We start from the raw sequence: 267,316 nt of genomic DNA on the forward strand, positions 1-267,316 counted from the left end.
ATGAATATAGATATATACTCGGAGTTTTAAGATGATGTACATATACACGAATAAGAGAATCGGCGAGTGGGTGTAGGCGGCGGGCAGGATCGTGTATTAGAGGACACGCAAGTTGCCCTGGGCATTTGAACGTACGTGTACTATATATATACATATATATATATATATATATATATATATATATATATATATATAGGGGAGCCTGGGGCACGAAGGCCCCCTTAAGCCGGTTTTTTCTTTTTGTGGCTTTTAACCATAAAATTCATTTATTTTCCGTCGATATCGAAAGAATAAGTAGAAATTTTGCAAAAAATCGAAAAAAAAATTTGTTTTTTTTCTGGGGCACGAAGGCCTCCTCTCCAAAAAATTATCAACAAAAATTTTTTTTTTATTTCCCGTTAAGTTATGACCTTTATAATGTTTTTATGACGTTTTAGGCCAGTATGTGATGTATGAGGTAAAATGGACCATTAAAAAAAAAAAATTGTCACAAAAAAATTAACTTGACGGAAAATAAAAAAAAAATAATTTTTTCTTTATAATTTTTTTTTCGAGTTGTCCGTTTTGCCCCTCATATCACGTATTGACTTAAAATATACTAAAAACATTATGAAGGTCATACTTTGACGGAAAATAAAAAAAAAAAATTTTACCTAATTTTTGAAGAGGGCCTTTATGCCCCAGGGGGGCCTTCGTGCCCCAGGCTCCCCTATATATATATATATATATATATATATATATATATATATATATATATATATATATGTGTACCTTAACATGAGTTTGGTGCCCGCCTTGTGCGCAATATTAAAAAGCTCCATTGAGTGTGATCGCAGTGAAAGATATATAAGAGTGCCCGCCCGTCTATATACATCTACTCGCACCAGAGAATCCACTTGAAATACTATATATACATATATATGCATGCATATAAAAATAAGTAAGAGAGCAAGAGCACGCGAGTGAGTAAAAAAAAGACGGAATGAGAGACTGAACGTGCCGGGGTCAATCGCTAGCCGGAAGATATTATTGAAAATTTATCCTGTAGTCAGACTCAACACCTTCATTACATCTTATTTTTTCATTTATATTATTATTCATTCATTCATTTTATCACGCAATATTATTTTTATTTTCTTAAAAATACATACGTGTATATATTATTATTAATTTATAAAAATAACTGAAAATAAATTACCTTGATAAGTTTTTCTCGTATTTGATAAGTCATAATCGTCGGGTCCAGTCGCCTGATTTCTTCAATTCTGGCTTCAACTTCTGGAGTAGCGACTCGCGGTTTACTGCCGCCAATTACTCCAGGTCTAATGGATCCCGTTTCCTGGTACCTGTTGAGTATCTTGGATACACAACCATGGGATACGCGAAGTTGCCGGGAAATTACACAAGGCCTCACACCAGCTGCTGCCATTTCGACAATTTGTCGGCGTATGTGATTTGGTAGCGGCCTACCATTGATAAATACTCCACCCAATTGATTCATTCTTCCTTGTCCTAAATTTAATATTAAATAAGTAAATTAATCCTCGATATCAATAAGTATAAATCTATAAATATTTATTAACACCGTATTATATAAATTAATTTTAAAAAAATAAAAAATTTAAAAAACACACAGCGTAAAATTAGAGAAATTATGCTTATGAATGGGCGTGTTAAGTAATTTCCAGGGTTAACGAGTATAAAGTCTGATGGTTAGTTGAATTAGCTACCCTTTCTACGTGACACTGCCACCGGTATCATCATGTAATACATACATAGATAAATATATGTGTATGAACATAAATATCCTTCCGTACACGTTGTACTGGAGTGCGGTCAAACATAATTACTATGATTACGTTTTATACCAGAAAATAATGAGACCTCCAACCGTCATCGTGTCCAGCACATCATGAAATTTTATCTATACGCCCGTACCGGGTACACCCAGATGTAAAATTGCAAGTGCATTTATATATTTGCATCCTAAAGTGTTTATTTAATTACTGTAATCGATATTTTTAAGGAAAATAACCCAGTAGGTCCTCAATATACATATAAACATGAGGATGAATTCTAACTGACCGATACTTGATGATATATCTTCCTCTAATATTCATCACGTTCAGCTCCCGGGCGTGAATTTAATACTTTATCACAGTCAATTCAATTGACACGGATATTTAGTAATGATTTTATGCCTTATACTGTCAAATTATATTTTTCATGCTCTCGCTATAATTTTGAATATCATTTATTATTTATATTTTAATTATTTTATTATATACCTTGAAATGGATACCCTCCGAACAGTGGTTTCATACCGCCAGTAATATCCATCATTTAGCTCGCTGCTGTATTCTTTCGAGTTTGTTAACTATCAATAATCACTCTTATATATTTTTATTATTTATAAATATTTGCACTAACGTCTATCACAATCACTTTTAAACAATTTCACACTTATTTAAATTCCCGCGTTTTTTAATTTAAATTATTCATTGAAAATAAATACATTTATGTTTCTGCTCCTTTTTTTTGGAGTAAAAAATTTTAAAGTGACTAAAAAATGGTATTTTTACAGATAAATAAATAAATAAATTCGCTAAGTTATATTTATATATGAGAAAAAAAAATAGATAGTTAATTTATAAGGGTACCGAGGCAATAACGAGTCTGTTGAAGTAAAAATTTTATGAAATTGCGATTCCACTACTCTTTGAATTGTCGTAAAAATTATCCGGGGGTAGTTTGGAATCTGATTTTTGTCGGTAACACAGAAAAATATAAGTATTTGGTGGTGTGTAGGCGCGAACGTCTTGGTCTTGTGTGCCCTAACACCGGAATACTTAGACAGGAGACCAAGCTCGTGCACGGACACAGAGAGAGCTGTTGCTCGAGGGGGGTTTCTCGTGATTCTCAACACTCTAGAGGGGAACTGCTGATATTGTGTTATGTTTGAATGCGGTCCCTGTTTCTCTGGTGCTGTTGCTGCTGAGTAAAGTCTTTCTTCTTCCACGCGATTACTAGTTCACTGTTGTATAGTTTACTGTGGTATAGCTACGCCCTAACCACGTGGTTGGTAAGTAAGAACCCCACAATGGGCGTTCTTTACACATGGATACGCCTTCAACGTGTGCTTTTATGCTCTTTACTACTCTACTAGTACTTTTATACAATAGTATTACTGTCGTACAGTAATGCCATTTTTAACTATTGCATACATACCGAAAATAGTCACGCGATTTACAGAAATTCATGTGGGATTCATGTAAAAATTTTATGCAAATTTACTTTGTACTTTTTCATTATTTTATTCATAATTTTTTTTAGTGATTATGGAATTTATTATGGATGGAAAAATTAAAAAATTTTAGTAAGAAAAGCCGGACCAGAATGGCCACCTGACGGAAATTGAAGTAAGCAGAAAAATTACTATGACCATAGTAAAATTTACAGTGGTTACAATAACTTGTGACATAATCGTTTGAAATTTTACTGTGGGCATTGTAATTGCACACCTCGAACACGAAGCGGAAAGGTAGTGCTCTACTGTCACAAAATTTTTTTGAATGCATTTAATCCAATTTCCACTAGGTGACCATCATGGACCAGCTTTACTATGACACCATAGATTTTCAAACGAAAATTTCTCCATATATCCCGGGCTGTAAAATTTGATCTGATTCTAGTTTAACTTGACTGTACTTGAACGAGTTGATCTGTCTTTAAATTTATAATCTGTTTTTTATCTAAAGATAATCAAAAACAGGCTAAAAAAATAGACAAAGTTATTTTGGTCTGAATAAAAACTAAAGAAGACAAAATTTTGAGAAAATAGTCTAGATAAGGAATAGTACATGGAAATCTCAATTAAATTTCACATGGTAATTAAATACAAAAAAAAAGTAAAATTGAATAGAAGTAACTTGAATTTCTATTTGATTCAAAACAGATCAAAGTTTTCTACCCGGGAAATTTACAAGATTTTATTCTGTATGACCAAATATTTCGAGGTCTGTGTAGACTAAAATAGAAAACGTTGTCAGTAACAGATTTTCACTCGTCAACCTCGAAAATTTACGACTGACCATCGGCAGGAAATAAAATCATAATGAACTTATGATGGGTTTGTTGTAAATTTTTATGACTCATAAAGACTATGAGTGTTTACATTTTATATCAATGCACATTTTTAGTATAAATTTTTTTAATGCATCGAATAGTCAAGATCTTTAGAATAAATGAAACAAAGGCTTTGGGTTCTTGAGTTGAAAATAGGTTGTTTGAATTCATAAACTAAAATTGCTGGAAATGTATCCTTTGTTCTGAATATGACAACAAAATTGACAAGTTATAAAGAAAATGTTGATGAATTGTCACGGATATTTAAAATATATATATACAAGTATATATAGTTTGTTAATCCTTTCCACTGAATGGCCTTCAGAGAAACCAGGAAGTGAACTAAACCCAACGTTGACCTTGCCCTTACGCAATAACAACATTTCGTTAAACTGTCTCAAAGTCTCAACGGTCTTACTAATGGCTTTGGACAAGAATAAGAAGAAAAAGATAAAGAAAAATAATAATAATAAAATGTGAAAAAAGGTCTAGTTCACAGTCTCTAGTCTCCAGTTCTAGTTGACTCAAGTCCCTAATATAATTTTAGTAGACACTGTTAACAAGAGTCATATTTTCTATTGATGCAATATTAGTTTTCTCGAAAAAAATTTAAAAGAAATAAATACCACTGCATGGTATATTAGTAGATGCTTTCGAAGATTTTAGAATATTTACAACCTTCTCAGTTGTGTCAAGTAAAATAATGATGTATGTATGATAGGTCGTAATAAATTTTATGACAGGGTCTAATATGAAGTTAAAGCAGAGTGTTGGTGCCATCATCAGCATCCAGGATGCTGTTGTAAATCTTTGGCGAACGTTAACAGTAGCAGGTTACAATCCCGATCCCGAACCTAAACCGACTCCACAGCTAAGGCATGGACACACACTTTAACGTTTAGTGTATAGTACAGTTCAGAACATCATGATCAATGTAAAAAGTAGACAGTACGAAGAAAAAACTCACACACACTCAGACTTATGGAGGTCTTGCAAGAAGTAGAAGGTAAAATTTTTTGGCATGCACTGACTGCGGGAGGTCTACTGCTTCTGCTTGGTGCAGATGAAAATCAACAGGATGTGCGCGACAAAAAGAGAGATGAGATACACAAACTTGTTGCTCTAACCAAGACTGTGGCCCTACGGGAGCCTTATTGGGGTGGAAAAGGACAAGTATCCTTAGAATCCAGTGGAGAACATCTCAGGGGGACAATGTCAAGCGACGGGGCGCGCCTGCAAATATTGTACTGCTTCAGATGAGGTGAGGACACTGCAACAAGATTTAAAGCCGTAAAGATTACATTTTTTTTGTTCGAGGAATAAGTTATATTGTATTAGTGCAGGCCATTTTGCGTATGCAACCAGACAATCATTCAATTTGCGGGGGATGAGTCGAGGTTGTGATGGATTTTCAAAGCAGCTATATGGCCACTTTGTGGCGCTACTGAATTTTTTCTATTCAATTATAGAGCTTTTAGTTTAATCGTTTTTTTTTTTCGTGGATCTTGGGCTCGGAAAAATTTATCAAGCAACGAAGAGTAGGAACGAGTTTTATTTTTTTTTGACATCTAACACCTGATACCATAAAAATTTTTTGACAACCGGTTGAATGTTATTCGTACGAAAAAGTGTTGCAAGAAATTAGTTACGTAGGCAAATTCTTTAAGAATTTTTCATCCATTGTCTAGAACGTGGTAATTGTGCGTGACTGACTTGGCTGTTATTGTTTACCTAGGTGTATATATATATATATATATTTATTATGTATATACTCTGGACAGTGCGCAGACTGTAGTCTAGTCTGGGTCTGTAGAAAAGTATTTCGTTGGCGACTACCGAAAAAATGATGATTGATCTTACGAGAGTGAAAGTCAGAAGCTGGTTGCGTTTTTACTAGACAATATATATGTATATATGTATTCATACTTCTATATCTACTTCTACTGTACTTGGGCTAGACTGAAATACCAGAGGACTAGTGTAGGGTACCAGGTAGTACGGTATAATGTGGAAGAAATTGATTAGAGAATTTTCGAGGTACTATGGACACTTAGCTGTGACTCTGTTCTACCCGTGACTTTTAAAATTACATAGGTTTTAACAATACTCCAAACTTATTGTATTTTTTATTTTTTTTTTTTTTCTAAAAATTTTAGAATTTTTGTTGTGGTATTGTTTGGATCTTGAATTATTTTTTTATTAAATTAGATAATAATGTGTTGTGAATTATTTCCGGAGAAACAAGTTATAATAGTGGGTGAATGTAAATAAAAAAAAAAAAATAAAACAAAATAAAAGAGAAAAAGGTATAGACTAATGATTTATATCTGGGGACGACTGGTGGCAGGAGTTGGGTTCGACGCTAAAGTCACAGATGATTTGTACTCTCGTTTGGTTAATCAACCCGCCGGCGGTGCTATTGTACTCGTAATCATCGTTGACAATTATTATTATTAGTAGTCACACTGTCGAGCTGAGCTATACGTGATTCGTTGCAGTAGGTCGACGTCGACGTCGACGTATAAATGCATGCAGAGGTATAGGATATTGTCGCAAACATAAACGTTGATTATTTCACTTGAATTTAATGTACGAATCAGTAACACGAGATTTAATTTCAATCAATGCCGCCTGCAACACTGTAATATGCAAATACTAACAAAACAATACCGGCGGTTTAATTTTAGTATACTGCTACTAGTTACCTTATATTTCAGATGGAAATTTTACAGGAGCCGCTGAAAACCACTCGAATTATTAAATTTTAATATAAAAGTAATTTTTTTGTCTGTTGTTTATTTGTACCGTTAAAATATGATATATATATACAGCAACCATATTTACGTCAAATTGAAAACTTCGACAAGTATCAGACGAGACTGTAATTTAAACCTACACAGAAAAAATGAATTTCTTGGCGCGAGAAAAATTTTGCATTACGAAATGGGAACAAAAATTTTCTTAGGACCAAAAAAAATTTTTTTGGACAAGTGAAAGTTTTTTAAATTTTCATTGTATATAAGATATACAAAAAACAATATCTTTAACGCGGTCATACATTAAAAATATATTTAATCACAAAAAAAAAAAAAAAAAAAAAAAAAAAAAAAAAAAAAATCAATTAACCCATATGAAAATTCTATGGAATTTTAGTATAAAAAAAAAAAACGTAATTATAATGTGTTTGTCTCAATATCTGAATGCCTCATTTTGTCCACTGCAAGAAAAAAATTTTTTTTTTCAATGATTGATAATAAATAACTTTGAAAAATTATTATAATTAATTCTTTTAGATTTTTCGAAATACATATTTAAATTCTTAAGTATAACATTTAAAAAATTATGTAAAAATGTTTTGAGTATCTATCCAGATTGAAGGGACGCGGTCGTTAAATAATAAAGAGGGTGTAAAAAAAGGTATGGAGAACAAGGGTGAAAATTAAAAAAGATGACGAGCTTAGAATGAGGAGTTTTAAAACTAGTGGTGTGTTAGTTGTGTCGTTGTCTCTCTTTATTATTTCTTAGCTCTTCTTCGTCCTCTAAATAGCCGGCATTAAAAATTCTAATGAGCTTGTATACCACCCTGGTTCTCACCTAGTTTAACATAACAACGACACATCGGCCATTACTCAAAACACGGAGGCTCTGTCTCTTGAAATCCCGGACTAGGTCGCGGGGAAAAAATAATATATTTAAAATAAAAAGTTAAATGAAATAAAATGAAAAAACACTAATATAGCATATATATATATACATACATATAGTGTGATTTGTGTTAAAAAAAGCCAGTGTGAGGTCTACAAGTGGTTTTCTCTCTATATACTTATATTATAATAAAACTTAACACATATCACACTACTAGAGTTCCCTTTAGGCGACTTTGACAACGACTGATGCTTGGATATCCTTCATCAAGATTTATTAGGACTTAGACTAATTGCCGCTTTTAATAGAATTTTTTGGTGGGAGTTTAAAAGAACAGAATATCAACTAAAGACTTAAACAGCCTCTACCGTTCTCCTAGAACGTTGAAAAAATTTTTTTTCTCACAATAGACTACGCGTTTAGACAATCATTTCTTTCCTTTTTTTTATTTCAACGTTTCTTTTTTTTGTTAATATATATATGTTATATCAGAAAAAATATATTGCGCGTGTTTTCTATTCATGGGTATAATAACTGTTTAAATATTCACTGATTGAAAAACTACGAAAATTTGTCGAATAAACAAAATATTTTAAAGATGTTTCTCAGAAAATATCACGGGGAACTTTTTTCGCTGTTGTTCTTCCTTTTTTCCTTGAGAGAATAAGTATATATATAGATATATATAAAAGAAAAGTATAAAAAGCAAAATATGGAGAATCCCCATGATGCTCAAGTGAAAAAGTACAAAAGAAAATATATTTACAAGGACCTTATTAGACTTACAAATATTTAAAATATATGTTTAACTGATTGTCTCAAACAAACAAAGTGAGGTAATATATTTTATGAGTAAATAACAATAATAACGATAATATATTCTGCAGAATTAAAATAAAAACTGGGGCATCTTGGTTTTTTAAATATTCGTGGCACCCTCTTGAAGGCCGTTAAAAATGATACCCACTAAATATAAGTGAGCATGCACGAATGTCCTGGCTAGTAGACAATAAGAGACCAGTGTGGTTAATATGCGGTTAGACCACCAGGAAATTATCCTCAAATTTTTTCTTTGCTTTTTATTTAGTTGTGGTTAACGCCTCAATTCATATATATATATATATACATATATACATTATGTTATGCCTAAACTAGTCGAACATTAGGCAACTTTAACGCCCACTTTACTGAGCCACCTGTACATTTGAGTGTCTATAATAAGGACTCTCAACTTTAAAGGCTTAAACTTGACATAAAAACAATAAAATAAAATAAAATAGCTGTTTAAAATAAATCCACTCTTCTAAATTAAAAAGTTCAGATTGTTATGTTTTTTACATTCATAGATTCTCTCAATGGGATACTATTTCTAAAATTTATTTCACAAATTAAGCATGTTCAGAATTTCGCGCGAGCACAACTTTCGTAAATAACATCCAAGATGTCTCATAATTTAGGTAAATTTTTTAGCGCGGGGTTTTTTAAATACGTGCCTTATAATACAGGGGAGTATAGAATCTGGACACATCTCGAGATGGCATACAGGTCCGAGTGAGCGCGGCGTCTTTGAAGGAATTAGTATTATTGGGCACAAAATTGGAACAGGAGCCCTCCTGACCCCGCATACGTCGAGTTGGGTCCACTGTGTTATATATATAAAGATCTGAGATGCCTGCATCAAAAAGTAGACTCTCGAGACGGCCGGGCGTCGTCTTTACCTCCTATCCTGTCCGCTCAGCATTCACTAAACTACTCTCTTCTATGGTTAGTGTAGTATATGTATATATACTACTATGCATCCACATTCATATACACATGAGAGTTAGAAGACCATAACGAGCTGAATTATGCTCATGGGATAGTCACATTCAGACTTCTCATAGTTTGCCAGCCCACGTTTGATCACCCACGTTGTTTATTAACAATTGTAATATTTTATTTTTTTCACTATGAATTTTATTTAACTTTAAATATTCTTTGCAAAAATATCCAATTGTTAAATGTTAAGGGAAGGATTTAGTATTAAAATTTGTATGTATTCGAGTGTAGAATAAATTTTTAAATACAAAACTATAATAATAATACACATGTCAGTAACACAGTAGATAAAAGAAAACCACTCAAACTCGTGTCGATTCGTAATACACCTTATGGGCATTATTTTAGTTTCGTACGTAACTTACTCAATGAGATATGCTGTGACCCTTTGAACTCTCTTATTCATTTTACTTCACTTACTTATATTACTTAGTTATAATACCTATACTGATACTTAAATTATTTTTCGCTACTATTTTCCCAGAATAATATCCTTTAGCCCCTGTGTTATTAATCATGGGGTATTCCATATATACATTCTACTGTATGTTACTGCAGATATATATTTATGCTCTTGTGAAAATAAATATTACTTTTAGTTTCCTCAGTATCCTCAATAGAGTTCTGGAATTACCATCATCCTTGCAGTCTAATAAATTCTTCAAGTCTCAAACCAATTTAACTTTTGCCGAGAATATTATTATAAGCAGACGTAAATATACTTTTTTTTTTTTTTTTTTTTTTTTTTACACTGGACAAACGTCATGCTCACAGTGGGTAAATGTCTTTGAATAATTTTAGTGAAGTTTAATAAAAAAAAAAAATAAAAAATCTTGAAATAAAAAAGTATGTATGTATATATATATATATATATATGTATGTATATAAATACTGAGTAATGTGAATCGGTATATCCACGTGGCTATAAAGGTACTTGGTTAATGGGCTTTAGCTTGGAACCGACAAAGGGTTTTATTTAAATAACTCGGAGGCAGAGAGTGAGCGCTCCAAAATCCGTCTACGTGCGGGTAATGTGTGCCTGTTTATGTATTTATTTTTTATTATTTTTATCGTCGACCTTTGGATATTAATATTGAATATATACTTTTAATTAAGTGTTGCATTAATCAATAAGATTATTAAATAATTAATAATGAGAAAACTTTGTGATGTAGAGTTTATGTAGGGGTTCATACGATTTGAATGTTATTACATATATTACATATAACATAAAATAATTAATGGATGTTGAGATAAAACGCGCGAGTTAATTCATTGACAAAAATATTTTATTGAGTGCGAGTAGATAGATATGTATATATATGTATATGTTGTTGTGGTGTATGAGAGAAGAGAAGAGGAAGAAACGAATGAGAGTCTAATGAAAGGCACGCGCAGTTTCTGACGGCTCGGCGTGAGAATAAAATAATTAACTGAGGCCGGGTCCCGGGCTCTTGTGAGAAGAAAATAATAAAATTTTAAAAAATAAAAGTGCAGATGAGTAGGTGGGTTTGGCGGATGTATGACAAAGATAGGGAGATGTGTGCGTGTTGGTATGAAAGAAAATATTGTAGGTGAGCGACAGAGAGTTGAGTAGCCAAGTCCGCGAGCCGTTCATCGGGGATTTTAGTGAGTTTCAGCTCTGGGATATACTGGGGACCTGGGGAGCCTTGGAATCGTCTGCAGCTTCACTTCGCTGAACGATGGTAAATAAAAGGTAAAAAACATATTAACGCGAGAAAGAATTGAGAGAGGTGTCGAAGAGTTAAGCGATCTGAAAGAATAACAGAGAAGGATAAACTCTCGACCAGGTGCATCGTAAAGCCTTAGAATGATGCTCTAATAAATTCAACTGAAAAATTGCAAGGCCTCGGGGTTACTGAGCAGAGAGACTGCATCACTCTCTCGGCATTTCTCTTTCATTCTTTCCTTACTTGAGTTTTATTTCTTTCTTTGTCTTTCTCATACATGCCAGCACGCACGTCGACCGCTCGACCAGTCGTTTAGGTCAAGCTTGTCCAAGAGATGACTTGACTGAGTATCCTCCCTAATATTTAACTGTATGATCACGAGTCTTGACTTTAATGTTTCTACTAAGAAGTCTGTTGAATGTAAAATCAATTTAACTAAACTGTATGAATTATTAATTTTGAGAACAAAATGCTATTAGCTCTGAACTGGATTTTAGAAATATCATTTCTTTTAACCCTTCAGCCATCTCTAAATTTCGGCTACAAAAGGTCACCTGTGTAGTATGCACCCCACAATAAAAACTCTATTATTGTTTGTACAATTCAATTTTAATCATATTTATAGCTTCTAATTATTCTTTGGTAATTTTATTACTTGAATTACAAATTGCACATTCACTTGCTTTCGTCTTGATAGACTTTTTTTGACTCAGCTTATTGTATTTTACTTTTTCTTTTTTTTTTAAGACTTCCTTGTGTATATGAGCGAATTTTCCAACTTTCTATAATTATTTTTATCAAAAAGATTTAATATTTCTGATTGTTAGAGAAAAAACGTTTCCGTTTCCAGGCAATGACAATTTCTATTTAAAAATAATTTTAAATTCTATAGACTGATTTATTGTTTTTTTATCTGAATATAAAACTTACTTTATAACAAAAAATGACATAAGCAAATCAAAACAGGAATATTAAATAAGTGATATATATATAAATATCAACAATGTTATTGTAATTCAAGCAATTGATCTCCGTCATCAGTAAAACAATCAGTGTCGTTAATAATTTTTCTACATACGATAGCAATTTGTAATAAAAATATATATGTGATATATGTACACCATGAATAGCGAATAAGAACAAAGGTAGCCGCTCATGTACACTATAAAGTCATGAAGTTAAGATTCAAAGCTCAGCTCAAAGCTATCCGGCGCTATATATAACCACTAGCAAACCCGTCTTTCTACATAACAAACATAAAACGCGTCAAAAACCCATAATATGTTTAGTTGGTAAATTCATACGCTGATATGAGTAAGTAGCCAGCTCATGTAATCCACTCTCTCTACTTTATACTCAATGCACACGACAATGCGGGCTACTACAGCTCGCGCTCATGAAATCAGAAATCAGATGAAATAAAAAAAAAAAAATACCGACTGAAGGAAAATATTAATTTAATTTTCATTTAACAAAAAACTTTTGTCAACTGCAAAAAACCTTACGACCATTTTTTTTTTAACTTTTTCTATTGAATACAATCTAGTATATTTTTATTTTTACGGATTTTCTCTTTAACTGTCAAAGACACCGAAAAAATATATAAAAAAAAAAAAAAAAAAAATCTGATCCTTTATGTCCACGAGCCAAAGCATTAATTCGGTTGCCCTAGACTGCGTGTAGTTCGAGTAGTGTAGATCGTCGGACGTATTTCGTCACAGTTGGACTGCTGTGTTAACGCAGATTGGTCGCGGCCCGGTGTCATACGCTCGCGACTCTGTCCTATTTATTGATTATTAGCCGTGTCCTCCCTTTAGGAATTTGGGTGGCAAAGTGACAGGAAAAAGAGAAACCCATATACACCTATAATATATATAATATAATAAAATATTAAATAAAGAATAGCTTAGACAGCATGTTAGGCTTGAGAGTATGCCACCGCTAGGAACCTCAGCTTACATTTCTTGCTTTTATATTACACAGCATCAACTTATTTTATTCAGTAGTTTTAGTATTTTTGTCAGCCAGCTGAATCTACCGTTGCGAATCAATAGTGACTAAGATGCATAGTACCAACCAAAGATAAAGAGCTATAGTAAAAGAAATCCTCCATGTACGGGTGCACGCTGGTATATGCTACTCGACTATAAACTCCAGTGGGAGATTTTAACGCCTCAGATTTTACTTTATGCTTTCACATAATAAATATATACGAAACGACTTCCTATGGGAGTTTTGCATATTCCCGATGGACTGACGTGATCGAATGCTATCAAGAGATTTAAGTTAACATTGCAATTCAACAATGACGACATCTACGAGTGTCCTTTCAAGATTTCTCGAGTATTTTTCACGGGAGTTTATTAAAATAGTGATATTTATATATTTATATATAAAGTCCTAAAATAATATTTGCTGTATGTCGAAAAATATATAATTATTATTGTTATTGTTATGTTACATTATGGGGGTGAAAAAGATCCTGTAGCCTAAGATAACATCAAGACAGGCGAGAGGTTTCTGTTTAAGCTTCAGGCAAATATTTTGCCGAGGATCTTAGGGATTGTTGCGTTTCAAAAGAAAAAGAGTTGACTTAGTCTCAGTAAACTGTTCTGTAGGTATATAAGATGGTGGTCAGACACAAGTGCACGTCTCTATACAGTGTAGTGTCTAGCAGTTATATATATATATATATGTATATGTATATTGTAAAGGATATTTTTACTGGCTGATGAGATTAACCACAAAGCAAAACCGCGAGAAGATAATCGTGACGAGTAACGACCCCCTGGTAAGATAATGCCCTGCTACCCTAGTGCCACTATTTTTTTTACACAAAAAATTTTCTTTATTATAAATATATAATACTATAACTTTTGGGTCTGCGCTTTGCTATAAGATACACACGACACGGAAAAATTTTCTTAAGTTTGGGATAAGCCGTGAATTGAATGACACTAACTCCTAAAAACCTAACGAACTCATAAGTTTCATTGTGACTTTTTAAATTGTTGTTTATTTACCAGCAGTGTGTGCGGCCACGATAAAATTTCATTTTTTAACATTAATCCTTTCTCCAAATTCTTAACTCGAAAATATTTAGAATATTTTGGATGATACTGAAATAAGTTGACAACTAATATTTTTTGAATTTTTCTAAAAACGTTAAATTTAAAAAAAAAAAAATATTTTAGAAAATTGCACCTGCAGCTTTTTTCATTTTCTACATGTGCATATTTTAAGTTTTTTTTTTTTAATTGAATTGTTAAAAAATTAGAAAGTTATAAGTTGTTTGCTAACTTAAGGATCACTATTTACAAATTTTCTTAAATAATATTCGATTGAAATTTTTTTTTCAATCATGCAGTTGATTAAAAATAAATAAATACAAATGTAAATAATACATATATTTTAATTCGCATAGCCAAAACTAACAAGGAATATCGAATTCCCGTGTCTAAGGCAATATCATCGGTCTAACAAATCGAAACTAATCCATGATTCGACGGCGTATCAACTACATAATATAACAAACAATAAAATACCGTGTCAGAGACCGTTAAAAACGCGTTCACACACTACTAAATACCTATATTTTTCTATCCCTCGTATCATTTTTTTTCCTGTTTAGTTGTATATACAATTCACTTCATCTCTCATCTCCTTTATTTTTTTTTTCTTCCTATTCTCTCTGTATACCAAATAAATCCCAGTAGTGCAGCATCGTAACCAGGTCCCTTACCAAGCATTTGTAAACTTTTCTCAGTTTATAGGCTTTGATTATTGTTGCACGTAGGCCACATCCAGGGTGGTCGCTACTTCAGATGGGGTTCGTTAGTTTGAAAAACACTTTTCGTGTAGCGTAGATTCGGTGAAATAAAAACTCAAGACTCCTCCCCATTTGTAGGAAATACGCCACGAAGATGTGAAGTATGGAGGATGGAGGGCACAGATTTAAGATGTGCTGGAGCTTTAAGTTCTCGACTGCGTTGCTCTCCGGAGCAGATCTCATCTTTTACCTTTACACATATACACGAGATTCTCATCGTCCTCGTCCAGGTTTACATCTTCGCGCCACGGTTACTGCACGCTTTGATTACATTACTTACGCCTCGATTCTTAGGTTTAGTTAAGGTTATATTCTTTAGCTAAAGAATATAACGCTCTGACTTCGACCCCTAATGGTGTGTTGTCGGGCTGTCGAGCAAGACGTTCAGAATCTGATCGATAGCACTCATTTTATTTTCAAACATTTTTTTTTTAATTTTTCCACGAACGGTTTTTTTACAACGACCAAGTTAAGAATTTTAAGATGTATGGGGATAAAACTCTGTAATGCAGAGTAATATATTTAGTAAAAAAAAATAATATTTATAAATGTGACGATAAATATTATATTTTATTACTTCGAAGAAAGGTTTCATATTAAAAATTATATTTCTTGTTAAAAAAGTTCTCCCTGAGGACCGGAAAAAAATCTTAAATAATGAAAGCAAGGAAAATATATCTTGGAAAAGAAAAAAAAACCTTTCGACTAATCCAAAAATCTGACAAACTTTAAAATACTATGAAGACCTCCCACTTGGTGTTTTCACATTCGCGTCTTACGGCTTGTGGATGAGATCTTTAAACTTAAAGCTTTTTACCACAAAAACTCTTGGTGGTCGAGTTACATTATATATATATGCTCGTGGCAAATATATAATCCACGGGTATACCAGTGTCTCTTATTATTATTTCACACTTACTGTCAACGGATTTAACACGTCAGTAAGTTTCTCACCAAAGAAAAATTTTCTCTGACACGAATCTTGTGGATTTTAAACATTTCTATTGTCATACATTTAAAGCTCGACGAAAATTTTTATTGTCTCTTGCATCCATAAAATCTCAACGGGTATTTTGTTGTTTATTTTAACAAGATTAGATGATGACAATGACTGAATGAGTTAGGTCAGTATTATTATTTTTATGAAAAAAATAAACGAGATGCTTAAATATGACTTTTCAATTGAGTCTAATGTATAATTTTCTTCAAATCCTTTGCTTCGTTTCGGTTCTTGAAAAATTTTTTACGTTTGAAAATAAATAGAAAATATTTATTTCAAGTAGCGGATAATTTTTATTTAACAATCAATGGGACGACGATCTAGTTAAGGGATGACTTATTGATTAGCGATGCAATTTGAAAAGTGAAAAAATATATCTATATATATATCGATAGATGGGTAAATAGATAATAAAAGCAGAACGACGCGGAAAAAGCCGTGGAATAGTGAACGTGATGAGACCTCACACAGAATTATTATAAGGGGATTGTTCGAGTCTTTTCATCATCAGCAGAACTAAGTTCGTATAACGCGTGATGACATGGCTGCTTATACCTTATACCGATCCGCCGGTTTACTATGCGGCGTCATACCAACTTAAACGCTTTTGCTGTGGTGTATATGCTTTTTCAACTAGTCTCTATCTTGCTGCTGTATAAATACATATATATATATATTATTCCAACTCACAACCGGTGGAGAATTTGATTAGGCCAATTATGCGGTTCCACTTGTAAATATTCTTAACGTGAAATTTTGATTTGCTACGATGCCTTCTGACACCAGTTTCGACGATTCTCTCTCGTACATTACATATCACAGAAAAATTATTTAAATTTTTTAAGTAAACATTTATTTACATATTATCATTGTCCGTAATATATATATATTTTATCTTACTTTACATCTTTATTTAAATGACAAATTTTTTTGTACGAAAAAAAAATTTATTTAAATTCAGATCTCAGCTAAACAGGCCCGTTATTAATTTATCACTTTTTGCGTATAAATTATAATAAAAATTAGTGGGTCATAAAAATTAATTTACCGGCTATATTATTAGTATTAAAAAAAATATAGGCCAGCTCTTGTTACAAAGTAAATTTTTAGAGGTTTTTATTTTTTCCAAGGCATTTTTTCGGTGGCAGATTGCCCGTGTAATGAAGCCAAATGTTTAAAAATCTGTTATAGTAAGTTAAGTAGAGGGTGAATTACAGTTAGTAGTTAATATATATGAAGTATGAGATATAAGTAGGGGATAGAAAAAAAATTTTTTTGTGTAAAAAAAGTTGGTTGAGTAACTGAGCATGATGAATGGAAATATTCGGTTGATGGCTGATGGTCTATGGTTTACTACATGGGATGGTCGGTATGAATGTGTAAGTAAAGACCAGAAACAGAAAATATAAAATGCATTGCCGCCAACGCTGTCGCGGCGACCCGGTTGCCGTTTTGTTGGATGTCGGCGGCGGCAGCTGGTCTCGCCGCGCTGATTGGTCGCGCATCATGCCGCGTTTGTTGATCTTTTGCGAGGCGATACGCGTATAGATCGAGAGGGGAGGCTTGGGCCCCGACCGGTAACCCCGAGCAAGGCACCCGGTGTCCTCAACTATTATATATTTCAGTGATGAACGATGTATTAGTGTTGTATCTATCTATGTATGCATACTCTGTGCATGTATACTCGTGACATACATCAGTATTATACTTTCATGTTGCAGCAATAGGTCTACGGGACATAACTTTTGCTCTCTTTCTCTTCATCCCTTTTTATGTTCTTTATTCCAACCCCCTAATACTGACTAAGTGACAATGACGACCATTTTGTTCCCAGGTTTATCATGTCCACATTTTATATATTTTTTTTTATTTCTCATCAATTTAGATGTTGTAAAAAATTTTTTGCAATGTGCAATGAGTGAAAAATTTTTTTTGAATTGAATGAAGCGAAAAAAAATTTTTATGTCGTTTAGCTTTAAATTCAAAACGTATGAAGTTTTTTTTTTTTTAAATAATTTTATAAAGTTTATGAAGAATAAAAAATAAAATAAATAAGATGTAAATAATTGAGATAAATTATTTAGATGATTTTTTAAAAATTAAAATGAAAAAATAACTAGTCATATAGGGTGAAAAATTTTTTCCGTCACTTAGGATCGATCATTAAATTCGCAACACCAAAGACAGAAAAGGTATAGTATATATATTTTTTGGTCATCATACAAGTAGCTGTAGGACCTCGTTGGTGGCAGAGTAGAAAGGAAATGAATAGAGAAGCCAACTCAACAGCAGTATCATCATCATCAGGAGAATTAGCGTGGGCAAAAAGACAAAGATAAAATATAGAAAACTATGAGAATAAATACTACAATGTATACCCAGTGAACGGTTTTACGTACCCCCCTAGGGTTGGATTTGCACGGTTTTCATTGGCTCAGTTAAGTTTGATTAATCTGTTCGGTTGTTCCATTGTTCGTAGACACAACCAACTTTCTTTGTCTCTTTTTCTTTTGGTTCTGTTCTTTTTTCCTATTGGCCGTGATACCAACCCATTCGACATTCGACGAACGATGATGCATTTAACCAGGGTTACAAGTACACAGGGTCCATAATATAAAAGCTATATAACCGTTCACCCTTCTTTCATTCATTTATTTTTTATAAGACCTGATTCATTTCTCCCAAATTTGATTGATTATATAATTTTTCATTATTTTATTTTGAATAAATTATTTTTTGTCCAAAAAATATATATAATAATTTGACTTTTTTATTTACGAAATCGTTTCTTATGACCACAAAATAATAAATAAAGATCCTTGGGCAAATAGATTTTGGGATTAAGCATTAAGGTTACATCCGGAATGATTCATAGATAGGACAATGAATGTTGGGTAAAGAGTAAACATCATAACAAAAAAAGAGAGGAAGTAAATTCATGACGGCACAAGAGGAGGTAATGCTATTCTTAATCTGAGCTCGATGTATTAGTGTTAAAAAAATCTCAACGCGGGGATAGATTGTAAATAATGGTTCATATATATACGTAAAACATACAAGCTTGTGCCTATATGGGGACATATATGTGGATGTATGTATAATAATATGAGAAGGATCGAGGATCTAAACGCCGCCCCTAGATTTTTTTTCTCTATATAACATATATACACGGGGTGCGGCTTTTTGATGCCGGGAGACCGTCACGCCTATCAGCTTTGTCATTGCCGATACATCTGTCGAGTTCACATCGCTAATTTTGAATCCGAACTTTATATATATATACGTTCTATACTTTAGATCGTTGCTTACACATAACACTAGAGCTTCTCTTCTCTGGGCGTCTGTATATATATATATACATATTAGATTGCTCTTTTTAGTGATAAATAAAAATAAAAAATACCAGAGCCGACCGAGGCTGCGAGTTAGACCCAGAACTTGTGTCACTGGTATTTGATTTGAAATGACAGCGAGTTAGAATTTGTGCATAAAATTTCATTATGTTTTTTATAAATGCAGCAGATAAATAAAAAGTCAAGTGTCACGAGTTTGAAATGAAATGACAACCGCCATTGCATCGCTTTGACAAAAATCGACGGCGGACTTGAATTTTGAGGGTTTTGACACGAAATGTCAAAAAATGACATATTTGACAAGTGACTAAAAATAAAAAATTCAAAAATAAAATTCTATTTTCTGGTTTTAAAAAATTGTAGAAAAAATAGTAGTGAATTAAATATATAGAGAAAGAGTTGACTTTGTCAACTAAGGGTGATATGTCACAGTAATTTTTTTTACACTAAAAAATTTTAAGTTAAAAAGGTGAGTCAACTTCTGATAAAATAAAAGAAACTTTGAAATTTAAATCAGAAATACTCGAAAAAATTTTGAATATCGAAACGGGCATTTTATAATAAAGTTACAAAAGAAATCACAGAAACGATCGATGGGCGCGTGACTCTTGACTATGAAAGAAGACCCCACATATCGCGTTTTCCTTTTTCATGATTCGCCATTCATTCGTCTCCGCCCAATTCTCTTGATATATGTTATAATACCAGAGTGCAGTAGTCATCTAGTCTACTATATATTTTTCCCTATGGTTTTTCCCAAGCGGCTTTCCTTTGTAATGTACGCTCGAGATCCTCACCCCCTATATTCAAGTCAATTGCGGCCTACTTCTTCAACTCCACTCAATCTGTTATGTTTTCTTTATCCTATTCCACTTGTAAACTCAGCTCTCATGAATCATCAGTCTTATTTTATATATTTTTTCACTCCAATAAACTTGTTTTTTATTTTTTTTCCTTCACGGTAGGTCAAGGTCTTAGTAGTTTAATTAAATATGAATAAAAAAATAAATTGGTCTATTTAAACTATAAATAGAACCATTATCATTAATAAATAATTTTTTGCTGAAATAATTTATTTATTTTTTTCTTTGAAAAAATAAAAATCTTTCATCTACCGCCGCATCTTTGTTTCTATAAAAATAATATAAATCCATAAGATGTGAAATCAGTGCATCGGTAGTTGTTTTCTGGTTAACGGTAGTCATTTAAAGAAAAAACATAAAAGACAAAAAACGTGACTTGCCGACTTTGTGACTTTAGTATAATATTATTGAGAAGAAATAAGACGAAGAAGAATAATAAGAAGGAGCCGAAACGTGTAATATTATAGAGAACAGAGAAGAGACTCGTCGTCATCTACTTTACTTCTATATATTTTTTTACTCTCTTTTTTTTAGACCCCGTAAAAGTCAAAAAGTCCTAGAAAAGGATAGAAGGTTCTAAAGAAGGATAAACTTAAACACGACGGAGCGATAGAAAGAAAATAGGAGAGAAATAAAAAATAAAAGAATGGAAGCCGCACGACCACCTACTTCGGCTACACAATAGAGCACAAATGCGTGGCGACAGCATCACCAGATATACGGCAGGATGATTGCTCGTTGTGCCAACTAAACTAAACTTTTAACTTGCTACCCATCTCATCTCATATCAGATCATTTTTTAAATTATTTACTATAATTTTTTTTTTTTTCTACAAGATAAATAATAAAGTAAGACGGATAATTTATATTATTGTTTATTTTTATTATCAGTACAAACTTCAAACACTCGTTAAATATATTTATTTATTTACTTAAGAATAAAAATATAATAAAATAGATAGACATATTTACAAAACATAAACTGGCCAATTAAATAAACAGATAATAAATCACATTGATCAATAATTAATAATGTCGCCAATTTAAAATTATAAATCAATTTATTTACATTTTCTTTTTAATTATTAATTACTTTTTTTTTATTTACATTAAAATTTCTTCTAATAAATTTTCAACAGAAGTACTACGTGATAATTAACAATTTAATTGCATTAATTATATATCGTTGCATTGATAAATTTGTTATAATTATTATTAAAAGATAATATCAAGGCACTCGTGGTAAATTTTCTATGTCTAATCAATCAGTTAATATAATTATTAAATTCATAAATAAGTCACTGGTATCTCAACAATTGTTAAGTTATTAGATATATAAAAAATTAAATCTAGTTAGTCTGTTAATTATTAATTTATTACTTATTGATATTTTATTTTGTTACACTGTAAAAATCGGGAGTGACTTCAGAGTGATTACGGATTTTATTTAAATCCGAATTGACTCCGTCACTTGGAGTTTTAAAAAAAATCACTCCGCATATGGAGTAAACCGGAAGTTTATTTTTACTGCGGAACTGGATTTTATTTAAATCCTCACTCACTCCGATACGGAGTTTTAGTATTAAAATAAACTTCCGAAGTAAATTTTAAATAAATACGCAGTCATCCAGTCCGCGATTACTCCGCAAATTTACAGTGTAATTTGTTATTCAGTTAATTAATTAAAGTTCAGTGTACTCGGCCGCAAACTTGTGAATCAATAGCACCAAGGTATGGATAACCGCTTTTGGCTTCACTCGGGCTGTGAGGTGTCACGTGATGATGATGGTGGCCCATTCCGTTTGATACAGTAGTTGTTGTCCCTTGGACCATACAAGCACTCATATTAGAACCTGTCGGACTGACGTTGCCGCCCAGGCCTCCGAGATTTAGATTGCTCGGTGATAAATTTGATGTCAGGTTTGTACTTCCATAATGCGAGCTATTAAAAAGTCTATAACATAGGAATTAACGGTAATAATAACCATAAAAAAAAAGAAAAAAACTAAATACGATATGTACACTGAGAAAAAAAATTAACTTTTGTAAAAACAATATTTTTTCAAATAGTAAATCAATAAAAATTATTTTATTATTAATTCTCCATTTAAATTAAAGGATAATTTTCTTGATAGAAGAAAGTCGGAATTTATTTAAGGTACAGACCTAGTACTCGATCAGAGAACTAGTATCTGATTACTCCATATATTTATATATCTATAGCTTGTAAATATACAGCACATATATACATGTATATATACAGCACATACAGTAAATGTACAGTAAATATATATGAACTTTAATTTCTTCGATTAAGAAAATGATTTTTAATGGAATCTTAAAATTTTATTTAAAATTTTCAATAGTATAATTTCTTATAAGAAGAATACGCAATATTTCTAAAAGTTATTTTTTTTCTCAGTGTAATAAGTAGTAAGTAATAATAATAATTTAGGTGTTTGTGTAGAAGAGTTAAAGATTTATATGTAATTAATCAATGTGTATGTATATTGATTACAGTCGTGAAAGTAAAAGGAGAAGGTAACGCATTCGGTTAATTTAAACACCGCAATAAAGGGACCAGAGTATTTTGTTTATGAAACATGATACTTTATATTGCAGGACCGATAGTCGGACTTATTAAAAATCGGTTAGTATATATATATACTAACTGAATGGCAGCATATGACAGGTTGCCCTTATATGCGCGAAATTCTCCAGCCACCCTCTCCCTATTTTACTTTCCTCGCACTGTAAGCGCCGCATTATTATTATTGTGTGCGCGGTATTTGTACTTTGATTATTTTTTACAACCTTTTAAATCGTAACAAACATATTTTTACTTTCTTTTAAATATGTCATAATATATTATTATTATTATTATCGATATAAATATTTAAGTTTCACACAACACGCAAATTAAATGAGGAATAATTAATTTTTTTTAATAGATATATTTATAAATATAATTACCTTATTACTTGTTAGTTAAAAAAAAAAAAACAGGTTTAGTGTGATTCAAAAAATGTTGAGTAATTTATGTAACAATAAACTTGTACGAAAAATAAATTAATTTAATGATATAAATAAATTGATAATTGACAGCCCGGGTGTAATAAATTAAAAAAGTGTATGTGTATAGACGTATATATAATAAAGATGGATTGAATAGTATAGGTGGATACCAAAAGTTTGAGGATGAGAGCGGAGTGAGTTGATTATGAGCCAGTAGCGTTTCATTATGGGCCTAGTAAGATAATTGCGGACCACACCGACGTCCAAGAGCGAGAGATGAAGAAGAATTTCTCGACCGCCGAGTAGACTAACTCTACAGAGCCATAATACAAGTAACCGTACTGATCAAAGCCTAGTATTTATACCAGTTTATCTAAATTGTCGCAATTGTGTTCTTGTGTACGTCATGTCTACGTACATTTTTTAAATTGTGTTGCGATGCTCAGAATAGTACAGGGTAGAGGTACCGTTTTTTATCATGGGCCAGTTTCGGACACTCGACAAATTAATTTAAAATGATTTCAAAGATACTTTTACCCCACTACACTGTAAAAAATTTGCGGAGTGATCGCGGGTTAAATCCAAAGTGAATTTGGAGCAGATGACTGTTTATTTATTCAATTCGCTCGGAGTGAAATCTACTCCGGGGAGTTTATTTTAATATTAAAACCCCAAATTGAAGTCAATGCGGATTTAAATAAAATCTGTAATCACTCCGAATTAACTCCCAATTTTTTACAGTGTACAAAGATGGAAATTTTATTGTATACTTTTTGATTAATTAAAAAAAAAGCTCTCCAGCTTTACCCGGAATGGAAACTTCGATTTCTTATGTAAATACAACAATTTCTAAAACTTGATAAGAAAATGAATTACAGTAGTGTAATGATTGTGTTGAATACTTGTTTTGAAAGCTACATTATATAAATTTCAAGAAATTAAGACCACAAATGGTACGTCTTGTCTGTGTAGTGGTAAAATTTGTTTTTTAAAGTTTGTGTGACGAAAAGTAGCAGAGGAGTGGATAAAAAATGATTTTTGATATGCTTTAAAAGAATATAAACTTACCCATAGTTTTCTGGTGTCGCTCGAGGCCACTGTTGCTGCGCAGCACTGTAGTAGTTTTCGCCGTAATTGTAGTGTTGAGGATACCCCGCTGTGGTTGCTGCAGCCGCAGCTACTGAGGCCTGACCGTAGCTTTGGTAGCTGTCGGCACCACTTGGATATCCGTGCTGAGTTTGGAAGGATTGAAGACTCATCGTATTAAACGCATTCAACTGCTGGCTGTTGAGTTGTTTACGTAAACGCGCACGTCGATTGCTAAACCATACTTGCACTCGTGCTTCTGTCAATTTCGTTCTGTAAAATAAAAAATAGCCACAATCGAATTATTATTATTATCATCATCATCATCATTAAATTGAATTCTTGAATGATTTCATAATTTTTGAGTCATGAAATAAACAAATGTCTGATTCATAAATTAAAATTTGTTTGATTGATATACTTAGGAATTAAAAAATTAAGTGGAATGTAATGATGCGTACTTTTGAGCCAGTTCTTCTCTAGTATAAACGTCGGGATATTGGGTTCTGTGGAAGGCGGCTTCAAGCTGTTCCAACTGTTCTCCAGTAAATGTTGTTCTGCTGCGTCTTTGCTTCCTCTTGAGTGTAATTCCCGGCTCGCTCTCGGTGTCGGAGTCATCGCCGCTGCTACCACCTGCTGCAAAAATGCGGAAGGAATTCGTCAATCATATGAAGAATATAAAAAATTTTCAAACAAAAAAAACTCAACACAGCAGATATAATTTTTTTTTTTTAATAGAAAAGAGAAATGAGATAAAAATAGGATAAAATAAAAAATTAATATAATATAAATTGTATAAAAACGATTCAACATCAAGCATCTGTCGCTTTAAGTGTATAAAAAATAAATCGTTAAATTTATCTAATTCTACGGTTCGTTAAAGTTGTTGAGGGCGCTGGAAAATAGTGGCTAATGACACACAATATAAGAAAAGTATGCTCATATACTATATAAATGTATAGAATAAAGAAAATTCTTTGCTCACGCAATCAACTGATGTAAGTAATGGTATATATATATATGTACACATATAAATATAAAACTCCAGAGAGTGTGGAATTTAAGTTCCAGCACGTGCTAGACGTCAGATACCGAAGATAGGAAGCGAATTGTTACCGCCCACAGTTCACACGCCCGAGACTGCAACCCACCATTAAATCCTTCGTGATTACAGCCGTTCGCTGGCTAACCTATACTAAACTAAAACACCGAAGAAATTAGGGTCCGTACGCCAACAGGAATTAAGTTCTTTGACATGTTGGATACGTTCCTATAAGGCGAAGGCCTCTCACGTACACTGTGGACTTTAGTCAACCTAAAGTACCGATCAACAATCAACTTGCTAATATATCTCGTTTTTACAAATCGTAAAAATATATACATATATATTATCAGACAATTTTATTCTAATACAACTGCCCTATATAAATTACATTTTACATAAAAAACTAAAATATTTTATACTCTATAGTTATTTTAATGCTCTTAAACTTTTTATCAATATATATATATATATGTAAAAAGTGGTTCCGATTTACATATTATAGAGTTTAAATAATAATAATAGTAGGAAGATGGCGATAAATCTTGAGATAAAGTCATTGATTAGTATAAATGGCTAATGAAGCGATCAGCAAAGACAGAAAGGCAGGAACATGTCTGAATCAATAGGCTGGAGCATCAGCATCAGCGGGTTTATACATATTTTATATGAGCGGCATAGCCGTCAGGGTGCGAAGAATAGTTAACTCGGAGCTATATCAAGATAAAAGTAAGCTAGAGGAGAACATTTGCGCTCGCGAGCGGTAAGCAAGATTAAAGGCCATAGCGGTAGTCGTAAATCCTCGGCAACGCTTCGAGGGCATACACTACCATGCTATGCTGCACTCTGCCCAGCCGATATATTCTTTTATATTTATATATATATTTTCTCTAGTGCCTCCGATGATGCTGGCTCGAATGGCCTGACGATTTCCGCGACCCATCCATGCTATTAAATATCGTCTTATTTCTTTTTCCTCTTCACTATACGGCTCTAATAGTCTACGGCATTTACGCTTTTAATATTTTACAGCTTTACACTAATAAACAATTTTTAGATTTAAATCTTTTCATTAGAAAGAGCCAGAGCTTAATAAATAAAATAAGAAGCATTTAAAAAGTGTTGGATTTACGAGCTAACGGGGCTAGTTTGCTAGGAGGAATAGAATAATTTAATGAAATGGTAAGGTGTCTAAATCAATAGCAGATTTATTTAGTTACAAGTATTGCTGATGATGTATTATTATTCTTGTAGATTTATTGAAAAATCAAAATAACGTTTCATGTTAAAGTTACTTTTAGTAAAATTAACTCGCGAGTTATCATTGAAAGATCATGATACAGATAGATGCACATCAATTTACAGAGTTGTCGGTCGACTACTCTCGTGTCTGTTGGTTCGTTTTAATTTATTTTTTTTAGTGGTATGTACTTACAGTAAACCGTAGTATGTACTCAGTGTACCTACCACAATCTCTTTACTCCTTTCTTCGGCGGCACTCCTCGAGATTAGAGGAGGCACAATCCCGCAGGAGGAGCTGCAGCCACTTCGAATGTAAGAGACCACACGCCGCGACTCAAATACTCTTGCGAGTACCGACTTTATGCTCTCATCTGCACCTCCGAGATTTTTTTTAGCAAAAAATACTATATTTTTTTAGCCTTTGCTTTACTTGATAATTTTAAAATAAGCTTAAGGAAATAATACGATATAATTTTATAATTTAAAGTGTCCTGTAGGGATTAAGTTATTATTTAGTTGTTTTATGCTTGAGAATATGGAGTTTTTAATCTGTGAGGGAGGGAGGGAGTCAGAGACTTCTAATCAAATGTGAAACTTTCAGGCGAGAAGATAATAAACTCAAGACATTCGCGCTCACCACGGGACGTCTAATATATTTCTTCGTAAAAAAAGAGAAAGATACTTATACATATACATATATATATATATATATGTATATATATATATATATATATATATATATAGCTATGGTCTATGTGTGTATATGGCTGCTGATGTTTCACCAGCGTCCTAATAAATATAACGCGGAATTCTCTTTATAAATGCCGACATGATTTTCTGCTAAAGCTAAAGCCTTATATGTATTTTATCCTAAAAATTATATTATAAGTATATATTATTGAAGAATAAGTTTTCATATAAATATTCTTCTTTAATTATTTAAAATAAAATTTATTTTGTTCTAGATTATGAAATACTTCGAAATACTTCCGGGATAATTGAAGAAGTAATTGAAGAATCACTTCTTTTTGTATATAAATTAAATGATTATGAAAGTATACCAAAATAAAAAAAAAGAATAGTAATAATAATAATAATAATAATAATAATAATAATAATAATAAACGTACCGAGAATTCCATCAATAGAATGATTACGTCTTGGGTCATCACCGAGACGTGTTTGATTTGTTGGTCCACGTAATAGACGAGATATACTTGATACCGATGGTGCCGATGTTTTATCGCAGACTCCATCCTGCTAACAAAACCGCATTGGACTAGTTAGTATTATTTTAACATATTAAATTAATTATTTGTTTTATTAAAAATTATTGATACTGAATTTAGCCGACGTCTACTTTTGGATTTTTCTAAAAACGATAGATAGTAAAAATAAAATATTTGAATTAATTGCACATATAGTTGTTTCATTTTTCTACATGTGCATATTTTTAGTTTTTTTTTTTTGTAATTAATTAGTAGAAAAAAAAAATTCAAAAATTGTTAATTGTCCGCTAATTTCAGGATCACAAATTATTGACGGCTTTTTCAATAATTTAATAAAAATTTATGGCTAAAGTAACAAGTTGTTTTATCAGCAGACCTTTATTAATTGATCGCGAATTTCCCATGAAAAAATTCCAGGCTTCTGACGTTTGAGATCTTCAATTCTGGCTTCAACTTCTGGAGTAGCGACGCGCGGTTTACTGCCACCAATTACTCCAGGTTTAACGGATCCTGTTTCCTGGTACCTGTTGAGTATCTTGGATACACAGCCATGGGATACGCGAAGTTGCCGGGAAATTACACAAGGTCTCACACCAGCTGCAGCCATCTGAACGATCTTGATACGAATGTGATGCGGCAGTGGTCGACCGTTGATGAATACGCCGCCCAATTGATTGACTCGTCCTTGCCCTGGAAGAAAATATGGATTTTAAGGTTTAAAAATATAAAATAATTGCAACCATCAAGGAATCAGGTTCTCTGAATTTTGAAATAAAAAATAATAACTACCCGCGCTAATTTATATAAATACTGGTAATGACTCTTCATTAGTTTTATAATGCAATTACTGAGTAAAACAGTATAAACAAAATATTATACGGCTGGCTGAAGTATTTAAAAGCGGGAAAGAAAGTGAATGAGATGGGGACTGCGGGAGAGGATCGCGTGCAAAGGATACTTGCAAAAGACAAGTCCAGTTGCACATCACGAGTCAAAGAAAATCTTTTTGCCCATCCATCCGCCAAGTTACGGTTGTGGTTTTGCTGTTTTAATACGTACGAGTAGTAAATTTACTTTAACTCTTTTATTTATTTATCTTATACTTGCATTTAATTTTCTTTTTTATGGATTAACTTGTTCAAGGACTCTAACTCTTTACATATAAATATCTATGTATATATATTATTTTTACATGTTTATAATTATATATTTAAATTAGCAAACAACAAAAAGTTATGTTAAATAAAACAAGTATTTTTTAGTATTAAATAATTGCTAATGAAAATATTTCTATAATTAACGTTAATTTAAAGTGGCATTTATTATTTTTTTTATCAGTTGATAAATAACTAAATCAACAAAAACATAAATTATAATGTGTATATATAAATTTAAAATACAGCAGCTATATATATTGTGAGACACATATACATAAATGTAGATTTAGCTGTTTCAATACTAGACAGACTTATCACTAGCAAATACTTTACGAGGCTACAAATAATTGAATACGATAAAGAGCTATGGTTTATCAGCATTCATTTTATTTTATGTTTCTACTTATTCATAATCCATGAGCACGAAAAACACCGTATTAACTTAATACTAAAATTAAATTTATAACGTTACATCATTTGTGATATTATTGGTATAAATTTATTTATTTAAAATTTTTCATTTAAGTAAACGCGTTCACGGAAAAAAATGAATCTAAAAATTCAATTATAATTATAATTAAAACTGGCATACGTGAAAAATTACTATTCCATAAGTAAAAGATACAAACACAGTAATTTTTAATTTATGATAGCATATTTTACTTAAGAGAATATAATATTTATCTCTTTCTCACACACATGTGGAAATACGAAGCGATCCTTGTTGCACTTGCATGAGCAAATGGAAATTTCAAATGAGCTTTAGATATAAACTGAAATTTCCGAATAAAAAGCATTTTATTTGATAAATAGTAACTTTACGCATCGAATTAAATATTTTATTTAATGATTTGGGTATTTATCTATGAAAGCAGTTCATATGAAAATCATACATTTTACTCTCTTCAGGAATAAGGTAAGAGACCCAGTACTCGATCAGAGATCTTAGTACCCAATCAGGGAACTAGTACTGGATCACTCATGTATTTGTATATCTATATATATGAAATTTGACTAAATATAGATATACATCAAGTGATCGAGTACTAGTTTTCTGATCAGATACTAGATTTTTTACTGTAGTAATTTTTTACTTCCGTCAAAAGTAAAAGCTATCGGATCCTATTAGTGGTTTCGGGTGACTTTCCACATAGTAATTTTTGTCCATTTTTTTCCGTGTATCTATAATCGAGTTTGAAAAGTTATTTGTAATTTTCCTACTACTTAAAAGTATTGCACAGTGCACATCATGAAATTTATCATCATCAACATCTACTCGAGCAACATAAACATCATCTACTAGCGTAAGCTTACTATACATTACACATAATATATATTAGTAAAAGCAAAGCCAGGACGTGAACGTGAACGCTAAATGCAGAATTGAACAGGCTGGACACCTCTCAGATGACGTCAGTGAGGCCGCGGGGCCCGCCGGGATTACAGGCGAGATCAAAAGGCACCGCCCGACCGACGCGTTGGGTAGGTGCGCAAACGCGGACGACCGCGCGATCTACTCTGGGCCCCAAAGCGTGTTCAGACCTTAAGCAGAGAAACCTACCAGTATACCAGACCTTTAGCGAAGCCGGTTACATCCATCCATCCATACATACATACATATATATGTATTTATATATAAGGAGCCTAGGTAAAGATATAGTAAAAAAAAAAAATGATGATGACAACAATGAGAGATCTAATTTAAGACAACGCCCAACTCATTCCGATCTACAGATCTATACTTTTTATTTTAATACTATTACGAATGTATATAATTTATATAATCATCTTGCCCACTTGTTCCTATTCCAATTTATAAAATTATTATTTACTGTATAAGTGTATGAGGTAAAATAGTAAAATAAAACAGTTGCAAAAGACAAATGATCATGCTAACCAATAATTTACGTATTTTTATTACTATTTTTTATCCAAAGGCATTCATCAAACTTTAATTGCCGTCATTCATATATATGTACATTAAGGACTCGTAATACATTAAATACATTTACACTGTGCATTTTAAAACGTCATCGGTTCAATAATAATTATGAATCCAGCAGTGTTAAAAGAACAGATGAGTAATTTACTTATTTATGAATGCACGTATATATATATATATATATATATATATATATATATATATATATATATATATATATGAAGATATTTACTTATTTTATTTTATTTTGTTATTTTAGTTAATTTTAGTTTAGTTGGCAGTCTGGTTCATATATAACGCGCGTACTACGCGCTAAATAATTATGGGTTGTTTTTGACAAAATTACATGCCTTGAGAATTTACAAGCGTTCGATGATGATGCGGTGTCTTCGCAAAGTCGCTTATCCTTTGCTTCCTTCCGCAATTAGGTTAAACTTTTAACTCTCTTTCTCTCTCCCTTTCTTTCCCATTCATTTTGGGCAGGCTCTTTTGGGCCTTGTATTATTTATAAAGAGGTAAACAAGAAAGAAAGAGAGAGAGTAAGAGCAGACCACCCTGGTAAATGCAATTCAACCTGCGTTATTTTTAAAATAAAAGTACCACGACGCGATAAAATAATTTAGAATATGAATTATTGATAACCAGCAATTGATTTCCAGCTATCATGTTAATGCTCATGATGAGCGTGAATAAAAAAACTCGAGGCTTGACGATAAAACCCAAAGGGGTTCAAAAATTAAATTTCGCGCCTTAAGTGTCTGCGGTTTTTTATTAGCGAGTTATTTTTTTACAGCAGCTCGAACTTTTTTTTTTATCTATTATTTAATATTGTGGGGAAAATGATGTTGGAGTTCATCGATAGAGTTCGACTACTCATGACGCAGGACTCAGATACTCCGACTTAGTTAATGTATATAAGAAAAAGAATTGAGTACGTGCGGGACGCATGTACTTAGAGATATACGTTGTTCCAAGTTACCTGGGCTTCAATCAACGTGCCGTCGCCTCAGGGCAATCCGATATCAGACATTAGATACCCACGTTCGAACATGCTGTTCCACCGCCCACCGCGTGTAGTAACACGACTTCATATATGTTGTAAACGCACTCTTATTTTTACCCTTAAACGTTTCATTTATATATTTTTTCTAAAATAAATTACACAACTACACTTTGTAACAAAAGTATTACTTTTAAAATATAAATTTAATATTGAAATAATAAAATCCCGATTGAAATATTCAAAAGAACCTTACTGATTATAGAGAGTAATTCAATTTAAAATTATGATTTTTAAATAATTTTGAACCCGAGGTCAGTCTTTATAGACTGTCATTATAAGTTTTATGGTGATGATAATAAAATTAAATAAATATAAATATTATAAGTGAGTAGTGATGTAAGAAAATTGTCTACCGTCGGCTAACTCCATTTTATTTAACTCTATTAATGTCCTTTAAATAATTATTTTAATTTATTTTCATGATTGCATCAACTTATGTATTTTTATTTTTAAATTTAAATAAAAATTATTTTCTATTGAATTTAATAATATGAGGTAATTATCTGCAATGGTATTTATAAATAAATTGTTTGTATTTAAAAAAAAAAAGTAAGTACCTTGGAAAGGATATCCAGTGAAGTATGGTGCCATATTAAGAGTACTGACAGCCATTTAGTTTTTACAATTTAAATTTAAAAATCACTACACCAAACAATTGTCTCTTAGGTGTCTATAGAATAATTTAAATCACTATTCAAGTGTTCACGAACTAAAGCGACTGATTCACAAGGACGAAACTCGATCAAGAGATTTAAACAATGGTAATAAAAAATGATTGTTTATTATTAATGATGATAATTGTTGTTGTTGTTGTTGTTTTTGTTTAATGAAATGATGAGAAGTGTGTCGATGTTTCCTTGGAATGACAAGTTAACCAGACCTGCTAAGCTCGGGGTCTCAGCTCCAACTGGATTCAGAAGTGGGATCTCAGCCAGTGATTTCTCTTGGCTGTATCGTGACCAAAGAGCGACCACCCGGGAAAAAGGTAGGCCGTTGAGGCTGTCGTAAAAGGAGAGACTCCGCCTCTTCTTTGGGTTTCAGAGCGTGGAATTGTTAAGAATAAGACGGCGACGACGAGGAAGACGGGGATGGAAAATTAAAAAGAACGAGAATGAGAAGCTGTGGTGATGGTAAACCGCGAAAGAAATCTACAGACCACGCGCCTACGACTGACGCATTTGCGTTGCCGAACATTGGTTTATACTACTGTTCATTTTTTTTTTATTTTCATTTTTTTATTTGATTTTTTTTTTTTATTATGATACCTAAGAGGTGGTCTCAGGTTTTGCTCCGCCCGAACGTCTTCACCTACTCCCACGCAAATATTATTTATTTTTTTACGATTGCACATTCAGATATTTATCATATTTATGTAAACTAAAGTTTAATGTTTGTTATTATTCACAATAACTTTAAAACATATCATAGAAATTTTTTTTTTGCAGCAAAATATTTTCTTATGGAAAAAAAATTTTTTTGCGGCATATGATTTTTTAAAAATAATTTTATAAAACAATAATTTTATTTTTTGTAAAATTAAAAATAAGTAAATGTACAAAAGTGCAGTACTCGGAGGATGAATGGATAAAAACGGTATAGAGACACGTGCCGTGATTGTAGTTTATGAGGAGCTGATTGCAGAAGCGTGGGACGGGTGCAGACGTGAGTTGGTATGGGTATCACGTGATTCTATTTCCTTTTTTGCATACATTGCAGATCTGTATACTTGTATGTATGTACAGGATATGCATTAAATAAATGTTAAAAGTTGAGTTTCAAAAATGAAGAGCAAGAGAGATAAGAAAATTAAGGTTGCAGTTTGTCGGCGTGTCTCAGTGTTTCATAATCATTAAGATATGCATTATGGAATAATGACGAGAGAAGTGCGACATGGAGAGTTGGTTGTGCACCGTATCTGATTAGGAACTTGGCGTTGGTTGAGTACATATATGTTCTTTTATTAGGCGCTGAAAGATGACTGGGCATATACATATATGATAAATTAAATGATAAAATCCAGGTTTACTCTCACCGATGACAGTATTTAATATATTTATGTACTTATAATGCGAGCACTACTCAAATGACTTTCTTTTTTGATTTATCGCGCTCTAATTTTATTTTATTTGTCACTGACATATTAATCCAAATTAATTAACTGTCAGACTTGTAAACGTATTTTTTAGTGTAAATATTTTTATGAGTTTTAATTTTTTATTATTGATGACAGATAATTATTCAAAATTTATTTCATTGAGTATGTGATATTAATAAGTTAATTCATAAATAGAAAAAAAGGTTTTCTTGACGCAAAAAATTATTACTCGGCCCAAGAAAATTTTTTTCATTATAAATTGAACATGAAAATTTTTTCTACGGACAAAAATTGTAGTTGCTACAGCAGTAGCTGTAGTTGAGGTTACTATGAGTTTTGGAATAATCTGAACCACATGTGTAGTAATGTCAGTACTATTTATGTAGTATCCTTTAATACATATCGGAGTACTCGCTACTACAATGTTTTACTACAATATTATGATTAGAAGAACCACAAATTTTTTTCCATGTAGTCCTAAGAAAATTTTTGTCTTCGTACATTGAAGAAAAATAGTATTTATAAATTTCCCTAGAGCAAATTCCATCATGTGTGTATTATTTAAAATCTAAATGTCTTGGTTTATTTTCGTCTCCAAAGAGTAACCAAACTTGAGTTAACGTCTCAATCATAACGATTGTTAAAAAACTCCCAGGAGTAATATTTTTTTTTTTCATTGAATAGCTGGGTTGAATATGTCTGAGGTTAAAGCAAAATATACGAAACTGAACGTAACATATAAATTTTAAGATAGCAACGTTTGTTACCCCTGCTGGCTTGCATATGATGGATCACATTAAGTTTTGTCCTCTCGAATATAGACTTAAAAGGTGGGCATGGACATGTACACGTACACTTTACTCTTTATAGTATTTCGAGACAAAAAATATATAATAGATCAGTAGGTAAATCGTCATAAATAAAAATGGATAAAAATTTATCACCGAAATTGTAAGATTGTAAGAAAGAATGACTGTTTACGGAAAAGGTGTCTTTGGAGTGTTTTCCCTATGGGTTTTAAAACTGGCTAATTGTTTCCATTGACTTTTCGTCTACAAGAATGAAAATATATTATGAGGATAAAGAATGAAATTTTTAAGAATGAATATTTATTGTATGGTATGAACTTATGTACTCGTTCACTGCAGTGTGCCTCGTGACAACTATTACTCATGCATTGACGTATTTTGACAAGTCAGTTTAAGAAATAATACAGAAACACAGTGCAACGATAGTTAGAATAACCATCTGTGAGTATTAGAATCCTCATATACGCTCTGGTCAGCTACAACTACACACTACTACTGAATACTCTACTACCTACAAGAAAATGCTGTATATGAAAGATACTCCCAACGGACTATCCAACAATTTGTATGACAAACAGTGGGCGTTATTTCTTGTAACAATTAATTTTACTTGATATATGCTTACAATAAGTTAGAAGTGAATTCTTTTGACAGGTACTTCCTAAATACATCCTTATAACAAATTTAATAATTAAATTAACAGAAAAACATGAGTAACAAATGGTGATGGCTATAAGTGATTTGTAAAAGGAAAAAAAATAAACTTGATTTAAATTCTTCAACATTTTTCAATATTTTGTAAACTTGTACGGAGAAAAATGTTAGCTCGAAACCTATCATTTTTAATTATGCTATCGACCAAACTTGAAACAGGATGATGGCTACCTGACGGAAGTTGAAATAAACATATGCAAGAATTACTATGACCATAGTAATTTTTCCATGTGTTTATTTAAATTTCTGCAGGTGACCGACCCTATCCAAAAGTTTCCTTCTTAGTGGATTCTATGAGAAATTTTGGATGGAGAACATGGTCCGGCTTTACTATGACACCATATCATTTCAAAGGAGAATAATTTCTCGGTGTACGATAATGATAACGACAACGTCGACAACGAAGACGAGTGGGGTTAAAACATTTACACCTGAGTCTCTGAAAGTAGTATTATACATGAGAATAATCTCTTTCTCTGAGGCGTGCGCGAGCCTCAAGCCGCCGAAGGCCGTGTAGCACTACTTATATATATAGATATTGCTCTCGGGGTCCCTTGAGTTAGCCCGCGGTTAATTGCCGGCATTTAATGAGCACTCTTTGACGCGCCGCAAACCGCCAGGGTAAAAGCCGTAGTTGCTCGTAGTCGTAATGGCCAAATGCTTGAGAGAGAACTTTGTCCCTCGTACACCTCGAAACCCCTTATCAAAGAAAAGTATTTAAACATTCCCGGTATTACTTCATATTTATGTTATTATTATATTATACTTATCGTTTATGTAATAACCCTGTCCGGAAGAATTACTTTTTTCTTTTTTTTAAATTTACTGAACCTGAGTTTGAGAGTAACTAAATGTACTTCGTCCTCTTTTAAAGCCCAATATGTTTGTATATGTACTAAATCCGTGAGATTTATGTTAATTAGTTGTAATTAAATATAATAAAGAGTAAACTATAATACTATGCCTCACGACCTGTTGGTAGCAATTAAAGACGTACAACTGTAATCCGTGCAATCGTTAAATATTTAATCAGTTATATATACATATTTTATTTTATTTTAAATTTATTTATTGTAAATTATACCGAGTAAATTTGCGTGGTATCTGTCAAATCCGGCTTATAATTATCTTGAAGAAAAAAAATTTAAGGATATTATTGACTTCATTTCAAATTTATCAGGGAGTAAAAATATTAATAAACAAATGCTAATCTTTGTGTCGAATACAATCAATTTAAAAAATTAAAGATTCAAGTGAATTTGAAAATTTGAGTACACAAAGAAATTATTCTTGTTTTTAATCGCACGGTGCCATATTAAAGCTGGGCCATGTTAGCCACTCAAAGGAAATTGAAATAAACACATGTGAAAATTACTGTGGCCACAGTAAAATTGACAAGGATTATATCACAAATTACTGTAACCATAGTCAATTTTACTATGGCCATAGTAATTTTAGCATGTGTTTATTTCAATTTTTGTCAGGTGGCCAAGACACAGAAAAAAATAATTTCTCAGCGCAAGAAATATTTCGCATTATGGAATGAAGACAAAAATATTTTAAAAACTAGAAAAAATTTATCGGTGCAAGAAATCCTTTTTTTCTGTGCATAGTCCGGCTTTGTCATGACGTCATAGCATTTCAAACAAGAATAATTTCTCCGTGTACTTATGTAATTACAAGTGAATAAAATATAGTTGCAACTTTTGGTACCGGACGTTTATATACACAATTATATAGCGTTAAAAAAATTTGTTCGACCTGGTTACTATTTCGGCCGCCCACGATCCCTCAAACTACCCCTCGATCAATTTTCATTCACAACTTTCCCGTGATCAACAATGCCATGTCACGGATCATGGTCATGGTTGCCTGCCACGAAACTTGTGTTGGAGAATACATACACAGACCACACGCAGGTATATAAAAATTTTAGAGTACAGAAGCTCTAAACAGAGCAGAGTTTGGTAGGTGTTCTAATATATTTTAGCTTAAGGATTATCAATGGGTGATGGTTTATATATATAGCGCATATTTGTATGCACATGGGAGTTAAGAAATAGAGATCCATATTAGGCAGGTATTGGTAGATGTTTGCCTCTTTGATAACAATCGAGCTATTGACAATTGTGGTCAGTAAATCAAGATGACGGTACTTTTGTCGGCCAGGATCAAAATGGCGGCATCACGGTACCAGTCTTTGAAGAACCCGTGTGCCGACGGGTATTATTGTCATATAAACGATTCAAGTGCCTTAGAACACGATGTACACAATGCAATACAAACAACGAGAAAAAGGACAAATACACTATTTTCAATACGCATTGTAACATGTTTTAATTTTTTTTTTCTAATTAAATAAGAGTTCGAAAGAAATAAATAAATTAAACACAATTGTAAGAAAATTATCCTTAAAATTTTTGGGCTCACATAAATTATTGTAAAAATTATATTATTTTTTTTAGGTGTTGAATTTTAAAGAAAATAAGAATAATTCAATAAATTCAATTTTAATTTTGAAAGAAAATTAATTTTCGATAAATAAAAAAAATGATTGACTATAATATTGACTTTAGAATGCATTGTAGTCGTCAGAAATTTTTAAACCAGTAAGAATTGATATAAATTCTTGGGAAATTATTTAAATACCGTAAAAAAGTAATTTGTATTTATTTATGAGTGTGAATGTCGCAGACGTAAGACAAATTTCAAATTACAAATAAACGACTTAAACAATTAAAAATATAAGAAATAAAAAAATGCGCATTCTCATTTTCAAATACTATAAATGCGTATTTTTTAAATTTTATTCTATTTTTATTTAATTCACTTACTTCAAAATTTTTTTAATTAAAAATTGTCATCAACGATAAATAAAAAAAAATATTTGGAACATTTCCATCTAAAGTTTTTTGAATTTTCTAAATGTACATATTCTTAGTTTTTTATTTGTAACTGATTTATTAACAAAAAAAATCTGAAAATTGGTGATTGTCTGTCAATTTCAGGATCACTTTTTTTTTACACATGAGTGTATACTCAAAATTGTTATGTTTATCAAAATAACCAAATTACTTATGTCATTATGAGCGCAATTAAATGCGGATCAAGATTCTATGAGCTAGTCTCAGAAAATATTAATTAAAAAATAAAATTAATGTCATTTACTTACCCAACGTTATTTTATTTTTTCTGATTCGAAGACTTGGTCATTTTTTTTATTCACTGTCTGGAATCTTCTATTTACTGACTGGAACTCACGTAGCATTTTCATGAACCATCTCTGCGTTTTTTTTTATTTTTTTTTCAAACTAATTGTCATCACTGTATATTTTTAATCACTTAATATTTAATATTTTATTGATCACTATTTCAAAAAATTATTTTAATTTAAAAATATTATCTAATTATTTTTTTAACCTCAATTAATTTGAATTAAAATCTACAACAATCACTTAGATTCAAATATAAAAAATAACCTGATACTTTTTACTGAATTTTTTAAATGATTTAATACAGAAAATTTCAAATATTTAAATGAACACAACATTCCCGAGATTATTAACGATAAATTTGATGAGTAATTTGTTTGAAAGGGTCAAATATGTATTGTTAGCACAAGTGTTATTTAGCTGCAAGCTTCACTACAGTCTATTGTCTTCTCCTTCTTGTTATCCCCTCCAATTTTAATTCGACTGAGCGGTGATTGGGTCGTCATCCCCACTCCCAGCTAAATTTAAACTAAAATTCAAATTTTTGAAATCTAGCTCTGTGATTGATCGAGATCAAGTCGATAGATGTGCGAATCGATAATCGCCAACTCAGAGCTTCTAGAATTATCTCAATTGTTCTCCAGCTACTTGATGCCATTCTATCGAAAAAAGTTGCCGGGTTTACTTCGCGGACGCGTATTTAAATTACTTTTTTATAATATCCGTGATTATTATATTAAAATTTATCGCTTATTCATTTTGTCACATCGTCGTGATTAAATAAAACATATTTAACTATAAAATTATCTCGTCACGATTAATAATTCAATTAAAAATAAATTTTGTGACTAAAAAAATTTTCTCGTCGAAAATTAATCGTTCGGTTTAGAGTCGCGATTTTAAATTCAGTTTCTGAGTTGTTTATTTTTTTTAATTTTTATTATTAAATTAATAAATTTCTAGTTAATATGAGTGGTATATTTTTTTTTGTCAGTATATTTATTAAAAATTTTAATATTTACGGGAATATTAAAGTTCGTGAAAAGTGTTTTTTTTTTTTTTTGTGCAGTGATTGTGAGTGAGTGAAATTAGTGTTTATGATAAGTTATAATATATAAGACGATCAATAGTTTTTTTGAAATTCATCGTCATGATCAAGCAGAAAAGAAAGCGGCTGCCATCTTGTTTCCTGCCAATGGTAGGCGTCTTCCTGCTTTCCTGCTGCTAATTTTTCAAGACAGCGGTCGGTAAGTCTGCTTTCTTTTATTGCTACTGTATATAAGTGTTCACTTGTTTATATACATATACATATATGTATAATACATTTTATTTTGGTTATGTTTTAATTATTGTTTTATCACTTCGTCTCTTATCTTTCAATAATTAAAAAATTATCTAATTATTGTCTGTCGTAAATGTTTGAGTTGTAATTACTCAGAAAATATTTAATTTCACTGTTTAAATTTGTAATCACGCAATACTGACATATTTTTGTGTGTAATTACACACGGTTGTTTACAATTTTGGCGTATCGGCGATATCTGTCAATTTTCAAAAATAAATATCAAAATATTCATTTTATAAGGATGGGGAAAAAAATATAAAATTTTTATATATTAATTATTAATTATTGAATTAATTAAGTAAGTATTTACAAAATTAGACATAATGAAACTAGACGCAAGTAAATTTTTATTTTTTTCATAAAGACGCGGGATATTAAATAAAATTATTTTAAAATTTGCAAATCAAAATTTTTAAAAGTTATTGGTATACATTTTTTAAAATGTTTTTATATTAATACTTAATCCGCTGCTTTAATTATGAAAATATTTTACAAGATTTAAAATAATATTTTTTTTTTGCAGTATCAAATAAATAATTATTTCAACTGCAATCAGGGATCGAGTCTTCTATTTATTTAAAAACTAGTATCGAAGTCTAATTTTTATTATTTTAAATTTCTCATCAAATTAAATGATCGTTTTAATAAAAAGTAATCAGGGAAAATTATGACGGTAATAATTTAGTGGAAAGAATTATATGATCAGTAATTTTTATTTATTATAAATCTCCATCTTTATAGAATATTTAGAATAATTTGATTTTTATTATTTTTAAATTTAATTTGCTTGTAATTTGTAATAGAGGCACAATTACTTTGGCATTAATCTCAAAATGTTGAATTGTTACAACGGAATTCGATTTCGTAAATACGAAAGAATTTCTTCGGTTCCTTTGACTAATGTATCGTGACGTGGTTGTTTAAAACAATTTCCCGACAGTAGTAGAGTCCTAAATAATTGAAATTATTATTAATAATTACTTAACAAAAAAAAAGAAAAATACAATAACGTGATTTGTAGTATATTGTGTGACAAAGGATGAGACAAAACGATGTTTGAAATCATGTTTCGTCCTGAGTTACACACTAGATTATTCATAATTACCTGCATTGAAACTCAAAGTTTCAGTGTCAGCAGTCAGTCATTAACAATTTAATTTAAGACCAATGGTGTGGTCAACTATCAGTGTAAGCGTAAATTGTCATTTGCAATTTATAATGAAGCTACTCATTAACAAATGACAAGCATTTCTTCCTAAGGGACGGAACAAGTTTTTTGATGTCTGCCAATTGAAGGCATTCACAATTGCCGCGGAATCGGACTGAAATTATCTTGTTTTGACTGGCTGTAGAGACACTGAAACTTTGTTTCGATGCTAGTATCATGAAAAATAAAATAAATATGCAAAGCAATGGTTTGATAGCAGTAATGAAACAATAAAACACTTTTTACCACACTTGATAAGATGACAATCGTGGCGGTGACTTTGCACTGAACGTAACAATGCGTAACATGCAATGAGATGCAATGCTCAAGGGTCCAACATCATAATATGTATTTATATATTACTGATGGTTTACAATATCTTAACTATTCAGGAAAATGAACAAATAATCAACTAAAAATGCACGGGTAAAAAAAATATTTATAAAACATTTAATAGCTAGCGTATCTTGAATAATTCAAATATTTTAAATTCACTTGACTAAACATTTTTTTTCACTATGATCATGCATGACAAATAGGACATTGATACTTTTATTTTTTTATTTATTTATCTACCTGATATTTGTTTGGTTTCCCAACTCGGGAGGCACATTCCCAATATCGTTATTTGACAAATCTAATTTAGCTAGTCGTTTTAATTTAGCTAATGATGGTGCGTCTATTTCTTTCACGCGATTGTCATGGACAATCAGTATTTCCAAGTGACTTATATTATAAATACATTCAGGTACCAGCGTAAATCTATAAAATACAAGAAATCAACAATTATTTCTAAGTACGATAATGTTCTTTGAATTAAATGATTGACTGATAATTATTTTGAATCTTAGAGCCAGTTTATCAAATCGGGTTTTGAAAACTGGCCCTTACAGTAAAAAAATAAAATAATTTTTTAATTTTATTAGCACTGAAGTGAATTGAATTATTTGAGTAGTTTTATAAAATTTTGAACTTACTTATTATGGGAAATATTAATTTCACGTAGAAGTTCTAGCATTCCAATGCTATCTGGTAGATTCGTCAATTGGTTTTTACTCAGATCCAAGTATCTTAGATGACGGCAAAGCTCGCCGATCCACTCGGGCAATGACACTAGTTGATTACAAAATAATTTCAAATCTTCAACAGATTTTACCAAATTTAATTTATCCGGCAATTGCGTGAGTCGATTGCGACTTAAATCAACACATGTAACTTTAGCTTCACTTGCATCTTCTAAAACATTGTCAGGTATTTGCTCAAGATTCTGAGCCGCTAAGCTCAGTAGTTTTGTATGTTTCATCATGTATCTGAAAATATTACAGAATTAAAATGAGCCCCGATCCACACTAAGAATATTTCTATTTTTGCTTACTTGTCAGGACCAGGAATCATAGTAGGACATGGTGAGGATGATCGACTCAAATCTATAGAGTCAGCATCTAAACCTTGTCTCAAGTGTCTTAAAATTCTTGGCGTTCCGCATTGAATAATATCTCTTCTTATATTTTTAATTTTATTTCCATCAATAATTAGATGTTTTAAATTTGGCATAATGGATATTGCGTTTGATACACTAATAAAAAATAAATTATCTAAGCAATAAATAATAAAAGATCTAAATAATTAAATAATTAAATAAACATACAAAGTTAGTTTGTTTGAGGATAAATCAAGACGTTCTAAATTGAGTAATGTAATGATGTCATCAGGGATTGTTTCGATTTTATTATTAGCCATCACGAGGGATTTTAATTGTCCAATACCTTCTAAGCATTCCATTTCGAATTCCTAAATAAATTAGTTACATGCAAGAGTATTTAAAATTAGTACTTATCATTTTTATTTATTTTCAATGATAAACATGCATTGTACGTACAGTTATTTGATTGTTAGAAAGATATATTTCACGTAAAGCAGTACAACCAATTACATCAGGAAATACAGATAAATGATTATCCTGAAGATTAAGAATCTCTAGTTTTCTCATTTCACCCAGAGGAGGAGTTACTTCCAAATTATTAGAACTTGCATCAAGTTTTTTTAAAACTATTAAATAAATAATTATTTTATTTTATTATTCAGAGAAAAAAAATTTACCTGACGATCGGAACGTTTTTCGCGCAACGAAAATGAAAAAATTTATGTAATTCGACTGCTTAAGGCTGACTTAAGGAATAGTTCCGAAAGTTAGGTCAACCGAAAATTTTCGGCTGACATACCAGCACCTTTATGTGAAACATTTTAGAAGTCTAGCTGTCCAGTAGATTTTTTTACTCTTCAATTTTTTTTTTTATTATCGTGCGAAAAAGATTCTGATCTTCAGAAACATGAAAATAAAATTTTATTAGGACTAAGAAAAATTTCCTGGCACAATAAATTTTTTTTAGTCTTAAGAAAATTTTTATTTTCAATTTATAGTTCAAAAAATTAGCGGAACTAAAATACAAAGACAAAATTAAAAGTAAAAAATCTACTGGATCTAGTTTTCTAAAATGTTTCGCATAGGTGCTATGTCAGCCGAAAATTGCAGGCCACCACCAACTATCTTGAGCAGTCAAATTACATAAATTTTTTAAAATTTCGTTGCGCGAAAAACGTTGCAATCTTCAGGTAAATAAGAAATCATTTTTTTCGGTATGTAGATTGTAATATTTTGTAAATATATAGCTAACAAAGTATTAGTATTTAAACTATCGATTATAAAGAAAACACACCTCTCATGCTCATAATATCCGGTGGTAATTCTATCAACAGATTGTGGTTTAAATCAAGATTGCATAATCGCACTAGATATCCCAATCCAATAGGCAATTTCGTAATATTATTATACGACAAGTTCTAATTAAAGTAATTATTAAATCATAATTATTTTCAAAAGTAAATTTGAATATTAATTATTTTAATACTCACTAATGACTCGAGCATAACGAGGTCACCAATTGATGGATCTAACTCTTTAATATTATTGTGGGATAAATTTAGCTGCCGTAAATTTTCCAATGTAAATAAATTAGTATTTATTTTATTCAGGTTATTGTGAGATAAATTTAGTTTTCTGAGTTTTAGTAGCATTCGAACTTGATCCGGTAATTCTTCAATTAAATTATCATGAAGCTGCAAATAAAAATTATTTACTTTTTAAAGTTACTGCTAAATTTTATAAGTATTAATACACTTAGAAGCCTTGAAGTTGTTAAATTAGCGTCTGACTTTCAAGGACTGTATCTACTGACGTGGAAATACAACGTGCATGAAAAGTTTTCAAATAAGTTAATTAGACTTTTAAATATTTATAATATTGATTAAATATTCACTAACATCAAAGTCAATCAGATCAGATAAATTTTGAACTTCCGGATCGATGGATGTCAAACTATTTGAGGAGAGATTCAGTGTTTTTAATGATTCTTGTTCCCACCAACGGTCTCGATCTTCATCAAAATCTAAATTCACATGCAGCTCTTCGATCTCTTCCTTTGTTAATTCATTTATTGTCCATACTCTCCGCGGAACTGGTGTACAAAATAGTTTTATTTAGTATTATACTCACTCTATTATATATAAATTAATGAAAATATTTGTAAAATAATATATACCCGTAGATAATCCTTTTGAAGACAAATTGAGCTCACCAGTTTTACGAGCAGTGATGATAATTCGCTCAGACAATTCATTATTATCATCTTTCTTTGTTCTCTGTTTGAACACTGACAGATGATTAACATACTTTTTACGTTTGTCAAAAGTCATTTTACGTTTTTCAACGCTCATTTTTATATTTAGTGCACTTTTCACGTCAACTTACCCGCACAACTAATAGTACTAACTCGGAAATCACTTTAATACGCAATGAACTGTGTGAACTAGTGTCCATGGCAATTGTTGATAGCTTAAGAAACTTCCGCCGTCCATGAACTTGAATCGTTAATAAATAATACTAATGTAAGGTGCGGGAAGACATGTTAGACTGAGTGACGACGTACTTAAATCAATATGCGTTTCATAATATGTTACGTTACTCTCGGTACAACGTATACATTTATTTTAGTTACTACTGTACATACTGGTTGTCGGCATATTCTCTTATAAAATATATACTTACATTTAAGTATCTTAATGCATTAATTTTTTTTTTTAATTAATCACTTTACCTGTGCTAGAATTATTGATTACGTTTGTAGTAAAAATTCATTGCGTATATTTAATTCAAAAAGAATTTGAGAATATTTGCAGTCTTAACTGTCGGCAAAAGCGGTTTCATCTTAAATTTATTGAAGAGTAACTTATGTAGGACAAGTAGATGAATGAATTAACAATTATTGGATAAAACAATAGTTAGTTTGTCAACTTGTAATAAGAAAATTTTCAATTAGTTTATTTAAATACAGTGCAAATTTTTTGTCTGATTAATTCGATTTGAAAAAATCATTTTTTAAAAAAATTCAATGACCTTAGCAATAATTGTCCATTAAAGTGATTGTATGCATATTATCTTATTTTGAAAATTAAAAAAAATTGAAATTTTGATAAAAGTTGCAGTAATTGTTAAAAGTAGTTGCCTTTTTTTCTCTGACACCCAAGAAGATGAACGATACTGTCCTTGTTGAACTTGGACAGTAAAGGAAACTTTGCTCACGTTTTCCTCTTGAACAAGTAAACATTTTTAAAAAATAAAAACATAGGTTGCTAGATTATAGAGTATGCATCGAGCCGTATTCTTAATTTTGCGTTTAGTGTTTTTGTTTGAGAAAAAAACTTGAAGAAGAATAACTACCGAGCCTCCTTAAATTGATTATTTTGGACGCAAATTTTGTCTGACCATTATCAGAAATAAATTTTTGGAGTAAAAATAGATAAAATAACGACTTAACATATTTAACAACAATAATAATTGGCAAAAGTTAAGTGCAAAGGTATGATGACGAAGAAACAGAAGGAAAAGTGACTTTGCGTGATAGCTCATGCTACTTTCGCGTGTCGAATTCTGATTTGCTTTGTTGAATCAAGTATATACCGTAGCCCTATCGCGTTTAAAAGCAAATGGGTGGTTGCATTTTTGTATTTTCTTATATATCTATCCATAAATCTACTTCCTCAAACTCTATTCTTTCATTATGAACCCCAACGATAAAATTGCTGATGCAATTTGAATCCACTATATAATATTATTAACCACCACCGCACGACTTCATCTATTAATTGACTTTTTAACACGATAAAACGATTGATGGAAGCAATGATGATGTTGCTTCTTTCGTTAAAAACTCAAATATCTGTTTCTTTTGTTATAACTTGTAACATTTAGGGACCGTAATTTATGACATCAGTATACCGTCATAGCGCTTTTGACCGATCCTTATTTTTTTGACCTTCTTGGCTCGTTTCTTGAAATATTCAACAGCTATAACATAACGACTTAATGACTATACCAATTTAGATATTGAAATATATATGAGTTGTAGGTAATTTATCAAGCCGTTTAATATGTCAAAACAGGAACTACTGAGACATTGGCAAATTGAACACCTTGCGCCCACAAAAGACATTTGTAGTAGATTTAAATTGCGATAGTAGTTAAATTAGTTTCATCAACTTTTTCTTCACTGAGTAGATATAAAATCGCGTGGTCGTGATTTAGACTCATTCAAAATTACTTGGCTTTATGTATATATTTATGTGTAAGTGTGTCTATATATACACATATTTAGTCATGTGTATAAATATATAGGTACATATATATCTATATATATAAATAGAAAATACCAAGAGGGAATTTTTCGTAGAACGTGACTCTAATGGTTGCTTTCGTGCATTTGGGCAACCCTTATTTTCTTTATCCACGAAGACGTACAAAAGCAGAATGAGAATTGACGCGGTGCTTCATTCTCGTTGGGCCGATGAACTGACGCCTGCGTTTCCCACAAGACTCTGTATATGTAAACGCAAATCAGTTCTCTCCAATTTATATCTTTATTCTATTTTATATGTAGAGTAATTTACTTTTTTAGTTTATATTTGTCCTCATTTTTTTTTTTTTCATTTTTCTTCGACGAAATTTATATGGCTGCCCTAGTTTTGAATATTGGAATTTGAATACTTCCTTAGGGACACTGAGACGACCGCCGTGTGCTTTGCTCTGATTCCTTACGTTTTCATTTCTTTACGGCGGTTAGAAACGATATATTTTAAAAATTTTAAAAATTATTATTTGTTGAACTATAAATGTCATGAGATTCTTATGAATATAAACAAGTTTCGGAAATTTTATTTTTTGGTTAGATATATTTTTATCAAACTACAGTAAATATTCAATATTTATAGATCATATATATATATATATATTCTCGATTAAAAATTTCGATGGGAAAATATAATTTACGTCATTTTATTTAAGTCAAATGTATTTTTGAATTTTAAATTTTTAAATAGTTTATATATTTAATATTCTTCATCAGACAATTATATTAGCCCATTAAGAACTAAAAATGGATTCTTTCTAATTACAATTGATCGGAAAGGCGATATGTAGGTTTGAGTAAGTTTATTAAATTACGATCATTTTCCGTAACAGAAGGAATGTCAGAAATAATACTATTACAGAATTATCGGTTGATAATTAATTAAGAGATAATTGCATAAAGTTTCTTATTACTTACAGGTAAAATGAGAATTACGATATCTATTATTTATTATTCGATTGTACAATTAGCCTCGTTTTGCTTAATTTATTTTAAAAATAATTTTACTTGTTTAAAAATTGGATATTTATCTTTGGACAAAAAATAATTCTCTATTAATTATTCTTATGCAATTTAAAGTTACTTGATGAGACACATTTTAAAAATCCCACTCGACTCATCGTTTCACTTATTATGCAAACACGTGACGCGATGTGCATACGCGTGGGTAACTGTGACCCAAGTATTACGTAGAGGATTTAACAGACGTTATTTTTCGTGTTCAATGACGTAAAGCTCGGGCTTACAGATTTAGAAAGAAATAATTTTCAATAGAGCAAAGGATGCATCGTAGCATGAGAGTTATAATCACGCCTACGTGTCAATTTTTACACACGCTGCAACTGCACCAGTACAGGCACGTGCTATTCTCATTCTTACGTAGGCATTCGATACCATGTGACGCATTTCCTTTCGTTTCACTTGCCCATTTAATTGTCTACGTTTATGTTTTGTCGTCATTTTCTTTGTAAAGCTATTAAAAAATGTCATATTTTTAAAATGATCTCTACTCAATGGCTATTTGTGCAATGCCCGTTTTTACAATAGCTACATCCGATTTATCGAGACTCAGAAAAAGTTATAAAAATTGTTAAGACATTATCGATTAGTTATTGATGGAACAAAAATTAGATTCAAGTCTTTGAATGTGCCAGTAGTATTGCAGTATTAGCAACAGTAGCAGCTTGTTCAATTTTTTTAGACTATTTTTCATTATACGCTACTCTATCCAAGATTATATTCAAACTGATTCAGTGAGTGGTGTACACTGTGAACCCGTGGGATATCGAAATAAACCAGTTTTAGATATTCCAATAGATTCGGTGAGTGACGTATACACCCACAGGTGAATACTCTCTGTGTGACAAGAAGAGAAGATTGGATATGGCAATACAAATCGAACAGTTGAAAGAGTATATATATATATATATATATATATATATATATATATATATATATATTTATTTGTATTTGAATGTTCATATCTGTAGAGTATGTACATACACATAACCCACACACAGCAAACTTTCGGGTTCAATTTTTCGTTTGAGGATTTTACCATCAGCTTGATATATTTATGGTTAAAGGAGAGAATTTTGTTTATTCCAACATGTTATTACGGTTTAATATAAATAATAAAAATATCAAATGAAATTGAATTATATATTTGCTTGGTGTAAACAAACATTATTTGAAAACAGCATTTTGGTTTAAATTATGCAAATGATAAAAATTAATCATTTGAATTTTTTTTTGTTTATTATTTGCATCTGATTTTTTTTTCCTTTCAGGGAAATTATAAATTTTATTTTATAGCGACGTAAAATACGATACACATATATATGCTTCTTTTTACTTTTAATTCTTTTTCGGTCTCAGTGACATTTTGCCGGAGGGTTGAAATGCGACATTTACACACGGTCGTTTTTATTTTTTTTTCATCTTCATGAATGTACTTTTCCGCTAGAATGGCGTACGCAGGATGTTTGTGGGTTAAAATGTACGTTTTTTTTTTAGTTTGCTTGTTGTTCTTTATTTTATTTCATAATTTTTTTTAATGTTACTTCAGTTCATTAGTATTTATAGTAATAAATAAATTTAAAGTATATCTTTACAATTATATGCATCGAATTCGTAAATCTTATTTGACAATAATCATAAACTAAAATTAATATGATAATGATACAAACTTTTCATTGAAAAATTGAAATCAAATATATTTTCAAAGTTAATCTATATTACAAAATGTCTGAAAAAGTTTTCTCAATTCAAACTATCGAATTTTTACACATTAAATTAATTATTTTCCAACTGAAATAAATAGTCGATCATAAATAAATATTTTCGGGTGAAAAAAATATTTCTCCCATAAAAGTATTTTTTTTCTCAGCAGTACTATAATGAATAAATATGCAAGTTTGTATATATGTACACACGCGTTTGTATGTATGTGTAAATATATATGCATATATATTCATAAATATATAAATTTCACGAGTCAGGGTTTATTTCTGTTTGGACGGTCACGTAAGCATTTCGTAAGCTAAAGCGCTAAAGTGGTAAAACTTAGTTTGCTTCTCAAGATTGGCAAGTTTCATGTTTTCTCGTTCAGTTGCTCAACTTAACTTCCGCTACTACGGTATGGTAATAAATCAACGGTATTTCCATGGTGGAAATGCTATTCCCCGTTGGCGTTGTACGGCCTTAGGGCCAGTTGACGTGTTGGTAACATTTGCGCACAATAATAATGAACAATGGACTTTGGTAAATGAAAATGCAAATCGAGCGGTGGTAGTGGGCTTATGACTTAGAACTGCTACCGTATATATACTGCTACCATATATATATATATATATATATATAAATATATACATATATTTAAACACATATACATGTAGATAAATACTTAGTTGGCAGTTGGTTGTTATGTGCTCTGGGCGTACTATTGTCACCTGGTGATTCGTGACTTGCAAGACACTGAGTGACACTACGTGTGTTACTATGTATGTATATATGTGCAGCAGGTATTAATAGGCACTTTGAGAGATATGTGTTATTGTGGATTATGTCTTTCGTCTTGGATATTATACTCCAACATATTGAGGTTGCAGTGACAGTAATCTCAGAAGATAATAAAATAATTTAAAATTAAAAATGATCGTAGGTCATAATGTCAATACTGATAGCCTCATTAGTGGCATCTTGTAATAAAGATTCAGTTCGCTGAGAAATTGAACGGTCATATTGTATAGTATTGTGAGAAAAGTAGTTTTTTAAGTAAAAAGTATAATTGAATGTTGATTATTTGAAATAGTTGCAAGTTTAATTTAATCTAAATGCTTCTCGGTTTTAACTTTCGGGTCTTGTGACATAAACTTTCGTCTTAGTCATGCCTTTGAAATGGTATAACATTTAATCACTCCAGTGAACACGGCACTGTGTCTCTCTTTAGATCTCTTCAGTGACTCAGTACTTCCAGTGGTTTAATCAATATCAAACTGGACGTATCTTGTAATTTATTTTATCTATTTGCAATTCATTACTATTCGTCAATAGTAATCACGGTAAGTATTTTCATCATCATTTTGAAATGAACTTACACCGTTTGATTCTTGTTTTCACTTCGATGTCAAGTAAGTCAAGATAATTTCATTAAATTATTATGTAACAAAAATCATATAAATATATTGTAATTAGTTAGTTAGAGTAGTTTGTTATCAAGTTATCATTTATATATTAACGCTATTTATTCTCATGACTTTTTCAGTTATTTTTGCATCATTAAAAATGGCACGGTGTAATTTGTGTGATTGCAATCATTGTGATGATGGTAGTAAAGTAATCAGTATTCGGGAAAATAAGTTAAGTGATGATGATGATGACGATAAAGAAAATGAGAAGATTGGTAATGACGATGACAATGAAACCTCGTTAGAGTATCAATTGGTATTAAAAGAAGATTTGGATGGTGATGGAATTTTCACGATTTGTGCACGAGATCGTGACCATGAGGATCGATCTTTTCCAAGTATTTGTCACATGTTGTGTCACAATTCTTGTACTGAATTTAACGCCAAAGAAAATAAAGAAAGTAATGGAACGTACGACGTGATGGCGTACAGAACGAGTAAGCAATGAGGATCATTTATCAGTTTCTATTTTCACGTCGGGCTTATAACACTTTCATAAATATCACTCTTTTTATATTCATCTATACATATATTTTATTTGTTATTTATTGTTTTTTTTTCTGCTTTTTCATTTATTTATTTATTTATTTCTTATAGATTATTATAAACTCCACGATGGTCCTTGTCGGAGACATTATACGTAATCAACAGTGCGTGTAATTAAAAACAAAAATAATACAATCAATTTTACTAGGGAATATTTTTGTTAATAAGTTATAAAACTAAGTACTCTTAAATGTAATAATTTATTTGAACAAAAAATATTTTTATATCTAAGTTTCACAAATAGTAGAGTCCACTAATTAATTTAAATAGATAAATCAAGTTTTATTTATAAAATATTTAAAAATGTGTTTGATAAAATTATTTTTTCAAATATACAAAATTATATTCCATAATATATTCATAAATGTAAATGAATTTTATCTTAATTTTATAAATTAATAATTTTAATTGACTTCAAAATCGATAAATTGAATATTGAAGTCATTTGGAAAATATGAAGAGACAGTAAAATTTGAATATGCTATCATTCAATAAATATCATGCTGTCATAAATTAAAAAAAAATCATCAAATATTTATAATTTTTTATGACATGAGCTTAAAAATACGAAAATGTCAGAGATCAGTACTTGGTTGAAATCTTTATCAATGTAAAATGAATTATTAAAATATTATTTGAAATATTATTCAGGTTATAATGATTTTTTAATGATTCGCGTATAATTTGAACTAAATATTGATTATAAAATTAAATTATTCAGATTTGCCTCAATTGAAAAAAATAATAGTTAAAATTAGTTAAGTTTATAACATTAATTTTCGTTACATTGAAAATGAAATTACACCGGTGTAACCTGTGTAAAAGCGGAGTAGAATCGGTGTAAAAGCAGGGTAAGCGGTGTAAAAGCGGGGTAAATTGCGTCCGCTTGAAGAATGAACTTTAAAGATTATAAAACACAAAAAATGTCAGTTCTTTATGAAAATTAATAAAAAATATCATTTATTAAAAAGTATAGTGATCGAGTAAGTAAAAATATTCACAAAATAAAATATTTTAACACCAGTAAAGAATATCTACACCGGTGGCGTCGTTATTTTTACACCGCTTTCGGTGTTGAAATTTAATATCGCTGATTTTAACACCTACACCGCTTGAACTTACCCCGGTGATTTTTTATAGTATTGTATCGAGAATTCCAAAATTTGATTTTTTACGGTGGAAATATTATTTTTTTTTAACTTACACTCAAAAAACTTTTACATTTTATTTTTTGATACCATGAATATTCATTAAATGTAATTTATAAATTATTTTGAGACTTTTAAGAGTGATAATAATTAATATTTAGCATTTAACTATTTTTTGATAGTAAACAATATTTTTACTAGATTTTTAGATGTTTAAATTTTTACTAGAGTTATGATGAATAATGAATGGATTGCTTTCAAAATTTCTTTTCAATAAACTGGTGTCAAGTTAAAATTATTTGACATAGAGGCGGTCGATTTATTTAATACTCTGTACATAAATGACAGTTGTACTTAAATTCTTATGAATAATTTAAATATCCTTGAGTATGATTCTAAGTGATCATGATTTATTAATTATTTTCGTTCATTTTGGTCTTACTGATTAATTATTTATCTGAGTTTGGTATTTTTGTCAAAATTGAAGAGAACATGAATTAATAGATACATAAAATGATGTATTTATTATATTCCAATAATAAAAGAGCAGAAGAGGATATTAGTTTTGAAGCTTTATAATAATAAAATAAAAGTCAATATTAATATTTAATAAGTTCAAAGTTGTTTAGTGTGGAGATCAGGATAAAGTTTTCTTCGCATTAACTTCATACTAACTCACTTAAAACCGCGTGTCGTACATAGTTTTATCTATAAATTAAATACACGTCGCTCATTAGAGTTCGATCACATTGATTGTATAAATTCGTGAGTGTAGACTGATATAAGTTGAACTGATGGTTCCAATCACAATTCTCATTTATACCGCACATCTTATACAGTCGATTTCATGGGTGGAAAATGGATGAGAAAATCGTTTGAAGTAAATGAAGTTGAATCTCATCAGCTGATAATTATGTCTCAATTTCTAATTAGGTGACATAAAAAAATACGTGAGAATTGGTCGTTGTGTTCGTCGTCGTCTGGGTCATACTATTTTTTTTTATCAAGACAAAAGTCTACTATATACACATATATCGGTCTATGTGTGTGTGTAAATTTGAGAGTAGTACAGTGGACTTCTTGTGGTACTGAGCAAAAAAGAAAATAAAATATTGGAAAAAAAAAAAAAAAAAAAAAAAAATTAAAGTATGAAGAGGACAGAGCAGAAGAGAGGAGTAAGAGTGAGAGTGATAAGAAGAAGGTGAAAAAAAATTAACCAGATACTGAGTCTTCGCAAATTGAGTTGTACTATGGTAGAATTTAAATATTCAAATTAACCCATTTAGCAAGTCAAAGTGTCTAATGTGGCAGTACCGTTACCTCATGTTAAATTTAAGTAATATTCAATCGATATTATATATATTATACAGTTCTCATTGCATTTTTATAAAAAGTAATTTTAAAATATTTTTTTATATGTAAGAATTGATTTTTTCCATGATTCCGTTTTAGCATTTTTAAATATTTTATATTTTGTGTCTACTGACATATCTTTAATAATTAATAAATAAATTTTATTATGATCTGGCTAATGGAATTCATAATTTTCATTACAGCTTCAAATTAGATTAAAGATTAAATTTTTTTTTAATATTCAAGTGCTAAGATAATTAAATATGCTTCTGTCGTCTGCATTAAAAATAGTAAGACGTCGCGATGTCAAAAATAGAGTTTTGTATATCTATCTATATAACTATTATCGATGATAACAAATTAGTGAACTCAATCAAATCATCATTGTATTTTAATAATACTAAAAGCAAACTTCATAATATTTTATCTTACAAAATTTTCACCTTTATTAAATGATTACATTAGTAATCTAAATTAAATTTTTTCTTAAAAGTAATTTAAAGAAATAGTGAATTAATGTTATTTGAACTTTAAACATATATAAAAAAATATCAATCGACTTTCTTTAATTGCCGTCAGTATTTGGAAAAGATTTGAGGTTACACGATCGACACTCGTACTTAACTGGCTTCGTTTATTCTTGTTTTACACGACTCATGTGTCGTATTTCCCTGTCTCTATGCTAAGACAGCTGCCATTTGTTTGGCTTGGTAAGTAACTAATTACAAGACTCGAAAACCGCAACAGATCACGAAATACTATTATATTTTAACATCCAATACTTATGTTTCCTTTTCATAAATTTTTTCCCCAAAAATTTTTCTTTACCACTAACTCTTAAGGTCATTCTCGGACAGTGTCCCCCCCCCCTTTTGTTTTTTTTTTATTTTCCATGACTCAACTGACATGAGTGTATCAAAATTTCATCAATTGATTAGAAAAAAAAATTGAAGCATTAATTGAAAAGAGGAAGACGTAGTAGCAATTTCGCCGATATAGATTTAAAAAAAAAGTTATTTACAATTGATACCAATTGGGAGTTAAGCGAAATTTGGAAAATAAATTTTAGTAAAATCTTCATGTCAATTTTATAATTCAGTAGACTAAAATTTATTCAAAAAATTTTGTTTAACCCCTAATTGATAACAGCTGTATGTAATTTTTTAAAATTCTATATCTTGGCGAAATTACTACTACGTTGTTTTTTTTTCAATTAATGCTTTAATTTTTTTTTTTAATTAATTAATAAAATTTGAATACGGTTATGACAGTTTAAAATTATTGGACATTTTAAAAAAGTGAGGGGCACTATTAGAGAATACCTTTAAACACTAATTATCCAGTCAATTACATTACCATAATTGTTCTAAATGGCCATTAACCTATCTCAGTAATTTGACATCATATCACGGTACCGATTACTAAATTAACACCCAATTTGAAATTCATAAAAATTTTTTTATGAATTTATCTAAACTGTTAAAAAATAATCATCAAAGTGAATGAATATCTAAAGTAAAAAACTGTGTATATCTATGACGAATGTCAAAGTAACACATGTAAAAATTATAAATGTTGAAGCAAAAAATAACTATCAATCTACTTTATTTTTATTCTTTTCTCTCATTTATTTTCTTGCTCGATTATACCGTGATAATGTCATTTATGGCGAGGTCATTGGGCGTGAATACGCCTTCGCACGACACGTGCGATAAATCTTTCCCACTCGATCCTCTCTGTGACGACTTGAGACGATACCGATGAGAAGCCTCGTCGTCGTTTACAGAAAAGTGTCATGAAGAAGCTGTCTACTTGACACCCAACTTATACATACTTATAACCTCTTGTGTGTATAAGGGATGCGGGTCGTGTTCAGTCAGCCGCGGACTTGGCAATTCACTGGGCGGAAGAAAAAAGAAAGTACAGAACCGAACAGAGTAGCGCTTATGCTGCCGCTCTGCTTACTTATAGGCTTTTTCTACTTAATCAAAGCGTGTGTGACCGCCGATCGTAATTACTTTATCTACTAGTGCAGATGAAATACAGGTTTACTTGAGAGTTAGATATCGCATTTTTACTATTTACCCTCTGTGACGTATTGTAGTCTTGTCTAGTTGGACTTTATAAGTCCTATATATAAATATATGTGTTAGTATATGTAAAATACCGGGAAAACAAATGCACGGGGGATGAATAGCACGATGTAGAATAGAAGTGGGGGATGAATGGCGCGCGCTGTCTAACCGAGAAACCCTTGCCGCGTGCCCCACTAAGTGGGGAGCGTTGTCGAGAGGTTGAGTTTAATATAACGTTGGATTCCAGCAAGTTAGAAGTTCAGTCGTGACGCGGACGACACGCGCGATAGTCAACAAACGGGATAGGGGTGTCAATAATTGCTGTGTGATTTGATCGTTAGTTTCGTAATAGTTGCTTTTGCTATTGCTGTTGTTGCAGTTATTGTTGTTGTTGTTGTTGTTGCTGTTGTTATTGGTTTTGCTGTTATTAGTTAGTTTTGGTTTAGTTGATTGCTCACGAATTGGTGGAAGAAGAACAATATAAATGGGCCATGAGCTACGTGATGACAATGTTATCGAGAGGTGTCTCTAGATCGTGCCATCGGCTTGTAATAGGCGTCGTGCTTACTACCTTCATCGTCAGCTCGAGTTCTCAGATAGTCGGTGAGTTTTTAATTTATTATTTTTTATTCCTACTTTTTACAAGTTAAGTTCCCAATTAAAAAAGTTCCCTCGACGACTTGCTGATTAATTTAGTTTAATATAGATGTGTTTGGAAGTACTTAACTTTCTCTCTTTTTTTTTTCTTATTCTTTGCTGCTTGAGTGAAAAAAATACTCGAGTGAATGTGGGTTTTACGTTAATTGCATTCACAGACGCTTGTTGCTGTAGTCTGTGAATAAATTCAATTGGTTATCGAGTAGCTTATTTTATTTTTTCTATGATGGAGTAAACTTTCTTGCCAACTTTAGTTTATATTTTTAGTTATACAAGTATAATGATTAAAAAAAAAAAAATCTTATCTAGAGGGCAAAAGATTTTTTTACTTAACAGAATCCTGGATTGGACTTTGGAGTACGTGGTATCATCTCACGCGGATTAAATAAATCATTTTTGCTCTAAAGAGTTAAAGTTAAAGTTTGTGTCAATTTCATATTGTGTCGCACCTTCTCTGAACTTAGATAGAAGGGAAAGAGAATAATCCGTTGTGTATAATTGGATTCAAGAAACTTTCTCGGTTCCCACTTGTTTCGATAAAGTATCGACTAACTCTCGTGTTTGATACGTGGGGCATACTTAAACTTCGTTAATGAACGATGACGTAACGACGGCGCTGAGTTTACCAATCAGTGTATGTTTATTTTGGACGTGAGTGGATGTGTGTGTGAGTAATTAATTCATACGAAATATTATCATGGCCCGCATGTTTTCGATGTCATTAATCATTTTTTATGTAAACGATAAAATATTTCTGGGCTATACTACTAATTTTTTAATGGCTTAATAGTATATTAAATTTTTAATTTATTTAAGATTTAATTATTTTATTTTGCTTTTGATAATCGGGTTAGATATCACAAATAAAAACTTTCATCAATAATATCGAGTAATCCGCGAAATCCAATTAAAATAAAATCCTTTAATAAAATCCAATTTTTTTTAGCGAAAAAAATTTTTTCATTATTTCAAGAAATTTAAATTTATTTGTTATCTGTTTAGATAAGAAAAAAAAAAAAAAAAAAAAAAAAAAAGAAAAATTATCAATTTAACTACATAAAAATTCAATCCCAAAACTTTCATTTTCACTTACCGACATCACGTAAAACACGTGTGATGAAAAAAATAAAAAAAATTAGAGCAGAATGTCTCAATGGTTCTGCCGAGATCGCTCTACTGTACTAGTCTCGCGCGCGCGTTAGCGGCAAAGTTTCAGTAAGTGGCAATTCCCAACACGACGATTATTTGCTCAACCAGTCCAACACGATCGAACTTGGAAAAGAAGCTCAAGATAAAAAATAAAAACATAAATAAATAAAAACTGAAACTAAAGCGAAAAGAATAAAAAGAAAAAAAAAAAGGTAGAAAACGGATTCGCGAGTAGTAGCAACAGTGAGTAGTATATAGAGCTATCAAGCAGATGGTCCACGCGAGGAGCCGATGTCTCCGAGTTTTTCAAATGTTTACAATCGATTTGACGTCGTTCACCATCGCGGTGGTAAATGTAATGCTCGTCAAGCATGCTCTTTATATAAATATATATATACATACTACCCGACGTTTGCGAATAGTAAACGATGAAAACATTCTCCAATGTGCCTAGCAGTAATTGCATTCGTATTTGAAATAGCTGTAAGTGGCTTTCCGCTGAAATCCTCAACTCGATGTACTTATATAGATTTGTATATACAAGAGACTACTGGTTACTTTTGTATTTCAAATATTAAATACATAAACTTTTTTATAGATGAATTTATCAATATATCTATGAGAATTCCCTCGATACAAGTATCTATACTTAATCCAGTTGGATCATTGTCAAATGAACGTTTCTGTTTGTCAAATATAATAGAGTAAAGTGAACGGAAAATCGAGAGACAGATGGGATATAGAGGGGTAATATCTTTGAAATAGTTGCCAATAATTTTTCAGTCACCCTTGGGGCAATATGTGCTCAGGTGATGTTCGTATAGTAGTAGTAGTAGTAGCAGTAGTAGTAGAAGTTGTAGGAGGAGGAGGAGAAGGAATAGGAAGAGTAGGAGAAGGTTTAGAAGTAAGCTACTCTAGCGAGTCTATTTAGCTTAGCTGATGTGATGATGGTCTCGGTATTGGTTTTTCTTAGCATTTCCATCTCGTGAAAATATCCACGTGTGTGTGTGTGGATGTAGGTGACAAGGAGAAGAACTGTTTGACAGCAGGTCGTATACGGTGTTACCTGGTGGTGCTTCATTTCGATCGCGTGCCAACATTTTTGCTTCCCCCTGCTTGTCCTCCTCTCTTTACTTACACAGTAACGATATACCGCTGCGAGGAATCGATATCACTGCTGGTTACCGTCGACACAAGGATATTCAAATCTTCCGGGACGAAGCGGCGGTGGTGGCATTTAACCGTTTTCGAGGTTGAGTTGTTCTCAAGCAGTAACTTACAGCAACAGAGTTACAGAGCTCACTGCTAGCAGACCAGCGGTGTTGAATCGAATGCCGCAACGCGGGAGAAATTGATGTGTAACACGTGTGTGGAGACGCGAACGAGTTAATATGGTAATACGGACGCTACATGTTATTTAATCGACCGTGCAACTGTTACTTATTTTTTTTTTTTTTGTTTCATTTCATTTTATTTACTTTTTTTGTAATGAACGATTAAGAGTGACCGATCAAGCGAACTATTGGAAGACTCAGGTTTCACTTGGTACGGGTACCAGCTGACGAATTTTTTTTTTTTTTTTTTTTTTATCAAGTTACTTTTCCATGCTACCAAGTCCATTTATTTTTTGTCTCGACATTTTAATTCTGGACAAATATTTCGTTTTATTTAAAGTACAAATATTGAAAATAAAGTAAAAATAAAATAATTACCAACTTTTATTAATACGCTAGAGTTGGTTGAATAAAAATATTTAATAAATAAAATAAAAAATAAATATATACAGCGTAACTTCTTTTAAAATTTTTTTTTGTTCAATTTTATTTATCATTTCATTTTATTTTAACTACCTTGTACTGAGTCGAGTATTTTCTATAAAAATATTGCAATTGACTTGTTCAATATTGCGTATATATATATATATATATATATACATAAAAACGTTCATGAAACCAGAGAGAAGGAACGGCAAAATTTCATTCAGTCGGTCGAAATATGCTGTGGAAAAAAAATTAAAAAAAAAAAAATATGTATAACGAAGTTTTTATGATGGTGTTGCTGACAGCGTACCGATGTATTGGTGGTGGTACCAAAGAGAGGACGAAAGAGAACTTGCTTGAGCAATGCAAATGACGAGACGAGGTTATAGGTACAAACTATTGACCATAAAAATTCCTTGCTGTTAATAATTCTGTTAATTGCACTATGAACTGGTTGTTGAATTGCTATGTCTCTGTAAGTGTGTATGTCAGTGGTGTTGTGATGGTGCGATGCCCTTTACCCTCTTGTCCTTGCCATTTTGCACGTTAATCAATACTACTTGCATTAGCATTGTGTCTCGGTTGTGGTTGCACTAATAATACCCATCAGAATAATAATTTTCTCTCATCCGTTACGTGATTAGTTGTAATTGATCTAGTTTGCATTGTCTAGTTGGGTATATAGAATACTATTTTACAAATATTCAATTGTCGAGATAAATTATCTAGTTTATTTCAAATAACTTGTGGTACATGCTGTTTTATTTCTATATATATCTACATGAAAAATGTATATCTGTAGTTCTTTTGTACTTTTTCGTAGTACATAAAATAGTTAGTATACAGATTCGCTCTTCTTACTCATCTCTTTCTACTTCTCTCATTTAATCGTTTTCCATTTGTTCTGAATAGAAATTGCAATTTTCGTTCATTGTCTTCGTGTTACAATGCAATTTCTCCCTATCGAGTTGTTATCTATTTAAGCTATTTTTCCATTTTTAAAATGAAGATGAGGCTTAAAAAGCTATACAAAACACAAATAATAATAATAATAATAATAATAATAATAATAAATGGGTACTTGATGAACAAAATACAAAAAGATATTTATGAATTAAATGCTTGAGTAACTTCATGCCAATCTTTCTGTTCTCTTTTCTAATTATCCATTTCAATCTGTCCAATTTATATTCGTATATTATAAATACTTTTGGTAATTTTTGAATAATAGATATCGGATAAAATTTAATATTTAAATTTACTATGATCATGCGTACGAACAAATTATTTTTTTTTTATATTCATTAATAAATAAAATTACGAATAATAAATTCAGAGGGAAAAAAAATTCATTTGTTACATTGTCAATAAAATTTACATTCGGGTAATTACAATAGTCGATCAGATTTTGTTTCAAAGTGTATTTCAATAACAAGAAATTTCAATATTTATACATGATATGAAAAATATAATAATTAATTCAAATAAAATTCTCGTGTTGAATAATATGTATTTTACTTATTAAATGATATGTACGCTTATCAAAATGTAATATCATAATAAATATTCTCCCTCATTACTTTTATTATTATTAAGTTTTCATTGAAATTATTTTCTCTTGAAAATATATTTCATGTGAACAATACTCTCTATGAGTATTGTTTTCTTGTTTTAAGTAATCATTTTTCAGGTCGTATTAATGTCTCTGACATCACGTTTTTTAAAATAACTTCTATTCAGAACATTAATTAATTTACTTTTCAATTTAATTCTGTATGTAATTCTAACCGTATTTTTTTCTATTTTAATAGAGAAATGTGATTACTGTTGACAATTTTTTCGGAAAAAAAAATTTAACAATATATATTCAAAAAAAAAAAAAAAAAATAGTAATATTACATCATCAATAACAATTTTTATTTTTCTTCTTTACGAGTTTAGGCTTCAAATTATTAATTAAATAATCTATATCAATTTTAGATAGTAGTTTATACTTAATCCGGAGTGTGAGTAAATTCAAAATTATGATGTACAATCAACCGATGCTCCGAAACCTAATTTAGGCAAAGCTGTCAAAACGACACTGACGTATAATGTCACGGAACAAATATAGTTCTTTTCAACAAAAAAAATAATTATACTAAGAAAATTTAATTATTTTGGAAAATTTTAAGTGAGGAAATAAAAATTTGAAAAATTGATTGCGAATTGCCAATAGAATAAAATAAAATAAATAATTTAAGTTGAGCAAAATAATAAAAAACTGTGTGCAACATCGGTGCAATTTCAATTCCGCATTGACACTTAAAGTTTAGTTATCTTGAACAGGATTTGGAGAAAAATTTCTTTGGTCACCTGTAGACGTAAATCGTGTGGTCCTCGGAAACGTCCCATCGCGGATGGCTGACCATGATTGGATCAATTTTATGAGCTCCTCTGGGACAAACCGAACATCGATTCCAATACCTTTTCTTTTTTCTTTATTTTTTTTTTCTCATATTCTCTTGTACCTATTCTCGTAACATTTGATACTACTCAGATAGTTATTGCACGATGTATATATATCCCTCTCGCGTGGCATTCTTTTACGTATTCGTCTGGTCGTCTCCTTCCATTTGGTCAGGATGTGTAATAGCGAGGCCATTTTCAGCCCCGGCCGTTCGTTTCAAATTCAAAATAACGTGTTACGTCCATCTGCTTTGTTTTTTTTATTTATTTTTATTTTTATTATTTCTTTTATTTTGTTTCATGTTTTTTTTTCTTTATTTTTTTGACCTTTTATGTTTTTTATTTTCTTTTTCTGAGAGTCAGTCAGTCCGTGCGAACGTATATTTGATGTGATTTCCCGAGAGTACGTTTTTAGTTTACCCTTTGATTACTTCAAAGTAATCAATGAAGTGATGAAATTCTTTATTTATGTATACACGCTTTTTTTATTATATAAAAAATTAATAAATAAAAAACATTATTGACAATAAATGTTAAAAAAAAAAAATCAAAGTTAATTTCCATTTCCATATAATAAAATTTTCAATTAACTGATTTATTGTATATTTTATTTATGCTACCAAAGCAAAGTTATTAAATTAAAAAAAAATATATACAACAGTATTGCCATTAGTTACAATACAAGTGAGTTAATAAAATTTAAAAACCAATTAAAAAATTTAATTTTTTAATTTAAACAATTTTGATAAGTATAAAATAGTAAAAACGAATATGAGAAGTTAATTATTTATGTCATGTCATTATGTTATAAATATCAAATTTTAGTAAGCATTATATACTTGAGTGATTTTCGACAACTAAATGAATTTGAATTAGTGTTGAATGAAAATAATTTTGTCGATCATTAATTAGTTCCGCGTGTCAAATATCGTGTTGTACAACGCACGTCCCCATTACAAATTTATGGCTAATAAACTTTCCGCAAGTATTTCATCCACAGTTTATGACTTTCATTTCGCAATCGATACATTCGTATGCTGGATGATGTATTTTTATCGGTTATCTGCTTGTGTAATATGCAACTGCATGTCAAATTTATAATACTTTGAACACGACTACTCAGACGTCAAATCATCCAGGGTTAGTGTTTCCCAAGTTTAAACTTTTTGAAAAATAGTCTATTGCTTTATACACACTATGAATCTTGAATTTAATCCGCCAACTTTCTTAGGTTATTGCTGGATTTGGATAAAACAAACTTTTTTTTGCTATCCAAAAATATTATTCAAACATTTTTACGTTCGTTTGAATTTATAATAGATTATTTCTATAATTTATGATTGCGAGTTTCTCTTTTAATATACGTTTGGGAAGAGAATATTGGATATTATTTTACGGTACACGTTGATCGTTATAAATTACGTTTTCCTTATTGATAGAATTTTAAATATTTAGATCTTTTTATAGCTAAAATAAATAAAACATCCATAAAATTCTATTAACTATTTTTCATAACGAAAATCAATTATGTAAAATTAAAATTTAAGAAAGTTTAACTTTTTTTTTCATATTAACGTTCGGTTTCGTATACTAAAATTGAAACTATTTTAAACACTTGCCAAGGAGTACGGCCTGTCAATCTTCAGCAGGACAAAAAAACTTCAACCTTTTTGCCCCGGTTGTGATGTATTTCAATAATTAGTTGACACTCACGCAGCAAGAATTTCCAATATTACATGGAAAAAAATAATTGGTATCAGCGACCGATTAACGCTCGGTAGCTTCTACCGATTATTTCGGTAGCGGCTACCAAAAAGTACTCAGTAGCTGCTACCGAATATTTTTTTCCGCGTATTGGTTTTATTTCAAACTCATTCGATTTTTATTTTTATCTTGACATGGCTTTCATTAAACTCACGTCGATTTTAAATTCAATATAAAGTATCACATTTAGCAAAACAAATTTTTTCATTTCACTGACAAAATAAAATTTTAAAATTAATTTAATTCATAAACATACAAAAAAGTATCACCGATTTATATTATTTAGTGAGACAAGTGTCACGAAAAAATGACATTAAAATATTTATTCGCTTTTGTTTTATTTTTAAAAAATTTCCAATATCACATCAATCGCTCAAACATGGAATTATATATAAATAGAATTTTGTAATTTAGCTGTGTATAGGGTAGATGGCAAATCGAATAAATATGAAAGTGATGATAGACGAAATAATAAGGTGCAATATAGATGAGAGAAGTTTGTGTAGGGAAATAAATTCCGCAAAGCGTACGTGTACTATTCGCAGTATTCCTGTTCGTCGGTCTGACTGACATAATTCCACTTGTATTGCATGCGGGCGCGAATATAGCTGATGCGCGAATAAATTTGTATAGGTGTGAATGAGGTTGAACGTGTACAAATCTCGTTTATTTCCTGGAATAATGTGAATGCGGAGCATCGAAAATTTACACTCAATATTTATACTCTCTGTAAACTAGACTACTTGTCGTTGAATAAAATTTTCGGGTGCTACAATACGAAACTCAACACCAAAAGAAAAAAAATAAATATTTCAATTATGATATTTTTAGATTTATCAAACAATTTTAGCTGATGGTACGATTTTAAATGAGCGAAATTTTTTACATGGAATCGATTAAATTACAGTGCAATGTTTTTCATTTAATTTATCATAATTTAAGCTAATGAATGTAGTATTTTTTTAAAAATAATTTTATATGTACATAGTGGCTGTCGAAGGTACCCGAAAATTTTATGGCTTATAAATATTTGTTTCATAAAAAACGGAGTACCGCGAACTAATAAATATTTAAATTTTATATTTATTCATTTCCAATAGCCGGGGATATACATCTCATGTACGACACTGCTACTAGTACATTCAAGTACCGATTACAGGACCGTTTAACAATCATGCGTCAATTACTCGAGGGTACTTTATAGAGGATCCGTAGTAAAAGAGTAATAAATATATTGTGTATGCATCCCAAATTACACTATTCTGTTTATTTATTTATATATTTATATATTTATAAATATATATTTTAAAATTTTATTTAACATTCGGTTTAAATAAAAAAAAATGTATATGAATATAAAAAAATTTGGTATGCATACGCGATATCCCGAACACAATTTGCTTTTATACACGAGTTTTTATACACACAGTTGGTGAAATCATTGGGAAATAAAAAAAACCTGGAATATTGTGATATTGTAACCAGACCATATTGTTCTCAATATAAAACCTATTTCATATATATTGTGGAAATAAAAACCAAAAACCTGGACCTTAATAAAATTTATTATATTTTTTTAATAAAATTAGTTTTTTTGTTATCGACACTTTGGGTTGGATATTTTTTTTTCTTTTTGGTTTAAAAAAAAAAAAAAAAAAAAAAAAAATTAAATTAGAGTTGAATAGATGCCGGTGAGTTTGCTGGAATATATTTGAGTTTTGACCTGGAGAAAATTTTCCATTCGTTGGAATGCAATTTGTTGAATGTCAATGCCGAGTGTTTTGCTGGATATTCACGTTTAGTTTACACAGGACCAGAGAAGTAGAAACGTCTACATAACTTTAGACACGTTGACACTTCATATGGTGTCGCGTATACTCGAATATATATAGATATATACATGTATATATTTTAACTAACTTTCTTTTCGGTCCTTTGTCGGCACCACCTCTACTGTTGGTTTCATCGTCACCCGGTAAATTCTTCCGCCATATAACTTTTACCCATGATGCTTGTTTGTTCATTATTATTCATATATAAACCGACGGAAAATGTAGTAATTTAAACTTGAATATTAACAATAACATGTAACATATAAAACTTTTTTTAAAATATTTCTTCATTAATTTATAAAATATTTTTTAATATACTTTTAATTTTGAATTTAATAATCGGAGAACATGAAACTGTTGTGAGTTTTAAAACTGTGGTTTATTCATTGAATCGTAAAATTTCTGAAAATCCAGGAGGGTTCAGTCGCTGTTTGGAAATAGTATTTATAACCATGATAATACCAATTGTAGAATTTTCTATTGTTTACATTCATCGCTTTGTACCCTGCGGTTATGATAGTAGATGTAAAAAAACCAAGAAACCGTTCATGATTACGAAAAAGATTTTTATTTAAATATCTAAAAATTATATTTTTCATTAAAATAAATATACTTTTAAGCACTGCTTATATAATTATATTATTTTACATGAGTTTATTAAAGCCATCTTTAGTTTTTGATGACACTTGTAGTATTTAGGAAAAACATTCACGAGCTTTTAATCATTCAATTAAATTATAGACATCAACTGTAATTACATCAATCTGCTTCTCATTGTTAGATTTTCTGTTAATTATTTAGTAAGTAATTGACCCATCAATGGTTTAATTAACGGCATAATTGATTTAATCTCGATATTTTTAAACGAAGTCAATTAATTTATAGCATTGATTAATTTTTTACATAATAGTTTGTTAAAGAAATAAATGAATATAGCTATTTATACTGAAAAAAAAGATTTTTTGGTGCAAGAAAAATTTTGCATTATAAAATGAAAAAATTTCTTTTAGGGCTTGAAAAAAATATTTTCGGCCTCAAGAAAATTTTCGTCTTCAATTAATAATGTAAAAATTTTCTAAATACAAGTGAAAACTTTTAGCTGAAGGAAATTCTTTATTTCTGTGTAAGTGTCAATAATTTTTAGTTTCTATTTCGGAGCCATTATCTATTAATAACAGTAACGGCACAAAATTAATATTCAAAACTTTTCCTTTTGTTTATTCCGTAGTAATTCAATTCATTTCATACCAGAGTCCAAAAATGACAATAATTACAAATGCGCTGACAAAAAATACCTCATATGTATTTATATATAAAAAGCACTGTAGAAATAAACTATAATTAAAAATCAGAACCATTACAATTATTGGAACATTTATAATTTATATTAACAACTGTATATTCATATCAATGTCAACTGAATTAGTAATTAAATATCTTAATTACATAAAGTATTCGTGTTGTAAAATTATATAAATTTTTCAGTAGCAATCACTAAAAATTTGAATAATATCAAATGAACTATAAAATTTTATTAATGAGTTGTATTGATATCAAATAAAAAAATTTCAACTTAAAATTATTTATTGCGACTTAAAAGTTAAAAATATAAATTATAATTTTCTTAACCTAAAAAATTTATAAATAACATTGCTAATTCAGTAATGTAGCAATTATATTTCCACAATAATTTGAATAATTAAATTTCAAAAGAAAATATCTTATAAAATTTCATAAATGATAAAGAATTCATAATAAAAAAGTATTTTAACAATTTAACAATGTGTCTTGTGAGGAATTAATTAAAATTATAAGAATACTAACTAGTGCGCTGGGTATGCTGGTTGATGAGCAGCGGAATTATTTTTCAGGTTAATTGCTCGACTGCCAACTCGCTATTCTTTACAATGGAATTCTTTCGAGAAAAAGAATTGCTTTTCTAGCTGCTTATTTTATATACATATATATATGTACATACATACATATATGTATACATGCATAAATATGCCTGTGTATACACAAACTCGCTCAAAGAACAAATAATCCTTAGTACTAATGCTCAAAACTCTAAAGTATGACATTTAATGCTAAGTATTGTCTTTAGTGAAGATCAAAGTTGAAAAAAAAATTAATGACTCAAATAAATAAACATTTAATAGAATTTTATGGTACATTAAAAAAGATATAAGTGTTTATATTTATTTGCGGATGTTGGGATGGCAGAAATCTGTATTTGATTTAAAGCCATTTTACTGTCGAATCGTCACCACATTGTTATCATGACACTTTTCGTCTCTTCCTTGTTCTTTATATCAAGCTTTTTATACTTTTTCTAGTGTAAACTCTCAGTTATTCCTCTTTCCTCATTTTCCTGCTATACTCGTCGTTTCGTAAACACTGAAACTTGCAATTTACATAAATTTGTAAACGTCGTTTGGACGAGCGCAAGAAAAAAAGATCGAGAGCGTAAGAGAGATAGAGTTTCCAGCAAAAGGAAGTCCAGGGGTGCTCGGGTGCAAATCTCGTTTTACGAAGGATCTGCCTGCGGGCTAAAGACAGACTATTCATGCCAGCGGAGACAGTAGACTCGTTGCCGGAAGTTCTTCAGGACTTGTGTTTCCTCTATCTATTCATTTCACTTCAATACGCAATTCACTGAAATCTTTTTTTTATTTTAATTTTGTTCTGTACAGTTGTTTTTATCACCATTCAGTCATACACTTTTTTTTAGTTAATGGCTAAAGAGATTATTTAGCAGTAATTGTAAACTGAAATACTCTCATTCTCTAGGAAAAAGCAAATTTTTTTTTGTCGCTTCCGAGATATTCTAGCATAACTTATTTATTTATTTTGTTGTTTCTTTTCGTTCAAATATATAGCAAGAGTGAGGGTAACGACATTGGTTAATTGCAAAAATATATACCGAAGAATATTCTCAAGTTTGAAAAGTTGGTTTGCCAGCGGCTGATCGTACAAGAGATTCTACGCGTAACGATGTTCATATTTGCAAAGGTGGCTTGTTCCAGATACTTAAGCGTCACGGTAGTTTGATAATTTGTGGTGGGTAGATAACCCTCTCTCCCCAAAGAGAGATTTCCAAAACTTTTGGAATCTCGGAATCCTGGCACTGCAAATTCTCTCTGTTTCTCGCTAGTAATGCAATGTAAAATCTACCGAAAAAGAAATTAAATAAATTAAAAAGAAATTTAATTTCTGTGAAAAGTTAGAAATTTAGTGGCAAGAAAAAAAAATAAACTAGAAATAGAAAACGGTTCGGATATTTGAATGACGAAATAAAACGACTAGCTGTTTCCCAGTTATACATTCTAGAAAACCCATTATATTATATCCCCCGTCTTCTCGACATCTTTTCTTATATAATACACCACTAAAATGAATTTCCGGACGTTTGGACCAGCGGACAGTTGAATATTCTCGTGCGCACATTGCAAACTAGTCGTTTTCAAAGGATGACTGTGTCACACAGACGGCGCGGCTGGTTGACTCCCGTCTAGTCGACCAACAAGAGTTCGGGTACTGCCGATTTAAAACTAAAGAGTTTGAATAAAGTGAAACGAGTATAACTCGAATTTCGGTATTGTCAGTCACGATGTACTTTTGCACACCTGTCGTCACATATTTTCCTAACAGCAGCAGTAACATACATGCTTTTCTTTCAATTTCATATATCCCCACAAAAAGCTCATTTGTTATGACAGGATGATCACTGGCCAACGGGAAAAATAATTATTTTTTACCTAAAATGTACTTTTTACGTTTGTATATCAAGAATAAGTATTCAAGAGAACATTAATGTCTTAACTCTTTTAACGTAATACAAGATATATCACCATCAAAAAAGACTGTTGTACTCTATTGATGTTAGCCAGCAGCAGCGGGAGTAGTTCGGTGCTCGCCACAAGACCCTCACGAGTTATTAATTGTTGCCGAAATTTTTTTAATTGAGTGAGCCAATCGTCCTTCTTCCCTTTTATTCTTCTTTTACGCTTTGACATTTTCTGTTGTTTTTTAAAACACAAAAAAGAGTCTGTCATTATACAGAAGAAAAGGTTTTAGCACGAAAAATTTTGACTCGCCCAAAAAAAAAATTTTACTTGCACTAAAAAATTTTTTTCTGTTATATTTAAAGTTGATATATAAATATTTATAATTTTTAATGGCAAAATGGGGTAACCCTCAAAAAAGGTAAAAAAAAAAAAAAATGACAATGGAGCTAGACATTTAGTCGCGACCTTTTGCCTAAAGTCAAGTATGTGCCTCTTTTACATCAAACACACACGTGATGTCAGCTCACAATCGATCGACATTACATGGAATTTCGTTCGATACACTTGCGAAAATATATTTATATATTACCGAGAACGATTCATGAATTCGCGGAATTTTCACCACTCGGTTTATCAATCGATGCTGATGTTTCAACTAAAACTTTTCAAACATTTGCATGTCTAGCTAATGAAATATTTTTTAACTGCTTCATTAATTACACGTCGGATTTATTATTAAAAAACACTTGAATATTAATAGCTATATGTCGCATTAATAAAACATGAGTCCATTTTTTTTTATGCCGAGTTAAGGTTATGATTATAAAAATAAAAAATGCTAATATTTAACGATACACAATTGCAAATTATTCTTACGCTTACTTGTTCATTATTTTTATGCATCGTAACATTACATATGATATGCATATAAGATTTATCAACAAATATTACGTAATCCTTTGGCGCGTGCAGTTCGGAATAATTTACTGAGCAACTGTTATTACTACTGGGTACTGCTGATCTAGCAATAGTAGTCGAATATAATTATCTCTCTTTGAATTTACGAGGTACTTATGCGATCACTAATTTCGTGTAGGCTGTTGACGGAAGAGATATCTACTCCCGCCACTATTTCCATTATCGTCATCATCATTATCACCGTACGTACATCCATATATGTTCGTACAAAGAGAATACAAATTTATAGCCAGCTGAAAAATAAACGGGCAAGCAGTGCAAACATATATGGGCAACTGGAACAACTCGTAAAAATAACGATCGCTTCCGAGTTACTGCTGGGTCATTAAAGGCTCGAAAGAGCTGTATAACGATAGTGGTTCACAAGACTCCTGGACGCGTCCAGCATTAACGGGGTCGACGAGCTCTCTCTGTTTCAAGTGCAGAGAAGACAAGTTTTGTCGAGTAGATGTTCAAGAATATTATATCTATATATAAATAAACTAATAGACAGGATGAGGGCCAACTGGACGATTGCCCATTGAACAAAACCTAGCTCTACTTCTTACCTCTCTTACTCTTGAACACACTGAATTTAAAAAATACTCCCTAACAAAACATGTCTTTTATTTAGATTTTTTGTTCATTTCGCTCATGTACTCATGATAAGACAACTTTATGAAAGTTAGCAGTGCTTTTTTAGCTTCCTCGTTTTCTCTATGTCGGAATCAGAATGGCAAGGTTAGTTGTATATAGACAACTGTGTAGTGTAGGGTGCAAGTAGTAGAGGTGAAGGTAGAAAATAACGAAAAGCTGTATACCGTTGTACATATATAGCGAATGGATTGTACATAAGCAAAAGAATCCTCACTTGCATTTGGTGTTTGAAAAGCCAACTACAGCTGCGTCCAACAGGCCTTCTTTTTCCCTGGGTTTGAATCCGACAATCTCTTTTTTTCTCTTTCCTATCCCTCTTTCACTCTCTTTTTATCCTGTCTCTCACCACTATCGTTTTCTCAATTCCACGTTTCTAGGTTTTGGTAAAAAGCTTTTCGAATTTGTATCTCACGCGTCCGTGCCCAAACGAGAGAAATAACCCCGCATATACTCTGATAAGCTTCTCTAACAGCCGTTAAGCAGTATCAGTACCACCACTGGTACCAGCCGTACTGGAATCTCAACAAGATTTTATTTTTTCGTATATTTTCTGAAAAAAAAAAAAAAAAAAAAAAAAACAAATGATAGGATAACTCCGTGATCTACTTTTTTTCACAAAATTTAAAATTACTTGAGGCATCAAAGCGTAAAAATGTTTTATAAGTATTGCATGACGCCGATGCAGTGTATATTAGTATGTTTTTAAATGAATTACTCAAATTCATTCCTTTGGTATTACCTCGGGTCGCTTTTAGTCCTTTACTGTTTGTCCTCTACTACAATGATGATAACAATAATAATAATAATAATAATAGGAATAATAACAATAGCAAATAGCATTCTCGAATGCATAATAATTCAAGCAAGTCTAAAAAGCGATATCGCACCTACCGGTTCTAGAATTAAATTAAGTGACACGGTCTTTGTTGTGTTACAAGCAATGGATAAATCCAAAGGGTCAAAAGTCATACACACAACTGCACTGGGTACCGTTTGAAAAGCTTTTATTACTAAAGATAGTAGAGTTATTCGTTGTAATGGATTCTACAGTGGCTTGTAGTGTCATGCTAGTCTCCAGAAACCTAGGTGTAAGCGTGTTTGTAAGAATAAGAGCTGGTACGAAGCTAGTTTTGTTCCTATAAACAAGCCCACAGCAAATCTAAGACCGTCTTGTTATAATAGATTACATTTAGCGTCTCGCTCGTTTGCTTTGGTTAGCAAAGGTGCCGACAGCGCTTTAAATGAAAGACGGAAGATCTGCGTTGTGTTGGTGTAAACATATTCGTGTTGTTATGTGTAAGAAGCTTTCGGTGGTGGTATCGTTTGGACGTTGGGTGTTGACGTCACTGAGTACCAAGAACAAGTAGTATACTACATAAGTGCACGTATAATGTAGAGGTATAAGAGTGCCAGAGAGGGAATTTGCTAGTAGTGTTTGTGGTGTGCCACGCGGACTATACTCGTTCCAGATAACATCTCATTGTCACAGGTAGGTGAATAAATCAACCGGTCAGCCACTTTAGCTTGTCGTGCTTTTGCTGCTGTTACTACTATTACAACCACTATGGACTAATACTATTGGGTGCAAAATAGTATTGTGTTATCAACAAGAGGAAGGGGATAAAGGCCACTGACTGGTTCGTTGATTTGTACAATCGTGTATGTTGTCACACCCCTTTCAGCACAAACCCTCATTAACAGAGCATCTCAATGAGAGATTAAGTTTCTCTTGTGTTAATCATTGGACTAACAATTCATTCATACTTTTAGTGGGACCTTTTCACTAACTAGGGTTCGCGTGTTATTTTTTCTTTATTTTTTTATTTTAAAATTGCTGACAATAAATTTTATGTATGAATTTTCCCCGTCAGAAATTTATTCAAATATTTTTGTTCACATTCTATTGTTTTTTAAAGAGAGAAAATATTTTTTAAAATCAAGTTTGATGGGTATTATTTTTGTATAGAGTGCTTGTAGTGTGTATTTGTTGATATAAATATTGAGTTAGATTAAAGTTTGACGTTGTTGAAATACTTGGATTGAGAGTGATTGATGAAAACGAGGTTACACATTGAGGAAAAATATCGATGCGATGGAATTTTATTTTTTGATTTTTTATAATAGTTTTTTTTCTTCTTGCCCTTTTTATTTCTTATTTTAGAGACAAGTTTGTCATTGATTGGACGTCTTCAAGTGCAAGAAATGTAATTACACAACAAGATATGAAGTGAGAGAATCGGAGTCTGGTGAGATGTGAAGGAAAGTTTGTAAAAGTGCCATCAGCCTGAAGCGATGTCTCTTCTTACTTTCTTCATGCTCTTTAGCCCCTTACCACTGTAGTACCACTGTGTTACCGTGTAGTATACTTACAATCTATATAAGTCTATGTATACTGTCTGTTATATCACAGTAAACGAGCGAAGAACGGATATTACGAGGCACAAGGCTCGGTGTATCTTTACGAGTCACAGGAGTACACTGTTTCCACTTGCCATTCGTCATAGGGATGAGAGATGAGTACGTGAATCTCTTCTTCTCCTTTCCCCTGTCCCATTCTCTTTCTTCTTCCTCTTCTTATTCATCTTCTCTGATATCTGCTATCGCGGTAGAAATTTCAGTCAACCAAAAGTATCGAAGACGACGTTACTTCAACCATCGTGTATTCGTGCGTCATTGCCAAAGTTCGCCTATTCTTATTCTACTTGATCGCATAATATGTGCTCAAAAATCCACCAAGGGTGAATACCACACGGTTTAAATTATCTCACCATCACTCACTACTATTATATCCACACCGAGCGGTATACTATACTATCTATATAAATTTGTATATATAATGGTTTTGTCACTGCCAGTTGCTGACATTTGCATTCATCCACCCTTATTTTATTTTATTTTTTTATCATTTAGAAAAAAAAAAATGTTTCTTCGCTTTTTTGTTGTAATTTGTAAAATAAAATAGAAAATAGTTTTATCAATTTTTTTTTAACTTCTCGCTATGGAAATTTAAAATATTTTTTTGAGGTCCTAGAAATCTATTCTGACGATTTTTAAATAGACATTCGCTCTTTGAGCTCAAAATTTACAAGCAATAATATCGTCGAGTTCCCTGAGCTCGAACACAGCCGAAGTTTTTGGGTCAAACATTTTTCAAAATTTTTTTTTGAAATGTATTAAAGTAACTAGAGTGAAGTAATTGACAAAAAATATAAATAAATTGAGAACGACTGGGATGAATTTTTAAAAAGTTATCTGTGTCATGTTTGCTAAGTGAAGTGATAGCGGTGGCTTAGGACTGCAAGAGACTGGTGGCGTAGTGTCGCGCTCTAGTCCACGCGTTCAAAGCCGCGTCCCTTAATTATTCAATTAAATAAAGGAGCCCGAGACTGACTGCGGCAAGCCTAGCGGCTACGTAGTCTGCCACGTTAATCACCAGTCGCTTCAACTCGAGCTTTGTGCAATTTCGTGACGCGTACCTCGCGTGGTAGATATTTCGTTTCGACTTACTCGCCGCCCATCCAGCCCCTCAGTTCCTCAGAGCCTCTTCCAAATGCCCGACATATTCACAACGACGACTACGACTACGACTATGACGGTGAGAGATCGCACAGTGTTTTGGTAGTACTGTACAGTATTCTTGAATTCCCGTTACAAGCTCTAAAGTCTGTCAAGCTCCAATCTCCTTTGATTTATGTAATGCCGAAATGTCGCTCGAGCTAAAATTTAAATACCTAATATAAGTCTCAGACACTGTTTTAACTATTATTTGAGTATCATACAGTAGCTACAAGACAAACGATTAATATTTAATACGTTTTCGTCTAATGATCTTTAAATATATACTTTATTCATGCATTAAAAGATCCATCTTGAGTCACAAATGTTGAAAAACCATTCAACCAAAACACGCTGTACGAAATAAAGCTGAATGTGTATTTTTATTTTAAATTAGTGAAAAAGTAATTAAAATTGAAATACTTTTATTTAATTTTTCTATAGAAGCTATTTTTTTACCATGAAAAGTATTCATTAATTAATTTAAATGAAAGCATTTCATTAACACAAACTTCATTGTTCAATATTAAAGGAATTATATTAATAATAAAAGAAAAAGTTTCTCATAAAATTAATAATACATGAATATATATCAAGTGTTGGAATCAAGTCAATTAATTTGACGTTAGTTAAATTATTAAACTAAAAGTGACTACCTAAAACAGTGATTTATGATAAATTTATCATAACTTGAGATGTACATACTATATATTGGATTAATCAATCATAATTCATGATTGATTAATAATGTTCAATCAAGGTGTCTAAGGAATATACACGCGAAATATCTGACATAGTGATTGGAACATATGTTCAGGAAGTAATGAGCAAAGTAAACATATTTTCCATTTCATGCATAGCAAGCTTGATACAGATTTTACTATGATAAACTGCTTTAATTTTCATAAATGCCAACAGGAAGCTGCCAGTAAATATTGATTGCAGTGCAATTGATTTATCATCATACGATACATATTATATATATATACTTTCGCAATTTCTGGTTATACTATCGTACATATGTATAGGGAAAGAGGCAAAATAGGGTACCTCCAGAATTTTATAAAAAAATCTTTTCTTAAAATTTTTTTTAAAAAATTCCAAAACCACTTTTGTAAATGTAATTAAGCCTTGTTTTGAATTTTTTAGTTAAACTTTTTTAAAAATCAGTTAATGACTTGTTTTATGATAAAAACAATTAAAATTTTTTTTTATTCCTTTGTATCCAATAATTATGTGAAATGTCATTTTTCTTTATGTAAATTTATGACAAAAAAATTTAATTCAATCAAATTTATTTAATATCCAGAACTTTTTTTTTATTCACCTCATTTAGGGGTACAATCGACCCTCTCTATGTAGCCACTCTGAAAATGTCCGTTCCCCTCATTTTAAAGTTTACTCGTTCCCCCATTAATAGACAGTCATTAATTTTTTCAAACCCTCTGTACATGTTCGCAACAATCTTACTTGTAATAGTTTCTCACAGCGGCCAGATTCAAGGCAGACAGAGAGAGTCGAATCTGCAAATAAAATCTACGACCAAATCGAGTATAACGGTATAATAGGGGACTGTATTTCTCGGAAATATATTCACCTAGCGGCCCCAAAAACGGATACTTTCAGAGAGTCGACTGTACCCCATTTTACCCGAAAATAATGAAAATTTTTGTTTTCTACGGCAACTAAAAATTTTTTCTATTTACTGTGAAAATCATTAAAAAAAAAAATATTTAGCGTATTTGATTTCTCGAAAACTTCGTATTTTCTGAAGTACCCTGTATGCCCCCCTCTTCTCTCCATATATATATATATATATATATATATATATATATATATATATATATATATATATAATGAAGAATGGTACATATAGATAATGATAAACTGATCCCTTAGTATCCCACCCCCGGCTAACTGACGTCGGAGTCTCCGGGATCGAATTACTCGGTGACGTAAAAGTAGTATTAATACAGCGTGTATAACAATGGGTTGAAGGAAATCCTCATAACTCGCGTGCCCATGACTTCATTTCCACCCGCCACGGTTGAGATGAACTTTCAACGTCAGCTTGCACACTTTGCAGAAACTATACGATGTAACATATGCACTTCCCGTTTATATTCTCTAACTATACGCGTGGACGAGCTGACATTGTCAATTTAACATTTATCAACATGACAACATTTTTCACATTGACGTTGGATATATTTAATTTAAAAGTATAAAAATAATAGTAACAGTAATAATCATCATTATATTAATAAATTTTAATAAGAATTAATTTAAAAAGTTTTCTGACTTTTTAATTTATTCATCGCGTCCTCCGACAAATGAAATTAATAATTTAATTTTTTTTTTTATTATATCTTACTTTATAAATTAATACTCTGAGCTTACTAAAGTTTTTAAGTTTTCTGACTGAAGCGATGTTTAGATTTATTAATTAAACGCCGACTTGTGTTCAGTCAAGTACCGAGTAATTTTACTTGTTGAAGCCTTGTAAAATATTTTCTTCGATTTATACATAATAAGATAATATAGTAAACTTTTTCTTGTCTATATTAAGCGTTAAATAAATAAGATAAAATACATTACCCGTTAATAATCTTTCGTTAAAAAATTACTACAAGTTTAAATTTACAAGAATGAAATTATTTTCTGTTTAATTTCATATCTATCACATTTTTTTGTTTTTTATAAATCAAAAATTACGGGTAGGTATTGAGTATAAAAAGCAGAGCAAGATTTGTGCAGATAAAAAAAAATCTTAATCCACCGATTGAATAAAAATCTCGTCAATTTAACCCGACTCGCAACAATGAAGATTGTGTGAGTTTTTTTTTTCTTTTTTATATTTTTCCGTATTTTTTTATCAGCTATTTTCCGTTCCATTTTGATTCTCAGTAGAGCTTTAGCTGCAATTGCCCAAACAATTGGTTGTTCAGGACAACGGGCCGTCGGAAACGACGAGGATTCAATCACAGATTGGCCCGTTAGTCTACTGGATAAAAGTTATCTACTAAACCCCGGTAGTTTAAAGGGTGTGCTGGTGTATAAGCGTGCGAACGACAGGGTTGCACGAGCGCGCACGCAATCGCGACCTCGCACCTCATGGTACAAATGACTCTTTCCTCTATATCCTATATATATCTCAATTCTCTTCTCTTTGATCTCATTTTTACCGCCTTTCTCCCTTACTCACACACCCAAGCCGGCACTCTTCTTTACTCATTTTCTATATGCTCTAGCAATTTCCCTACAGTCGATCGCAATTCGATATCATCCAATCTCGATTGATTTGCCGTATATTTTCTACAGTACTTGTCGCAAAAAATAAAAAAAAAATTTTTTGCTCGTTCGTCAAACGACTTTTTCTACTCATATATTTTTTATGTACTTTTGTACATACACTCACGTATAGTTACTTTCAAAATTAACAAATTAGTTATCAGTATCATTCGCGAGTTAATTACTAATTGCAAGTACGCTTGAAAGTTTAAAAAGTTTAAAGCATAAAATTATATAAATAAACTAGCGCGTGAAGAGTAAAAATTTTATATATTTAATTAGGTAACATGAGTGTCGTTTGGTAAATGCACCAAAATTTGTTTCGGAAGTTGCGGACGCTCGTGTACACTACTCTATATACTGAAAGCTTCATTACACGTAGTTATACAAAGCAAGAGGAGCTAGTGAAACACAGAGCAAGAGAGAGAAATTGCATAGAGCGAGTATGAGTAAGTATATATACTCACTCGGTGATTTTGCTCGTCAGATACGCCAGGTTTACTAACTCCGGATACAGGGGTTAATTTCGAAACTCATGCTCCTACTTCCTTTCATGTATATAAGGTTCCATCGATTATTCACAGGTTTAAATTGAGGTGCTGCTAATCATCGAGCCACTTTTCGATTCATCACAAATAATCTCATTTCTATAAAGAATTCAAAAAAAAATTAAAATTTTGAACATCCAAAAGTGCACTGTAAAAAATTTTGGTGTAAAAATGGACCCGGAGAATTTCACACAGCCATGTCGTGTGAAATAACGGTGTAAATTTGCCATCCGTGTAATTTTAACACGGTGTAATTTACTTTTTTTACACCATTCCGTGTTACTCATTTTAATTTTGAATAATGAGCAACAAACGATCATTGAATTTTATTTAAATATTAAATAGTATTTTGAGCATTTAAATATTTTTATGATTAATTTTTTTATCGCAAAATTATCATATAATATATTTACACGTTTGACGGTGTAGAAATTTTAAATTCACCCCACCTAAATTTAACACCAAATTCGGTGTAATTTTCACACCAAGACGTTTACCTTCCACCAGATCACAAAAATTTTTTACAGTGTGCAGACCTCAAACTCTCATTAAAAATTTAAAATAAGCTAAAGTTATTATTAAATTATTATTAGTTGTGACCGTGAGTTTGATGGGTGTAAATAACAAACTATGATGGTAATGAAATGAAAATATAACAAAAAGTATTATTGCAGCATGAGTTAAATGAACGTAACCGGGATTACGGATCGAAAAGTTTGTGTATACGCCATCGGCGATCGTACATTGGACTAAACTCTTTAGTCGTACTGTATATGATGTTGCTCTGGTGGAATATATATATATGATGATGACGGAACGGACAGGAAAGCTGATTAGTTTACAAATACTAACAACTTTTGCGACGCTAGCTTCGAGGATCCGAGGCGACGGAATATCGCGAGTTTGTGCCCTGGGCAAATAACAACCACAGCTATAATTTTGTTGTAGTCTATTCTGCTTGTGAAGTCGTATAGCAGTAGGTTATTCAATAGGCTTTGCATACTGTGAGCGAGAGGGCGAAAGAGAAACAGAATCCAACGGTTGGACTACATTCGAAATATACATATACCTGAACGATGAATATAAATTTATAAATGTGTATGTCTTCTGGTGCTTCTTGTATATACAAACATTCAACAATCCTGAGGGACTTTCCATTTAAATTTCTGTACATTAATTGATTTTACAATCGCTTTGAGATATTTGTACATCTTGACTAATATTACTTTGCATATTTACTAGTTCTCCAGGTTAATCATCTCTTATATTAACAACGTGTCGATTTAATTATTTAAGCTGCGGATACTGCGCTGAATAAAATAATTTTATCATTTATTCATTTGTGAAAATGATATTTATCTTCTTATAGATTGAAGAGAAATTTTTTTTATGTTTACTGTTAAGAATTCATGTGATTCGTAAATAGACATTGATTAGAAATTTAAAAATATGAATGTAAAAGCAAAAGGATTTTAATATTAATGCATAAAGATTAAAATTACAAATTTGAATCTTTAAAAACAAAACTTTTTGACACAATCACAGGAATTCTTAATCACTTATCTAGCTTCTTTTATAAGACTGAATTTCTCAGTGAAATCATTTATTCTTAAATTTTTTTATTTTCGTACAAACGGAAGTTGAATTTACGGTTCTTAAAAAATAAAGAAATGCTCACAATAATTTATAATTCAGTAGCTATAAGAATTGTTGACTTAAACTACTTTTCTTAAACTTTAAAAAATAAATTTTTTAGTTAAAAAAGTAATTAGTTTTTTCAGTTGCGCGTATAAAGTAGATTTTTATTTGAATATTCATAATAATTATATGACAGACTGTTCCACTTTGAAAAAAATTTCTACGAATTTGATTATTAGCATGCCTGGAAATAGTTTTCCGATGAAATTTATCGTTTCGAATGTGATATGACATTTTCAGTTCAGAATTAATAATCAGTTTAGTAGCATTTGTATGTTATGTTAGTTTAACCGTATAGATATCGTTACTTTAATACTTCACTTTGACATACTGACTTAACTTATATACGTACCTTACACAATTCCGAGAAATTTATTGAGTACGTTCAGGTATAACGATTGATACTTATTTACGTTATGTAGAAATTTATCGTCATACTTTATACATTTGTTACGTAAACACTACAATTAATGACTTAAACCAATTAATAAAGTAAAATAATCCATACACTCATTTCTTATCCAATTTACAACAAAGACAAACAATCAAACGACTAAATTTATTTGTCAAAAACTATAAATATTTAATTGGTGTAATATTAATATTGTCCATATTACACCATTTATGAGATTGCTCGGATTTCCGTCTCTCATTACCAATAAATATAAATATTTGATTGATTATTAGCAAATTTGATATGAAAATCAAATTAATTTTTTCAAAGCCCAATAGAATCAAAATTTATATAAATAATTATATTAAATAAAAAAACTTTTTTTTTTTTACTACACTGTGAAAAATTCCCAACAAATTTTACTATGGGTGCATTGTAACACCGGACCATAAGAAAACTGACACAAAATTTACAAGTGTCCCATAGTAAACGGTATGCGCAGTCGACACAATTGGGACCTATGCGCATACGTTCACTATGGGACACTTGTAAATTTTGTACCAGTTTTCTTATGGTCCGTAGTTACAATGCACTCATAGTAAAATTTAATGGGAATTTTTCACAGTGTAAAGTTGGACGTCGGGTATTAAATAAAAGCCGATGATTGGTGAATTTCTTTAATATTTTTCTTAATGAATTTTTGATAAATTTAATGGTTCAAAAACTCGACGAAAAGTTCAGATTCAAAACTTATAAAATGTCAGAATGACGTGCGATAATAAAAAAAATTGTTGAATTCCGTTAATTACGGAATTGAATTATTAAATAAAGCAAAAAATTAAATACGAATAAATTAAAAAATTAGTACCAACTTATTTGGTTCAAAATGTAAAATTCGTTATACAGATTTTGATTTTATTTTCCAAAACTAAAAAATATGATAGTAGTTAGCTTCTTGATTAAGTATAAATGTGAATTGTGCCTCTTAATCCGCGAATTTGACTTAACATGCATATTCTTTGATGTTCATGGATACATGCGCACATGAATACATACATATATAATCCCAATAGGTATTCGTCTATTTTAACTGAAATTAAATTAAGTTTCTGTACATCTTAGAGGAAGTGATTCACTGAAACGGTGGAAATATAGTAACAAAGAGACTACATCATTTCGTTAGTTACGAGTGTGCAAAGCTTGAGTTTGAAATTATACCGTCACACTTGAGAAATTTTAAGTAACACTTTCGTTAAATTTCTCGCGATGAAACTTTTGAAAGTCAATAAGCTCGTTTTAAATTCAATTACAGTATTTAATTTGTAGCGATATTTAATATTCATTTTTACAAATTTATTATTATAACTTTGTCACTTTAATTTTCGGTTTCAAAGTAAATATGAAAAAAAAAAAAAAAAAATTATGACAATTTTAGTTAATAAATCAAATTAAACTAATTGGAATTGTATAATAGTATTTATTAATACATATGAATACTGAAAAGGGACGATTGTTACAGTGATCAAAAAAGGATTATGTTATTAAAGCGTCAGTGATTAAATGGTCACGCGAACACGAGTTGATATTGGTGTGGTTAACTCGGCAATTTCGCCATTTCCAATATCTGTTGTCTCATATTGCCACCGATTCGACGTCAGTTGATGAATTTACGATTCAATTAATCCTCATTATTTTCGTTTAAATTGCTTACCGATCAAAAATTTATTTTATAATTATTTAATTGCTTAATCAGCGCAGTTTATTGTCCAAATAAATCAAAAGTTAAATCAGCAGAAAAAAAATATAAATTTTAGTTGAATAACTTCGTATCAATAGTCGTGTAAATTGCATTGAAAATAATTTTATAGCTGCGTAGAGTTAATTGTATTCAATCAATCTCTTTAATAATTTCATATATGTATTTGTGTATGCGTGTATTATATACAATTCGAAAATACGTATTCTATGTGGTTTCTACTGTCGATTTACTTGATAGCATAGTACTCGTTGTATTCTATTAAATTTGTTTATCTAACTGTGGTCAGTTGTTCGATTAAAATTATTTTATTTTTTCACGTAATAATAACGCATTAACCGCAAAATTGATGAATAACCGAGCTACAACTAAATACATACATATAAATGTATAAAATGTACACATATGGAAACGTAATTGATGAAAATTTTAACGCATGTTAATATTTTATGGATATTAATTGAAAAATTGTAAAGAAGATAAATAACCGATTCATGGTGGTTTTTTTTTATCGAAATGTTTCATGGAAATTTTTTAAATTCCAAAAGTAGGTCACTTAAAAAATATCTATATAATATTTTTATATATTGTTGTTGGTTATAAGTAAATATTGAATGGAAGAAAAAAAATTTAATGGTGTTTTGTATGTTTACAATGTCTCATAACCAATTGTACTTTGAAAGCGAACTATAAAACTTATATTGTTGGATAATATTATTATATATGTATATAATCGTCATTTCATAAAGTAATTGTGATATTATTATTTAAACTATCTCGACTTTATCTTCTTTTAGAATACATAAATAACTATCTATTTAGGAATACATCGTCGATGAATCTTATTTTCTCATTGAATTGAAAACAATTATTCTCAATAATTTATTGGAAATTAAATCAATGTTCTATTATTCTCTTGTTCGGTTTCAAGAGATAAAGTCCCCAACTGTTTTTTTCTCGATCTAATTTACTCCCGGTAAACTCTCTTGAGATTTTTATTCATTGTATAAATGGATATTTTATTGATTTTAAATAAATGATAATTATTTTGTTATTATTATTGGAGAAGGGCCGGATAAAATTAAGACGTTAAGAAAAAATCCGCTTTTTTAATCCTGAACACGATAATTCTTTAATTTTCAATTATCTTTAAAATTGTAACTTTGATTTATTTTTAATTAAAAAGATATTCTTTGACTTTTTACGCACAATTGAGTACTCGAAGGAAAAAAGTAAAAAATTATTTTTTTTTTCACCAAATATATAATCTGCTCTTCAAATTAAGAGAATAAATGACGAATTTATCAGAATCGGACATTCAATTTTTCACACATTGTCCCATTTTGCCCAATCCTACTCTATATGCTAAAAAGACATGTATGAGCTACTCACAAAAAAAAAAAATTTTCTACTTTCAGCTTACAAAATTATGACAAATGATTTTCAAAAAATTATTTGGTCTATAATACTAACGCAAAAAAGTTTCAATTTTTTTCTGAAAAATTGAATAGACAGCAGTGTATATAAATATTCTTACATTAATTGATAAATCATAAAGTGCTTCAGGTGAACCTCAAGTTTTTTGAGCTTTTAAAAGTTTATATAAACTTTTCGAATCTTCCACAACAATCTTGTTGCTTATCTTTTAGAGTAACTCTCGAATTGCAATTCATGAATAAGATTATGACCATTTCTAAAATAGTTGGCTTTTATTGCATGTAATACATCAAATATTTCAAATATTTCGCTAAATTATTCAAAAATTAAATATTTGATTCACATGATGTTTGCTTCATTAAAATTTAACATTCAATGCAACTAAGTGAGCACATCCTCCTATACAAGTTAAGATGTTATATGTGGCAGGGCAGTAATATGATTAAACATTTATAATTATGTATCCGTCGAGATAGTAGACAATTAAATAATATATATATATACACATCCCGAAGTCTATATAGATATAGGATATATATAAAACATCAATGTGGTAGTCTAGTCTGTTTGAATAACTATACAATATCGTCATACATTGTTAATGCAATTGTGTTGTGTACAATGACATCGTCACTTGCACGCTGATTAAAACCAGCGTCAGCTCATGTGAGACTAGTTCTGCATTTTCTGACGACCGGCAATTTTTAATATTCTTCTCCGTCGAATACAGTTACGCAAGTGGATTTTTAATTCGGTAAATGGATTATCATTTGTACCGTAAATTTTTTTTAAGACAATGCGCCGTTCGGTTTTTATGCAGTTTTTTTTTTTTTTACTACATATATAGACTGCTATTGCAGAATTATTCATTTTGCAATTCATTTATGCAGAAAATGGAATTGTACTTCTCATTTCAGTTTCATTTTTAATTAGCTTTTTTTCAATAATTAAACAAGTTTATTATTTTTTTTTTTTTTATGAAAAAAAACTATCTGTAGTGATAAAAAAGTAAAATTCGTTTTACAACAGTGATAATAACAATGATAATCTATTGTTTATTATTGAATAATAATTTTAAATTTATGAAATTTTAAACTTTTTTTTAAATTATTTCCGACAGGATTTTCGATAATAATTTTTTATTTATTTTCATGATTAACAATTTATTATGACTCGATTCTTAAGTGATTTCATGCATCAAATTTTTTTATTTGATTATTATAATATTTAAAAAAATGTGATAAATATAGATGATAAATCGAAAAATGTATGTCTGTTTAATTTATTAGCTGAGTTCTCGTAGACCGTAATGCATATTCGAACATCAGTTTATTTTAAGATTAAAAAATGGGTTTCTATTTTAGAGTAGACATTTAAATTTTTTCGTATAATCTAAACTTGTGTAGAGATAAAAAACTAAAAATAATTTTTTTTTTTTTAAACATTTTTTTATTGAATAAATAATAAATAATTTTATTATAAAAGTTGAATTGCATATTAAGAATAACAAATAGCAATTTATGCTGAAAGATTAAAAATACAAGAAATAAATAAATCTTTGGAGAAAAAAAAATAATGAAAAGCAGCTGTATTGCGGCGCTTCTAAAATCTGTTTTACATTAAATTTAAAATTCTTCCATTTATATTTTAACATAGTGTATAATGTTTCTGTCAATAGAAATATCGTTAAAGTTTTTACTTAACAATTTTATCCGACTTATAGAAATGCTGTTTTTGTCCAAACTGCTCACAAAAAAATTTGAATAAATAAAACAAATTTATAAGAAACTACAAGATCTCAAAAAAATTAAATGTAAAAAATGGTGACTGAGTTCCAGATATAATATAACTGATGGAAAAATAAAAATAATATAAAGGCAGGGTAAAATTTCTGTACTAACGACCCAGATTATAAAGTCGATAGTCATATGATAGTGTGATAAAATGTCGGACAAGACGCAGTAAATCTACACTGTAAAATTAATTAAATTTAACGGATAGTAAGTGGGAATTGATAACGTGGAGGCATGGGAATGGATTGCAACCCGTATCATGTCAATCAGTTTTGCTCGTTCATTCTTTCTCTTCTCTACTCCTATTCTTTCTCTCTCACTTGTATCTTTCGTACATATATATTTAATATACCCATACACTCGTATATATCTACACGGACAAAACCCTTTAGGTTCACTCGAGAGGTTTAACTTGCCCTCCTACCGAGCATGCGAATATAGTCAGACCTTAGTCGGCGGCGAGCTCGTGAAAATTACGAGCCGCTTTCGTTTGTTTATTCGCTGAATAATTCCAAATTAAAACGATATAGTGAGAGAAAACGGAAATTATTTCAATGGTGAAAAGTCGTAAATTAAACTTAGGTCAAAATGTTTCATTTTATTTACTTTCATTGTAAAAAAATCAGCGGAGTAAATCCGGAGTGAATGCAGAGCGAATTACTGTGGGTTTATTTAACCCCCTCGGAGTGAAATTCACTCCGAAAAATAATTTATTTAAATATTGAAATTCCGCACCAGAGTTAATGCGGATTGAAATAAAATCCGTACTCACTTTACAGTGTATCCAATTATTATAATACTCAGTACAGAACTAGCTTGTAAATGTTTTTATATTTGTTGGATATTTTTAGTTCCAACAATGAAAGGAAAATAAAATTTAGATAGAGAAGTATCTCTTGAGTAAGCGATGGTAAAAAATAAGAAAATAAATTGAAATAAAGACATATAAATTAGAGTGTATATATGAGATTTATTCACCGACTATGTATGTGACACATTACAGTTTATCTTCCTTTAAAATGATAGAGGAGCGAACAGTCGATTAGTGGGCTCGATTTTGCGGTTAGGGCGTCGGGGATAAGGCTATACATATATTCAATTTCCGGGTACACGATCATTTTCTCTCCTTCGATATCGATTGTATGTCGTACACTGGAAAAGATGATAAAGCGCCAACAAAGTCGTGACCGCCTCCAGCTCAAATTTTATACCAAATAAATCGACAGTGTTTTTTCATTTTTATTTTTTATTTTCCTTTTTACATTTTTTTATTATCCTAAATATATTATTTGCTATCCTTATCAGTTATCAATCATCAGTCATCAGTTTATTTTTAAAGGCACTATCACATGCATTATCATTATCGAGAATTTTCGTTCAAAGGACACTATATTTTACAAACTCTAAATAGTTTTAAAAAAAGGATAATATTTTTAAAGTTTAGATCTAATAAAATAATATATTCTTAAAGATATTGAATATCGATTGAACAAAATTTGAATATTAGTAGGTAACCGTTAATGAACTTTCGAATTCCGTGCGAGGTTTAACAGATGAGACAGTTGCTCATTGATTCAATTGTTTGTGGAGGTCGTGATCCCGGTGGAACGGGATAATTATTGCCTGTTAGTCTCCTATGGTATCTGCATGTGTAATCAATATCGATAAAGGTCCATACACATTGCAGTGTGTGAGAGAGAGCCATCAGCAATAGTGAGTGGGATCAATAGGTGTAGTTGGTGTATGGTTAACCATCTTCTCACAATTAAGTAAATCCTAATTGATACACCTATTATAATTGCTAATACAGAGATCCCAATTTTACTTTTATTAAACGAGCTAATCACCAATTAATTATACACTTTTATATTCTGGTTGATTGTGCATTGTTATTAATGCCATTAATTATAATAATAATAATAACAATAACAATAGAGAAGTGTACTTTGTCTGATGATAACGATAAAAAATATGTAAAAAAGGCTCTTTCGTAAAATTATTGCGATTACACCAGATGGAGTTTTATATCTGGATATTATAGATGGTAGAGAGATTCTTTCAAGAAGAAGATGAAGAAGCAGTAGTAGAAGAAGAAGAAGAACGAAGACTAGGAAGAGGGGGAGGAGGCTTGAGGGACGACGATGGAATATGACAGGCTGGAGATGCAGTAGGTGGTATGAAAAATGGGTTGGTTGTACGTGAAGCCGAGACCATGTTTCACTTGGCTCGCTTGTAATTTCTCGAAAACTCAAAAGTTTAACGTTAAGTGAAAAGAAAGAGAATATTGCTCGTCCCTCAAGAACTTGATGGTAAAGAGGAGTGCTTGTAAACTGTTTTGTTAAGTCAAATAGTACATCACTCTGAAGGTTTTTGAAATTTTTCATTCTATCGATCGAAATTGATTTTTATAACACTTGTTTATTTAATTTTTTTTTTTTCATCAAGTTGAGTAATTGAATTTTAGTATAGTATTCATTCGATTTCAAATTTCTGGGTGGAATGGATTGAAAATTTAATTTTTCATATCATTAATAATTTTCTAACAACGTAATTGTTGTGTATGAGGGTGAAAATGTTGATGTAAAGCTGTATTAATAATTTATGTAATTATTGAAAAGCTAATAAAACACATTGTTTTTCAATCTCGATGATAAAATATATATTACTAGGGCCAGCTGTTAAAAACGATTGGTTTGCATGGTTGTAAGCCCCCAAAGTCGGAAGCTCGTTATGTGCAGCACGCAAACACATGACTTGAAATTATCTTCGTAATTAACTGCGCTTCTTAACATAACGCATGGCGTGCCAACTGGTTAGACATAGTCGATATATATATATATATACACATACAATAGTCTAAGTATTTGTACAGTGAACCTAAATGTGTGTAGTCATGTGTTCTTATGAGACACAAATGTGTATTAGTGTTCATGTACGTGAGTTGGCAAGAGAAACGATACGTAATCCGAAACTGGCACCACCTGCCAACTGTTAGTGGTTTCGAGAAAATATATTTATTTCTCTACGTCACATTTCGATTTTACCTGACTTCTAATTGTTTTTACGACTTATATACACAAATTACAATCGGTCGCTTTGTATGTTGTTTTTTTTTTCTTTTTTTTTTTAAATAGGGCAATAGAAAAACAAAGAATACGGTTTGCTATATAAAGAATATAAAAATTACTTCATTATGCAAAATTTAATTAAATATTAATTTATCAAAGAATTGATTCAATTTATTAATTCATTTGTACACATTTTTAATTAAATTCCATTTAATATGATTTCATACCATTATATATTTATTAAAAATTAAAATTTCTTCTTCTTGAAATAACGTGAATTATAAATTTACTGTGAAATCTTTCGAAAAATTTAATTACCGAAATAAAATTCGGTTAAAATTTAAATTTTTATATCTTTAGATTTTGAATTATATCGTGAGCGCTTGTGATAATTTAATTGCTTCAATAATGAATATTTAAATATACGTTTATCTTCAGTACTAAGTGTTAATATAAAATTAACAATAAAATATGCAATTATCACTTTTTAATTTTTTATCTCTTATTAAATTTCGACAAATATAAAAAAGTATAAACGAATTTAGCGAATATTTAATTAATAATATTCTTAGTTATATCAGGAGCTGAGACATTTAGATCTTGTCATGATTATTTATTTATAAATTTTATCGCATAAATGTAATATTAAACTGATGAATATTCTATCTTGAATTAAATCCAAATCCGTTAAACTAATTATGCGAGTTGATAAAATACCGCAATTTTCGAAAGTTACATCTCTTATATTTATTTAACCTAAAAGGGTTAAAAGTTTTGAACAAAAATATAGCCATGAGCTTTGCAAAGAATTTCGTAGAAGACACTTGCTAAAGACAGGTGAATATATATTAATGTACAGTATATAATATATATATACTCGTGTGATATGTTCGAATAGTTCGTAGGGTTAATAATTTATCATCGTCGGCCGCCGAGCAGTCTGCCGCCTAGTGCAATCGCTGTTATTGGTATAGTTTGCTTTCTTGTATAAGCCGCAATTACAATCGTGCTTTGTACATCCAAAACTGATACACTATTTAGTAATTGTTGGACAGAATTTAATATATTATTATTATTATTATTATTATTATTATTATTATTATTATCAGTAGTATGATGGCTATTTTACTAAATATTTAATGAAGCTGCTGAATTAGTTATTCAATCGTTATTCTAATAATGGAATTTTAATATTCTTTTTCGGTTCCATCAATCAAATTCTATTTTATTTAAATAATAAATCATGTATTATAAATGAATTATTCCTTTGTGAAAATGTTTTGTCAGTTAAATTATTATCAAAATTTTGTTTATTCATTATTATTTTTTTTTATTTTTCAGGTGAGTTTCCTGAATACAGTCAATGGTTCGATGATCATGCGAGTAAGTTTTGTTTATTGTTTTTGTTGTCATTTTTTTTAATTTGAAGGACTAGAAGCTCAGCAATAGCACAGTCTATGGCAATATAGTAAAGACTTTTGAAAATTGGAGAGTTTAAAAAATTATCAAAATTTTAACATACATCATCTACGTTTCTATTAGAAACAAATTAATTTTGTTAAAATACTAATTTATATTGCACATTTAGTGTCGCGTATGATATAATTTTATATCACTTTCTAGACTTAAAACTGGACAAAACTCATTGGGTTAAAATATAAAAAAAAATTATTGTTGATTAAAAAATAATTAAAATTTTCATTTTTTAAAATTTTCCGATCTTCTTGTATTAAAGTTTCCTTAAATGTATTTATAAACATAAATATTGAATTATGAGGACATTCACTTAATGCTTTTGTAAAGTTTTTTAATTACTTTATTTTATTTGCTTAATTACTTTTTGATTACGTTTACAAAACTTATTCGTATGATAAAAACAAATATTTGTTTTCAATGCTACGATAATTGAAATGTATATTTTATTTATTAATTAAAAAATTATTTTTCCTACTTGAATTGAAATTTGTTAAAAAGTTGTTGAAAATCACGTTATACAAAGAGAAGATTGATATGAAAACTTTAACTTTTTTTTTAACAATTGAAAACAATTTTAAAACTATTAATTAAAAATTTAAACGATGTAGCAATATAGTCATAAGCCTCCGGTCCCGCCTTTAAACCATTCTCCTCGCGATAACCATCTGTTTCATCAATTAAATTTCGCTGTACTGGACCGTTGTTTTCGTGCAACCGTGAAATTCACGAGCTTGGCAAATTTAAATTCTATTTTCCTCCCAACGAAACAACAAATAAAAAAAAATAATACACCCTTTGTTTTATTTAATTTTTTTTAATTTTAAATATTATTATTATTATTATCATTTAAAATTTATTATATTTTTTCTTCATTTTTCTTTGTGGAAACTCGTTAACACGCTCGTCGAATTCTCCATCAGCATCATCCAAGTCTCTGTGGTTTATGGAATTTTAAAGTTCGAGTATCCCTTTTTATCGGAGCTCGATATCTCACCCTCGCTGGGTCTTAAATTTTTTTTTTCCCTCCTTTTGCTTCTACCAAGTGAATAAAACCGTGAAGTTGGCAAAGTATAAATGAGGGTGCCTGACAAGAGTATAAGGCAAAAAAAGGTACAAGTAGTAAAAATAAAATAATAGTAAGAAAGAGTTTGAAGATTTAAACACGCGCCAATATTCAATTCCTAGATTTTTCACTAATAACCCAAGTTTTTAATTTCCATACAATCTATGTTTCTATATATATATAGCTAGCTATATAGTTAGTTGAATTAGACACATAGATGCCGGTGGAACTTGTGCGACACTCGGTGTACAACATCGGGCATGCGACACTGATGTTAACTACGTCGTGGCAGCGTCGGCGCGAATACTGTGTCTATTCGTGCGGATAAGTGGCCGAGATAGACGCGCTTGTGTTGCCATAGCCACCCAATTCCGTCTTTCCCTTTCCAATTCCCTCTTGTTTTCTCTATTCCGTACAAACACAATTCTCTCTTTCTCTTTCGCTCACTAATTAGTGACTCATTTAACCGCACACTCCACTATGTACAAAGCATTACCTATACACATACTGTGTTAATGTATCTCAAACTAACACCTCCTAAACTCAAAGTACTCTAATAAAAGTGCAGTTTAATTTCATACACTATCAAAAGTCGAAAGTGGATAAGGATTGTATTTCAATTCAAATTCACTCCGTCACTCGGATTTCCGGAGTTTAAAAAAAAATCATCCCCCATGGGGGGGTGAATAGAGATTTTTTCATAGGCGGAGTGATTTCGGAGTCACGCGGATTTTATTTCCATTCCCAATTTTATATTGTTTCGGACATAAATATATAATCTTCTATAACCAAAACGTTAAAACAAAATTTTTTTTTGTTATTTTTTTAACAATTATTTGTGTCACTCCTTATCTTGAAAATAAATTCTAATATTACTAACAATCTAAATTACTACAATTTATTTTTTTTCTTGTGAAGTAGACCCTCGGGTAACGTTTATCTTCTGAGTGGGAAATTTTAGTCAAGTCAGCAGGTTATTACAATTGTATGAAGATGTTTACGATGAAAAATACACTCAATTGAAATGTTTCGTGTCTAGGGTAATATTAAATAAAAACTTTACGATCTATATGCAAATATTTTAATAAAAAAAAAAAAAAAAGGAAAATAAATTTTTCGTTTATTGCACTGTTTGTTCTTTGACATGTTTTTTTTTTTGACTCGTACGGGCTCTTTGTCATCATCTCCATCTATATACTATAGAAAACGCGAGGAAGGAACAGTAGAAAAAGATAGTTAGCATTTACGAGATACCCGTGAATTAATTGGTCTCCCAGGACCGTCAAAGCGTGCAGCTACGGAAGCGCCTCTCTTTCGGTTTCTATTCTTCTTATACGTATATTCCTATCCGTGGTTCCTTCTCGTTTTTGGCCGCCTACACCAGTAGAAATTTATCCGTGCGAGTATCATGGACCCCACTGGTCTTACCATCTCTACTCGTGCATTAGCCCACCATCGGCACCTATATAAGTAGTATTAGTGTTTGTAGTATAAAAGTAAGTAGTCGTAGTAGCTGTAGTATACGAATGGGTGTGACAATTGCCGGAGGATAAATGTGTCACGTAGATGGGTGAAGTGCCAGATTGGTCAGCGATTTTTTTTTTAAGAATCGTATCCACCGGCGACGGACTCACGACTAGACGTCCTTAAACTAAAACCTTTAAGGGATATCTTCGTGAGCCTTCAGTGCACTTTTATTCGTCAAGAGACACTAGTCATTCTACTTTTCCTTTTATACGAGTTCAGAGTATCCATTTATGTGGATTATTACACCAGAACTAATGTGTACTATATTATAGAACTGACTAGAGTTAAATAACCGTATAAAAAATTACTCATATATTTTTATTTTTCAATTATCATTATTATTTTTTGTAGGCTTAATATTTATATATGTATGTATATATATACATATAAGCTAACAGCTTTAGAGTATAATTAATTATAGCCTAGCCATTGTGAGACAGATTTGGCAAAAAAAAGAAAAAAAAAACATTCACTGTTTCTACTCTTTATTATTATCGGCATTAATTTGGATTATTCAGAACAAATCTCTGTTTAATCTTCCTCGGAGTTGGACAAGCTCATTTAAGTTAATTTAGGGGAATTGTAATATTTATTTTATCTTTTAAACTTCAAAATTAATGAATAATATAATATACCCAAGTTTTAATGAAGTGTAATTTTATTTTACAAAAATTTTATTGTTTTTAATGGTATAAATATTGATTTTACGTGAAAAGTTATTTTAAAAATGACTAATGAGAATAATAGACTTAACGAAGATTATAAATGCTCAATACTATCTGTATAAAATACAAGCAAATGAGGAGAGTTAGGAGTTACCCTTGTTATGTTCTCTGTTAAAGTCGGTTCAGCAACGGTCTTCTATGAGTGAATCCCTCAAATGGGGAAATTGATGAAGGGGATATGCTAAAGCTAAATAGGCGCATAACGAGAAGGTTAGCATTATGTAAATCAGCCGCTCGGATCCCAGCCCCAAAATCCGGACTTTGTTTCTTATCATAGCGCCCGTTTCTCGGGTTATTCATTACGTTTTTTATTATTTTATTTTAGTTATTTTTTTCTGTCGGCTTTATTTTTTCCTTTGCCACTGAAAATCACACCCCAGAGACTTTTTTTCAACCGTAATATCGGGCATATTTTCCTATTGAAAAACATCCTGCGATGCTTATCAAACGTTACAGTGGTGAAAATATTTTAATATACTCGTGTGCATGAGGGGTTAAATTTATTCGCTCAGTTTTTCTATATTCTAAAAACCGTTGGGTCACATGAATGTTTCAGCTTGTTTGTAAAATTTAAATCATTTTTATATGCATACCCACTATGCTCTTTCTATTTGAAAAGGGGGATTAAAAAAGATTTTTTTTTATATCTACACGGAGAGAAAATTATGGTAACTGTTCCTAGTACGTTTATGAAATATCATCCCATACCGTTATGGTAATGATTACTTGGGATTATGGGATATAGACCCATACTTTCTGGGAAAAGTTTCCATAAGTATGGGAACAATTCCTATCATTATAGTAACAGTTTCCATATCGCATGTGAAAGAATCATAGTAATGATTACCATACTCATAGGAATTATTCCCACAAGCAAATAGTAACCGATCCTATAACCACATTGTAATGGTTCCTAAGAGTATATGGGAAAAAGCCCTATATATTATGGTAACTATTCCTATAATATTATTGTAAACATAACCATCATATTATGGTAATGGTTACCATAATATTATGGTAATCATTCCCATAATGTATGAAATTATTACCATGATATTATGGTAACGATTACCATAATATTATGGGAATGGTTACCATAATATCATGGTGATAATTTCCATAATATTTAGAAATCATAATAATTTTTTTTTTTTTTGTAAGAAGCGTTTTTTTTGTATATGACAAAATTTTAAGTATACAAAAAAAAACGCTTATTACAAAAAAAAAAATTTATTATAATTTCTAAATATTATGGTAACCATTATTATAGTTACATGGTAACGATTACCATGATTTCATAGGAACTATTCCGATACCACATGGGAATTATACCCATAACTATAGGAATGATTACCATAAATATATGGTCAACATTTGAAAAAAACCGGTTACCATGCAGTATGGGAACCATTCCCATAATATATTGTAACTGTTACCATAATTTTCTCTCCGTGTAGTTTATAAAATTTCTATCAATCAAAATATCACGTGTTTTACTTTAGATTTAGAGAATTGATGCTCATTATTTTTGACTTGGAAATATTTTTTATCAAAACTGATAAAAATTTATAAAATTACAATCATAGTCATATTTTTTTACTGCCGATAATTACTCTGTCAATACCAGAGTTAAATCATAAAAAAAAATTGTTTCCAAGCAACGAGAAAATTCGCAAGTAGTAAAAAAAAATTATTTTAAAAAACAGCAGAAATGTATTTACCCATATATTGTATTTATATAATTGTATAAACAACTTTTATATACCAACCAACAAATGACTTTTTACGTAATAAAAGCCAAGTTCTCACAATTGCCAACTAAAAATATAAAATGGCTGTCGACAGTAAACGCAATTCTCAGAACAAATACACAGCAAAGGCATTTGGAATTCACACGTTTAATCATCAACAAGATCTTTTATTTTTTATTTTCCTACACCCCTAGCATGTCAGATATCCATCAGCATCGGCTCTTATCGTCAACTGAATTTCTCGGCATTCACAAGAATTATCCTTTCTCAAATACTAATATTAACTCTCATAAAATCGTAACATATATCCCTCCACAAATCCATATTTAATACCCTCTATACAACTTTAACGACATTAGCTGTTTCGTAGTATGTGTAGCGTACCCGTGGCTAGTCATACCCGGTGATATTGTTATTTTTTTGCGGTCCTTTTCTTTCCTTATCCTCATCATCCCCATTCTCGTCCTAGTCCTCGTTCTCATTCTCGTCCTTTACCTTTCTTTCATATCACTGTTGGTGCGGACGACCAGCATACCTATTTTTATTTCTTCTTACGTGAGCTTGACGGTTACAGTTAAATCTCGTAAAAAAGGTGCCCTACGAAGGCTTTGTCAGTATATTTTTCTAGGAAATGTAATTTTTTCATGTTCATGTTGCCGTTCATAAAACATTGCCCGGGTTCAAGACGGACCTAAAACTACTTCTCCTAAGGATCAAATGTATATATGTACATATATAACCACATATTTCGAATGTCTTTATACATAAACGTATATATAAATAAAAATATATACGAATGTATGACATGTGTGTGTGTGGCTACGGATAAAATTCTTGACGTAAACTTTTCAATACCGTCTTGACATCTATGAAGGTTTTAGTTCATACCAGAACTTTACTGTTACTACAACGTTATAGTTCAACATATGAAATAAATAGTTTTACTAAATGATAGAATAATAATAGACAAAACAACAGCAATAGTAATAATAATAACAATGAAATTGAGATATAAGAATTGAAATCTCCAAGTGCATGGCTAAGACGTTTAATCATGAAATTCATAATTACGCGGTCGATTCGACGTAATATTACGTTACCCGCAATATGGAAATGTTGTTAGACTGCGTGGGGATAATACCCTGTCATAGTACTACGAGTGGTGCATAATATCATATTGCAATACATTGAGATCATAGAGGTGCTACCGTCGTGTGTCAGGCCATTCAACTCTAAGCTACACATTATTGTTCTTGTTGCTTTTTTTTTTTTTTTTTTTTTTTTTTTTTTATTTATATTTTACATTTTTTTTAGTAATGATATTCTTAACTGTAACGGAACTTTCTAATTGTTATTTTTCTGTGATGGTTATCTTTTTAGTTGGATTACGGTATTAAAAAAACAGAAAGAAAGAATGAGAGAGAGAGAGAAAAGGCAGAAAAAATGATACTTGGCTTAACGTGAGGAAGATAAAAAGATCAGTACATGAAATATATAACAGTGTTGAAAGAGCTTCAATGTTAAATTAACATCACGTGAATGCGATACATGCAAATCATAAAATAATAATAATAATAATAATAATAATAATAATACACGCGTTACTAGTGAAGCTTTTAATTTTCACGAATTCATCCAGAAATTCGTTTTCAAATGTCATTTATACTCATGTATATATTTATTCATTATATTCATTACATTTAATGTTTTATTTTTTTTTTCTCCATAAAATTTGTACAGCAAATTAATCACGTTTGTGCTCCTCAATTTTATTTTTGTATTAATTTTGTTCTTTTCATTGAATTATTTCTCATGTAAACATCGGAAATACTCATTTTTTTTTTATTGATTTAAAACGTTATTAAATTTTTTTTTTAGTTTTTTCAATATAAAGTTTATGCTGAGTAATTATTATAAACTTTAAAAAATTTTAACAGAAAATAAAATCATATTCTTTAATATACAACTCGACCAGTCTGCTTTTACTTTAGTTGCACAATTTATAAGATACTTATCTCAAACTTTAATTTTATATAAAGTTGAATTTCCTGAGAGATTGGAAATATATTACGTATACAATACATATTATTATTATTATCATTATTATTATTGTAAGAATGTTATTTTTAGTTCTGATTACAGAATATTCCACTCAAATACGGAAACGAATATATGTTGACCGTATAGTGCGTTAAAAAGTTTTCATTCCCAGTTGGTTTTAATTTTTTTTTTTCTGTTTGTAATTACGGAACAATTTTATGTTGACAAACAAAACAATGCATCCCATAAACCGGTGCTACACTGTAAAAAATCACCGGGGTAAGTCCAAGCGGTGTAGGTGTTAAAATCGGCGGTGTTAAATTTCAACACCGAAAGTGGTGTAAAAATAACGCCGCTGGTGTAAATATTTTGTACCGGTGTTAAAAAAAATTTTCCGGTGTTACAATAACACCACTGCTAGTGTAAATATTCTAGACCGGTGTTAAAATATTTTATTTTGTGAATATTTTTACTTACTCGATCACTATACTTGTTAATAAATGATATTTTTAATTCATTTTCATAAAGAACGGACTTTTTTTTGTGTTTTATAATCTTTAAAGTTCATTCTCCAAGCGGACCAGTTTACCCTGCTTTTACACCGGTTACCCCGTTTTAACACCGGTAAATTATTCCTCCTACACCGGTGTGATTTCATTTTTACACCGGTCGGAGTTAAAATGAGTCCATTTTTAACACCGCTCTTTTTACAGTGTAGTCATCTCTAATAATAATATAAAATATAAATAACAAATATAATAATAATAATAATAATAATAATAATAATAATAATAATAATAATAATAATAATAATAATAATAATAATGAATAAAGCAATAATAATTTAATAACAATTAACATCAAAAAATGACGTCTATATTTTATCGTAACATAAATAAAATGAAATATAAAATTCAATATTTGTTTAAATTTTGCACGCCATAAATCAATTTCATCAGAATTATTAAATATTAAAATACACAGTTACGAAATGGGTGGATTTATAAATTGTTAAGTGACGTTAAAACATTAATATCCAAGAACAATAACAACAATAACATTAAAAATAAAAACAAAAAATAGCTAGGAAATGTAATATCAACCACTCGGATCATTTAAAATATTTTTTCATTAGCTTATCACTTTACTTTTGCAAACTTTGTATGCTAAAAATATTATACTTTTTCTTTAACAAAAATACTAATTACATTTTCGATGTTTTTCATTTTATTTTTCACAACTTACAAGCTTTGTTAATTAGAATATGACATTATTTCGTTGTTATACTTAATAACGTTATAATATAAATGAAAGAATATATAGAGTAGAAAAGAGACAAGTCATAGTATACATACGTAATATATATATGGCAAGAGACATGAGGGAACATTTCATATACGTATTCCCCGACGTTCATATTCATATTCCAGTACAGGCTACTTTCGAAAATGTGCGCCGGTACTATTCATAGTATACCTGTGTAGTGTACTCGCTAGTATAGCGACAGCGGCATGGGGACGACTGTAAATTCTATTATTCTTATTCAAAAAGGACTCTCTTTGTGCTATTCCCCATTGTTCCATGAAGAGGCAGCTGAGATAGCTTTAAGAGTCTCTTTTACGTGGATACAAATTCTTGTAATTCTACATCAATTGTTACATATTAAACTACTCATAACCATCTTACACACTTATTACATACCTACACGGAAATAAATTTGTAGTAACCGTTCCTAGTACGTTTATAAAATATCATCTGAAACAATTATGGTAATAATTGCTTGGAATTATGGAATATAGGCCCATACTTTCTGGGAAAAGTTTCCATACACGTTGAAAAAAAATGCTAACTATTACCATCTTGCAATAGGGAATAATTACCATCTGTATGTGGTAATCATTATCATGCTTTTATGTTAACTATTTGTTTTTCGTACATCAATAATTATTATTGCCGATAGTAATAGTTACCATCTAGATAGTAATATTTCTTATGTCTGAAAAATTTTTAATTTTGCCCTCTAAGATAGTAATGATTATCATCACGGATAAGAATGGTTACTATCTAGATACGAATGCTTACCATGCTCGAAAGGAAAAGTTAATATAAGCGAATGAGAATCATTAAAATGGAAGGATAGGAATAGTTACTTTGTTAAGATGGTAAGTATTACCACTTTTTTTTCAGCGTGTACTATGGGAACAATTTTTGTTATTGTGGTAACAGTTCTTATATTGTAATGATTACTATACCATAGGAATAGTTCCAATAAGTAAATAAGAGTTTATCCTATAAAGACATTGTAACATTTCTTCAGTACACGTGGAAATAAATCCTATACTACATGGAAAAAAATTGTCCAGTAAATATTCCTATGCAGCATAGAAATGGTTACATTACTCTATAGTTTGTGTCACGACGCTCTTATGTGACTGCGTATACAAACTATAGAGTACTGTAACTATTATTATGCTGCATAGGAATATTTACTTGACATTTCTCTTCGTGTATGGTAATCGTTCCGATGATAATATGATAAACGTTCCATACATTATGGTAATATTTACCATACTATTACAGAAAAAATTACCATAGTGGCATAGTAACGATGACAATAATTCCATAGGAATTATTTTGATATATAGGAATAAAAGCTATATTTATAGCAATGGTTACCACAATATCTATGGTTGCCGTTCCTACAACCGATATTTAAAGAAAATGGTTACCATGCATTATGGGAACCATTCCCATAATATTTTGTAATTATTACCATAAATTTCTTTTCGTGTACATATATATGTACATAATATTTCATTTTTATCAGTACAACAATATCAAAAATTTTTAGTTTAATTTATTTTATTGAATTTTTATTTTGACAGCCAACCGGACATGACTTTTTCATATTTCATTATTTTTATTTATATATATTTTCATTGTGATTTTTCTGCTGGTTAAATTTTTTTTTTTTTTCATCAATAACCTCACAATCAGTGTCAATCAATAAAAATAATGAAGACGCAGGTCATTTAGGAAATTATTATTATTTTTACTGTAGTATATGAGCAAGTGAACGATAGACAAGTTCATTAGCGGACCAGTGATTTCATGTTGCCAAAGAAACGGAAATGTCACTGCATGAAGAAGGGCTTTAGTTGCATACAAGATAAATTATTTGACAAGTAATAGAATTTAATGACCATAAACTTTATATAACAAAATAATTATTAGTAATAATAACAGAAAATAAGTTAAATCCACAATTACAATAAAATTATTTTATTGTAAAGAAAGTATAGAAGTAAAATTTTTATTTTCTGATAATATCAACTTCGTCAGACATCCATTGGATTTTTATGTCTTTTACTTATCAGATAATTTTCCCAAAGCCTTCGAGGAGCTGTAAACTCAAAATAATACTGTACGTAATAATAACTTTATAATACCACTACAAATGCATTCTATTTCTACAGTACTCGTTTTCTCGGTATAGAAAAAAAATAGTAATAAAAATAAGCGAACATTGGACAGTATATTGTCTTCTACTTTCTCGTTCAGCCGAATCAAGTGCGATAAGAAATGTTCATTTCAACCATCTAATAAAGATTGACGATGTTGCTGTTATTATCATTATGATTACTTTCTTGTTGATGTATTTTGCAACTATTCCAAGTATAATAGAAACACAATAGATGTAAATACGGGCAGAGTAAAGTTGATAATCATCACAGCCTTAAGGGTTGTACACTGACTCTCCAGGCTTTTAGCCTTTTTGAGTTAATCGACACTAGTGTGGCTACTGTATACTCAAGTTATACTACTCACTTGTAAAGTAGTTTGTAGACGACGGTAATATCACGTATAGTTGGAAGCAAATTGTATGACCGTGCCCACCCTTTTCATATATACTCATTTTCTCTCATTTCTCGTCTCGTTTTATTCGTTCTGTGAATATTAATGGTACACTATTCTCTATACATGCTCTGTACTGTACTGTACTACGGCTGTTACTGCTGGCTGCGTATGCCTGCGATGGTTGTTAAGTTTAATTGTGACGTGTGCTACTCGAATCGACTGTAATCGGGACGAGGGGATCATTAAAGTTATTAAAGTCGAAAGCTCGCAATTTACACGCGATAGCTGGCTCGACAAAAAATACCAGAGTATTCGCTGACAAAACATTATTTTTTTAATTTTATTTTTATAATCAAAATTTATTTTTATTTTATATTATTGTTGGTTATTTTTTTATTTTTATTTAAATTAATACATTTATTTTTACTAAATTGATGAGCCCGCGAATAGCTTTTTGTGGGATTAATATTTTTTTTTTTTTAGGTATTATTATTAAAAATGAGTTTTGAGTAAAAAGGATTTAAAAGAGATTTATGGGTATTTCATTTTTGTTCGCTATATATATTTTTTTTTTTAATGCATATTTGTCGAGAGATCGTAATGAATCGTACATTCAAAAGAGTGGAAGCCATCATTGACTTTTGTGTGTTTGGTGGTGACCACTGACACGCGTTAACGCGACCGCTTGCCCCGAATACACCATGATAAATATATACCTTTGATATCTATGTATATACATTAGTAGGTACAGCAGTTGGTAAACGTATATATGTATGAATGTATATGCTCTCTACTGAGTACGTTGGGTTCTCGAGTGGTGGTTGAAAGCGTACACGGGAATTTCTCGGTACTTCTATTACATACTATGTTCATGTGGTCAGAACGACGCCGCACGGACATAAAAGCACATGCTCTAAATGCAGATGAACTACGAGACCAGTTTTCGTGGATAATCCCGAATGTAAAAACCACTAAAGTCAGGATTCTAGATTTTTTAATTGCTTAAAATAAAAATGAATAGCAATTTTTTTACGGCAAATAATAAATGAATTTTTAACGACACAAAATATATAATTTTCAATTTTTTTTATACTTATATTTGTTTAGTTAAGCTTTAGATATTCATATGAAACCCAAATTTTATTTATTAACGTAATAATGAATTGTGTGGATGAGCCGGTTTTTTTTTTCAATTGTATCATTACGAAATAGTCATATGTAGAAAATAATATATTTGTGAATCTCGATGCGTTCGTAAAACTGAACAATGAGGGACAAATGAATTCGAAAAGCGAATTGGCAGATCATCAACAATGTGATTTGTCAGGCAAAATGTACGATTGTGTGATTTTTAACGAATATTGATTGGATTACCAATTTGACTGTTGTATTTTCACAGTGTCGTGGCATACTTTGCTACACGCGATATGGAATTAAAATTACCATTAGTACAATATACATTTCTTTGTCTTCTTTCGTTATACCATTGCCTGAATTATTATTTCTGTTATTTTTTTCTAAGTATTATAGGTAGAAAAAGAAATAATAATATAATAAATTGCTGATCGATACTCTGTTTTCTTATATTTTACGACATTTATTTCTATTTATATAGATTTAGTGTGTCCCCAAAAGTGCTATAAGTATTCTTATGTGTAACCACATTTCATGACAATTCGCAGTTTCCTCAATAAACTATTTTAGTAAAATAAATATACTTCTAAACATTCCTCCAGGGCAGTTAAATAATACAAATCTATTATTGACCTCTGTAATTTCATTGTTTACAAAAATAATCAATTGTTTATAAAAGTATTAGATTTCTTCATATTTTTATTATTTAACGGCGATTGATTCTCATAGATAATAGGGGAAGGGGGGGGGGGGGATCAAAGCGGGGTATTTAAAAAATACTATGGTTCCAAGGACTCAAATACGCTAAATCTTTTTGTTTTTAATGATATGCCAAGTAAATAAACAAAAATTACAGTTGCCGTTAAAACAAAAAAATTTTGACTTTAGCGGGTAAAATGGGGTATTCCCTAAAAAAGGCGAAAACAAAAAAATTCTGCATATTAAATAAAATTGATAAAATTAAATATTTTTGTGAGCAATTTATGTAAAGAAACATTACATTTTACACAATTGTTGCCTGCAAAAGAAGAAAAAATTTTTTTACTGGTTTTTATCACAAATCAAAAGCCATCAATATTTTTTGACTGAAACTCGGATTTTAAAAAAGTTTAAAAAAATATATTCAAAATCATACTCAATTACATTTACAAAAGTGATTTTGGAATGCTTAAAAAACATTTAAAGAATAATTTTTTTTTTTTATAAAATTTTGGGAGTACCCCGTTTTACCTACCCCCTCCCCCCTACTCCTATATATTCAATTTAAAAATAAATTTTGATCAAAATATTTTACTAGCAGACATACAATCCCCTCGTTCTTTAATTTCAGTGACTTGTGTGTACGTCAATCAAAGTGACACCAATTTAGTTTTTCTTTTCTTTCTTTTGCTACCTGTATATACACGGTACACACACACACGTAAATTAAACTCGTGTAATTTCAATCCCCAGCAAATCGCAAAAGTGAAAATCAATACAATTTAAACTTTTTTTTTCTCCGATTTAAATGCAGTTATTATTGTATATAAAGAGAATTAATAAGTATCTTATAAACAGAATAATAAATGACCTGTGGATGAAACGGATAAAATGGAGTAGCAAAAATTTTTTTTTTTTTAAAAACGTCTTGAATTTGACTTTATTACTTTTACATTTATTTTTAAAGAATTTTAAATATCCCGACGAATTTTTTCAAAATCATTTTAAGAATTTTTTTTTTTTTTTTTTTTTTTTTTTTTTTTTTTTTTTTAATTGTTTTCGTTTTGAAATCGCAGTATAGATTTTTTTAGCTTTATCTTACTCTTAGATTATCATACCTCGAATTTTATTAAAAATATTTTTTCGATGTTTGTAAGGCTCTCCCACTTTTTACAGAAAATAAAAAAAAAAAATTGCACCCCTATTTTATTCACTTGCATTACTTGTACAATTAGTTGATGAAATTTTCTGTCAGAAGCTAAATATAATAATACTAAATACACTGACAGTTTGTATAGGTATATTTAATAATCAGTATCTCTTTGATTGTTAATTAATCAGAGAGAGCTATTACCAATATTAATAAATAATAATCAATGCGTGGTATTTACGTATCGCCACAAAACCTAAATGAAAATTCTTTAGTGTCAAATCATCAAAGCCCGATATTCATGATTAAAATCAAAAAGTTCATCTATTGATAATTTTATCAATATAATATATATAAAGTCCGTACTCATTTATTAATATTATCATTTTGTTTATAAAATATAAACGTCAAAATGCTCTTGATAATAATAAATGAATATTAAATCATAAATTTAAAAATTATTTAATAGAAAGCATATTTTACTCCTAATACTTTTCATTATCGGATAAATTCATAATTAAATATATATATTTATTTATGTATCTAATAATTTAAAGAATAAATTTTTTCGTTGCAATGTATGCTATCTAGTATCCAGTTTCATTTGACGATGCTGTATTTTTTCAAGAAAATAGCCACTGTTGTAAGAAAGAAGAGGATACGTACCGGACACTAACTATCCAATTAAGGGGCGTTCTAAGTTATTAGATTTTGTACAGACGACGCGTTGTGCTCTCTTATACCTCGCTCGGAGCTTCTCCATTTTAACAAGGAAACCTGGTCTACAGAGAAAGAGAAAATGAAAATAGTAGTAGTGGTTCTTGCAGTATAGTTGGAGTCGTAGTTGTATATTGTAGAAGTAGTAGTAAAAAAAAGTGCAAGCAGAAGTAGAGGAGGGAAAATTAGCGTTTCACAAAGCAGCTCACAGCTGGTAGACTAAAAGACAGCTTTTGGTAATTTGAGGATAATATTTCCTTATGAGAAATATATGCATATATTTATATGTCTAGCAGTAAAGGTAAAACGTTGAATTTTATAGCAACTATCTTCCTGAACTTGATAACCCGGACTACTGCCTTACTCACAGAAGTCAGTTAGGATAATTACCGTCAATTATTTTAAGTTCGAAAACTTATTTTAAATTAGAGGAAATTCTAATATAAAATTAAATGAAATTAATTTTTCTTTTACTGCGCGCACGAATATTGAATACATTTAACTTGTAACTAAAAGTATAATTAATAAACTTTTAAGTATAAAATTTATAAAGTCGACGCCCGTTATAAGCAACTTTTTCTATTGTGCTATTTGTTACGATATTGAAGCTTCTCCACACGGAAAAAACAATATAGTAGTGGCAACTCTTTAGGATCCTACTGAGTACTTTCTGCAAAAAATAATTTCAGAAAATGCTGTATGCTGTCTAGACTCAATACTATCTCAGAAAGTTGCTACTATTATATTGTCTTTTTCATGCACTCTTTCGGATTGTCAAATTTCATCTCTTCAAGCACATGTGTTGAACGTTTTTGATAGAAGTATTTATTTGATATAAATAAATGCATTTATTTGAAACAGTTTTTCAGCCTTATTTGGCTGAAGTAAGCATTTATTTGCCTCAAATAAAGATTTATTAATAGTTAATAAATCTCATATTTGAGTGAACATCACTGTGATTTTTGACTACAGCGCCACTTTCTGTTTACAATACCTTTCAGTATACTGTCTAGTGTAACGAATTCAAAATATAATCAACTAAATATTGTTTTATAAATTAAGAAAATGCTGAATATTTTTTAAATTAATTACTGTGCGTATTATTTTTTTTAAAAAAATAAACTTAAATGGGACTATAAATTATTTGTCATAACCCTACTTAATTAGCTTCATGTGTCATTTCCTATTAAAATAAGCCATTTATTAACGATTAAGAAATATTTATTGGGTTAAACTTTAAAATGAATCATTTGTTAACTATTAATAAATTTTATTTGATTCAAATAAATTCTTCTATCAGTGTACGCTGATAAGTAGGATGAAATAAGAGCATAAATCTTTGATTTTTCCAAAACTTTTTCCCTACAACCCTGAAGGTTGCTTATTACGAGCTTCGACTGTACTTTTAATGGAACGTTAGCTAAAAGAAGTAAATGGAAGTATCGAATTACTTCATTAAATTATAATATATGTCTAGACAGTTTATTTTTCATTTTGTTCATAATTTAAGAATTCTATCGAAATTTTACTGAAACAGACTAGTAAGACGGAAAATCGAAATTTTTAATTTCATCTGGATTTGCATATGACCAGACTTCAAGCTGTTGTTAATATTAAATAGGTATGCTCAAATATCTTTCGATAAAACTAAAGATAAAGATAAATGAACTTTTTTATAAATAAGAATTCATGAAATTTAAAAAATTGTTTTTTGCATGCTTAATTTATTCATGATTATGGGAGAAAAATTTATGGAATGTAAAAATCGTTATATAATATTCCAGGCGCTTCAGATTATTTTATTAATTATTGTAAAATAACGTTGGAAATAAAATTATGTTAATATTTATAATTGCAATAAAATATTTCAAATAGTTCATAATATATGACTTCAAGTACTAGAATTTATAAATAACAGAATATCCGTCTCGACGAATTTGTAATTAACTGATGAGTTTTATCGAAACTTCTTGAATTAAAACTATTTATACTTCAATCCCATCGCGATAATTTTTAACAATTATTTCATACTGTATACAGTAGTGTTTATGAAATATCATCCCATACCATTATGGTAATGATTACTTGGGATTATGGGATATAGACTCATACTTTCTGGGAAAGCTTCCATAAGTATGGGAACAATTCCTATCATTATGGTAACAGTTCCCATGTCGCATGTGAAAGAATCATGGTAATGATTACCATACTCATAGGAATAGTTCCCATAAACAAATAGGAACCATTCCCATAACCACATTGTCACGGTCCCTGAGTGTATATAGTAGTAAACCCTATATATTATCGTAACCATTATCATAGTTACGTGGTGACGATAACCATAATTCCATAGGAACTATTCCGATACCATATAGGAATTACACCCTTAATTATAGGAATGTTTACCATAATATATATGAGTGTCAATCCTATAATCAACATTTCAAAAAACCAGTTACCATGCATTATGGGTACCATTCTCACAATATATTGTAACTGTTATCGTAATTTTCTGTCCGTGTAGAAACAATATTTTATTTAATTTCTCCATGCCTGGGTACAAAAGTACTTAAAAATTTTCATACTCATTCTTGATAAATTATTTTTTCTTTACTGTTTTTTCGAGGTTACCTCATTTGGTTAGAAAATTTAAAAAAAATTATCAACGATGATTCTTATTCTTATGACTAAAAAAAAAAAGGAGAGTCAGCGTATTCAAGAACAGAAAAGTAAATTTTTTTTTTTAGAGTCCCTTTTTAACTCGGCTCTACCCTATATTACTTTCTACTAGGTAAATGTCATATAAAGTTATAGTAAAAAAGTATATACATTGTAGTGGTTGTTGAGTTATTATAAATTCGAGTGCACTATGAAAACCAGATGCGTAATTATTGTATCAAAAAGTTCAAGTATTGAAGCTACTTTGGTTATTATGTGTATATATATTACTGGTGGCGGACGAGGTTGATTATTACTTTAGAGTGCGGTATGTACTCAGTTCTATGGAGAGTCCTCACTTATCGTAGAACCGTGATAACATATACAATATGCTGCTTTGCTTTTTCTCGTTCACTTCTGTGTGCAAAAACATACTTATGCAGTGATGTGTTTTTTTCTTTTCTTTTTTTTTTAAATATATACTCGTCTTTATTTATTTACTTTTCATAAGATTGTGATATTAGTAGACTACACAGTAGATGAACTCATTTTCTTTATCTCCTAATTTGTTTTTTATTTTTTGAACTTATTACAATAGAAGAAATTATCCAGTCAGCAGAATACACAGTGATGAAAATTGCGGGTGTTAATTATGTAGAAAATGGAAATAAAATTTATAAAAACTGTGGACTTAAGAAAGATAATAAATTGTCGAGTTTTAATTTTATTAAATGCCGAGATGTGGAAGAGGAATGTTAATTTTATAATTTATTAGGTCTTAATTATACGCTTCTGACTTTTATTGGCATCTCATCTGTGTGATGGAATGTTAATAGCGTATGAAAAAAAAATAATTATTCAAAAGTACGTTTCTTTTTTTTACGACTTAAGTCGTTAAAAATTTCACGTTTTACTAATTTTTTAAAATTAACTTTTTTTTCATTAATACAATTCATAGCTGTCAGAATATATTTTTATTAATTCTACTCTCTTATTTTTTTTTATACTCTTGCGAATAATCATAATAGAAAAGTTTAATTTTTTATCACTAATTAGTCGCTCTAATTAATTGTTTAATTTTTTGATGCTAATTATTAACATAAGAAAAAAATTCTTATCAAAAAAATATATAACTTTTCAAATTTAATTTTATCATATATTTTATTGATCAATTTAAATATACATACATATACATTTTAAGAATAGTGATATATCGTGACGATATATTATTCGACTTATATATTTAAATAATTCGTGTTACTCGGGAATTACTTTTCGTTATGACATTTTTACTTTTAAATTTGGCGGCAAATAAAATTTCGTTATAAATATAAAAAAAAAATGATTTTTGGACAAGTTTGAATCTTATCCGATAAAGAACAAAAACTTTCTCAATGATAATTTACAATTTCCCTCGTTAAATCTAAAAATTCATGTGAATTTCTTCAGTTTCTGTATTCTGTCCGGTTCAGCCCTAAATTGATTCCGAGTTTCAATTAAATATAATTCTAGTAATTACAATCACATAATTAGAAACAGTGCGAAGTAAAAAAATGTACAATAATCAAAATTTACCTTTGACGTGCTTTTAAACTAGCCGACATTTTCTTGATCACACTTTTCAATTTACGAAGCCAATTGTCCTGCTGCGATTGTTCGGTGCCCAGTAGTTTGCAGTAGCTCGCAAACGGTTATCACAAACTAGGTCAAACTGATTACTCACCTGTTTCTTCAACGAATAGACAAATCAATAAAAATATAAATAAAAAATAATTTATCAAAAAAGTTCTATTGCTCCATCACAAATATTGCATTTTCATTCTTTAATTCAATTTTTTTTTCCTGATTTTTTTTTTATTAACTATTGTAAATTAAATCACAATAATAAGATTGTGTTACTCAGATTTCAATAGCAATCATTATTTTTATATTTCAATTATTATTGTAATGCTTCTGTATATATTTACAAAAAAAAAAAAAAAAAAAAAATAGTCATCACATAAGGTCGAAAATCGATTTTAGTTAAAGTGATATACGATAGAGAAGCCATAAAAATATTTCACCGCAAGACTATTTTTTCTATTTCGCGGCTTCGCGGTTTCCTCACCATACACGATATATTTATTTGAGACTTAGTACGAAGTGAGTCGTCTATCCGATGAACATCAACTGCCAGTTGATTTATCAATAAACTATATTTCGGATATAATATGAGTCAACCACCAGTTTTACTTCGTAATTAAGTTTCTGTACTGTGTCATTTAAATTTCACTGTTCATAGTCAATTAAGGCATTTAAATAGCTTGCATTGGTCACATTTAAGATATTTCATCATGTCTGTGACATTAAAAAACGATATTTTATCAAAGATCTTATAAAATGATATTCTCAATTAAATTCTATTTAAATATAAAGAATAGAGGGTTTTAAATTGAGAAAGTATTTCCGTCGGGATAAATTAATTTTGCAGTTACGTGCAGATGTCAAATATCTTCTCGATATATAGAATATATAAAATTTAATAATCTAACATGAAAATAGCAATGAGCGACGAAATTATTTTTTTTTTAATAAAGTTTTTCTATATTATTATTGAATTTCAATACTTGACCAACAGGAATAAGCAAACAAAAATGTGTAAATAAATATTTAGGTGAATAATAATGGGATCTATTTGCTTTATGTTCTATTTATATCGTGTTCCATATAAAATATTAAGTACACATCCGTTTTCTTCAACCTCTTCTTACTTTTTTATTAAAATCATATTTTTACTTCATCTCGACTAATATATATATATGCTAGACTAGGGTAACATGAGCAGCTCAAAAATAATATCAAACCGCTAAAAAATGGAAGATTGTATTGGCGTTTTCATATATGAAATATGAAACAATTCATTGGACTTTGATTTTTATTTTTTATTAGTTCATATTTATAAAAATCTTCATTTTCCATTTCAGTGGCCCCTCTGATAATTTTTAAACTTTTTTTAAAAAATCCAACCATGATTTGTGCATTTTAAAAGAAACTCGTCTTGCTCCGACTATCCCATACAAGCTGTCATATATATTATGTTCGTTTTATTATTAAATGTTTATCCATCTCGATAAGCACGATATTATTTAACGCTGACCAACATTACAGTATCGTATCTATAATAATAAAAGTAGTAATGATAATAACAATAATAATGGTTGACGAGTGGCGCCGCTGAAAAGTCTGCATGTTTTATTACTTTACGTGCTTGAATCACTATACTATACTATACTATACTTCTCGGTAATGCTATCAAAATTTTTATTACTTTTTTTTAGTGCCTCTCAGAACACGTGTTTTAAACCTCTATTACTGTATGCTTATACGAGACACAAAATTTTTTATAATTTTATTGAAACATATGATAGAAAGAAACAATAAAATAAAGGATTTATCATGAATGAGTTATTTGTATATGTACACTCAAAATTATTTATTAGTTCTTTTCTCCGGGGTTTTTAACTTCCCGCTATGAAAATTTATAATTTTCAAAAAAATAAAAAGCTATTGGTTTCGGTACGATTTTCGAAAATCGAGTTTTCATCAGATCTCGACGTTTTGAATTCTCAGGATGTTTTTTTGTCTAACGGTATCTTTGAAATGAACTAACCAATTTGAACATACTTGGCGCCAAATAAAAGGGTTAACCAATACTCAGAACTGATCAGATTTTGTAATCGTTCGACAAAGCAGTTTTCAAGTTATGCTCAAAATAGATATTAACAATTTTTTTTTGTGGTTTTTGTTGCACAACTCAAAATGCGCGCGACCAATTTGTTTCAAAATTTAATCAAACCTAAGTTTCAATAACACTTTTCGATTGCTACAATGAACTTGTGGATCGGTTAATTCATTTGGAAAATATCGTCGGACAAAAATTATCTCTTTTCAGAGAGAACCGTTTTTAAGATTTTTTTTATTTTTGTCAAATTTTTTAACAATTTTTGTTCTTAACTCTAATGCCTGTAAACTTTTACCCCACAATATATAAGCAGGTTATCTTTCGTTCACATTAACTGAATAATTGAACGTAAACTTTAGAAAAAATGAAACTTGAACGGCTGAAATTTTGAACTAATTAAAAGCTTCTTTAGGTAAGCTGGCTTACCAAGCTTAAATTTGAAAAGCGCCATAACCTTAATTTCCAGTAGTTTATTAGATTAAGTATTTTTTTTTTAATTATTAATTTAAAAATGTATCTTGCATTACTCATTTAAACTGTCTGCGAACTATTACTAAACACAGATGGAAATAATATAGTGAATATAAATATATGTATATACGGCAGTCACTCAATTTACTTAACTTATTTGCTTCATAAACAATAATTACTGCATGCAATTAAAATGAGCAGTATCTCACTTTATATTCTGATTTTGCATTACTCCATCAACTTGTCGACAAATACTAAAGACTTATCGTGTATAATATATGTATATAATAGATAATATATATGCAAACTGCTGTTCTCATTTTGAACTAGTTACAAGATGTATTCAAAGTTTGTCTTCCTACACATCAACGCGAACTTGGATGGTTATTCATTTTTTATCTTTAAACGCAAATGTTTTCAACTGAAATACTTTTAAAAACATAAGTTGATAGCCTTTCTATACTGTTTATTAACAGTAGGAGAAGATAGGTACAGGGAAAACAGATACGTCAAAAGTATGGACAAAATAAAATAGTGCCATTAAAATTGAAAATTGAAGAATAAAAAAATTTCAATTTAAAAATATTTTCTTGCAAGCTTCTCATCATTTCTTATTTCTTACTTTTAACTTTAATTGTGTTATAACAAATAACAAGCGTTTATTAATACTTATTCCTTAATTTATACAAAAGCTGAAGATTCAAATTTAACTTTAAAATAAATGCATTGCAATGAAAACAGAAACATTGGATATATTATACTTTTTTTTTATATAATTAACAGAGGACTTGATATTTTTATTAAATAAAAAATAAAATAAGATGTCAGTAAATATAAAAAAATTTAAAATGTTTATACCTTTCAATACAATATTTTCTATAAGAAAATTGGTAACAGTCTGAGAAATTGACAGCGCTGTTAAATTTCACTCAGCGCTTACATGATAAGTGCATTTCCGTTGACTGACGTAAATGAATCATTCAATTTAGAGTTTAGAATAATAAAGATATACTGAAGTATATATTTAAATTTTATAACAGAAATATTTACTATTGGATCGTAGTATTATTCGAGTATCATTCTCTGTTTGTAAAGCCTTTCAACGATCACAAAAAAAAATATTATTTTATTTCCATCCCCTTCAACGCGCTTTAAATTCACCCGACCCTAATTTTTATTTTTAACTATTGAGTGACGATACTGAAAATGTACTTGAAATAAGTCAGTATGAATATATTGTCCCATTTTCCTACTTTGAAAAAATAAATGAACGGATTATAATAATAGTTATTGTTACATCTAAATAAATATATGTTTTCCAACGAGTATCTATAATCTATAACAGCTAAAAAATTTTATAAAATTTTTATTTAGCGTTACTTAAATTCTTATTTCTCTCAGCTACTCTCCATTCAGGTACACAACAATCAATTTGCTTATAAATTCGTCAGAATAACGCATATTTTCATACAAAATAAATAATGTATCCAGGACGGATACGTTATACCAGTCAAACGGGAAAAAGCTGCGTTACGGTTACGCATATACACGCGAAACAAAATAAAACTATAAAGTCAAATCATAAAAATGGATCACAAATTCAAACGTTATAGAATTTTATTTTATTTATTTCTCTATTTTATTTTTTATGCTTTTACTTTTTAATATTTTTTATTTCGCTGTTCCATATTTTAATGGATTCATTTTTTTTGCTTCACTTTTGATGAAGGAAATATTATAAAAATTTATCGACAAAAAATGTTTCATATCATATTCCAAGTATGTATGAATATCAGTTGTTAAAATTTTTTTTAAATGGATTTTTAAAAATAAATATTATGTATGGAATGTTAGTTAACGATAAGAGTAAAAAAAATCGAAACCCGATAAATTATAATCCTCTGTACATTCTATAGTGTCAACAGTCGAGGCGTTTATTTTACTTGCAATTAATTTTTTAAAATATAGTAATTCGTACAATTGGTCCCTGATTAAATATAACAGAAATTAAAATATAATGAATGAAATTCAATGCGAAGAGAAAAGTTTGTTTAATCAGATCAGCTAGAATGAATTATTGTTTCAATCAGCTGACTCTTCTTTTCAAAATTTTAATTACTTTATTTTATTTATAAAGAGACAGTTCAGTTTACTTTTTCAACGGATCTCAATTTCATAAAAAAAAAAAAATAAACAAAACTTATTACAATTTTAAATTATCAAAACAAATTCCAAGTATATATTTAATGTCAGCGCTGAGGCAGGGGTCTAGTATAAAAAAAAAAAAAATTGAAATTAATAGCATTAGTAATAAGAAAAAAAGAAAAATTAAAGATAACAATAAAGATTTATAAATTACTTTGAAATTTAATATGAGCTCATCGATTTAATAACATTTACTTTCGTGTCTTTTATCCCTTCGGTGTCGTTTACAACTCCGCCGAAATTTATACTACGATAATGGTATATGTTTATCTGTGTATCTACAATCAATGTCACATTCACGTCCATACTCATGTATATCGATTTTCGGAGGCATATTTGATATTACGCACGAATGTAGATTTATTTATAGCACAAAAAAAAATAAAAATTAAAGAAGGGTATATTTATAAGATCTACCATAGAATAATTAATAACATGAGCATTGAATTTTTTTTTCTAACATATTATTCAAGATTTTTTTTGTACACGGAGGAAAATAGGCTTAAGAAGTCTACGATTTTTTATTAAGCTGTAGTCCGAACTTGAAACAGGAAGTTGAATCATCAAAAAAATATTATGCTGCACTATAATTGTGAGCCTCTAAAAATTTTTTATTTTTTACTCTAATTCCTAATTAAGATAAATAATATTCCTTACAATTTATCAATAAATTCTGGCAACTCAACTTCATGTTTCAAAGTTGGAAGACAGCATAATAAAAATTTGTAAATTTCTTAATCCCATTTTTTCCCATGTAAAAAATTATTTAACTCAATATGATTTACTGCTCAATGGAATACAGCTTAAAATTTTTTATTGTTATTAATTTCTATTCCTCCCGACTGTTGTTGTCAACAATTTCCGGATTAAATATGAGCTGACGTTTAAATCAATTGTAAATATAAGGTACAGCAGATAAAATGGAGATAACGTAAAAGCTAAAACGAAATGCCGAGTTTTCCGTGGATTATTGTGCTATCTTTTAATGAAAAGTCGACTGAAATGATAAATTATTTCTTATTTCATACTCATCATCTTTTCGTACCTTACTTTTTTACCTTACCTTATTATTATATTATTTTCTCTTTCTTAATTCTATTTTTATTATCGCAATCATCATCTTTTTCCCCTTATTTTTTTATCTGTTAATTTTAAACGCATGCATTGAGATAAAACCCTGGTATTATAGGCAAACGAAAAAATTAAAAAAAGTTTCTGCGAAATAATTATCTGTAATATTAAAGTTTCAATGTTGAAATGTGTTTTTTTTTAGCTTGTCATTATTTCGCGAATTAGGTAAAAGACATCGCGCCGACGCGGTGGTGACTTTGCACCCCTAGCCAGCGTCACTATAATCTATCCCATACACGCGATCTCTTTTATGCTAGCACACAAATCCACACACCCATACGTACATATACAAATATTCATAGAAGTAAGACCGAGGAAAAGCTATATAAACGCTTCACCGAGTTGCACGAGAGTCATTTGTGCATAGAGGGTTAGAAATTAGTGGAGGGTAACCAGGAGATTCCAAGAATCATTCTTTTTTGTTTTAAATTGAAAAGACAGTTTATTCTGTTCTCTTGTTTTTAATAAATAAATGTTATTTTTATTTTTGCTACGAAAGAAAATACGATTATTGTTAGCTTTTGAAATCATGGCCGAAGTAAAAATAAATTCTGTGCGATTCTGTTTTTTTTTTTTTTTTTTCAATATACTTTGTCAATACTTAAGCTACAATTGATAAATTTTTTATATAAAAAAAAAAAATAGATGGTACTGAGTTCAAACGATTGAAAGAGTTAACATAACACTATTACTGTGTTATAATTAAAAAATTTTTAATCTTTTAAAACTATACTTACGTTAATTTGAAGCGTCACTCACGAGTCGTGAAAAAGTAACACAGGGTGTGTGAAGTCGATTAATTTTAATTTTGTAGCGGTTTTGAAACCCTTATTTTATAATTTCGAGACCGAATTGTGGAAAATTATCATATAAACTGTAGTTGTACAATATTCAAAGAATTTAATCAATTTGATGCTCAATTACTCAGTATACTAAATAATATAATACAGGTTACATCGATGAAAGCGCTATTTAAAGGCATTTAACGTTTACTTTCAGTTAATCAGCTGATCACTATCGGTAATAATTGAATGCGTAAATTTACCAGTAAATTATTTGATAATTATCAACGTTATTGTTTATCCACTTAAGTTATTATATAATGTAATGATTAATGATATATTATTTGTTGATTAATAAAATGAGAGATAAAAGGATACAAAATCGTAATTAAGAAAAATGATGTGTAATTTAACTGGATTAACTCTGACTAGTGCAGAGATTGGTCATTAAAAACTGATATGTCAAAGTTATTTGATATTTTGACAGTATTTTATCGAGGGCAAGCGATTAAACAGGACTGATTCATCAACTGCCCGCGTACAATCATTCGACCGCGACTTGATACGATGGGATTTCCCGTGGGATTTTCGAACGTACCACTGGATAGATATTACGATGGAATTATAGTTCCCCTATGTCTCTATTACGAAACCAACTCTCAAAATTTTTTCTGGTTAACCATTTTTTCACCTCTTTTTCACCCTTCTTTCCAAGCCGGATACTCGCGTACTTTTCTTAATCTTTTTTTTTCTTCCCCACATAATCACGCCGATTCAACTCACATCCTGCAATATATATATTGCTATCGAGTTGAGCTTATTAACACGATAAATATCCTTTTGACACCGCTAGATTTCTTTAATTTCATTTTATCCGTATATATATCTAAATCTTACAAAGATTTCATATTAATCGTGAAATGCTAATAAAAATGACAAGTTGGATAAATGATTACTTAACTCTGAAACAATTTATGATAGAATATATTTTCTAATTGTATGAAATTTATTATTTTATTGAAAAAGTAAATATTTTTTCTTTACAGATCCAGATTTCAAAGAAGCTATTGTAAATGTTACAGCCTCTGTAGGAAGAGAAGCTATATTAGCATGCGTGGTGCAAAATCTTGGTGGTTATAAGGTCAGTTAGTTAAACTTTCATTAACTTTTTTAAAATTAATCATAGACATATTTTTCGTTCTCTGTTATTCGTAACATCCAATAATACAACTTACAGGAAAATGAAATAAAAAAAGTTATTCCAAATAGAATTGTTTCCCAACAATGTGATTCATGTAAACCAAATCGTTTAATGATAAACAAAATTTACAGTACAAATATACAGAGAGAAGAAAAAAAAGTAAATCGAATAATTCTCATACCGTAGGGCACACTTTTTTTGTGTGGCTAGCTTTTGAGCCACTGTATATTTATCGTTCACACACTCCGTGAATTTCCAGCTCGGCGATCCGATCAAGCATATGTGTATCATTCACACATATGCACACATCAAAATGTATATGCAGGCGGTAACAGTGATTTTAAATTTATTCAACTCTAAATAAATTCTCTTTTATAAATTTTATTTAAGCCATTTCATGCTATCAATTAATATCAACATGAATAACTTATAAATCTTTTTTGAATTTCACAATCAAAATCAAAAAAAATTCATCAACTATAAATTTTTTTTTTTTTATTACCTCTAAGAATTTTTTTTTAGTCTTTCGGCGATTGACGTCATCATATTCATAAATTCTACACCCCAATGTCTATGTTTAAATTAATTAATTAATTATTTTTAACTCATAAAATTTTCAAATTCGAATATAAAATTTATTCGTAATATCTATTAACAGCTACAAAAAATTAATAAGTAATTAATCTATAAAGGCGTAATTAAATAATTATAATTCATTTTCTGCACTCTAATTATAACCATATTTCGATGATGAGTGTAAATATAGCAGACGTCCAAAAAATTTTAAATTATTAATAAACAGAGTAAATATTTGACAAAATAAAATTTTTGAAAAATGGGCATTTAAAAAATTTAAAAATTAATACGTGTGATTTTATAAATATTATTTTTCAAAGTATTTACTCCATTTATTTATAATTTTAAATATGTCTGAGGTCTACAACATCCACACTTATATTTCCATATTGAGTATTATTTATTGCAACACTTTTAAAATTTTTTTTTCTCCGAATACTTAAGTGCATTGTAAAGAAATAGACCAACGGCAAATTAAAGCTTCTTAAAATTAATCATCAACAAAAGATACATTAAAAAAAAAAGTATCTTTTAATCCGATGTTATAATTTCCATTTTTTCATATATCAACGTAGACTTGATTCACTAAATTATTGAACGCGAATATTGATAATTCATTTTGAGTCGACTTATTTACAGCATCTATATATAGGCACTCAAAGCAAGTTTACTTTTGGCAAAAAATCTCTTTAAATAACCGACTCAATAAAAAACAGACAAAATAAAAAAATAGTATTTGAAGAAGGTTTCGAGTGGGGTATATTTTCACGCAAATTGCTCAATTTCATTCAATTGTTATATCGAGCGGCATTGTTTCTCTACACAGTAACCTCCCTTTCCCACTACACTTCAAAGCCAATTTTTCTCAAGTTAAGAGCGTAAAGTAGCATTTCAGTAATTTATTTCAAATGTTTTTTTTTTTTTTATTTTTAAAAACATCTTCAGATAAATTTAAACCAATTTTTTTACTGGTATAGAATAAAATTCGTAGCTCTATTGCGATAGTACATGATGAATAACCACTTGTCGTAGAATACAGTTAAATTGACAAGAGTCGACATATAAATGTACTGGATAAGTGACTGGTCAGGTTACCTAGTCTTTTTCACCTTTGCTAAAGTAATACATCAACTTTATTAGAAAAAATGTGCAAGCAATAACTCTCTCTCTCTCTCTCTCTCTCTCTCTCTCTCTCTCTCTCTCTCTATATATATATATATATATATATATATATATATATATATATATATATATATATATATGTATATATATACATTACGGAAACCTCCTTTTCATATTGGTTTGATAGAAAACCTTTGACATTTAGCTATTCGAAAGGTTCGCTACACTTCATTCTATTCATTGGGTTCAGTTCACCAGAATTCACAGCCCCACTACACACTTACCCTTAAATTCCCAATTGCTCAATCGAGACGTGGTTCCCTTAAGCTCTTAATGCTACCGCCGAACTCAAACCCTCTTGTGTTAAACAGTTGTGATTGATATACCATTGAATGAGTTTCTTTACTAAGTCTGTCGTAAATACTAATAATAATAATAATATTTAATGAACTATGAATATATACATGTATATATATGTAAAAAGTTCTAGGGACTGTACTTTGAGTAGGGCAATAAAATATAAATATACTCAGGTAATTATTTATTAAATAATCTTTTTTTTTTTTTTGTTACAACCAGTATTTTTAATTTAACCATTTAAGTTGTCAGATTATCTTGTTCGTTTGATACTCTACACTGAAGATTTAATATACTAATGAATTTAAATTCAAGATGAGTTCAAATGAGAGATCGAGGACATATTTTTTTTTTATTATTATATTTCTTTTTTTTTTCTATACTTGAAAGCCTTTGAGTATTTCTGTTAGTAGGTCAAAACACTCGTCGTATCTGAATTTCAGATTGAATCTCAAAACTATAGTATATGAAAAAAAAAAAAAAAAAAAAAAGGAAAAAAAACTCGTTGAATAATTTCCCGTCTGTTTGTTTTGAAGCTTCTCGAATTAAAATGCAAAAAAAATCTGTTATTTTATCGATTATCGTTATCAAAAGAAAAAGTAAAAAGAAACTTTTTTATTTTAAAATACGAATAAGTAACATCATCGAAGTCAAGATTTCATTCTAAAATTGAATCATTAATCACTTAACGGTTGATTACATAATTCACAATCAAATCATGTTATAGTAATTTTATCTCGAAGAATTTTAATTATGAATATTTAAATTAAAACGAATGAAATTTATCAAGTTACCACAATTGTACACTTATAAATATACATAGTTTCCATTTTTCAGTGGCTATATTAACAGTTGAATTTAATTAACCGCTAACTGCAATTTAGTAGCCAACACGAGCTACTGATCTTAGGATTAATTGTGTATTCAAATTTATACATACATACGAGTCACATCGTATCTGTTTATTGTGTTCAAATATAGTCCTAGAAAAATGTTTTTCACTAAATGTTGTGTATAAAAATTAGGAAAAAATAATCAGCAAAAACAAAAAGAAAAAAAATTTCTCTTACTGCTCAGGCGTGTCGCGAGTGTATATTATATTTGTCGAGCCGGTGCAATGGTATGCGGTTAGAGGTTCGTTGCACGCTTGCCGCAGTTTAAATTCCCACTCAGTATTACGTGAAACATGCGAGAATACTCTAACAACGCCCCGCGAAATTCAAGTGGACCTAGCGCGTTCTATTTTTCCCATGCATTTTTCAAATAAAATAAAATGTAAACAAATTTGAGAAGTATAATAATAGAAAGAGTTTTTTGGCAGATGAAAATCGAAAGAATCCAATGTATTTTCCACACACGAAAATATATATACATTTTTACCTATATTTATATATATATATTCACATGACAACTGACTGGCATTTTTCAGAGTCACTTCAAAGAAAATGCTTGAATCGCGGCAAAAGAATATATTGCATTGACAAAGTAGAGCACAAAATGGTATTGAGATCCTTGCATACATGCAACTATACGGTGTACCGTAAAGCGTTAGCAATATTACTTTTTTCTTATGTGTACATCATACATATTTCAAACGATAAAGAGAAAGCAATACAATCTCTTTCTCTTTTTCCCATAATACAGAGAAATAATAACAATAACAATAACAATAATAACAATAATAATAATAATAATAATAATAATAATAATCATAATAATTTAATTAAAAACATATGTGATCCATATCAAGTGAAAAATAATTTATTGGTAATATTTCGCTGGTTCCATCTACCAGCATTTTTAGATCGGATTTTACACTGTAAAAAAAATGGTGTTAAAAATGGATTCATTTTAAATCCGCCCGTTGCTGAAATGAAACTACACTGGTGTAGGAGGCATAATTCGGTGGTGTTAAACCAGTGTAAAAGCGGAGTAAAATCGGGGTAAACTGCGTCCGTTTGGAGTATTAACTTTAATAGTGATCGAGTAAGTAAAAATATTCATAAAGTAAAATATTTTAACACCGGTAAAAAATATCTACACCGCAGCGGTGTTATTTTAACACCGGTCTAGAATATTTACACCGGCAGCGTCGTTATTTTCACACCGTTTTTGGTGTTGAAATTTAACACCGCCGATTTTAACACCTACACCGCTTGGACTTACCCCGGTGATTTTTTACAGGATACCATTTATAATGTAATTTTTAAGAATTAATGATAATTTTTTACATAATTACTTTTTTAACAATTACATTAAAGTAATTAGTTTTAATAAGCTGACGGTTATAAATATTCTATCATAATTTTTTTTTTATAATAAACATCCCTTAAATGGAATCAGCGCAATATAAATTTATTTTCACTCAACATGGATTGGATATATCTTTAATTAAACAAAAATCAAAAGTACTGATCAAAACATATATATATATATATATATATATATATATATATATATATATTGAAATAACAAACAATAAAAAAAATAATAATAATAATTGTTATTAGTATTATTGGAAAAAAAAATCTAAAAATATAAGCTCGTACATTTTATGCAATCTTTTATTTTATCGCTATAGTTAAAGATTTCTCATATAGAACAAATCGTTTCTTTGTAACTTCATATCGACAAAATAAGAAAAATATCGGATATTATTTATCTAACATCAAAGGGTACTCAAAGTAGACTGTAGTATATATTAATATTTATTTTATATTCTGTATATAAATTTGTTTATAAAATAACCAAAGGAAAATTAAACACTATGAAGAGATAACGTGCAGTGTACGTAGACAAAGGGCTATTAAAAATAATGATATTTACAAACTAACAAAACTGCAGTTACCGTTTTTGACCATGAAGCCCTTTACAATCAACGAATCTAAATGCTGTATACATAAACGAATGAGTTTCAGTGTATGTGCACAAAATAACATTAAGTTGCATTGCTTCTTGTATTTCGTTCGTAGTCTCATTGATGATTCGGATATGTCTGAAAAAGTTTTCCATACTTATACTCTAATATATAATATTGAGACTTTGATAGCACCAGAACGAGTTTGTTAGCGTTCTAGTAATATAATAGTTGAACAGTAGTTACAGTAGTGATAGTGCTACTACGGCTTTTCTCTCTAATTTACGTATAGAGTATACAGTTTTACTATTAGCCTGGTATCTTCTCCCTTAAGTTGCTTTTGTGTAGACAAATATAAACTCCCAGTTTATAGGTTATGGTAAATTTTGCCGGAAAATTTTATTGGCTTTGTCAAGATAACTCGATCTCGATAATTATCTAATGATGTTATTATTATCCAACTTGAGGTTTCGCTGTTACAATTATAAAATAATAGTGCATTATAAAATTTTCTTTATAATACAATAGACTTCAATATTATTATTAAAAAATTCATATTCTCTTGTTTGGATAACAAAAAGCATTATAATATTTTTTGTGACAGATACTTGAAATGTACGACATTTAGCGCCTATAACTGGTAGCTAAAATTATTAGATAAGATACAGCTGGTAAAAAAGATACCTAATCAATCTAATAGTGACGTCATCAATGGATCAAAAAATATTTTTTGGTTACATGTGTGATAGCAAACGACCAAAAAATATCGACGTAGCTCAACAAGCCATTTTGTGACAAAATTTATTATCATTTTAATTCGTACACTTACCGATCTCTCTCATTTTCAACAAATACTCAAAACAATCCTACCAAATAAATAGACGCGGATTTATAACCTGCCATTTATACATTGTGAAAAATTTCCAACAAATTTTACTATGGGTGCATTGTAACCCCGGACCATAAGAAAACTGGTACAAAATTTACAAGTGTACTATAGTAAACGTATGCGCATAGGTCCCAATCATGTCGTCTGCGCATACCGTTTACTATGGGACACTTGTAAATTTTGTACCAGTTTTCTTATGCTCCGAGGTTACAATGCACCCATAGTAAAATTTAATGGGAATTTTTCACAGTGTAGGCACTAAATGTAGTACATTTCAAATATCTGTCACAAAAACTAATGTATTTATTTAGTACAATCAAGTAAGACGCTTGTATGTTAGCACTAACCTTCACACCTCGTGTCTTAAACACGACCGCACTCAATAGATAAATTACTATTTTATGCTTGTTCAATCAAAATATTTATATAGCTTCAAAAATACGCATTCAAAATTATCATCATTATTATTATTATTAATATTTTTAATAATTAATTTTTTTCGGACAGTAGAATTAATGAGTTTTTAAATTTAGTGATATTATTTTCCAATTTATAATGTCAATGGGTACATTTTGTTGATAGAGTATACAGAGGATTATTAAAGTTCAAAGGGATTAACGGATGGCAGATACGCAATTTCGCAGTATAGTCACTCGCGTTGATTACATATTTGGGTTATACTCACTCTATAAATTTAGAATACACATCTATGATATATATCATGAATATTGTTCATCACATAAAATTTTTTACTGATATTATGTACGTTCTATTTTTTAATTTTATGGAATTTATTGTTTTTCAATGCATTGAATCTCACAAATATTTTTATTTTTGTTTTAATAAGTAGAAAAAAGTGATTACAATAAGAGTATAGTTTCTTAAATAGCTCTTAATTAACGAAGTCAAAAGTTATGTTTATCGTTTCTTTAAAGTGTCTTAAATTATAATTTTTAAAAAATAGTAGCAGGGGGTAAAGGTTAAGAGACATCTTCATTATTAATTTAGCTATTAAAATTTCACTGTTTAATTAAAATGACGATTGTTATTAATATATAGAAGAATAATAACTAACGTGGGAGTTTTTTGAAATCTTTTGAATAATTTATGATTAATGAAAAATAATTCAGTTATCAATGAACAGCATTGATCTTATTATTTTCCACAGAAATATTAAATGTGATAGATTCATTTAAAAAAAAAGTAGAGCTCAAACGAATTCGCGCTTAAAGTGTGAAATAATAACGACTAAAAAGCAAAGGTATTAAATGTAACTAAAAATGAATGAGAGAAATATGTAATATTAAATAAAATTTTTAATGTTTTAGCTTTAAATTTATATATATTTATTTGACTTTCGATAATATTTCAAAGAAAATGATACAGATGCTAGTTCGTTTAGACAAAGTGTAAATTATTCTGATGGCCATTGGAGAGCCAAGTATTTTACGTCTGTTGAAATGCGAAACATCGAACAATTGTTTAGCTTTCCTCTGTTTACTAACTTTTGTTTAAATTCTGTTAACCGCAAACCAGCTTGTGCGCTCAACTCTCATTCACTATAACTCTCTTTTCTTCTCCATCAACAACTAACTCGGTAATTTGAACTCTTCTTCTCTATATATAAATTTAATCCTTTGTAACTGCCACATACACATGATGTGCACACGTGCGTTTTAACAAAATATATAATATCATGTTCATAAAGTACATTTCTCAAGTTTAATTTATATATCATTTCGATGAACCATCGTAATATTATTTACAGTCCAGTACTTTCTCAATTACTTCTTATTTAGATAAATGTATTTTATGTTTCTCACAATATCTTTTATAAAATACGAAATAATTCGGATAGTATTCAATGAGAGACTAAATTATTATTTAATTTCACAAGCTGATATATTTTTCAATCAATTTTTTGTTCAATGATATTTAAAAAAAAAAACAATTGCACAAATAAAAAAAAACTGTAACAAGTTTTCATTAAAATTACAAAAGTTTGTTTTATTTGAAATTTTAAACAAATATTTCCATTAATTAGCGAGCTTGGGATGAAAATTCATGCATTGTAAAGTTTAATTTTTTGCTTCAATAATTACTTTATAATTAATAGCTTGGTTTTTTGTTATTATTATGAAAAATGAAAAAATATATTTTGTTACTGACCACTTTTTTAAAAATCTATTTTTGAATCTTGTAATCTGATGAAAAAAAAATTTGCCGTATAAAAAAATCTATAAAAGTAATATTTATAGAATTGAATAGATATTTTATTGATAACGACCTACAGCTACCACTAACTATTGAAAATAAATACAAACAGTTATACATATGTATATACATATATTTTTTTTTTCTATTTCAATCTGCTGCAAGCAATTATTTGGCTTTTGTAAAATATCGAAATTTCTCATTCAGATTTTCTCTTTAAAAATTTTTTATCTTTTAAAAAAAAAATATATATATATATATATATATATATATATATATATATTTTTTTTTTTTTTAAAAAGTATCCACTCATCAAGGATTATTACTTGACGGTTATCAGTTTTCACGGGATTCAAATTTAAAACAACTAAAAAAAAAAATACTGACAGTAGAACGGAAATGAATTTATCGTTCTACTGACACTTGCATTCGATAAAAATCAATTACTTATTTTATTATTTGTAATTCATTTAAATCAGATCTCAATTAATTTTTTGTTATGCGGCCGGATATATATTTTTATATCTAGCACACTCAGAATAATAAAAAACTTTAAAATATTATTTCAGTCATTCTCTCTCTGGAGTGTTACATAAAATAATAACGCCACTCAATATTCTATACAATGTTGATAACAAAAACTGGTGTTCGATATAATAAAATTTCTTATAAAACTCAAAGTTATTACTAAAAACTTATTTTCGGAAATTAACAATCGACTTATTCAGTATTAGGTGCTTTTGTGGCTTTCATTTTTTCTCAGCGATCTTTTTTTTTTTTAAAAGAGAAAGTCTATTTTTACCACGTCCATTCTCTTTTACTGATTAAAATTAAAAAATCAAGGTTTATAAAATTAATTATAACGTCAAATTTGAAATATCCATATTTTCGAATTTAAATGAAATTCCATGAATCACGTTGACTTTTATCAAGGTAGTTGGCTGTATTATTTACAACATAGATCTATAATAACTACCAAAGGACGTATTATTTGATGGTCTATTCTATTCCAGCAGAATTGTCGGCAACTTTGTACATATTATCGTCAACTTTTTGCTGTTCACAGCCAAACAATAACCGGGGGCTTTGTTTACTGTTATTTTGTGGATTTTACGACAGCTTTGTAAAAGTTTAAAAAGAATAACTGAGCGCAACATAAAACAAAAATAAAACAAAATTAACAATAAAATATTATTTCAGGTTGCATGGCTCCGAGTCGACACTCAGACGATTCTCACAATCGCGAATCATGTGATCACGAAAAACCACAGGATTGGGGTTACCCACAGTGACCATCGAACTTGGTTCTTACACATTCGTGAGGTACGCGAAACTGATCGAGGTTGGTACATGTGCCAAATAAATACAGATCCTATGAAAAGTCAGACCGGTTTCCTTGATGTTGTTGGTAAGTTGTATTTAGCTTTTCTATCACCATTTTTATTATTAAAACCAAAAATAGTAGATATGAAACAATGGCGATAAATCATGAAAAAAAAAAAAAAATTGACAATTTCCGTTATAAATGAATTATAAAAAATTTTCCTCTAACACTTTTTTTTCGCACGTATTAATTGGAAAAAAGTACTAAAAAATTATTTTAACCTATTTTTCTTTGCACGTACTGATTGGAATTAAAAGAGTAAAAAAAGTCTAACATTATTAGCCATAAATGTACGAAAAAAAAAAAGACCCAGTTTCAATCCCATTAAATTCATTTTACGATCAAAGCACGCTCTCAAGCGTAGTCAAACTCTTTTTTATTTTACGTCTCCTGGCTATACATTTTTTCGTACAGTGAATCAACGTACAGGAAAAACTCTAGGGCTGATTTCACGTGGGAGGAGACCTCCAAATACCGACTATCTTAAGTGGTCTAGCTCTCTTACTGGTTTCTATACACATAACAGGCCACTGAAATAGTATACATATATATATATATATATATATATATATATATATATATGTATAACGAAAAGATAAAAAATACGAAAAGCAAAAAAGAAAAATAAAGAAAGAAATATCCTTTATACATAACTACTACAGTTGAACCAAGTCGGCGTATACAAGTACCGGTTGAGAATTCACGAGATTAAATTGCCACGAATGGAATACAGGCAGTTTCAACGTCTCTGGAATACCGATCTTATTTCACTTAAGATTTTTCCAACACACATTTTAGATGTACACTCATAAAAAATACATTTAAAAAAAAAAACATCTATATATACGTGGAAATACAAAATTCTACAATACAAATCAATCTTTTTTACTTTACTTGTTGATAATATGCTTTCAATAGTTATTATTAGAGGAGACCGGGGCAAGATGGTCCCCCTGGGGCAAAAAGACCCACCTCAAAAATTAACCAAAATTTTTTTTTTCTTGTTTTCTTTTGATTATCACAAATTCAGATTATTTACTCATTTTTAACCCTATACGTGAAACTGGGGGCAAAATGAACCACTCAAAAATTCTAAAGAAAAATGTATGACATATTATTATAACCTAGTCATGATTAATTTAATATAAATATCATTTTTTGGTTAATTTTATGGATTTGGAGTAAAATAGAGCATTTGAAAGTTAAAAATACCAACACTCAATTTTTTTCTACAGAAGTGAACAAATTACTCGTATTATATCAAAAAAGGTTATTTCGAGTAATATAAAAGTGAATACAGTCGATAAAGAGAAAAATATAAACCTTTATAATGTGGGAAATTTTTTTACAATTAAAAAGAAAAAATTTTTTTTCTCATTTTTTTTCAGAGGGGCCGCCTTGCCCAAAAAAAAAAAAATTTTTTTTTCAGGAGCTTCACCAAAATTTTGGTGAATTGAGTTAAAGTTGGACGAGAGTAAATCAACTTGATGGTTAAAAGCCACAAAGAATAATAATCGGCTTAGGTGGGCCGTCTTGCACCGGTCTCCCCTTTAAAATTTTATTTACATTTAAAGTTTTATTGTTCAAACAAAACAATTACTCATGCACAAAGACGCATCATACCATATTAATTGACTTGTACATGTTCACAACTTTGATGCTCCTATGTAGATTGAGAAATGGACTCGGTAGACTTTGAGTTAACTACTCTTTGGTGTGTAATCGGTCGTTTTCTCTGTGGTTATGTGATTCAAATACAAGTATAGGGAAGGAAGGAATGGAAACATACTAATCCACATATATATATATATATATATTGAGAGACAAAGATGGAATACAAATAACATGAAAATGGATACCAGCCAAATATATAACATTCAATCGAGTATTCGAAACTCTCAATACAGTAACCTCAACTATCGATATTAAACTAACTATCTCTCGAATGTTATACCAATTAAAATAATGAATTTCGAATAAACGAAACCGATTTTCAATATTTCGATTTTCGAATACACCAAATTGCTTTCATTAGTATCGCAATAAAAATTTATCGATAAAATAACTTTTAATAAGTAAAACTAAGTAATTTTCCTTTAATCGGATCATACTTATAAAGTTACAAAATATACAATACACCGTTTAAAATAAATGCAATAAAATTAATATTTATACTTTATAAACATTTTATACTTCAAAGACGCTGAGTAGCAAGTAATAATGAGAAACCAAACCCATTTTACATAGATTTCGCAAAAAAAAAAAAATTAAAATAAATTTACCCGATAAAGTGAACCTATTTATTAAACTTGTGAGTCACTATATATTTGTACACGGTAGTAAAATTTTTTGTTTGTAATTCTTATATATAAAATATATACGAAGAGTCATGAATTTTTTAAGCTTACGAAAAATAAAAAAAAAAAAAAACTGCAAGCGCTTTTTTTGCCGTGCCCGCGATTACTTGGCGTGGTGCAGGTGTGGCGAATCGGGTATAGGACGATGAGGCTTTCTCTTTATATTCCAACGAGCGTGCTCTGCGGTGCTCCAGATTGCGTACATTTTCTAATATCATAGAGAAAAATAATGGATCTTAGAACGTAGTTGTTATATATATATATATATATATATACATTTATATACCAGGGTAAAGAAGACGAACAAGTGCTTTGTTAGAGGAAAAGAGAGAAAAAGTATGAGTATAAGAGGGTGGTTAGTCTTTTAGCTTTTTTCATTCTTTTCATTACACAGTGTGGTGCATAGTGACTAGTCAACTTAGTCTTATTTTTTTTGTGTTTACGAAAAGTCTAGTGATGTTGTAATGAATAGTGAGATTAGCCTTCAAGTTTCTAAAGTGCAGCAAATACAATAGTATGTACATGTATCTGTACTTGCTAAAGGTGTACCATCTGTAGCAGTAAAAGAGGTCGCTGGAAAAATAGTTGTGTGTACAGTAGAGACAAATTTCATGTCGGATAGAACCGAGAGGGCCAAGTGAAAAAGACAAGTACTGGTGATTTCAATTCCGTCACGAGAATAGTTGATTCACATGGACAAATCGAGACAATACAAACACACATGTATATTGCTGCTACAAAAGAATCGGTTTCCATTGAGGAGATTGTTCGTCGGCTTGTGATATGTGAACACTATTTTAGATGTTAGATGTGTAGCAATAATAAACCCATGAAAAAAAGGTAAAAAAGTAAACATGTGTCTATAGATAGAAGCACAAATATAAATTCTTACGAGTGTAGATTATATTGATGCTTCGTAATATTTTTATTATTTCGAGATGACTTTTTTCGGAGTTGATTCTTTATATATCTATGTCTTTTTTTTTACGTTGATCTTTTGTTTGATTTCGATATTACGTTCTCTACTACAGACGATGTTGACACAAAAATAAATACAAAGACAAATACAAATGAAAATAAAAACATTATTGCTAGAGATGTCGTTTTAAAGTTAAAAGTCTTAGATTTTTATTTTATTATTTTTTTTTTTTTATTTATATGTTATTTTTAATCAGCTTTACGAAAAATAAAAAAAAAATTATATAAGACGATAGAGGCTAAAAAATCCTTTTGAAGAATTATCGGATATTGAGTGATGGTTTTGAAGGGACTTAAGCCTAGTAGTCGTTAAAACTCATTAATACACGATAAGTAGTCGGCAATTTTTTAAAAAATATTATTGTAAAAAAAGAAGGTCAAGGGTCTAGTATTTTGAGACATAAAAAATGAACGAAATAAAAATAATGGAATGACAGTTTATGAGACTTTTAAGGGCTATGCTCGTTATCTCTATATGCATTGAAAATTTCTGACTACATTTGGTTTGACGAAATAGCCAAGAGCTACCACTCACATCCTCAACGTCTTGTCGGCTTGAAACTTTTCGAAATGAACAGGAGTAAGGGCAGCTTGACGATGGGTTTCCCTTGTTGAACGCAAGATTGACGAGTTAGTAAAACTTTTAGGTATCTTACTATACTATACACCTAACTGGTCTCTTGGGACTTTGAGAAGAATATTGATGGCAAGATACTAATTTAAACTCAATACTAATTTTCTCGAATTATCTTTCGTTACTAATATGATTATCTCTATAATGCAATATTATATTATTAATAAGCCAAAGTCATTTTTTCATAAATTTCGAAACTCGGTTCGTTATGTGCGACAAAAAATTATGGATAATTTATCATTTTTTTTTGTCTGAAAAAATAAATGCACAATGATTTTATTTAATTTAAAAGTTATCATAAACTTGGATAGAATAGAAATAACAAAAGTCTCTTATTGAATCAGCAGTAATGTTTCATTCATTTATTTCAAGTTTCTTATCTCAATATTCACTGTCAAACTTTATAATTTAGTATTCTGAATATCACTTGTTTATAAATTTTCTAAAGTATATATACTGAAAGAGGAAAAACTGAAGGCCGGACAAAGTGGAAATGTTAAAGAAAATATGCATTCTTTTGATCCTCAATATAGTAAATTATTAAGTTTTCAAATTTAACAAAAACTAGATAATTTGTGTATAAATTTTACTATAAAGTATTCACATTACATCCGGGTTGGAAAATATGATCGGTTTTAAATGATAGAAAATTAAAGTTATTTTTATTCGATTTTACTTCTTATTTTTATTCAATTTACATGGGAAATTTAATCGAATTTTTCCCAGACTATTCCTTATTAAGACTATTTTCAGACTTGTTTTCAATAGTTTTTAGTCTAGTTTTGGTCGCCTGTAAATCAAAATCAGACCTTTTTCTCTAAATATTTTGCCTACTTTTGTTTGTATTCAGACCAAAATTAGAATTTTTCTGTGTGTTATTTTCTTTTAGTCTATTTTCGATTGTCTTTAGATCAAAAACAGTTTAGAATTTTCATAAAAATTCAAAGATAGATCAACTAGTTCCAATACAGACCAAATGTAGTCCAGTTACACTAAAATCAGATCTAATTTTTCGACCCGGACAATTTAAAAGTAAAATAATATTTTAGTTATAGTCTGGAGATTTTTTGTTCTAATAAACGATTAATTAAGTCTAAATGTAAAATTAAAATGAAAAAATTCATTTCGTAACCATTAAAAACTCTTTTTTATTAAAATAAAAATTTTTTCGTTTTGCAGAATGTAACTAAAAAATTTATCTACATAAATTTGTTTGAATTTTATGAATCTGCTGACTAAAAAAAATCTATTCTGCAAAACTTATGGTTCCATTATTTTTTTATGCTGTCTAGAGACTAGTTAACGATATTCAATTATCATTTGTTTATAAATTCTATGCAAATTCTCTAAAGTCGGTCATTTTTTCGGTTTACTCATAGCCTTTTAAAAAGTATTATTCTGAAAAATAAAAAAAATGGAAGTGTGTAGTTATGAACTTTAATAGTAATGCAAAAAATAACAATCCATTAAAAATTTATTTCGATAATAGCCAAAAGAACGAGAAAAACTTTTATGGAGTAAAAAAATTCTTGGCACGTTATTGTTGTTATTTTTTTATTATTATCATTGTTAAGTGATTTGATAAAAGCAAATTCTCATCTTAGCTAATAATTACATTCCAAAGTTCGTTGCGAGTAAACTTCTCATGTCGTTCGTAGAAAATTATAAGTTATAACGATTTGTTATTCAATTCGGAATAATAATTTATTAAAGCCAATTAATTACATTGTTATTTATTATTTAACAATCTGAATTAAATTAGCTGTCATTAATTAATTGTTTGTGTTATACGTAAATCACAAACTCTGCACTGAAAATTTTCATTAATATTGTATTACTGCTGTGCGCAATGTCGTATATCAAGTTTAATTCAGTGTACAATTACACAATCATAAATGTATTTCAATGTGTACATACATTATTTTTTAATATTGATCATATAACACTTTAAAAAATCTAAAAATCGGTTGACCCTGTGGGAAAAATCCCAAAACTTTTCGCTGTTCTCTATAGAATTTCTAAGGCGTCCTATAGATGCTTGAAAGCCTCAGAAGTATCAGGCAAGTCTTCTGGAAACTTTAAAAAATATTTTTATGTCAATCTCATCAATCGGTTAAAATCGGATACACGGTTAAATAATTTAAATTATCTTTTATAACATGATTCAATATTCATAATTATTTTTACGCAGTTTGACATTTATTTTGAAAAAAAAAAAAAAAAAAAAAAAAAAAAATTGTTTTTCAATACTTTTATAATCCAACTATTTGGTATATGATATATTTCATTCATATTAACACATGAACTACATATTTGTTACAATTTGTTTCAAATAAAAAAAAGCAACTCAAAAATAAAAAGTATGCTATTTAGTATACTCGAATAAAAAAAAAATTTTCCTCGGTGTTTCGTTTTTCAGGCGTTACCTGATGAAATTATATTTTTATTCAGGTCACTTTTCGCCAGATAACTTTCATCACTATATTTATACAATAGTTAACAAAAAAAATTAATCGGGCGGGCTACCCTGATTTGGAAAACGATTTACTCAATGATGAATAAATATTGATATAGCATCAAAATTAAATCTTTTTGAATCATTTTTTAAAATAATTGTTATCATTTTCCAACAAACTGTTCCAATTTATTAAAACTGAAATCATGAATAGTTTGACAAACTAACATTGAAATCTACTTTTCCGTATAGCACGCGGATTGAATCTATACATTGAACAAATATATTGAACTATCATCAATTTGACCAGTAGCACCAGGTACAACTATAGTAGAACATCAGGTTTGCGGACATGATACACCACTGACTGGTTCGACAATACAGCTAACACTATATATACTTGACACACTAATAGCGGTGAATGCGCACCGATAAATGCTGTATCCATCCAGCCTCGTTAGCGAATGCACGTATTATATTTACGTATCAACGTTAATGGTGAATGAAAGCAGTAACGATACAACAACAACCAACCCAAGTCTACATCTATATATATTTATTTATTTATAGATGCACAACTTTGAATCCAAATATTTGTTACTGTTTAATGTATACTCATCCAATGCTTAACTTAAATTCACGTGTAAATATCCAGCTTCCAAGTGATCTATTGAACATTAGATAAATCAACAATTTTAATGAAACATAAAATAAATCAAATAATCATTATTCCTTGTTTAACAACTTGTTCTAATTAAAAATTTAATTAATATTATTTTTAGACATATTACACATATTAATAAATTTCATTCAGCTTACGATATTTTTAAACTTTCTCATAAATTTTATTTGAGTAATCATGAAAAATATTCAACAAAACTTCCAGTGCTATGTTGAAACAAGCTATCAATAATTAATATACTGATATAAATTAAATATCTCTTGATTTCAATTGAAATTCATGAAATTAAATGTAACGATGTTATTTATACAATCAAAATTAATATAATTTAAAACAGTATTCGTCTGAAATACTATAGCTGGCAATTATAATAACAACTTTGAGTGCTGAGGGCATTAAATGTGTGTAAATTATTTCGAGGTACCACAATTTAAATAATTAAACTTCGAAGTCAATTAGTTTCATTGGAATACCAATAAAGTAGTACAACCATATACTACTCAGACGCCACACTCAAAATGATATAATAAGTGATAAGTTAGTAATCACTTGACTAATTGGATAAATTCAGCAATTAAAATTTTTAATCAGCCCTCTTCAATGTCCTGAGTGCTTGCTTTTATTTTAATTATACCAATATATGATCCTGAAGTTAGTAGACAATTATCAATTTTCGGATTTTGTTTTCACCGAATAAATTACAAAAATAAGAAAAACTAAAAATATGCACATGTAGAAAATTTAAAAAGCTATAAATGAAATTTTTTGAAAAATTTTTTTTTTATAAATTATCGCTCCCAAAAAAATCCAAAAATTATTAGACGTCGGCTAACTTCAGTATCATTATCAATATTCCAGTCTCTGTTTTTCTAAACTTTTCTCTCCGTGTAACGCTTCAAATGCACTTTATTATCTTCTAGTACTTGAATGTTTTCGAATCAAAGCACCGAGACTACTTCACAAGTACATCCAATTTGTTGTTTCCAGTTACTTAAAAAAGTTGAATAAAATATTAAAAAACAAACAGAAAAAATCTTGTGATCCGCTGTTTCGCGGATTCTTTGAGCTGTTTAATTTACCTCTATCTACTGTAGACATACTATAAAAAAAAAAAATGTTGTTTTTAAATCCTCGTGTATTTGAATTAGCAATGAATAGAAGCTCGAGAAATCTATATCACGTACACTCCATACTATTTACTATAGGCTGTCTACTGTGGTTTCACATTATCTGATAACTACTCCAGTACTTATCCATTGATGGAGTACCTGTTGAAAAAAAAAAAAAAAAAAAAAAAACATATGCATTGAAACATAAAATATCAGTATAAACTTTTATGCTCTGTTTTTTAACATTTTTCGATATCGACATTTGTTTTGTTCCAACATTCACGGTTAGTATTGCGATTATTATTATTATTATATATTCATTATAATGCATTATTATTATTTTTATAAATATTTTAAGAGTATTCCAGGTACTCTATTTTATTGTAGACATTTTTTATATCGATCGGCTTGGTGGTATTCGGAATAGCGGGCGGCTTAGTCGATATAATGGTTTCTAGGATTTCCCATGTGAAAACGAGTTACTGCGTTTTCAAGCCACGAGGGCGAGACTTCAGTGTCCATTTGATATATCGTGGAATTCTACTTTTCCTCGTGTACCATTGGATTCTCATTGCTGTTGTTGTTGTGTAGTAACAACTGCATTAGTCGTAGTAGAATCGTGGTGATGATGATAGTAGTAGTAGTAGTAGTAGTAGAAGTATAAAAATAACAGTAATATATACTGTGTTTCACGTGTAACACACCCGTCGGGATAAAAGCATCCAATACAGTATAGTGTAGTGCAAAATATAGTTTTATCTAGCATCCGGGCTGCTGCTAACCCATCAAGCCTGCAAATTGGAAGAAAAATGAAAAACCAAATAACATGAGCGATATCCTACGAATAAATTTGTAAAATCCTTCTATCTCTCCTTCTCTGAAAAAAACAAATATTTCAATATTCAAAATATAAAAATATTCTTATTTAAGAAGATAATACTTCTGCTAATGTATACAAAAAAAAAACTATATATTTTTCAAGGTATCAGTTGCCTTAAGTTTTCATATTGTAATTAATTGGAATAAAATAGTAAATTGTATGACAAAGGATAAAACAAAGCGATTTTAGACCAAGCCGAAGTTGGCTGACATCACGCGTGTCTGAAATCGTCTTTCATTTTGAATTACACACTAGATTTTTCATGATTACCTGTATTAGAACTTAAAGTTCTTATGTCAGCACCCAGTAAAAAGTTAATTTAAGACCAATGGTGTCATCAACTATTAGCATAAGCATAAACTGTCATTTGCAATTTGTAATTAAGCAGAAACTATAAATACTATCTACCATTTACACTCATTTTCATGAAACTTAATCACAGTCAGAACTGCCATTTACGTAAACAAAATTAAAGGTCTGAAATGACTATTAAACGAACGACATGTATCAGAGTTTAAAATACGAATGTTTTCAGTCAGTGGGATGTCTTCATCCCTTGGGGAGAAACAAACAGTATTTCTGCCCGTTGACTGAAGGCATTCAAAATTTACGTGTTGGCTAATATTCATTCACGGCATCGGACTGAAATTCGCTTTTTCCGACTGACCGTAGGGACACTGAAACTTTACGTTTCAATGCTGGTATCATGAAAAAGTAATTTTTATAAAAATGTAGTACGTTTTCTTCTGAGGACGTTGATCCATAAATTGCAAAAACGAATAAAACATAATATATTTTAAAATAGACATGAAAGATATAAAAATAAATTGATATATTAATCTTATGAATAAATTTTTAAGACTGATCTCAATCTCATCAGAACAAAAAATATATATCTTCGAAATTATAAATTGTTAGGGTTTAATATTTCGAAATTTCATTCAATTACATGCAAACTATGTATACATTGAAAAACTGAATGGCTTCAAAATTTCAAGGTAAGTAAATTAAATTTGATGACACTTGTATGGCGAATGTAATAATAATACAGAGCCTAGAGTACACCATAGGAATATTTATAAATAAAAATATAGATATAAAACTTTTGATTGCTTTTTAAAGCTTGTACGAATTCCTCTGGCTCCAATAGATCGTTTATCATATTTTAGTATTTATTCTATTTATATTTGTTAACAAATATTTTTATTTCTTTCCATTGTCTATTACCGCATATATACGTGTTATATTTTTCACTTTTTTTCTCAGTATTTTTTCTAATCTATCTTCCGCAGTCGATCGTGATTAATACTCCTTTTTCATGTACACTTTTCACTTTCGTTTTTATTATTCAAAAAAAAAAAAGAAAAAAAAAAAACCCAGTCAACACACAAAAACGAACGAATTTTTAATCACAGAATAAAACGGCTTTGTATCTCGGCGTCAATAACGAAATACTGTATTGCTGTATTGCTTTCGACGCAGTGTAGTATACTGGATACACAAAATTAAATTTAAAGCTCATAACAATAATAAAAGTTACGTCCATATCATTAAATGTTTTATTTACATATACATCTTGATTAGTTTTCATTGATAAAAAAATAAAATTCTGTCCACAGCTAGAATCATCGATATAAAAGTATCAAAATACTGTAAAAATATTTATATTCAATGTACATTTAAAATTTATAAATATTTTTCAATAAAGAATTCAGGAAGGAATGAAAAAGCCACTGCTCTATATTTTTATATGTCAGCTGAAATGGGGGTCAGCTCGACTGGATCCTGACGGAAACTGACCCCAGATTGATTCGAAAATACAGCGAGTGGTAGTGCGGTGTATAGCAAGCGCGGAAGCTGACTAACTGTAGATTGGGATTGGGTTGAAGTGTGGGCAGGTGGCCGCGAATATATGTGGGAATATTGTATAGAATATTATCGTAGTGTATGAAGTATAGAGTGAGAGAAAAGATCTTCCTGGTATCGTATATAGTATTCGTAAAAGCAAGACAGACAATATACATGGATAGATATATAGATATATATCTATATATGTAGAAAAAGAGAGTAGGAATGCAAGAGATCGGCTTTGACCAACCAATTCAGCATCGACTATACGAGCATTCAACCGCAAATCGAGTTCCGGCCAAAGGGGGATCGAAATAAAATCGGTCTTGTTGCCGCCATGCCGTACCATCAGCCGCTCATACTCTGGAACGTGCGGATACCTATTCACATCATCCTCGTATACTCCCAGACCTAGTACTAGTTCCCGTTCTAGTGGTAGTTTATAGTGGTAGTAGTAGTATAGTTGCCTTTAGCAAGACCTTATCCGGTGCGAGGAACGTGTTTTAACTCTCCCTTCGTGTTCCCTCCCCAATATATGCCCGAGGCGCTCGGAAGTATGGGATAGATTGAGCTGGTGGGTTTCAGGGGATGATTAAGAGAGACACGAGGCAGCTTAATGGTCGCGATGACTACGAATAGTGGAAGCTCGCGCGTCTCTATGTCCTCCATGGCTTTATACTTAACTTAGCTCCCACTTTCACTTCCACTTCCGCCGGATACAATGTTTCGCGTTATCATTCTGCTTTATTGCGGATACTATGGTACACTATGCTACGCTTGTGAGAGAGTAGACTGATTTATGTTTGGGTGTGACCTTTTACTTCTTCCCTTTTATTTTTTTCTTTATCGTATTTCTTCCGCTATGTTCTTTGCGTACGATATATACCTTCACTCATACGACTCGCAGGATGCAGGGGTTACTTGAATAACATGCTATAAATGTCGAGCGAGGATATTAAATGGTGTCCCTGACTTCTGGTTGATTGTTTTCTTTGCATCGTCTCCTCGTTATTTTAAATTTTGCTTCAAGATAAGTCAAAATAAATAATATTATTTTATATGGGGATATTATCATACCTATTTCGGTCTATTTTATGAATTAATCGATGGGTTCAAAAGTATCTTTGACATTTCTTAAGTTAATTTTATACATTTAATCAAATTTGCTTCCCGTCATATCAGTTATTTATCAAATATCGACTTTTATGACTATTTCATATAAATTTATATATACTCAAATTCAATTGATCTTTAAACTTATGCCTTATCCATTTAATAGAAACTGTATATTACGAAAAGAAAATTTAATTTCTTATGTCAAAAAAGTTAAATTCTTTTTTTATGTAATATAACTTTGTGAAAGTTATTTTTGTAAAAGCATGTTATAAAGGCAGTATAAAAATTTAATATCGCAAAGAAATTTATTTCCATATTTACTTTTTATAATATTTAACAGGGTATGGGTAATTAGAAACAAAGAAGTTTTTTTTTATCTTTTTTTTTTTTTTTTTTCAACTAAATTACAACTTTTTTTTTAGCTATGGACTTGAATTATTTGAATGCTCCGTAGAAATTTTTAAAAATAATTTCATATTGGCTGGCGATAAAATTGATTTTTGAACGGAAATTTTAGATTTTTATCTAAAAAATTTATTTGAAATTTTAAATGTGTTTCACTCATTTACACTGTAAAAAGTATATTTTTCCAGCGGAGTGATTTCAAAGTAATCTGGATATTATTTAAATCCGCATTCATTCCGATTGAGAGTTTTAATATTAAAATAAACTTCCCTTCTAAGTTAATTTTACTCCAAGGGAATTATATAAATACACAGTCATCCGTTCCACATTTACTACGGATTTAATCTGCTTTCATTCCGAAAATTTTTCCATTGTACGGTTTAGTGTCTGTAATTTTGTATCGTATCAGCTCCATAACTCCATAAAATTTTTGAAGAGTTGAAACCTGACAAAAATTGAAGGAAATAGAAATCGATCCATCATAAAAGAAAAAATTCTAAAAACAAATGCCAAGGAAAGTTTCAGGATACTCATTTTTACTCATCCGTCTCTGAAATCTTTTTCTACGTCCAAATGTTTAAAAAAAAAATAAATGTATCAATCACAATTTGATAAAATTAATTTGTGTTGTTATATATCATATAATAATAAGATTAGTGATAATGATAATCGATTGATTGACAAATCATCGGAGATGAATTATGATTAAGCAACAAGGATCTATTCAGACAGTGTACATATAATTATGATAATGTTGATAAATTGATTAAACTCGTTTTATCTTGTTGCAGTGCCACCGGATATAATCGATCACGAGACAAGCACAGACATGGTTGTACGAGAGGGTAGTAATGTAACACTACGCTGCTCAGCAACCGGGTCACCGTCTCCAAATATCACCTGGCGTCGTGAAGATGGCCAGATATTCCTCGGGAATGATCAGAAAGGTTCGTACATTCTATATACAAATTTACAAAAACACTTTTTTTTTTTTAATTGCTTATGTCAAATCACATTTCATTTAAATAAAATATTCAATAAAGAAAAATCCAATCGGACAATGTCGAAAAATAGAACAAGTTGAATGAAAAATAATTAAATTACATACCATTTTTCATATTATTTTAGATTCAATATAATATAAAAGAGGTCGCTTTATAAAATATTGAAAAATATTGTATGACTTTGCAAAGCTGTAAGATTGTGAAATAGTCTGGTAATCCGTTTGTTACAAACCAGAAGTACTTTACCCGTATATTTGCATCGAAATTGGCAAACAACCGTTGGGTGCATGCGTCCATCCAGTTTTCCCCCGAGGCAACAATATGAATAAATCGGCATACTCACATACTGTCTATTTCCATACACTCAATACATATATTCCCAATTATAAATGCGTGAAATCAACGAATTCGCGTGTCGTTATAACGTCGGATACCAAAATAATAAATAAAAAAATGTCAATAAACTTTATTTAATTATTCGTTTCAATATTTTATTTATTTCAACACCGTATTTTTTATGGTACATAACTATTCAAACTGCTAATTAATTTTACAAAAATAAACCATAATTTACGCGCAGCAGTAATTATTATAATTTATTTGTTCATATATCAGTATTTATATATTTTTTCCTCTGAAAAAAATATAAATAAAACAAAATAAACTTGGAAAAGATAGTGAGCGAAAAAAAAGACTAGAGCTATTTAACGATTGAATTAAGTCAGGACATTAGTTTTACGGTCTGTAAGGTTCGCGTGTAACGTCTCTGACATAATGAAACTAAAGCGATATTCAGCTTATCAGTTATATAGAGCAGACGGGCAAAACGGGCAGCTTAAGAAATAATGATTTAAATGACATTTCTTTATTGCTTTTTTTTTTTTTTTTAAATTAATTCGTATCATCCTCTTTTAAAAATTATTTATTAAATATGATTTTTTTTTTCTGTGAAATTTTATTCGCTTCGTAAAAATTTTCAATACCGCCGGTGTGAACGTTACACGACATACAAATTCAAATTTTTGGCTGTGAGAATTAGAATGGTCACACCGACAACGGTGTGAATTTTAAATACGTCAATAAAATTATAAATTTATTAACTTTGAACCATAATTGTAGTTTATCTATCGAGTGCGAGCGTCTTAGACTCGATTGTACTAGATAAATATATTAGATTTTGTGACAGATATTTGAAATTCACTACATTTAGTGCCTATAAATGGCAGGTTATAAATCCGCGTTTATTTATTTGGTACACTGTGAAAAATTTCCAACAAATTTTACTATGGGCGTGTTGTAACACCGGACCATAAGAAAACTGGTACAAAATTTACAAGTGTCCCATAGTAAACGATATGCGCAGACGACACAATTGGGACCTATGCGCATACGTTTACTATGGGACACTTTTAAATTTTGTATCAGTTTTCTTATGGCCCGGGGTTACAATGCACCCATAGTAAAATTTAATGGGAATTTTTCACAGTGTAAGAGTGTTTTGAGTATTTGTTGAAAATTAGAGAAAATTCCAGTAAGTGGACGAATTAAAATGATGATAAATTTTGTCACAAGATGGCTCGTTAAGTTCCTTTAATATTTTTTGGTCGCTTGCTATCGCACATTTCCGAAAACAAGTTTAATAAAAATGAAATTTTAAATTCCACATTTTGCCGGACTCTACTCTATATACATACACCTAATACATACATATATTCATTAGCGATAGATATGGTATAAATGGAATTACATCAGGAATTCACTTGAAATTGAGGTCAATACTCTCACCGTGTACTTTATTAAACATGTACACCCTCATTAATTAAATCCCACAATTAACTCAGCGCATTCCTTTTACATAACATAAACTATATCTAATATTCTACAAATATTTTTAGTTAAATTTGAGATCAAAGCTTCATAATTCCGTGGGATTTATTTCTTGTGCGCGTTGATAAAACGAGCATCTTAACGTCAATGTAATTTGTGATCCTGCATTCTTGATTTTAATGATCCCACAATAAAGTCTAAACGAAATTATAAAAAAAAAAAAAAAAACAAACAGTGGTTTTTTGTGCACTTTGTCTGCAGTACACTCAGTTAGTAAGACAAATATTCGAGCGGATTTAATTGCGGTGAACGTCGACATCCTCAACTTACGGATAAGTAAACTGCATTTAATGCTGTGTGAAAATTCGTGCTGAATCAGTGCGCTCTATATATGGTTTTGCCAGTTAACTACTTTGAACAAACAGCAGATTTAGTGTAGCGGTAGCGTGAAAGCTTAATATGTCTACAGTCCATTCGCAAAAAACACAATCCTTTGATTCATCTGTGCTGCTGTCGTTGTGTCAATGCAAACTGTTTAACTATTGATTTATTCTATTCTTGTTAACTTTACCAACAAATATACACATTCACATTTACACAACCTCTTTGACATTTTATCGTCGTTTAATTAACGGATAGAAATACATTAAATGCTCTTAATGTTTTAACATAAAATTAAAATATTTTTAGTCACAATTATTTAACTGTTTAAATTAAATGTTTAATTGATCAATTTACAGTTAAAAGTGTCGAGGGATCGTATTTACGAATAGTCAAAGTTACTCGTGGACATATGGGATCATATTTGTGCATCGCGTCGAATGGTGTGCCGCCTTCAGTCAGTAAAAGGATCATGCTAATTGTTCATTGTATGTATTAACTAATTAACTAATTGAATGAATAATCAGATGTATGTGTACAATTATATATAAATATATATATATATATAGGTACATACATTAAATTATTAATCAGTTAGTAGTAGTAAGCCTTCTAATTAAAAAAACATTTTTAATTTATAAATCAGTTTCACCGATGATATGGATACAGAATCAACTAGTTGGTGCTCGAATTGGTCAAATGATGACACTTGAGTGTCTATCAGAAGCATATCCAAAGTCAATAAATTATTGGACGAAAGATAAAGCTGAAATAATTGCTCAAGGTAATTAACAGAATATTTCATTTTTAATTCACTTATAGAAAATTTTAAAAATTATTCCCCAGTAGCTAGAGATGTAAGGCAGAGAAATTTTCTGATTGTCATTTCCCATCACTATGCAGTATTTTATATTTATTAAGATTGATAAAAAATGTACACAGAAATAAAATATTTTTTGGCGTAAAAAATATTTTGAGTTACGAATTGAAGACGAAAATTTTCTTAGGACTGGAAAGAATTTATCGAAGCAAGAATATTTTTTATCCACCTAAGAAAATTTTTATTTTCATTTTAAAATGGGAGAAAATTCTTGGGGTGAGTAAAAATTTATTGTGCCAATAAATTATTTTTTTCTGTGTTTAAGTAAATTTTTTTTATTTTGTTAAAAATTTTTTAACGACAACTAGCTAATTAGAAATATATTTTTACAACTTATTATTTATTTAAAATTCTTTATTACCCATAAATAAAAAAAAGAGAGTTAACGATTAGTTAAACGTATTATCTTTCATCATGAGTTGTTTATAGCGATCAATATTACTTTTATTTGTATATGACTGCTGTTAAAACAGTATAAATAACAATCTGGACGTTTCTGCTTCGAAAATTAATGTAATTAATTGTATGTACAATAGGGTATTGTAAACATTTTGCCCTCTTGTTGTTTCAAACAGATTACATTTCACGTTCATGTTTACGATATAACTAAGCAAACAGATTAGAGGTACGATAGCCGAAAAAGCACTTTTGTTATGTTCACTAATACTGTAATAAGTTTTATTGATCAATTATTACTATCATCATCGTCTATTATTTCAATAAAACAAATCCTACAAAGTTATTAATTATAATTGCATTTGTTCATTATTATACTCTAAAAAATTGCAAGTTAAATCGGAGTAATTACAAATTTGATTTAAATCCAAATTTACTCGTTCCAGAGTTTTAAAAAAATTTCTCCGCACACGAAAAAAATTTGGAGCTTGATTTCCAACGGAGTAATTTTTAAGTGATCTGGATTTCATTTAAATATCCATTTACTCCGATTCAGAGTTTGAATATTACAATAATCTCCTTTCAGGAGTCACTTTCACTTCAAACCGGAGTTTAAATATCAAAATAAACTCCTTTTCGGAGTGAATTTCACCCATAGGGGATTGAATAAATAAACATTCGTTTCATATTCACTCCGGATTTAGTCCGCGTTCACTTTGAAATTTATTACGGTGTATAATAATAGATTTTTGTTGTTCACTCAATCAATGTTGTATCTCCCACGCTAGATCATTAATTAAAAAGGAAAAAAACTTGAGAAAAAAAATCAAGCCTAAAAAAGCAATAGGGAATATGTTCCAATTGCATCAACTGTGTTATCTGGACCTCATTCGCCCGCGAATGTTCATTTTTTTATTTTTTCAACTACCAACTACCTTTTTTAAACGAATTTCCTATATGAACTCAATCGTCCATGCTCTTTTCTATGCCGCTTCATTCCAGTCGATCGACAATTTTATTTGGTACTATACACCCACTACTACAGCAGCAACAACAACAAACACCTAAGACATCACATCGTATCTCGGGAGGTTCAGTTTTTTTTATCTAATATCCAAAGAGTTAACTGCAAATCTATTTTAATGCTTCTTCAAACACTAACAATATTTTTACTGGATTAATTTTTTTTTCTACTTCAATATAACATTATATAAAATACAAATTATTTTTTTTTTATATTTAAAAAATCCGCATCGAAACCATTACGAGAACTTTTTTAAAAAATGATAGCAAGTTTTTTTTTTTTATAATTATTGAATAATGACAAAATATAAGTAAGACATTTTTTTATTTTGAATTTTGATTTATTTTATTTGATGGGAAAAATTACAAGTTGAAATTTATCGCTGATTTTTCCATAATTTTGTCATTACTGTAAGTTAAATTTAAACAGCATCAAGTGGTTTTTAAAGTCTTATATATTTTATTTTACTGTACTCATAGAAACCAATTTATGAACTGGAAAATTCACTGTGACAAGACTTGAAATCTTATGGGATATAAAATATAAGAAAATAAATTTTATAAAAACACAGAATTTACTGTTTGGAATTAAAAATATTTACATACCATAAAAAATCTTTATTAAGCGACGTTTTTTAGGCACGTTTCTGAAAATTAATGAAAATATAAAAAATATTTTTACCCTAATTAGTTTCGTGACATCTAAGCACTCACATCAGTCCTACAATTGAAGTGGTAATTTTTAGCCAAAAAATTATCTCTGTGCTAACGGAGTTTCTCACGTAACTTAAATAATATTCAAAATTTTGCTCTATCAAGTTCGAGCCAAGCATGTAATTTAAAATTCAAATTTTAATTACGTTAATTGACATCTGTAAAGCATTAATTACTTCCGGGAATAGAAAATAAAAAAAAAATTCAGCTGGCTTAATGTGACTGTCAATCTGTACTCAATATGTCAATTATAATTATGCAAGAAGAGTATTATCTATCAGTTATTTTCAATAAGATCTTATTTATAGATACATTTATATTCAAACATAAGGTATCAATTTGATGTAATGGATATTTGAAACAATAGATGTTATTACACTGAGAGAACAATTTATTTGAACCAACTAAATAGATTTATTTGACTGAACAAAATCATTTATTTCATTCAAATATATATTTGGTTATAGTTAACAAATCATAGTTGAAAAAAATTCCACTGCGGCTGGTGGCGCTATTAAATACAGATTTGTTAACTATAAGCAAATCATTATTTCATTCAAATGAACCATATCTTTGTCTCAAATAAACAATAATTGGGTCCATTCAAATATGGGATATATTTGCCTGAAACGAATCTCATTTAGCTCAAATAAATAGTTCTCTCAGTGTATGATCACACACACGCATATATATATATATATATATATATATATATATATATATATATATATATATATATATATATATATATGCTAACATCGCCGAATAAAAGAATCGTTCTCAAAATTATATCAATTAGTAGAATGCTATTTTTGTTCTTTGTAATGGTACGCATATCATACCACTTTAATTTATATAATATTGATTATATTGGTATATTGAGTGACAAGAGATGAAATCAGATGAACGGAAAAAGGTGCAATTTCAAATGAGAGCGAGGTTGATTGTCCAAACTGATGGCGAAAGCTACCATCAGACAAAATTAGAAACCTTGTTTTATCTTCCCGGGTCAAAAATAAAACTTGATTCAGGCTCGCTTCACCTTATTCTTTTTTAAGTTATCGATTTGCCGACGATTTTCCGATAAAATCTCGACTTTTTCAGCTTAAATTAAATTTTTGTCAACTCTTAGAACTTTTTCCATCTTAGTTTGAATTTATTCGTCTTTACTTCGAGCACAATAATCATTCACTTTACTTCTGACTTGCTGAATAAAGTCCAAAAATAGTTATTTATTCACTTAATTTTAGACCTGCTGAACCTAGTCAAAAGCAATCACTATGTTTTAGTGTATTTTATATATATATATATATATATATATATATATATATATAAATTATTTCGCCTTAGTTTTGACTTTCAAATTATAATTTAAGTTGAGTAAGTCTAAAACAAGTCAATATAGACTTGATTGAAACTTTTCCGTCTTAAATCGTGATTAGGTAAGTCAGTTAAGTCTAAATCAAGGTGAAAACTCAATGTATTTTATATTTCCGTAAAGAAAAATCAAATTTGTCTTTTGAGAAACGGTTCGAAATTTTGACTTGTTATACCAAGTCTAAAGCAAGGTTTGTTTTTGACCGACCCGGGCCAAATTATATAATTTTCCTAATTATCAGGATTGTAAGTTTTAGCAAGCAAAAATTCAGTTGTCAATTCGATTAGTTTAGAATGACATGATTATTTGGAAATTTACAATGACTAAATACGGTTGTAATAAGGTTGAAATAAAGCCAAGAGTCGGTTCAGCTGGCAGTAACTGATCGTTTTATGCTCTAGGAAAAAAACCGATGATTTTCAAGTTGCTAAATCACATTGGTTTTAAATTGGCTTGTTTCGATTGACTAAACAAGTATTTAAGATAGTTTCCGTTTAATTTGAAACTTTTGAATTTTTCCCTACATAACATTATTATTTGTTTTTTTTTTTTTTTTTTTTTTTTCATAAAATAGTATATTTTGCTGCTTTTTTACTTGTATTGATATTTAAAAATTTATAGGATTTTTTATTGGTTATTTTATTAAGTCAGCTATTTATCAATAAATAAACTGACCATGATATTAAATCGGAAATAATCAATGAAAATCGGAAACACATTTTTATCTGATAAAAAATTTATCGGAAATCGGACTTGAGGTTTCAATCGGATTACATTTAGAATTTCCGTTTACACTGGTGGCATTTATTCCAATAGCATAAGCAACATATAGCATGTATATAATGAAAATAATAACGATAATATTGAAAATATTTGAGCTCAATCTTTTGGAATAAATCGACAAAGCGAAGGTATTAAAACTGGCGCTTTGCTATGAATAATTCGTGACAAATTTAATTAATACGATTAACAAATATCATTATTTATTTCAAATAAAGTTTTAATTTATAGAATTCCGTGTTAATGCCTGAGTTTTAAAAAAGTTTAACTAGTTCACGATAAATGGTCGGTAATTTCAAATTATTGATAAAATAAAAATGTAGTTCGACATACATTAATATTTTTTTTTGTTGATGTATTATTCAGTTTGTTTATTTTTTTATATTCGTTTAATTTACTTTTTTTTTCTTTTTCAATTGATTGCTCGTAGAATTTTCCGTTCGAAGACGATAGTCAGTACAGTTGTTGGGATAATGGGAAAGCCGGAAACAGTTGAATGGTGTCGATCTAAACAGAAATCACGTTAACTTAGTTCTCTTCGTGTCGAATACTAAAATAAGCTAGACAGTTGAATAGGTTAAAGCCATCATCTAACTTGATTTCAACTATTGTGACGTTATTCTTCGACAAACGTGTTAAATTTTTACAACTACAAAATATTGTTATTATTCATCATATTTTATTTTATTTTTCCGTGACGAAAATTCATCCTCATATATATATATTTTTTTTTTTTATCATTTTCTACAATCATTTTTATGTATTTCCGTTTCATGTAATAGAATGTCCAAATAAAAAATATTGATAATATTACTCTAGATAATGTAATAGAGTTTATACCCCTTGAAATTTTCAGATGGCAGATATGAGCCGGTTCTAGATGAAAATGCTTACAAGGTTAAAATGAAATTAACAATACGTTCCGTTACTCCTGCTGATTTTGGTACTTATAAATGTGTATCCCGAAATTCTTTAGGTGATACTGACGGAACTATTAAGCTTTACGGTAATAATAATTTTTACTACTTTATTTATATCATAATAATAATAATAATAATAATAATAATAATAATAATAATAATAATAATAATAATAATAAGGAATAATAATTATGAATAGAAACTCTTTACTCTCTAAAAATGAATTAGTGAACATCGCGTGACAATTACTATTTTGCAGTTAATAGTCACTTATTGCCAGTGAAAAGTATACCACTATTTGATTTAGTGACTTACTTTTCACAAGTAAACAATAAATAGTTGAATAGTAAAAAATGTAACCTGCATAGTAAATTTTAAAATAAGACATTTGAGAATTGATGTTAATAAAAGTATAGTCCATGATTATGATGTGAACATCGTAAATTTTAGTGGAATTTTCTTTCCGTGTATTTTCACTATTTCAAATTTTATAGAGTAATTTTAATCGTACAGTATTGAAAAAAATTTTTCAGCCCTCCGGCCAGAAAGTGGCAACTTTCGGGCCGCTGCCCTGAACGAAGTTGCAACTTTCCGGCTTCGTCGAGCAGAAAAATAGTATACGCACCTTGGCCAGTAAAAAGGAAAGCCTCAGACGACGTCGCCTCGGCCAACAATTACATGTGCTCTGAGACTTTTCTTATTTTACTGGCCTAGGTATGTAATATACTATATTTGAAAAATATCTTTTTATTTTCCAACAGAAATTACATCAGATAACGAGCACGATGCATACGGTGACACTGAATACAGAGGTAAGCTTAAAATAATATTTATTTAACAACTCGAAAATTAATAATCCAAATGAAAAATAAAATTTTTTATCATGTCCTAAAAATTTTAAGTATCATCTAGTCAGATAACTATAATAATAAAATTTAACAATGCAAACATATATATAATTCGTCATTCTCGTGCTTAGTACATATACGAAGTCAAATATAATGCACTTGGACAACACGCATAAAAAATGAATACAACAAATAAAATCTTGAATTTATGTATTGTCGTACAAGAGATAAAATAGTCGAGAATGGGTTTACGTATGCGAATAATAAGCGTATATTCGGAATTCATCCACATACTGACGTATGGCAAAGTGTAGCAGACATGAGATGCAATTGTTGAAGGGTCACTTGAAAGCCGGCTTTGTGTTACACACACCAGTTAAAAAAAATATTTTTCACATACTAATACTTATTTCTTTTATCACAAACAATACATCCTCGCGTAACAATCGACTCGAGGTATTACATAATGCTTCGTTGATTAATTGGCTCGAGTACATAACGTTGTAAATAAAAGTTTTACTCTTACACTTGTCAATGCCCAGACATTCCAGCCAATAACAATAAAAGTTTTCTATTGTGCAAAAGAAAAAAAAAACTTTTCTAATTAATTACAATCATTATTTAATACTGGTAACAATGAAAATAAAATTTAAAAGTTAATATGTTGTAAGTGGAACAATGAAAACGAATTAATTAATTCATTATTAAAATACATTTCATGTAATTAGTTAATGTGAAGTAACTTGAAGTTATTTTAACTAGAGAAGCAGCGAAATATATTAAATTAAGAGAGAGATGATACTTTACAAGCTACAGGATTTAATTATAGAAAGTTCAGTACGTATACGTATGTTATTCATAACATCCAGAGGGGTGTTGTAAGAATCAATATTTGCGTGTAAAAAAAAATGAGGTTGCGGTTAAGGTAGAGATAAAATAGTAGTCAAGGAAGAGAATTTCTATGAAACTGCAAACGATTTGTTTCCACTCATTCAGGTTTATGAATAAGCAAATCCTTAAATAATCGGATTAGAGTTTAAGCGCTAAAGTATTTCTCAGGGCAAATATTACATGGAGTAGATTTGTGGATATTGTTTGTATTCATAGTTACACACTCGTGCACCGGAGACTAAGCGGATGCACCACTAATTACCTAAAACATCCTTCATTTATATTTAAACAACCCGCGTTTACAAACATTCCGTGATTTCGCTATTGAGATTTTATATTTATATTCAACTATGCTATCGCTTTTCATTTAATTATTTAATTCATCTGGACGCTTCAGTTTATTTTTTATTTTTATTACTTAATAATCGTCTTTCAATTCATGTTCAGAAAAATTTTGCAGCTCGAGTATTTCGAAAATTTAAATAAAAAAACCACTTATAACTTCGATTTTTTAATAAACTCAAGATATTTGACCGAGTTTTTCCGTTTGGTTTTATATTTTTTAATATAAATTATTTAAACATTTAAAGCGAAGAAAGTGACAGCTTCCGTTATGAATATCGTTAGTACGGAGAATCGAATTAAAAATTAAGGACAGTTATTATTATTACTTTACTTTTATTGTATTACTATACTCATTGCTGCTCAGTATTATTATATTATTAATATAATTTAATATTTCAACGTTATAATATGATTTGAAAACATTACAACCGTAGTATACAAACAGCTTGGACTAGTAGGATTTGTGGCATCGTTGAGAATGCAACATCGTTTCTATGCACATCTCTTCTTTATATATATATATATGTATCCTCGGGAATTATTAACGTCAGACGAAATTCCTAGGGCATCCGGTGGCAACGATTAATCTTCGCGAGAACTATCGCGCTCTTCTCTTGTACAAGATATTTTCCTCCTTCTCCACCTACTTATTCTCTTTCGCCGAGGATATATGTGAGATTAAATCCCCGTTTCAGTGGAGACAATGTGCTCAGGTAATTTCCGTGATTTCGTGTTAAATATTTATTCCCTCGATTTTAACTGGCAGCTATCCAAATACACAAAACCCATTACACAAAAAAAAAAAAAAAAAAAAAAAAGTAACCATTGCAAAAACGCAAAAGACATGATATTCTTTATCACCGTAAAAGCGCGATAAAACAAAAAAATGTGAAAGAAGTGAGTAGCAAACTTTATTCTCAGTATTTTGATGCAAGAAGTGTAAGTTCTTTGGACTTTTTGACTCTCTGCAACACAGTAGATGAAATACATGCATACATACATATACATATACATATACATATATTTATATATATATACATATAAGAACTCTTTAAAAGAGTGCTGTGAATGTAGAGTTTTATTTCAAGGAGTTTAAAACTCAAGTGAAGCTATTGTACAAAGCTGTCCGTTGATATATAATTTAGTTGGTTGGCCTCTTTGAGCCGCAGTCACCGTATTGTCCTACTGGGCTTATAAAATAGAATCCTTACCCCTCACTTTATTATCTCGTTTTCTCTTAGAGTTTCATCGTGATCCCCTCAAACGCTCTGCAACCCCTTACTACACCACTTCTATTCTCACCCGTCCTCCTTCCTTCCGTTCTTTTTATCCCACCCTCTCGCCCCGGCATCCGTTAGAGTTGTTCGGGCTCTCGGGCCAGCTCGTTTCGTCTTTCTACGCTACTTTACACATTCTTGGGTACACGTGGCAAGAATAATACATGTCTCATTCCGCTTGAATTCTCACTGACAAATTTAACCAATTCTATCCCTGTGTGCTCATGAACTGTGCTTAGCTTTTTTTTTATTCTTTATCGATACCATACTACTCACACGTACTTTTTTTTATTTTTATGCTTGACACACGTCTCTGCGGAAGTACGCGATAACGTATATACGTCATCGCATTATCATATACCACCCATACAGGACGCATTACCATCCATGTTGTGTCGATATATATAACTGATGATTATTTGTTGAGTAGCTTCTCTATACATACGCCTACTAGTATGCATACGTGTATTTATAAATATATACAGTGAGTATCACACTCGACAGTTGTATATACGCTTTTGACCCTACGAGAACATGACAACGTAGTCAGCTGCTGGTACTCCTGCGACTGTACTGGAAATAGAATAGGATTCGCTCCATGTGTCCATGTGTCGATGCAACTGCGGAAACGATGATCCATTGTTCAGCTGCAATGTTATCACTACTTACTCTCTGTGGTATCTCGTGCGTACATATATTATCTATCATATTATATTATACGTACAAGCAGCTTACGGCTGCTCTGTGACATTATAATTATCATAATTATACTGAAAATGAGCATCATGTCCATGAAGAAGCTCAAGTGTAGTGCGAAACTTTAAAATCTTGATGAGATTCTCTCCTCTGTGGTTTTATTTAATACGCAATATATTTTTACCAGTCTAAAATTTCTTATATATAAAATATATATACATATAGATGAATGGATACGTACGTAAGAGTTTGGGTAAACTCGTGTTTCTTTTCGTTCTCTAATGGGTAATCTCAACTAGAGGGAAAAAGTTTTTCTGAAACGGCTTTCTTTCTGTTTTATGGTTAATCAATGTTTTTATCAGTTAAACTAGGTTCGTTATGTGTGGGAAAAAAATATTCTTCGCCAAGTTGTGAATGATATTTTATATCTAAGGATAGGTAGGGTACACTAATAAGAATTTATTTTTAAAACAAAATTATTTTGCTGCAACAAATTTCTTTTTTTTTTCTTGAATATTCTAGTGAATAATTTGATTTGGTTATTAATGATATTCGAGTTGATTTTATTTTATTTTTTTTTTTTTTTTTTTTTTTTTTGACTTATTAAGATTGATGAGCGATGTAGTAGAAGGAAAAGAGTAAAAAGATTTAGCTTAATGAAAATTTTGTCGTAAACTAGTCTCGAAGGATATCAATCGATTTAATAAAACATGAATACCGATTCGCGAATGAATTTACGACGTACTGACATTCGATTAAAGGTTGTATAGATATGTACGTGTGTATGATACACACATAGGTACACGCGGCGGTTATACATTCGTTAACAGGAAAGAAATTAATGTAAATGCCAGGATGACGATAAATCACCGGTTGATTCGACGAAGCGAGATTTATGATCCGGGATTACCGCTCGTGGGTCAACTCAAGCAGTCAAAAAAGTCGTTGTCATCCGCATCACGCGATAGTCGGCATTAAAAGTGCTCGAAACGAGCTAAGTTATATACTAGCCTAGGAAGTTATAAAAAAGACCAGAGTTACTCTTAATACGAAAAGTAAGTAGGCTAGACATAGCAATAAAAAATGCGCTCTACGCAAATGCTCAAGTGTACCACCTTGGAGTACTGTGAAAACTTTTAACCCTTTTTATTTATTTACTTTTTTATTTTAATCCCTCATTTTTTATTTTTATAATTCACACTAACAATTTTTAACTACGGTAATTATGTGTCATTTTTTATTTTTATTATTTTTTTATTTTCATTTATTTTGACAAAAAAAAAGGACATGTAATTATTTGATTTTATATTTACTAAATATGTTGTAAAAATATTTAATGTTTTCCCGCTACAAAAATAAAGCACCAGAACTATAAAGATCCGACGTATAAGTAAAGGATTTTTTTCTTTTTTTTTGTCGTCTATAAATTGCTTACATCGAGTTAGTATACTGAATTTTATTGAAATCGATAGATTATTATTTTTTTATTCCAATAAAAGTAATGAATAATTCGGTGAAATGATAAATGCAGGCCTCAGGCTCCTAGAATGTGATAAAAATGTTAATTTTATTATTATGCTTAATCTAAGTATTCAAAAGACTTTCCTTTCAACAATTAAATTTAAAAAAAATAACAGTAATTAAATAAATTATTGTCAATTAATTATAAGCGACTTTTGCTTGGTGAAGATGTTAAATAATTTCTCATTAATCTGTTAAGGTAAAAGACCTAGTACCCGATTAGAGAACTAATATCCTATTACTCATATATTTGTATACATATATATTTACTAAATTTTACTAAATATAGGGTAAAAGTAACATTTCTGGCCACTGTTTTATTTTTTGATTCATACTTTATTTTAATTATTGAAGAAGTATAAAAAAATATTTCCATTTTATAGTGGGATCAAACGTCCCCTTTCTGAGTAAATCTCGTAACTGCAAAATTATATTTTTTCAGAAATCGGTTAAAATATCTATTCTGTTACACGAGCGTTAATCGAAAGATTAAAATTCAAGTTTTCTACATTCTGTTATAATTATTCAAATTTTGAATTTTTTTACGCAATAGCATTACTAAATAATGTTTTTCACTCATAATTTTAATTATGAAAAAAATGTGGTTACAAGGTTTACCCAGAAAGAGAACGAAAAGTATCTTTGAAGAAATTTTTAAAATTAATTATGTCATTGCGCCTTTTACAAATTATTTTATTTTAAATTTTCAAGTGTCAAAAACTGGCGCTAAAATGGCCAAAAACGGTACCTCTACCCTAGATATACAAATATATGGAGTGGTCGAGTACTAGTTCCCTGATCGGATACAAGGTCTTTTACCTCGCTAATTATTTGATAGTGGCAATTTCAATAGCGACTTTGAATAGAGCTCTATCATCGGATAATACATGGTTAATACCGATGGAATTATGTCAATTAATTGTGTACTGCAGATTATACACCGCTTACTTTCATGCGAACACATGCGCACATTAGTTAGCTTAAAAATTAGAAAGTCAACTCAACTTAATAAAATATCAGTTGATATAAAAATATAATAGTCCTGTTTATTACATTCCCATCTTGAAAATACATATTGTCGAAATTAATTTATCAAAAACATCATTTATGTCGAATAATATCGTTATGTTTTAGACTTGAGGCGTGCAATAGTTAAAAAAATATAGTTTTAAAAAATTATAAATATTAATATAAATCAATTTATTACTGTTGACATTTTTTTTTTTTTAGGAAAGTTGAGAAAAAATTCGGGCAATAATTTGCTTGATGGAAATCAAGATATGCCGAAAGAACGAGGTAAGAAAATGTAAATTATATAGTAAAGGTATAAAATGTAGCTTTATAGTTAAAAAAAAAAAAAAAATAAAAAAAAACGTTGACATTTCATGAAAATCCATTTACATAATAATATCTCTCTATTCTTGAGAATAAATTTAAATTATACATATATATATGTATAAAATAAAATCGTAAAGTCGCGAAATTAAATTTTGTAATGTTGTATGAAAATGAGCGTACCGGAAAAACTTTGTTTGCAGACTTAAAGCTACGGGGACGAAAAGATAACGACGCAGATGAGGATGAAGATTACGATGAGTCAAGATCCGGAGCTAAGTGCACTACTTGGCAGTCGTCATCGTTGCATTGGTACTTTGCTTTCATCACCATCTACAGCTGCAGTCTCTTCATACCGCTTGAGAGGATAAACCTTCGCTTCACTTCCTTACTACGTCATTAGGATCATCCACTAGAGTAAAAACACGCAAGAGAGACAGCTTATTTAATGTACAACCCGTTAAAATCGGTCATCAAGAATATTAAAGCTTAATGCTCTTAAAATACTGACGATAACATTAAACTCCTTAACAGCTTCTAAATAATAAGATAACGACAAGCGATAAGCTGCGATTATAATTACCAGTGATAATAATTAATTAATCATCAGTACATATAAATACAAAATAAAATAAACATCATAATGATGTTTTGTACAGTATCGATTTTAAATTTATACTATAATTATAAAACAATAAATATGTGCGTGCTTATTGCAACAAAACTGTTTTATAAAAAATAAAAAACAAAATATATATTAAACCATCGCATTTAATAATAATAATAAATACTAATGATATTAATATGAGTCAATAGTGTATATGTAAGTTTATTTATTAATAAAATAGATTTACAGAAGCTTTAAAATGTACTGTCGTCGATAAATGCATTCACGATTCATATAATTATATAAATATAAATAATACATATACATATGTATATCTATACATACATGAAAATATAAATATGCCACGAATGTAAATAAATTACGCCCAAATAAAAAAAATGTATATACATATATAAATATTTACATATATATATATGTATATCTATAAATGTTTATGTGAAATATATGTATATGTAGATCATGGCTACGATTAAATGTAATAAAATTATATCTTACAAGAGAATGTTTACACGCATCGCTTCGATGTTATTTTATAAAATAATAAATACGTTAATGGTGCCTTACACCTTTAATATAAATTCAAATATTTATACTTAATATATATTTATATTTATAGTTCCGTGGAAAAAAATATAATATAACAATAATGAGGATTTCAAGATATATTTTTATGCGTAAAAATTATATATTTATTTGTGCATTTATAATTATTATATATTTAAGTAATTTAATTAATATGATATTTTTGATTTTGAATTTAAATCGAAGTAATGCGTGTAATTTAATGAATAATGGATGATGTACAGTAGAGATTATTTAAAATAATGTACGTAATTATTACAAAAAGTTTATGTGTGCAACAATTCGAATGACGTTCCGAATGCCATTTAAATACACGCTTGAAAATACATATAAATATTTGTATAATTAATAATAATGTTATTTATATATGTATGCGTCAGTGTGAACTTCGAGGGGATTATAATGCGCGTTAATGTCGTAGGGTAGTTGAGATATTTATTATACGACCTTTTGATCTTTTCTAAACAAGAGGGTGAGACAGAGATTTCCGTTAATCTTAAGTTTATTTTTTCGAGTATTAATAGTCGTTATATATATATACTTATGTATTGACAATTCAGGTTTCAATTTATTATTTAAAAGTGAAAGATTGTTCGTCAAATTTGAAGGTTTTAATAAAATAAATTTATATGAATAATTAAATGTAATTCGGCAGTTGAAGAACATCCTGCTTAGCAAAAACTAATATTTACATTGAAGATAATCTGTTTTAATTACAATTCGTAAAGCTCTCATTGAAAAATAAGTGAAATGTAAAAGTAACTGAGAAAATATAAATGAAAATGGAAAAATTAGAAATATCAGTCCTGCATTTTTTTGCAATAAAATAAATCGCGTTAAAATTTTTTTAAAAAATGGCATGAGTGGCTCAAATTTTTGAGGACAAAAATACTTTTTTACCATACCTAATGCATTGATAGTTTAAATTCCTGCCCTGTTTGGAGGAAAAAATTTTTGTTTCTTATGAGAAAACGAATGATGAAAATTAGCGCATGCGCGACTCTTCCAACAAACAGAGGCAAAAGTTAAAACTTTCAAATGCAGATCTGGAGAAAAATCGTATACACACCAGGTGTTTAATCATGCGAAAATGATCAGGTACTTCCCTACTGCTATTGTGAAGAAAATAAAAAAAAAAAATAAATAGTCACAGAGTATTAAACCCATGCATTGAGGGCAGATTTTAATCGTAAAAGAATTTTTTATTTTTATTCATCAGACATAAAAAGCAAAATTACATACAAAAATTATTTTATGAATCAGTTATACTACTTTTCGCATCAGTTACTCGATACTACTGTACAATATACAAAGACGACCACATACTGGCATACATAACGACGTGAGAGACTGAACTTCTGTATCAACTATTTAATCGCTGCCCTTACGTACTTTACATCCCCAAGACTTCGCTCGTTATATTTGACATCATTTGAGGATCACATTCAGTATAACATTATTTCCACACTATTGTGTTACCCTGTAACGAAAACTTTTTATCTGATTTAATATCATTTACTCTGTTCACCCTCTGCTCTCTCAGTTATATATATATAATATGAATTACAAGTCATTGATCATATAAATAAATAGAGCGTTAGTGTAGACAGCAAAGCTGTTTGATGTATAGATTGAGAGTTGTTTGATGTATAATTCAACAATCACTAATTCAATTTATATTATTTTATAAAATTCTCATGTCATAAACACATCTCGACTGTATATTAAATTCATTGAAACCAATACAGTTCACTGAACGATCAATCATTGACTCACATGTAAATAAGCAAAAGGATGTTGATTATATTTAACAAATAATTGACTTTAATTTCATAAAATATATATTATTATTATTATTATTATTAATGATAATAAATATCAGTTTGATTAATTGATAATTTAAGTATTCAATTAAATGCTTTTTTTAAATTGATATTTATAAGTTACTATTCAAATATGCGATTATTTATAATATATATAAATACTTGAGAAAAATAATTTAGGTCGATCTGGACCGAAGTTAAATGAAGCGATTTAAATAATTCAAATATTCGGTTGAAATGTCTAATATTGAATTTAAACTCATTAAAATTTAATAGTCAAAAAAATCCACAATTATTTTGAGTCTAAGATCTACGTCAATCTAATAAGATATAAGTAAATCTAAAATTTTAAAGACTGAGGTCTAGTGAGACCTAAATTTTTTTTTTGCCGGGTCAAAAAAATAATTTTGGCGTAATTTTGAAAATTGAAAATAAAGCAAGTCTAACAAAAAGCGAATCGAGTTTAAGTTCTTTTTTTAGTAAATGAAAAACAAATTTTGTTTTGACTAAGCTGTCTTACTTTGTACCGATTTAAGCCAACTAATTCAAATTCAAGTCAAGTTTGACTTGGATTTGAATTAAATTTGTGATTGAAGTCAAATCCAAGTCAACGTGACTTTAATTCGACATAAATTTTTAAGTTAAAAAAGTCATATTGAAGTTAAAAAAAAGTAAGTGGCGCCAAAATTAAATTAATTGAGTCAAATGCGAGTCAAAAAAATTACAGCAGTCAAAATCAAGTTAATTAAGTCAAAAATAAATGTAAAAATTCTAAAAAGTCGGCCAAGTTATTTTTTTGACCCCATAATTATTTGTGAATACGCACGTCAATGAATAAAATTTTTTTTATGCTTTTTAAATATTATAATAAAACAATATCCTTATCATAAAATTTGTATTTGTATGTTAACAAAAGAGTAATTAGTGCAAATTAATATATATATATATAAATAATTTATCAAATCTCTTTACGGACTTATGAAAATTGATGAAAAAAAATTGTCTTAAATATCTTTAAAGAAAAGTATTGAATATATTAAATTTGAAAAATTTTATTTTGGAAAATAGATTAAAGTTTAATAAAATTTCTTTTGTCCGTTGAAGAGTTTAATATTTACTAGTATTTAAATTAAAAATGTAAGAGATATCAATGCTACTTAATTTGCATGTATTGCGCCTGAGTGATGTAAAAAAAAAAAAAAAAAAAAAAAACATATTGCACATTATATTTGTACAACCAATTGCATTTAAAAATGTATATAAGAAAAAAATATATATGACGTACATTTAATTGAACGATAAAAAAATTGACTTCATCGGCCTCTTGGAAAATTCACCCGACAATATTTTTATGATTATATGTAAAAAGAATTTAAGTGATAAGAGAAAAAATATATACGCTATTAAAAATATATTAATGACAGAAACGTATAAGAGTAATTATAATAGTATCTAATGATTACGTTAATTATATTTATTGAATAAAAAATAAATAATAAAATAACTCACCGTCTAGTGTATATGTAGTACTTAGTTTTGTAATTATGGAAATAATTTAATTAATTTTATTGAATAAATAGGATTTTGAAATTTAATCGTCTGAGGGTAGTAATTTTGAAAGAATTATCTTCATCCTTAATGCAGTGTATTGACGTTTTTTATTATTATTTTCTTTATATATATGTATACTGTGCTAGTATATTAAAGTCTAAGGTGTCTGAATTAATAATCCATTTTACACGATATTATAATACCAATTCGCTGTAACCCTTACTTTACTTTGCATATCTACTAAAATAATTAACCCTATGAAAACGTCAATTAAATTTTCATTGCCTCAAATTATTAAAATATACAAGGGAGTTATTTTAAGCTCACATTTTTTGAGGTACTGAAAACATCTTTTTTTTTTGGGTCACTAGAATTTTAATTGTTTGACATTAATATTTTTTTATTGAACTCAATGAAAAAAATAGATGTAGGAAACCAAAAAAAAAGTAAAATGAACTAAAGTTGTTAATTAATAATTCTTTGGTATTTTGACAGAACTCTAATTTAATGGTAGTGACGTTTGCTGATCTGATAAATGATGCCGAATTAGTTTGAATTAGAATTTCAATTAGTAATTAAAAATAGTATTAATTCAAAATTATAATTTAGTTCAAAAATACGCGCGTATTTATTTTGAGTCGGAATCATTTTATTTTATTGCAATTTAGAATATTTATTGTAAAAAAAAAAAAAAACAAAGACTTTCTCTAATAGTTTGGATATTGTAGTACCGGTACTCTCACTAAAATAACTAAGTCAGTAAATTTTCGGAATTTTCACTCAAAATTTTTTACATATATTTTTAAATATATAAAATTATGTTCTATTAGAATTTTAACTATCGAGCTTGATAAAGATCAAGTACACTGACAATACTTTGCCTTATAACTTGCCAATACTTGCCAATACTTTCGTTCATATATTTTTTTCTTAAAGATATTAATGTACAACAAATATTACAGTAAATTATTTTATTGATCATTGAAAAAAATATTTTACAATCTACTTTTTTTCTAATACTAGTATTTTATTTTTCTAGCACGTGTTAAAAATTTTTTTGTTTTTTCTAAAAGCCTTTGATATATTATAATTATAACTAATTATTTCAATCAACACTCATTTTATTAACTTATTTTATTTCATTTATTAAATACTCCGTTGGGTAAATTCTCCACTTTATTTACAAAACTGACAAATGAGTAACCGCGTACATAAAATATATAACAAATATGTTTTTTATACTATCAATTTTTTTTTTTTTTTGATAAAGAATTTTTAGCACTCGATAATTAAGTCAAGTGCAGTTATTTTTAACGTAAGTAGATATAATTTACTTCAATATTTCATTACAGATGTTCTAATAAACTGATAAAAGCTCAAGCATTAATAGTTGATGCAGTTAAAATATTTTTCATCATTAAGAGTACTAGTAATTGACTGAGGATTCAACGTACTGTCAAATATAACATTTATGATATTACATACATGATTAAAATTTTTACAATATAAACTTAAAAAGTATTTATTCGACGAATTATTTTTTTATTTTATCATTCTTAAATATTAGATTGACATTTTTAGTGTTAGCAAATAATGATAGAACTCATATATATTATATATTTATAAAAATATTTTAATTGCACCAATAAATTAACGAATAATTAATTTCTTTTTTATTTGACTCAATATTTACATTCAAATTTTTAATTGATCGTGGGTTCACACATATATATACAACCGGACCTCGTTATAAGACTAGTTCGGGGCAGTAGGAGAAAAAATTCTTAGAATTAAGGTTCCCTCATTATTGTGCTTTAATAGTGTTGCGCCCAAGTTTCGCTGTAAGACTATTACCGTTTTTTGGTTTTATTTATGCATTTGGTTCAACTGAAAATAAATTACTTCATCCATAGTCTCTATGTATATACTTTTTATTTCGATTTTAGTCGCAGTGTTCGTTAGTCTTATAGCGAGGTTTCGGCGCAAAGTTTTCATTGAGTCACTGGTGGAAGAGCGTTTTGAGTGAATTTTAACAAATTGAAGGGAAGAGTCTTATAACGCGTAGCATTATAACGAGGCCTGACTGTATATGGATTTCAGATGCATATTAGATGGTTACTTTTTCAGAAATTTTAGAAAACTTTCGACATAATTTATTCATTTCAAAAAATGATTTTGATAGAATGGACATTATTATTGTCATCTTTATATCAAACTCATTATTACAGATTACTGCAGTATCAATTGATTTTATAACTCTGCCATCTATCGTGTAGTAGATTTATTTGAATGATAAAAATCAGAGCTTTGAAATTTTATTCATTTTCAATTATTAAAAGCATCGTTTTTTATTTTTTTCGTTGAGTCAGGGAATGAGCACCCGGACACTCATGTATTTGTATATCTATATTTACTAAATATAAATATACAAATACATGCAGTGATCGAGTACAAGTTCCCTGATCGGGTATTAGGTCTTTTACCTCAATATATAATTTACTAAAAAAATTATTTTGAATAGTTCTTCAATAAAAAATTGTGTTTTACGTCAAAATATCCTGTTCACATATATATTTATACTACATATATTTTACAAATGCTTAAGATTGAAATTAGAATTGTCTAATATTTAAAAAAAATATATGACAACTATTACAAGTAAATTAAGATAAACTACCAATCGATCACTTATGTAAATAAACGTTCATATTTTTTTTTATATTAAAGAATTTAAAAAAATTACAACTAATTTTCAAAGTATCGATTAAACAGTGACGCAGTATTTTTGAAAAAAAATAATGAGACTCCTGAGTGTGCCATTAAAATTTAACTAACACACTGATAGAAGTATTTATTTGATATAAATAAATGCATTTATTTGAAACAGTTTTTCAGCCTTATTTGGCTGAAGTAAGCATTTATTTGCCTCAAATAAAGATTTATTAATAGTTAATAAATCTCATATTTGAGTGAACATCACTGTGATTTTTGACTACAGCGCCACTTTCTGTTTACAATACCTTTCAGTATACTGTCTAGTGTAACGAATTCAAAATATAATCAACTAAATATTGTTTTATAAATTAAGAAAATGCTGAATATTTTTTAAATTAATTACTGTGCGTATTATTTTTTTTTAAAAAATAAACTTAAATGGGACTATAAATTATTTGTCATAACCCTCCTTAATTAGCTTCATGTGTCATTTCCTATTAAAATAATCCATTTATTAACAATTAAGAAATATTTATTGGGTTAAACTTTAAAATAAATCATTTGTTAACTATTAATAAATCTTATTTCATTTAAATAAATTCTTCTATCAGTGTATTCACTTTTCCAATCGCTCTTATCATAATAAAATATTATTCGTTAACATAAATAACATTTTTCAAGTTTATTAGAACACATGACAACTTAACCAAATACATAACAAAAATTTTATAATTTAAATATTAAAATTTTAATTATAATTTATTACTTAATAAAACAATTTAACAAACATTTAAACTATAGTTTACACATTTAACTTTCAATAAAAAATTTTTTTTACATACAAAATTATATTTATCAATGTCATTACGGATACTCATTTAACTAATGTATAATATACATATATATGTACATAATTATATGTACAGTCAATACATACTTAAAACTAAAGCAACATTTTTTTTTCTTATTGTTATTATTATTATTATTTCTGTAAAATCACACAACATTCATTATCCCTGATAACAATTAATGAACGATCCATATTTACAGATATAACGATTACTTATTAATTAAAATATGATTATTAATTAGTTTATTACCTATTTACAAAATACTTTTATTATAATCATATTACATACAATTATTATGTTCATATTACCTTAACTATCACTCACACCAATAATATGTACAGAGATATATATTTATTTTTATTGTGCGGAATGTACAAGCTACTTTCTTCAACAGTCAATAATAAATAATTAATTAACCAATCAATTAATTAATTACTTACATAAAAATCAAATCAATTAAACATGTTGTTCAATCATTTAAAAGACGTAATTTTAAAAAAAAATTTATAAATTATATTGCTAATATTTATTTTTATAATAATTATAAAAATGCAGTTAATGTGATAGTGAGTAAAGCAAAATTAGAGCGTGTAATTGATAAGATACCGGCGCTTCTCGAAGACATTGATCGCGCTGCTTCGTCTGTTTGTTGTGACCTGTCGTCACTTTTTTTTCTTCCGCTCTTGGCGTTTGTCTTCGGTCTTTCACGTAATTGGGCACCTAAGTAAATTAAATTTTAAATTAGTCAATAAATATTATCTGATATATTTCATATGTATAAAATATAAATATAAATAACTAACAGAATATTTATATTTTGATACACGCAGGTAATTTTTAGTAAAAATTACCCATAAAATTTGGTACTGTAATGACACCTTGACAGTAAATAAATTTTTACGTTGTTGCTAGTAGAAATTCCAATTCATTTATGTGCTATCGAGTAATATATTTTACAATATACATGGAAAATTTTTCGATATTTTCTACATGTCCTTACAGTATCATTTTTGAGGTAATTTTTAATAAAAATTTATCTGCGTGTAAGGTATAAATAATATAAAAATTAACCCTCCGTAAATCTAAACATTTTTTTGCCGACTTTTAAACTAAGCGCCATTTTATGAGTCCTTTTATGTCTGATGTCTTCGATCGCGTTTTTCTGAAAACTATATTTTCAATCTGGTACACGGTCACTAAAGAACAAATGGACCGAATTCAACAAACGATCACTTTTTTTTCGACGATTTACGGGTAACAAATGATTCTTTATAGTAGCAACGACTTTATTGCGACAACAAAACATTTGATAAACCAGTTACCAGTACGTTAAAGTAACAAATTTTTTTGGTAAAGTCACAGACAGTTTTGGTTCAGTAACAATACAACAGATCAACACAACGTGTCTGAACTAAATTTTACGTTTAGAGCTGAATTTTTTGATTAAACTCGGTAACGTCTACAATCAAGCTGCTGCGGAAATATTTCGACCACTTTTTGACCTGAATGAACAAGATGTGATTTTGTCAATTTTTAATAAAAAATTATTAACAAACCCATGTCTAACAACGATTTCAATACCTTATTATTATTCAATTATTATTTGAGGTAAAAGGCCTAATTCCTGATCACTCCATATATTCGAATATCTATATTTAGTAAAATTTAGTAAATATCGCTTTACAAATACATGAGTAATCAGGTACTGAGTCTTACCTTAATCATACACTGTAAAAATAGCGGTGTTAAAAATACTAAATTTAACATCGCGCAGGGTTAAAATGAAACACCAGAGTAGACGGTGTAATTTGGCGGTGTTAAATCGGTGCATAAAAAAAATTACATAGAAATTTAAATTTTGCTATGGACTTATTTAAATAATTATTTATGTCATACGTGATTTATTTAAAAATTACACAATTTTACTTCCACCATTTCTATCATCAATAATTTAATTAATTAATAAAAAGATTGTTTAACTGCAGTGATTGGATAAGTAAAAATATTCACAAAGTAAAATATTTTTAACACCGTCAAAGAATATTTACACCGACAGCGTTATTTTAACATCGCTTTCAATGTTGAAATTTAACACCGAAAATTTTAACAAATACAGACTCTGGAATTACTCTCATTATTATTACAATGTAATTTAAAATATAGAGCTATAATTATATCTGTTAAATTGATAACAAGCAAGCTCATTGAATAGTTTATTAACATATGTAATAAACTTTAACTAAAGTGACAGTTTCAATGCGATGTATTAAATCATCACTTTAGTACCTTAATTTTAATGAAATCCATCAAAACACGAAAGTTTTCAAACTCATACACGCACATGTACATTGATATATATATATATATATATATATATATATATATATATATATTAATGTACATATATGTATACATTTGTTACAACTTAGTTGAGCGGTGCTTACAGCAACTGTATGCGATACGAATTTAGATTTCGGGTTGACAAACTCACGACTCGAACCCCTTAATTTCAATAAAATTCCCCATAACTCGTATACGCTTTTACACCCTGATACCAAGCGAATAGTTACTGTGTGGAATGTTACCAAATGTAATTTAATTTTTGAATTGTTACTCTTAGTTTCAGTATATTCATGCGAGTACTATGAACTTTTATTCGAAGTTACTTTAACGAATTATTAATGTAATAAATTAATATATTCTACTTGTGACTTATAGTTTTAACAGTAACGGTAACAATACCTTAGCATTTATTTATGAGTTTATCATACTTATATTTATTTTTAAAATTTACATAAAAGGAAGTCAGATTACCACGTTTTTCACTCTCGGATGTTTTTGATGCATCAATTATTTCATTGAAATTCGACACAACTGTTGGAGATACTTTTTGACGTGGTTTCGGTTTACTTTCCACTGTAACGTTAAATTAAATCAGTATATCATTTTTTTTTATTTATAATTTTTTTTGTTTAAACCTTTTTTATTTACCTCTGACTACTGTAGGCGGTACTGGGGTAGTTGTTGACGGTTCTGGTAGTGTCGTTGGTGTTTCAATTCCTTAAAAAATATAATTATTTATTAATACACAATAAAAAACTTCAAAGTTAATTTAAAAAAAGGAATAAGTCTAATAATAGAAAAATAATATTTTTTTTTTGTAATTCCATTTTTTAAAAACTCAACAAACATTAATTTTTTTTTTAATTTTAATAAATAGTGTAAAAAATTTTAAGCAATTATTTATAACCCAGTACTTAAACTAGACTTAAACCTTAAGGAGAGAATAAATTATTCAATTTTTTAAAAATCAGTTTCTTGGTTTCCGGTGTCTGACATTTTTACAATTTTTTTTTTTCCCCTAAGGAAATTTTGATTGAACTCTGGCTTTTTTACAAAGTATTTATTAAATGTGATATAATAATTGTAAGAAAAATTCTTATGAGAAATAAAATTACAAAAAAAAAAATTTTTTTTTAATTTTCAAATCCCTTTAAGAAGGATCTGAACTTTTTTCTCTATCACACTATATCGGTACTATCTTTGTTGCACTTGCGCAGTAAATGGAAACTTTGTCCTCGTTGTTTTCTTCAACAAATGAAAATTAAAAAAAAATAAAAACGTATTTGCTAGATTATCGGACAATGTATCGAGGTTCGTTCTTAATTTTGCGTTTAGAGGTTTCGTTTGAAAGAAAAAATTTTTTTGTGAGGATAAAAATTACTATAGACCCTCCTTAAAGAACAGTCGATTTTTGAGGGTTTATTTATAGCTAATGGTTTGCAATAGTATTTGCAATAGTAAAATATCGTGTTCATAGTTTCAAAGATTTAATACTAGAGTAATATTAGTAGATCGTCAAGCTGTACAAACTTTGCTAAACTTAGTGTAGTTGGCTAGATAAGAGAGAGAGAGAGAAAAGGGAAAGGAGGAAGAGAAAGACAGTGTGTGAGTATTGTAAAGTTTGATATGCCCTCTCACAACTTGCCACTTGTCTATTTAATGCTGCATTGAAAATAGGACTAGTACCTACAACAATGAATAGGTGCAGTAGTGTCATTGCCTTCTCTCTGATCCGTTAACTATTCAGAGAAACTGTTCACCCAACATTTCCTATTCGAAAACAAATTGCTGATGCATTGAACACGAGATAATTTATTAAAGCAATGGAATATATCAATACAAATACTAAACTTTGACGACCAAGCGAATCTTTGAAAATAATTTGAATAAAATTATTTTAAACACAAAACAAAAAATATTTTTTTTATTATAAAGCAAAATGTTTGAATAATTAACATATTTATTTATCATGACATATAACATTTGCTAAACATCAAATAAATGTTTAGATTCTCGTCTATCAAAGCTTTCATCTCCACTCGTCTATATAATTTATCTTTTCCTTTATCTCTGGCTTATATATGTTAAAATACGACAAACTAAAACCGCGTACTCTTTATCGTGGATAGAAAGGAAAGAAAACTCACGATCTGATTTTGCATTGGATGCATTTTTCAGTGGTTTGATTCTGACAATCGCACGGTAGTACTTTTTACTTAGGCAACTTACTGATTCGGGGTATAGGTATTCTTTAGAAATAGCTTTGACAAACGAACACAAAATAAGAAAGAAAAACTAACGAACGAATGAACGAACGGACCAAGGAAAAAAGCGACTAAATCGGTGCACTTTCTTGCCCCATATATCTTATCGACTGTCCATTTTTCTTTTAACTAAATCTTGTCAGATAAATCGATTTTTAAATGTCTTTTTAAAGAAACATCCATTAATGCATGAGAATGCGAGGTATTTTAAATTTAGAAATAAAAAATATTTTACATCATTTTTGTTCAATTCAAACCCAATTGGACAAAATTTTCTTAATTGTTACAATTTTTCACTTGATATTTATTTTTTTAAGTGATAGAATTAAATTCTATTTCAAATATTACAGTTATAGAGATTTCGAACATGTTATGAAAGACGTGGGTACGAAAAAATTTATAATGTGAAATTCACCGAAAATAGTGTTGCCGCAGTTTTTAGATACATCTATCTCGAAATCCAATACAAGTGACCATAACCTTCGATTTAAATTAAAAAAAAAAAAAAAATGGCGGATTAAAACTTAACAATACTATGGTATTCATTTTTTGGAAAATTTTCCGAGCCTCATAAAAAATGATGATGAATAATTCGACTCAAAATAGGTAACAGATATATATGTCCAAAAGTCTTTCAAAAATTTTGCCTTTACAAATGAGTTTTCATTTAATCTAATCTACTATAAAGGGGCACCGCAAATAATCCATCGCATCGATCCTCTGAATTTAAATTTCATCTTAAAACCATCATTTAATCCAAATTAACCATCGGGCATTTAGCCAGGATCCAGATACTCAGAAATTGATAATCTTTCAGTCGTAAATCACAAATAACTTGGATATTAAATAACAAAAAATCATAAAGCCGCAGTAAAGATAGCGGTCTCTTTAATGTCTTATTTATATCAGGAGTCAATATATAGTAGTGTAATTAATTTCTAAATGTCATTTAAAAAATAGTAATCTTTTAATTTTAACAGAAATAAAGTAAACAAGCCTATTTAAGACTTCATAACATGTTGACATTTTCTTGACATCTTCTTTATATATTTCGACATACATTCTCTTACATGTTGGATATAAATATAAACATAAATAAAAATATATATAAAGTGTATTTGACCTGACAATAACGAGAGCACTATAAATAAATAAAAAAAAAAAAAAAAAAAAAATGACAACACGTATCGACAATAATGAAAAGCATTAAAAATTTGTATTGACATACAAGAGTCTAGACTAGATTTTACTAGACTAGACCTTACTAGTAACTCTGAAGTGGATGAACAATGTGTCATTGTGTATCAGCCAATGCTAGTACAACCAGCTGTTGCTATCTCAAAATTAACTCAATATACTTACTCACTATGACGACGAAACTTTACGAAATTAGTTGCCCGATTTATATGAGTTTACAAAGGATCCTGCTCCGTTAAATTATAATAACGATTTATACGTTTCACTTGAGCTATTTCTGTTTTAAGAAATTCCACGTCCAGAATCGGCTGTTGGCGTAGAGCCAGTTATTTTTTTTCGTTTCACATCTCGGTACCGTTATAACATAACTGCTATTATATACATATATATAGGTATATTAATGTTTGCAATTATATTTTTTTAACGATTTCGAACTGAATTTTTTTTTTCTGTTGATTTTAATTACTAGTACGGTATTTTTTATTTGTTATTAATTAATTTCAATCATCAAAATTAATTAACGCAGTGTGGAAGCCTGAGGCTATAGGTGATAATTATTTATTGTGTCCAGGGAGGATGGGGCAAGTTAACCTGCCCAGATAACGGCCATTCCAAGTTTTTTATTAAAAAAGTTTTTTTATTTAAAGAATTTCTTAGCAGAGATATCACCTGAAAATATGGAGAATCGAAAGAAAAAAAATTCTTTTTTTTGCAATGACTAATTTTACCTCAGAGTCTCGTTCTGTGGGTCCCTATAAATTAAGAAAATAACTCAAATACCAAACACTGATAAAAAAAATTTTTTTTCTACTAAAATGGTATCTGTTTTTACCCGAGTTACTCCAATATAAATTGAAGGTCTGAATTATAAATATAAAAAGTTTTAATTTAAATAAAACAATGTTTTTTATTTATAAAGTAAATAAGTGTGTGTTAGTTGCCTGTTTAAAAATTACTTATTGATTGACTCGGTCCGAACGTATTTATAAAAGACGTAAAATAAATTGAAGTGTAAATCAACTACACAAATACTAAAAGTCAATACTGTTAAATAGTTAGCGATCAAAGAGCTAAAAGAGTTTAATTCAAATTTTTCACTAAAATACTGTTGAAATTAGTGAAATAAAATTTTTTAAAAATATCAATGACTCAAATTGAGTTATGAGTTGAGAAAATTTTTATAAATAATGAATTTAATTTTTTTTTTGTAACAAAATTAACGACTGATTTTACTTAATTTTTTTTTTTTCTCTTATAAATTTATTATCTAAAGAACAACTTTAAAACGTGACTGAAAACTTAAGTCGTATGAGATGTCGAAAGTAAGAAAAAGATTAGTATCAACTTTTTTTTTTCCAACTAGTTTTATTATTTTTTTTTATAGTATACAGTTCAATTGAAAGTTGTGATCGTTATTGGACTGATACATTTTAGAACTAACATCACTATCGCTTCTTCTAGTAAAGAGTCAAAGGAAGAAGAGAAAAAGATAGTGAGTGAGTTAGTCTATTTGATAAAAAAAAGTAGGTATAAAAGTCGGTAGAAAAATTGATCGTATCTAAGAGTACAGTGTATAGATAGAGAAAAGTAAAGGCCTTTTACTTTTAAATTCGACTATAAACCCCACGGGTAATTTCACGTGAGCGAATGGCATTTTCAATCGGATTATCGTTTTATTCTACAAATGAGTAACGAATGAGAGATACAAATGGATCTATTTACTTAGTAAACGGGCGTATTCTACGTGAAACATTTGTGCAATCAAAGCAATGTCGGGTAAACGTTCTCAGAGATGAAAAGAAAATTTATCTCAATAGTTTTTAATGACAAGATGAAAGTAAAGGAATAATTTTTGTAATTAAATATTTGCTATTAATAAAGATAAAAGTATACGTACGATAGAGTTTTATAGTGCCATCTGTGCTGCCAAGCGAATTTTTCGAGATACATTTGTATGATCCGTAGTCCGATAATTCCACTTTTTTTATTGTTAATTTCATATGAACTTTGTACGCGTCCATTTGCAGACTATCTGTATATGACGACTCATATTTTTCATCTGGAAAAAAAACACATTTAATATTTTCAAAGAATAATTTTTTTCGAAAAAGTAAAAAAATGTATTTTTAAGAACTGTCAGTAATTTTTCTGTGGGCTTGATTAGATTTTTCTTTTCGATTTCATACTTTAATGTTATTTATTAGATTTTTTGTTGAGCCGAAAATAGGAAATCTTAGATATATAATAAAAGAAATAAAAAGAATGAATCGCTTTCGTAGAATCGTAGAATCACGTGAAAAATATATTACATCAAGCACCGAATCGATGAGGGGTTTGAACGAAAGAGAACTTTCTGCTTACACGAGACTACTCACTGAATTTCAGAACAAATACGTGCATGAAATTCCTGAGGCAGAAATAATGTTATCACTGGTAAATCGGTCAACTTTTTTCGTTTCTCTCGGAATTCAAATAATTTCCAATTAATTTTATTAAGAAAATAAAATAATTTTAATGAGAATATATGTTCAAGAGCCGATATTATTACTAGATTGCATAAATTCTAGGTCTCGGTTGAAAATTCTATACTATGTTACATAAAATAAAAATCCTATTACGGAGTATTCAAAAGCCACTCGACCGTTATGTTTTTTTTTACTGCACATTGCAACCAGAAATTTTTTCATTTGAGGCATCTTAATGTACTGTCAATACATTTAATTGAGAAGTGGTTGTAAACAGAAAATTAAATTTGATGAAAAATTATAAATGGTTTGTTATGAATTTTTAAAATTTTTTGTAAATTCACATGGAAAATCTGTAAGTAAAAAAAAGCTACATTCCAATTGCTTCATAACGAAGCTCTTGTAAAAAATATCCGAGTCATAGGTACTCCATACTGAGTTTTATTCGCAAATGGTAATTGATTTTTTTCAGAATAATCTATAAAAATTATATTAATTTCCGTATCATCTCTGAATAAATAAATACTTTTTCATTATTTGAAGACATAGAGTTCATCAGATCTACTCACATAAATTTTACAACAAAAATAATTTCGGTAAAATAAAATACATATAAAATTAATTATCAAGTTTTGTTAAAAAAAAAAAAAAAAAAAAGTTGATAATAAATAAAGAATAAAACAAAACTTATGGAGAAAATAATATAAAAATGTAATTTAATTCAAATGATAATTTTTGGGGTGAATAAATAAAGAAAAGAATATATTTATATATATGGATATAAGAGTTTATAGATATACAAGTAAAGTTGAACAGAAGAAAACGAAAGAGTTTCAACAGAAAAATGCATTTATGTAGTGGCGGTTGGATTCTGGTGAGCGGAAGAAAAACTTTCATCGGCTTAGAGTTTGAAAAGAAGATGAAAAAGTTTAACGACGTTGAACTACGATCTAAGCACGGTCTCTGTCGTCGCATCAGGTTGACTAGGTTTCCTTAGAATACGACTCCTGCTCCTCTCTACTTCTGTGCTCTACAGAAAACTCTTTCCAAAGAAATTATACGTATATATTTTTCAAGTAAGTTTTCGCCATAAGTTACTCTCTTACATTCACTTATTCATTTCAAAAGGTCTAAAATTCTCATATGTATACATATATACCTATATATCTATATATTTGTTAAAATATCATATCATTCACCTCCTAAGTCAATTATTTTCATTTATCATCTTTTACACTCGTGACATACTTTTCAGTATAAATTATAGTCTTACTTCTCTCATACATAAAAAAAAAAAAAAAATAATAAATTTTAACGGAGGTGACCAAGCAATTTCACTTGTGAGAGTAAACTTTATTGTTTAAACTCATTAATTATATATTTACATTTATATCACACTTAATCACCTACTTTGCATAAAAAAAAAATGATTACTTGCATAAATTAAAAATAATTATAATTTTAAATAAAATAATTATTTTGGTAATTGAAAATATACTTTTTTTAAACTATTTTTAAAATACACTTGTTTTTGGATTTGTCAAAGTTCTTTTGTTATATATTTATTTATTGTTATGATAAAAGCTACGCTCTTGTTTAATCGGGTCGCAATAACAACGTCAGACTTGGTGGATACAATCCACATCCAGAATGCATTTTCGCCGGAAAAAGAGCCCGAGACTCATGTCGGGCAAAAAAGTTGACCCGTAATTCTTGGGATGTTCAGTTTTATACTCAGTAAAAGTAGTAGAGATCCCAGGCATAGAATGGGGCAAAAAATAGTGAAAGATAAAGATAAAGGGAAGTGAAGAGAGGAAGAAAGTTGGAGAGTGAGGAAGACGAGGATTCTAGGCAGCAGGCACATGCGCCCGACAGGCGTCACACTAACTTTACTTTTTTGTCATCAAAACGAAATTAACGTTTCGCACCGTATTATTTCCACTTTTATACCTCAGCAAGACGTAAATTGTAAAATTTACTTTTCAAAACTTTTATTATACACTTTTTTTCTACTTTTTAAAGTCTTAATAAAGCCAAGTAGATATTTATCTTTAATATATTTTATCTAATTTATATCATCTCATATTTTAAATTACACATAGTGAATTCTAACTTTGTTCACAATTTAAAATTAATTAAATATATTAAATGCCACTTTACAAACCATTTCATAATTTAATAATAGAATGATCAATTTTAATACCATTTAATAAAATCAAAGAGAAAAACGTTAAAGAAAAAATGTATAGAGACCTACGTGAAAATTTAAGTGAAAAAAAAAATGGTTCATTATACAATTTAAGACTAAAATAGTGAAAAAAATATATGAATAATTTTCGGGCAGATAAAATTATTAAAAAACAATTAAAAAATCTATACCATACGATTTTAATTTTTGAGTAAAAATTTTTTTTATACCTATCAATAATTACTTTCTTTAATTTATTAAGTCTAATGATAGCCAATAAAATATTTCAATCAAATATTAAGGCGACTACTAATTTATTAAAATGCTAAAAGATAAAACTTTGAGAAATTCTTCTGTAATCAGATTTATAATAAACTGAACAAAGTACTTAACAAAAAGTAAAATAAAAAAATAAATTTGAAAACTAAATTGAGTGAATTTAACAGTATTCAACAAGAACAGAAATTAGGTGAAGCTGCACAAAAGCCCTGAACTACAAACTTTAAGTTTCCTTAATGAACTTACTATATGTATCACACGTATACGCATCAACTATCAACCATGCACAAACTACACACGAAGGTTCTCGTCGATTACATACACACTCTCGTGCATACTCGTAGATATTCACAAAGGCACACTACAGTATAAGTCAGTCGCATTAACAGAGGGTTGATTTATTAATCTGCATAGGACACAGTGTTGATGGGGATTCTCTATCTCTCCTCGGCATACCAACGCACAAGTCCTAATTTACCACGATAGTACGACTAAATCTAACGCGTTCCACCACTACTATAATAAACCTACAAACATCTGACAGTTATGGGTATTAAATTATGTCATAATCAATCACTTATAGTAGTCAATAAAATTATAACGGATATTTACCATTTGATATAACCAAATTATTCTCACGTGTCCAATAATTAATGGCCTTAGGATATGCCTCCGAGTGACACTCAAGTGTCATGTTTTGTCCTTCTTGTGCTCCAACCAACTGATTTTGTACCATTATCATAGGTGGAACTGTAACATTAATACAAATAAATCAACAACTAAACAATACCTTCTATTGTTGTTCTCAGATTAAACTTCCTCTCTCTCTCTCTCTCTTCCTCATTTTCTCAGTTTATATCTGCACACACATATACACATACACATACACATATATATATATATGCTATTGGCATCTGAACAATAATTTAACTTCTTTTTCAGATGAACCGGAAACTCAAGACAGATACCCATGGGACTTAGAAGAGACGAATGAGCGGATAAAAAACCTGACAGTATATTTGGCGTAAGAGGGCAAAAAAGTAAGTAAAAACATATATCTATAAATACAAAGAGAAAAATACGTTTTATCGTCAATGTTTCTCTGGAGAGCAGTTATGTACGTTTTCTAATATTATTAACAGTCGACTATCGGACTAAAACAACCTATTTTCCTGTCTTTTATATCTCTTTTTTATTTTATTGACATTATTATTATTACTTTATCATGATTATATACATCATACATGTGAGTATAGAGGTTCATTGATGTTCAATGACCGCAAATGACAATTAAAGCTCTCGTTTATGTTATTAAGTTCGGACAGATATGTCAATACAGACTACTCACAATGAACGATGAGCATTATTCTCTTGCTGACAGTCGGTGGTACCCCGTTGGAAGCTATGCAGAGATATGCTCCCATGTGAAGTCGATTTACCCTCGTTATGTTCAATGTTGATCCATTAACACTGGATACAGCTGTTGTACATTATTAATATTAATTATTGTTTCTTGTTAAACGATACTATATATTTATTAAAACATTAAATAGTCAAAACCAATTTTATTTTATCATTCAAGACTGCCTATCAGTTTTACATTTACATTAAAGTAATACATATTTATATTAATCTGTTAGACAATTATTTTTATTTACAATATTCATGTATTTATTGAATGTTGAGTGCGCAGATACATTAAATTCATTGGGGTGCAGATAAACATTTATTATTCAACTGCGTTATGAATTAGTTACGAGGTAAAGGGACCGTTGGGGCGCTCAAAAAAGGCATTTAGTTTTTCTTGCATATTGCACTCTATTCACATTACACCTCAACTACTTCGTGACTCCAATGTTATGAATGTAAAAACTATTTAATCTGGAACTTTAAATAGATATATGCTTATATATCTACGTCTACATATCACAGCCACAGTACCGCGGAGTTTATCAGTAATTAAAATACTCGGGTTATCAAAAGAAAAGTTTTATCAGGACAAAAAATATGTTAAAGTATAAATAAACTCGTTATTTTTTAACGCAAGACAAATTTTCGATAAGATAGAGCAAAATAACTCGTAAATTAATTATCGAATATTAGGGTGTTATTTAATTAATTGATAAAGAAAGATAATAATTAAGTGTAGTATTAATTTTTTTTTTAGCATCATTGCGTGAGAATTTAATCGCTGAAATGAATCACATATATATGTACATGCACAGTGATCTCTAGTGCGAGTTATCAGATGGCGACTCACAACCCCGCAACACGATAATTGAGTTGAGTGTGTGTATCGCGATAGCGTGTTTAACTACCATGAAGCTTTGCAACAACGTCCAGAGACCCTGTTGCTGATTGATTCGCACCTTTGTCGTCACCTCTTTAACACAAAAAACTTGCTATGAAATATACACCTGAGCTCGTACTGCCTGCTACTCACTTGGATATTTATTGGTACTACGAATTCTTCAGACATAAATTAATAGTTCTTATTTTAACGGAGCACGCGAATCTTTTATAGGTCCAAACAATGCTACAGCTATCATCATTATCGTTACGGTTACTGTTATTATTTTATTTTTTTTTGTCTGGTGAATTTTCTTGATCACGATAGTCGTCAGTCACGACTTAGTAGATCTAGACTTTCTGAGTTGCAAATATAGTTTATCATTCAGTGTCGCATGATAGTTTCCCTTTCAGTCTATCTGTCTGTCTGTCTATCTGTCTTTCTGAATAAATGTGATGTATGTGGCTTATCATCAAACAAAACCACAGACATCATTTTATTTTCTACCACTCGTTTTTCTACGATCACATTTATTATCTCGAGGTATTTTATTTTGTAAATATTAATCAATGTCATCATACATTGAGTATATATAATTAGTTTTACCATAAAATATGTAATTAGCTTGGATTAATATTTTTATGACTATTAATAATAATAATCATCGACTTCTAACACTGTAAAAAATTTTCGGAGTGAACGCGGATTAAATCCAGAGTAAATTCGAAGCAGGTGACTGTGTATTTATTTAACCCCTTTGGAGTAAAATTCACTTCCAAGGAGTTTGTTTTAGAATTGAAACTCCAGTCGGAGTGAATACGGATTTAAATAAAATCCAGAAATCACTCCGCTGGAAAAAAATTTTTTAAAACTCCGGAATTCCGAGTGAATTCGGTTTTAAATAAAACCCGTAATCGCTCTGAAATCACTCCCGATTTTTTACAGCGAACGAGAAAACTAAGATAATTATGAAGCTTAGTTCAAATTCGCAAGTAGTCTATCGTAGGGCATATATTATGCAATGAGAGCTAAAGTACTCCATCAGCCTCTTTAGAGCAGAGTAGAAGAAGCAGAAGCAAAAGCAACATAAGCGCCTCTTTTGTTTGACGTAAATGAGAATGAAGAGGAGCAATTATTCAAGGCTTCGATGACTTTTGAGTAGCTCTTAAGCAACAAGTTGTAGATCTGAAGGACCAGGCTCTAAACACGATTGAGTGAATTCGATAAAATTAAAAGGGCCATCTTGATAGGCCTGATTGCTAAAAGCAAAGTTATAGGGAATGTCCATATCAATAGATATAGTTTGAACAGTAATACTCATGACGATGATAAGACACGGCAAATCAATTTGTGTCTCAGTGAATTCTTGATTCTCATTTACCTTCAACTTGTTAGTCACAGAGTGGACTTCCTTTCATTGATGCTATTGCTACTGCTGATGTTACTTTTGCTGAGATCAGAATTCTCTTAGTTATAATCTTCGACTTGACTTACAATCGTGTACTAAAGTTACTTTGATAACTGGTGAATAGTTAAATAATAGAAATTGGTATATTGCCAACCTCAATAGAATCTTATCATTATAATAATAATAATAATAATAACTATTATTATTATTATTATTATTTAATGTTGATTTAGTGAAATTGCATTCGCTATTATTTGAAGCATCAAATTAACAAACAAATGAAATTATTAATATCGCAAAACAAACAATGGTTGATAATTTTGTTATAAATACACATCAATTAAGAGAGTAAAATAAATAATAATGATACATGATATGTTAAATTACCTTCGTCATTTGCTCCCAAAACAATATGTTCACCCGACTCACGTTTCCACGTGATATTGGGTTGCGGTGATCCGGAAGCTGCACAACGTAGTGACACATTGCTACCCTCTCTTACAACCATATCCGTGCTTGTAGGATAATCAAGGATATCTGGAGGTACTGATAATAAATAATTATGTTTTTATTTATTATTTACATTTCAATTTTTAATTTTACTTTCATAATATAGTTTTTGGCTTTTTATTGGAGGGAGGGAGGGGGGGGGGACGGGGTAATTACGAAAATTTAAGTTGTCTGGGACCAGATATGAAATCTTTTTTTTGTTTTTCAAACATTCAGTGAATAGAAAAATTTTTCAGTTGTTGACATTTTCAATTTTTTTAAAAATTTAAGAAAAAAATTTTTTTAAATTTGGGGGTGTCTCATTCTGCCCCCCCCCCCCCCCACACTATATAATTATTAAAAATAAAGTAATTTGTACCAATAAACATACCTACAACTTTGAGCTGTCCTACTTGGCTAATCATCGGGTCAGTATTTATTTGACACATATAATCGCCTTGATCGCTTTCACGAACGTCTCGTATATGTAAGTACCATATCCTGTGATCGCTATGCGATACTGAGATCCTGTGATTCTTAGTAATAACGTGAATAGCAATCGTTAGTATTGTTTGTGTGTTAACTTGAAGCCATGCCACCTGAAAATAGTTCGATAATGTTTAAGTTAGTGATTGTGTGAGAAATTTCGGTATCGGAAATTACTATCATTACACTTCCATCGTTTATGCATCCGTATACATTTGTATCGTATTATATCGTGATTCGCGATGTTAATTTGCACTTGAATGAATAAATTGTATTACGACTGATGGCGACAAATTCGAACATGTTTGCTAACTGTAGTTCTGTAACTTAACATACATTGCATTAATCAGAATAATAACACTTACAATAATAATAATAATAATAATAATAATAATAATAATAATAATAATAATAATAATAATAATAATAATAATAATAATAATAATAATAATAATAATAATAATAATAATAATAATAATAATAATAATAATAATAATAATAATAATAATAATAATTATCTAACCCTATTGGTATTTATAATAAAACCATCCATCACAAACAATATTAATTCAAAATCATTTTATCGATATATGTATACGTTGCGGTCATTTATTGCTACATGTGTGTGAAATATGTATATGATATATAAACATAATACAATAAATGCATGAAATTGAAGGTTGATGGTGACCATTTTGGAATAGTTGAATTTCTATTGAATTTTCTTGGATACCCACAATTAATGTATCACTTTATAGACTTGCATATGTATAAATACTATGTGCATACACTCGCACACATGCGACTATTGTTATTGTAGCGTAATAATGATTTATTATGTATACGCGCTCTACACAGAGAAAATTTTGCTTACTTTTGTTGTATATTTTTAACAATAGCTCCCATGTAAATTATAAAATGGCAATAATTTTATTAAATTTATTAATTATAGAAAGACGTACTTTTTAGAAAATTTTTGAGCATACATGGATAATTATGTGCGATGATTTTAAAGGTTGAAATAATTTTAAAAAACCTTGATTTTAATTTTCGCGGCTGATGAAACTTGTGATTATTCTATTTCCTTCTGCTTTAGTAAGGCAACGTATATTTTAATGCCAAGTTATATTATTTGTGAGCTTATTGTATTATATATAAGAAATATTTGGAGTAAGGTGCCCAAAAAATTTCTAGAAAAAATCTGTGATAGTTTTCAATCCTCGGTTTTAAAGAAAAGAGAAGGTATTGATTTAAAACCGATTTTCAGAGTTCATTTTTATCGAATGTTGACGTTCTGGGATCCTAAGAAATGTAGGTGTGAATATGTGTGTGTGTTTGTGATTCATTCAATTTTAGAGAGTACATATACGTCTGTATGTAAATATACTTCCCGAAGAGATCAACTATTTTTAAAATTTTTTTTACACAGGTACTCACTAATAATTTATACTGAAAACAATAAAAATTTATTTCGCTCGCATGGAAATATATATGTATATATATGCCAAATATCTATGTAACATTTATATGACACTATATTTTTTTTGTCCATAAATATATTTACATATATGGTCATATATGTCGACATACATGTTGACATACATGTTAACATAAATGTTTTAGCATTCGTGTCAACATTTATGTAAACATACATCCCAAATTTATTCAGTATATTTATTTTTTGCCTATATATTCCATCTATCTGTCGCATATATTTATTTCCGTGCAGCGTACCATGTTTATATTAACAGTCAATTTTTTTGATATTTAATAATTATAGTACATAATTCCTACGTTCATTTGAAAACAAGCCTATTAACATTTATTTCAAATTTTTTTTCATAATTTAAAATAGTAGTACACTTCTAATTTTTCCAAGGTATTACATATTACGTTGAAAATAAATTCTTACTTGTGGTACTGAGAAATGAGAGTAGACTTAAGTTAAGTGGGAGTTTAAATTGACGGGTTCACTCCATTTTAAGCTCTATATATTAGCCTATGCTCTTAACGTTCGTATTAAATTCTGCTTTTCTCATAAACTCAAAATTTTTTAGATGAACTAACCAGTCAGCTGAAATGAAATAGCTTAATACCACTTGTCTATAATGCTGAATTTCTGAGCTATTAGTAAAAGTAGAACCTAAATACTACCAAGTATCTTAAATTATACTGTTTATCAAGGATTTACGAACAACTATTATGTTTAGCATCAGTTTATTATGGCTGTGATGAAATAATCTATCCACATATATGTTTACAAAACTTTTGCGACATTCCGACTCTTAATACGGCAGTCATTCGTAAGCCAAAGTTATAAAAAATGATTGTTTTAAGTATCAATAAATAATTTTATGCCACGAAGAGAAGATTGAAAAATTAAACTCTTTTATGATTTATTAGATATAAAAAATTTATTTTTTTATAACTTATGAGTGTAAACGGTCGCGTCGCATCGCAATAAATAGTAAATAATATATAAAACCAAGTACTAAAATATAATGTCATAATGTGTTATACACTACGCAGAATTACGGCTGTTATAAAAAAAATATATATGTATATTATATACATATACAAATTTTTTTTTACTCTCAACATTATGTAGGACATTATTCTTTTTAACTCATACTCATATTTTTCTTCAAACAAAAAAAATGCGAATCTATAAATGAGAGTAAAGAAAAATATAAGTAAATAAAAAAGAAAAATGAAAACGTATTTTGTTGATAGCTTTAATATATATATATATATATATATATATATATATATATATATATGTGAATGAATAAAGCTGATGTTCCAGACATTATTACTTTCAATATTATTTTGTTACTTTATATAGATACCATAAGAACGGAAATTTAAAATAAGAATAAAAATGAAAAAAAAATATCTATATAATCCAAAGCAATTCACCCGGATGCTATAACTCTCTACTTTGGATTTCCGATACTTTCATTTTGTTACACGAAGTAATAATACGAGTTTTATCGAGTTGCGTAACTGTATCACAGTGGCAAGCATCGAAAGATTCAATTGACGATCAAAAGCTTGTAGCCATAAAATATTAAACACTATTTTTGTTGCAGTTTTATGATAACAAAAGTAGATTCAGGTTAACAGAAAATAATTATTTAATAATATATTTTATCAATTGTTCGCATGATTAATTATTTTAATACCCAATTATTAAACTATCCAAGCTAGTATTTGAGAATTCCGATCAGCTTTGAATGCTTTTAAACGAACCGGAAAAGCCTAGATTAATATACGATGATTGAAATGACATATTAAATCCTATAGCTGGTGGTTATCAGCTTTATAGTTGATTTATTATTTATTAGTGAGTAACCAAGCATTATTTTATGTATTATTACATAAATTGTCAACGAAATTATTACGGTCATTCAGCTTTTTAATTAACAATTTCGTTGTATATATTATGTATACAAAATTCAATCAAGAAATTTGAAAATCATTAAGAAGATAATCGTTTTTTAAACTAATTATGAAAATTTTCGATAGGTTGTTTAGTCTTCCAAATCCTTTGAACTATCAGCTTAATAGTTATTTACACTTGTAGAATGATATATATATGGATTTGTGTATTTATACGGGTGGTTACATTAAGCTTACGTAACATCTTTACTCTGTAAATTACTACTTGGATTGAGTTTACTCAGCCGCTCCTTCTCTTTAGTCTTAAAGGTTTCTCTTTGTATGCAAAACATTTTTTACCGAAGAAATATACAGACTGATTTACGCTCAATCACTGTGTTTTATTCAAGACTTTAAAAAGCTTTTAGATACATCTTTTTAACCCTTAAGACATCGCAGAATTCCAGAATGCCGCTGGTCACGCCGCGGGAGACCTCTGCAATGTTTTATGCTTCTTAAATTTTTTCAAATTTATGTAACAGTCTTATTTGCATTCGCAAGGTATCAAAAAATATAGCAACATTGTGCGAAATTTTTTCTAAATAACTGCGATCGTGCTGAGAAATGAACGCAGCTTTTGCCTTTTGGTATTTTAAAAGACTTTTTATAAAATGCTATAGGAAGTTTGAAAAATAATTCTCAAAATGAAATTTTTTGGTTTGAGAACTAATTAACAATATTTTTTGTAAATTATAGAGAAATAATAAATTACCTGACCCCCTCATAATGTCACGGTCGAAGAGTTCATGTTTTTTTATTCTGATTCATTCCTTTTTTTGTTATTTTACAAATCTTTTTTATTTTGCACCCGGTAAAAATTACTTTTCATTTAAAAAAATAATGAAGTGAAGGATGGCATCGTAGAATTTTTTATAAAATAACATCCCAGTAAAAAAAGCAGACCACAGATTTTAAATGACGGTAATAAATTAAAAGTAAAAATACTTTTTCTTTGATTTTTTTAGTATTTCTGCATACAAAGAATGTTAATTAAAAAAATATTTATTTCATTTTGACAATTTTTTCGGAGCATTAATACCCCCCCCCCCCCTGATTTAATTTATTTTTTCGATGATGTCGTGAATATATTAAATAGTTACGCTCAAATAAAAAAAAAATGAGTAAAAGAAAAATTCCTCCCAGCGTTTTTGCCTCAGAGGATCCTGTTTTGCTCCAGTTTCCAAAAATAGTATTTATAATTATAATCAAAATAAAACATTCTACCGGTTAATTTTAGGCTCATGTTATTTTTTCAGTGATGACGTTTATTGTTTATTTACAAAAAAATATACGTGCTACTCATATTAAATATATGAATGAATGTTTGTATATTCAGTTACTTGAAAAAAAATATCGTATAGTTTCCAGCTTTCTGTTAAATTTTCATTACGTATTTTTAATTTGTGGTCTTTTAATTATTTGTACATAATTAATATTTGTTTTCATTATTTATAATTAGTGATGTATTAATGAACTGGCCTTTTTAAACATTGTATGGTATACTGGTATATATATTTATATATTTTTGGGAATAAATGATTTTCCCAAGTGATATTAATTAAAAGTCCGACGTTATCAGGAGAATAATTATTGTGATTTGAGAGAGAGAGAGAGAGAGAGAGAGAGCTGGAAAAATAATTATCACGACAGCTAGTATGATATGTTCATATGAATGTTGTCAAATAATTATCATCCAGCACTATAGGGTATTCACGTCTCTCCGCAGTTAATTAGATAATCAAATAATAATAGACCATAATTGTAAAATCATTCGTACACTACACGTCAGTTATTTTCCTGCAAATGCAATATAATTTATTATTTTCCGACCAATTATTCCAATTATTTATCCATCACTGGCATTTAAAACCAGTGAAATATTATTTATTTAAAAAAAAACTTTATTACATAAATTAAATTGCGGTTACATTAAATTATACATTATTTTGTTAATTTAATTTGGTTTTTGGTTAAGTGGACATAATATTATGACCCAGTTTTTTGGTGTGTGTCAAAACTGATGTTAAACACCAACATCACCGTGAAGTAAAAAAAAAATATATATAAAAAAAATGATAGAGAAGAAAAGGACTCGAAAAGTACGACGAGAGTTGGCAGCTTAATTTCGAACTTTGGCTCACGATTGTATAAACCCTGGTTTTCTCTTGTGATTATACATCTCTATATTATATACATATTATATATATAATTATATATATATATATATATATATATATATATATATATATATATAAAATGTGGAAACTGACTTTCTAGCCTAGTAACTCCCATGGAGGTTTTATATTCAATAAAAGTATGTCTGATATATTTATAGATGTTTTCAACAAATTAAAGCAAAAATACAAATATACGAATAATATATATATATATCACGTCATTAATTCCAAAATGACCTATTTATACGCCCTTTTGGCTTTGGTCTCTAAGTTTAAAACCAAAAGGGCGTATAAAAATATAAGTCCTTTTGGAATTAGTAACGTGATATATATATTTATCCCAGTATAGCCATATTAAAATTACTAAATTATATTTTTTTAATTGATTGAAGTAATATGGATCTTACAAATAACTATATTTCAGCAAATTATAATATCTTAATCTATTGAATTTATTTTAAACACTGAGAAACACCAAGGAAATTACTATCACAGTTATTGGTGTTTATTATATAATAGCATCTGGAGTTAAATTTAACCCCAGACACCGCGTCTAGGCTTCTAACGATTTTTTTTTAGTTTATTTATAATTGATAAATTGATAATTAATTTTCATTGAATTTATTTACAAAAAAAAAATTTATTTTGATAAATGAAAAAAAAAGGAAAATAGTTGAGCTGTGAAGAAAATGCAAGCTATTTTTTTTGCACAAGTAATTTAATTTTATATATATATATATATATATATATATATATATATATATATATATATATATATATATATATATATATATATATATATATATATATTTTGCAATAAGTGTCGCTAAAGGGTTACAGACATTACTGAATTTTCCGTTTTAGAAAATATCTCAAGGATTTAACAGTAAAATATTCTAAAGAGAATTTTACTCTGCAGCATTTTCTGTGAGAGTAAGAGAAGTAGATCGTTTCTTCGGCTGAATGGTCGTAATCGTTTACTCACAGAGTAGAGAGTACCGTTTGCCCTTCCTATAATATTCACATTTGAATGTACGATCAGACGTTATCGTGTTCGGGTAAAATTGCTTCAAAGGTTTATATACTTGAAGCTTAATCGCTTTGAATAAAAATTCAACTTTTTTTTTAATATACTTCAGATAAATTATTCCATTTATTTTATTTCTGAGAATAAAAAAATATAAAATAACAATTATTATTTCAACAAAAGAGTCTTTGTCATCTCAATGACACAAATTTCACTGGCTAACAAAAAGATAAGTTTTATACGTTAAATACAACCGATCAATACTGCATTATATTTTTTACTTCGATGTCGCATATACTTTTGAAGCTTTATTTCTTTTGTTAAAATTTTGCCGTAGTATAAAATAAAATATTTCAAAGTTAAAGTTTAACATTAATGATATGATAATAAAATATAAATCGAATGAAAATAAATGATATATTTTGTGTATGAGAGAAAATATCAAAGGACTTAAAATTCACCGTGAATGAACTAAAACTAATGCTTTCAATTCCCGCGTAATGAGGCTAATAAATCGACTCTCTGTTTAAGAGTACAAGTGAAAAATGTTTAAATTTAATAATTTAGTATTGGTCTAAAAAAAATTAGTTTACTGAGGCAGGTAAAAAAAAAAGGAAATTTAATTTAGTGTTGGGTGTGAAAGAAAAAAAAAATTATTTGTGTAATAATAAATTAAATGAAAATTACTCAAAGGGAGCTGCTACCTTTTGAACAGCTAAACTTGAGCAAGAGTGTACATCAACTTGATTAACTATTTTTTTATTAATTATACAAAATTAAGTAATTAATCACCGATAAAAATTTGACTGGGTTGATTAAAATAATTTAGGCGTTTTTGAAATTATCGTTTATTTGTTGTGTGTCAGTTAGTTGAGATTTTATGGTCATTTATAAATTTGCATACAGGTTTGTTAATTCTGCGGTTGCACTCATCTCAGTGTACTTTTATTTAAAAATAAAAATTTGAAAACGACCAATTTTTACAAACTTGAAAACTAGTAAAGTAGGAGACCTAGTACTCGATCACTCATATATTTGTATACCTATATTTAGTAAAATTTAGCAAATATAGATATTGAAAACTCGTAGAGTGATGGAGTACTAGTTCTCTCATCGGGTACTAGACCTTTTACCTTAAAATATATTAAGTATATATATTTCCATTTTCCTTCAAAGATACTGCCCCTCAAAGGGTTCTTCATTTACTGACGTTGATAAAAACCAAAGTGTTTTAATTAAATATATAACAAAAAAAGGTAAAAAATGTTTTTAATTAGAATAAAATACTATTCAGATGATGTAAAAAAATGACAACGCGTGTACTTGATTAACTTTTAATTTAACTTTACAATATTCATTAGTTTTGATAAATTGTTTTATTTTTTCACTTCATGAACCAGCTTAAGGTTTTAGTCATCATATTGTTATTAGTTAATTAAAATAATTAATAGTGTTAAAAAATTTTCATAAAATATTATTAATTATGAGTACACAGCATCTCTTTACAGAGATTTCAAGTTCCCTGCGGGTCGTTATCTTCAACTCACGGTGCATCTGCCTCTGTTCTGGATAAGACGCGATGGGTATGTAAATCCCATTCTGATTAACATTCACGTATCACTGACAATACACCACTACCAATATCACACTACCCTCTACCTCTATCCATAACTGCATATATATATGTGGGCGTCCATGTATACATATATAACCAAACACCATCATATACATATTGCTCTATAAGCCAGGATCTATATCTAGGGCAACATCACCATAACTACTCCGCGATCTGAGTGTCACATCACGGAATATATATTACAGGTCGTAACACCCATCGAACGGTATTTGCATCATACAATCATCCGAAAAGTTTTATGATGTTGTACTTCTACACACAATATATATCACTCTTTTTTTCATCCATACGTTTGGCAAAAAAAAAAATAAATTAATAAAAATAAAAAAATGATCTATTTTTCGTGATGGGAGCATTATTAATAAGTTCGATGAACATTGAAGTCATCGATTTTAATTTATGTTAAAATATATATGTCTATACGGGGATTACATATATATATATATATATATATATATATATATATATATATATATATATATATATATATATGTATGTATTAAGTACTAAATCCAATCTACGGCAAACTTACGGTAGAATACATTAAACAAACTATTCACCCTATTTCCTCTTTACTCGACCGTCAACCGTTATTTCCACGATAAAGCTATGCTAAACTTTGTTTTCACACTGGCTTTGTGAGTTAAAAAATAGCGGGTTTTATTTCGAGACGTCATCTTGAGTCGAAGTCCTAAATCAACTCACTTACTATCACTACCTACTACTTTTTGCCACAAATACTATATATATAAAGCTCAATAGTACACTATAATACCACTTTAACAATACTATTTATATATAGTAACACTTTCTACTATAACACACATTGCTATACAGGATACTTTTTAGTTTTACTAATGCTTTTCGCTTTGTATCGACAGATTTAGAATTGTAAAGAAGCTAAAAAGCTCGAGCTTCTATCTATAAAATAACACTATATTTAAAATTATAATTTACTTATTTTATAATTTAAATTTTAAGTAAAAAGTTTAATCTACATAATTTAAAATAGTGTAAATGTGGGTATTATCGCGGTTGAAAATACACGCCTGGCATGTAGAAAAGTATTTTTGATATGCAATTGAAGATGTCCACTTTCTTTTTTGTATTCAATGTTAAATTAAAATACAATTTTTTTAAAATAAAAAAATAATATTTCTATAGAACTATACACGGAAAGAAAATTATGGGGATGGGTCCTATAATTTTGTGGAATTATTTTCCATATCATTATAGGAATGGTCCCTATAATTATAGGAAGACTTTCTTTACCATTATGGGAATCATTCCTAATATAATATTATGGGAATGGTTCCCATACTATCATGAAAATATTAATTTAAAGAAAAGTGTAAAAATCACTTCTACAATACACAGAAATATTATTAAACATAAAAACAAAAATTCAAACATTAAAAAAAAAAATCGCATTTGGCAAAAAACATCAAAATGTTTAACAGAAATTTTTAGTCGACGCAGAACATTCAAGAAAATTCACATTTCGGAAATACAAATTTAAATTTTGATAAAATCTCAAATTTTGAAAAAATTTCTACACTATTTTACAAAAAAAATTTTTTATGATATTATGGGAATAGTTTTCATAATTTTCTTTCCGTGTAGGCAGTTAATAAACAAAATACTTGAGAAATATATTATTGGTTATTATTAAAATTTGATAAGTTATCATACACATAAGTATATATGTATATATACTTAAATGATAATATAAGTATCTAGGAATTTAATTGAATCTCATAAGACTGTAAAAAATTAGGAGTAGAATCGAAGTGATTACGGACTTAATTCAAATCTGCATTCACTCCGATTTGAAGTTTGAATTTTAAAATAAGGTCCCCCTTAGAGTGACTTTTACTCTAAGGAGATTGAATAAATACAGGCATCTACTCTGCATTAATTATAAGTTGGGTAAATTTTTAATTTAGAAGAAAAAATAAAATTATATTGTAAAAAAAAAATTTCCTTGCGAAAAAGTTCTTTCATGTTTAAGACAGCTATTATTTTAGAAAAAAGTAGTACAATAACCGGATAGTAATAATAATAATAACTATATTGTTCGAGATTAGTTATTCATTATTGAATGGTTATTCAAAAAATTTAAAACGAAAAAAAATTATAATGCTTTACAAAATTATTAAACTCAAAAGAGTAGACTGAGAAAAGTAATTTATGAGTTCAATTAAATCGTTTGCTTTATAGATAATTATTTGAAATGCGGAAAAATTTGCTAGATCAAATGCTCAGCTACTTTGCTCAAGTAAATTTATTCAAGGAGGAATGATGATTTATCCTTTCAACTGAAATTTCCTTCTCCCAGTGTAACCGCAATAATTTTCCAATTACCCAATTGAAAAATCTATTTTTAAAAAATGAATTTATCGTTAATTATAAAAGAATGTAAAAAAAGGAGACCAAAATGTGGATATGAAAGTGTCAAGACGCTGAGTTGAGTTAAGTCTAAGATACTTGGCATGCTTTGATGCCCTAACATTCAGGCGGTATAGAGTTAAGCTTAAACAGAGCAAAAGTTAAGCTATATCTTCTTTAGTGATGGTAGTACTTGTCCCTCTTATATAGCCTCGCAATATGGTACTTTCATTTAAGCTCTGTAGACTATCACAACTCGCTAAGAGACGTCAGCGAGTAACTCCCATAGAAGCTTTCTTAGTGTTTAGTGTTGTGTGTCGAGAGCTAAAACTTTACGTATGGAAAAACTTTTTTAGTGTATAGGTACTTCTGTTTCTGTACTAAATCCCATGTGGAAGATTTTATTATAAATTATAAGCCCTCTTGTATTAATTCAGCTACATTTTGTGTACCATTTGGGGATATTCAATAAAAAAGGGAAAATAAAGGGATACTGAAATCTATTGAAGATAAAAAAATGTATCTCAATATCGATAAAATCTTCAATTATATCTTTTTTATTAAATCCACAATCTAAAATCAATTTACGAGAAAACTTTTTCCATTCGAATGTTTTATTTGATTGAGATATCTTTTTTAAATTGGATTATTTTATACACTAAAATTAAATAAAAAAAAATTAAATCCTTCAAAAAAAAAAAAAAAAAAAAAAAAATAACGTTTACTCCAATCACTTTTATCGTCTTTCTGTGTACGAAAAACGATCTTTGTAGAAGTTTTCAAAAAAAAAAATTTTTATTTCAAAAAAGGATATGCTTCTATATAAATATAAATCTAGATAATTTTTTATAACGTTCCAAGTTTTTTTAAAATGAAATTTATTTTATCTAGAATGATATCAAGTTTTTATAAGTTCAAACGTATATTTATAACTAAAAATTAAAAAAATGAAATTCAAAGGAATAACATCACAATTTAAAAAAAAAACACTAATCTTTAGCTTTATATAAATTAGTAAAAATGAATTTTTTATATTAAATTAATATCAAAGACTATCCTTTAATGTAATAAAAAAAAATGATCTAGAAGATACTTTCAGAATTTTTCGCTAAAAAAATTCACATGTAAAAAATTCCTTTAAGAGTTTTTTTATCTGTTGTACAAAAAAAGTTTATTGAAATATTACAAATCTCAAGCGCGAACGCGCTGTACCTTATGATCGAAATTATTTTTTCGACTAATTTACTTTAGTTAAATTATCTCTGCATCCTTTTGATTATAATTCAATTCTTCTGAAGATAGATTAAATTCTACGCTAGTAAAAAGAAAACTTTTGACGTGATATTGAGTGCACTATTCATTATTCCATTAATTTTAAATAAATTATTGAAAACCAAAAAACCAGTGCTGTCAATTGCCCTGTACAAATTTTTGTAACCATGATAACTTGAAAAATATAATAAATTGGCCTATTTTTTTTTTTTTAGCTTTGTATTTTTTGACGCAAGAACTCTTTTGAAAATTAGTATCTAAATCCTTTATATTTAATTGTTGTTAATAAAAAACGTAAAACTGGTGATTTATAAAAAGTTTAGCTGCCATTTTTTACTTTCACATTATTATTTCTTTTTTTCCTCCACTGACTACTGGCAGCAGCACTAGTATGACAGTACAATTAAAACAGAAAAAACGACATCTACCAAAAAAGGCGGGATAATTTAAAAAAATTAAAAAAACTAACAATTGAAGTATGCAACTAAAAAAAAAAAACTTGTATTTTACAGTCAGTATTCATTTTACTTGGGTTTGCTAGCATGCATAACCATGTAATAAAATAATTACCTTGTAATTTGATAAATCATCAACCGTACAAGCGAGTACAGCTTCCCTCCCCACAGGTACTGTCACATTTGATATCGGCAATACAAAGGTCGGTACTTCTGAAACATATTCACATCATCAAGACCACCGTATCAAGATTCATTCAACAATGTATCGCAATATATATAGACTATCATTATCATTATCATTATAGTTATCAACTACATTGTCCAAAATCCTCGCCGAGCGAGCCCACATCTTCGGCGCCGTCAGTTTCGTATCACAATATCATCGATAAACGCCACATAATTATAATAAAATTCAAATTGATCTTCTACTATTATATTACCATAAATAATACGTTTATATTATGCATACATAGAGCTTGTGGTTATACAAAAGAAAAATAACGTGACTGAGATGAATAAAATTTTTCGCCAGTGTCAGATAAAAATGTGATATTCACTTGCAAATATCCCAGCCATATTCTTATGTAGTACAAATACATTTATATAGTGACAAAATGTAAATTTATATACAGTAACCGTAAAAACACATAGCTATGTTCACAAAGTAAATATTGCTTTTATCCGACCTTTTCAATAATCTAAGTCTTGTATTCATGGAAATCCCTTATAAGCAGGACATTTGAGATGTAGATGTCGCTGTTATAGTTGTAGCTGTTGTTGCAGCAATAGTAGTAGTAGTAGTAGTAGTAGTAGTAGTAGTAGTAGTAGTAGTAGTAGTAGTAGTAGTAGTAGTAGTAGTAGTAGTAGTAGTAGTAGTAGTAGTAGTAGTAGTAGTAGTATTAGTAGTAGTAGGAAGAAGGAGAGAAGGATACTCTACTAAGGTTGAGAAGGATATCAGGCTGTGCACTAACCGATAAGCACTGATCCCAATTACACGTCAGGGAGCAGTTTCCCTAGCTGAGCGGATCACGGATTACTCACTCCAGCTTCAGTATTACTGCTTGTTATTTAGCACTTGATACTCACTACTAAAAGTCGATATAGCAAATATTACTCAGGAGTACTATATGTATGTAATAATAATGATGATAATAATAATTTAGTTTTAGATGTTATTAAATAGCTAGTGGTGAAAACCAATATATAAAAATTATTGTTAGTTAATTGGTTAGTTGAAAGTAGTTTCGCTTAACTTGAATTCTGGATTAAGTTGCAGTAGTTAATAATGTTGATGGGATAATAGTAGGAGGAACTAAAGTAGTAGTAGGAGTAGTAGTAGTAGTACCTAGTTGATTTGAAATAAACTTTCAGTTAAATTGTAAAGTTTAATGAAAACTTTTATGAACATAATCCAGCGTGTTGCGTTTTACATCACGCATCAATACACTTTCAAACTAATGACAAACTTTATAGTTTAAACTTTTTAAATTTTTATAGACAGCTAATTAATTTTGAGATGTTTAATTAAATCATAGCTGGATAAAATTATATAATTTATATTTACAATCCAGTTTTGTTTATTTTAATATCAACGTGACTCGGATTCCTTGAACGGGAGATGAAAAAAAAGGGGAGAAATTGTTGAGGGTGAGTTTGAAAGCTGCTCAAGTGTTAATAATTGATAATGTTAGATGATGTATTTATTTTATAATGAAAAGGTTTATCTTACATATTTTTGAAAGACTTAATATATTATATATTGTGCTGTACAAGTTTTGGGAAGTGATTAATGATTTTAAGACTTAAGATCCTCAATTATTAATTATGTGTTACTTCATAAGAAGGAACTAAATTTTCTTACATACAGACGCTTGTAGTTTTCTGTCTACTCTACTTGCGAAAAATTCAAGTTTAAATTTAGATAACTCTATAAGAGAACAGGCCTTGTGAAATTAAATATCAATTATTTAATTTGATTATTTACTGGGGTATTGAAGTATACATTTCAATAAATATCCATTAATTATGACTATTTGGCAATTTATTTTGAATATGTCATTATGACATTATCATTTATAATGAATATATTAAAGTTGCTAAATATAAACATTTAAACTTATGATGAATTAACGGTTGTTTTAATAAAATCAAAATTCAGTTTATGTTTGATTGAATATCTCGCTAATTAACTATAATCATCAGAGCAGTTAAATATATAGTTTACTATGGTAGAAAAAAGTTGGGTCAAATAATTGTTTTTTTTTTTTTTTTTTTTTTTTTTTTTTTTTTTTTTTTTATATTCAGGCAAAATGAAATATTCTTCGAAAAGACTAAAAAAAGTTTTTCAATACTCCTACGTTCAAAACTTAATATTCAAGTCGTGTGGCGCAAATAAAATAGGCCTTTTTCTCGATAATTGATGAAACTATCGAACGATACATGAAAATCAGCTTTTTCACTTTTCAGCATGATTTTGCTGTGCTGAAAAGTAATTTGCTTTAGGAATCATATAGACAGAAATAGATAGAAAAAATCATCTTTTTGTACACTCTTATCTCCTTGTTTATGTACCTGCGCACATGTAACTCAAAATTAAAAATACTGTAGTGATTGATCGAAAAAATTGTTCGAGACGTATGATTAAAACGAGGAGTTTGGTATGCTTATATCGTTAACGCTTCTCTTAGGTTATGTTATTAGTCTACGTCCGCGCGCAAGGACGCGTGTGTCGTTTTTCATATATTTATTTTAATGTATATTTTCGTGTTGTTTGCATATATTTTTTTGTTTTCAACCAATCATGTTACGAATAGTTTGGCTTCACATATTTTTCATGTCTATTATAATATAGGGACACTATCAACAAGAACTCTTACGCTCTCGTTTGTGTGAGAAAGATTTCCGTACCTCAAGAAACCAGAGTTTCAACTCAGAAATTAGAACTAAATTTTTGACATCTCGATGACTTACAGTTTATATAAAAAATTTTAGTTCAACTTTTTAGCTCTCATATACGTAAAACATCATGAAAATTCAACGTAAAATTAAAGCTGATATTTTACTTCATTTATATGTTATTTTACGTTTGGAAAAGAGCAGGAAATGGAAATGGAATTTTTCATGGGTACTAGACGTCATCGAGATGTCAAATGTTTCATATCAATTTTTGAATTAGAATATCGATCATCTAGAGAGTTCTTATCGAAGTCAATTTTTGCTACCTTAAATTTTGATTTCACATATACGTGAAATACCTTCTGCATATCTACCAAAAATTTTTGAAGATTCCATTTTGTCTAACCTTTCCTTATAAGTCATGGTTTCAAGTGAGAAAAGTATTTCGAAACTATTTAACAATTAAAGGGGAATTATTTTCGAGTAAATTTATATACGCGGTTGTTACAGTCACGCACAAGGTAAATAGCAAAGGATACTATCGAGAATTCAATCGCGATAAGTGTATATGTGTGTATCATATGATGTGCTCATGCCACTTGGCTCGAGTAACTCGATAATTCAACATGACGTTACCCACAGGGATTGTTACCGAAGGGATTGCTGAAACTAGTATAAAGCAAGCAACCCAGCAACCAATTAGAACTATAGCTTGAGAGTATAAACCCTCATGATCCATATTTAACAATATCATGTGTATATAATGATCCGTGTTGTGACAACAATAATTAATGAACAAACAATAAGCATCACGTAACACAAAGTGTGCGAAATTTGTAAAGGTCTTATTTGGTGTCACCAATTTTTAACATTTTTTCATTAACTTTGTTTGCTTGTTTCCTCGTTTAGTTGTGTAATAAATTAAGCAAGTTTTTAATTGTTAATTTTTTTTTTTTTTGGTATTCCATTATTGAATAAACGTAAAACAATATTGCCGAAAATAGTTTATAGCTCGGAAACTTTTAAAGCGCGATAAAAAAAAAAAATGACTAAATGTACACAGCATCTGCTTCGTATTCTATCATCGTCAAGAAGCCGTGCGATTCTTTAAAAAGCAAAGTAATTTTCTGGAGAGGCTGATAATTTAATCAGTAAGAAGGTATAATGCTGCTTAATAGATTAAAATGATTGATGTAAGTGCTTTTATATAAATATATGTATTTATATATATTGAATTTAGTTTTTATTTGCTAAAGTAATTGCTTTGTCGGAATAAATTATTTAAGTAGTCGGGAATCTTCTTTAGGTTTTTTTTATTTAAGTTGACTATAATTTAAAACTTTAAGTCACTTAGAAAATAATTGAGATTAATTTGTAAATAATTATACTCATTGTCGGGAAATAATAATAAGTTTTTTTTTTTTTTTTTGATAATAATTATGAGCGCCACATTTATTTAAAAACATGAGAAAAACATTTGGGAAGTTAGATTTAAATATAAATAATAATTGTTCCCATGAGTGACTTTAATATATTAAAAAAATTTTGCTAGACTGTTGACTATAAGATACAAGCAAAACTTTTTTTATCACCTACTAAAATATGAAAAACTAGTGTACAGGAAATTAGTGTTAAAATTATGGGATAAATTGTTTGTTAATGATTATAAATTTTTTTCATTAATATTACTTATGATAATTGAATTTAAAATTTTTTATTGTGGGGCAATTATTTATTTATTAGTGAAAAACAGAGTGAAAATATATCGAGTAAAAAATGTATGTATCAAGTTTCGCGGACAGCGTAATTTGAATTGAATTCGCTTTGTGAAATTTCGAGACTAAATAACGCTTTTGAGTTAACATAACTACAATCTAATGAGTTTATCTCGGTTGGCATTGCCTAGTCGGGGGCGGTAGTAGTCAACGTAGTTAATTAAACTTTTTTAAATTCTAAACCACACACAATAAATTACAGAGAAAACTTTTAATTAATCGATAAAAGGATTTTTAAACTGAATTTAATGCATTCTCGAACAGAATTAATGGTTTCATTATTTTTATTATTATTTATTTAATTAAAATATGAGGGGGTGTGAAAAGGAGCTCTCTGGAAAATTGAGCTTTTTATCTCGTACTCGATAAAGATTCTACTTTTCACTTATATTTGAAAAATGTAACAAGTATTTTATTGTCATTTGAAAAAAAATTTCTTTTATTTTTAGATGATAGAGGAGCTCAAAAAAAAAGTGAAAAAAATGATTTTTGTCACCGAAATTTACTTGTACTCTATTTTGCAAAATTTTTCCCTAATTTAAAAATTCATTTTTCTAATGAATGAAAAAATTTCATACTGTAAAAAAAAATGCGGAGTGAAAATGTATTAGATCTGGAGTAATTTCGGAGTAAATGCAGCGAATGACTTGATTTAGTTCATTCCCTAGGAGTAAAATTAACTTCTATCGGGAGCTTATTTTAATATTAAAGCCCGAATCAAAGTGAATGTGGATCCTATTAAAATCCAGATCACTCTGAAATCACTTGACTGAAAAAACCAACTCCTTATTTACTCCGTATGTGAAGAAATTTTTTTTAAAACCTCGGAACTCCGAGTGACAGAGGGAATTCGGATTGAAATAAAATCCGTAATCACTCCCGATTTTATAGAGTGTAAAATACCATGCGATTAAATAGCATGTATGCGAATTCACGGGTCCATTATTAATAATGATTATATAAATACATAAAATTTACGAGGTTTTATATTACTTAATAAATACCCACGATGAATCAATTACGGTATTACGGAATTATCGTCACGGGTGCACTCCAATCTCGGCTTATTTCCATTTTAGTCAATAGCCCGCCAGTATTTGCAGATGGAGTCTCATAAATTTCAAATGGGCTAAGTACTGTGTTTACTCAAAAGCCTTTCACCACTACTGTAATTCAACCGTTCAATGACATGTTCCTGGTTTATTATTTTTATTTTGATTTTTTAAATTACACTTAATAATTCAACTCTACCCATGTCCGTTACAATAAATTAAATGATTAAATTCTTCGTTTACTCTTTATCATTTTAATGTATTGAGTTAACTGATGGTAACTAAGTGCATCAAGTAAGCTCAATTCCAGTCTTGAAAATGTTTGATTTGATTGACCGCTTCACTTTAGAGCTTAGCTTTGAGTCTGAGTATCGATTGTTCGCCATTTTCGTGGTTGCTTTGATCAAGTCGGCCGTTATACCCATATATCAGGTACACAATAAATTATCGATTTATTGCATTATTTTAAATAATAATATTTATTCTCTTGGATTAAAATTTTATTATTTTATTATTTTTAGATCAATTTAATATCCATGCAAATATTTTTATTTACGATAAGCAAACTGGGTCGCATCACAAAAGTCCGATCATGGTAATTTTTTAAAACTATTTACGGGCTTTTTAGTCTGCAAATAATTATTTCATATCAATATAACCCAGTTACAGGAAAAATCAACAAGGCAAAAATATATACGGAAATACACAAAAATAAGTGAAAAAAAAAAAAATTATCGTTAAAAATGTATGATACTGAAGTTAGCCAACGTCTAATAATTTTTTGATTTTTTTTTCAGAATGATAAAATTTAAAAAAAAATATTTTAAAAAATTGCACCTATAGTTTATTTAATTTTCTACATGTGCATATTTTTTTTTTTTTTTTTTTTTTTTTTGGTTTATTTGTCGTAAAAAAATCCGAAAGTAATTAATCCCGTTTACTTCAGGATATGAGTGTGAAAGTAGCTGACAATTTATAGTTTTTTTAAATTTTGGAATAAAGAAAAAAAGTGTAAGTAGAATAAAATTCAAACATGCATACGTAGACAATTGAAAATTTAGTACACGTATTTTCTGTAATTTCTTTATTTTAATTAAATTATTTATTTATTCAAAACATAAATTGTCTCATATCTGCAGTCACACTCATCTTCAGAATCATAAAAATTTCATGTGGCCCTATTTGCCTCTCTTAAATTATTTTTTATGAAAAACTCAAGTTAGCTTATTTATTATCGAGGTTGATTTGCCCTCTTCCTTTCTCTTTCAGAGAAAATTGATATTCTCGGTAACAATACCCTTTTTTTATATCAGTATATTTTAGTTCAAAAAGTAATCTAATATTTTATTAACGCTATCGTGTATGATTAATTAACGCGAGAGTTTATTAGTTAAATGTTTACTTGAATTTCATAGAGCAACACAGCAAGCAAGTAACATGAGACATTCTCACGTTTTCAGTAATAAGTCACAGATAATAATCAAGATGGTCTATTTACATGTTAAGTGAGGGCAACAGCTTACGTAGTTCAGCAATATATCTACGGAAACACTTAGTATTAATCGATATAAATTCGATGACCATTAGCCCATAATTTTCCGCTAATGCTGTTAACAATTACAAGCTAAAACAAATTTGTCTAGTCCGTTTAATTGTTTTTGTTGTTTGCTGATGCAGTGGTTAATAAAATCACACCAACTCAAACATAAAATTGCAAATGGCAACGAGGATTTTATGTTTTTTAAATGCAAGATAATTTACATCGGTAGTTGGTTTTCTTTCAATCACGGAACACCGTTCGAATAGACAATTCTGTAAGCCACGGTATCTGTAATTAGAGGAGCTTTAACTTTATTAACATATTCATGAGTTTCAAAGATGCTAGTGCTTTAAAATTGCTGTCATTTATGTATACATATATATATAAAAACTAGATAATTCAGGTCTTGGATTATACACGTCGGCAATATGAATATTCAAATTCACTAGAACTTAACTTTTGTCTTATTAAGTTAATTTTATCATTTGCTTATATTTAAATAACAATAAACAATAATTACGTAAAACTTTATTATTTACTTATTTGTCATTAACCTTGCAAGCATACTTGGAATTTTTTTTTGTACTATTGTCACCTCAGATTATTTCGAGAGTAATTACGTTAGAAGGATTTCAATTTTGACAGAAAAAATGGGACACCTAAAAATTTTGTTAAAGGAAAAATAACGATTTCTCAAAAATAATTTTCAATTAAGATTCATTACTCTGAACATTAATTTCGGGAAAAAATCAAAATTGTAGAATTATTTTTAAAATTTTTTTCACGTCCATATTTTTATTTAAACTTATTCATGAATCATCTTCTTGCTAAATTTTGTTAAAAATTTTAAAAAATAATTTTATCACTTTATCTAAGCTACCCCGGATAAAAATATTTGGCGAAGAGCTGAAACTATCGAATTTTATTGAAAGAGGCCTAAATTTTGCCTAAGCTGAAAAACTTTACTGAAAAAGGCTAAAAATGCACTGAAATTTTATAATTTTTGATAAACATGCCGATAAATTGAGACGATTTTTTTCAGCCATAGTATTTTTGCACATAAAATTATAAAACTTAAAATTTTCTAATTTTTGTCTTCGACTTTATGTTCACGAAAAATTGACGAAAAAAATGCATATTGTCTTCATTAACCTCATTTTGTCCAGCCTTTCCCTATACAGTACTAAATTAAAATAAACAATAGAACAGAACATTATAACTGCCAAAACCACTTACTGACCTTTTCCAACTGAGAGAAATTTCAGTACAATGCTGCTATATCAACAAAATAATTATCGCATGCGCAATCTACCTTTTGTTGACATACTTATGTATGTTTTTTGAACTTTTTCTACAATGGCTAGTATACTTTCGAAGAATGGAGTATAAATACTAATGTATTGGTAAAGCTGCCTGCGGCTCGTGTACCAATCGTAATCATGACACTATACATATACATACTTTACTTATTCAAACAAGTTGCATTAAGCACAATCATTTCACTCTTAGACATTTTCAGCTGTCATAAACCACAGAACTTTAACGAAACTTGAGATTCAACACTTTATCAAAACGTAAAAAAAAAATTTGCAATTTAATGGATGGTAGATTTTCCTTTGACATGATCTCAAACTTTAAAATTAAACTCACTGAAACATTGAAAGCGCAATTATTCGAATATGCTTGAATTTCATTTCTTCTAATTACTTTTTTTTTTAATCATTATCATTAAAATTTTCTGATGATGTACAATGCTGGTGATTTCGTATTTTAAATAAAACACAGAACGTCGAATTGAAACCTTTATAAATTGAAGTGAATTGTTTGTAGAGCAAGTATCTATTTGTGAAGCAAATATTTATATACGTATACACTCCGTTGTCTTATGTCTTATTGAAGGACATTAGCAGCTGGTTTCGTTGACATATGTGCGGCAAGATTACCTTTAGAACCAACTATACTCCTCTAGAGAGATTTGGAACTGTTCACAATGTACCAATATCAATTACCCTTAGTGACCATCTACTCCACCCACAAACGTCTGTTATCCCCTATCCTTACGGGACTATGTCCATGTTCATTCCACTCGATCTCGATACACACCCTAAATTAACTAAAACGGATTGCAGTACTCTAACTCCAAAACACATCCGTCTATTTAGCAATCAAATATTTCTTTACTCATTCTGAGATTTACGTAACGTGTATTCTACTTTATTAGACCAAATTACTTTTTATACTATTAACATAACATAACAATCATCTATTTACTTTTTTGACTTTTGACTTTCATTTATTGATGTTGTTATTAATGTATAAACACACAATATCATTGAACGTCATAAATTATAATGTATTATTTTGAAAAAAAAAAAAAAAAAAAATTGTCAGTGCTGAAAAATTTATTGTTTGAATTTATAAATCAAGAAGGTTTGTATTAATCATTGAAGGCCGAACTTTGAATTATGATGCTTATGATTGAACTAAATTCGTGATTAGCTAATATAAATTATAACGGTACATTCTACGAGGATTGCAATTTCCGGTAGAATCTATTGTACTTGCATACAATCCCATTGATTTTACTTTTTATTTTTTTTATTTATGGGTTTCTCTACTTGGTAATCTCGTGCAAAATTGAATTCATAAACCTGCCGTAGTTAATATGTGCTGTACGTTTTCACCTGATGTTACATCTGTGTTCTCTTTATTTGCAAACTCCGTATTATTATTATTATTTTTTATTTGTTACGATTTTTTTGTTTTCATTCTTTCGATATTATTATAGGTATTCATATTGAAATCGGAATTTTTAACCTATCAGATATATACTGGCACATGAATGAAAAGTTATTATATGAAATATGATATTTTTAAATATAACAATATAAAAATGGAAAATTCTGTAGAATGATGTTCTAGTCTTTGATCAGAACAAAACAATAATAATAATAATAATATCAACAATTTTTAATTACAATTATATTGACTGTCTATATATGAAATATATATTCAAAATGAGTAGATCGACAAAGGAGCTCGAAACAAAAGGGTTACCAAAATTGAAAGAGAAAACATGAACTCAACTTTAGTTGAAACAAAAAGATATTAACCACGAAGAAAAGTTGTTTTATATGTAACTGGTTGGTTAGAAAGTAAGTAATTAACTAAGTTGAATGAGTCACTTGGAGTTGGTAAAAATAAAGTTTGTTTCTTCTTTTCCGCACATTAACAATCCCTGAAGTTTTATCCACCTTCTAAAGCCTATTTCATTTTTCCATTTATCTGTTTATGTAGTTGTTATTTAATGAATTAATTTTTTTTTTCCAAACGTCCATAACAAATGTAAATTAAAATATATATCTCAAGTAATTTCGGCTGTCTCTCGATTACAATCAGTAAGCAGAAAAATTCACGATAAAAAGTTTAAAATGTAAAATTTTAAGTCAGCGAAAAAAGTTTAAAAACTTTTTTAAAAAATAAATTCAACGAAACTTTGTACCCACTAGTAGTCGTACTTTTTATTTTTTATTTTAAACTCTTTTCATTTCTCTTGCTCTCTCTTTCTCGTTTATATTTTTTTCTTATACATCGGAACACTATAAATTTGTCACTTGAATGTCCTATCGCAGAAACGGACGATTTGTTGAATGTCAACATTTCACCGTAAGACGGAATGCTAGAAAGCAAATTGTACAAAGCTTGGCAGAAATATTCAACAACTCACTCGACGATCTTCTGGAATAAGAAATTTTTATTTCTGCTCTTTTTATCATTTCATCCCATAGTATACCACCTTGATTCAATATATTGAGTCGTATCTGTGTATTCACTAAACGAATACTTTCGCAGAAGATAACAAAATGTCATTTCATCGATGCACACCTACATCTAACATATATCCATATTCAAAGGAAAAAAGCAAGTGCTTTTATCAACAACTTGTCATCAATGACATTCCGAGTTTTTTTATTCTGCATCAATCTTTATAACGGCTGTCAAAATCATTTAAAATATAAATCTATCATATATTTATATTGCTGAATGACGTATGCATATACAGATATATAGATTGCTATATTAAGCATCATATGTGACATATTCAGGATGAAAAAGAAATAGAGACATACAGACCTACACAGAAGTATTAATCATATGTGTCTGTACAAATTCATAGTCATCGTTTGATGGTGAGATTGCATTTGATATACTGGAAACATAGTAACTACTGAGCCTAATTGAAATGCGAGATATAACAAGATATTATATTCTATGCATTCTATCGCTCAATCGATACTTATATGAATCAGTATATAGTCAAGTGCAAGTAATATTATCTTAATGCTAATTAATATTTGTGACATTGCATCGTTTCAAGTAACTAGCTAATATTCGGAATTATTATTATTATTATTATTATTATTATTATTATTATTATTATTATTATTATTATTATTATTATTATAATTATTATTATTATTATTATTATTATTATTATTATTATTATTATTATTATTATTATTATTATTATTATTATTATTATTATTATTATTATTATTATTATTATTATTATTATTATTATTATTATAATTATTATTATTATTATTATTATTATTATTATTATTATTATTATTATTATTATTATTATTATTATTATTATTATTATTATTATTATTATTATTATTTCGTATAAGCTTACATAATAATAAGATGAAATTTCATATAAATCTCCGGCAGTATTTTACTAAAATTTTATATATATACGATGTATACAAATTTGAACTAGCATTTCGGTACATGAAACTCAAGCTCAGTTCCAGCCTTCATAATTCTCAGAAATCATTTTAGTTTGTTGCTGTCGGATGCGGTTTAATATCCCACCTAAACTGCGACAGGTATATCTTATATTGAGTGAAAGCACTGAGAATATATATTCTTCTTTCATCCCTACTTTCTCTTCCTAAATTTAAACTTGGCCTCCTATCCGTCTTCTTTGGGTTGCTGACAAACGTGCATACGCGAAGAAGAGATTTCCCTGATGAAATCGTCTCGAGGCAATTTCTATGGTTTCGTATGAGCGTGTATGTATGTGTATGGTTATACATACATCAGAAAAGGTTTTCTATCTTTCCTGAAATACCGCAAAAAGGTATGTATGTTAAAGAGCTTTCAGAAGAACTTTTAGTACATGCAAGTATGGATGTAGATGTATACGAAGCCTATGTAGTATAACGTAGTACAGTATACTATGCAAGAGATGGCTGTGATGTACTTATATCTCATGGAAAAAGATGTTCCACTAGTAGAGATTTTACGCACAGCCTTAGAACTCTCTAGAAACTGATGAGAATTCACTTTTTTTAACTTTTTATATATAGATATGTATATAAACATATGTGAATTTTTATGTATATGAATGCATCTTAGACAGAAAATGGATTGCTGTACATCATCGCATTCTTCACACTTTACGCCGCAATTTTTTTTACATACTTTCATTTGCCGAGTAATCCTTCTTGAAGAACACGGAAACCTATTTGAATCCACATGCTCTACACAATATAAAATCAAATTCTCTTATCATTTTTATCACACCATTAAAATATGAATACAATTATCAAAGTATAGTAATGGATTTTTTTAAAATATCTATTTTCTTCAACTAACTCTTCGTAAGTAGACCAGCGATTAAATCTCCAATGGAATTCAATTAAAATATTTCCCGCGGTATAATTAGTATTTATGGTTACTAAAACATTAAAAATACTTTTACAGTCACTTAACATAGCTTTTCAATTTATCGCATATTTTAACAGTTTTCAAGCGCAAAAGAGTGCGAAATATTGCCACTTTTCTCAATGCTTTGCATAACATTTTTTTTTCTCTCAACTCAACATTCACTCGATGCTCTCGAGCTTGAATAAGACGATTTGCTAGACAAAGGGATATTTCTATAGAACATAAAAAAAGGAGGTAAGGCTTAGTCTTGTACTAATACTTGGCTCTTTGAGAGTTTTATATATTTTTTTTTTTTTTTTTTTGTTATTGTTATAAAAATTTACCATATAACTTTTTTAAAAACTATTTTTTTTTTCTTAAATGCTGCACTGATAATTAAATTGGTACAAAACGTTTGAAGAAAAAATCTGACGGTAATTAAACTTGACTCTGTAATAGGATTCCTAGTCAAAGAGAATATTCTAGAGTTTCTGCATTGACTAACAATTAGCTGCTATTACCATTAACCCATGCGAAACTTGTACGAACGTTGCAGTCGTGAATACAAAAATATTCTTCTATGTGGTAATTATCTTTACCAGCACTCTATATATCTACATATACATAAGTGTGTGTGAAAAATTCATTTAAAAGAATCCTTTTTTTGAAAATGGTTAAAGTGTCGTTTATAACTTTTACAATTAATTGAGGTAATTTCAAATGCGCGGAATTGATTCTTACAAATTTTTTAGTTTGACGCCTTTATTCTGAAATTTATCTTCAAACTATTCTTCGAACCTTATCGTACACATTGAAGAAAGTTCGTTCATTTTTGATAAGTAGGACAGACTGGGGCATGACGGCCGATTTAAGCTGTTAATTATTTATTGTAGCTTTTGAGCACCAGGTCCAGATGGTTTTGATCAATTTTTAATAAATCCATCATAATATTCCCATAATTTATGTCTTTTATATTTTTTCAGTTGTAAGCTGGAAGTAAAATGCTCAGCGTATTTATAAATTCAGGAGGTACATGATTTAGCGTGCCCGTTTACTTGGCTCTTGTATATTTATATAAAATTTTATTTGTTATACAATATATTTTATAATAATATAGTAGAAGTAGTAGATCTAAACACATTTATCGAGCCATTTAATCGTTCACGACAAATAAATAAATCCACGGTCTTTCTTTAATTACCCAACAACTACCGCCTCAGAGGCTTTGCTTCTTACTTGAATATTCTACTTTATTGCTGTAATTAATGTAAAGCACTCGTTTTAATTTATCACATTATTCATTTATTCGTAATTAACGTTTGCATAAATACCAAATTTACTTAATTTTATCCTTATCATCGCCTTTATTATTTTGTAATTATTAAATCTATTATCATCGTCATCCATTTTAATGATTGTGTATTAAAGATCATAAACCATTTTTTCACGTATTGGTACATCATGTAAATTATGGCTTACGAATGACTCTTCAGAGTACACGAAAAATAATAAATAAAAAAAAAACATGACACAGCTTCAATTTATACTCGTGTTTGTGAGAAGGTTATATAAAAGTCACTCTTTAATGTTTCCCCAGTGTGAAAAAAAAACATTTTTTTTTTTTTACGGCACTATTAGAATTGAAGAGGTCTCTATATATCTGTCAATGTCAAATATATTACATTTTCGTTTTAAGTTATTACAACAAAATGAAAATTTGTATAATAATCTGAATATTACGAAAAATTATTTTCTAATATAAAAACGTGTACTTTTTTAGCTCTTTATATATATAATACTAGACAAATCCCGGACAAATCCTACACTTATCCTAGAGAAATCCTAGAGAGAACTTAGAAAAATTCATTTCACTCAGAATCCCAGACAAATCCTAAACAAATCCTAGACTTATCCTAGAGAAAACTTAGAAAAATGTATTTCACTGAGAATCCTAGACAAATCCTAGACTTATCCTAGACTAATCCTAGAGAAAACTTAGAAAAATTCATTTCACTGAGAATCCTAGACAATTCCTAGACTAATCCTAGAGAAAACTTAGAAAAATTTATTTCACTGAGAATCCTAGACAAATTCTAGACAAATCCTAGACTTATCCTAGAGAAAACTTAGAAAAATGTATTTCACTGAGAATCCTCGAAAAATCCTAGACTTATCCTAGAGAAAACTTAGAAAAATTCATTTCACTGAGAATCCTAGACAATTCCTAGACTAATCCTAGAGAAAACTTAGAAAAATTTATTTCACTGAGAATCCTAGACAAATTCTAGACAAATCCTAGACTTATCCTAGAGAAAACTTAGAAAAATGTATTTCACTGAGAATCCTCGAAAAATCCTAGACTTATCCTAGAGAAAACTTAGAAAAATGTATTTCACTGAGAATCCTAGACAAATCCTAGACTTATCCTAGACTAATCCTAGAGAAAACTTAGAAAAATTCATTTCACTGAGAATCCTAGACAATTCCTAGACTAATCCTAGAGAAAACTTAGAAAAATTTATTTCACTGAGAATCCTAGACAAATTCTAGACAAATCCTAGACTTATCCTAGAGAAAACTTAGAAAAATGTATTTCACTGAGAATCCTCGAAAAATCCTAGACTTATCCTAGAGAAAACTTAGAAAAATTCATTTCACTGAGAATCCTAGACAATTCCTAGACTAATCCTAGAGAAAACTTAGAAAAATTTATTTCACTGAGAATCCTAGACAAATTCTAGACAAATCCTAGACTTATCCTAGAGAAAACTTAGAAAAATGTATTTCACTGAGAATCCTCGAAAAATCCTAGACTTATCCTAGAGAAAACTTAGAAAAATTCATTTCACTGAGAATCCTAGACAATTCCTAGACTAATCCTAGAGAAAACTTAGAAAAATTTATTTCACTGAGAATCCTAGACAAATTCTAGACAAATCCTAGACTTATCCTAGAGAAAACTTAGAAAAATGTATTTCACTGAGAATCCTCGAAAAATCCTAGACTTATCCTAGAGAAAACTTAGAAAAATGTATTTCACTGAGAATCCTAGACAAATCCTAGACTTATCCTAGACTAATCCTAGAGAAAACTTAGAAAAATTCATTTCACTGAGAATCCTAGACAATTCCTAGACTAATCCTAGAGAAAACTTAGAAAAATTTATTTCACTGAGAATCCTAGACAAATTCTAGACAAATCCTAGACTTATCCTAGAGAAAACTTAGAAAAATGTATTTCACTGAGAATCCTCGAAAAATCCTAGACTTATCCTAGAGAAAACTTAGAAAAATTCATTCCAAGTTAAAGAAAACAATACAGTATTTTATTATATCCTGTCATCACTCCGAATTTTTTTCAGTGTACGTTTGACCATGCTTAATTTGTTAACTATACTCTATTAATTAATTGTATAATAATTATAAAAAAATATAATAATTGGGTTATAAAACGTACTCGGTGATTTTTAGGTTGAACAACCTTATGAATATTAATGATTTATCAAAAATACTTTTCAATCCGTTTTTTTAAATGAAATATAATATCACTATATTCCATTGCATAAATTAAAATTTCGATTAAATTTAAATGAGGACATACAATATGCAATTAAAAATTTATAAATTGCAAAAATCCTTAAAATAATATAAATATTCTATAATTTTCTTTTTACCTTTAATAGGTACAAAGAATAATTACTTCCGTCTCATAATGTTTAAATAAATTAATTTTAAGTTTAAACTGTAAATGCCGAAAGATTATTTTAATGGATAAAAATGCATTTATATTATAAACGTTTATCATTATTATGTTTTTTTATTTTTTTTGTAAAACCACCACAGAAGAATGCATTAAAATGTCACAATGCAATAAAACCCTCCATTCGCTATATTCATTCTCGGAGATAGCACTGTGTACTATTCGTAGTACAGAAAGCAAGTGAAGAAACCGTCTAACATTTTATGTGACGACTCAGTTGACCTCATTTCTGTGTCACATGTCCAGGACCATTGACCCGACAAACGTGTTTTGGTAACGCAGGGTGTATGCTACTCTAATTCTACTCTTCTTTATGTATACATATATATATATATATATATATATATATATATATATATATATATATATATATTCAAAACGAAACAGGAGACTCGTGGGATACCACGCCACTCTGCAAAATACCGTGAATGATTGAACAAACAGAAACAACTAGAGAATATAACCATTCACTGTCATGTACAATATTCTATATTTACCGGCAGCTTTGTTCCTACCTTCTTGTTTCAGCTTTAAACTTTAAACTCTTGAGTGTTTGCATTCATCATAAAGTACTTTTTAAAACTGTCATAAATGTGACAGAAAAATTATTATTGCAACTATTATTGTAATCACTTGTATTATGTTTTCCTTTTTCTCCTGATAAAAAATTTATCTAATCCATGAATTTATAAAATTATTCCTGGAAATTATGTTATCAAAACTACCTCCAACTTTAAATGAGTTCTATTCAAATATTTTGAATACTCGTTTTTAATCTAGCTATGGAGTAATAAGCTTTACTTTTACATTTTAATACTGGTATCCAATTTTTTTACTTTTGAAACGAATTCATTTTATTCATCTTCTTTAGTCTATATATCTCTCAATGCCACTTCAGTGCATATGTATGTGTGTGTATATGCATGAACCAGAAAACGCGGCATCAAACCAGTGTGGCCTATTAGAGCTCACCTTATTCTCCAGAGAGAATTTAGCAAAACCTCGTCTGATGGTAGACTGCACTTCATCCAGCATACCTCCACTAATCCTTCGAGATAAGACATCGCGATTCCTGAAGGTTACTCATCCTTTTGCCAAGCCTAGGAAGTGTAAAGGTAAAAATAGAGAAAAAAAATGTAAGAGATTTAAGGAGAGAGACTAAGTCTTGCACATAGAATAGTTGCTACCACTCGTGAATCTGTCTTTTTTTTTTCTTTTTTTCTATCTATTTCTTTTTCTCCATCCCACTACTACTTTCCTGCTTGCTTGCTTTATCTATTCCCGAGAAGATATCGATTTCACTCGCTAATGCTCTCCCACGATGCTCTAACTTCTCCATCGAGAGATGGAAGTAATTTTATGCAGATACAGATAAACCGATTTTCTTGCCCCAAATCAAATTACAACTATGACCTTTATAGTTCAATTCGTTTATATTTTATTACACTAATTTACTTTTTTATTCTTCAACTAAATTTTATTTTTAATTTCCTTCCTTATAAATCACTTGTATCACAACCGTTGAAATTTTAATAATTTTTTTTTCATGAAAATTCTTCAGTTCTCTATTTTAAATAACTTTTGCTTATTCATATTTTAACTTAGATTTAACAAATCCACTAGTATTCGAATAATATGAAATGTTTATAGCAAAGAGAGATTTTATGTTTCATTACGGATATAGAGAATGAGAGAAGAGAAATTTGAAAAAAAAAAAAATGAAATTTCATATAGATATGAGTATTTAATTAAAATTAAAATGAAGTTAAAAAATTTAATTCGAATTTTTACAGCACATTGCAGACCAAGTATTAATATATATATAGAATTATCCATTTATAAAATATTGACTGTTAAAAAAAATTATTTTCATCTTCATTACGGAACAATTACTGATGCGTATCATAAATTCGTAATATCCATTACCGATGGAAATAAAAATAATATCGTATATTATACAAATAACAAGCTACGCTCTATATCCAAGACATAATTGGCTGAGAATTTTGATGCCAATCAATTATTTATTATACTACGCATTTACAAAATAGAAATAATTACAAAAAAATTATTATGAAAATGTTACAAATGGTGTTCTACATTTTCTATATATATATTGTCACGATTTATTCAAATAAAAGTTATTGATTAATATTCAATAACATGAAAATAAAAAAACTTCAATGCCTGTGCTGAGGCACTTGACTTTTTTTTTTTTTAACAGTTAGATATATCTATAGATTTACTTCCTTAATATTACAAGATAAATTATTGAAACAATATATATTTCAAGAAGCTCAAGAATATATAGATAGATATATATCTATATAAAGTTGAGAAATATCCTTGAGAATTTTCATAATTATCTGCAGAGGATTACTCATTGAATATCAAGAATTTCCAATCTATGAATTTTGGTTGAAACTTTACTTCTTGGCCTTCTTCACTTGTATTCTTGTTATTCTTATTTGAACGTGCATTCAAGCAATACTGTACCTCGTTTCCGTACAATTCGTATAATTAGTTATATAGTTTTTTATTTGCCTTTACCTGCTGCAAACTGTAGATTTTATAGATATACATGTTTAGTTTCCATTGTAATAGAGTTTCTTACTCTGCAATACAGCCTCGTTATAAAGCAGAGTTGAGATGCTTGAAGTAAGTCAAAGAATAGAACAAGAGTTCAGGAAAAATAACAAAACGAAGGATATACATTTACATAGAGCCAATCATATCAATAACTTGTAAGAAACTTCAATGATAGCTTTTTAAAGTTCCGTTAACTGAAAATGGCTTCTTTCCAAAAATTTTTTTAAATTTCAATGCATGCTTATAAAACGAATATCATTGCCTTACTTCTAAAAGGTCTTGACCCACAAATTTAAGACATTAATTTTTTTAGAAAAATCCTTTTTCAGTAATTGTAATCTTAAACAGTTTTACAGTTTAGGCTGCGGTTTTTAGTACAAAATGATAAGTTATATAAATTCTTCAAGAATTTGTAATGCATTTAAATAAGTAAATATATAACTTTTATAAATGCAAAGGTAACAATTATAAATACTTCAATGTTGACATATTTTATTGGTGAATCTCGAGGGGAAGCTTCAAACTCGCAAGAGTCTTGAATAATTTCACATTTCCGTTCGAGCTCGTAAACTTTTCAGACAACTTTGTTATTTATTTATTCTTGATTTGTCTCCTGTCAATTAAACAGTGACATTTATCACTTGATTTAATTTATTTCGATTCTATAAAAAAAGTTTGTAGAAATGAATAATTATTTTATTAAATTATTCACAAGAAATGTGTACAGTCTATCTTTTTCTTTGTTAGATTGGAGAGCGAATATGGGTGACATTATTTCTGGTTAAATAACCCAAGGGATTACTGGATCAATTTTTAAAATTGAATCAGCACAGTACAGTCGAATATCGATATATCACTATTTGTGTTCCGTCTGCCGTATTTACTCTCATCGACAATATTCACATACATGATAATAATTTATTGAATCAAAAATAATTAAAATCTTTTGATTGTCATTCATCAGTTTTTAATTTCCTCCCCACTAAAAAATCGGGAGTGTACAGAGATTTATTTGATAACTTAAATGATAGTCACTATTATCGATTTCACTTTAAAAATTTTGTTACAACTAGATAAGTTTTACTATGAAATTCTCTCCGTGCAACTTTCAACTCACTATGACCTTTCTACCAGGCTGGTTATTTTAAAATTACTATGTAAGAGGTAACCTTTCTATGTTCTTATTAAACGTTAATTTTTTTAGTAATTAATAAACAACTGATCAATCACGATGCAAAGAATCAACTAAGACTGTAAGAAGATTATTAACTTTTTGACAGTAATTTCGTAGCAGCTAGCGTAGTAAAAACGTCATGAGTAAACTGTGAGCAGTTTATCGTTTAATTATCAAAAGCTCAATTTATAAATTACGAAGCTAAATTATAAAAAGTTTTGTATTTTAATCTGTCATATTAATTCGTCTAATTTGAAAAATTTTTAAAAATAAATTTAAACTAATTTCAAGTTAATCATTTTTTTGGAATCATCAAAATTTAAAAAAATAATGCAATTTTAAATATTTGTGAATTTTTCTTTTCTTTGGTTATCACGATCATTATCATTTGTCCACAGGAAATTAAATCGCACTTTAATATTTATGATTGCATCACAAAAAGTAATGATTTCTATGGATCAATATGAATAAAAAATTTCGGCTAAAAATTCCAAATAATTTATCAGGCTGTAATTTAATCGATAGTTTTGACGCTTAAAATTTACGGAACTTGTACAGAAACTCTGTCAGCAAATAAAACATAACTTTCTCATACTGAATTATACATTTTTAAAATATTAACTCATAAAAAGTATTCTCAATATAAAAATATATGAGAAAAAAATAAAAGGATTAACACGTACACAATAACCGGGTGCTAATGCTCGCATCCAATACAAACATACACACAGATCAATATAATCCACATGCACAGGTGATTCCAGTATCGCGCGTTAAAGGAATATTGCATGCAATACTACTCGGGTCACCGGACTTTACTGCAAATGCGAAAAAATAAAAAAAGTAAATAATATCCTATGACACAGTTAAACAGAGTAAGCGACCCCAGTTGTCGTATTATAACAGACGTAGGAATTTTTCTCTGAACCCAAGTCACACATAAAACAAAATCATATAAAAAGATTAAAAGTTGAAATAAAAAAAAAAATATAAGATTAGAAAATATGAAAAAAGGAAGACAGACCCTCGGACCATTGGTTAAAAAATTTTATAAAAAGTTTAACACTAAATAAAAAGTCAAAAATTTTTTACCGTAAATTATCACGAGTGAAAGATACCTATGTGGCTGTTTACGGAAGTACTCGACATCACACATATTATTTATTTTCTTCATTCACGACAGACTTACTGCACTACATATTACTTACATACATACATACATACATACATAAATATACATGAACCAACGACAAGTATTCTTCGTCAGTTTAAACCCCTTGCGGTGCGCTAAAATTAATGTCTCGTGTATCACATATCACGAGTACTATAATTGCTACATACATTATTCCCACTTACATGATACATGTTTCATTTTATTTTTTCCACGTTATAACAAATTAATTTTTAGCTTGTATATTCCTGATACTAAATTAACAACAATGTTATCGTTTTATGTAAACACATAACATGCATGTGTGCAAAACACTGCATCAATATTCGTGCTTAACGGACGATGAAGAAACATATGGAAATCTCCGTACATATTTATATCCAAGTGTATCTATGGATGTCGGTATAAATACTTGATGTGATCAATATGTGCACATTAAATAGGAAATATTTGAGTCATATGAAATTCAGCAAAATTTAGTATATTCAGCCTGAATAATAGTATTCGTAAAATCTGAGTAAATTTATGTTGTTCAACTTGTCGATAATTCATTTTTAATTAGTGTTATTAAAAAATTGTGCATGAAGCGAATGGAAAAATTTGTCTAAGAATGTACGGCAGGCAGCGGGGTATCAGAGGTATTCGTGTGAATTTCTGAGAAGACGAGTGTTAGAAACGTTTTCATGAGCGGGTGCATTATTTGCTTGGGTTATTCGCGCCATGCAAATATTGGCAATAAATCGTATCTAGCGGAGAATTCGTTACTTCCGGTCGGTGGATTTACAGCAGACGTTATAATATAAGAGAAGTTGTATAGTTGTAGTAGTATAGAGTGGCCATCGGGTGATGGGGATGATGTAGAATAAGACGATGAACGATGGGGAAAAGAGGGAAGAAAAGAAGATACGAAGAGATATGTATGTATGAAAGAAATTGCAATGAAAATACCGCGTAAGGATGTGTATAAAAGAAGTCTTGAAACGGATATATGTGGGAGTAGTTTTCTCCACATTTGTAAATATATGTGTGGATATATATATGTATGTAGAGTTGCCGTAAAAATCGAGAGGACTCGAAGCTGTTGGAAATGTCTTGAGTATAGTGTATTTTATGGCAACAGCAGTGCCTGTTTCCTTTTTGGCCCGCCGCAAACTTCCACTTTTTACGTTTCCTGACGAACGAGGGCGTGTACTGTGAAGAAAGGAAGGAAAGAGCAGTAGATAAGGGTGGAGTAAAAAAAAATAAAGTTAAGAGCAAGGGGACAAGGTGGTAAGGGTACAGGGGGTGGAATCGGATCACTTGTATTCGAAGCGATCAGATAATATCGATGCCTCGACTTGCTCGATCGGGTCACTCGATTCTCCACGAGCTTGGCACGGATTTCAGACTGCTCGAAGAGAGAGCATTACACGAATTACGGCTTCAATTTCTTTACTTCAACGTGATTTATTTTGATTTCCTGATTTCTTTAAATTTAACTTTTTATTTCTATTGGTAACTTCTTTTTTTTATGCATCCAATCGTGTTTATATTTTTTAGTTTCTACAATTACTTTACATTGTCTCACAGAAGTCCAGATTAATTACTTTTGTTTTAATTAATGCTATGTATTTTGTTTGCTGTTTTTTTTTAATTTAAAAGTTTATTTTCTGCCTTCAATGCAGTAGTTATTATAAATTCATGCTTCTAAATGATTCAGTAAAAGTAAGTTTATAAATTATTTAATAAATTAATTATTAAATAGACGCTCGCACTTTCATCAATTTATTTTTAAAAAAATATTAAATTTTTATATTTTAATTCGAAATAAATACGATAAATTAGTTAAATTCATATATAATTTGTAGTTTCCTATTTACTGATGTATGAAAATCTGTAGAAACGCGCAAATCATTTTGTCTCACACGCCGTCAAGTGAAACTATTAATAGACTCGTGAAAAGTTTTAGCTGGATAATTATATTAATTAAAAGCTCTGCAGAATGCTGTTTAACATGCAACCAATGCTGGTCTGTATACACTAACTGGAGAGTCAATACTGCTTTTAGTGTGTATTCTTAATTAAATTTCGTCATAATTTACAACATACGCTTAGTTAACTGTTTAAGAGATAACAAACTAATCTCTCTGCATTAACTAACATTATTTTTTTTCCTACTGCAGGGTAAAACATAAAGGTAGAGTTAAACGTTACACATATATTTATATCCAGATACCTTCATCACCTAACATCACGTGATCTCTGTTATATAATGATAAATCTGTACTTGGTTGTGTCAGGTACCGCGTTCTTCGTATTATTACATATATCTTAACATATATATATATATATATAGACCAAGTATATAAGATTTATAAAGAACACCTCTTTACTGCTAGTACTACAAGCTCGTAAATAATATACTCTGCTTAGAATTGATAAGCTGTAATATAGAACTATTTATTTTTTTATCAATTAAAAAAATAGTTTCTTATTCTTTTTAATTAATATATGAAAAATGAGGATGAAATGAAGTACAAGAGAACAATGCGGCAAAATTTGAAAAGAAAAAAATTTTGTTCAAAAACTTTTGAACAATTTTTTATTTATTGATGTCGTTCTATACGAAAAAATATATAGCCGGGAATATATCTCGGCAAAATAGCATACATACGAAAATACTAAAAATATAAGCCGCATATATAATATTTTTCCGGGATATATATTTTTTCGTGCGGAATAATTTTCAGAAAAATGACGAAAATTTTTTATTAATTGAAAAAATTTTAATATAACTGATTCTGACATAAATTCACGGCTATATATATATATATATATATAGCTGATCTGAAATCATTAGCTGGAATTTGTATACATATTTTCGGTATGTAGATACTATTGAAAAACTAAGATTCGAAAAATTTTGAACCCTCTAATAAGTTTTTGAAAATGATTTTTTTTTTTACCAACGGAATTGATATATCTGAAAAGTTAATTTGCTTTTTCTAACATACGAAAGCTTTCAAAAATGTACAGTTTTCGAATATCATAAAAGAAAAAAAAACGTTTAACTATACGTCATTTGAATATAATCAAGAAATTAAATTTGATAGCTTTTGATTCTCGCATCAAGTTTTTGACTTTCGTAATTTTTATTACAAAATTATTTTCTCAGATTCTCCGTCATGCCCCGGTCTCACCGATGTATACATGACTCTACCTAGTAATGAATAAAATTCTACAAAACAAAGACCCTGTCGTAAATAAAATTTTAATGAACCCTCAAACCAAACTAGCGTAATGCATAATGTACACAAAACATTATGACTCGTCATAAAAGCAGTTCATCCACCAGCAAATACACTCATAAAATTATATTAAAACAATAAAAATTTTTTAACCTCATTAATAAAATTTCTATATTCATAATTGTTTGCATCAATTCATTAATATTTCATTATCATTAATTTTAAATTTTCATAGAGTAAATAAATTGAAAAGGTCATTATTTAAATTATGAAAAGATGTCTCAAGTATTTCACAAGGTATATTACTCCAAAATCTCGAAATCGTTATCGCTTAATTAAATTTACGTCTGCACAAAACCGTCATATGATAGTGAATAATATATTATATGATATACACAAATAAAATAACTATGATCAAAAGATAAAATAAGTAATAATTGAATTATGAAATTTATACTCAGTACATAAATTAGATGATTTTCTTCCAAGTAACATAAATACTAATTAGACGTTATTTATACATTCATGAGTAAAATCGTTAAATTTGGTATAGTGCACCTGCAAAGTGCTTTCACCCATCAACACCATCTTCTCAGATTCTAAGATTCCTTGAATATGTGTACCTTACTCAAACAACTCTAAAGACTGATTACTAAGAGTGAGTACTTTGACGTTCACCCGCGATCTTTCTCGAAGAAGAAGCTAACGAAGGTACTTTTCCCGTTATCGTAATCTTTAAGAGCAACTTTCATATATCTAACAGGTAAAATATACGATTTTAGTGACGAGTAAACATGTATACATATTGTACAAGTCTACAAAATAATATACCCAACTTTTGACGGTTCATCAATTTTTTTTTTTGTTTCCTTTAGTTATATAACATGAAAGCATGTAACAAATTTTATGTCTGTTTTTGAATCCTCTTAGAGAAAATGTGAACTTATTATACTTTGACGTTAAATTTATTAAAGTTTAAATTTAAAATTCAAAGTTGTCGAAAAAGTAAAATAAAAAATTAAGTTTTTAATGCTCGAGACAGTTCTCGAATCTAGAGACCATTAAAATTTAAAAAAGTGGTGCTTTAGTTTAAATGGTTACGTCACAATTGGACACAAAGTGTCGACTTACAATCATAGCCATTTTTACTGTTTACTCAGACCCGATTATTTTACTTTTATTTTTGTCGTTTTTTCGCTTAACGGATCCCATCCAATTCCCTTTTATCTATTTTTTATATTTACGATAGTTCTTTTCCGAGGCACTCTTTATGATCTATAAGACGAGTTTAATGGGAAATTAAAAAAATATAAAAATATATCTACTGAAAATTTTTTATAAAATCATGAAGAATTTATGTCTCCTCTTTAAAGAAAAATTTATTTATCTGCTTGTTTATTTATTTATTTTTCCGTAGTTTTTAAAATGTTTAAAATAAATAAGTGCTGTTTTATGTTGAGCAGTAATAGACAGAAATAAAGACAGGTGTCAAGTAACTTTTCAATAGGGAGCTTTGAACGCGACGGGAACATGACAGTAAGTTCAGTAGTGTGTTACTAGCTTCGTTGGTAGTTTGCTGATAGGACAGTTAATACAGCAGCAAGTATACATATATCATTCTACTGAGCTTTAAGATTAAGCTCATAGACGTTTTACACGGACGAACAGTTAATCTAAGTGTCATCGACCTCCACGGTAATTAGATTTATAGCCGTTACGCTGGAAAATTTTTTTATTCTTACTTTACTTTTTTCAGAACATTATTAACTTATTAATTATAAATTTAAAAAAAGCCCCCAAACTTTTCATCAAGCAATTACTTGATGCAATAAATTACTTATAAAGTTAATAAGTAAAATTACGAATAGAAATATGCTGCTTTTCAAATGGGAGTTTAAAAAAAAATTAATACTACTTGCCGCAGCGGTAAATTAAATTGAATCGAGTGCCTTTGATATAACATAGTATTGACAGGTTAAAGTCTTTCTGTTCAATCTGGCATAATTCAATATTATCTTACTTCTCTCAGGCGTCTGTCAATAAACTCGGGATATAACTTGGGCTTTTACCCTCTCGCACAAGTCTTTGCGTTCATATTGGCTCCTCTCGGCTCTTCAGTCAGCCCTTCGCTAGCCGAGGAAAAAATTTTTCTTTTATCGAAATCATGAGGCTTGACGTTCGTGCACTGCTTCAACAAGGTCTCAAGAAAGAAAGAGATAGATACCTTTTAAATTTGAATTCTCCAGAGACTCCAGAGACTACTGCTTCACTTCTTATAAGACATCGGGCACGTATTAGCTAAGTCGTTACTGTAAATCGATTTTACAATGACTGTCTATTGGGACTAATAATATCGTAGAATTGACAATTTGTTTAATAAATAGGCTATATCGCGGCCCAATGCCCGGTCTTTATAACGATTCAAAAATATCAACATTGAAATTTTGTCTATTGAATCTTACGCTCATCTACTATGTTTGCAAATAATTAATAATGATCATGCTAGATTAACTTTAATAATTTATGCGGAATTAATTAATGCAAATAAAGGTTTGCTCCAACTAGTCGAAACTTAATTTCAATCGTAATCATTTTTTAACATCGAAGTTTTCAAAACTTTTTTATGGATAAAAAAAAATATTTCATAAAAAAGAAATTATTTTGAAATTTTTCCGAGCTGCCCATTTACTCCAGATTTAAAATTCTTAACTAATAGATGAAGGGCCGACAAAAAGGGGTATCCAAAAATTGTTGTGAAAAGATTTGAAAAATAATTTCTTTCATTATTTGAAGGCTACTCCATTTCGCTCAAAAATAAAAATAAATTTTTTTATTTTAAAATCAGTGATAATTTTTTGAAATTTTACTTCAGGGCTGAAAATTTGGAAATAATTACATTTAGATTCAAACAATATAAGCAAATATAATGAAAACAGGCTAGAGAAACACATAACAAGGGAATTGAAATAGTGAAAATTGTAACAGTGTGATTTGTATAATAAATATGTATATATATGAGCATATGTGAAACAAAACTACAAGAGAAACAAGGCTAAGTATAGTAATAATGGTAACAGCGGCAATATGTGCTTGCGCTTATTTGGGGGAAATGTGATGTCAAAGTGAAGAGGAAACACGCTACGCGGAAACTGTTATGTGTATGTAGTGTAGTTGTGGGTGTAGCTGTAGCAGTGACTACGGCAGTAGACGTTGGATCGGCAAGATAGAAAATTGGCATGGAGGAGCGACTGTCGACGCGAACAAGCGAAAACGAGTCGAGTGTGTGTGAACATAGAACGCGCTCTAGCATGAAAGAGCAAGGGATTTCTGTGTGGTTTAGTTTAGAAGGCAGTTTGTTCGCTTGCGGTTACTATAACGGGTCGAGTCCGGTCTCGGATTCTAGTTGGCCTCCATATAACTTCCCCAGGACTAATGTATGCTACTCTCCGCGAGTACACACTCTGTTTGTGTTTGTACTAATGTGTCTCGTTATATGAATAAGTTAATAGTGAATGTCGCGGTTATGTCATAATGTTATTGTTTCCATTTTTTTATGCTGCTAATAAGTTAAGTTAGAACAGTATTGTAAATTTTTTATTTCAATAAAAACAGGGATTCAGTTTAGAATGCTAATATGCTAATCTCGAAATTATGCCTTTTTTATGATTTGTGTCTAATACTAACATTATTGGTACACGGAGAAAAAAATTATAGTAACTGTTCCTAGTACGTTTATGAAATATCATCCCATACCGTTATGGTAATGATTACTTGGGATTATGGGATATAGACCCATACTTTCTGGGAAAAGTTTCCATAAGTATGGGAACAATTCCTATCATTATGGTAACAGTTCCCATGTCGCATGTGAAAGAATCATGGTAATGATTACCATACTCATAGGAATAGTTCCCATAAGCAAATAGGAACCAATCCTATAACCACATTGTAACGGTTCCTAAGCGTATATGGTACTGGTTACCATAATATTATGGTAATTATTCCCATAATACTATGGTAATTATTCCCATAGTATTATGGTAACTATTCTCATAATATTATGGTAACTATTCCCATAATATTATGGTAACAATTACCATAATATTATAGTAACCATTACCATAATTCCATAGGAACTATTCCGATACCATATGGGAATTACACCCATAATTATAGGAATGATTACCATAATATATATGGGTGCCGTTCCTATAATCAACATTTCAAAAAAAACCGGTTACCATGCAGTATGGGAACCATTCCCATAATATATTGTAACTGTTACCATAACTTTCTCTCCGTGTACTTTTTCAATCCAAAACGGAGAAATTATTCTCGTTTGAAATGCTATGGTGTCATAGTAGAGATGGACAATTTGGCCACCAGCAAAAATTGAAATTCACTGTAAAAAATCGGGAGTGATTAAGGATTTTATTTAAATCCAGATTTACTCGGTCACTCGGGATTTCAAAGTTTTTAAAAAAATTAGACTTCCTGATTTAGCTGTATCTATGCTTGATAAGTCAAGCATTGAATCAATGTAATAAATAAGGCCTTAAATATCAAAATATCACCTCTTACAATTATTTGATTAACGTTTTATAATTTAATACTTTAAAATTACATGTCGGGAAATTTGACATCCATAAGTTATGAACAGAAAGTCATGCTTGTTTTAAAATTTCAAATAAACGTCTAGTAAAAAAATATTCCGTGTTCACTGACAAACAAGATTAAAAAATTTTGCTATTATCTATTCCGATCAGATAATCCGTTAAAGTAATTAAGTATCAAGAAGCTATCAGATAGATAACATTTAAAAATTCAAAGCGTAATCTCGTCACGCATGGAAACCATCCATTAAATTTTCTTCACCAAGCGGAAGCTTGAGTGTCTTACTACTGATCTTGTTTCTCCTCTTTCCTTAAAATTTTTATCTTTAACAACAGACTTTTGTTCCCGCGCTTAGATTAATTATTTAGCGGACTTAAATTTAAAATTGCTTTTATTAGCTCTAATACAAAACTCTCTCGCTTAATTTCACGATTTATGTATACATTTACTCATATATCTATACATGTATATAAATAATATAATTTAAAACTCTAAAAGAAAAATGTAGTGAAGTGGAAACTAAAAAACAAAAAAGATGAAGGCTTTAGAAAAAGTTTGCTGGTATAGAGCTTATAGTACAGGAGAGCTTGAGAGAAATACCGCACGAATTAGAGTTGAAGCTTTCAATCATTCTCGGATCGTAAAGCACTTTCTTGTTCAACTCCAAGAGGACGCGAACATTTTATACTTCATCTTTCTCTCTTTCGCTAGCATTCATTCTTCCTCTTTATCTTTATTTTCATCATCATCCGTGTCTTTCTCTTCCCTCTCCCCTTTCCTTTTTCTTCGCTTTGGTTGTATACATCAACAACCTACAGCCAGATAGAAGTATGTAGCTAGGTACTTCTTTATCAGTGCGGGTTTTCTGTATATATAGACGACGATGAGACTACTCGAGAACCGAAGCCATAATGACGACAGCCGAAACGACAGAGCTTTTGCAAGTCGAATCTCTAGGGTCTCACTTTATTGCAGGAAAAACTTTTATCCAAAGAGAAAACTAAAAAATGGGAAACCAAAACAACTAAATGCTTTACTGCTGTCCTTTTTCGTGGCATTTAAAAAGTTTATAATTTATAGTAACAATAGTTTGCTAAATTATGCTCTGTAAGTATATGTATATATATTTAAATGTATGTAAAGCTTTTTTTCACTTATCACCCTGTATTCAGATGTTCTGTTTTTTATAAATATAAAAATCCGAGTCAAGTGCTCATAGGGGTTAAGCGACTTGAGTTCACATACGAGATGAGAATGAATTTTTAAAAAAAAAAATAAAAATTTATAGGAGATACTGAGAGAATACAATACCCTGGAGGGTGAAACTGTAGCATGAGTAGCAGTATAAGCTCCACGTAATCTGAATGAAACGAGTGGCGGACTGTCAACAAGAAAGTAAAGTCGATTAAGCGGATTAAATGATAAAACCCTTGGACAAGATCGAGGCAGCGTATGCTAGACACGTGGCTAGATCAACTCAGATGCACATACTCCTCAACTCATCTTACGAACCTGATACTCTACATATATAGATGTACACAGATGTGATGACCGTTTAAAATTACTATCCTCTCAAGTTATCGCTTATAAACTCGCGATTTATATTTTAAATCTTCGCGGGAAAAATTTTATATTTTATTTTTAATATTTTATTACGACCGGAAAAAAGTAATTTCGATCTACGAAGATATAGATTGGATTTTTATATTTTCTGATCGGTACACATACAGTGTAAACAATCGGGAGTCAATTCGGAATTAAGATTTTTATTCAAATTCGAATTCCCTCATTGAAATACCCGCTCAAAAAAAATCCCTATTCACTTCTCCTGCGCAGCGATTTTTTTTGAAAACCTCGGAACTCTGAGTGACGAAGTGAATTCGAAAAGACACCTAATTTTTTAGTACATAAATCGGCATAGGTCTAAACAGATCTATGGATATCAATGAAGATTTAAAACTTTAAAAAATTGGTTTGAATAAATCTTCCACGAGTATTAAACGCTCATTTAAAATTATTTTCAGCACATTTTATTATAAGATATATATTCCATCAGAAGTTTTAGTTACGAGTTTTTGTAGAATACAAATGGCAGATAATGAGTGTGAGACAAAAACTCAACAATTAATTATTCTGCAATGTTTTGTTCACATGGAGCTTCATTAGACTTGTGTGGCGAGAAGTAGCAGATAATAAATATATAATATTGAATGTATCTGTTATATAAAATGTTTTAAGCTTAAGTATGTATTTAATCATAAATAAATTAAATATTAAGCCTAAGTGGACAAAATTTCGGTGAATTTATTGTTATTTCATGTTTCTTTAAACCCCAATATCTGATTAAATTTATTTTAAGAGAATGTAAATTTAAAATAATAATCTGATATTAAATATCAAATTTTCTAAAATTATTTATTGAAACTCACGAATGATAAAATTTATTTCATATATAATAAAATACTATTATCGCAACTACTGTAGCTATTGGTATGATATAAATTTTATTCTTTATATCTCGCTTCAAACATACAATACAAATGCCAATAAAAAATTTATCAATCGATCAACATAAAAATAAAAAGAAAACACAATGAAATTTCATTTCAATTCTTACGATTTAAATTTAGATTCCAGAGAAAGCATTTCTTTTTCCAACAATACTAAATTAAATTACTAAAATCTATTTCGAAAATTCTGAACAATGTCTATTCAGAGTTTTATTTCATTTCACTAAACTTATAGTCAATTTTTATCTATACATATATTTAATTAATTAATTAAAGCCAGTAGTGTATATATTTTTTTTTCAACTTTAGTTTAAAGGAAAAGAAAAACATCTAAACTTTAAAATAAATACAAAGTGGAAACATATTCAATTAAGACATCACCACCTGCTCGATACTTAAATTTGATACGTCCAAGTTTGTGGAATTCACAAGAACCGGGCTCGCGAATATTATCAAAGTTTCAATGTTGGAAACTACTCGCTACTATTCTCGCCACACTACTGATACTTCTGTACATCCCCATTGTATATATATGTATACATAAAACTCTGCATATATACAAGTAACTGTAACATAGCCCATCGTAGAATTGCCTCGAGCCCATCTACAACAGCTACAACGATGAGCATCAGTGACGCCAGTGGAACAATAATAAAAGTGAGATGACAATATAAATGCATCTCCTATTGTGAGAAACAGGACAAAATGGTCTGTGCCGTTGTGCACACAGACCAACCAACCATCACTCGACCCTCTTTTCCAACCCCTTAATAATAATCTCCCGCTAGATATAACACGATCCATGGGAACAAGAGCAACCGAGAATGAATGCAGCGATGCGATAAAGTTCGCAAAATGATCCAGCATTATAAATTTATAAATTAATAAAGATTATTCCCTTGAATGTATTTCTCATGCAGGCTATATTTATAAAACCGTCGGATAAGAGAGACAAGGACTTGTTTCTAATACTTATTTTATCTTCATTGAAACATTAACTATTCACAAAGGACACGAAAATAAAACGATGGGTTATCTTGTGAATTGTATAATAGTTATATCTTATATCCATCCCATGGTGGCAATTTAAACATTTTAAAAATGGAAAACTGAAAAGGACAATAATGCTCAGAGGTATTTTAGAGCAAGACGATTCAAACAATCCTCGAGCGTGTTAATGTTTAGGAAGACAACGATAAGTGCCGGCAACATCTCTTAGCTCTTTTGGTCACAACAACTCTCTCTTTTCTACATGTCACGATTATTGTCGTACACTTTGGAATTATAATGAAACGGAAGCGCACTGTGGATGTGCTATTTCCTGTAGTTTTACTGCTTTAAAAAATTTTTTTATGCCTTTTGTTCTCGGCTTTTATTTTTTTTTTTTTTTTTGGCTAGGAAAATTTAACGATAAATATGCATGGTTATTTTTAGACTTTTAAATGTTGAAGAGTCGTACAAGTGATTATTCGAAAATTTTTATATTTACTCAGTAGATTTTTAATTATAAAACTTATTTTTTAAAAAAAATCGTCAGAGCTTTTTTAAAAAAAACAAACGAAAAATCTTTTAGTAGAAAAAAAATTAGTTGAAAATAAAAAAAAATTGACACTCCAACCTCTTTAATTAAATTAAAAATTTCTTTTCGAGTTAAATTCTAGTCGTCTAAAAGGTAATTAGAGAAAAAAATATCGTCTAATATAAATTGATAGTCAGAATCTAAGTATAGTTGAATCTATTGTTTGATTTATTATTTTTGAAACTGATTATAAATTAACATCCTACCAAATGAATTTTACTCCAAGGGAATTAAATAAATAAACTGTCATCCGCTCCACATTCACTCCTGATCTAATCTGCGTTCACTTCAAATTTTTTACAGAGTAATTAATAAAAAATATTTAGTTTTTCCAGTTCAATAATTTGAATTTTTTGAATTGATCTACGTAGTAAAAAAAAAATTTAATCCACCTACATCTTAAAAAATGCGGAATTCGGTGACCGTCAATCTAAATTTTATTTTTCCGTCAGTACAACTTGATGTATGTCTTAGCAGCAGATAATGGAATTTTGAATATTCAAAACAAAACAATCATTATAAATAGTGAGGATGGCTATGACATTTTTGAGCCAGATAAATTTTTAAAATTCACTGGAGTGATCACAAAGAATTCCCTTATTTTTTTAAAACGAAGGTCCTCTGTGTACATAAAAAAAGAATAGTAAAAAACTGAATATATAAAAGAAAGAGAAATGATGAAGGAATGAGAGCAGTAAAATAATTGCATGCTTTACTTCACCGTCCTTGCGATACGAAACTCGAGATGCCAACAAAAACTCCGTCATCTCGTTATGCTCACCGTGATAATGAACGAACTGGAAGTAAAGAAGGAAAAGTACCAGTGGATATGAAATGCAAGACATGAGAAAATAATGCGTTCTTGTTCTCTTTCGTCAAATTTTTCATTTTATACATATATAGATATATATACTGAAATTTTCGACGGTCATACATTTTATTTTTTTTTTTCCTTTCAAGTCTTTTTTTTTCATACTGAATAGTGACGGAATAAAAAGGAAAAAGTATAGATATATATAAAATATATCAAGGGTTTGAATGAAAAACATGGCTCCGTGGTTAGCATTTACATTACTGAATAGTCACAGATTTCATTTTCTTTTTTTTTTTTTTTAAATGAAGTTTGTTACATTAAGTGAAAATAAAATAACTACATTTGACTAGATTTTCGAAAAAAAAAATTACCTACTACTTTTAATAATTCAAAGGACTTCTCTATAATGCGATTACTGGTAATTATTTCAAAAATACAACTTCTGAAAAATAAGTTTTATTATTTAATGCAGTTAAATAAAGTGCTAAGTATTCTTTAAATTTATATATAATTTCATTTCACAAATTAAATTTCTTAAATCTTCTCATCTTACGACCGACATTCCTTTCATATTTATGTTAACCATATTTTCAAAAAGTTTTTAATATGATTAATTAACTTTTTTTCTCCTGTCAAGACCATGGTCGATGTTATTTTAATATTATTGCAAGATTTTCTTTACAAAGTTATACATTTTTATTATTTTTTTTTAAAAGCAAACTTCTTAGTTTGTAAATTATGCATTAGTTCAAGCTGAAATTTATTTAAAACGACAAGTATCATATATTTTCAACAAACTAATATTATGTTTTCGTTTTTTAAGTTATAAAATTTGATAAATAACTTTAGAAACAACTAAATACTAGTCATCTTAAAATAACTGTACTGTTTACTTAATTAAAAATATAATAAAATAAAAATAAATATTCTTACTAATGACCAAAAGCTTTGAAATAATAAAATTAACGTAAAAGAAAAAAGTAAAGAATGCAAAATAGGCTTTCATTAAATAGTTAGTTAAGTACGCGAGCACGTAGTCTGAAAAGCAAATCAGGGTACGAGGACCAGGTAACTCTAGTTGAGCCTTAAAGTGAATCCTTGTGCTACCTTGTATATCTATATATCTATATATATCGTCAAACGCTTTTAGGGATTACCTAGTTTCACTTCCAACCCAAGAAGCAAGACATTTACACACATACCCACTTACACAAGAAGATGGTTCACCGGCAACTATTAACTGCATCTAATTACAAGGTCCAATGCAATGTAGATGTCTAATTAATGACCCAAGATTTACGCACAGATGCACGTGAGTTGAATCGTTTTGCATAAAATACGATCTTACTCATTTTACTTCATACAAATTTACTTACTCGCTCACTCATTCACCCACCTACTTATTCTTATTCCACACTATTCAAAGCTCACGAGCCATCACACCGAAAACCCAACAATGTCTTGAGTCCAACCACTATTATGTGTCTTTGATTTTAAATTAAATGAACACGCTTAGACAATTAAAATTAACAATTAATTACAAACCAATGGTGTCTTGAGGTCTTTTCATGTACAGCTTCTCAGCGTCATCGTAATTTTACCCAGTAATTAGATCTAATTGCCTTGCTTGTGGTTAGGAAATTTCCTTTCATCATGATGCCGGTTAAAAGTTAAAATGAGAGATGCGGTAAATTTTCTTTCCACAGCGATTTTACCGAATACCTATAAATTTAACCCCCGTACTTCCCAACAGCGCGCTCATCGCCCGTGCAAATTATGAAGACAACCGACTTGAACAAAGATTTTAAAAATAAAAGTTAATGAGAAAAAAATAACAATGAACCACATTTTAAATACCCATCGTTGTTATAATTTTGCTTTGTTAATTATGAATTTTATGCTCCAGTCTGGTTGTATTGATCGTATGAAAATTAATTAGTGAAAAAAAATTAATAACTAGGGAAAAAATCATATAATAGAATTCATAATAACTACTGAAAAATTTTCAATGATTAACAAAGTTTGAATTCTCTGTTTGATGCTTAAGTGGTGTCGTTTTCAAAACTTGATAATCATGAAAATTTTGTTCATTCTTTTTTCGTACTTCATTTTCATTATACGATGGAAATATATATGTATATGTGTGTGTGTGTGATTGCATATGCATAGACTTGTATTTTAATGGAATTAAGCTTGTTCAAAGTATAATTCGAAAAGCAGTATAATGATTCGAGTTACAATTACTATATATATATATATATATATATATATACGGAAAGTAGATATCAAGCGATCATGTATAAGTTATGTATCCGTTTTCGTTGGCATAAATAGTAAACATTCAAATGGAATATATATATCGTATACCAATGGTTTTAACATAACAATGGTATCTTTAACCCTAACCTAATAATCTACTTCATACAAAATTATTACAAATAAATTTCAGATAATTAGATATGTACAAAGTCATACATATTTGTCCGTGTGTTAACCAAAACGGGTGAAAATATCTCAAAATTGATTAAAGGCTGTATATATACACCAGGGTCTACATATACGATACTCCGAAATTCATAAACTGAACAAAGGATACTGATATGGTTAATTACAAAATGAATATCAACAACTTCAAAGGATCGCGCCAATTAAAAGTGATTAAAATTTGTTCTATTGATCCAAATACTTGTAATTCCATTTAAATAATCTTTTTACCCTCTGTTTCCTCTAGTTGCTATACTTAATAGATTTGATGAGTAACAAGGATTATCTTCAATTGCAGCAAGTATTGGGTGTGTAAAGAGAATCGATTTGTGAGTTGAATTTAATCTGATTTAATCCATTGATCATCGTACACTGTGTCTAGAATGTCTTTCCAACACTTAGCGTTTCCTAATTGAAAGTTTCCACGTCGGTGAACTAGCGTTGTGCCAGACAAATGACTCATCATGAGCATCTCGCTCTTACTAAAGCCCTACGATGTAAATCCTTTCTCATTAGTATATAATCCACAAAGAAATTATTTCTCTCGTAACTGTACCGAAATACGTGGAATGTGTAGTTAAATTAGTATTTCATTTTTTTTTTTTAAGCCTGATGTTTATAAGTAATGAATTTAATTTAATTTTAATTGTCCAAAAAATTTAATTAATTAGAAAGTTTACGATCATCTTTTTAGATAACAACAACAATGATGTTGTAAAACTAATTTCAATCAGATTAGATCGTATTTTCAAGAAATTATGGTAATGGATAATGAGAGAGTAATGATCATTAATCAAATACTGACAATTTGTAACATTTGCTGATTGCTATGGCATTAAAAGATTTAATAGTAGTAGTAGTAGTAATAGTAGTAGTAGTAGTAGTAGTAGTAGTAGTAGTAGTAGTAGTAGTAATAGCAGTTGCAGTAGTAGCAGTAACAGTAGTATTTTATAGTGAACATCCTATCTATTTCTATTGTTCAAAAGTGAGAGAGTAGAGATTCTACGAGAGCAGAGAGGAGTAGATGGTAATCGGAATCGTATACCTGTGTTACGATAGAATGTTAAAGGCAATCACGTAGGTTAGCTCGGCAAACTGCCACCAACTAATTCGACATATATAGCGACCGCTGATCGTTTAAATCGTTGGCCGTGTGCGCGCCTCTGTATTTGCATAATGAGAGCCGATCTTTAATGATCCACTGTCTTTTTTCTTTCACCCATTGTTTAAAACAGGAAACAAGTGACCATGACTTTTACCTGCGCATCTCTATGTTAATTGACTTTCATTAAATATCTTCAATGTTTCGGATCACTGCTCGCGATTTTTTATTTCGTTTTATTGCGACTAATTTAATAGCGAGCAATTGTGTAATTTAATTGGAGTTTTAATTAATTTAAATCTCGAGTAAATCAATTTATCGTTGCTTCAATTTTACACCTAAATATAGAACTGATGTTTATTTTAAGTGTATACTAACAAATTTCGAGAGAATAATATTAAACCAGTCACCCAAAAAAGTATTGTTTAATAAACACATTATTGATTAATTAAATTTAATTAATTGTTACTCATTGGAGTCAGCTGTAAATATTGATAGTTATTTTTTTTACCGCTGAGAAATTCACTCGGAAAAGTGGTATGAATATCACTCAGAATTAGTAAATATTCAGTATTTGCTACAGAATGTTGCTAATTCACTTTTAGACAGTCAGTAGAATATTCGAAAAAATAATTTATTTTTATTCAACAGGAAAAATTATTACGATCCACAAAGATCTCAATGCCGCGAGATAGAATATTTTGATAGTAAAACAATTTTCTCACTATCACAACGTCAACTATTTAGAGGTAAAAAATTATGAATTCCGTACAACGATGACAGCTAAGGGCCAGCATTGCTACTTTGCACATAGGTATCGCGATTATTACACGGAGAAATTATTCTTGTTTAGAATTCTGTGATGTCATATTGAAGCCGGCCTATGCTGCAAAAATTACGATGACCAAAGTAAAATTTACAGTCGTTACAGTAAATCGTGATTCGACCATGGGAAATTTTACTATGGTCATAGTAATTTTTCATGTGTTTATTTCAATTTCCGTAAGGTGGCCAACGTGGTCCGGCATTACTATGACACCATAAAATTTTCAACGAGAATAATTTATCCGAGTATTATTATATACCTGTACAATATCGCCCATACAGAGAGAAATGTCAAGTAAATATGGATATGCAGCATAGTACACTCTAAAACCAAGTGTATCATTTTAACATATTATATGTGTTCTTTGTTTAAGGCCATAAATGAAACTATAGTTTTTTGTAGTAATTTAAAACATGTTTCACGGTGTATTAAATATCTATAGATTGCTTATGGCGTTTCAATGTCATTTAGGAAGTATGTTAATTTTGACTACACACTTGGTTTTAGAGTGTAAAGGTTACATTACTCTATAGGTTGTGTCACGGCGATCTTATGTGACCGCTTATTCAAACTATAGTGTAATGTAACCATTACTATGCTGCATCGGCATATTTATTTGATATTTCTCTTCGTGCACAAACAACATATTGGGCATCAATTTTTTCTAGGGTACGACTATCTCCATTCTTTTGAAGTTCTCCTCATACGTTGATCTAATTAGATCAAGATCAAAACTATTTTTTCCCGCGCATTACTATATTGAAATAAATCATAAGAACTAAAGAAATGAATAATTCCTTCTAAATATTAATGAGATAAAAAATAGATTATATAAAATAATAAATTGAACTTAATTAAATAATGAATTTAAAAAAAAAAGAAAGAAAGATGAAAAATTAATTTAAGTATTATACGACAGTAGAATTCTTAATGAAATCACTGAAGTGTAAGGAATAAAGATAAGTTAATTTACAGCATCTCCAGTCATCCTTTTAGAATAAAGTAACAAAAATATATTCATAGTAACTATGATTATTATCAGTACTAATTATATCTATCAGTCTTTTAAATTGAAAGAAATTAATTTAAAATACTTAAGAGTGCGGTGAATAAAGTGCCGGGATAATGACAATATCTACAGTAGTTCAAGTGTAAATAAATTTAAAAAAACCAGAAATAGAAAAAAAAATCGGGATAATAAAGAAAAAAAAGGTAAAACAAAGAAAACGATTTTTCAATTTCTTAGAGTGAAGTTGAATTCTGTCATCGCCTCGGGGACACTTGAGCGCCATCACCTTAAGAGAAAAGAAAAATCTTATAAAAGAAATGATGGAGAACAGAAAATGGCGATGATTACTTGGGAGTTTGTAATGTCGAACTGAGAATTTAATGAAAAATCGACCCAACAATTTTTCTACAAATAAAAATTTAATAACGTTTGTAAATGTGTTAAATAACGAAAAAACTAGAGGAAGCTCTAGGTGATTTCACCAACAATAAATTCAATTCACTCCAACAAGCAATTATCCGCAACGTCTACTTAATAAAAAATTTATGTAAAAGAAATTACTTTTACAAAAAAAAAAAAAAAAAAAATGTTTGATCTCGATTTAATCGATTTCAATTTACAATTTGAATCCCTTACTGAGACTTTATTTTTATTTCACTACGAAAAAGAGAACGTCTTCTACTAAGAGATCGATGAAAAAACAAACTCATTGATGTTAATTAAAAGAAGTTTTTTTATAAAAATGAGTAAATTTGTAATTTAAACATTAAATATTCTTTTGTAATTTGACTTTTATTTAAAATAAGATATCATAAGTTTTATAAGAGAATCTTTTTTAATGGAAAGACATTACATCAAGTCAAGAAGGTTGTTCTTGCAGGATAAAATGAAAATGAGAAAAGTAAACTGACAAGTGAAAGATAAATTTCAGTCAGTAATATATTATTCTTTTTAAATTCAAAAGACTAATACTTTTATTTATAATTATTATTAACGGTCTTTTTTCACAATATATATTTTTCTGTGTGTATCAAGATGATTATTAATAATAATTTATAACTAACCTTCATTTAAATTTAAGATTCGTCCAAAACTTACTTTATACTTAACTTAAGAAAACTCAAACTTGGAATAACCTTAACCCCACGTACCGCCAATTACGGTAAGAGACCCAGTACTCGATCAGGGAACTAGTATCCGACCACTCATATATTTGTATATCTATATTTACTAATACTTGAAGTGATCGAGTACTAATTCCTTGATCGGGTACTAGACCTTTTACTTTACATTCATCAATACTTACTGAACTACAAAACTACCCACGGACCTTAATATTCACATACAAAAAATCCATGAAACGTAACATCCACGACAAATTTAATATGATACATATATTTGGCCGTTTTTTCAAAAATTTTCTGTGACAAATATTTCTGTCACCCTTAGTGCTGTTTACTCTTTCAAAATGAATCAGTGAAAAGTGCCGCAGATCAGTGAATATTTACTGAGAATCAGTCCCACGTATATCACTGATTGGAGTACTTTTCACTGATTCATTTTAAGAGTATCCTTTACTACAAATTGAAGTATTTGTTACTACAATATTTTACTACAATATTAAGGTTGGAAGAATTACATTTTTTTTTTAAGATGAAATTTCTAAAGCCATAAATTTTTTTGAAGATCAAATTTCTAAAGCCATAAATTTTTTTTGAAGATCAAATTTCTAAAGCCATAAATTTTGTTACTAAATTTTCGAGCGAAATAATGTATCTTCGAAAAATGAAAAATCCAGGGATAAAAATAAAAAATAACAATTTCACAAAAATTTTAGGGTAGCTTATTTCGTTCAGCCCGATATAGTACCAATCTGACATGTAATAGTGGAAATTAATTAAATGCTTTGTAAACAATCACACGATCCATACGTTTGTTAAAATGTCTTAGTTGCACAGATCAATAACCTCAATTGAACCGAGTTACCACAAAAGCAGACGTTGCAGACAGATTAATGTTCCTGGCGAGTACAAAGGAGTTCCGAGGAATAATAGCCGAGGATTTAGTTGGCTTATATACCAAAGATCCAGAGTCCAGTTAGTGAAAATAAAAGTTTATTAAGCTCAAGAGTTGGGTTCATCCTTAAAAAAAAAATACATATCCACAGTAATGGTTTGAAAAAATATTTACATTGCTATTTATAAATTTAAATGCTGAAGAAAAGGTATGAAAATTTTTGTTCTAACCCTTGACAGAAATTTTAACGCCGCACAGATAGTCTCTCGAGTAATATTTACTAAAGAAATATGTCTTCTTTTACCATTTTAAAATCCACTGAGATTTTAACCTAGTGTCTGTCTATTTATTTATTTTCCCTCTTCTTTATTCTTTCTTTCATGCCACAAAGACAATACATCACTTGTACACCTACCAATACAACTACCTTGGTACTTTTCACACTTTCGTAGTTACGTAAATAACCAGACGGGAAAACGGATTTTTGTTTCACTGTGAATACACTAGTAGTAAGAAAAAGTATGAAAAATAAACATTAGAAAAAAGTAATACTTGAGCTTTTTTTTTTTTTTTTTTTTTTTTTTTTTTTTTTCAATCCCAACAACAAATGCTAATCAAAAGAAAAACTTTATAAGTAAGAGGCTTTTAAGAAATTTAAAAAAAACTTTCAGTAGAATTTAAAATATAAATTGAATTTCTCATATTCAAAGTTCCTTTAGTAATCGACATCTGGCTTTTATTTGAAAAAGGAAGAAAAAAATAGATATCTATTGTAAAAATGTGTGTAAATAAAATTTGTATAGGCAATTTAATTATCTTGATAAAAAAAACGAACATAACGATGTTTACGTTTGCGATACAATCTAACAAAACAAAAGTTTCGTTCGAGAGGCTCTATTTCTTTTTGTTTGTTTCAAGAAGTCACGATAATGGGGAATCAAGTGGATGATTGGAAAAAACAACAGTCAAGTAAAAAAGACAACGAATTTCTAAAAGATAACAATAGCCACCGACCAGTGAGTCGATACTAATAAAACTAAAATATTTTTGTTTCCTTATAAAAAATATAAGGTGTTAAGTTTATAAATTAAATTGTAAATTGAAAAATGGATAAAGAAATTATTATTATACCTGAAAAAATATCATTTGAAACGTTGGAATGAATTTACTTTCTATATATTTTATAAAGCCGGAATAAACCAATTTCCCGTTAATGAGGTGGAAGAGAATGAAATGTAAGAAAATTTAAATGGTTTTTGCTGGTGATGCAGTACTATATTACTGTTATTATTATTATTATTATTATCATTATTATTATTCTGTATATATAAGAGCAGCGTCTTAAGAGATATTCTCCAATGGTGTGACCCTTGTCAGAGTTAATGATCCGACAAGTTATAAGTGAGAAATGCAACAAGAAAATTTTAAATATATCTCTTTTTGTGTTCATCTGATTATAGACGGGGTTGAAGATATGAAACTTAATGAAAACACAAAATTGTCATATAAAACTATAAAGAAATAGGAGACCAGGAAAAAATGGCCAACTGGAAATTTATCATTCAACATCTAACACTTTGAGAAAAAAAAAATTGATCGCTTAACACTTTGAGATGACCATTTTACCTCAATGTCTTCCTGGTATCAAATTAAATATGTGCGCAAGCATTGAAAAAAGGAAATAGTGGTTTCGGAAATTTCGTAAAAGAGATATTTTTCAATCAGAATTAAAATTTATACAATTATTTTTAAATGAGTATTTCTTTTTACAAAAAATTCTACATTTATTTTTTTATTTTCTTGCAACGTAAAAAAAAAAACTAATTCCCTTGTGTTTTTCAGAAGTCTTACACACTTGTTATATACTTCAATGCCTGTGGCTAACCACATTTTCTTTTGCCAAATGAACTAGTTTGGTCAAAGAAATTTTCTAAAAGGAAATTCTCAGTAGGGAAATGTGTTTCTCAGCAGAAAAAGGACACGTTTTCATTTTATCTTAGTTTGAATTCATACCAAACACGTTTTTCCGGAATAAAAAGGAACGAAGGAATTAGAAATATATATATATATATATATACATATATATATATAGATATTAAGAAATTATACTGCCAGATCCCCTTTCAATTTAAATATATATAACTGTCGATATTTTCCTACGACTCTTTATATCACTTATAAAAAAAAAAAGATCTAAACATTTGATTAGGAAACAAAAGTTCGTAATAATTTCAATTTAACAAAACTTTTTCTAGCAAACAATTACTGAATTATATATTTCGATATGTTTTCATATTCCAAATATCAAAAATTGATGGAATATTTGATTCAGTATTAAAAATATAGGAAAAAAATTTTCTAGCAAATATATTTTTTCTGTTTGATTAGCATATTTAAATAACAGCGGCAATATTAACGTTCGAGTAAACAAAAAATGGTGAACGGATGTTTGAATGGCAAAATGCCTGCATATGTACACATATATGTTTATAAATAAATGAGAAGAGGTAAATAAAATAAAATAAATTGAAATGGAATGAAAATAAAAATAGAAACAAATAAAACAAGGTTGTCATATCTCACATATACACGTGTACAATAAAATTGTTCAGTAGTGCCTGATAGAGAATGAATTGACGCGTAAATACGGTATGCACAGGATTCACGTACGAGCGAATTCGTTGGAAAAGTGGGAAATAAAGTGAGTGAAATGCTGAGTCCGCAATAGAAGAATGCAACACTGAGCACTTTGTTGCTTAGAGAGGCACGTTTCACACACACAACAACTGGACTCTACAACATTTAATTTATTTCCAGTTCACTCGTGAGAATACTCCGTCATTTCGGCAGCAAACCACCTGCTTGTGAAATAGAGATGAAACGAACTAAATTTCGTCAATGCATTCCATTTAATTTTATTTTATTTTATGCATCCATATATATATATATATATATATATATATATATATATATCTATATACATCTCAACATATAGATATAAAACTCAAATTGACTGAACATTTGCAACTTCCGATTGGGATTATTCATTCAACCAGTACGAACGTTTTGTACATTCATTGTCTCCTATTAGACTTTCTGACTCTCATCAGTGCACATTCAATAATAGTTAATAAAATAAAATAGAACCTGTCTTCGTTAATCTAAATTTCGGTAACGAAATGAAAGAGGTTACCAACTTATATAATTGTTTTCAGTTTAATATACCCAAGAGACAGTAATTTTGATCTAATGAAATCAAGTTATATGAAATTTTCTCATTTTTACTATTTGACAATTTTCTACTTCTTAGTTTTTATCCCGGTATATCTACTTGACAAAAAAAAAAGTTGGTCTCTATATCCACTCAATCACATATTTTTTTTTATTACTTGCCTTCAATTTATCAGAATTCAGTTACGGAAATTTAAAATTATCTATTTTATCAATACATTTCAGTTGATTTATAATTTTTCAAAAAAATATTTTTGTTTGACAGCATCAAAAATTGAAAATATGACATTTGATATTTAAAAATAAATCAAATAATCGAAATTCACGTTATGAAATTAAAATTTCCATTTTAATCAAAAAAATCTTTTTTATTAAATATTATCATCATTTACTCAAAAAATTATAAGTTAGCAGTTTTGAACTTTAAATAAATTAATTATGTCTTTTGACAATGATAATAAATATGAAGACTGTCATTGACATAACTGGTAGTTTATTGTTGTGAGCTTAAAATTAAGTAATAAAATATTAGACAACAATGTAACAATATGACTTGCTAGTTTAATAATTTATTTGAGCATTATACCATTTATTATCATTGATATGTCAATAATTTTGACAAATTCATGATGGAAACACAAAACGCTGCTGAATTTGTATGATAGTCACTACAAAATATATATATATATATATATATATATATATATATATATATATATATATAAATGTGTCCCAAAGCGAGTTAGATTTATCAACCCACATTATCAGCTGGATAAATGATCGTACGTTTTACAACGATCCATTCGGCTGCCGTGAGCACCAGCAGAGCTAATGCGGGTATCACAAAACCCTACGGGGATCAAGAGAACGGATACGCTTAAAAAAAACTTTCAAATGGTTTCTTTCTTTTGATATATACACCAATATTAAATTATAATCTCTTATAAAATCTATAAACCATTTTCTTTTCAGCAACTTTTTTGTTTTATTTCGTAAATGAATTATTTATTTTCCAGCTGCTTTTATTATTATTGTTATTAGTTCCTTTTAATATTAGTAAGATTACTGACATATAAAATAGCAAAAAATGAAAAATAATAGCATGAGGAAATAAATAAATTTATATGTATATGCGGATGTATATATAAATGGCAGTAATATTCTGCAGCGGAGCGCAGATTATCTGATTGGTCCAGCATATGACGTACCTTCCGCACCAAGAGCAACTAACTTCCTAAAACTATAGTTATAATAGGTATAATTGCATTTAGTAAAGCCTCTATAACCCACAATTCCACTTTGCGAGATGTTATACGATTTCTCTAGTCTCTATCCGTTGGGAGAAACCAGGAAATCTAAAGGACAAAAACGAATTTGACTTTTTAAATCGAATGTCATCTCGTATAATTTTAAAATATTCTCTCATTTTTTCCACCCTTATTTTTTTTATATTTCAAATAATATCATATAAATTTTTTTCTTTTTTGTTTAATCAAATTTGTTTTCATTTCAAGAGAATTTAATTTTTAACTTTCTTATAAAAAATAGAAAATTGCTTTTTCAACATTTTCAATTATTTATTCATTTACTTTGAGAAATAAAAAAAAAATATTAATATTAATAATTTATTTTATTAATAAATCTTCATGTTGAGAATTTACATTCATAAATTTCTATATCAATCCTCTTTAAAGTCTCTCTGCTCTATGCTTTATCCCACATAGACATTGTGATGTTGTAGATTTATCACGTAAATTTAATGACTAAAATTTGAGATTAGACGAATACATTGTGTCTTCTCATGATATTCTCACTCTCAATTCGTCGTCTTGTTTTATACTACATTCTATCCATATACATATACATATACATATACATATACATATATATACAATGGTGAGTACAGCACCGCATAACAATGTAGCATTTTCGTATACCTCATTCTCTTGGTCCTTTCGCTACTAAAGTGGATTTGAACAACCGTTGCTTCTCACACAGTTACTCCGAGAAACTCCCGAAGGACGTATTTCGTGAAACTACATCTCATGCCCGCGGGCAGCTCAGCTCTGATAATTTACACCAATACGTTCGAACTTTAGAGCCAAAAGCCCAAGTATCCGGGCTATATAACCGCGAAAAATTTAATTCAATATATAAATCGGTAACATTTAACAGCCAACTATTATTCAAAATGCTTTATATGTTAACTAACCAACCACAATTTCAATAATTATTATTTTCGTAATATCCAAGAGCACTACTAGTTGTAGACTTTACTTTAAATTATCATTTAATAATTAATAGCGGGTACAATTGATACTCAAAATGTCAGTTTATTGAAATTGACATAAAATCATCAAATTTATTTTTAAATGATAATTTATTATTTCACAATAGTACAGGGTAAAAACAGTGAAGTAAATACGGAGTGGATGACTGTTTATTTATTTGATGTCCTCGGAGTGAAATTTACTCCCAAGGGGAGTATTTTAATATTGAAACTCGAAATTAGCGTAAATGACGATTGAAATAAAATCCAGTTAACTTCGGAATCACTCCGCTGAAAAAGCAAACTCCCGATTTACTCCGTATACAGAGTGATTTTTTTTAAATTTCAGAACTTCGAGTAATGAAAGACATAAAATCCGTCCTCTTTGAATTCACTGGAAATTTTTTACAGTGTACCTGCGCAATTCGAGACGGCCGAGAGTTATTTGAAAAAAAATTTTTGGCGCTTTTACCCTCTAGTTTTATTTCATGAATTATATTTCTTACTCCATTTCACACTTGAATTACCATACTTGTTAAATTTTATTAAAAATATTTATTTTTTACATTAAAATAAAAAAACAATATTTTTTCTTTATGTTCCCATTTTTCCCGCCATTCCAAAGTTAACTTTCTTTAATTTTCATACTAATATTTAAATTCAAAATTTTCCCACTTAACTTTGCTTGTTCGTACGTATGTTAATACAATAAATCAATATAATCCCTTTGTATTCACTTTACAATACCCAAAGATAGAATTCTATTGGTCATTGTTATTCAGCTCCTTGTCTTTTAATTATAATAATACGAGGACGTCTTGTAGCTTTGTGTCAGTTTGTCAAGTACAAGTAAGGGTATACCTGAATATAATTAAAATTCTTTATAATTACGTAAGGTGTCATCTGACAACTCAAAAGCTCAATGAAATGATCGCTGTCAAGTTTGAATAAATAAAATTAAAAAATTCTTATCTTTTTTAATTAAAAAATATTTTTAAAATAATAAATAATTACTGTTCGATCTCGAATATCAAATGAAACATTCAGTTTAAATTTTTTATGCATAATAAAAATAAATTACACAATCGTAATAACAAATTACGGGTAAAAAAAAAAAACCTAAGCTGCAAAGAATTTAAAGAACATCGATCTTCTCACTTTTTTATCCAATAAACCGAAAAAAAAACTAGTACTAAAAATTCATGTAAAACAAATCGGTTTTTTCCCGACCATTATCTAGTTTTCTACTACAACGTGACGGTTGATCTTCAATACCTTATTATGCTAAGCACCGAAAAAAGCTCTCGACTTAAAAAAAAACTTGACTCTGTTGTTGTTGTTAACTGGCTATTTGTAAAAGTTTTAAAATAACCCAAGATATTATATTTAGCTCCAGTTCACCATCGTCATAAAAAAAAAGCCTCCGTAAATTACTTATTATATCTTCTACCACAAAAAGCTTCATAATCTATTTCCTATATTAACTGCTGTATCAACAAAGTTAATGTACGTAATATTATTTACGTTATTATATCTAATAAAATCACATTAACGTGCTAATTTGATGTAACCTTAATAGCAATACAAGGCTCAACGGATTGCCTAATGGCAAGTGCGATTAACTAACTGCTAGTCTACTAAGAAACCTCTTCTCAACCGTCTCTTGATTAAACGAAAACCCAGTTAACAATTATTTTCTCAGCAAGCGCTTATCATTAAACTTAATGATCTGTAGTTAGCAATTAAGTAAAACAAATTAATAATTATAGTCATTTGGTCAGACAGAAACAGTTAACAAATATATATATATTTACCGACGAATTTATACAGTGTAAAAAATTAGCGGATTTAATTCAGAGTGAATGCGGAGCAGATAATTTTTTATTTATTTAACCCCCTCGGGGTGAACAATACCGCAGATAAAATAAAGTTCATTTCGAGAGGAATTTATTTTTACTAAAACTCAAGATCGGAGTGAATGCGAGTTGAAATAAAATTTATATTCCTTTCGAATTCACTCTCGATTTTTGACAAAGATTTAAATTTGAAAAAGATTAGATTTAAACAATCACTAAACCGCCAAATACCAAATGAGCAAGATTATGTACGAACGATAACATTTACAATTAAATGATCCGTGTACAAATGAGTGAGTTCACAGAGGAGAGATTGAAAAATAGATTTATGGGGTAAGAGGTGTTTCGGCTAAGTATACTACAGCTGACACTCCTGTTAAACCTATCCATCATATACCTTTTTTTTTTTTTTAAGAAGTTTCTCTGTATATGAAACACAGATTTCTTACAATAATTTATAATCCTGGGCCGTAAACTATGCCCAAAAACTAACCAAACATCTTACTGTCATTTAATAACCTAATATTGATGAATTCTATTTCATATATATTCGTTGTCTAAATTAAGGTATTATGTTTGATAAAAAAGTTTAACATGCCTAGTCTCTTAAAAACACAAATTTTGATTACAGTTCTCATGACCATCGTACACCCTGCTTAAGACGCTGCATTGGGATGTAGAAGTTGGAAATGCTATATATTGAAGCAGGCATAGCGACGAGCCGCTGCGAGAGGCACTTTGTACAACGACATCTTGCGGAGTGGAGCCGAGCCACCATCTACATATACATATCTATGTATACTCAAGAAAATATCACTCGCTGTTTACACTTGCTTGTTAATTAAAAGCATTAACATTGTTCTATTATAATAAACAACATCTCTTTGATAATTTAATTAAGTTCTTAAAAGTTCTTTTACGAAATATTATATTATACAACTTCGCTCACTGTACTTTAAAATCAAGTTTCCCATAGCATAGACCCGAACTACTTACTTGTGTATGCTATACACGGTGAAGTGAAACTCTACACTATTCTCAGAGATACTTACGCGTGATTCCAACTAAAGTTTGACATTTATAGATCGTTTTACTGCTTTTGTAGTTTCAAGATTCATTTTTATTTTTTATTAAACTTTTTTTTTTTTTTAATTTTTCCTCTAACATCTTTTGAGCTTAATCTTTTTCTACTTCTTTATATTTCCAGTTAAAGCTAAAGTTAAAAGACAAGAGTGATAAAGAAAAATTTCAATAGACATCTCGACTTATATACAGAGAAATAAAAAATAAAAATAATGTCATCAGATGAAAAATAATAATGTAGACTAGAAAGTTTTATACCTCGACTGATTACTTTCAAAATTGATATTGATATGTATATTTTATATAAGAATTTTTTTCTCTCATTTTTTTAAAAAAATATAATTCAACAAACACATGAGTGTAAGCATATTTTTTAAACTCCCCTATTTTATGTGTTACAATTTTTTACTTCTCATTTCAGTTCACCCTCTTGTGTAATTTTTGGGGCTCTTCTTTGAGCGAGACGCACCTTACTCTATTTACCCCACATACTTTGTTCACTTTTCCCCCGTCCTTCGTCATTCTTATAGTCATGTTCATGACAAGCCAGTATTGTTCGGGTAAACTTTTACTGCAGTTTATGCTGACACTTATTTCCTCACAGTTTTCCATACTTTTATATTTATTTTAACCTTTTGTATTTTATTTATTTTTTTCATTTTTACTTAAACTTTTATTTTCATTCTAAACTTTTACTCTTTGATATTAGATAAAATACAAAATGCGTTGAAACTCGGCACTCAGATACGATAAAAACTTTTCTATGATATATTAATATATAATTTAACTTTACAATAATATTCAAATATTATTATTATTATTATTATTATTATTATTATTATTATTATTATTATTATTATTATTATTATTATAATTATTATTATTATTATTATTATTATTATTATTATTATTATTATTATTATTATTATTATTATTATTATCGGTTTTCAAGCTTGTATTTTATTATAAATAATTCACAATCCATAAAAGCTCAAATAATTTTTCGCAAAAAATTATTTCATATTTACAATCCACAAACACCGGAATCCATTAATGTGAATAATTAATCACTGAAATAGCGGTCTTTGAGACTAAATTTTCCTATTTCTCTAGATAACTATTTCATATTTAAATAACAACTGAATTATACATCAAAGATGGAAAATAATCAATAATTAAATGCAAAATAAAATTTTTGCTAGAAAAAAATAATAATAAAAATTTTACCAGCTACTGAAGAGTATAAATGAACAATAAAGTATAGAACAACTATTTATTGTATTAGAAAACAATACGAGCAATAAAATTTAGTGTCCATAAACACAAGTGTATTTTTAAAAAAATATATTTTTAAAACTAAACAAAGGAAAATTTTCACAATACAGAGAACTTTAAATAAAAGATAAATAAGTGCAAACAAAAGTTTGAAAAGAATACTCAGCGAATTTTGTTTTATAAAAAATTTCTGTGGTGTGAGCAGTAACTTTTAAATTTAATAACTTTATCATACTGCTGTGTAAAAATAAATAAATAAATATGTACATACACTGTAAAAAAATTTCGGAGTGAACGAGGATTTATTCTGGAGTGGATGACTGTTTATTTATTTAATCCCCAGCGAATAAAAGTCACTCCGAAGAGGAGTTTATTTTAATATTAAAACTCTAAATCGGAGTGAATGTGGATTTAGGGGCGGGAGGGACGAAACAGGGTTCTTAAGGAAATATCAAGTTTTCAGTGGACTCAAATACACTGAATCAATTTTTTTCTAATGATATTCAAAGTAACTAGAAAAAATTTTCAATTACCGTTAAAAACAAAATTTTTCATTTTTGCGGGAAAAATGGGGTAGCCCCTAAAAGAGGTAAAAAAAAAATTTCTGAATTTCAAATGAATTTGATTAAGTTAAACTTTTTTGCAAGTAATTTACATAAAGAAAAATGATATTTTACATGATTATTAGATACAAAATAAGAAAAACAAATTTTTAATAGTTTTTATCATAAAACAAAAGTCATTAATATTTTCCAACTGACGATTGATTTTTGAAAAAGTTTAACAAAAAAAAAAAAATCCAAAATAACGCTCAATTATATTTACAAAAGTGATTTTGGAATGTTTAAAAACTATTTAAAATCTAAAATTTTGTTTTTACAAAATTTTGGGGGTATCCCATTTTGCCTACTCTACCCCCCCCCCCTTGCTCCTCCCCCTCCCCTTTTCTCTAAATAAAATCCGTAATCACTCTGAATTCACTTCCGATTTTTAACGATGTAAAAAAAAAACAGGCATTATATAATAATTGAATACCCAGTAAATATTTAAAAATATAAATACGCAGATATTTGCCGTTAATAAATAGAGCGCAGCTGGAAGCTTAATAAAATAAAAAAAAATAGTGTTATCAAGTTAAACGATCCAGTCAACCGAGGAAAATTTACGTAATTAGCATTATTAAATACGCTTCACGTCACTGTTAATTTTTTTACTCCACTTTAATTTAAAATTTTTTTTCTATCTATCTATACACTAGCTTGAGCTGTATGCCCTCTTAATTCCAGCTTTCCCTATCTAGCTATTCTACTTTGCTATAAATTTATGCTCCTCTGTACCATAGACGGAGCTCTCGACGACTTACTAGCAACGTACCATGTCTTTTAGACTGAATTTTCGTCCACCGCACGCTAAAGTGTCGAATGACAAAACTCGGAGACCCAACAAGACCAGAAAAATAAAAAAGTATGACACAAGTAATATAATATGGAGGGAAATACAGGAAATCTGATCTATTAATTTCGTATGCTTTTATTGTGTCACTATCTTTCATGTGTGCCTTGTATATTTAACAGTGTGCCAAGTTCTATGAGCACATGTCACACTTTACGACTATATATTATTTCATCATGATCGTTAAATGTGTAAGGGTATAAGGATCTATTAAATTGTGTGGTGACTACATGGTACACCACAACCACGACATATCTCTTTGTAACCTTTTTTTGTTACTTTCAGCAGGATGATATTACTTTCGATCTTTTTTTTTTATCTCAGGCAAAGGTAGATTGGTATAGACATGCAAGATACAAAAAAAAAAAAAAATAATAATAATGCTACGATTCGTATTTTATTATTAAAATTGCAAAAGATCAAAGACTCAAATAAAACTTTGTTTATTTTTTTAGCTTTTTATAAATTTTATTTGTATACGAAGAAGTAAAAGCAGAAACAAGAAGAGAGAATGACGGGGTGTTCACAGGAGCTAATCCGGGTCAGAATATAAGAGGATTATATGGAAAACGTTTCGATTGCGGTTCTCACACTGGTCCCATGTGAAAATTACTACGAGGCAATATATATTTCTTCCTTTATGGCTCTCTTTCGGTTGTTCTTTCCTAGTCCCTATCTCTTTTCAACGGTATTCTCAAGTACATTCACCGCAGTTTTAGACCACACACACATTCTACGACAGACGCCATCTTTCGCAGCACTATACACACTTTATATTGCGAAAAACTGATCGAAATGGCGCTATATATAATTTTTATTTTTTTATTATTATTATTTATTTTTGTTAACGTGCCAAATTGCTACCAACCTTGTCGTACACTATTTTTAACTTTTTCCTCTGCAATATTTTATATGCTAAACTTATTTTTTTTAATTTTTTTTTTTATTATTATTTTTTTTTTTTTTTTTCAAGTCTTAATCCTTTTTTTTTTACGCCATGTTAATCTCGTCATTTATTCGAAGTAAAATTATAAAACGTGAGGTAAAATTTAGATGTAAAAGCTTTTTCCATTATGAAAATAAAATAATTAAGAACATGAATTTCATTATATATTTGTTAATAAAACCAACATCATATATTTAAAACTACAAGTTTATTTTATTCGGGATACTTATTCTTTAAAACATCTTCTGTTTAAAGCTAAATAATGAGATGTTAAATTAGCACCATACTTTTCAACTATTCACGGTTGTATTTCATGAATAGACAATGGGATATTTATTCATTATCTCATGAATTCTCATTATAATATTCTTATTTAATTTTTCAAACACATCTCCCTTTTGTATTTTACCGAGGATTTTAAATTTAAAATAAAAACAAAAAAATTTTACAAACTCGCTGAACCTTATAAATATAAAAAAAATTAACTATAGACAAAACATTAACGGAATATATGATAATCATGAAATAATGTACGCCTGTATACTTATATACTCAGCATTCAGAGCATTTACTTCAACACATTATCAAAACTATCCACTTTTTTTTTATATACCATCTACGGTTCAAGTTATTATTTCATTTAAAATGAAACTTTTGAACCGTAAACTTTGTGTTATTACATCTCAAGCACACTATATTTTCTGGATTATTATTATTTTTTATATTTCTTTGTGCTTAATCAAACGAGCAATAGGAGTGATACTTGGAAAAAATTGTGAAGGGAGCAGATGAACAGGTTTAAGTAAATTTATTACCAACGTAATAATAGTATTGAATAAATATATAATGATATATCAGTCAAAATTTTTCAATTATGTACGTGTACGTTTATATAGGAGAGGGTCCGTTAAAACTGAGATGCTAAAAGGAAAAAATTTCTCATCCTGACTATGGAAAATCATCTACTTTTCAATTCTATTCAAATAAAATCAGACAAATTTTTAGTCGCGCTTTAATTTTTTTTTTTTTTTGGCAAAGTAGTTGATAAAATAAAAAATTCGATATTCAAAAGAGAGTCGAGCAAATCTAGGATGCTTAAGATAACATGAGATATTTTTCAAAATAAAATAAGCTAAATTTTTATAAGCAAAGGGTATTTCCAAAAAAAAAATGTATTTTTTTCAGTCATAAAATTTAATTGATATGGTAATTTGAAAATTTTTGATAAAAGTATTTTGCAAAAATCTTTTAAAAAAAATTCAAACAGTTTAAAAATAAATATACAGGTCATAAATCATAAAATCAAGCCATTTTAAAAAAAATTTTTAAAAAAAAATTTTGCACACCCTATTTTTCCCTTATATATGTATATATATAGATTGTCCGATATTTTTCGGGGTCACTGCAGTAAAATATAGTGTGCACTTTAATATGTGAGTAACATATTTTATCTTGACAGAAATCGTACGTTAAAATTTAAAACGCTACATTTAAAACCATTTTCTTAAAAATTATGAATCAATAATAAAAATATGTCATATATGTCGATAAAACAATAATAATCGTATAAAATAGCTATAAGTTTAAATTTATTACCAAAAATATATCTAACATGTGTCTTCATAAATATATCATTATCCACAGTGAGAAATATAAAGTTGTATCAGTGGTTGTATTAATAAAAATTAAAAATCAACAAACGTCTTTTGAAACGTTAATAATATTTAGTAACTCTCTTTGCTGTGATTATCTACTACTGTATCATCTTTCAACGGGCTTTAAACTATTTCCCCAATTCACAAACTTTAGCAAGAGCTATAACTTTTAATTAATTAGAATTGTAAATAATGGCCAGACTTTTATTCCATAGAAGTAGAAAGAAAAAAGTTTATAAAAAACTATCGGGCATAATTTTTTAAGTAAAATACAAATAAACAGCATTTGGAAATGAAAAAAATTAATGAATAAAAGTTAACAGAGATAAATAAGTTGTTTAGGACCATGGATATCGACCAAGTGTATCAAAGTTTAATATTTAGAGTTGTAAGATAACCGCCACGAGTTGTTTACACACTTACAAAGTATCAAATGATAGGAAACATAAACTCAGCGTGGAAATATCTTAAAGTAACGAAAACTTTTCTGATATAGTTTGGATAACGATAAATGTGATATTTCAAGTTTACTTTAAAATATTATTTTTTTCTGTATTTAATTATTTTTTGCTAACACATCCCATTGTATTACTGTTTCATTGAACAATGAATGCATGTGAATATTATTTAATTAAGCTGCAATATTATTTATTTCATCAAAAAAATATAATTCATTCGGCCTTTTATTAACTCCAGTAATTCATGCAGAACAATTTTTAATTAATATATAAATAAATTTATATACGGGTGTATTTTTTTTCGATATTCCAAATGAATTTCATGCGCTAAAATTTTTACGTTTTATGTAATAACAAAAATGTCAGTATTTTAATTAAAATAATTCAATTTAATACTTTATGAATGTTACGTAAATTTATAAAAGGTTAGTTATTTCGTTCGTTAAATAAATCAATTAGCTATTCATTAACGAAAAAAGCGAAATGACAGTTAGCTTTGAAAGTAGCGTTGGACATTACATGAATGATGTCTTTTTATTTTACACGAATTCAACAAACGATTCAGAATTCAACGATACCCAATTTAATGGTTAAAAAATACTTTTGAGGGGAGTCCAAATAGTTTTGATTGGCCAAAGTTACTCAAGTAAAAATATGAAAATTTAATTAAAAAAAAAAAAAATTGAACTTTATTTATATTTAAATTCGAATTTGAATTTGAATTGTTTGATCGGAAATTTTTTTTTTCCCAAGGTATATTTAATAATATCTATTTCGTTGTTTTATTTCATTATATTTTGGAAACAATACCTGCAACACTTGGTAACGATGAAATAAAAAATAAAAAAGTAGTTGATATCACGTGAATTTTTTAACGCATGAACAGTCGACGATTCTGAATTTTTGGTTCCAGTTTTAACTCGACAAAAAGTAAAATAAAAATAGAATATAATGAAAAAATTCACAGAATGTAGAAAATATAAAGCGTATTGGTCAATATCCAAGTGTTGAAAATTGCATTCGCACGAACGCTCGGTCCATTTATGAAAATCGTTAAAATCATCGTGAGAAGAATATAACATTTTTTTACATACATTTCTCGCGTTATTCAACAAAAAATAATAATAATAAAAGTAATTTGCATATCAATTAAAATTCAAAAATATATTTTTGATTTTAAAATATGAATTTTCAATAATTAAGTTTGCATATATTCATTCCACAGTATTTCATTATTATCAACTGAAAAATATTATTTCATCCACTTAAATATAATTCAAATAAAAAATATAAAATAACTTGAATGAAAATGCTTTTTACCATTACCGATAAAATTACAAATGGAATAACTTAAAGGCGCCGAATATAATCGTATTGAAGCTGCTCAGAAGAAAGTAAGAAATAAAGAAAGAAAGAAAGTAACTTAAGTATTGCACTCGACCATGCAGCTTTTTTTTTATTTTATATATTTTCTTTTTTTTTATTATTATTATTCTCCATTTTATTTAATTCTTTTCACTCTACTCTGCAACCTCTCTCCTTCCGTCATCTTCAATCGATTGAAAAGCTAAATGCATTTCCGATCTCAACCATTGTCTTTTACTGTTATAGATAGAATAAAAAAAATACATTTATATAAAAAAATACACGACTCTATAACTCTTTAGTCATTGAATTTTTTCGAAAGACTTCACTCAACACAATAAAGTTCAAGTGAAACCAAAATAAATAATAAAAATTTCGTTCAATAAAAATTGAAAAAAAAAAAAAAGGAATTTTTCGACTAATTAAGTCGTTCATTAATGAAGAAAAACTGGGTGATTGGAATCAAATGCAATACAACTGTCAGCGATATCAAAGGATGATAGTTAACGCATGTAAACTCGTTAGTCTGTCTTTGCCAGCGTAAATATACGTATGAACATCGAGCTCAAACAATTTTACTGTACAGTAATAGCAGTAGTGTAAAGTTAACACGATGAGACTAGGTGAGCGTGAAAAGGTGATAGGGAGAAAACATTGTGAACTGTACAGTAGAATTGTAACTGAGTTGAAATAAAAGGAGTGAGGATTTTTTAACATAGTAAAAAATCGAGCTTTGCTTTTAACCCATCGATGTTAAAACTCATACCGCGCCTCACAAGTACTGCAACATCATTCTTTCTCTTTTTCTTTGTCTTTCTCTATATGGGACCAATACTACTCTCTACTATCGATAGTGACAAATGCACAGTCCCGAGTGTAATACGTTGGATATCGAACTTTCGTTTTAAAACTCGTCGCGTTCTGTTCGGTACAACGTCACGCACGATAATCCTCAAACATAATTGCTATCCCCTCGTGTACAGTCGTCGCATGTGGAACCCGATACACGTAATTCGTACCAAATATTCCACCCTTTTTTTTTTATTTAACTGCCTATTTGATATTATTGGCATTTTCATTGATCAATATATATATATACCTATGAAGTTATATATATGTATATATATATATATGTATATATACTTTTGTACTCTGTACTCTGAACTCGGTGGTCGTGCGTATGCTCCCAAAGCGATAAATTTAAAAAGTTACCAAGTCAGGAGATGAAAATTTTTTTTATTTCAAACACTTATAATTTTATTCATTTTACTTGCCACTATTAATTATGGTAATTAGCTTTTTTCTTTTTTTTTTAGAAAAATTTATTTAGGAAATTTTCTTTAAATTGTTAAATTAAAAATAAATTATAAATTCTCATTAAAAATATAAAAAAAACTTTTTTTATAATGAGCTGTGAAAGTTAATTAACAATTTGATTAAATAATCAAATATGGCGCTAAAAAATAAATTTGATTCACAAAATTTTGAATATCATAATCCTTGAAATATTTTGGTATCCGTGACAACTAAAAGACATACAAGGTCTAACAATCACACTATTGTAAAAATATTAAAATAATAAAAGTCCTAAAGTAAACATGAATTTTTGAAAATAAAATCACTCACCGACTGTCGGCAGAATGTCGGTGCGCGCGAGTCCCACAATAGAAATAATAAGCACGAGGCTCCTGACCACAACGGGCGTCGTTACCGGCGCTCTAAGCTCACCGATCATCGCGGTGATACTGGAAAACAACGCGAGGGTACACGTACGGCATCCCGACTGAGGAAAGCGTTAACAAACAGCAGCCTCTGTGGCTGTTTCGGTTTTCGTAGCGCCGTCGTACTGTTCACTCACCCCGCGCAGACGCTTCGTAATGTTCACCTACTCTACTCTACTCTACTCTACTATGCTGTATACTCTCTCTCATTTACCTCTTCTGATTCTCACTTCCAGATTGACCTCTACAAACACACTTATATACACATACTCACATGCTAACGGATACCCTGACACACATAAATATACCACACATATATTTACAAACATACTAAACCCTCTCACTTACCTCATCAATAGCCGTGATTAATTATCACTTCTACAGCTTGGTATAAATTCTATATGCTTTTCGAGAGCACGAAACTCACTATGATTTCTCATCACTCCACTCTATGATACTTTACTGTTCTTTTTTTTTTCCTTATACAATAAATAATTTTTTTTTATACTGAGTCACGAGTATCTAATTAACCTTGTTATTATTATTATTATTTTTTTTTCTAAATATAAAACAAAGAAATAGATAAAATTAATTGAATAATTTTATTTAAGTAAAAAAAATTTATTGAAAAAATACCATTTTTTTTTTTTTTTAAGAAAATATTTTAAATATACGATTTATTAAAATTTTTTTTATTATATATATTTTATGAACTTTAAAGAGAGAGTAAAAGTGTAAGTGAATTAAACTAGATGATGAAAAAGAAAAAAAAAAAAATTACAAGTTTACTTTCATATTGTCATGAAAATTTTTTCCCAAGCAATATAAGAGCTCCATTGCCACTGATGTTGTAAAACTATACTCTTTATAAGAGAACCAACTTTCGCTCCCTCTGTATACCTATTTAATTTTCACAGTAAACGATCTATCATACTTTTAATGCCATGTCTCAGAGTAATTTTACTATCGCTTAATTTTTTTTTTTTTTTTCAAACCTCTTAATATTTCAACGCCTTCTTTATATCATTTATTTTTACATTAACTTTTAATTCTTTGTTCATCTCATCTCGATTAATAATAATAATAATAGTAATAATAATAGTAATGGTACACTATAAAAAATCAGGAGTGAATTTGGAGTGTTTACAGATTTTATTTAAATCCAAATTAACTCCGTCACTCCGATTCGGAGTTTTAATATTAAAATAAACTTCCCTTCGGAATAAATTTCACTCCGAGATCAAATAAAATAAATAGTCATCCGCCCCACATTTATTTCAGATTCACTCCGGATTTAATATGCGTTTACTCCGCAAATTTTTTACAGTGTAGTAGAAGCGACTATAACAATAATCAAAAACACAAAGAGAAACAATGAAAGAAAAGAGTGTAAAAAAATATTGAAAATAGTCTCACGTGTGTATCGGATCAAGTGAATAAACTAACTCAGTGGTCAGACACACTCGTGTATCTATACCACTGGGCGCTTTCTACTCGCATGCATATAAATTTTGTGGCTGTCAAAAAGCTAAATAGAAAAAGCAACATTCAATAAAGAATAAAAAAAAAATACATGTATTCATATATATACATATAAATATAAATATAAATAAAATAAAAAATAATAAAATATGATGGAAATGTAGCAATCATCTAAGTGCTGCATCGAATTTATAGATAGATATATAAACTATACGTGAATATGAATCAACAGAAAGATGAGAGAAGAGTTTTGGCACACGATACTATATCCATTTATCGGAGATTTAGTTTACTCGATCGCCGAACGAATGTGATTAATAAAGCGAGCAAAAAGTCAACACAAGACGGAATTATAATCATAATTGTTTGAAAAAATATACCACGGATTCAAAAATCGCGGCAGAAAATAGTAAACACACTTTAGTGTACCGTATACAGATCGAGAACTTTTTTATTACAATAACCTCAAATTTTGTTATGGTTACACGACTAAATATTCAAGACAACATATCTATGGTAAAATGTGATAAATAAGTCATTAATCATATTAATATTCAGCGTCAATATTATAATCATAATGAGCCTTTTTTCAGATATTTTATGTACAAGGAAAGAAATTATTCTTGTTAAAAAAATGGTATGGTGTCGTAGTAAAGCCGGTCCACGTTGGCCACCTGCAAAAATTAAGTATATCACAAAAATGACTGTGACCATAATAAAATTGACTACGATTACATTATAAATTACTGTTACCATTGAAAATTTGGCTATGTAGTTGCAGTAATTTTTGTATGTGGTTATTACAATTTTTGTCGGGTGGCCAACATGGCCTAGGTTTATCATAACACCATAGTATTTAAAACAAGAATGATTTTATGTTTTGACCAGGGGTCAGACAGAAAGTTTTTGACGAGCTACTGAGCAAAGCGTACCGAGACTTTTCGTCTTTAGTACCAGTTATGAAGATTATGTTTTTTTCTTTTCCAATAAACTAAATATCTCACTTGTCCCTTATTCCTAGTTACCAATACTACATCCTTTGTTACAGCTTCGAAATTTATTTAAAATCAAAAATAACTATATCGAAAAAAATATTTTTTCGTAAAACGAGTTGTGGAAAATTGATTTTATTGTTTAATCTATGAAGTAATTAAATTTTTCGAGATTTAAAAGACTAAAATTTTGCAAAAGACTCATCCGAACACTCAAAATAATTTATCAAAAATTTCAAAATTAACATTTTCCAATAATTTATTTATTTAAATAAAATTTTTTCCCTTTCAATAGAAATTTTTTCAGTAAAAAAAACAAATTTTTTTTTGTCGTCAACCCAGTGAGATATAAAAAATTCATAATAATATAACATTTCAAGAATGATTGATGATCTCCCGAGTCGAGTTGGACTCGTGGTCAGTACACGAAATCCATTAGTCTAAATTGACGCTTCAAAAAATAATGAATTATTAAATTTAATCTCCATCCTCATATTATTTAACAAAATTTTTAAACACGTCTGGCTTAAATCCGCTCTAATCACTTAATCACCAGTATACATCAGTCCATTGTTTAAAAATAAATCTATTCGCGCTCGACTTATTAATCAGTAATTAAAAATAATCCCCCTCCAAATAGAAAAATTCAATAAATAAATATTTTTATAATTAAAATTAAAAATCCTCATTTTCCATTAAAAACTGACGTAAAAAATAATTTCAAATAAATTGTGTGTTGATAAATATTCTATACAAGTCTTAAAAAAAAAATATTATGCAGTTGACAGCTTGGTATAGAACTGCTGTAGTAGCGAGCGCAGGGTCCGATTGAAGCGTCAACGGACTAAGTAAATAACGTCAGGGTTGTAAACTAATGGCGTGAATTACTATTTTAGTGTGCATATGGAGGACCGTTACTGCAATACACAATACAGTATATATTATATAGTATAGAGAATGTTCTTGCTTATACTCTGGTTTACAGAAGGTACACTAGTGCACAATGCTGAGTACGGAGGAGAGTATAATGTCTGGTGGAGGCGTATCCTAGAGACTCAACGGCGCCACAAGACGCACTGCCACGCTAGCTGTTTCCAAGTTTAACGTATTCCTGAGATTTTCACTTCTATCTCCCCGTCAACCCACTTTGTTTTAGTATCCGGTTTTACTTTGGTATCTCACCTTCAATGTAGTAATTGCTATCTAAAATTTCCTTACACCACCTAGTAATCTAATGTCATTATTATTATTATTATTATTATTATTATTTGCTCTATTTGCTTTATTATTTGCAATACTGTTTTTTGCCACTCATTCCATCATTAATAAAACGTTTTGAAATATAAATCGATTCTGCAAAGCTACAAAAAATTTTTTATAAGCCCAAATAGGTCGGACACCCATGAGATCATTATCAAATTTTTATCTGTAAAAACAGAGTACGCGGTAAATTTTTTTTAGTATCAAAGAAAATATTATTTAATGTAAAAAAGATTTATTTGTTATTGTTTTTTTTTCATCATAATTATATAGAAGAAGAACAATATTTTAAGCTGCTATAAATTTAGTTGAAGCTGTAGAGATTCGATATTTTCCATATTTTATTTAACTTAGATTTATACAAAAAAATTAAAATCACCTCAATGTTTGAATAACTTATAAGTTATTAAAGAGCAAAAAAATTGGAACAATACTTTCAATTTTAAAAAAATCATAAAATTGAATTTCCCCCCCTTTTTTTTTAGTTTAGAAATAATATATGCTACATAATTTTTTGAATCACTCAGAACATAAGACTGAGCATAATTTTGTTGAATGATAGTCATTAATTTAAAAAAAAAATCATGTGACAATTAAGATGAGCATATTGCACTCGGAAGAGGAATTTGGTGCCTCTATCGCTGAGCAGAATCTCTCCTATTCACGCTATTGTTGATCCAAGGTTTAGATCTCTAGCTCCATTCTACTTGTGAAACGACTCCATTTCTAGTGCAAGTCAATTTCTCTGCACCACAAACTTCTATTCGGTTCAATACTCGGATTGGTATATAGTTTTCCGATCCCAAAGGATTTAATTCTATTGTTTTTCCTTTTGTCAAGACAATACGCGACTGATGACGTTATAAAAACAATAATAAAAAATTTATGGAATTTGATCGAAATTATTTAGCAAAAAAAATTCAATTGTTTTTTAAGTCAGGCTTATGACAACAAAAAATTTTTTAACTACTTGCAAGTACTTTTTTCATAGTTTAATTGCACTAGTCTGATGTCAAGTTCGAATTATTCTATCGTGGGTATGGATGATATTGGATGTTGAATTATTGAGTTTTAATCCAAGAGAGTTAAGCAGTAAAAAGATCATTAGGAACAAGATTTTTTTTACTTTATGACACCAAGTGCATACAAGGAAAGTTTTAATATTTTTTAAATTTAACGAAAAGTGGGATAAAAAAATTTAAGCAGGATAATAGATTGTCATGCATGTTTTCATTTCATGAATACAATGTGTATTAGTAGAAAAAAAAATTTTTCTATGCATTTTAAAATAGACTTGGGAATATATTAATTAATAAAAGCATTGGAAAATTTGTGTATAAAAATTTTGTTCTATTAATTCATTTTACATTTAAATGTTTGGGTCAATAAAATAAAAAACTATAGCACGGCCGAAATACAACCGAGTACTTCATCGAATTCACAATACCCCAATGAAAAATTTAAAAAACTATAAACGCTTTATAAATATTTTTTACCAGCACACTTAAAAAATTGAATTCCTGAAAATTTTAAACTTCTATCTCGAATACTTATCGGATTCCAACCGAGCAAAAAAAAAAAAATAAATAAATACATATTTTCAAACGAAAAAAGAGACTAAAATAAAAAAAGAAATAGCCGCCTATTAATCGGATTTGGCTGAAAGTTTAATATGATCATTGGCGTACAAAAGCTCTTAGTGTTACCAAAAATTTGCAGCTATAGAACATCATGAAATTAGAACAAGAAAGTTTTTCTGTATAACTATAATGTAATTCATGTAAAATCATGATAATTTATTTTGCAGACTTTCTTCAACATTTAAATCGAATTTTTAACATCTTTTATGTTTTTTGTTTTGATTCCTAAGTATTCGTTGTGTTCCAGTAAGGTAAAAGATCCAGTACCCGATCAGTGAACTAGTACTCGATCACTCTTTGTATTTTTATATCTATATTTGGTAACATTTAGTAAATACAGAAATACAAATACATGAGTGATTGGTTACTGGGTCTCTTCCCTTACCCTCTGTTAATTATTGCAGTAAACAAATTGAAGTAATCCGATAAATATATATCTAAAGAAAATATTATATGATGAGATCTTTTCCATTAATTTACATAACATATAATTGTGTATTTCGTATAATTAAAGTGGATTAAGTTATGTAATAGAGTAAATTAATTAGAGGTGAAAAATAAAATATATACTTAAAAAAAAGACCTGTCACTGAGTAAAGTTCAACAATATTGACAGTAAAGACATCTCAAAGCTTTCCGAAGTATCGACATTTTCTCGCCTATTTTAATTGATCAACCGAACAGTTTCATTTCGCCGACATTATATACCACGGCTTGTGTGATATGTGATCTATATAGATATATTGTAGTATAGTATGAGGATGCAGCTCACTCTCTTTATGTTTGAACGTGGCTGGTGTATAGCAAGAATTTGGAACAGTGGTTTTCGAATATTCTGCTATATATATAATATATATATATATATATATATATATATATATATATATATATATATATATATAAAGAGAGAGAAAGAGGGAGGGAGGAATAAGGTACAAAATATAAAGACAAAGACAACTAAACATAACAAGCGTGTATGAAATCCCGAACCACGGTATTCTCCTCGTCTGATATCGTCACCACTTGCCAATTAACTTGTCACGTCTCTTCATCTCGTTTTCCCACTACCATTACCACCACCTACACCGTCACTCATAGAATGAAAACAATAGCCTGCAATTTTCAGGAAATTCGATTCATTTATTATTATCAACATTTCTCTTTCAATTCATATTCTCTATTTCTCTTATTTCTTTTTATATATATATCTATTTATTTATTTTTTTTTTTGCAATGTCACCGCAATATAGTGCAAAGCATGACAAGTGCTTTTTGTATAATGCGCGACGTGATGTTGAAAGTACTTTGGTAAGTAAATAATACACCGAGTAATCTGAAATATTGCGAACTTAATGAAAAATGTCGTGTTCTTTTTATAAAATAATAAGAATAATAGTAATAATAATAATAATAACAATGCGAACACAAACGGATGTTTATACTATAGACAACAACTGAAATTCAATATCGAATAGATCACTTGCTTCAGCATTGTATAAATAAGTTGGAAAAAAAAAAAAAATAATAATAACTCTGTGATCAAAAAGGAAAAAATAGTTAATTATTTGTTGAGCCAATGAATAAATAGAAATTGAATAAAAATATCATTAATAAAACTTTAAGTATGAAAAAATTTTAATGTTTGATAGATACTTTTCTGTACTGAAAAGATTGATAAAAAATTAAAAAATAACTATATATAGTGAGTCATCAGGCAAAATGGGGAAACCAAATATTTCGCTAATAATAATTTTAGATCTAAAAATCGAGATTATTACAATTAATTTTAATTTTTTAAATAAAGTAAGAGACCCAGTAACCGATCAGGGAACTAGTACTCAATCACTCATATATATATCTATATTTATATTTACTAAAATTTACTAAATATAGATATACAAATATATGGAGTGATCGAGTACTAGTTACCTGATCGGGTATTAGGTCTTTCACTTTATATGTGAAAAGTAAAATTATTAGTGTGTTTTATACAAAAAGACCCAGCCCTTTCCTGAATAATTTTTCATAAATAATAAATATAACAATTAAAATAATCTATTGTAATTAAAAAAATTAATAACAATAAATTACCAAGACCAGTATCCTAACATTGATCAGGATGATGATGAATGAAAGTAATAAATTTGTTCTGACGCAGGGGTGAAAGTGTCTTTAATTAGATGAATAAATCTTTCATGAGTCCATTACGAAAGTTCGTTTATTGATGGCATTATAAATTTTTTAAATTTCACTGATATTTTTTTTTATTTTTTCTTTGAAAAAAAAAATTCATAAAAAAAAAATATTTTTCATTACATGACTCGACGTAAAAATTTTAAATAAATATATGTATAGATATTGGTCCTTAAATAGAATTTAAGAAGGCAGAACTAACGTAAAAATATGAAAAATGTATATTTGAAAGGTTTTACATTAAAGTAAAAATTTGTTCAACTTTCCAGGTCACAAATACTGTATGGTAGGGATGCGGTGAAGCATTCCCTGCTTTCAAAGTAGATGTGAACCTTTACTTCCATACTCATCGATACATATCAATATATATATATATGTATAGATATATATGCATATCTATGTATTGGTTATAACATAAAGAAAAGCACATCTGGCGTTTGCATGGAGAGCCACGGCATTTACCAGCCAATAGCAAAAAGGAAAGGATCTGTGTGGTTGAATCTACTACAGATTTGTGCAACTGGAGCCAACGCACTCTGCTGCTATAGACGGCGAGACAATACCCACTATAACTTGCTTCCAATTTCAATCGAGTTGCCCACAGGACACCGATAAAATACCGTATTTTAATTAAAACCCTTTCCATTATTTTTATACCACTTTTTTTTTTGTTTACTTTTTTTTTATTTTTCAATTTTCTTCGTCAGATAAATCTAAATAAAATAATATTTATCTTTTATCAACTATGGAGATATTTTACGTGGCAATTAAATTTTTCTTTGATTTGGTTTGAAATTTTTTAGCTTTAAAACAATAACTTTGTTTCTGAAATTCATTATAAAATTGACAAGACAAACTTTATTGTTAGCAATTAAGTTTTAGTGAAGAATGTTTTACGAAGAAGAAAAGTTTGTTATGGAAGACGAAAACAAGACATCTTGTTTTAATTTGAATGAGATACTGTGACAAGAGTAAATAAAATAACTTCTACCTAGGGAAAAACCGAACCATGGAGAACAGAGACTTGTTTGCCAAATACTTTGTATACTTTTTAATAACACATTTATGATCTAATTGATACTTAGATACTCGACGTTCATCAACAGATTTAATGTAAGTTATTATTAATTTTAAAAAATTATAATCACTTTATAATTGTAAAAATTGACAGAGTAGAAATAATTTTAAAATGTATATAAATATGGAGATAATTTTTGCGAGAATATTTGAATTGTGGATCAATATATAATTTGGTAGTTAGATAGAAAATTGAGAGCCCTTTCAAACGAGTACTCACATGACATATTTATCATCAATAATTTAAAAGATATACATATATTAATTCATTTTGAATGTGAATGTAGCAGACATGAGACAATTTATAAATTTTAAATAAATGAATTGAGATAATTAAATTTTAAAAAATGCACGTACTCTTTTCTCATTGATCTAAATACGCATTTTAAAATTTTTACTATATTTACATTTTATTTATTTAAAAATTTAAAAAATCCTACTTGTCGGCTACACTCTTATTTACAGATCATTTTTATCAAATAAAATTTTTTAAATTACATAGAAGTATGTTATGCTGGTACTCCTTTGAGAAAACTTTTAATTATCTCGAAAACTATATGATTAAAAATTTTTATACAGATATGACGAGTTGATTATTCAAAATATTATTGTACATTTTTTTTTAATACGAAATTAAAAGATGAGTATGAGTGTAGCAGACATCAGACAAATTTGAAAGTATAAATAAATAAATAATTTAAAAAATATTTATAGAAATTTTATTATTTATAAATTTATAAATAATAAAATTTTTTTAAATTTTATTTTGTTAATTGTTTACTCTATTTATTATAATTTTAAATTTGTCTGATGTCTGCTACATTCACACTCGTAATTCGAAGCCTCAAACAAGTACCAAAATGACATCATTCTTTTTATTAATACTTGTAATAAATATGTATTTTTAATTGTATAAAATAATATATATGTATACTTTAAAATTTTAAATATTATGAGAAAATTTTCGTGAATTTATAAAGTGATTATATTATATATTTACTTACATTAAATTAAAGAATAACTTACATTACATCTGTCAATTTTTTTGTCAATTGTGATCGAGTAATTCAATAAATAATTGTCGCAAATTAGACAATATAATTTTTCACTCATCATTAATATTGATGCTCATAATTAAATATTTTTAATTATTCATATTTAATTTATTATTTGATTCATATTTATACGTAAAATAATTATATGTAGAAAAGAAAAATAAATGTCTCAGATTTGTTTACTATTTCGCCATTTTGAATAAAGCGTCCTGTGTCCAAACAAGCGGGAGAATTTAAAACTCAATTATTTAATATATTACTCAATTATTAAATAATTATTTTGGTATAAAGTAAAATAATAAAATTATTGTAAAAACATAATAAATTATTGGATAAAATTTTATGTTCAATAAATTCAAATGAAAAAAAAAATTTGATTGAAAAAATTTTTTAAATTTACTCACTCTTCCCGCCATTTGCATTCTCTGCTGCTAGTACTCGTACAACACCGACGCACAAATTAATAAACACACAAACACTTATTAAATATATCAAATTAATATAACTTATTAATCACTAGACTTCAACAAACACTTGAGAATATAACTTTCTATAAGACACACACGTTCAAACATTTTTTTATTTTTAAATTCCGATAACCGACATGATGATACTGGAATTGGCTGACGTCTGATAATTTATCGATTTTTTTAAAGTCAATAAATTACAAAAAAAAATTATTTGAAAAAATAGCACCCATAGTTTTTTTAATTTTCTACATGTGCATATTTTTAGTTTTTATTTTTTTGTAATGAATTTGAAGAAAAAAAAAATACAAAAATTTTTACTTGTCTGCTAACTTCAGGATCATCCAACATGACGCTGCTATTTAACGTGAAATCGAAGCCGACACTGAATTTAATTTTTTTTAAGCACACGCTCACTGACACTAATAATTTATTATCACAAAATGTTTTTTAATTGTCCGATAATAATTTAAAAGTAAAATCACATTAAAAATTGAGTCGAACAACAGATATATTAATCAATTAAACGAGTTGAAGTGACAACGACAATGGGGCTTGGGTCGAGCGGGAGACTGACTGGCCCACAGTGCACTGCGCGTCTGGGGGAAGGAAAGCGTCCTGCGCACGCGCAGCCCACTCATCTCTACTGCGCAGGTCTTTCCAAGCGTCACTACAACTGCGCAAGTGTGTCCAACGTTCGTTAACTTGCCGCCATTACAGTGCTCGTGTTATGTCGTACTCGTAATTAAATAAATAAATTCAGTGTTTTTTTGTTTAAATAAATAAAAATGTTTGTCATTAAATATTCTCAATCGTTCAAGAAACATTTTGAGGCAATAATTTAATCGGTAGTTAACATAAAACGAACAAGGTGAATTATTTAATTAAACCGTATCATCTATTTCATTGTCGAATTACCAGTGCTCGGTGTCGTACGAATGTGAATGTAGCAGACAATTGACAAGTTTTTAAATTTTGAATTAAATAAATAAAATGTAAGTAAAATAAAAATTATTAATGCGTGTATAGATTATTAAAAAATCAATAATACTGAATTTAGCAGTGAACTAATTTTAGGATTTTTTTTTTAAAACGATAAATTATTAAAAAAAAAAAATATTCAAAAAAATTCTACCAAGAGTTTTTTGGATTTCCTACAAGTGCACTTTTTTTCTTTGTAATTAATTTGTTAAAAAAAAATCCGAAAATTTTTAACTGCCTGCTAACTTCAGGATCATAAAAATCTGTAAACACATTTTCTTCAATTTCAATTAATTTATTTATTTATTTGAAATTTATAAATTGTCTTGAATCAGCTGCCGTGTCACTCATCGTTGTCGTTCGTTTTCGTGATTGAAAATCCGGAACAATAAGTTATATTGATTATTATTCATGTGACAGTGTTTAAAAAATATCAGTACGTGTTTTGTGAACAAGTATTTTTTTTTGTTGAGTTATAAGTGTATAAATATTTTTTTTTTGCATTTTGTTGTGCCACCATCTTGAAAAAATTTATTAGTGTAATTTTTTAAAATCTTAATTGTAAAACCGGACTTCAAAAGTGAGTGGTATTTTTATACTTAATATCAGTATGTCAGTAGTTAGTGTGTGGTTTGAATCAGTGTAATTTATTGTGAATTATTATTTAACTGGTCAAATTCAGTTTTTAATCTCAGCTTCGATGGATGAATCACAGAGCTGCAAAATGTAAGTTTTTTTATTTTTAGTTTATATTTGGCATAATTATTTACTGATATATCTTATACTCGAAAAATAATTTACTTCTTAAAGTTAATGGCTTAACTTATGACTTACAATTCATTTTTTTTTTAATGAAAAAAAAAAAAAAAAAATCCGTGTGTTGGTTTGAACGAGAATCGGAAACAATAATGAGTATTCTTTTTTTTTTTTGGCAATTTTTTATAGTCTAGAATTTCCTATGATTTTTGTATGAATTTTCTTGGGAGAATATTTTGATAGGTATTGAAAGCTCGAATGACTATTTCCGGTCTAGACTATTTTCCGAATACAAATAAGGTTGTTCTGACAGAAAATATACATCACTATAAAAAATTTGCGGAGTAAACGCAGAGTGGATGGATTTTTATTTATCTCATTCTCTCGGAGTGAAATTCACTCCGGAGGAAAGTTTTAAAAAATATTAATTATCAAAAAATTACTAATACGTAGTGAGCTTAGGTCTTTGGTACTTTGACATTTATATTGAGTACGAAAATAATTAAATTTACTCCGCTCATGAAAAAATCTCTATTCACTGCACGGAGTAATTTTTTTTTAAACTCCGGCACTCCAAGTGACGAAGTGAATTCGGGTTGAAATAAAATCATCATTCGCTCTCGATTTTTTTCTGTAATTTTTTCTTCACGATTCAGTTTTCAGTATTAAATTGTGAATATGCACTAACTTAGGTTTGACGAAATATTTTTATAAAATATTTAACAGAAAATGATATTTCATATTATTCATTTTATTTATTTATTGAAAATAAAAATAAGTAATAAATAAAAAGTATAAAGTAGTATATTTATTTTTGAATTATGTGGGAGTAACTGTCTGGAAGACAAGTTTCTATAAATGTGAGCATGAGTCTTTTAAAATAGAAATTGTTCGTCGGTATAAGAGTGAAGTGGTGGTATAACATGAAGTTAAATAAAATAAATAAAACCCTAGTGTAGCATTGTACATCAATGGAGGAACAGAGGCGTAACTCGACAGAAGTTGAAATAAATCCTGTGGGAGCGAGTTTCCTGTTCCTGTTCGGTTGACACGTGTCGCCAGTTTCAATGCGTCGGATGTTGCTCCTCATGCGTAAATTTTATTTATTGCCCCATTCAGAGACGTCAGATCGATTGTTAAAGGAGTTGCTTTAAATTTTTACTTCGCCACACACTTATTTAATACCTCAGACAATAGCACTAGGTCATACGTATATTGACTAAATAAATTAATATACTTTTTCGATCGTTCTTCCATTATTAAATTTATTTATATAAATATTTTGATGTAGCGATTTTACTACAGTAGTAAATTTTGCAATACGTCATACGTGCGTTAGTTTATCGGTATTAATAAATTACAGTCTACGCTATTTTAATTTAATGTTACAAACAGTAACATTTTTGTGAAATAATTGCAGCTTTAATTAATTGAATTAATAAATTATTTAAGTACGAAAAATAATGTTCTTTTTTTTTTAAACTTATTAATCAAGTTCATTAGCAGTTATTAATTAAAAATTCGAGATTAATTTTAAATAATAAACAATGTGGAGGAAAATTTAACAGACCGGTTTTATATTGAATGCGAATTCTCTATTTATATAAGGAAGTACACAGAAATGTATGTAGAGACTGATACTTTTAGTTTTTCTTCGTGAAGTAAAATTTAAAGTTTACCTGAAAAAGTTTTACTAAAATTGTTGAGAATTGTGTAATTAAATTGAATTAAATATTCGGATAATAAAGACTTTTTATGACAAGTACATGAAAAGTAAAATAAAATTCACGTTTTCAAAAATAACTAGATTAAAAAATTTCAAAAGTAATTTTATGAGACTAAAAAAATATGAATGGCACTAAAAACATGAATGCAATTATATTCAATAAACGTGACCGAAAAATAGCTTGTCAAGTATCAACACCGTAAATCCTTGAGTTTCTATTCATTTAATTATATTTTGATATTTCATCTGCGTCGTGTGAGAATAAAATTAATTTTTTTGTTACTAGATAAGAATTAATTTTTTTTTAGATACTTTTTAAATTCAATTACATACTTCTTGTGGCTTTGTTTGTTGATAGGAAATAGTAAACAAAAGAATGTAATTAAATTTTAGATATAATGAAAATTTATAACCAAACGAGATTGCCAGTAATTACGTTGTAGCAGGAACTGAACCTTTGATCAAATTATATTGACTGACTTCACATACTGGCCATGAATATACGCTAGTATTGACGAAACACTTGATAAAGTAGAGGCCATGGGTGAGGAGAACGATGAGTTTGTGTGAGTATGAGAAACGAGGAGGAATTAACTGACGTGTTGAGACTAAACACAGCTCGTTAAACGTTATAATGACCCTAGCATAATTTCATAGTAATTACATAGAGTCTAAAATTTCTGACCCTGTGTGTTGAGAAAATGAATGAATTTTATTTTGATGGGGATGATTGCTAGAGAATCATTAATTTTAATATTTTTTTTTGATGGTTTAAAATCTGTTTTGTCGATATAAATAAGAAAATATTTGTTTTGCTATCATTGAGGGGTAAATTTATAAGTAGAGAAGGGTCGAGCATAATGTTGACGCTAAAGAAAAATCTGGAAAACGTTTGATTCTGCAGGGTGAGATCGTAAATTTAAGCTCAGAGTTCAAAACGCGAATATATGTTTAAACACCGATCCCATAAAATTGGACTGAAATAAATAATTTATCTTTTTTATTTTTATTTTAATTATTCTGAGTAAGAAGCTAAAGATATTTGATAATAATCTTAATTGACAGGCGAGAATATTGGGGGTTTTAATTATTTAATGACTATACCATTTTTATTAATATTTTTAACTTGACATGGATGTTATCCAACAGTTTCGAAATATTTTATTAAGTAAATTCACTTTCAATATTTTTTACTAAAATAAAAAACAGTTAAATATAAAAATGGTAAATTTTAAATATATGAAAATAAATAGATGACCAGAAAAATGATAGTGTAAAAAGTATAAAGTAAATCCACAACGCACTAGCTGGACATCAGTCACTGGATCTAATTATGATAATTAGGAGTAATACGTGTTTTCATTCATATAAAATGGTGTTATTGTTTTATTTTTTATACACATATATGCGAGTAATTATAAAATTTTAATCAATTAAAAAGAAAAGAGAAAAAGTAGATTTAAATTGAGCAAAATAATTACTTTAACAAATTTATTGTTTACTCAAACATACACTTAGTATACAATTAGCAAATAGTGTCTAGTTGAAATGTTTTAACCGATGAGTTTAATAAGCAATATTAAATATAAAATTAATAAATAGCATTGAGTTTGTGGTTGAAAAGCAATAAATCTATAGAATGCCAATGTACCTGAAGTTCCGAACGTTCGTGCAACAAAAAACTAATTAAAAAAAAAAATTAGAAATATGCTTAGTGCCACACTGGATTTTTTTGAGAGGTGTCTTTTTAGCTCCTCGAAAACCCCAGAAAAATTTCATTTGATTTCATCCCCCGGAATACCTCTAGCAAACCATCCCCAAGTTATAATATTTTATTAAAAATAGTAAAAAGCTTAGTGCCACGCTGGATTTTTTTGAGGGTGTCTTTTTAGTCCCTAGAACCCAAAAAAAATTCATTTGATTTCATCCCCCGGAACGTGGACAGGTATGATCAGGCCCGAGCGTATTTTACGCTTCAGACATGAACAAACGTAGACAAACATGGACAGCTTTTTAATATTTTTAAAAAAATATTTTCACTTGGGGATGGTTTGCTAGGGGTGTTCCGGGGGATTTAATCAAATGAATTGTTTCTGTTTTGTTCTAGGGGCTAAAGAGACACCCCTAAAAAAATCCAGCGTGGCATTAAGCATAATTCTAATTTTTTTTTTAAATTATTTTTTCGTTACACGAACGTTCGGAACGTAAGGTACATGAATGCCACTTATTTGATGTGGGAAAGCTTGAAATAGCTATTGCTGATGGAAAAAAGGGAGAGCTACAAAAAAGCCACTCGATATTGCCGAGCAGGAACATGACTCTCAGTTAACTGTTAGTAACCAAAATGGTTTTCGCTAAAATAGATAGAAATGGTAGTCTATATTTGTCGATCGTTTTCTATGGCCACCTGTGACCGCATTTGTAAATCGTTTTGATCTTTAAATCTCCTCTATATATAGTTTAACAAAAATGTTTCATATTAACCTAAATGTGAGCATTTTTGAAAAGAATATTCTATATGTTCTAAATTTAATAAAATCACATTGTATTTTATAATTATGATTATCAATTCCTTTTTGTAAAATAAAAGTTTTCGCTTTAAAATATTTTTATATCAACTGCAGAACATTAATCAAACAAATATACAGTACTTTCGTGCTCATGTCGTCTGTATTGAGTCTGTGTTTTCTATAGTAGATTTATACAAGGCTTCTAAAATAACGCTAGGACATGAAAATGAAAGAAAATAATTATTTTTCCCAATGTCGAGCACCGAGTCTGTATTGAGTCGGTATTGAGTCTGTATTTCCTATGGAAGCTTTAGACTAGGCTTCTAAAATAACGCTAGCACATAAAAATGATAGGAAATGATCATTTTTCCCAATATCGAGCATCGAGTCTGTATTGAGTCTGTATTGAGTCTGTATTTTCTATGGAAGCTTTAGACTAGGCTTCTAAAATAACGCTAGCACATAAAAATGATAGGAAATGATCATTTTTCCCAATATCGGCACCGAGTCTGTATTGAGTCTGTATTGAGTCTGTATTTTCTATGGAAGCTTTAGACTAGGCTTCTAAAATAACGCTAG

The 267,316-nt window shown here is 29.1% G+C and overlaps 5 protein-coding genes and 1 pseudogene across 9 annotated transcripts in view; 2 read left to right on the top strand and 4 right to left on the bottom strand.

The window, feature by feature from the left end:
• The window catches only part of LOC103577523 (protein gooseberry-neuro), a 15,507-nt gene extending 13,165 nt beyond the window's left edge, over positions 1–2,342 (bottom strand). Inside the window, exons 1-2 of the mRNA XM_008558193.1 lie at positions 2,289–2,342; positions 1,199–1,512 (exon numbers count right to left, since the gene is read on the bottom strand). Of these exons, the coding sequence (XP_008556415.1) occupies positions 1,199–1,512; positions 2,289–2,340 (366 nt within the window). The 5' untranslated portion in view covers positions 2,341–2,342. The remainder of the gene's footprint in view (positions 1–1,198; positions 1,513–2,288) is intronic.
• A 19,149-nt stretch (positions 2,343–21,491) lies between these two features.
• Positions 21,492–39,369, bottom strand: LOC103577522 (protein gooseberry). 3 transcript variants are annotated; one of them, XM_008558191.2, is made up of 6 exons: positions 38,891–39,369; positions 28,315–28,628; positions 27,840–27,966; positions 24,887–25,061; positions 24,408–24,698; positions 21,492–22,278 (listed from the first exon to the last, which is right to left on the bottom strand). In XM_008558191.2, exons 2-6 carry the CDS (start codon positions 28,543–28,545, stop codon positions 22,014–22,016), a joined length of 1,089 nt encoding a protein of 362 aa, XP_008556413.1. In that variant the 5' UTR covers positions 28,546–28,628; positions 38,891–39,369; the 3' UTR covers positions 21,492–22,013. The 3 variants fall into 3 exon arrangements, with proteins under 3 accessions (XP_008556413.1, XP_008556412.1, XP_008556410.1); XM_008558190.2 differs by lacking the exon at positions 38,891–39,369 and adding an exon at positions 32,658–32,994; XM_008558188.2 differs by lacking the exon at positions 38,891–39,369 and adding an exon at positions 32,658–32,994 and having other exon boundaries at positions 27,840–27,969.
• Positions 39,370–40,975: 1,606 nt separating this feature from the next.
• LOC103577524 (leucine-rich repeat-containing protein 40) lies at positions 40,976–45,557 on the bottom strand. Of its 3 annotated transcripts, none has more exons than XM_008558195.3 (10): positions 45,082–45,556; positions 44,804–44,997; positions 44,396–44,599; positions 44,200–44,323; positions 43,362–43,531; positions 43,131–43,273; positions 42,858–43,058; positions 42,460–42,792; positions 42,059–42,244; positions 40,976–41,225 (listed from the first exon to the last, which is right to left on the bottom strand). In XM_008558195.3, the coding sequence occupies exons 1-10, from the start codon at positions 45,254–45,256 to the stop codon at positions 41,120–41,122; spliced, it is 1,836 nt and encodes a 611-aa protein (XP_008556417.1). In that variant the 5' UTR covers positions 45,257–45,556; the 3' UTR covers positions 40,976–41,119. The 3 variants fall into 3 exon arrangements, with proteins under 3 accessions (XP_008556417.1, XP_008556419.1, XP_008556418.1); XM_008558197.3 differs by lacking the exon at positions 40,976–41,225 and adding an exon at positions 41,780–41,866 and having other exon boundaries at positions 45,082–45,557; XM_008558196.3 differs by lacking the exon at positions 40,976–41,225 and adding an exon at positions 41,786–41,894 and having other exon boundaries at positions 45,082–45,557.
• A 5,397-nt stretch (positions 45,558–50,954) lies between these two features.
• On the top strand, positions 50,955–52,191 carry LOC103577525 (uncharacterized). Its single transcript, XM_008558198.2, has 3 exons — positions 50,955–51,356; positions 51,491–51,850; positions 52,011–52,191. Exons 1-3 carry the CDS (start codon positions 51,314–51,316, stop codon positions 52,055–52,057), a joined length of 450 nt encoding a protein of 149 aa, XP_008556420.1. The 5' UTR covers positions 50,955–51,313; the 3' UTR covers positions 52,058–52,191.
• Positions 52,192–56,813: 4,622 nt separating this feature from the next.
• LOC103577528 (neurotrimin-like) lies at positions 56,814–156,232 on the top strand (annotated as a pseudogene).
• Positions 156,233–164,166: 7,934 nt separating this feature from the next.
• On the bottom strand, positions 164,167–243,592 carry LOC103577560 (opioid-binding protein/cell adhesion molecule homolog). The gene is made up of 10 exons (XM_014444225.2): positions 243,535–243,592; positions 191,546–191,643; positions 178,940–179,147; positions 178,447–178,605; positions 175,710–175,841; positions 174,974–175,111; positions 171,327–171,488; positions 166,617–166,685; positions 166,443–166,541; positions 164,167–164,345 (listed from the first exon to the last, which is right to left on the bottom strand). Exons 1-10 carry the CDS (start codon positions 243,554–243,556, stop codon positions 164,167–164,169), a joined length of 1,266 nt encoding a protein of 421 aa, XP_014299711.2. The 5' UTR covers positions 243,557–243,592.
• Positions 243,593–267,316: the final 23,724 nt, after the last annotated feature.

This window comes from Microplitis demolitor, chromosome 3 (genome assembly GCF_026212275.2).
Source record: "Microplitis demolitor isolate Queensland-Clemson2020A chromosome 3, iyMicDemo2.1a, whole genome shotgun sequence".
Taxonomy (NCBI): Eukaryota; Metazoa; Arthropoda; class Insecta; order Hymenoptera; family Braconidae; genus Microplitis; species Microplitis demolitor.

Excerpts from the sequence above, each read along its gene's own strand:
- LOC103577560 (XM_014444225.2), bottom strand. The coding sequence starts at position 243,556 with ATGAAAAATTTTGTTTTTAACG. Across the intron at positions 191,644-243,534 it reads GAAAAATTTTGTTTTTAACG|AAGTACCGACCTTTGTATTG; the intron begins GTAATTGAAAAT and ends AATATGTTTCAG. Across the intron at positions 166,542-166,616 it reads ACCGCCTACAGTAGTCAGAG|TGGAAAGTAAACCGAAACCA; the intron begins GTAAATAAAAAA and ends TTAACGTTACAG.
- LOC103577522 (XM_008558188.2), bottom strand. The coding sequence starts at position 32,712 with ATGGCTGTCAGTACTCTTAATATGGCACCATACTTCACTGGATATCCT. Across the intron at positions 25,062-27,839 it reads TTCTATTGATGGAATTCTCG|CAGGTGGTAGCAGCGGCGAT; the intron begins GTACGTTTATTA and ends GCATTTTTGCAG. Across the intron at positions 24,699-24,886 it reads AGAGAAGAACTGGCTCAAAA|AACGAAATTGACAGAAGCAC; the intron begins GTACGCATCATT and ends TTTATTTTACAG.
- LOC103577524 (XM_008558195.3), bottom strand. The coding sequence starts at position 45,256 with ATGAGCGTTGAAAAACGTAAAATGACTTTTGACAAACGTAAAAAGTAT. Across the intron at positions 44,600-44,803 it reads CTGATCTGATTGACTTTGAT|CTTCATGATAATTTAATTGA; the intron begins GTTAGTGAATAT and ends TTTTATTTGCAG. Across the intron at positions 43,274-43,361 it reads TTTCTAACAATCAAATAACT|GAATTCGAAATGGAATGCTT; the intron begins GTACGTACAATG and ends TAATTTATTTAG.
- LOC103577525 (XM_008558198.2), top strand. The coding sequence starts at position 51,314 with ATGAACTTACACCGTTTGATTCTTGTTTTCACTTCGATGTCAA. Across the intron at positions 51,357-51,490 it reads TGTTTTCACTTCGATGTCAA|TTATTTTTGCATCATTAAAA; the intron begins GTAAGTCAAGAT and ends TGACTTTTTCAG. Across the intron at positions 51,851-52,010 it reads CGTGATGGCGTACAGAACGA|ATTATTATAAACTCCACGAT; the intron begins GTAAGCAATGAG and ends TATTTCTTATAG.